General features: G+C 41.2%; 6 protein-coding genes across 16 annotated transcripts; 1 reads left to right on the top strand and 5 right to left on the bottom strand.

Moving 5' to 3' along the window:
- Positions 1-6,606: 6,606 nt before the first annotated feature.
- MTERF2 (mitochondrial transcription termination factor 2) lies at positions 6,607-8,676 on the top strand. Its single transcript, XM_082279589.1, has one exon. The coding sequence runs from the start codon at positions 6,902-6,904 to the stop codon at positions 8,096-8,098; it is 1,197 nt and encodes a 398-aa protein (XP_082135715.1). The 5' UTR covers positions 6,607-6,901; the 3' UTR covers positions 8,099-8,676.
- Positions 8,677-10,736: 2,060 nt separating this feature from the next.
- Positions 10,737-26,013, bottom strand: TMEM263 (transmembrane protein 263). 2 transcript variants are annotated; one of them, XM_082279590.1, is made up of 4 exons: positions 25,910-26,013; positions 22,402-22,463; positions 17,198-17,267; positions 10,737-13,370 (listed from the first exon to the last, which is right to left on the bottom strand). In XM_082279590.1, exons 3-4 carry the CDS (start codon positions 17,259-17,261, stop codon positions 13,084-13,086), a joined length of 351 nt encoding a protein of 116 aa, XP_082135716.1. In that variant the 5' UTR covers positions 17,262-17,267; positions 22,402-22,463; positions 25,910-26,013; the 3' UTR covers positions 10,737-13,083. The 2 variants fall into 2 exon arrangements, with proteins under 2 accessions (XP_082135716.1, XP_082135717.1); XM_082279591.1 differs by lacking the exon at positions 25,910-26,013 and adding an exon at positions 25,504-25,595.
- Positions 26,014-51,840: 25,827 nt separating this feature from the next.
- Positions 51,841-84,409, bottom strand: RIC8B (RIC8 guanine nucleotide exchange factor B). The gene is made up of 10 exons (XM_082279962.1): positions 84,281-84,409; positions 81,012-81,059; positions 72,612-73,220; positions 69,912-70,006; positions 65,269-65,422; positions 64,844-64,939; positions 62,296-62,440; positions 62,000-62,144; positions 60,113-60,232; positions 51,841-52,831 (listed from the first exon to the last, which is right to left on the bottom strand). The coding sequence occupies exons 1-10, from the start codon at positions 84,392-84,394 to the stop codon at positions 52,720-52,722; spliced, it is 1,638 nt and encodes a 545-aa protein (XP_082136088.1). The 5' UTR covers positions 84,395-84,409; the 3' UTR covers positions 51,841-52,719.
- Positions 84,410-89,023: 4,614 nt separating this feature from the next.
- On the bottom strand, positions 89,024-174,938 carry RFX4 (regulatory factor X4; the record flags this gene model as incomplete). Its single annotated transcript, XM_082280820.1, has 18 exons — positions 89,024-89,296; positions 98,037-98,175; positions 100,555-100,717; positions 106,928-107,089; positions 108,378-108,497; positions 113,119-113,232; positions 114,633-114,731; positions 118,017-118,161; positions 119,720-119,778; positions 121,576-121,676; positions 123,652-123,815; positions 125,627-125,704; positions 126,554-126,767; positions 131,487-131,548; positions 142,614-142,737; positions 148,848-148,908; positions 155,649-155,735; positions 174,896-174,938. 18 exons carry the CDS (start codon positions 174,936-174,938, stop codon positions 89,024-89,026), a joined length of 2,208 nt encoding a protein of 735 aa, XP_082136946.1.
- A 10,364-nt stretch (positions 174,939-185,302) lies between these two features.
- POLR3B (RNA polymerase III subunit B) lies at positions 185,303-258,069 on the bottom strand. Of its 2 annotated transcripts, XM_082279553.1 has the most exons (28): positions 257,900-258,069; positions 256,402-256,434; positions 255,808-255,864; positions 255,661-255,725; positions 255,218-255,293; positions 252,110-252,210; positions 249,407-249,498; positions 248,657-248,774; positions 247,516-247,624; positions 239,845-239,967; positions 238,250-238,366; positions 237,622-237,756; positions 232,437-232,598; positions 229,006-229,206; positions 227,813-227,975; positions 225,718-225,871; positions 224,337-224,411; positions 223,479-223,577; positions 219,803-219,930; positions 212,738-212,947; positions 210,731-210,889; positions 209,176-209,293; positions 208,566-208,708; positions 198,691-198,794; positions 197,645-197,811; positions 195,217-195,330; positions 189,944-190,117; positions 185,303-185,815 (listed from the first exon to the last, which is right to left on the bottom strand). In XM_082279553.1, exons 1-28 carry the CDS (start codon positions 257,963-257,965, stop codon positions 185,686-185,688), a joined length of 3,393 nt encoding a protein of 1,130 aa, XP_082135679.1. In that variant the 5' UTR covers positions 257,966-258,069; the 3' UTR covers positions 185,303-185,685. The 2 variants fall into 2 exon arrangements, with proteins under 2 accessions (XP_082135679.1, XP_082135680.1); XM_082279554.1 differs by lacking the exons at positions 185,303-185,815; positions 197,645-197,811 and having other exon boundaries at positions 189,981-190,117.
- Positions 258,070-259,403: 1,334 nt separating this feature from the next.
- TCP11L2 (t-complex 11 like 2) lies at positions 259,404-275,133 on the bottom strand. Of its 9 annotated transcripts, none has more exons than XM_082280586.1 (11): positions 274,860-275,132; positions 272,017-272,141; positions 269,880-270,053; positions 268,496-268,631; positions 268,138-268,258; positions 267,206-267,426; positions 266,178-266,314; positions 265,006-265,193; positions 263,478-263,659; positions 262,578-262,750; positions 259,404-262,012 (listed from the first exon to the last, which is right to left on the bottom strand). In XM_082280586.1, the coding sequence occupies exons 3-11, from the start codon at positions 270,013-270,015 to the stop codon at positions 261,768-261,770; spliced, it is 1,539 nt and encodes a 512-aa protein (XP_082136712.1). In that variant the 5' UTR covers positions 270,016-270,053; positions 272,017-272,141; positions 274,860-275,132; the 3' UTR covers positions 259,404-261,767. The 9 variants fall into 9 exon arrangements, with proteins under 9 accessions (XP_082136712.1, XP_082136710.1, XP_082136713.1 ...); XM_082280584.1 differs by having other exon boundaries at positions 272,017-272,138; XM_082280587.1 differs by having other exon boundaries at positions 272,017-272,135.
- Positions 275,134-279,449: the final 4,316 nt, after the last annotated feature.

The following is a 279,449-nucleotide window of genomic DNA, read 5'->3' as shown; positions in this document are numbered from 1 at the left end:
GGCAGCAGAACGAGTTAAAATGGTCCCTCTTGCACCGTTAGTAAAGTCATTACTAAATGGTGAATTTCTCACGCCTGTTAATTACAGAGCTCAAACCACCGTCTGTGTGCTGCCAACACAGCGGGTTTCCCTGGACTTGCTCCGTGGTTACACTGGGAACGGCCAACAACCGACCGAGGCATCGCAGTGACACGACTCGGTAGAACCCTTCTGTGTCTTCACAGGGCAGCTGTAGATGCAGATCTGAAAATAAGTGGGTAGCATTAGCAAAAGTGGTCTCAATGTCTCAAGTAAAAGGCAGAGGACCCAAATCAGCAGTACTGACCTTTCTTAACTTCGAGAATTTTAGACAGTACTTTAAGAACTGTCATTTTTTTTTCTCCTAAAATATTTTTTCTGCTAAGACACACGGAAAGTAAACATCAAGTCAACAAGAAGACACACGCATCTTATGTTTCCCTTCATGCTTTTCTTTCCTCATATTGAATGATGTAATAAATAGAATAACAGAATTACAGAATCATTTAGGTTGGAAAAGACCTCTGAGTCCAGCCTTTGATCACCACCATGTCAGCTAGACCATGGCACTGACTGTCACATCCAGTATCTTCTTGAACACCTCCAGGGATGGGGACTCCATCACCTCCATGGGCAGCTCGTTCCAATGTTTAACAACCCTTTCTGTGAAAAAATTCCTCCTGATGTCCAACCTGAACCTCCCCTTGTGCAGCTTGAGGCTCTGTCCTCTTGTTCTGTCACAGCTTGCCTGGGAGAAGATGTCCCACCTGACATCGACGACCAAGGTATGCTAGTGGCAAATGACCCAGCCATGATTAGAATCCCTTTCTGTTTGGTCTTAGAAAGAAAGTTTGTATAAAAGGTATAGAGTGTGGAGACTGAACAGTCCTTGAACACTGACTTTAACAGCAGCATAAATTGATGATGATGAGTTTTTCAATTACTACTTTGTTGTATGTAGAACAACATAGTCCACAGCTCATCATTCTGATCCAAGAACATATGGGATCCTGTCATATACCCTTGCTGCAACTCAAAGCTGGGGCAGTGGGCTTATTGTAAAGTTCAGCATTGCTTTCTCAATTAATACAAAATACATTCTTATTTGCCTGGTTGGTTATTATTATTATTATATGCCAAATATTTGGTAAATAATTTTCAAATAAATAAAAAAGAAAAAGAAAATTCAGTAGTTAATGACCACTGTCCATCAAACTCATTTGAATTCTATAATTTTTGAACACATTGAACAAGTAGATTCCTTATTTTCAAGGAAAGTCACTTCACAACACAGTTTTTATTTCAAACTTTTTAATTGCTTTTTCACACTCGTTAGTTGTCCTGCTAGCTCCCCACAAGGCTGCCACACTGAAGGTAGCCCTGAATAAAGTCCAGCATCAACTAATCTGCCTTCTTGGGAGTACTGAGGTGGAAGCAGCCCTTCCTCACTAGACCTTATGGCTTCATAAGCAAATGGCAGCCATGAAAACCATCAGTCTGTAGGCTGTTTGTTGCTACAGGCTAAATAACAATCGCAGTATATCATTAGCATATCATTATGTCAAAACACTACTTGGCTCTAGCCATGCCTTCTATGCGAGACAGTTTGTTCTTGACTCAAGAAGTGTGAGAAAGAACATAATATATAAATATTGTAATAGGATATATTAATATATAATAGATGCAGACTATTTTAATTAAAATGTCAGATCTCAAGGGAAGAGTCACTCCAAATTAGTTGAAATAGAAAATAGAATGATGGTTAATCAAGGAACTCATACAAGTAAACCTCACTGCAGTGTTCTCTTGTGAATAACTTTTTTTAACAATATTGCTTATTTAGACCAGACTGTGATTGTAAAAATGAAGAGAATGCGGAGGAGATAGAAGGGAAAAAATAACATGAAGGCAGAAGTGACAAAAACATAAAGAAGCAAGTATACAATACATTTTGTGTTACAAATTAGAAGCTATTTTTTTGGATGCATGTTTTTAACATCATTGTATGCATTATATTCACAGATTTTCTTAACTGTTCTTGGAACAGCTTTTATTTAGGAGACCAATCCCGAACTAGGTTCCTTGAGCAGGGTTTCTTTCTGTAGCATTGCTCTTCTCCATTAGATCTTTTGCACAGATCCAGTGCAGACTATTGAGCATGGAGCTGACAAAAGAAGGGTTCACAGAGACAACAGCAGTGATTTTCAGTCTCTGAAAGATGTGATTGTGCAAACTTGGAGTTAGTTAAGAAATCCAAACAGCCCTGGTAAAATACTTCTAGTCTAGAAATCATTTATGTGACTGCTGATTCGTTACTCTAGAAGAGAAATAGAAGTAGATATAGCTGAAAAAATAAGATAGAGGAAGATGGTTCTCACTGAACTTCTGAAAAGCCACCAGCAAAACACTATAAGCCCAATGGCTATATGTGAAATTAATTATGTAATAAGGCAGTGATCATATGAAGAAAATATACTGGTGTAAGACAAGCCTCCCATCATCATGTCGGTGTTACCGAATCAAAAGAACTATCTGCTTCCCGTCAGAGCACACGTTCATTCTTTGCTATTATATTACTTCGAAATTATTTCTTTTCCAAGTTTTTTTTTTTTTTTTTCTATTTACCCCACTACTTCTCTCTGCAAGCTGTTTTAACGCAACGGCCTTTGCTTTTCCTAGTGCCGGTGGAGCCTGCTTTGGCAGGTGGCGGAGGCTCGGGCGCTTTCGCACGGGACGAGCCCGTGCCGGCCCACGCTGCGGGACAGCCACGTCCCCCTGCCCGCCGGCTCAGCGCCCGCCCCGCCCCTCCCCGCCACATGGTACGTGCCCGGCGCCCCCCGCGCGGCGGCGGCGGTGGTGCGGTCCGGCGGCGGCGAGGCCGGTGAGCGCGGGCGGGGGCAGCGGCGGGCCCGGCCGCGGGAGCTCGGCCGCTCTGGCGCCGGGGCACTGGGGGCCGAGGGGCCGGCTGGCGTTCCGCCTGGCCTGCTCCGAGCGCCGGCGCGGCGCTGAGGATGGGGCGGGCGGCGGGCAGGGGGAGAAGCGGCTGGGGAGGGACCCCCGGGCGCGGGGCCCCGCGTCGGCCGCGGGTGACTCCGGCAGGAGCGGCACGAAGCGGCTGCGGGAACGGCTCTCGGGGCGGGATGGGCCTGCAGCCTCTGCTCCCGTGCTGGCTGCAGGAAAACATCGGCCCCCAGCCTCTCCGCCCCCAAGCGGAGTCCAAAGGGTGAGAAGGGACGGTCCGGATGGCCGGGCTGTGGGAGCAGGCTGTGATGGAGACCCTTGTTTTCTCTGCGCTGAAAGCACCACCACTTGATGACCAGTGGTTTAAATAGTGCGGTGCGTCCTTAAGCACTGTTCAAATGTCTTTCCTTTCCTGGATGTAAGGAAAAGCTTTTTCCCCGTAAGGACAGTTGAGCAGTAGAACAGAGAGGCCGGGTGGCTTCCATCCATGGAGGCTTTAAAGACTTGATTGGACAAAGCAGCCTGGATCCTGCAGACTCTGCTTCGAGCTCTTGAGATCCCTTCAAACCTGGGTTATCCTAGGATCCTCTATGGTTTTTTCTAGAAAGATTTATGTTGGTCTAGCTTATCTTTTATAATCCTTTACCTCATTTCCACCATTAATGCAAAGCAGGGATTCATTTTTTTTGTAAGTGCAGAAGTGTGAATATTTACTGTGCATTAATGTACAAAACTGCTACCTGTCGCTACCCAGTTTCCTTCACAAACTATTCAAACTTTGTCTACACTGCTCTCTTCTAGGTAGATACTTACTCTTCCTGGTTAAAGTTCAATCTAGGCATTCAGTAGTTTCATTTAATTCTTTACAGCCTACTAAGTTTCCTGTAATGAGAATGGTAGTGGTCAGGCAGTCATACTGTTGCCCTCTTTAGTAAGAGTTTGTGAAAAATCCAACATGAGTAAAAGTTTGGGTTTACTAATTTTCAAAAAGTGAGATGTTAAGTCTCAAAGCACACATTCAGAAATTTAAATGAGGGATAAATCAACCAGTTGATCATTGTATCCATTTGCTATAGAAGATCTACGTAGAAGGCTCCTTAAATAATGAACCTTATAGCACCCCTTTGCTCTGTATATACAAGTCTCTGCAAGTGTGCTAGCAAGCAGGATCACAAGTAACTTCGACATTAGCTCACTTCCTTATTGCTGTTCTTACACTTGGTGGTGAGAGGGTGCTACTGGCAGTGAGAGCAAATATCTTATCTGAGCTGGCTGGGTTTTTTTTCTAAATCTCTCAATTGGTTTACAGCCTCAACAGCAATCTAAGTATGTAAAAAGTTACAGTGGGGTCCTGCACATTAGAACATGCATTAGATCCAACAAGAGCTTTAAGAGAACTCTGAATTCATGAAAGCAGTTACATACCCTGGAAATGTGATACTGTTATCTGTGGACTTGGAAATACATCGAGTAACTCCGATATTCTTGGTTTCTATAGAACATGGCATTCCAATTCATTAATGTTATTTTATGTGTTGTATTTTGCATAGGGCTTTTTTACAAGCGCTCCTGAGTACCCCAGTCAAATGAGTTCTGGCAAATAAAGTTTTCCTGTCTTTTACAGTATTCTGTGTTTCTGAAGATCCTTACTAACAACAGGGAAAAATCGACTATGATGCCAGACATTTTTAGGAAATGTAAAGCCCCTTTTAAGTGAATATAACAACCATTCCCATGTCAGATTTTAGAAGAGCACAATTTACTATATCAGAATTTTTTAAAAGCTCTGTAATAGCAAATTACAGTATTTTAAAGGACTGCATTACTCACAAGGCAATTTTGTTTAACAGCAGGATTACACGTTGAAGTAAAAGTAAGTAATGGTTATTTTTCCAGATTGTACTTTGGAAGTATTATTTGACATCCCAAACAATTTTACAACACCTCAGTTTGCTGGCAGCTTCTAGCTGAGCTGAAGCATTAACGAAGAAAGCCCTGATTCTTCAGAGATTTGCTTATTCTGACTGGACCCACTAAACTCAGTAGGACTGCTCAGAGTGCTCAGACACAGGCAGTTGTGTCACTCCTGTAGAGGAGAGGTTTAGTTTGCAGTCACTTTTTCAGGACATGGAAAAAGTCAGCACACAAAATATCTGTGACTTACCTACACTTCCAGTGCTTTCAGGGTTACTGGAAAAAAATCACTTGTTCTGTGCTGGGGCTTGGGACAGCACTTCTGAAGTCACAAGCTGTATGAAGACAAAACCATCAGCCTTGAGGTTCTGACACAAGCAGCTCATTAGGAAATTGGTTTTGCCTTAGAGGTGTGAAATAATACTAAAGAACAAGTTATCAATAAACAGCTTCTGTTAATAACATAATTGTGCATATAGGAAATTGTCTTACTCTGTTAGTTTATGATGTAGTAACATAACAATAGTCCAGCTTAGAAGCAGAAAAAAAGCAACCTAAAAGCAAAGGTACACTTTCTTGAGATAAAGGATTTACCTCTAGAAAATATTTAACCTTACCTGGCAACTAGAAAGAGGATCTATCACTAAAGTTCTTTAAACAAACTATGTACTTTCTTAGAAGATGGGCTATAAGGAAAATTCTAGGGCTCTTGTACAGCTGGGCAATAGGTATGTTGGTCTGTTATGTAGGAGATTAGACTGCATGATGATAACAGTATTTTCTCTCCTAAAAAAACAACAAAAAAGAACAACAACAAAAAACCCAACAAAAGTAATTTAACAGTGCTCATGCAGGTACCTTTTGAAGCATGCTATACTTAGGGAGAGGTGAAAGCAACTGTCCAAATGTTCTCACTTTCAGTTTGAGCAGTTTTAAGCATGTTACCAGCAGTAGCCATTTGCAGGAGTACTGCAGAGATCAGCAGTTCTCCCTTTCACACTCAGTACTTCCCAAGGGTTGTTACGAAAACACCCCCGGGAAGTTAAAGATAAACAAAAGATATCATCAAGTGTGACTGCTGCGGCTCCTTTGCCCCTGCAGAGCAGGTGACAGCACATGTGCTATTGGTGATAACTGGGCAGCCAGTTTGAGCAAAGGTGAGGTGTGGGGTTGGCCCTGTGGACTCCAGCACAGCCACACACCTATTCCACAAGGACTCTGCCTACAGAAGAGACCTGGAGGCAGAAAAAAGGCATTGGTGCAAGGGGCAGCTGTAGCAAAATAGGTGCTAGAAGAGGCAGGCGAAGGCATGGAAATGCTACTGTGTACTTGCTTCCTCCCCCAAAATACCAGGGTGCTTATTCAACATCAATTAACACACTCAGCTGGTGAAAAACGCTTACATAAGGGTTCATGTGAGTTTTTTTCTCCCTTAATTATATAAAGAATTATTTTAAAATAAAGTTATGCTACAAACTGCTGCTGAAGCAGCACTGCATGATGGGTCTCTGACACATGAAAGAACAATTCACACTCCAAATAATGCTTGAGAAGTGAAAGCAAATACATTCATAAGAACTAAGAAAGAGATTTAAGCTGCCATTTTTGTTAATTTAGTGGGATTGCTGTCAAATGAAATCACATGAATCATTTTTCTCATGCAGCATGAGTGATCTGTAATGCAATAACAATGTTAGCTGCAAGAAATGGCTGACAGTTTGGAGCTTGTATGACTGCAGGCATTTATATGAACAGAGCACTGCCCCACGTCAGGTCTGTTGCATCCATGTTACTGTCCCAGTGACATATCCATCAGAACATTAACCTTTCAAAAATAGTCTTTTCCCCCTGCTTTCATGTGAAACCTGGATTTTGCACCAGTAACAAAAACCACTCTTGAGAGTAATTTCTTATGCCAGCTCTGTCTAAACATCAATGATTCGGACCATTAACTCATTCCTTAAATGTGTTTTCTTACAGTTGTTGTGTCTCCATAGGACTGACTTCCATGATGTTGAGAGGAGTCGCTCACTGTGCAAAAGACACATTCACTCTTCTGTTGACAAGATCTCAGAGCTGTAACCCGGGACTGAAGTTTTCCTCAGTATGGCCTGACGTAGCAAACAGAAGCTTCCTAATACATTCCAGTTACACAACTGATACCAAGTCAAGAGAGGAAAATAAAAAAACCCTTGAGAGTCTCTACACTTTGTCAGTTGACGTCACGAAGATACGCAGACTGAAGGAATGGATCCTTCTCCAGGATGTAGCCTATGTTAAAGAAATTGCTGGTATATTACAGGAAATGGGAGCAGATGAGACCACTGTAGCCAACATTATAGAACGCTGCCCCGAGGCAATTCTCCACACCCCAGCAGAGATAAACTCTCAAAGAGCTTTATGGCAATTAGTATGCCAGAATGAAAAACAGCTGATTAAATTAATAGAGCAATTTCCAGAGTCTTTTTTTACTACTGACTGTCAGCAGAACCAGAAGGCAAACATACTGTTTTTTCAAGAGCTGGGACTTAAGAATAATATAATCACCAGGTTCTTGACAAGTGCACCCAATATTTTCTATAATCCTGTTGAGAAAAACAAAAACGTGATAGAGACATTACAAAGAAATTATTTAAATTTAGGGGGGTCTGAAGCAAATATGAAGATCTGGATACTGAAGCTATTGAGCCAAAATCCATTTATTTTATTAAATACCTCCACTGCAATCCAGGAGAACTTGGAATTTCTCCAGAAGAATGATTTCACTGACCAGGAAGTTCTACAGCTGCTCTCTAAACTTAAAGGCTTCATGTTTCAACTTAATTCTACCACTATGCAGAAGAGTATGCTTTTCTCCAAAAACGTCTTTAAGTGCAGTGATCAAGAACTAAAACAACTAGTGCTGAAATGCCCAGCCCTTCTCTACTATTCTGTTCCAGTTTTGGAAGAAAGACTTGAAGGACTACTGAAGGAAGGAATTTCTATAGCACAGATTAGAGAGACACCAATGGTGCTGGAGTTGACAACACAAATAGTTCAGTACCGAATTAAAAAGCTCTCTGCATTAGGATATGATATAAAGAGTGGAAATCTAGAAAGCTTGAATGGTACTAAAAAAGATTTTGAAGTCACTTATGGTAAGATACAATCAAAGAAGGAGAGACCTATTTTTAATCCTGTTGCTCCTCTACACATTGAAGATTAATTTGAATGCTGTACTTCAAGTTATGCAAAAACAAATTAAAAGGGAAGTTGGTTCTTTGAGATGGAACAAAAGCAATCTTAACCAGACTGTTGTTTTATACTGTACTTTGTACAGGAGGGGTCTTAGGCACAGCTTCATTATACAGTTGTAGTACTCTAATGCTTTCAAATAATATCATAGAAGTAATAATTATGATAAAGGTTGCTTTTTTCTAAGGGTACCTCAGATGCAACATTTTCTTACCTGATGGGGCATTAACTGCCTTAGGTTTTCAGCTCTGTCACTGCACAGTCCAGCCTGTGGTAGTGATTAGCACAATTTTTATCTGAGGAAGATAGGAGGAGGATTATTTTTCCAGCAGCGTTCATCAGTCTGCTGGTTCAGTATCTTCAGGAAACTCTCCTGGAGTTCTATTCCTTATTGCTGAAGTAGCTCTAGCTCCTGGATCCTGACCTGCAACTGACTTGATTTCTTGGATAGGAAAGCCCTGTCCTGAGAGGGGAGCGGGACATTTTTTTTTTAAATTCAGTGACTGCTATGCTGAGGCCCTAGTATGTTTGTGTACAAACCATAATGCAAAGAAACTACAAGATGACAACCTTCACTTTTCTGAGGCTTCAAAATTTTCAAAAGGTTTGGGACACGAGGAAATGCATTTATTGCTATTGTATAGCAATTCTTAATCTCTTCTAGCAAGGTTTGGGGATAAGAAAAATTAGGGAGAGACTCAAGTCTCAAGTGACGGTAGGAGAAAAGAGAAAGTCATGCTTTATATTAGGTGCAACAAAACTCTAGTCTGTAAACCACTGGTGATTAAAAATGACTACCAGATTTGCACACAGCTACAACAGTTTCTAAATATATGGGTGGCACTGCATCTCAGATAACACCATATGACAATTGGCGACAAGTGCTGGCTTTCAAAATAGTAACTATCAGCATTTAAGTTCTCAGGGGATTTGATTTCTTCTCATTTATGGGCTGTGAATGATAATATAAAATAGTAGTATCACTGACAATCATCTCAATAGAATTAGGATCATCAGTGATTTTATTTCTCACTTTCCTACCTAGCTATTCCACACACATTCCCTCTTGACAGCAGAATAAAAACCAGCTATACACCACCCTCACTCCAGGCATTATTCAAGGTCATTTTTAACACCCATTTTCGCAGCAAGTCCAGGCCTCCATTTCTTAAAATGCGGTTTTGAATTGCTGAAGAAAGCTGGTATTGAATTACTGGTACAGAGGGTGGGCTTCAAGATGATGATTTTATGTAATCTGCCACCTGCCCTTCCCCAGGCTGTGCACTGGGGAAGGGCAGCAAACACCTGGTAGGAGCAGTGCCAAGATCTCAACAGCTGAAGGCCTTACACTGAGCACTCTGCAGGCGACTGTGGACGTGACAGGAGCTCCTGGGGGTAAATGCCACTCCTGCAGGAGCGTGTGCGACGCTGGCAGGAATTCAAGAAGGGGACGTATCACCAGCATGAAGAAAATCAGGCTGTGGTACTAGGCCGTGTCTATGCTGACTCTTTCAAAACAGGTTACTGTGTTTTAAGAGGAAACTGGTAAGACAGCCGTATTAAAAATTCATAGGAACTTGCCTTTGTCACTTTCTGACTGTCCTTCCCTGCTCAGCTGTTAAACAGACCACAATATTGTCTGAATTCAAAAGCCTCCTTCCCCTCAGACACAAGGGGGCATTTCAGCTCTCCAAAGCTCTTCATAACACAATGTGTAATTGAGCCAGAGACCTGATTGGTGGCTTAGGAGGAAAAGGAAACCAAGACATAGAACAGTGCTTTCCCTGAATATTTAGTTCTAGCATTTCTACAGTTACCTGTTTTACAAAGTTCTTGGAACAGCTTATTCCCATCACATTATCTCCAGTGGCAATAGAACAGGACAAGGATGTACTTCCTTAACTGAGTCACAACCTGAATTATCACAAACTCATTTTGCATTCTGAATGTTTCAATTTCTCTTCCCCTTTCAAAATAAAAGCTTAAGCAGAAATGCTTTTTCTCTACTACCAGATAAAAATTCAGTCAATCCTTCATTCATAACTCTATGCCTGGGACCTGTTTCTGTCTTCTTCACAGGATTCATTTACAATAAAACCTCAGGAAAGCTCCCAGTCACCAAAACACTGTATTGCTGAAATCCTCATCTCTTGTTACAGTGACTGTGGACCAGCCTGTGAGTAAGCCTTTCATTACATAGCAAGCAGTCAGGCATACAAGTTGCCTTCATAAACATTTCCCCTTTTGAAACAGGGACTGGGAAAAGAAAAGTGACATAAAGCTACCACAAAAACAATCCCAAGACATAAGAACAACCTCACTACTCCCCCTGAAAATTTCAGTTCCATATTCCATTCAGCTCACTATGATCTTAAAAGTGGGTATTCCCAAGCATCATTGATCAGGGGAAAAGAAGATTAGTGCAAAGGATTTTGTGCTGTGTCTGTGCACAGCTTACACACTGAAGTTACACCTTTTGTTAAGAGCTGGTTGGTGCTAAGTAGATACAAATAAAAGACACTCTGGAGCATGGTACTGTGGGAAGATGTGTAACTAAGTATGCCTTTTTCCACAAAGCTAAGGAAGCTTTCAAATGTCTGAAACAGCAACAATTTAATGTTTCACAGGTGCCAGGACAGAAATGGAACAAGTTTTTAAGATGAAGCAAGTTTTATAAGTGAATGGAAAACACACAGGATATAGGACAAAGCTCTTTGAAAACTAAAACCATATGCCATGTAAAAGTTTCAGTTACAAGACTCAAAATAATATCTACAGGATATGTTAAGAACAAAACAAAATGAAGTGTTGGCAACTCTTTACATACCTAACATTGCTTATCTCAGACCACGCTTGTTTTGCTGCAAGTTTCATAGTTTAAAAATTAAAAAATATAATAAAAAATGGGTTTTCAGAAAAACTATTAGGAAGGGTTTGGTTGAGCGTCACAAATTATCACTGTGCTCTAAACAGGTGACTCTTAAAGAGTTCAGTGGCAGCACTTGGGGGACATGGCTACATTGGAAATTGCAGTGGAGCAGACCATACTAAATTATATGCTGCAACTAGATTGCCTCTGATACCCACGCTAGCTCATTTCTAGAGCTAACTGGTACCTCTAAACCATACTATATTCTATGCAATTTGCTTTTGACTATAAAAAAAGTTAAAGGCTTCCATTTGTTGCATAAACTTACCTCATCACACCCTTGCAGCAGATCAGAACCAAGCAGCTGGTGCATCTAATAGAAGGAGCAGACACCATTTCTTGGGTTTTTTCTCTCCCCACCACCCCAAGTTCCATGCTTACAAGTATCATGCTTCCAACATATACAATCACTGATATAAAATAAAGTTGTTACAGAGTGCAGTTGAAGTACCAATGGCTCAGACAGACTGGGTGACTACAGTACCATAATTCAGACATGGTGTACTTTCAACACCCATGAACAGAGGACTAGGTTTGACAAGTGCTATGTTTCGATTTTTTTGCCTTTTTAAGAAGTCCCCCCATATATTCTTCTAGTACAACCACAGCCACTGAAAAAGTAAGCGTACAAGTTCTCCACAGAAACACAAGATTTTAGAAAATACTGCATATACAACATGAACAGATGCCTTCCATGGGCTTCCAAAGAGGTTACTTATTTTCAAAGTCAGTACACAAATAAAAGATCACAAATCATTTCTATTTTAAGGCAATCTCACGCTGTGCCATTTCAAGTGCATTTTGCCTCACACACTGCAGAGGATGTACACGTGCTCCCATTTGAGGTGTCAACATTTGGAATCTGTCAGTATACAAATTACTTGAATTTTTTTTTTTTTTTTAAGGCCTCATCTACCATTTTTGGTTTGCTTTAAATAAAAGTATTGCATTTTACTCAAAAATCAAAATGAAAAGTATAAGAGATGTAGTGAAAAATTCCTTGCATTTGCTTAAAAGAGCAAAAAGCTAACCTGGTGCATCATGGAGTTGAGAGAACAGCTTTGCTAGTTCTTCAGTGGTTTCCAGCTACACAAAGGAATTTCTAGCAAGTTAGAGAGTTGTGCTAGACGACCACAAACATCAGCCCAGTTTCCACAGGCTGTCATTTTTTCTAGTGTCTATAAGAAGTTTATTAGAAGCAAGTTCTCACTTGCAGGAGATAGACGCATATTATTAAATACACCTGAGATGGAGCGATCATGTTTTCAGTAAAAATTGACAAAGTTTCAGATAGCAGGATTTATAAAGAGCCTAAAGCTCATTTTGTAAACTGCACTGAAACAACAGGAAGTTCTTGACACAGCTTCACCTGGTAAAAGAAGATTTTTTTTCTAATAAGGCATTAAGTTAGTTTACTCTTTATGATCCTTTCTACCATGTTGTTAAACGTTTTCACTTCTATCTCCCATTCTCATTTCCAATTTCTGCACACCTCCAGGCTCTTTGCTCCAGTCTTCACTGGCAGAATGCAGTCAGGGATAGTTTACAGGCTGCCTGCAAATACAGGTTCATAACCAAGACTGGGTACATCCAACAATGCTTTTACACAGCTGAAGGATCCTTAAAAAGAGGATGTGGAAACCACTGAGAACAGTAACTAGCATCTCGTTGTATCGATGGCATCGCAGAGACTACTGAGCCTCTACATTCACATTTTAGTCCAAAACTGCAGAAGACTTACAGTAAATGAATATTCAAATATGTATTACTCCTTCAGATACACTCACTTCTATAGTTATCAAATGTAACATTTCACCAGATACAAAGCTTCAATCTAGGCTCTAATAAATCCTCATACGCTGTGCTAGCCAAGCTTCTTCTGTCCTTTTCAGATGACATCAAGTTACTTGCACAACTTGTTAGAAGATAGTGTCTAAGACACATGGCTTCTCATGGTCCCAATCCTAGCAGATTTTAATGCCACTGACGCAACATTCTGGAGAATCAAGTATGTCTCAGTTTTGGTTTTAGTCAGACTTGTCCTTTTTCTTTCCTGTTAAAGGCACTTTACTTGCAACAGCAGATCCTACAGCCGTAACGCCTCCAGCTACAGCAGAAACACTTCCTTTGACTAGACCCACTCCCACAGAAGGCACAGATGTGACCGCTGTTTTGGTAATTTCCAAGCTCTTCCCTCCAATCCAAGCAACACCCCCAATTGTGGCACCAACAGCTCCCTTTGTGACACTGAAGAGGCCACCAGTCACACGAGAAAGCATGCCAGCCTGCTGCTGCGGGTGGTCTTTGAGTGACCCTAAGGGAACAAACAACAAGCAAATCAATTTCAGCACTAGGATTTAAGCATTTTCAAAAAAAGTGTTACTCATAAGTATTTCCTTTTCTAGCCCAACAGCTATTGCACAGCCTATACTTACCTTGCAGGCTGCTTTTCTTGGATGCTCATACACCACCTAGTCCCAAATAACAAACAACAAGGAAACCAAGAAAAGAGCAAGTAGAACCATAGTGGGCAGAGCTAGGGAAGAAACAAACATGAAATAAAGAGGTGAGGGAGTCAGGAGCAGAAGTAACATGCTTGGAGGAGGACAATGAGTCAAGGAGGCAGTAGGAAAGAAAAATCAGTTCTAGATATACCAGAGACCTCTGTCCAGCCCTGCCAACACATTGACTTTCCACTGCAACACGCCTTAGGAGAAGCAGCAGAACAGGTCTGTCCCCAGCACTCTCACTGCTGACAACTTGCATCCAGGGCACAGATTCCAAGAGTCACATCCCAGTACTCGTCTGCTACTGGATGAAAACCAGGGTGACCAACTTCCCATGCACTGCCAATGTGTTTGTGATAATGCCAGGACTGACCCAGGACTCAGAATTCATTAAAAAACTCTAAAGGTCAGAGTTCCTATGGGCATGCCTGGAATAATTCGAAAACAAAAGGTGCCACCTAGATGAGAGAATTTCCTACAAAGTTGACAAAAAGGAAAACAAGGATACAGAATAGTGAAGCCCAAAGGAGCAGAAAATACCGAAAGTCCTTCCAGCTTACACTAGTCTCCTATTTAAGAAATTGATATAGATAATAGAAAGGGTAATGGAAACTGAAAACATAAATGACAGCCTTGTACTTTAAGCCACGTAATACCCTTCCTGGTTCATTCTAGGCCAGCAGCTTTCAACATGGAAATCTCCAGCAAACATGCATTGCCAACACAAGCACACAGAGAGCAGAATTTCTATTTACATACAGAAGGTCTTTAAAGCATCACACTCGGAAGGAAGTGTGCAGAGTCTGCTATAAAATCCAATGTCTACGGATTATTCACTAGAGGATTCTTGTGACCAGACTAATAGAACTTGTAACAAATTTGGTCAGAAACTGTTTCACTTCCACTTAACTGGTTCACTACAATCAGGGTGAAATAGGCATAAAGTTTCACACCACAGAATTTTAAGAGCTGATTTCAATGAATCAGAACTGATGTAAGGAAGAAATGATCCATCATAACTAACTTTAAAAACAGCAAGAGATACAAACAAAAGTAATCTTTATGTGTTTTTCTTTACATTAGTTCAGGTAGCCAGTCCTTTGACATCATCTACTCTATTTCACAAGTGTAAATACAGAATGTGACAGCGTGTAACTAACTTCTGGTAGTGGCTGACACATTCCATTTCTGTCCTGTTTGCATTGTCCATGAGGTCTAGCAAATGCCCAGAGCTGCAAAGTTTTATTGCCAGTTGATTTCTGTTCTAGGATACACATCCCTGGTCTCCTTTTTTCTAAAGAGTATGTTTCCAGAGAGTACCAGACCATGCCTAAATCTGTGGAGATTGTCTCAGTCATTTAGACATGGTGCTGATAACACCAACATTGTGGGCTGATCCCCACATGGGCCCTCCACTAAAGAGTTGGGCTCAATGATCCTTGTGGGTGCTTTGAAACTCAGAATATTTACTCTGAGAATACTCTGTGATTTATGGAGCACTGAGAAAATGACACAAGTTCCCTATCCAGGAGTTGGCTCTACCAGGCTATCTTGCAGCCAGCTTCCCGCTGAAAGGAATCCAAGAACGAACAAGAATTTGAATGAAATTAGGTTGCAAAGGTTGGTGCCACTTGCAAGGCAGAAAATACAGCATTAGAATAGCACTACTCATAAAAAGCAGGAGCACAAAAGCTTCTTCCACACATTCTTTAAAGCCTTTGGGCGCCAAGCTTGTTGAGTGTGATTTGAACAAACTACAACTGTTTCTATCTTTAGGAAAAACTGCAAATTGGTTTTGGAATTGAGCCTTTCCTCTAAGGAGTATTTTGGCAGCCTACTCTGAGAGATGATCTTGCCAGCATTGAACTGGTATCCTTCCATCCACATTTTGGCCATCTTTCTATGATGGTGTAAGTGTATCACATATAAGGCTTTGCCCAACATTCAAAAGGGGGTTGTTTTTCAATGGTATTCCAATATTTTAACTAAACTCATAAGGCTTGAGGAGTACATGTGAACCAGAACCAAAAGGAAAAAGCCTCTTCAAGGATGGAGTTTACATTAAGATGAGCTGTGCTTCATTCTACTCCCTCTAACTACACCAATTTTCTCCATCTATTTAGACTTCATATTCAAACTGGTTATTGTCATACTGAAAGAAAACTGTGCAGAAGAAAATATGTCTTAGCTGCTCACAAATTTGAAATAAAACTTTGGAATAACCAGTGATGATCAAATTCTGCTGTAATGCTCTGAATCTGGAAAACCTAGTGAATATTCTAGGAAGATAAAAAATACTCACTTGTTTCATTGCCTTAATAAAAAAATTGTTCTAGTTTTCAGACCACTGGTGACTTTCTACACATGATGTTTACCATGTATAGAACACAATTAAATCTTTAAGGCAAAAAAACCCCTAAGAACTAAGCAAACAAAACACAGCCTTAAAAATTAGACTTGAAGGTAACACATTAAGGTATAGTTTCCAGTCTGGCATTTGCTAGCAGAATCTAGCTAGAATCTGGGATCTTAACACCAAAAGAGCAAGAGTTTCTGTCCTCACACCATGCTACTATAACAAGTTCAAGTATAACAGAGCTGAAGAAGCACTGTGCCATGAAAATCTACTTCTCCCTTTCCTCTCATCTTCTTCTGCTAGTGTTTCCTGCCTAATAGTTGTCAAGAATAGAGTGAGTTATTCCACTTCAACCCTTTCTGCTACAGTTAATGGATAATTCTGTCGTTCAAATGAAGTCAATTGTTTGGTTATACAACATATAAAAGATAAGGTGAAAAAAAGGCAGACCAACAAACAGAACTTTAAAGGGCCATTATAAACTGAAGAGCAATGAACCAAGAGGAATCATGACTCACCGACCTCTACATCCAACACATTTGGTTTTAAAGCAAGAGCAGACAGAACACAGACAACCTATGTGCCAAGAACGGTTTTTGATCTAGTATGCTTCCAGTCACATTATGCAAACAGGACTCTGCTCAATCCTGCCAGTCCACAGCTTGGAAGAAACTCTGCTCATTTGCAACTGCATTTCCTCTGCAGATCTAATAACCAGCTTAATATTCAGTCGGTTCAGGGGACCATGACGTCACTTCGTTAATGAAGTCAAGTGCGTGCTTGTTTTTATGAAACTGTGAGATTGTGAACAGTTAGAACCACGGTTAATTGTATGATGGAAATCAGTCTCCAGAAGCAGTAATGAAGTTCTACATATTTTTAAACACATCTTGTATAAAAGTCACATGCATTATGAACACAGCAACGTGTCCAAAAATGAAGCTGGGCTCTTTCCATCTCACATAATGAATAGAATAAATAAATACCCATTAGACCAATTCATATCTCTGGAAACTAATCTGCAAATTAGGTCCTTCAGTAACTGCCCATCTTCTCTATAATTTATAGGTACAGTTGTTTACTCAGTTATATTCAGTGGCCTTTTTGTAATCAGGATAATGCAGAAGTGAACAATAATCCAGGCCTATCTCATCCCAGGGATGGTTTGTTTACTGTTACATAAAAGAAAGTTAAAGTGTTCAGCTTGCAGATCCATTTCTTTAAGAGAGAACTGAACTTCTGAATAATTTACTTCATATCATGAAAACTAATACATACCTTCTGGTGGTTCATCATGAAGGTATGATGGGACTTCCTGTTGACTTTTGTCCATTTGATTCATTATTGCCTAAAAAAAGAAATTCACATGTGCTATACGTATTTTCCGGCAAAGCATAAATGTAATCCATTAATCCAAAATTCAAGTAGCTTAAGTTCCACAAAGAGAACTTCTTTTTCATTATTAGATAAGCTAGCAGGTCCTGTCAAACTGCTCCTATTTTTATTATCAGACTGTGCTTTTGCATTCTTAAACCAGACTCAGTACTTGAAAAAGGTGCTCTCCACCACATCAGCAGTCTTGGTGAGAGCTGCCACACCACCAAGTGCATCTCAAAAAAAAAAAAAACCAATCAGGAAGACAACAATCAGGAAAACAAAACAGCAACTGCTATACAACAGCTTATGTTTAAGTCCTGAAAAAGTAAAGCCTAGTGATCCTAGAGGTGGTGGCCACTAGAGAAACAACAGCAGCATGCTTGTGAGATCTGGTGATACCTGGAAAGCTGTTTAAAAGTCCTTGTAGCGTAATTTGAACAAATGCCATGAAAACAAGATGGAAGAACAGCAACAGAAACACACACTTTATCTTGTCACAGAACTGCATAAATGGTGCAGTGACAGCAGCAGAACTAGGCTGTTTTAACTCTACGCAAACTTTCCAATGAAAAGGTTTCAGAAAAGATTTTTTTTACACCAGAAGCAGTTTACTAGAGCAGCAATGCCTGACAGGGGAAGCATAGGAGAAAGCTCAAATCAGCAGCTCTGCTTACAGAATTTTTCCTCTGGAGGGGAAGAAAGTAATAACCAGTCCAGGTTTCCTTCCTGCTTTCCTCCCCCACCAAAGCATGCTTTGATATTAAGTCCTGCCTCCTCCCCTGAATCTTCCTGCTAATCTTGCTTTCCCTCCTAAGCAGGAACCAAGGTCAGAAAAAGGAAAAACAAGTCACATTACACCAATCAGCATCCTTCTCTCTTTCTGCCATTGACCTCTTAGTTCTCTTCCCTCTGCACAAGTCTTTAAATAATTTAATTTCTTCCAGGAGTCAACAAGCACCACAAAAATAATTCCTACTTCTCTTGCTGTGCTCAGATCTCTCTGTACCTCCTCTGGGTGAGAAAGCAGTGGTTGGGATCTGAAGAAGGAATGCGGAGGCAGAAGCAGGTGGGAAGACTCATCTGGAAAACAAGAGCTAAAACCCTCACAGTATTATTATGAAGTTAAAACATCACAGTAAAAACTGGCACCCACATGCTAAATCATTGATCTTTGGATGAGAAGCAAGCCTAAACTGAACATTAAAGAGTCCTCCCAATCAGCACTAAGGGTATCAGTTTAAGGCTCAGAAAACACAGTACCTTTACACAAGAAGCTGAACAGGAAAGCAAGCAAAAATACCTACTACCAGGATGGCCAATTTGATGGAAATGCTGAACAAGTACCACTCAAAAGCCAGACATGTGAACATGATAGCTAAGAAACAGGAAAGTATCATATATCCCAGCTTGAGAGGAAACCACAAGGATCATTGAAGTCCAACTCCTGGCCCTGCACAGGACAGCCCCAAGAATTACACCATGCACCTGTGAGTGTTGTCCAAATACTTTTTGAGGTCTGTCAGGCTGGTGCTGTGACCACTTCCCTGGGGAGCCTCTTCCAGTGCCCAACCACCCTGTGGGGCTGCCTTTTCCTAATATCCACCCTAAACTTCCCCTGATACAGCTTTATGCCATTCCCTGTCACTGGTCACCAGAGAGATCAGTGTCCGCCCCCCTGCTTCCACTTGTGAGCAAATTGTAGAGTAGCAACACAGCAAACTGGGAGACTAAAACACATGAGGGCTAAAAGGCAATTTTTAAAAGTATCAATTATAGAACTCCTTGTTATTTTATTTAATCACAAATAAGGGGGAAAAAAATTTAAAAAAAGAACCTGACCAATCACAGGAAGCAACTGAAGGCAATCAGGTTCTGGAAAAGGACCTGATTCAGATACTACGTGACTTCTTTGCATTCATCTAATGCAAGCTGGAAGAAATACAAGGTTATCATCCTCACTGCGTGAAGTCCCATGTAGGTTTGTTGCTTTTTTCCAACTTGAAATAATATAAAGCACTGTAAGAGAGTAGACAGAAGAAACTGACAGGCCTGACATTATTCAATCAAAACATCTGTATCAAGATGAAGCAACTATGTTCCTAATTAACATGTGGCCATTTCAGTCATGAAGATGATTACTAGGAATGTGGAAGGAGTTCAACCACTTCCTTAGGGAAAGTCCTAAAGAGAGTAAAATAAAAGTCAGAGCCTAGCAAGTCTTAATTCAAACAAAGGAATAAAAAAGTGATCAAAACAGTTCTAAAGCAGACTCAATGGAGACAAATGAGTAAAGACAGAGGTAAATTATTTTTTTATAAAGAACTACCTCCACCAATTTATTTGTATCTAGACAGCATGTAACTCCTAAAAGAACACCAGATAAAATTGCTTGTTTGAGCTTCCAAAATGTTTCTGTCAACAATTCCATATAAGAGATTCAGAGAAGTTATCTAATCTTAAGAGGACAGAGAAAACACTGTCAGGGATTACCAACAAGTTTAGAGGGGAGTTGGAATAAGTTACCAGTTTTGGACATAGGCAGAACACTAGAAAGTGTCACAAGACTTCACACAAGGTTTAGTATTTTCTGCTGTTAAGAAGGTACCGGATACAGCAACCCTAACAGCAGATACAGCCCAGATGAAGCCCCTAGAATCTGTTGTACATGACATAATATCAGTAGTTAATTAAGATAAGACTTGTCCAATAGAAAGAGTTAGAGTAAGACTGGCAGACAAGACAGGTAAGGGAAGCTTTCATAAGTCTCCACAGTCTAGCTTAGACTGTCAGATTTGGTTTCAGTTCCTGCAAAGCTAAATGAGCAAAGCAATGTATTGGCAGGGGAATTTCACAGCAGAGTTTCTAGTCTAGTTAAAAAGTATATTAGCATAAAAATAGCAGCACATGTCAAATCACAGCACTATATACAAAGAGTAGTTCAGATTAGGCATTCTTTCCCATTACCTTCCGTAGAACTTCACAGTTACAAAATTCTTGACCCCAAGCTTCTCCTTAAAAGTCAGATGGGAATACTACACAATACATATAACTCACATGCAATGGTTTAACACAATTGCAACAGAAATATTTCACTCACTCACAACTACAAAGACCCAGTGGTCTATCTTATCTTGTGCAGCCCAGGCACTGGCAACCAGCTGCTACCAGACCGGCAAGTAAGTCACTGTTGGTAGGACTGAATTTGTTCTACACAGAAGGGAGCCTTCAGGGGTTTGCAGACCAGAAAGTTGAAAACTACTGTATGATGGGTGGTTCTACAGATCCTAGAAGCACTCCAGGGATGCTAGGTGGGTGGCTGGACTGGATGATCTTGAAAATCTCTTCCAACCTCGATGATTCTATGATGCTGCAAGAGATGTGCCCAACCAGCCTGTGCTAGGTTTTACTCACTGTTCTATGTTATCAGTGCAAGTGAAAACCGAATCACATCACTGTCAGAAAAGGCTCACAGCCTGACCCAAAACACAGCTTGGCACATAAGACCTCACAAAGCACAATTCAGGTCCTTTTGTTTTTCTGTAGAAGCTCTCCAGGGAATCACAGAATCAAGACCAAGATACAACAAAGGACTTCTACAGAAAATTTTCAAATATCTACGTTCCAGTCTGCATTAAGCATACTTGTATCCAATTTAACACATCAGGAGACTTGAAAGACTCTGAAAAGTGATCCAAAAATTCTGTGTGCTAAACAAGGTGCAGCATATCTGGTGAACAGGATATGCACAGGAGCATGTTTTAAAGCTGGCTCCCCTCCAGAGATTTAAGATGAGTATTTCTATTGACTGGAGGTCAAAGGCCTGGAATAATTGCTTGGTGGCAGATTACTTCATCCAGTCTTCAGAGCAAGAGGGCAGGAATATAACTTTTATCTTCAAAAACTGGAGACAGAAAAACAGAAGCCACTCACTACATTTTACATAATACCATGAAGGTGAAAGCACTCAATGCCTCCTTTGACTATTAAGATCAAGGCCTGTATGCCCTGCTTTGGATCAGAATCCTCTGGTCATGAGACTGCAGTGTATCCTAAGGGATGATCCTGTTCAAGATTTCTCCTGAAGATGCATCCCCACAAAGAAGAAGAAAGCAAAATTCATGAGACCCAACAGAGATTACAACTCAGCTAAAATCGAAGGCAGTGACATGGAGATGCAAGTGTAAGACTTTTGCACAGAGTTAAGTCATTCAGACATGATATAGGTTAAGGAACTCTGGAAGCTTGGAAGTTGCAGATTCAAAGTCCCCACTGTGCACTGAATCATTAGTCACAATGATTACCAGTACTGCAGGTGTATGCAACAAGGCAAAGATTTATCAGAAACCTGAACTTTGGAACTCTTCTGACATGTTTTTCAGAATCTTCTTCAAAGTACAGTCAGACTGGCCAAAGAAAAAGGGAAGAATAAAGCAAGCAAAGAGATCTTTCTTCGGCATTTTCATCCTGTGATGCCAAATTCACTGACACTGGTGTCACTGCAGAAAAGCCTCCAGCTTCATTTAACATCTTCATTAAATGATGACATGGAATGAGGCAGGATCTCCATGAGGCCCAGCAAAACTCATAGGGACATTCATGAAGCAGAAACCTATCATATCACTGGCACACTCCAGTTTCCTTCATCTGTGTTTTCTCATGTCAAGAAGTGGAAGCAAACCCAGCTCTTAAAAGAGATTTCAAACAGGGATAAACTCTTGGAGTTTTTTCCCCTGTATGCTCATGAAGATGCTATTCATTCAAGAGATAAGGGATAACTTCTCATCTTTCTTAACAACACACTAAAATAAATTATAGCCTTCACATGAAAAAGATTTAAAAAATAAAAATGGAAGTCACTCAACTGATTTGAAAGAAAACACACTTCCATATTGACAGAATACAAAAGACATAGAAAGCTGAAATGTTTTACCCTGTTGTAAAAAAATAAAAAAGAAATTGTTTAGAAGAGGGTTTTAAATGCAAGAGCTATTTGTAACATTAACAGTGTTATAAGACCCTGAATGAAAGCACCAAGAAGCTCTAGAAGTAATGGCAGAGCTATACATACATTCACATCAAAGCTGATTAAAATAAAACTTACTCACCAAATATATTCCTTTGTGAAGATTTCTAGTTAGTTGTTTCCACAAAAGTATTCTGCATACACCTATGAGAAAGGCAGAAGGTTAATGACATTTTATGGAACAGCAACTGTCACACACCTGCCACGGGTGTACAGTGGGAATCAGGAATACAAATCCCCACAGTATGGAGGAAGCACACTTGGTATGGCCTTAAGATACCACATTTTTAGAGATTTATGTCACCAAAGCACCAATTCCTTCTTGGCAACAGAGATAATTTTACTTGCTCTGTGTGCTGCCATGAGGATTGCTATGAAGCACAATAATCCATGTTAAGACACAAATGCTTCTTAATGAGCCTGCAGTTCTTGGACAGTAATTTGTGTAAAGTTTTAGCCTTCCATTGAGAAGCGGGTTCTAACCATTGCAGACGTGTAACTTCCCGAGTTTTAGCGGATGTTCTCAGTGTCTTTCTGACTTGACAGACAAAGAGCCCTTCTGTCTCAGCACAGTAAACCTGGCCCAAGCAGCAGCCAGTGAAAACTGGCTTGTTTCAATGCCACTACTCAGATATTTGTGGGTAGCAATGAAATGACCCAAGGATGGGGCCAATTTCAGCCGGCAGCTTAATGCTGCTCCAGACAGCAGCTGCCAGTGCTGGAACTACTCACCTGATAGAGCTGCAAACAAACCCATCTCCCTGCCTTGTTCCACCACAAAAGAATTTATCTTCCTTCTGGCTACCAGCTATGCAGTTAGAAAGCCTGGCTACAGAGCTGATGGAAAACAAACAACCCTTGCCACATGCATTCCCCTCTTTCAGCAGCTACAGCAGATTTCTGAATGAACCTGATGTATTTCACATACACGGAAAAAAAATATTTGTAGGTATGATAGTTAAAGAAATAATTTTTGGAAGAGCAACAGTGCTCTGCTCTCCAAATTAAACAAGGAAATACACATGAAGCCAAAAAAGGTAATCCCATCCATGGCTGCTCTTCAGGGTACTGCTTCAGCTGTACAAGCGACCCCTCACTATCAGCTTCACTGCCTTACTCCTTGGATTAGGGCTTGTAACATGTCACAGGTAAGCATGCTCAGTGCTCTTAGTTCTCTCAGACACAACCCTCAGAGTGCAGCCAACATGGAAATGTGTGCTTCAGTTTGTTACTGCAGGGAAGAGAGTTGACTGAGCTTCTGCAAGAAGAGTCAGTGCTAACAGCACTAAAGTAAAAAAACAAATCCAGGCATGTAGAAAGCATGTAGCTAAAAACCAAGAGCAGAGCGAGTATTTCAATAAGCCTTCTGTTTAAAACCCAAGTTTCAAAATTCTGATTTATATACAAAGCAAGAGTGGATTGGAAGCAAGTATGCCCACTTCAAATGAAAAAAAGACTGCATTCAAGTAAAGACCCCAAGAAGCTGATCAGAAGCTTCCAGGTGTGAACCATGACTTACTTCCAAGCCTACAGCAGGCAGACAACTTCCTCCAAAAGAAGTTGCCATAAGTAATGTACATAACAAGCTCACAGCATGCAGGATACTGAACACAGCTGGGAAGGTAATGCAACATATCAGTATTAAAAACCAAACACACACACCATGATTAAAAGCAAAAGAGAGGTATAATATCTCCTGCAAAAAAAGCCCTTAACTCTGCCCAGGACATTACTATATCATATCTACCATGGATGGAGAATCCACTATTTTTCCATCACTGTCAACTAAAACATAGATAGGGTTCAGAAGAGGCTCTAGGGAACACCTGATGTTGGCAATCAAGTTTTCTTTGATGCAATGATTTACAAGATACAAAATCAAAGGTGGCATGAAACAGAATTCCGCTTTTCTAGTTCTCCAAAACTGGTTCCTAAGAAGCACATGGTAAATTCCAGTACAGCTTCAGAAAGCACAGCTTCAGAAAGACCATGAAAACTCCATTTTACCAGTTCTGTCATCCTCCGCTTCATGCTGGCTCAGTTTTCAGAAGAGCCTTCCCCATTTCTTCTTACACTTTCCTAATGCCTGAGCTCCAGATCAGTCTCAGACCTCCTTTTCCAGAAGGCCCTCAAAGACAAAACCTGACTGTGCCTAACAGCCAGCGATAAAGCAGCTTCTGAACTTCCCTGACACCTCTGCTAACGAAATAAAGAATCTTTTTCCTAGCATCCACCACCTGTTTGTTGGCTCCTACCTGACATTTAGACCTGGTCACTTGCTGGACAAGGACCACTTTTCAGTTTGTGCTTTTGCAGTGCTGTCCATTTCTACGCAGAGGAGGCAACACTAACTTTTCTGCATATTTAGCCATAGTTTAACAGTTTAAGAGAGCTTTACATGATATGCTGGATAACATTTACTATGCAGTCTTAAAACTGATGTGCATACAAACCAGTATTTACATGCTATATTAAGCAACCTTGTACGTATCCTTCCAGTTATACAGGGGCATGCTGCCTGAAGCAACACAGTGGACACACTGAAACAAGCTACATGTGCTTGGTATTTATCTTCCTTATGGAGTGACATCCTGATTCGGAGCTCTCATTTTCAGCCCAATTATGAGCAGAAGAAAGCATTTAATTGCATCCACAGAGGCTGTCTCTGCGGTTCACACAATGACCAGAACCAGCCATACGGCTAAAATAATTTGCCTCTGTTTCCAGGCCACACCACATAAACGCCTGGGCTAGGTGAATGTAGAAAGCGAAGCTGGTCCCAAACAGTTCACAAAAAAACCCTCTTCGTATGCTACTCCGTCAAGCTGGACTCGAAAGACATGGATGAAACAAAGAGCATGTTACTACAGCAAACATCCGAACACTTCAAAGTTTAAAAAGAAGAAAACCCGAAACAAAGCTTCTCCTAGGTCAGAGAAATTCACGAGGCAGAACAAGACCATCCAGGAGCCAGGCCGAGGCGACCACGGCTCCCTCCGCTGCCCTCCCTCCCTCCCAGGTGGGCGGGGTCCGCTCCTCCATGGGCGCCCGGCCCAGGGAGGGTGGTAGCGGCAGGGCAGAGCAGCCCACCCCGCCCGCGGCCCCGCACCCGAGGAGCCGCTCCACACCGCCCTAGGGCGGCCCAAGCCCCGCAGTCCCCTCCCCGTCCTCCCGTCGCAACTACCTGCGTGCCCGGCGGAGCTGCGGAGGCGGCCCGGCAGCGACCCCCGCTCGTGTGCCCCGCCGGGCCGGCGCGGGCACCGCCGGCATCTCTGCGCAGGGCGGCGGCACTGACGTGGCAGCCAAGGCCGCGGCGGAGCCGCTACACCCGGCCCGGCCCTCCCTCCCCGCGGAGCCGCGGCAGGAAGCACAAAGGCGGCCGGGCTGTGCCCGCGCCGGGGGCAGGTGGCGGCGGCTCCGCAGGCTCCACCGGGGCGCGCCGGGCGCTCTCCCGCCTCCTCCCCTCGAAGTTCCCCTTTCTCCGCGGGGAGGCAGGGAGGGGAGGCGGGGAGGACGCTCGGGGGGCTGCCCGGCTGGCAGCGGGGCCGGGGAGCAGCGGCCGCTCATCCCTCCCTCGCTCCCTCACTCACCGCACGGCGCTCGCAGCTCACTCGGCCCGCCCGGGCTCCGCTCAGACTTTACTCCTCCGCCCGTCCCCGCTGCCGACGTGGCGCCCGCCGCTGCCCGCCCTGCCGGCGCCCGCAGACCCCGCCCCAGCGCCCGGCGCGGCCCCTCGGCGGCCGGGGGGCGCCGCCGCTCCCGCCCCCTCCCCGCCCCGGGGGTGCCGGGACCCGCCGGCCCCCGCCTCCTGCGCCGCCGCCGCCCGTGCCCGCTCCCTGCCAGCGGCCGCGCCCCCGGGGGCTTGCGCAGGCCCGGCCCGACTCCCGTGGACCCTGCGGGCCCGGGGCCACCTTCGTCTCCCAGGCACGACGCGGGTCCTGCGGGGCCGGGCACCGAGGTGGAGGAAGATGCCGGGTAGTGGCAGGGTTGAGGAGAGGAGGGAAGGGGTGCCGGCGTTGCCGTAGCTGACCGGGATGCTTCGGGGTGCAGGAGAGGGGCTTGTGGCGCTCGGTTGGGCTGGGGAGCATCTCGGCCGAGAGGTCCTGGAGAAGACATGGTTCCTTGGGGGCACCCTGCCCGTGCTGTTGGCACAACGGGGAGGCTGCAGATACTCCCTGCAGCACACTCCGACAAGGAGCTGCACCCAGTCCAGTGCCAGCGGCGTCTTGTGGAGCCACGACGCTAATCCCAAGGATCTGCGTTTATGTTAAGCAATATTTACATTGCGTCCTTTATCCCAGCTATTTGAGTGAGCTGAGCTTCTCACATGGCACCTGTAGAGAATAAATTCGTGGTAGTCATGGTTTAAGGGCATGGCTTGATAGGTAACTGCACCAATGAGGATAGCTGGGGAAAGACAGGTTTTATGATGCTCACCCCCTTCTTTGGGACTTCTCCATGTACATCCCTAGGGATCCCTGGGGATGAACAGTGACTTTCAAGTTTGTTAGATAAGGAAATGCTGGACGGCCGGGGGTAGAGAGGAAAGGCACAGGTACTTTGAGTTTAGAAACAGAACTGCTCTCAGAAGCACAGGAATACTAAATACTTTATTGAATGCTTCACAAGTTTAGAAAAGTTATGTAGACAGAATACCACCTCTGCTTCCTCCTTTATTTGTGTGTCAATGTAATCTATCAGAGCAATGCTGCATGGGCTCAGAGGAGCTTGCTGATAACAGGGACTTGGCGTTCCTGACCTGCTGAACGAATAACATCCATATTCTCTTGTTTGGATCTGAATGAGTGAAAGCATCAATGTGTGAGAATCCAAGTGAAACACTGAGGGTGGTGTCTGGTAGGGAGCACGCCATGGATTCTGTCAGGATATGGGAGACATATAGAGTGCATGAATTAGTCATGTTCTTTGGAAGTAATACTGCACAGACACACGGGAGTTCTACTCTGGGATCTTGATTTCCATCTGGAAGGCTGCAACTCTGCAGACACTCAGTGTTTGCAGAATGTGTTTACTATTTAGTGTTTACCTGCCTGGTTCTAATAGACGACACCTGCGACTGTTGACATCTTTTTGGTCTTTGAGATAAGGATATTTTCTTACTGCTGCTATTCATCCCTTGTTCTAAGGCCCAGCTGTACACAGTGCTTTCTATACATGCTTTCTATATATGCTTCAAATGCAAGGCCTGAAGCTTCTCATGGCAGCAGAAAGAGTTGCTGCTGGAGTATTTTTGCTGTAATAGAGGTAATCACTCATAAACTTTACAGCACAAGGCATTGAAGAATGTTTTGCCTCCTAGTCACTGAAAATGAAAGGCCTCACAGAGATTAACATCTTTTCAAACACTGAAAGACTTAGGATAGCACAGGACCTCGGTCGGTTAAGTGTTTTGCTGAGCCAACAGAAAGAGCCAACTTCCTTGTAAAGCCACAGCTTTACTCAGGAGAAGAGTCTCACTGACAGGTGTAATGACTGAAATAACTTCAGGCTGACATCTCTGCAGACAACAGAAAAATGAGCAGTGTCCCTGTTACTTTGCTAAACTAACGCTGAAGCTGAGGGAGAGGTTTTGGTTGCAGAGGTGTTGTCATCATGACTATTTTTAGTCTCATTTAATTTTTCATTCATTGAACGTTTCCTTTATAAATAGGCTCAAAGATGGTCTGCTGTTGATATATTCAGAAAAGACTTCTTAAGTATTACTGAATCTTTCTGAGAGATAAATAACATGCTTTCACTGGAAATAACATGTAATTACCTTCTTAACAATTTTAAAATGGAAAAAAGACAACATTCTCTCTTTCCCTGTGGAGGAGTGGTTCCTTCATTTAGATTATAGGCTTTTACATTTCATCTGTGAATGCACTATGATTATAGATGCAGAAAATAATTGAAGTAAGGTCAAAATATATACATTTTGTATTCTATTGTGAGGATTGTGGTTGCTTCTGCTGCAGTAGCTGTGGGGAACTACAGCCAGAGTTGGAGTTTTACTGTGTTGGGTTCAATGTAGACCGAGGAAAGAGCCCTAAAAGAAGTCCTTCTCTCTCAGTGCAGAACTTAATTTAAAATGTGACTACTGTCTCCTGAATTCCTAGGCCTTGCAGTTCCATTTTCCTGTTGTAGGTAGCTGTTGTGAAAAGTCAGAGCTGTGGGGTTTGTGTCTGGTAGGTGTCTGGTGAAGTCTACAGGCATATGACTGACAACAAACTCCAGCTGAACTGGGTGCTCAACAGCAGACCTGAACAGGGAAGGCAACAGGAAAGCTTGTTGAGATGTGCTGTTACATTTGATCCATTTCTAAAGATTCTGAAGTGGAGCAGCCAAGGCCAGAGATGGACTTTAGAGGATGCCATCTCCTGACTTGTAATGCCATGAATACCTCCCCATCACAGATCCATGCCTGTGGTGTAATGGAGAGGGATTAGGCAAGGACTGTACTTTTGCAAATTCCAAATATAAATCTACCTTGGGGCTTAAAATGTGTTCCCTGCGTAGATAACCTAGATTAATAGTGTGCTGGAAGGAAGGAGGGAGGGAGGCAGGGAGGTTAATATCCAACATTTGTTGGTAGTGAGGCTGCTGGCTGATTTACTACTGACAAAACCAGGCAGGGATGAAAGAACAGCATACCCCACTCAAACATATATAATGTCTGCATTGCATATGAAGGGACATGCTTGGTTAAGCGTGATGCCTCACCTGCACATGCATCTCGTCTCATAGAAAAGGAAACTGACTGTCTGCTAGTCCTGGGTGCCTGTAGCATGCAAGGGAAGAAACTTGGAGAAGTGACTTGCTTGCACAATATTTTTGGCTGAGGGGCCAGGCAGTAACAGATCAAATGTTCTACTGAAGTACCACAGCAGTGCCAACAAAAAAGCCAGAGTATCCTTCTTCCTTTTTGTTACAGAGTTGTACAAATCATGAATAAAAAATAACAGATTTTTTAGATCTTGGGCTGTTAAGTGTTTGGAGGTATCTTTTTTGTTACCTGTGCACACAAGTTCAAGACATTATCACAATATAATTACATGCTTAAAAAAAAATATCAAGAAACATGGTTTTGCAGATTATAGTCAGCTCATTACTGAGCCATTAAGAAACTGGTTCCAGCAGCAGAGCTATTAATGAGCTGGTTTCAAGTAGTGTGTGCTTTGTGATTACTTGGCGCTCTGCCTCAGTTTAATTAAGATTTTAAATTTACATAGTGCTATTCAACCATGGGTTGCACTAGTGTTTACAAAAGTGAATAGATTTAATTGTCCTCATGTTATAGGTCAGGCCACGGTGTCATTTTGGGGTCAAGGGACAAGACTGAAGCCACCCATCCCCTGAAGCAGGCTGGATCTGTTGCTCAACCTGCAGGGTGGCATTTCTTCCATACGACTGAGAAAATGATTGGGTGGACATTGGCAAACCCAGAACAAAACAATTACAATAATATTATTTAGTAGAACTATCATATCTGATTTAATGTATTCACTGAGATTTGCAAAGATCACAGCAAAGCTTCCTATCTGTAGAAACACAGTGGCCAATTAAAAAATTTACCTTTGACAGGAAAATGATCAAAATAATTGAAGTGGTTTCTCAGAGCCTTAAAACAAAAAGAAAGATAATCACATAATAAGAAACACTATTGTTCCTTCTATCACACTGTCTTCATATTATCAGCAATTATTTGATGTTCTAATCTTGCAAGCCTTATGAATATGAGCAGCCATGAGTAGCATGAGCAAAGTTTGCTGAAACAAATGAGCCTGGAAAGGTCAGATCCCTGCCTTGAATAAATAGGTACAAATGACAATACTGCTGTTTAATCTCCTAGGTGTGGTGTGCTGCATAGAAGTGCAGCAACTCTTGTGACATTTTGGTTTTTTACTCAATTTTAAGTAAAATATCCTTCTTGCTGTTTCCCAGCTGTGTGCTCTACTTGCTGGTGTGATTTCATAAGCTTTTTGCTCTGTTTTACGCAGGTGGAAGGTTGAGTGAGTTATGAGTTGGGTGTGTGTTCACCCACTTTCACAGCATAACCTCCAAAGAAAATTGTTGGCATGGGAACCTTCCCCAAGAGGTTGACATTTAAAATAACACGCTGTGCTTAGCATGAAGTCACTCCTAAGGTTTATCTCTACCATGCCTCCATTTTTGTTATGAAATAAAACATTAACATGATTGGATTTACAGATCTACGCAGCAAGAAGTCCTTCCATGTTTTTGAGGTTACAAACAAAGCAAAGATAAAACCCAGGCATGTAAAGGCACCGAGCACCTCTTCCCTTGCTTTTCTCTCCCAAGAGGTCTCTGCAGAGCTGAGTGGATGCTTTCCACCAGTTTAATTAGACATTCAGCTCCCTGCTCTGCTTCCTTGTTCTTCCCAGTGGACTGATGAAACACACAAGCATTTGGAAATTCAGGAGGGACCTCCAGACTTTGTTACAGCTATTTAATTATTGGGTTATAGATGAGCAAAAGCTTTCAGGTCCTCTTGGTACCTTTCAGAGGTGGCAGCATAACAGTAAACCATTCCCCGATGTCTTAAGGTCCAGTAATTGGTCTGAGCACTGCCAGCTCCTAATCAGGAGAGCCAACAGCTTGCCACTGGCTCTCAAGTTGTGCATATTGCCATAGTGACGTACCAGAGACTCTTTTTGCTGTTGCTGTGTTTATTCCTACAAATGAAAAGACAAATACGAAACAGAGAATTGTAAAATAGTTATAGGAACACTCACAAGAAGTACCTTCATGGTTATTTTGAACTACAAGTCACCTACGTCAAATAAAAAGTAAGATCCTATTGACACTGCTAAGGAGTGAATACTTGATGACAGAGCTTTCTAATGCTGTGCCTGATCTCTGCCTGACCACTCCATACTGACAGTTGGCATATTGAGAGGATGAAAGGAACATTGAAAAGTAAAGGAAAAAAAGGATTTCATAGACCCCGGACTCAAGCCTCTGAACTTTGTCAAATACAACCCCATATACAACTAGATCTAAATTCTGCACAGTGGTTTAAAACCCTTCTTCTCTATGTGGAGAACAGTTTTCTTCCTTCTCCCAAGTTTTCAAATCAAACCCTATAAAATTCCTTTAATTCTCTTCTCTCTTCAAGAAAAGGATAAAAATAATAACAGTGATGATGATGGCGGCATAATTACTTACTTACATTTTAAAGCACTGACTCACTCCTGTAATGCAGTTAACAGTCTGTAGAGGACACAGAACACCTTTTTTGGGGGGAAAGAATTGATGGGATTGACGTCCTTGCTTAGGGGACTTCCCAGTACAGCTCTCTGTAGAGCTCCCTGTGGAGCAGGGAGAGGCTAGGTGGCAGAGGTGGTGTGTGGTCAGCCTGATCTCCAGCAGTGGGAGCTGCAGCTTTGCCAGGTCCTGACATGGGTGAATTGGAAATTCTTGCCGTGCTACAAGGACGAGGAGTAGGAGGGACAAAACATGGCTGTGGGTTTGGGGTTATACGGACTTACAGAGTTTTTATCTGCCATGCAGTGCACTCAGTGACTTTGCAGTTCTGCAATCCTTTTCCCTTCGTTAGTCATATCCCTTCGTTGATCCCTCATTAACCTCTTCCCATCATTAGCTACGCTGTTGGCTCTGACCCTGTTTTAGAGTTCAGGCACTAAATAATGACAGGCTTCTCAGCTTGCTTGACTCTGGGTCATTTCTAACAACATGAAGTGCCTAGAGTAAAAAAGAAAAAGAGAAAACATCTTTCTAAGAAGAACTGTGAAATGGGGAAAGCCTCACAAGAATGGATCATCCTTGGAAAAAATATAGTGTATCATATCCACTGTGCATAATGGGGAGTATGATGGAGGTGGTGCCCTTTCTTCGTGCATAGTCCCAAGACAATTATCAAACGTGGAAAGGAATATTCTGACTACTTTTTGATTATGAAATGACAATATGATAATTCTGATTATAAACTACAACCACACTCTCTAAATTCACCCTAGCATTTCTAGGCAAAACCACCCAAATCAGTCTCATTTCTATACAGATTAAATTACACACCCTGCTCACACACCTTCCTCTTTGGGAAGGTTCCCGTGCCAACTGTTCCATCCACGCTGACATCTTACAGTGTCTGGAGTAATGCTGTGGAGAGAGAGAATGAGTTGCCTGTAAATCTTAACAGCTCAGGAGCCAGAGGGCATGCAAGGGCCAGCTAAACCCATTTGATGTTTGGTATTTTTCAGGTCTTGTGAGTTTGGAGGTCTGTGTTAAATTTGGAAAGGTTGTGCCTTGCACTGCTGCAATAAAGGGCACAAACCCAGAGCAATGAAATCCCTTGGGCTAAACCTGGCTTTCCTGGCAGAACCCTTTCCATGCAGCATTGCATGTAAGACAGTGGTCTAATGGATATAAACTTATGTGAGGATTAGTACATGTAAACATGATATTCAGCAAAACTGCAAGCAGAGATACCTTTTATTTCTCAGTAACTAAGCCCTGATGACATGAAACATTAAACAAACCTAATGCTGAAGCACAGAGATACCCATTAAAGGAGGGCTTGTATAATCTCAATTTAATTCTTCTTCTAATGACGCGAGTTGAGACATGGAATAACGTGAGTGGCTCATGCCAATGTGAAAAATGAGATCTGACCCTCCACATCCATCTTCGAGGTGGATAGAGGGTCATATTCTTTAGTGCCAGCAGATGGCATCCATACACTTCGGGATCCCTGCTCCACACTTCCCATTGCAGCAACGCAGCATTTTCCTTTCATTGGAGGAGTCCGAGTCCCTCACATGAGAATATCTCCCAAACTGGTAAAGAACTTTGTTTTTATAAGGGTCGGAGTATTTCCTGTACATTGCCCAACCTGATAAGTTACTGGACTGTGAAGATTAGATCTATTATCTTGGAGATTAAAACTGAAGTTAGATCTCACAGAAATTAACTACTACATACAATCTGTCATTTGCAAGACACTTTGATGGAAGTTGGGAAGTTTTCATGCAGCTGCTCTTTCTTATGAACTTTTCGAAGCTATTTCATTATTCTGAGTTCTTTGGATTAAGCAGAGTATAGAGATCATCTAGAAATGCAGAGATTTTACAAGCTAAATAATTGCATCATTTATCAAGCATTGCCATGGACATTGTTCTTGGGATGAAAACAGCACAAAGGTGCTTTAGAAGTAGTTCTTCAAGAGTGAATGTGAGACCAGAAAAGATACTATTGTGTTCCTAGTTTTTCAGGATTCACAGAAAACAGTAGGAAATAGCTGAGGTTTGACTGGCCAGCTCATTTCCACTTGCATAGCAATGAATCTCAACAAGAGGAATTAAATATTAAAACAGTTTTGACATGACAAGGACTGCTGCTAACGTACTAGAAAGCAAAATGATTGATGGGTCTCACAGAAACCAACCAAACAGATTCCAAAGGACAAACCGAGTATTTGAAACACTCGCAAATGTAATATGAGTATATGTTATTTCTGCCCTCTGTGTATCTTCAAAATAACACAGTAATGAGGGAGACCTAAATTATTCCTAATCTTTTTGGGAGTGAAAATTTCATTAACTTTAACGAGTTCTAGATTAGACTGAGCACAACTCACAAAGTCAAATGCCAGACTGGAAGAAGAGAAAAGCTGAAGAACTTGCTGAAGATGTGTCTTTGTAAACCCGACGTTACAGTGAAAGCTCTGAGTGGAAAACCTGGGATGGAAAGTGAACAGTGCAATACTTGTGTCCAGAGCTAGATGGCTGCAATGGCACACTAAGAATGTCCAGATTTGCTAACTGATTGTGGATGTACTTTTGTTTTGTATTTTGCTTCATGTAAAACAATCTTCTCTGTCTTCGTTTTCTTGACATTTTTATTATGTACAAACTCCATCTACTTTTGTCATCTGTTCCATCTATATAAAGTTAATCAGCTTTAAGATTTGCATCAAGTGGCTTTGAGTAATGACAACTTTAAGTAGAAACTATTTAATTTTTAAGTAAAATGTTCAGCCTATATTTTTTCTACATAGCTACTTCTTTGACTACAAAGAACAGAGAGAGGTTGAAAAAAACCTAAGGTAACTACACATATTTAGAGAAATATCTTTTTTAGAAGAAATTTTCTGGAGGGCAACTCGTTTTTACCATCATTTTATAACCTTGCAGAATATTACCTCTCAGGAACTCTCTTACTACCTTAGGCAGTAAATTGGCACAAAGGAAACTTAACAAAAAGATGAGCAAGTGTTGGCGGGTGTGGGAGGGGGAATATATCTTTGTAGCTTACACAGGCATTTCAGAAATTTTTTGGGGGGAAGGGGGGTGTTCTGTCTTAGTTTAAAAGATTAAAGTTTGCAATCTGCACTAGAGGAGAGTTCTTGCTAAAGTCTGTATACCAAAGCTGGCTGTGAATTGAAGAACTGTTGTAATTAGATTACTGTAAATACAATAAGAAACTCACTCCTGGTGGTCTGGGGAGGAGTGTCATAGGGCACTGGAGAATTGTGTTGGCAGGATTTGGGACAGTTTGACTGAAAGCAGAGAATACAATCTCAAAATCCTTTTAATCTTCCCCCCACCTCCCCAGTTCTTTGGGGATTTGTTTGTCATTAAGTAACAGTCAAAAGATTAAGGAAGTATAAAATGACATTAAAGCTCACAAGTACTTCTATAAAATTATCAGTGCTAGTGTAGTCTTCAGCAGGGTTTGCTCCTGCCAAGAGTGTCTAGAGCCAGGCAAAATGGAAAGAAAAGAGGCAGGCAGGCACAAAAGCAAACGCCACGGACGTGGGCTGCAGTGCCCGTTGTGTGCCTGTGCCGCGAGCGCGGGGCCTTGCGGAGCTGTTGCTATGTGTCTGGGCTCAACAAGCTTAAACTTTGCATGGCCCATGCTAAACTAATTTGAGTCAATTTGTCTACATCATTTCAACAATCGTCCTGTGCGTTTTGAATCGTACATACAACACTGCATGATAAAGGCCCACCGAGCAGATGCCGACTGCTCATTCTGCCGTGGTCTGGCTGTTGCTAGTTCTTCACCATGGTTTCTCCATATCCTAGTGACAATGTTAGTTTTTCCATGTTGAGGTTAAGTCTGTGCCTGGCTAGTTAAGACTTTTCTTTACAGAGGACAGCTCCTATAACAACTGGCAGCTCTAAGCATGACCTTTAAAAATGAAATGAGGGAGTGGTAACTGGGGTTTTTTTTTCTTTAATCTCCCAGGGGAGTTCAAAGGAATACAAGGAGATTTTGCAAGCAAAGTTATAAGCCTGAACAAGAAAGAGTCACCAATATCAGAAGATGTTATCATAGGAAAGCTGATCTAACCTGCTTACAATTAAATAGTTTCCATGTAATGGGTTTTGACTCACTTGTAAACGTGTACTTTGCAAGACAGTTTTATTTTTGAAATTGAAATCAAGCAAGAATAAAGAATTAAAGCAGCTCCAGTCTGTGCCTAGGTAATGTAACAGGACTGATCTGCAGCCAGTGCAAATCAGGATAGCTGCAGAGGGAATTAGCTGCATGATCCCATTTTCTACCAGCTAAGGATTTAGTCTTTGAGAGCATCATGTTTGGAAAACTCCAGAATTTCATGAGTAAAAGAGCAAGAAGGAGTAGTAAAAAATACACCACATTCTCACGTGTCATAAATCCCTACAAGAGGCATTAAAGTCCATGTGTTCTGCAGGGAGACAAAGCCTATAATTAATGTTTTTATTATTCTTGGATTGGCTTGATAGTTTCTCTGCAAACCTCTGCTGAAAAAAGATTACCTGCTGAGTCTTGCCAATTTGAGCCCTGGATAACTCCAGGGACAGGGTGGTTATTTTTCTCTCTCTCTTATAAACTATTGAGGGCTTTTTGCTGCACCCACTAAATGTGACGGCCATTTTCCTGTAGCAAACTTTGAGATAATTTTCAGTTTTGACTGTGTTTCCAAAAAAACATAGCTCTGCCCAAATTGTCAAAATCTTAGTTGGGATTAAACTTTACTGGTTTAAGGGTTTTTTTCCCTTTTTTTGTTTTTCTTTTTTTTCCTTAAGATATGTAGGGTAGCCTCTCTGAGTTAGCCAAAATTTTATTCTGATGAAAAAGAAACAAAGATATATTATCTAAGGGGTCACTTTTTCCCTGTCATGGAAAAATGACAGCAAAAAACCTTTCAGTGAGGTCTGTGTTTTGGGAAATGTTTTAATGCAGAGGCTTTTCCTTTTTTTTTAGTGTTTGCTCTCCAGATGATAAAACCAGAGAGATGGGAAACATGGACAGCTCTAAAAAAGACCTCAGCAGCTCTTTTTAAAATGCACATCCTCCAGGCGTGCACTCATTGCATTCTGATTTGAATTTTAGGGCTCAAAATAAAGTTCAGTACTTTATTCAAATTCAAATGAACTGTGCTATGCTCTGGCAGCCTCTAAGGATGTGGCAGGCCTGTAACACCTCAGAAAGTGGAGGGGGCAGCAGGAGCTTGCAGACTAAATCCTGGCTGTCCCAGGACAAAGATTTCTAAAATCTCTTTTCAGGTGAGCTGAGCAGAAAAAAGGTGCACATGAAGATCTGAGATGTTCCCTCCTGCAGTGCTACAGCTAATAAAGATGCAGCAGAGAGCTGCATGTTAGGAAAGCAGGGTCTGAGTTTGAGCTTCCTGCTGATGGTGGTGCTGCAGGAGTGTTACAGTGTTATGGTAGTTCCTGAATTTTGGGAGGGGGATGGACACACTGGATATAGATGCTGAGCTCCCCTACAAGATCCAAGGGAACAAAGCGTCTGCCACTGTCGATAGAGTCAGTCACTCAAATAAAAGCGAGCTGGGAGCAGAAAGGTTTGCCAACAGACTTTGAAAGACAATATCAGGAATAAATCTGAATCTAAACAACATGGGTTTGTAAGATAAATGTGGGAGATGATGAGTGCCTGAATTTAAAAAAGGAGATGGGTACTGCAATAACTGTTGTACACCTCAGCCCTAAGGGCCACCTCTGGCCTGAGCCTTGGCTCCAGTTGTAAATCAGAAATCTGCTTCTGTTTTTTCAGAGGGATTACTGAAGTGAGCAGTGTTAAACCCTGCCCTCTCCTGGGCATAGGTGCCATGACTAGGTACATGACTAGGTACAACTGTTCCCACGGTAGAGCAGTATCTCCCATCCTCATAAGGCCACTTTTGTTCCCACGTGTACAATGCAGTTCAGCACAGGAAGCCTTCACCCAGACCAGTGTTCTTCTAAAACAGATCCTTTTCTTTCAAAGTATTAATAAACAATATGCTTCTCAGTAAGCACTCCCTTTCAGACTACTGATATTCCTGGGGTCAGTAAAACGTTCACGTCAGTATATAGAAAAATCATCTGGACATCCATTTCCTCCAAGAACTACCTGGGCACAATTTTTACCCTCTTTAAAATGCTGTTTCACCCATCTTGGTTTCCCAGACAGTCTACAACAGAGAGGAAAGCAAAAGCAGATTCCCATAGGTGGAGTTAGCTATTAATTATCAACCTACAAATTATGCAACATCCATAAAGCTTGTCAAGGGAAAGGTGTCTGGTCTTAGCACTGTGCTGGGAGCTGCAGGAGCCGACTTGTTCTGTCCCTGACTTACCCCTCCTGACGTGGGAACAGTCACAAATGTCAGGATAGAAAAGACAAAAATTTGCCAGATACTTCTCTGCAATGGAAGAGATCCCCATAGGGAGCCATGGGCTGCCCAAGCTGGTCTCAAACAGTGCTTTGTTCCAGGGGGAGCAGCCCTGTGAGAGTGCCAGGGCAGCACTGGCCTTGCTCTCTGCTCTGGGCATCAGCCGCTTCAGCAGACTGGGAATACAAAATATGACAGGGAACATCCATCCCACGAGCACAGATCTCAGCAGAGAGCCCTCTCTGTTGCCCAGCAAGGCTAACCTTTGTGCTGCTAGTGACTTCAAAGTGCTTCTTTGCCAATGTCACAGCCAGCTTGCTGCAGGCCAGGCTGCCACTCAGAGGTCACAGGGAGACGGGGATATGGGGACAGCCCTAAGCCTCCAAACCACAGCCGACCTTACCCCAGGGCTGATGTTGAAGTCTACAGTGGGGAAGCACTCCTGGCTGAGAGAAGGTATCCATCCTTCTGGCATCTCAGCTGCCCACTGTGTGAAGCAGGGGCAGGAGCCTCCTAGGAGCTCCTGGTGCAGGTCCTCATGGGAGAGGCGGTCCAGTGCCAAAAGAAAATGGACATCAGCCCTTGGACCACAGTGCTTATAGGTATTATAATACCTCCTATTATGATAGGAGGCATTACAGTCACAGGAGCAAGTGGAACTGGTTCTGCCAAAAAATGAAAATGTGATGAGCACCTATGAAAAGGGAATTTGTTTACACAGGATATTGCTCTTCTAAATGGTAATGACTGCTCTGAAACTCTCACAGAATATTGTTTTTGTCATCAGATATGTCCTTACCCTACCTCATACCTTCAGTATGACTCCCCACAATGAGAAGCACTTGTTACATAAGCAGTACCCCTGTCTCCACAGGCACAACCTTGAGGAACAGATGCTGCTCTTTGGGGTAAACTGAGTTACCAGAACCTGGTTTTATAGACCAACAATTTAACCTGTTGGTGCCATTCCCTTTTTGTCATACAATGAGCATAAAGCCATGCAGTTTTGCACAATAAGGCTAGAGTGCTAAGATTTTTAGTGCTTCCTAAGGTGCCTGGGCCTGGGCTAAATGTTATACTGCCTTTTATCTGGGGAGAAAAGCACTCCTAACTTTTCCCAGGACTTGCAGAAGAACCTTCTTGCATTGAAAATCCCCAAAGAATCACTTTTGCAGTTACTGGCAGCCAAAGCTGAGAAACAAAACAAGATGGGAGACTCCAGCAAAAGCTCTGTGTTTACTGCTGAGGGTGTGACGCAAGATGGGGGAAGGGTGACGGTGATTTGAGGATGCTGAAAGGGAAAGGAACAGTATTTTGTCCCCAAAAGGCCATACCCAGAGGTTTCTATTGGCCACTGCCTTGTCCTGTCCCACAGTTAAAGTCAGTTTATAGTGAAAATGCATTTGTGAAATTTGAAATTCCCCTTGGCTCTCTATCTCTTGCTCTCCATGCTAAGTTTTGGCAGGGTGTGATGCTATTCCCAAGTGCTGGCCAGAGCATGCTCAGCGCACTGCAGCAAAAGTGTTCTCTGTGCTGCATGCTGAGCACCAACACTGGTCTTATTTAGACACACAACCCCTCATATCTGAGCTGTGTAAACTGCTTCTAACAGTTCCTTTCCTTTCTTTGTTTAAGCAAACAATGGTCTTTGGAAATGTATTTTAATGCCGCTGAGACAAAATTGTTATTTAATTTACAAATTAATATTTCTCCCTTCCAAATCCCCTTTAGCTCTGCATGTATATTACTTAATAGCTTATCTATATGCCTATCAAATTCTTGCTCCGCTGAAAGAATACAAGAACTGACCCTTTTCTTGTACAGCAGATCAGGAGAGGGAAAGGTAGATATGGCTCCTCTCTTCATTCCCATCTTGCAGAGAAAGGACAGACTTTGGTTTTCTACTGACCTGTTTGCCAGCTTTTTAGGCCACGAGACAGCAAATTAGGAGCTGCTTCTGGGAAGACCTCTGTGATAAAGAATGCAACACATGAAAACCCTGCTAATGGAATCAATTATAAAGATACAACCTAAAGCATCGTTTACCTTAAAAGTTACTCCATTCTGTTTTCTGCTTGGACCTCTCCATGCCATCTTTTGTGGCAGCACCAGCACTGGGGAACTTTGCTTTCCAAAGGGTCAACCCTCCACCCCCACAGCCGAGGTGGGAGCCCAGCCTGCAGTGAGGTGAGCCTGCTCTCACCTGGCTTCCATGGCTTTTGAGTTGGCTCCTGAGGATGAGGGCAGGCAGGAGGGGATGGCTGTGCTGGGCCAGCTGAATAAGCTCTCTGCCTGTCTGGAGGTTATTAGGGAATTAATAGGCTGAATAGAAAGCATGGGCAGCCCAGCTCAGCTGGGTGAGACCTTGTTGCCTTGGGTATGGAGACTGCATGGCTGTGGGAGCTTCTTAGTGATAGGTCAGGACACCTTGCATCTTCCCTGTTTTTACAAGAATTACCTGTGGGGCTGAGGGCAGTGGAAAGCAGCAGCTGAGCTGCCCTGCAGGAATTTCAGGCCTTGACAGGGTGAAAAGGTGTCTAGGGGGAACCAACGAGCAGCACTGGAGGAGCTGTGGGTACAGACAGCACTTCAACCACTGAACTGCAGAGTTTTCCTTATCCTTTCTCTTTCACCTCTCCAGCTTCTCTTCAGTCTCAGGCTAACTCCTAGATTCATTCAGCCCCATTCCTCAGATCTACAGAAAGCATTTTCCAAGGCTTTTGCCATTTTACTTTGCAATTTTAAAAACGGCCTTCTGGATAAATGAAACAATGAAATAATACTAGAGGCCATACAGTAGGACTTACCATGTGAAATTATAAATAAATTGAAAACATTTAACTCTGAGAACAAACACCCCCATCACACACACACCCCCTTCACCCTGCAAAAGGCAGCATTAGAAACATTCTTGTATTTAGGTAAAAATGTGAGGCCTAAGCAGTTAAAAGGCAATGTGCTCTAAAGCTTCCCTAATCTATTTTCCTCCAATTCTTTCCACCTCTAAGAAGCTTGTGGAGTTAGTTGTCGATTAACATTCAGGAAGATTGTACTCTGTCTCCAGTTCATTGCTCTCTTGTTGGCTTATTGTTATTCAGAGCCCATTTATTGTAGATGAGCCATTCATTTTCCCCTAATTGGATGGGATTGGATTTCACTTTCATTGTTGGATGCATTGAAAACCCTGGAGGGGCTACAGGGATCAGACCAGGGCTGGGGAGATTTAACTTAGCGCAAAGTTTAGGTTGCAGCTGAAAGAAGTTACAATTTTTTTAAAAAAATGTTGTTATTTTTTGCATGCAAATGCCTCATGGCTAGATTTGCAAGGTCTCCCCTGTGACCCCAAACATCTTATTGCATAACATACTTTTGGTATTTTTATATGGTTCTTCACCAAAGCATTCATGACACGGATTGTTAGGAAGATTTCTGGGCGTCAGAGACCCAGCAAGGGCTTTGCACCAATGTCCCTCCTGTCAGGATCCAACTGGCTGACTCCTTCAAATGTTTGGATTAAATCCTTTCACAGTTCTGGGATCCTGCACTGTAACATCCTCCCTTGACAATCTGCTCAGACTCCTTTGGGGCAGTACAAGAGTCTGCAAGCAGAAGGTATTTCAGAGCTGCATGCTGCAGTTACTCACACCACAAATTGCTCCTGCAGCTGCTTTGTCCCCATCTAAGGGCAAGCTGAGGATGGAAAAGCCTGCCTGATGCTGGTCCACAGCCTGGCTTGGTGGCAGAGACACAAATCTGGACCAAATCCCTCTCAGCCATCTCATAACTCACTCTGAAGGGTTGGCAGGAAAGCTAAAAATACACCCGGGCACCCACATGTGTGTGTGTGTTTCTCAGGTTGCCATGTGTGGGAGCTCCTTTCCCAGCTGGAAACATGGGGTGGCCATGGTCACAGTGTGGGCAAGGGTGGCACAGTCACTCTGGGCTCCTTGGCTGCAGCATCTCACACCTCACCAGGCAGCTCAGGGGTTGCAGCGGGGCAGAGCAGCCCCTCCTCGTTCACCTGGGAAACATCTGCTGGGAGCAGGTCTCGGGATCTAACTACCAGAGTTAGAGGCAGTATTAAAATTAAACTCTAGGATTTGATTGAAAAACAGGTTTGTGATCTGCTGCAGGTTGTTCTGGAGTCAGTGTAGAGATGGGAAGCCCTGGAGGATGAGTGATGCCTCCCAGGACAGGTCTCCCAGGTGGGCTGACCTGCTTTCTAGAGCAAAAAAGCCAGGAGATGCCTGCCTTAGGTGCAGCCCTGAGCTCTAGCACATCCCCCAGATGTCCTCTGAGCATCCCTAAACTCACCTCTAAGCATCATCTGGCAAGGTAAAGCCAGAGGCTGTCTCTGTGGGAGAGAAGGGAGAGGGAGAAGAGAAGGAGCAGGGAGGAAGTAGAGAAAAACTGCTGTGGTGTGTTGGAAGGGTTAACATCTGGCCTCCTGCAGATGTTTGTCTGATGGGGACCCAGGGACTGGCTGAGCTGGGGTATTTGCATGGGAAATTCTGCAGCAAACTGCAAGCATGCACTGGAGCCCTTCCCTTGGAGGGGGCCTATTTTACACCTCTCTTTTCTTCTAGGGCACAGACTTCCATTAAACGTGGCATTGATGTATCTCTGACACCCTCACTGTGCTGACAGATGCATTTCAAGCGGGCCAGCAGGTTTAAAACCACCAGAAGGCACACAGGGAAAGCATGGAAGCACACAAGTGCCTCCACACAGTGCTGGTGTTGTTAGAAGGATGAAACAATTACTGAAGAAACTGTTGAAAAAGACCCTCTGTTCCTGCACACAAGACCCAGCAAAACCCATTTCCTACAAATCCGTGCCCAGGTCCTGATATAAGAAGGTACCAGCTTGACCCCAAACACTTTTTCCCATTTTATAAAGGCAAAGGGCATATTTGAACCCTTTCCTCCCCTGTCCCTGCCTCCTCTATTTAAATTTTAGGTGACTTGACTCCTCTGAGAAACCCAAGTGCAGTGGAAGGAGACCAGCAGAGAGCAGCAGAGCCTGGAGGGAAGCAGAGGCACCCACACACCACGTGGGTTGGAAATAAGAGAGCACCAGCCCCAAAGGTCAGGCCCTGGCTGAGACACAATGTATTGACAACCTTCACCCCTAAAACTGACAGACCCAGAAATGAGGACAACATCCAAAGGTGCCTGAATTTATAAATATATATTAAAAGCAAAAGGTAAAGTTTCACCTACTGCTGGCTGAGATTTTTTTGTTTAGAAAGACTATGGGAGACACCATACCTGAAAGCTTTTAACATGAAAATCTGCATTAGAAGTAACTGCTCCAAAACACAGACATTTTGAGGGTCTCCAGACCCCTCACAGCACATGGAACACCCATGGCACCAGCAGGCAGGGCTGCACAGGTTGACCAACCAAAGCAAGTTGACCAACCAAAGAGCTTCAGATGACAGCAAAGCTCACCAGAGCTCAGAGTCTGTCACTTCAATGCCCAATTATGCAATGAAATACTATTTCGAGTATTTTTCAGCTCCATTAGATAAATGAAAGTTTTACATACCTTGTTCCTACAGAGATATTTGGTGATTGTCAGCCTCTGGCTCTTGGTGGCTCTTGGGGTCTCCAGGCCCCTATCAAACAGTCTGAAATTGATAATTAAACAAAGCAACTCTGTGAGCTCAACAGCCACTATCCCGGGCTTGTATCTCCCCTGGAAAATCGTGCTGGTCTGCAAAGGAAAAGTTGCCAAAACCATCTGCTCCCACACAGCCTCCTCTCAGCCTTCCCCTGGGCGTGCTGAGCAGCACCATCGTAAATCATCGCCCTGGGTTTTCCAGGCCTCTGCAGGTCCATGGGTTGTGAGCAGGGAGCTGGCCACAGCCATGGCCTCTGCAGCACTGTACACAGGGATCAGCTCCCTGTGGCCAGTGGCACTTTCACACACTCCCTGTGCAGGGACTATGCAGCCTCTGTGTAACTCGTTGGCTTTGACCAGCACACACCAGCTCTGGGATATCTCCAGCCCCTTCAGGCTGTTTCCCAATCATGGCTATGTGGGACAGCGAGTCCCCCAGGGCCACGGGTCTTCCAGAAACCTGTTGGAAGTTTTCCTTTGGAGAATGTTCTTCAACAGCAGCTCCAGGTCAGGTACTGCTGAGTTACTTTACAGCCATGCTACATGTGCTACACCAACTTTAGCATTACTTCTTCTCATAACATGACCTCTTTGTCCAGCAGGGCTCATGTGTTCCCACCTTCAGCCCAGCTGCAGGGGAACCTTTGCCTGTGGAACCACCCCAAACCACACCAGTGGACACATCAGTTGTATCACACACTCAGAGTTCAGGTATTTTTCTTCTCTTTTTCTCAGTTTTTTCCCAGCTGTCAACTGCAAAGCAGCAGTGGGACTCACAGAGTGAGTCACTGTCACAGGCAAGGAGGTTTGCTTCCCTAAGTCCCAGTTGTGGGTAGGGGAATCTCTTAACTCTTCTGTCCTTGGGCACAGCTACCTTCCAGTTTTTCCTCTTGCACATCAGCCATACCAAATTCCACTCCTCTCTGGAGAAAAGCAAAGCCAAACTGTTCATCTCACAAACACAAAATCACTGGGAGGTATTGACCTCTAATGGTGCAAGAGCTTTACCAAGTGAAATCTAGCAAGGATAGTAAAAATTAGGCCTTTTAAAACTCTTTCAAACAATTACAGAAGGAAATGAGAACTCACTATGCCATTTTAATGTCCTGCTGCTTTAGTAAAAATTTGACACCACTGTTTCATTTCATTTCAGGATTTTTTTCAATTTCTTGATTTTACCTTGTCTTCAGTTACTTATTATTTCCTTCCTCCCATTTTTACAGAATTTGCAGAGGTTAAAGGGAATACATACACACACACAAAAACTGAGAAACTGAAAAAACAGATAACTCTTTTTTCCATTTGACTACCTTTTCCAGATGTTCTTGAATGGCAACAACATACCAGGAAAAAAAGGCTTTGAATGAAAAATAAATAAAAAAGTTGTGGGAGTAAAGAATGACAGAAGTGGGAAAGTAAAAGAGAAGAGCAGACAGCTCCTCAGAGCAGGACATCCCACCCCAGACCGCATCCCCTCCCACTGCAGAGGCAGAGGCTATTTGCAAGCTCACCAGCTCTCCTGGCCCTGCCTGCTGCCAAGGGTTTATTTTCCAGGAAGCCTCTTTCCAGGCCCAGAACAGGCAGTGGGAGTGCCTGGACCCTGGTTCTCAGCAGGTGGATACAGCAGCTCTGGTGGCACTGGTGCAGCCAGCTCATACTCTCAGGATACCTCTGGGAAACACAAGCCACACTTACAGAGGCATTTTGCCTTAGGCTGGGAAAATCTGCCCTCATCTTCCATAATTGTCCAAGAAATGACAATGAACAAATGGCTCCCTGCCACTTGTTATTTTGTTAGGAGCTTGCCTCCATGCAAACCAGCTGCCTTATGACCTGGGGAATGAATACTGCCTGATTCTTGCAGGTTTGCACCCAATATTGCCATTTCCTCACTGCATTAATTCCAGCTGCCCATCCCTGCACCCCTCCCAGCCCTGCTGTTGCTCTCTCCGTGCCTCGGGAGCAGCCCCAAGCCGTCAGTCTCAGTGGCAGGGCAGGAGCCATGGGGACAGCCCAGCCCGGCTCCCCAGGGAAGGACAGCCACCATCACCCCACTGCCCTTGTGTCCCACTCTTACTGCTTTGATATGAATAATTCCAGCTGCCCTGTTCCCTCCCTGGGCACAAAGCTGCCCGCTCCCCAAAGGCGGCGGCGAGTAAAAGCTGCTGCATCTCCATTAAACTGTACGCGCTCCGCCCGCCGGCCGCAGTGCACTTCAGATAATTCCTTGATGCAATATATTTTCCAGGATAGGCTTTTGTTTTCTTTCTTGGCCGCTCACCCTCTTTCTGTGGTCAGTTTTGCTCATTTCTCTTGTAAGCTGTCTAGAGGCAGAGAAAAGGCTTTCAGTTTTAAGCAGTTTCCTTTTCAGTTCCCCTTTATTGAATTCCAACCTCCATTTTTTTTTTTTTTAAGCATAGGGACATCATTTATCTTGGACTTTAAGTTGCAGGGGCCTTCAAGGGGCTTCTTTTTTTCTTTCCCAGCTGCATTTGTTGACACACAGTCAATCTGTTTTTTGCCTTCGTTCCCCCTCTTTCCCCCAGCAGGCCATAAAGTATCGACAGCTGTGCCCTTTATTAGCATAGCCATTTTAAGCACAACAAGGGGGAAGAGACTAAATATATTACAGCCATTACCTCTGTCAAAAAGTGGCAATTTTAAAACATTTTAGCTTTTCACTGGGAAAGCCGGCAGCACAAAAGAAAGTGCTATAATTTTATTGTAAATGCTTTTTAAATATGGGTCACTTGGCCATAATCAATAGAAAGGATGAAAAAGTTCAAAGCTTGAGAACAGTTCAGGCAGATAGCAGAATTTTTTTTAAAAAAGGCTTGTCTTTAAAATATGCTAATTGGGGCAAAAATACAACAGTGAGAAGCATGCAAAATAAGATCTTGTTCCTGGTGGTTTTGTTTTCTTTACAGCTCTGTTCATGCTTTTCCCATCTACTTATAAGTGTGTGTTACAACTTGGATGGGAATTATTCCTCCCCAACAGGGTGTTATGAACATTTGGGGACTGAGAAAACAGGAGGGAATCCAGACAGTCACTAGTGTCTTCTCAAAAAGGGAAAAACCACTAATAAACTACTGGTTTTTTCGAATGCTTTTGGAAGTGTGATGTGCCACAGCGCTGTGATTTACCAGGCAAGATCACTTCTTGAGCATAAAATAATCCTGAAGCCTGAGAATCCTGGTAGCTTAGCTTCAGGTTTGAATTCTTACACTTGTTGGCTTTTATACAGCAGAAACTTGTATTTTAAGCTTCTAGAATAAGAACTGGGCTTTTTGATTAGACAAGGGACTAAAGCCCACAGTCTGCATCTGTTACAAGCTCTAAAATGTAAAAGAGGGCTAATGGATATCCTGAAGCCTGATGATCTTGGCTGCTTTTCTTTTAATTTTTAATGGGTTTATCAGGCAAAGAGGAAGGGGCAATCTCAGCAGGGTTTATTTTGAATGGCCTTACCTTCCTCTCCATTTGTAACATTCAGAGCGAACTTAAAAGTCTCTTTCTCTCTTATCTGTCCCTCTCTAGTTACAATTTTTGCTGGAGATTTCACTTTGCTTTTCAAATTTCAGAACATATGTAAAACTTGGCTTATACCAAGGCAAGATGTTAAACAGGCTCCCATAAGCAAAGCTGCTTTAAAGAACCTGTTTAAGGAGGAAGTCCACGAAATCCTGCACACAGCATTATACAGTACCTGCCAAGGGGTGTGATGCAGCTTTTGTCTTGGGGTGGCTCCTGGGGGCCTGTATCCCAGTGCACTGAGCCGTCTCCAAATCTGCAGGAGAGAGCAAGTGAGCATCCTGCTGTGGGAAGAGTGTGGTCCACAGCAAAGGGGAAAACTGCAAGGAATTCTCACCACCCATCTTTTGGCAACCAATTTAGCAGTTAAATGTAACCAGCTGGCCTCCCCAGGTTCCCTGTGTAGTCGAGGGAGGGAAAGCAAAGCTCCTGCAGAGGGTCATTCAGTGCACCCAAATTAGCCTTACTCTGAATTGTCCTCTCTTTCATCCGTGACTGGAAAAGGAGTTAGAAGAGACTACCAGGGTAATTTAGCCAGCTAAGATGGGTGGTCTGAATAATTCCCTCCCCACCAGCCTCTGAAAGCATGCCTAGGTACCCCACCGAGATTGGCATGCTGTCGGAGGGATCGATTCCCAGGCACGCCAGCAGCTCAGTGATCTGTGCTCCCGCCTGCTCTGGAGAAAGAAAGCTCGAGGAACTTACCTGGTCCTGGTGGACCCTGTAGCTCCCAGCCAGGACAGAGAACTGAGCTGACCCACATGCTGTGAGATGATGCTGTAGGATGGCTTGTGGCAATGAGCAGATTTGGGGTTTGGGGTTTTTCCCTGCCTCACAGACCGCATCTGCTGTCCTTGAGCCTGGCTAGAGACCGCTGAAGTGGGAGTAGCTGCAGGTCAGCCTGGCCCTCGGAGCTGTCTCATGGTGGAATTGAAAGTGACTCCAGTGCTGCATAGAGAGGAGACAGGGGTGCTCCTACCTCCTTCCCAAGAAATTAGTTTGGTCTCTTCTTGTGGGACTCCCTTCTCCTCCTCACTCATCCAGAGCAAGGAAGAGGGGCTCGCTCTCAAGGAGGACAGCAGGGCACAGCAGGACAGTGCAGCTCCCACGTGAGGGACTGACCTGCAGCAGCCACAGCGTGACCGACCCTCCGAGCCGAGGGCAATAACCTGAGGCTGGCACAGCCTTCCACGGGGCCGAGCCGCAGGGAAAAGCAGAGGATTAACAGGACTCACCTGCCTTGCTGTGGTGAGAGGAGGAGACCTGAAAAACACTCAGCTTTGCTGCAAGTAGTCAACCACCACCTTTTTCCACACCTCATATCCACCTGGGCCCCCTGCAGCCTCGTGCCTGCCCTGCTTCCCTCAGGCAGCAGGGGAAGGCGGATGGGCTCCCAGGCCAGCTCTGCTCCCTGGCCCAGCTCACCCAGGCTGGCACCGCAGCTCAGGAAGGAGTTCCAGCACACCCTCTCAGGCTCCTCTGCCTGTTCTTCCTGCAGTGCTGAGGGAGCTCCTTCCCAGGCACTGCTAGAGGATACATGGAAAAGCCAAAAGTACATCAATTTCCCCCAAAATTCCTGGTCTATAAATATTGCATGACCAGAGTATTTTGGAGAGAACCAGCTTCAGGATGAGCAAAAGCTTTTGCATGGAGGACAAGAAATGTTCCCTGACACTTTCCAGAAGGGCCAGAGTTACTTAGTTACTCATGCAAGTAACTAAGATGTTAATGCAAGAAGGATTTTAATTTGTAGGATTAAATTGCTTTTTTTTTGTCTAAAAGTGAGCCACATCTTTGCACTCCTACTAAATCACTGCTTTTCCATGCTTGACCAGAAAAGAATCTGACCTGGGCAGCTGTTTAACTTGCTGTTCAAAGACCAGCAAAGTCTGGCTCTCTACTGTTTGAACAGTGGAAGAGCCTTTTTACAGCCAGCCTTATTAAAGCACAGGATTTTATTAGCTGTTTTGTGGTAATAAGGTGAAGTACAATGTTGTGGAATGCTCCTTCAGGAGATTTGGGATCTTGTGTGCTTTGGGGTTTACTTTCCTCTTTCAGACTAGGGTGCTTGGCAACCCACTAATGCTACAGCTTTATTGTAATGTTCTCTTCCTTAAAGCCACCTTTGACAACTGATTTTTCACCCAGGTACAGGAAAGTTACAGTTTGAAGAACTGTAAGAGAAATGTGCTCTTGCCTGGTTGTTCTTTTTTTTTTTTTTTTTTTTTTTAAGCCTTTGCCTATCTTCAGGTACTTTGAAAAACTCAAGATATAGGGTAAAAATTCTACTTTGGCCACACAAACATACAGCAATGTTGTACATTCAAAACATCAAAGCTAATGTGGTTTTCCCCTTTGGCAACCTTCTTTAAAGTTCTGGTAATTTTCTCACAACATTTTTAACAGATTGTAAACGACCCTTTTTCCTAAAAACCACTTTTGGGGCACATGAAGTTTCAATTAGCATTTGGGAATACCTGCCAGGAAGTTTTCATGAACATTTAAACAAATATGTCTGTATTATTTTGCAAAAGAACAAAGTATTCTGACAAATTTCAGCAATTTCCCATCATCTTTTGTTTCATAACTCTAATGGGAAACAAAGAGAAGCAAAGTTTCCAAATCATTGATGAGCTTTAATGAGAACTGTGCTGCTTTGGACTGTTGATGACAAAGTAAAGACCGAAACACAAGATTTGGATTTGGGACTGACTGTGGAAGACTTTATGGGAATGAAAGGTATGTGTCCCCAAAACCCACAGGATAACACCTTTACAGTCACCACTAGAAAATCTACTGACATTTTACTCAGAAGGGTTCTTTCTCCTGATTACAGTATTTTCTTACTCAAGTGTTTTGGAGGAAAAAGTATGCATTTATATAACTAAATATTGATATTTCATATAATACAGAATAGCTCATACCCTGTGGGATGAAATCCTGGTAGCAGAGGCAGCAGACCTTTCATTGTTGTCCAGGCTTGGGACTCCCAGGTATTGCAACATTGCAGGTTGGAGCAGATTCCCATGGCCAGTTAGCCAGCCAGGAATGTCCCACACTCACTCAGAGCCAGAGGCAGCCCCTCTCTGCTCTGCTGGGGAACAAAGAGACCCTTTCCCACACTGCCCAGTTTGCCGTTTAAGCAAGACTCAGCTGCCCGAGCCTCCAGTTTTGGAGGTTCAACTTTGAAAATAAATTCAGGAGCAAATCCTAATTTCACACAAAAAATTCCAGGGAGCTCCTTTTTTTAACCACCAAAACCTCCCTTTTCTCCAGACTCCCATCCAAGAGAAATCCTACCCTGTGCACGGTTACTCTGAAAACACCAGCCAGCACAAAAGGAAGCAGAGGCACTGCTGATTTGAGGGACCTTTGTCCCAAGATATTCCCAGATCTCCAGTCAGTGCAGCTAAGGTTGGACCTACGTTACATTGCAAAGCCAAAAAGCCTGCAGCAGCCTTGGAGCAAGAGATGCTCTGGGGCACTGCACTAGTGCAAGTTATTAATTCATCTACATTCACCTGCACTACAGGCAATCCAGTTGTGACAGCCACTCTTGAGCTGAAGGATTCAAGCAGAACCTCCTATGCTCCATCTTCCCTTTTTTCTTCTTAATTGAAGCAGCATCTCATGTCTGTAGAACCTTCTACAAGCATCTGTTTTCCAAGATAAACTAAACAGAACTATTGATTGCAAATGTTGCTGCCCTGTGGCAAATGACAAGAGGCAGACCACAAGAGCCTTGTGCTCTACTGCTTGTAACGAGGTCCCTGGAGCCATTATTGTTTTATTAATCTCTTTAGCCAGCTAATTGTAGGAGATATTCTACAGCTTGTAAAACAACAATTGAGATTTTGCTCTTTTTCAGGCTCTGGACATAGTGCTCTACAGCAAGAAGCCCCTACAGAAGCTCATGACTGAAACAACTCCTTCTCCAGCCCCACAAAACAGTCCCAGCTGACACCAAGACAGGTCCTCACTAACAGAGCTGGGGAAGTTTTGCTCCTCGGGAAGGGATCACAGATTCTTTGCACCTGTAGAGCACACAATACTTGCCTGTGCTGGGCTCAGAGTAGTCAGTGGATGATGTTAAACCCAGAATTACATTTTTGAGACCCAGCTTAGATGCAGCCAAGCACATTTCTTCTCTTGGACAACTGCTCCTTTCCTCTTCTGGAGTCATACAGAATAGCTATGACATATTACATATGTATCAGGAGGGACATCGCTGTGGCTGAGCAGTGTCCTTTGGAAACACTAACTGAACTTCTGAGAGGACAGCAGTGCATTATTTTTTTTCTTTTCAGTTCTTTGGAAGACTAATATAATCTGTAGAAGGTCCTCACATGACCAACCACAGCACAATTTCATACCAAATCCTCCCTTTACAGGGTCTTTGAACAACTTCCTTAGTTCAGAGAACCAGTGTCAAGTCATAAGAAACAAACTGGAGAACCATCACCAACCTCTGAAACGTTCCCAATGACTGGCATGTGTAAGCTTCTGCACAAAATAAGAATTAGAAACGAGGGCATGGATTATTGTGCATGTAATTCATGCTGGGAGAAACACACAGAAAGAAACCAAGCAGGCAAAGAGGAAACAACAGCAGTGCAGCACGCCTAAAACTTTAATCTTTGTTTTTAAAGAGTACAGAATTGAAAGGGACACTTTCTTCTCCTTTTCACCTTCTCATTCTCTATCCCATTGCTTTCTAAGTTCTCTCTGACAGGAAATATTTCTTTGTTGATTAGTTTGACTTCCCTTGAAGTGAGGCATAGCAGTTAATCTCCAAAAGTAGGCCCCAATTCAGTGAAACACTAGCACATGCACTCCAGTCCTCTCCCATTCACAGCAACATTTAAGTGCAATACTTGAACACCATTTTCAATAAGGATGTTTTTACTTAACCAAAGAGGGGAGGAGGGGGTAGATTCGTGTGGTCTTAACCAGGGAGGGAGGGAGGGAAGACATACAACATACATCATCTTGTTCCCAATTTAAAGGCAGTTTTAGAAGCAGTCTGTCACTGACACATTGTTAAAATCTTAAGCAGCAGTTTAACTGGAGAAGTTTGAAGCAGAGTAAGAAACCCCAGGGCACTTTAAAAAGGGGAGTTTTGGAATCACTGCTCAATGCCAGCTACAGCAGCCTCACAAGGTCAATCAGCCTTCTAAGTCTAAACACCTTCTGCTCCTAATGCCATTAAGTAAACACGCTTCATTAATACAATTATATAAAGAGGAAGACTGGCAAGGCAATACAAAAGATTATCAAGAATGGGAAAACCTACAGAGTTCAGAAAACAGGATTCTGGAAAATGAAAGTGGACTTTATTTTACACTGTAGGCTTTCACTTTTTATCCATTTGAAATACGTTTAACTTTAAATTAATAAAGATCATGAACTAATAAATTGATATGTTCTCTAAAGAGACATAATAAAAATTCAGACATTACAGCACAGGACCCATCATTTAAATATGCCAATAATAGAACAGTTAAAGTGATGCTGGCTAATGTGAGGATAAAAGATGTGGCTCTAAGGAGAAGTGTGGATTAGAGGAGAATTGAGAGTGAAGCAGGTGATGCCTTAGTCTGAATCTGAGCTCTCTTGCTTGCTGGTATGGTACTGGCTGACTGCTTCCTCCAAAGGAGCCATTGTCCCATCCGGCCGCACTCCCATTGGCTTTATGAGCTCATCTCTGTGAGAGATTTAAAAAGAGAATCCATATTAGCATGTGCACACATATCAATTCACATGTCTATAATACAGTCACATACAGTATATGCCTCAGTACATAATGAGGCTCTAAAAGGAAGTTATTTCTGCTAAAGCCCTCTGTTTTGAAGAAAAAGGCACAAAAAACCATCCCAAATAGGTGGGAGGGGAAGAGCAGGACAGATAAAGACTTCATTCATGTAGGCCAAACCTACTTAGCCAATTAAAGACACCATGAAAAGTCAGTGCTTAATAGGCTCAAAACAAGGAGCAGGTTCACTGTTTTGGACACACAAACTAGCTTTTCTTCTAAGAGTTCTCTGACAGTCAGTTCTTCCTAAAATTTCACCTGCCATTTTGGCTAATATATGCCCAAGCAACTAAAACAATGATTTGATACATATTCATCTTGTTGAAGGAAATAAATCAGTTAAGAGAACAGACCCTGCCTACACCACTACTAGGGGTGTGTTAAGGACTTGCTGATTCATTTTAAAAAAGCTGACTGATTCTAATACTATTGCTTTTGTTTGTGGCAGTTTAATTACAGGATTTACAGCCATTTTAATCTCTTCAAAGCTCCAAAGGCTGCTCAGCAGTTAATCCAATTATATCTACTCCACAAGCTACAGCCTCATCTAAGAGATGATTAATTATTGATTAAGCCAATCAAAAAGTATTAGCAAAGATTTATTTAATCCTTACTTTTTATCACCTAATTTATATGTGGATTATGGCAAAAGCTGTAAGGGCAAAGATAACATTTTGATTTTATGCTGAAAAAAAAAAAAAGAGAAAATACCTCTAAATATTCAGGAGTCACCTTAAATAAAGGAGCAGAGGTTGGATGTTAATTTACCCCTTGGTTGAAAGGCAGCCCAGTAAAACTGTCAATTTAACATACATCTACCACCTTCCCAAGCCATGGACAATAAAACTGCATCGCTCAGTGGGGAAGCAAAGGCGCCTCCCAGCTCTCTGCCTGGTCTGCACTACTACCTTGGCTGAAAAAAGGGACAACAATTCCTTGTACACAGCTGGCAATCAATCCAACCTTGAAGCACCCACAGGAACAGCAAGAAAGGCAATATCTGAGTCACAAGGCATGCATATGCCAGACACTGTACAGTCCAGATGCAGTTAAATCAATTCTCCAAGAGAGACCAGGAGGATAAATGCAGCTGTTTGTGCTGATGTGACAATCAGATACTGCGGTGATAAACTCACAAATGCCACACTAGAAACAACTGCTGTGGTTTGGCTGAGCAGGTCTGGTGGGAAGCTGCAGGCCAGGGGACAAGGTTTGCAAGACCAGATCAAAGAGCACAGGCCAGGCTCTCCCTCAGTGTGTGAGGAAGAGCAGGATCTATGTTTAAACAGCCTGGAGAGAGCTTCCCATTACTTAAGGACTGCCAGGGAGTCCTCTCCCTTCTGGCAATGCAACCTATAGTGTGCAGATTCTGTCCAAGTGACAGCACTCGTAGAGAATCTGCTGAAGATGGGTGGAAAAGAGATCAAAAGAATACCTGAAATCAGAATTGAAAGGGCTCAGGACACGAAGACTGCAAATCTGGTGTCCAAAGAGGACCAGAACCCTGCCTGCTGTAGGGGTCCCCCAAAGGCAAACCTGGAGTGCTTTGGAGTTGTGTCTGATAGCAAAGACTTTTCTTTCCACAGAGAAAACACCCTATACATCTACGGTCTTTTTGGCTTTCAAACTTTAAACATCATACAAAACAAGTGTCCTCTAAAATGCAAAAGTATAGCCACGAAGAACAAAATCACCATTGCTTGCCCTTTAAGCTGAAAGCACCCTAGATTTTTGCTTTAAAAATCCCAAAGCATACTCTTAAATTGCAATATTAAACATTGCAGCAAGAAGTCAGGGACTCACATAGTTTTCTAGCCATTTACCATTTATAATTGGTAATAAATGAATTATAATGGTTAATAAAGGAGAAAGAATTCGTTCATGAAAAAGGAAAGAGAAACACAGGAAAACAAGGTCCCAAGGTTCCTTTATGTGGGGACCTCCCTCTCCTCACAACAATTCTCATGTCTTTAAATATTGTCAAGATGTCCTATCTCATCATTTCCCAATTATAAAGGCAAAGCTCTTTCTCTGAGGCTTCCCTTTTCCAGCCTCACTTTCACATCCCGCTTTAGCTTTAGGCTTTAACGATGGGAGCCAGGCTGAGCTCACGTTGCATGGAATAACAAGGATGTTTATCAAGTGCCTTTCTGCTCCTGCCTGAGCTTCCTGCTTTGCAAGTCCCTGAGCAGGATGGAAGAGGGCTGGTAGGGGTTTGCTGCTCTCTGCATTAGGAGGCTGAATTCCTCACATCCCTTCTCAGGCAAGTGCTACCCAGTAAAACTGAACTGTGCAAAGACAGAAACATGCTAAGCCACCAAAGGAAGAAGGAGGAGAAGCAGGGAAGTTTTGTTTCTAACCATAATCTAGTCCTAATATAGTGTTGAGCACGGCATCCTTTTGTCAGTGATGACTTGGCTGCAAGCTCTGAACACCACACAAGCTCACTCCTAGTTTTCAGAGAGGGAAAAGACAGAGGGAGGGAGACAGATGAAAAGGTCTGGGCTGCCCACAAAGCCAGCTTCCTAAGATCAGAACAACTTTCTGCTAAAAACAGCATTTTGGGTAGGATTGCCAGAGGCACCACTCAGCTAAACTTCAGCACCACCAAGAGCCCCCCAGAGCTGCTCCTTACCTGGCAGGAAGGGTCTCAGCCCTGCCAGCCTCAGCAATTTGCCCATTTAGCTCTGGCTGCTTAGAGACCTTAGCTGTGCTTTGACACCCTGGGCGACCAGAGGCCACTGTCCATGGGGAGAGACAAGGTGGGAAGGGAAGTGGCAGGAACTGACAGGCAGAGCCTCAGAGAACAGTTCACTGTCCAGAAACTGGATGTTTATAGCACATCCACAGCACAGAACATCACTGGCCTCAGCCCAGTAGATGGCAGTGGGAATTCTGTATCCATGAAGATCTATATGAGCATACAGTGTGTGCGTATACATGCTTGAATGTCCTTATGTGGCCTTCCACATACTCAGATGCACCTCGCAACAACTCATTTTTCTAATGCAAACAAAGCATTCTATTCAAGTGTACTTAGAAATACACCATAATTAAACAGTTGGTAAAATGCATTCTCTTCTTCCACTTCCAGATCTCCCAAGAGTCCCTTCAAATACATCCATACAAGTTCTGCCTTCCTGCTTGCCATTTAGCTTGATAACGACTCAAAAAGCATTGCCTTGTTTGGAAGGGTGACTCTCTCCTGCCCGCTGTCTGTGCTGCAGGGCAGCACTGCCACACAGAATTAATGATGGTGTCTGTAATCAAACAGCCATCATGTAAACACCAGCCTGCCCCTTTGATAAAACAGCTTCTTGGGGACCTATTCACCTCCTTATAATTGAGTGCCACATAATAGTTCCGATCCTTTCAGGGAACATTATTTTGTTCTATGATTAGAAAGGGGAAGAAAAAAAACAAACTCGATGTAGCACTGCCTTCTTCATTGATCCGATGATTAATTTTGTGGTTTTAATGAGTAGGGTACCTTATTTAGACAGGTTCTCTTACTCGTTTTGTTGACTTCTGTTCAATGTACAACAAAACCCGAGCTGTGATAATTGGAGACCATTTTATCAGCAAAAGGATTCTTGCTATTAATACAAGGTTGGCTTGGAAAAAGCATCCTGACATTTTAAATTAGTCAATTAATATACAATTCTACCTACCATTTATAATAGAAAAAATGTTAGCATTTTTTCCAGAGATTTTAATTAACACAGAGTATCTCCAATAATCTATTATATAGACAGAATATCACACAACACTGACTTAAGGTGGCTAACTGGATGTTTTGCACAAAAAAATGGAAGGCTGATCCTTGCAGATGTGGGGAGTTTTTCAAAGCTCAGAGATGTGCATCATGTGCAGAGGACGCTGATTTACAGTCACCAAACAACTCTCAAAGAACCAGTAAGACACTTACTGAAGACAAAACCAACAGAGTTACATCAGGGCCAAGTTCAGGCATCCCAGATCAGCCTAAGTAACCTGTACATCTCCCAAGAAATGCAGTAATCAAGATTTTTCATGCTCATTTATACTTATCATTTATATATATTTAATTATTTTAAAAAGTAATCTCACCCAGCCAAATTTGAGCAAAATACTAATTTCTACAAAAGTTTTTGTGGAATCCAAGTCTATGTTAAAATACTGGAGCAGGGGAAATAGGTTCACAATAAAATATTCAGCTTTCCTACAGGACTTTGAGTCAAAACTGGGTAATAAATTTTAATTTAGCCATGTTGATGGTTAACTACCCCATGAACAAATCCAAACACCAACAATCTAAAGTAGTAGAAAAGCTTTAGAAATATGACCTGAAATGACCAAAAACATCAATCAGTTTCACATGACCTCAAGAAGTTTCAATTTTTCAGTGCCAATGCTGAAAATAAAAAGAAACCTGAAAAGCAAAAATCCACTGGCATATTATGGAACTAGGGAAAGGATGTCCCTTTGTACTTAGAGCTTCAATAAACCTTTACAAAGGGTACAGTGTAAACATTCAGCAGCCATTAATGAAAGCTGTAATTTTCCAATCAAGTAGTACTGCTTTGCAGACTTGTTTTCTGAGTTCTGATACTCAGCCAGTCAAAGCCAAATCGGGAGTACCCCAGTGACAGACTGGCCTGATTATCCTCATCAGTCAGGGAGGGAAGCAAGTTTGTCAGTCCTTCAACATTTCTTTTCATACTTTTCTCCAGTAAAAGTGTGGCAACTCTTTAAAGCTTATCTTTCACTACTGGGACAATACCAGTGAACTAAACAAACCTGTTTTGCTGTACATCACACAAGTTTACTCTAAGCTCCTGTTCAGGTTACACAAAGTTAAATAAACTCGTTCAAGATGAGAAGAAGTTGTCTGTTCCTGTTCAACTTCCTCCCCTTTATAAGCAAAGCACTGCACCAAACTGAACCTGTTCATGGCACATTTCCCACCCTATGACGACAACAGAGAGCAGCAGAAGCAGGAAACCCGCCACAAGCACTCTGCCTCAAAGCAAGATTCAAACTCCAGAAACAACCGAAGACTCCAACCAAGCAACCTCTGCTTTGCATCTGTAGGGGGCAAACCAAGGGTAAGAAGTGCATTCCATGTAGATTTAAGTCTGCAAACTCACAGCACTGAAGGGCTGAAGCTGGAGGCAGCACAAGTGTCCTATTCCAAAACCATGGAGGGACTCCCATTACTATCAGCATGTTACTAACTCCTTCTTGTATACAAGACTGGCAATTTCCCACATTGTTTAACATCTGCAAGGCCCACAGTTGCACTCAATTACATTCATGAAAAACATCCCACAGCCTCCCTAATCCAAGTCTTACTTTCTTTTTCCTTCCTGCCAGCATTTCCCTCCTCCCCAAATTTTAGTAAAACAAGAAGTGTGGGAAGAACAGTGATATGACTTTATTCATGTGTAATAACATGTGTAACAGCACCTAAAGGGGTCACATCAACAACACTGTCCCACAAGAACCACAATATTAAACAAAAACCCTACCGCAAAGAGTGCCAGCCCTGAAGCAGTGTAAGTGCTATAGAAGAAACTGCAGGTGGATGTAAGGGGCACAGAAAGCCCAAGGTGACAGCAGAGCTGCTGGCCAAGAGGATAAGTGGTGACACAGGGCAGCAGCTGCTCAGTTATTGTCAGCCCATGGCAGGCACTGCAGCAGGTGCCTCCGACCCTCCAAACTGAAAGGGCTCTTGTGCCACAGTAACCATTGGGAGTTTTTGTGTAACTGCTGCAGTGACAGCAACTGACTTGTCCTCAGTCTCAGCTTATCCAGTCTCAATCTTTCTTTCAAAATACATTTTAGACCATTTAGTCATTTTATTGTGGTGTCCTTGATGCTGCTCAGCATCTTAATTCTCTAGTTTAACATAGCAATGATTCCATTTTACAGAGCAGTTCAATTAGGATTACATGTGCGTTGCATTTTCTTCTCTTTCCTAAGAAGACTATGACATACTACACTTGCTTTCCATGCAAATAATGTGAAAAAATATCCAATTACTTCATCAACAGTCTCAGATCAGTTGCTCTAAGTTCCTTCCCTGCTTTTGATCCTGCTTGTAATTCAGTTTTTGACAGCTAATGTAAAATCCAGATTCTCCTGTATCTTTTGCTATATTCCCAATCTTTAACAGAGATGTAAAAAATACTGGTTTTGCTGAATTTCTCTCAATAGATCTTGTTGATTGACTATCTATAGACTCTCCCAAAACAAGCACATTTCTAGCTGCTGAGTTTTGCCATGTTTGAAGAATGGATACAGTTACATATTTACCTCTTACAGCTCAGTTCAATAGCAAAGTAGTATTATATAAGTGTTTCTCAAGAATGTAACTTTCTTTGCTTATGAATTAAAAAAACCTACAAGCAATCACTCCAGTATGGATAGAAGTATGAGGAAAGAAAAAACAGCAAATTCTAGGCATACTGAGCCAAAGAGAAAAAAAAAAAGCTAGCGATAACAGCATAGGTCTATGTTCTTTTGTACATAGAAAGTTATAAACTGAAGATCAATTCTCTGTATCAATACTGTAATACTATGCAATGTATGTAACAGATGTATGACACAATGTATGTGTCAGACTAAGTACCCATTTCTTTCATGGCATTATCTTCATCACATAACACAAATTACAAAGGCTGATTTATAATCCAGTTCACACTTAGCCTAATAAATCCACAGTAAGTCTTAACAGTAAATTCCCTTTTAATTGCTCCATTATACAATTTATTGTTTCTGAAAACAACTATTTTCACACTATATTTGTTCTTCGTATAAGCAGCAGACGTAAGTAGTTACAATGAGATGCTGCTCATTAACCTGGGGAAAATAAGCCCGCTTGCCTTGGGCCTGGATTGTGTCCCATACTTTAAAAGAAGAAATTCTCTTCATTACCATCAGCCTATCTAGTCAGAAGGCAAGTCCCTCACCACCAGATCTTCCCAGTTCTGTCCAATCCTCTCCAAAAGAGGTTTCCTCTGAAGTCCTGCAACATACCACTCTTTTCTTTGAAGTGCTAAACATTTTCCTCTGTAATTAAAGTGGTCCTAATTCTGCAGAGAAGTTGATTCTAGCACTATTTTGAAGCACTACACCTTAGTAAAGAGCCAGGACACAAGCTGCCTCTCAAAAGCAACTATAACATAATACCTGGAAAGTTTATCAAACATGTTGACAAGCTTCATAGCTTCATATTCTTTTTGTTCTTCTGTCATTTCATCCATAGGATTGGGCATTGGTTCTTCTAAGTGACCAGTGATAAGGTTAATGCTGCAGGTGAAAAACCAACAGTTTACTGCAGGAATAGGTACATTTTCTGTCTTCTTAATAGCAGGAAAGAGGAAGAACTCACAGAAACCATCAGGACTAAAACTGTCTGAACTGCACATGAAAGGTTCTGTTATAAATAGCCAAGGTTATATTTATACTGTATTTTCTCATGAATCGTGACTGTATCTTCTTGTTGATTCACTGCATTAATGTCTTGTCAGTACTCAGAAATGCACAGCCTGGTAGTTCTTGTTGTTGGATCCATAGAGGAGCAGTTTGAAACCAGGGGAATAATGATGGTAACAATGACAATGTCATTAGTACTAATGACATAAATAAGGAACTGAAGGACAGATACATGTCTGAAACTAATTCTGTACAGGCACAATTTTAAAGATATAGACAGATTCCAGTTAATTTTCCATTAAATTAGTTAACTGTAGGCCTTCCACAATGATAATTTTTTGCTCAGACCAGATTAAGTTACTTTGAGAATTTACAAAGCCAGCTTTATTTTCACTGTTAATATAAGTGAACAGTGATACAGAAAAGGTAACAAAAGCAAAGAAGTAGTTTTAAAGAAAACTGTCAGGGCACATTATCCTTTCAAATATTTTAATCACAAACATTTAACAGCAATACAGAAAATCAACTGGCAGTTGTCTTGAATCTTTCATTTAAGTGTTAGCTTTTAGCTAAATAGATGTTATAGTTTTACTTGTATGCATATTAACTGAATGTCAGGCTTTTGAAAGAAGAGCAGAGAGAAAACAGCAAGAAAAAAATCCTGAAGTGCAGAAATAAAAAGAAATCTCCTGGCTTAGAGTAAATTTCTTAGCATAAAAGCATGTAATTCCTCTAACTCTCATCCATTTAATCCTGTCCTTCATTCATGTACCTTAATAAGAATTCTTCAATAAACCACAAGCCCCCCTTATACACCTAACCACATCTGTGTAATTCAAGGCAAACAGAGTAAAACAGAAAAATAATGTTAACACTTCAGATCTCCACTATCAACAATTTCAGAACATCCTTAAAACGGCACAAAATCTTAGATGTAACATGACAAACTAAAACCTCTAACACCCAATCAATAACAATTAATAAAGATCAACAGAGCTTCTATGTGGTCACTGAATCCTTCTAACAAGTATATTGGATTCCTTATGCATGACTTCTATAGATGTTATTTTGCTCCTTCCATATTACACATGCAACCTACTTGATTCTTTAGAAAAATTTTAGTACCAGGCAATCTGAAACTCGATCAAAACTGAAACTAGACCTACTGGCTCATTCCTTTTTAACAAAGTTCTGGTGAAAACCCTTAGCCACATCTGACACCATTACTTTCTCCATTACAGAGATATACCCCAAAAACAACAGTTAGCAGCTTGGCAACTTCATGTGAGTTCCTCAAAAATCTGGGACAAAACCCATCCTTGCTAAGTTTGTTACTATATTTTTTTTTCTATCGTATTCTTAAAAATCTCTTTCCACTCTTGAATTTTAAGTAGTTATTCAGACTGATGTTAAATCATTCTCACAGCAATTTTTTTCCCCGCTGCGACCATATATGACTACGTGATGGCCACCATTAGAGGCTGGTTTCTCAATAATTAGACCATGAAATCAGCAGAAGAGTTAATAAAAGCATGTATCATTCTGAAACTGGCCTCTCTGAAAAAGGTAAAAAACCAAAACAATTATGTCAAAAGAATCCAAAACACAACAGCATATGTGGAATTGAAAACAATACTATACTTTGGCTTTGCAGATTTGTATTCTTCTGTGTCTGTATCTTCATCATCTGAGTACCAATGATCTCCTCTTCCTCCTGCTAGCAGGCCCCTGGCTGCCAGCAATCCTGCTGCGTTACCATAGCCTGTGTATTTCAACAAGCTATCAACTGCAAAGAGGATAAAGAAAATTATTCAGCTGTAATCACCTACAAAACAAACCCACCAGAGTGCTACAAGAATTGAGAGTTATAGCAAGAGGCAAATATACCAATAACAGCAAGACCTTATACAAAAGGGAGAAGAAAAAGTCATTTTTACCTCTCTCTTTACAAAGAACAAAAAGAAACTCTGCTGCAATTTGCTTTACTCCAAGGTCAACGTGTGTCATAAGGCGCACGAGTTTGTTCCTCACTGTTGTGCCAACTTCAGGACGGTTTGAGACATCTCTTAATGGAGGCAGTACCTGGCAGCACAAAAGAGAGGGAAGAATAGCATAAAATGCATGGAAATATCTACCCAATACTTGCAAAAACAAATGTAGTCAACAGAATTAAAAAACACTCTGTCTTTCAAAAAAAAAGGCAATAATTAGACAATTATGCCTACATCCATTAGTAGTGTCTCTTGCTTCTTAATATATTTTAAGTTTTCTGGTCTGTCATTTTGGGCACAAAAGTACTCAGTCTCAAATGCAGACTTTAAAAATCCAATTATTAGGAGTTTATGAGCACAAATGGGTGTCCCAAAAGTGTTGGTCAACAGGCAGCCATAACTTCATATTCTCTGTTTCTTCTGTTGTACTCATGTATCTGGTAAAAGTATTAGAAATACCAGCTTAACAAAACTTACACTCTTAAAATGCTGTGTAGTTTATATAGAACAATGATATGCTCATAATGGAAAAGCAGGAAAATACATTGCAAGTTCTACTACAAGTTTCTACTACTCTATTTCAAAAATGGGCTCTACATATAGAGGAAATGCATACTTCAACCAGAAAACACAAAAGCTCAAGCTAAATTTCAGAAATATTTTTGAGAAATCACTATTTAACATTTTCTCAAACACACTATTTTTCATGAGAGGTCATTAATATTGTTAACTTCAACCTTCAAGAAAGGCAGGAGATGCATGAATGATGGCTTTTTTGGCAAACTAACTTCTGCCTCCTTGTGTGGATGCCTTCAGACTCAAAATCTATGTAAATTTTTTCGCATTCACAGGATATATGGTATGATCTGCAAAGAAATATGAGCCATAATATGAAATACCTAATGATCTGAAGACTCTAATAAGAATTATGGATCTTCAGTATTTTACTAGGGAATAAAACAAAGCATGTCACTAATTGTCATAAGAAATTGCAGGTCCTTTGTCTTTCTTCTAGGTGTCTAACATGAAGTGCCATGTCCTGTGTAAAATTACAGCACAATTACTACTGAAATTGGACTCACTGGGAACTGATCCTTATATAATGCTACAGTATTGACTACTTTGGATAAAACAGACCCTGTCTTTTTCAAGCTAAATATTCAAACAATTAGCAAACACATTTTACTTTGTCCCTGCTTACTCCCCCCAATGGGGATAGTACCATGACTGCCATTTCCCAGTGTGTTGTAAGAATGAATTAATGTTTTTAGAGTACTCTATTACTAATACAGTGATGAGTGCCATAGGACAGTCCATGAGGAAATCAATCATCCTGTCTTCAGATCACAATTTGAATAGCACACAATAAATAAAGCCCAAGGCCAGCACTTAACAATGAGGGTAATTCAAAATATCAAATATCCAGTCATGCAGTTAGCAACATCCATCCATTCTCTGCACTATATGAGGCAGTGGTCCTGTGGCAGGAGTCAGCATGCAATTGTATCCTGACATCGAGATGCCGAGATGTCGTAAAAACATGCAGACAACTTCATTTTCTAGCTTCTGAACACTTGGCTCTGCAACTTTTTTTTTTTTTTAAGTTAACAGATCAGCAAAGTATCCTAAAAATGAACTGCTGTGAATGAAGACAAAACCAACAAGAATGACTTCCCTAAATTCCTCAAAACCACTTTTCTGATATAGATGAAAGAAGCAGAAAATACATGCTCTTTTTCATTTTAAACTCCATTTATGAATTCAAGCACAGCTTTGATCTGGGAGCAGCATCTAGGATGCAACTCAAAAGTCACTGCAGCTTAGGAGAAAGACAGCAGAAACTAGAGGAGCAATTTCTTTCTCTTGCTCATCTTTTAACTTCTCTCCACTTGACCTCGAAACAGAAAAGCCCACACTCAACCACCAAGCTACACAGATCCTTTGGGTCTTTAACCATGGCACAAAAATCTTTTTCCCTGTAAAAAGCCATACTATCAATACTGTAATAAAGAGCTCTTTTAAGAGACAACATGATGAAGTGTGCCTCTGTCCAGGGACAGTTTTACTCTGACAGGATAGCTGATCCACACTGGTACACAAGTTTTAATCCCAACAAGTCCTTCCTGCTGAGGTAAAACTAAACCTCAAGCAGAACCCGTAAAAACACCTGCATTCTCACCGGCCACCACACAGCTCTGCAGAGTTTAATTAACTGCACTGAAATGTTTTTTACATGCTGGGTGTCAGGGAACAGACCTTACTGAGTTTTTTACCTGTCTCATACGATTATGGTGACTCACATAAACACAGCTTTACAATATCCCTGATGTTATCATTTAACAGCTCTACACAGTATATCATGGAACTCAGGCCATACTATCTACTGATTTACATGACTGAAAAATTATTTCTATAGCACTGTCCTGCACTGATGTACAAACCTCAAAGTTCATCATTAGCTTCATATTCAAATTTTGATGAATATTTTACTTACCTGAGCTTTGATAAACTTCCTGATATTCCTGTGAGTTCGGCAGCATTCAGTTAATAAACTGAGAACTGGAGTCAGGCCTTCTCTATAGCTGCTTCCCTAAAATAAAACCAAATACAAATAAAACATTTTAAGACTAAACCTTTCCTTTACAAATTCTATGAACACTTCAATGAAGTTCTATATGACAGCCACAATATGGACTTTACATAAGTAAAGAGCCAATGTTCACCCTCAGACACACATAAGCAAATAGCTTCAGATATTCACAGGAGTTTTTTTATTTTGAGGTGCTTCACAATCTAGAAGGAAGGACATCCATATTCGTGCTAAGTACTGGCTGAAAGGTTTATACAAAGCTTGATATATGTGAACTTTTTGCTTTAGTGAAAGAGGCCCCTTTTGTGAAAAATCCCTGCAGTCCATACCTTGTCTATTCTCTTCTCCATGAAATCCAGTAAAATCTGAATAGCTCCCATATTCATACCATTGTATTTTATATCTGTTTCCTCTTGGGACGACGGATTAATAAGAACATCCAAGCAAGAAACAGGCACATTGCTTAAGAGGTTGATTGCATTGCTGAAACAGATTTTAAAAATTCATTATTCATTTGGAAGAAAGAATTAAAACCAGAGTACAGCTCACCATAAACTGCTTGTACAACTGCAATCAAAGAGAGACCCTACAACTCAAACAATGCTTTATTTTTTCCTCTCTGGGTTTTAAAGAAGGTGGCCTGCATTATCGCCTGAGTGCTGGCTCTTGGAACAAACAAGGAAAAAGAAAGACAAAAAGCTCCAAAAGCAGGAGTGCAGTATTACTTCCAGCCCCCACAGTGTCCCATCCCACGGATAAGGCACAGCTTCCAGCAGCAAGCTACGGCAGCTGGTCCTGCAGGACAGCAGGGGGAACTCTCACATTGATTTGCAGCGGTCAGAGTTTTTTCCTCCTTGAAACTCAAAACATTTTACCACTCATCCACATTACCAACATTAATGTGACAAAATACAATATAGACAACATTTCCTCCTGCTGTAACAGGGGGGCATGGTAGCCTTTTTTTAGGTGCCCTGAAATATCTTCACTTTTATTTAGCTTGCAGCATACATGAAATACAGGAGGCTTTTGACACATTAAAAAAAGACTCAGGTTTATTTACCAAGCACCACCCTTCAGTAACTGGCAGTGTTCTCATTCTACAACACACAAAGAGGAGCATTTCCAAAGAGCTATTAAGTGATTTCAATTAGACCACAGGGTCCCTCCCTCCTCTTTAATGGAGTAAGGTGGGACTTACTTTGCAAGGGTGTCTCTTGTGGGGTACACATCCCTTGAGTTTGCTATCTACCCTGTTCTCACTGTACAGACTTGGGCTTGTACTGTTCCTGAGTACTGGGACAAATTAGGCAGATGCTGCAAAAATTAGAATGCTGTCATTATTTACTTGCTGATGTCCAACTAAACTTATAAATGGATGTATTTAGAAACAGTACAAAACTATTCAGGTTTACCCATGCAGACCTCAAAGCTATCAATGAACCAATGAACACTGATGTTTCAAGGACTAGTGAAGTGTTCCAAGAATGGAGAAAACTTTTCAAACAACTTCATTTACGACTTTTAATAATATCTACTTAGAAGCTGCCCTCTGTTTCTAAGTTAGTAATACAATTCTAACAAAGAATTAGCAAAAGAGAAAGCAAATCATGGCCATCAGACCATAACAGGATTTCTAACAAATGTGCTGGTTCTGGTTTGATCAGACTGGGTGGCTGTTCCACACTGTGCCATCTCCCTTTTGGTCTTTCAGTAATTGAAATTCAGACAACTATTACTTTTGGGAACGCTTGTTCTCTTTGTTTTGTTTCTAATTCCTGTTCAAGATATGTCTTTTATATCACGGAAGTTATTCCTCTCCAATAATTCAGGAATAGTCAGAAACAAAACAGACTGAAATTCAACAAATATTTGGTGGCTTCGGGCCTTTCATCAAAAGTTCTCTTTTTACCAGTTTCTTATTAAACAACCAAGTTCCCAAACACCTACAAAATTAATTTTCTGGATCACTGTGTCTGAGCTATTCTTTTCAATAAATTAAGGCCGGCTTTCTGATCTTTGTCACTCCACTGACAGTTTTATTTGTGGCAGAGGAGTGTATGAAATTCTCCAGCTACCAGGAAGTCAGTGACTATGCACAGATATGCACAATAGTGTTTGCATTCCTACTCCAGGGGGTAGAAATACTGCGTATATTACTCTCCTCTTTTCGGCTTCCTAGAGATCATTAATCACTGGGACATGACATCCACCCACTCATGCTCCCAGCCCCCTCCTGATATGCAAATTCAGAAGCAAAGGCCTATTTAGAGCCAGTGAATGCCTTGATTAAAACCTTGTTAGTGGGCAAAAATGGCACTCACTCTAATACGTGGTACTTTAAGCTGTTCATATTCAAACATTAAGTAATGACGCAACAGAATCACAATGACATTACAGGGTACTAAAGTAGTTAAGATATTTTTATGGCTAACTTCTGCTTTTTTATTAGAAATAGTCACACTGACAATCAGCACATCACGGCTCAGGGCATGTATCCAACATTCAGTGTTCCCTTAAAATAAATCCTCAACTTACAGATTCAAGCACAGGCATACGAACGATGTGCTTTAACGGGCTGCCCAAACCTCTCACTGAAGCATCTTAGGTTCCACAGATTTACAGACTTAGGGAAGTGCAAGTGATCAGCAATCCTAAGAAATATAAATATATCTCCCTGATGCTTCTTAAAGTTTATTCTGCATTCACCACTGTTGGTATTTTATTTTATTTTTAACACAGTTTTCATAATTGCCTTGCTGATAGGCTCCAGGTGGAAAGCAGAGCTGGAAGTTGTGCTCTGCTCTCTGACTCACACCTCATCTCTGGCAATAAAGATTGCGTGGTCAGAGTCCAGCATAGCCCAAATGATGACACAGCCTCTCTTTCTTAGCTACACACTGCTAACAACAGTTCACTCATCTGTTAGTGAAGCTCCTATCAGGAATTAAATTCTGCTTGTCCAAATACATCAGCAGACTGGAGTGGGGTCCTCTGATGCAGCCCCAGATCCTTTGAGGATTTGCAGGGCATTACTTCCAAGTATAGCTTCTCTATTCCAGAGTTGTCTTATGATGAACAATCTTGGTGGAAAAGCCTATTCAATTATTCAGCTTCTATTGCATCCTTGTAGCATTCAGAAACAAAACTCAGGTTCAGCAAAAAGGCTGAAATATTTGAATTGCAGCAGTCAAATCCTGCACGGTGCTCTTGTAGCACGTAAATCAAGATCAAATACCACATGCAATGATGCATTCTTTACTCTTCAGCTAACTTAACCAGCTACAGTTTGCTGAGGGACAAAGTTGTTTTCTCAGCATAGCAGAAAGACTGATGCAGTGCTACACTGAGTGTGCTGGAGAAGGGGGAACAATGGAAGTGACTCAAGGCAGTGATGTGTGTCCTCATTTCTTTCCTACTTCCCCCTCTCAGAATTATGGAGAGCCTTTGCTTTGACTTGGTGTCTCCATAAGGCCCACATGGGCAGCACTGCTACAAAAAATCTCCCTTGTGACTGAAAAAGCAAGGACAGAAATCACACCAACACTACATCTTCACAGCTGCCTACTTCTTTATGTAAAGCCCTTTCTGGATCTCATCTGCAAGTGTTTGCAAAAGCTAAAACCAAAAGGACCTGCATAATTTCCATCCCTTTGCAATCGCACAAGATAATTAAATTTTACAGGGCAGTGTACTTAACAGAGTGATCAGACTAGTCAGATTTCTGGACAAGGAAACAGATCTTGGGAAGAGCATCAGCTGTATAATAATTCTTGTAACTCTCTCTTGTAATTGTTGATTGTATCCAAAACTGTTAAATTCTCCCAGCAGTAGGGATTTTATTCCTGCCAGTCCCTCCCTTAAAGGAAGCTGAGAGCACAAAGCACCCACAACAAGCAGCAGCAAAGAGAAAACACTAACTGCCCTTTACGACTCAGCACTAACTTCAGTCATGGCAACTACTGCAGCAGTATCCTAAATTATTCCAAACTAGTCTGCACCAGCTGAGAAGGGCTCTGATGTAGGATTTTAGTGTTCACCTTCTAAGACTATTGATCTCTAAGAGCTTTCCAAGATTTTAGTCAAGGTCATTTAACACTTTCAAGATTGCTGGGTGGGAAAAGATGTATCTTTCTTCCTAGAGACTGGTTCCTTTTGAAGACCTTCAAAAGACCCTACAGTTAGATATACAGATACTTCTGAAGAAGAAAATGGCAACATTTCATTGCTGACAGAAGCTACTGTACTGCCAGGCCCAGTGAACAGCTGACCTACTTGGTAAAAGAAGGGTGTCATGGAGAAAGAACAATAACACTAAACAAAGAACCACCACCTCACCACAAATAATTTGAATTTTGACTGAATTACTGGCTGCCAATACTAACAGTTGGGTGCAGGACTGAGGAAAACAAACCAACCACACACCTAAAACTGTGTGATTCACTCATCTTTGAAAAAAATACTATTACCAAGGAAAAAGTATTTGTACTTCCAATAAAGCAGCCTAGAACTACTGGGATAAAATATCAACTTGTTACTTCCACCCCAATCCATCAGAATTGCAAAACTTACATATAGAAATCTCAAAATGCAGTGTTCCCATCAGCTTCTGTGCAATACAACAGAAGTTGTATTCCACTTCAATTTGAACTACACTTAGCATTTCCATATGTATTTTCATCCTCAGATACACACGCATGAACATAAAAAGAAAATTTTAAAAAGGTGAGCTTCATTATCAGTGATAGAAAATAACAATCCTGCCAGCCACCTTCTCTCTGGAAAACTGGACATGTTTAAACAATATTTGAGGAAAACAGCTTTCATCAAAAAAAGATTACCAATGTTAACTCCAAGTTAGTAGTTTTCATTGTTTCTCATATTTCCACTTTAGACTTTAGGCAAAGTAATTTCAGGAAAACCAACCAAACAAAAACCTTTTAACATAGATTGGTTCTGCAGTTCTACCAACCTGTGCAACTCTTCAGTTTTTTCTTCAGTAGGGCCCGTGGTTAATAAGCAGTGTCGAAGGATGGCAGCCATGTAACGAAATTGATGAGATTCATTCTATATAAATATAAATTATGAAGATATTTTTTCATTTTGAAGATTGCAAGTGAGGGTTTCAGGTCACTAGAATAATAAAAATTAAAGATGGAAAATACCTATTAGATCATAACATCCATCCCTATCAATAAAAGGACTGTACCTTAGTGTTCACTGAATGCTTAATGCTACATAACTCTCATAAGCTGACTTTGAACTAGGCCTTGTAAAACTCACTGAGGAGGTTTTTCCAGTTAAATCAGCCTTCATTACTAGAAAACCCAGTTACAAGTGTTCGCTCAATTCCATACCACTGTTCCTAACATACTGCTCTCTTCCTTCTTATATTCACACCAGGTGACCTCTTCATCCATTTAAATTATGTATGTTCTTCATTTAATTTGTCTTCTCCTCATTTAGGCCTTTTCCTGCCAAGTTTCATTCCCTCCACCCAGTCTGTCTCTTTTTCTAACTCCCTTGCTTCTGTTCCCTTGAGACCTTTCCTGCATTCCCAGTAACTTCTCAGCAACCTTATCTGTCCTGCTTTGTCCTCTCTCCAAGCAATGCCAGTCTCCCCCCAGACAGCAGCTACACAAAACTACAGCAGTAACTGCAACCATTTAACTGTGTACCATTGTCCTCACCCTTTTTCAACAGCTCCTCTTGGCATCCATCTATATGTTCTGGAGTGCTTGACCTGGCACAAAGCACCCAATGCATCTTTTGTAGCATCAGCATCCAAATCTGCCAGCTGAACCACCTGCAGCTCTTGTCTGGCTTTGCTACCTTGAAACCATCTCCAGGCATTAAATATTGGTGTTTCAAATGGTTCTCTCCACATTAGGGTGGGTCTTGTTTAGCTTTCTACCCACATTCCCAACTTCTGTGCTCTCCTTTTATTTTCCATGTGTTCTGTTTGGAATCTCTTCAAATTCTGCATGTTCAGCCCACTTCATTAACACGCCTTTCACTCTTCTTCCAGACCATTAAAATTGCCACTGAAATATTCACTAAATAGAATGTCACCTAACATATCTGGCTAACAGCCACTGAAAAGTTCTTTAACTTAAAGGTTTTCTGCTTTTAGGAATTTCTAGCAAAGAATTACTATCTAAACTCTATCTCAAAACACAAAATAAGCTTCTCCTGCCCTGAGATGTCTTAAACTCTCATTAAAAAAAAAAACAAAAACAAAAGGCAAGCTGCAGGCACGCTTGGGATATTAAGGAGGAAAAGATTTCAAGGACAAAACCTCCCTCATTCCACAGACAGTAGCCACACAAAACCCCAGCAGATAAAGGCACAACCATGTGCCATCTCCTGCCTGCCTTCCTGCAGTGCGCTGGGCTTTACATCTCTCCAGTTTCAGTATTTTGTAAGAGCAAACCAACTTCCAGCCGTCAAGAGCTTACCTCTCGAGAGGTGAACATGTAATACAGTTTCTTTTTCCAACTTTCCATATAACTGTGTTACATGCTTTTTTACCTCCAAAACAATCACTTGTCTATACAAAGAACTTTGACAAAGTTAAAGATACTTTTAATAAGGGTCTAAGTTGGGACTACACACAGAAGAAAGAAAGCTCACTTTCTTTGTATTTCCTTAACTCAAATATTAGCTTCTCTGATCCCTCCGTCACTTAATCTTAAATTTCAGGATTTCTTATTCACCATATCCTTGAGACATTAAAGCAAAGAATAAACTTCAGACTTTTCTCAAGTTTTACATTCCTTAAAGTTATAATTAATGTCTTATTTGCTGTTTAGTCCAATGCACTAAAGAGAACAATTATTTGCGAGTTTTAACTACTGTAGAATTTTGATCAGCTTTATATGCCGCATATTTACAATGCCCAGTGACAAGTAAACAACATTGTTCTAGAGACTATGATGAGGACCAAAAAGAAAGGTTCCCTACGTAATTCTCCTGCTGTAGCAAAGACTCCGTTTATTCAGCAAAGTTATCCTGGTAATTTCTGTTTATAAATTAAAGGATGCAACACATAGGAAGCACAGTTATCTAAGGAAAAAAAAGATCTGATGTAATAATGAAAACAAACCAAGATAAACCTTATTCATAAGACATAACAATGAAACTGTATTTGGTTCTTGTACTTGATCTCATCTTAAAAGATAATGTTTAAGTCCAAAGCTGGTGTTGGGAGAATGGGCCAAAGATATTAAAAACAGTACCACTCTTTCATCAGTTATTCGTTAAAAATGAGAGTTGATGTACTTATCATGAAACAGACAAAACCTAGGGAGTCCTGTCAGCTCTATCTAATACTCTATTGCCATGGTCCACAACCTCCAGAGATGCAGCCCTCTGGTACACTTAGATTAAGAAGGTTTTCCTAGCTAGCTAATTATTAGTGAACAACATTTATTTTCTTTTGGAAATCTAAGACTTTTATGAAATAGTATTTTTTGCATTTTTGTATTCAAAAACATACAGTTTTAACTTGCATTAGGCAAGCCAAGCTATTCTCCCACTACACAGAAAATGCATGGATAAAATTTTTTGCCCAAGTAGTAACAGGAACAATAAGTGCCTCTTGTCTATCTACCTGCTGGTTCTTTCAGGCTAAACAAAATCAATTGAAAAAAGCACTTCAGCTAAGCCTTACCTTACTGTGGACATTCCAACTGTCAAGTGTTACATTAAATAGAGCCTTTAGTGCCTCAATGGCACAATCTGTCTCTTGCAAAGATAGAGGAGGCCTGTCACGATCTTCTGCTGCTTTATATTCTTCTGTCCATCTTACACTCAGGGAACTCTCCAAAGCCTGAGTCAAAACTTGCACCCCTTGTAGTTCCTGACGCAACTGTGCCCTAATATCTGTGTGCAGAAGTGACAAGAGGAAGAGCAGACGCAAATCAAAGCATTTAATGTCATCAACCAGCTGCTGGTCCTTACATTTCTGCAGAAGATTGCAGAGCATCGCTGCAAGATTCAGTTCCAAACTGAGCTTCTGTGCAACTGAACTATTAAAAATTATGTTACAGAGGCATTTTAAGGCTTCTACTATCACAGGAAATTCAGATACTCTCTCCAAAGGATCTTCCACAGTGTCCAGCTTTGCTAGCTTCATAAGGATCTGCATGTTCCTCTTTGTGGTTACAGGCACTAAAACTTTCTTGTCTCTGGAGAGAATCCGGAGGGCCTCCAGGCAGGCAACTTGACATGAAGTTTTTGTGTCTTTTTCAAGGATGTTCAGAATTCCCTCACACAGTTTCTAGGCAAACACAACAAAGAAAAAGGGAACAGTTTTAGTGTCAAAATATTGGTAGCAATAAGAAACTACTTCGCTAAACTTCCATATAACTTTTGAGGTTTTATCTGACTTGAGAAACTAGGTATTCCATATTAGCTCTTCAAAATATGAACTGTTACAAAAGGCCTCCAGAGAGCACCAAAAGCGGTTTTCCTCATGGATACAATCCAAATACATCAACATTTGCAAAAGCATTAAGCCAAAATGGCAGCTGTTACCCACCACTGCCAGTTACAGTATCAGGACTAAAAACTCCAGAAGAGTAACAGAGCTAGAGAGAAGTGAAAGGTTTTAAAAATACATAAAAGTACAACAGTCCCACCTACAACACCTGCAGAATTTTAAGTTCAGGTTGTTTCAGTCAGGAGGCTGGGGGAAAAAGAAACCAAAATAAGTGCTACTTAACATACAAGGATTAGTACTCCATGTTTGTGTGGCCACTTCAACCTAATTGACACACTTCTGCCATTTCAAGTAAGACTCTTAGAAATATCACCTCTGACAGATACATAATGCAGTTTTACTTGAAGACAGACTATAGCAGTTTTACCAAGCCAGCAAAACTGCTGCTTTATCAACACAGATTGCTCCTGATGTCAAAATAGTTCACGGATTCTTTATACCAACAGGACTGCAAGAGTAAACAATCATATAAATGCAGCATGAGAAAATACAACACTCCAGTAATCTGCAGATCAGAACTGTAACATCTGAATTATAGAAGTATTGCCTTTTATAAGACAGAAATGCACAATCAATCAAAAGGGGAAAAAGGCCAGAAGGGACTGCTTGATGTAAGAGGACTCCAATGGGTTTTTATGCCTTAAGCTCAAGACAACACTACTCCTCGTGGGTACTAGCATCAGAAGTATAGTCACAAAGAAGTTCCCAATACAACATAAACTGGACTGTACCTCCCAGGACAGTTCCTCCATGCTTCCACCTCCCCAGCTTGGTGTCTTGACCATCAACATTAATAAATTACCAAAGGAGCCAGAGCAGCAACTGGGTTGAATAGCACTAGTGCAGAAGTCTGCTTAGGACCCGAAATTCATATTGTGATCTCAGGCAGTCTGTGTCAAGAAAGTGATTACAAAAAGCATAGGAATACTAGTAAAGTATAAAGTAGTTCTTGAGGAATGGACTCTGGAATTCCACTTTTCACCATCACTACCACAATGAAAAGGTGGGGAGCATAGAAGCCCATGACCCTGGCACAAAGCTCAAAACAAAGGTTCCACTTGGGACATCTAAGCCAACATTATTACTGTGATGACTTAGAATTAAAGCCAAAATTTAAAAAAAACCCCAAAACCAACAACAAACATTAAGTCTAAAGCACATCTAGAACAGACACTCCAGAAGAATAAGGGAGAAAACACCACAAGATTTCAACTCGTTTTCTTTTAACTTCAACAATGTTAAAAGAAAATCTGTAAACAAAGTCAAACAGCAGGAACTCACAATATGATTTCTAGTATGCTTGTCCTGGGGTTAAGCCCACCCAAAAGCACCATCCAGACAACCAAGATCTTGGCTGCATCTCCACACCCCTGACTAGACTAATTCAGTAAGAGTTTGAAAACAAGGAATGAGCTCCTCCTCTTACAATCACACAGGCAACATAAGAAATTTTTATCAGAATATCAGAGACACCACAACACTACAGACCCCACATGTGACCACCTGTACAGGCATATAGGTCCTTACTGTGGCTGGAAAAACATACTCAAGTACAGAGTTCTCAGAGTTCCTCACCATTAACCTAATGCCGCTCACACAGATCTGCACAACTCCCTGACTTAAGCATGGTATGCTAGACCTGCACTAAATATTTCTGAAGGTGGCATCCTTGAAGTGTTCCTAAAAATGCCTAGGAAACAAAAAATGACCAGTTTAGATCCACAGTCAAATTACCAAGTCACAACTCGACTTCTTACAAGAGTTCACTTCCTATTGCTGAGAGCCTTCCATACAATTAACTCTGCTTTGCAAGCTGAAGTGTGGAGTCTGTTTGGTTTTGAGGAATAACACAGAAGTGAATGGACAGTTCACAGCACTTCAGAAAAATGCCAGTTTGTGTTTAAGCATTTCCAGCTAGAAGTTACTGTCTTCCTTGTTGGTATCAGCTGCTACAAGATGGCCTGTAACAATTAATCCAAATTCTGAACACCCGTTTGATTACAAATATACCAAGCCTCTCAAATTCCGAATGATTTTTTAATTCTTTTTTCTATAAGTTACCCACCTGCTGCTATGGAAGTGTCACTGCAAAATGTCAAAAGCACTGCAGGAGGGATCCCAAAGGGCACCAACCTCCTGCTGACTTGCTATGAGAGGTGGAAGTCTAACCTTCCCTCCATACAGTAAAAGACAAGTAATTTAATTAAAAAATACAAAATCATCTCTTGGCTTCAAATCTTAGTGAAACGCAGCACCCAGAGAGTTTTAACTCTGAACAGTTGTACTAGAGAGAGATATTAAATAGAACTTTTTTTTTTTTTTTTTGAGATTTAGCAACCTGCTTACAGCTTAACTTCTGACAAAGTTCTCTGGAGTTAGAGCCAGTGAGCCATTCAGAGTGATTTTAGAGGAATCGGCAATCAGTTAGGATATCTGCGACAGTGAACCACTGCTGGCTGATCCCAAGAGCCATCAGCAGCTCAGGAAAAGCTACAGTATCTGATTATACTTGCAGAGCTATCCATGGAAAATTTTGAAGATGCACCCTACTAGGAAATTGCCTTGGAGACAACTAAAACCAAATGCCATACAGCACATTTTCTGTTTTGGCCTTGATGGTACAAGGGAAACAATACACGGAGTGAAGAGAAACAGGAAGAGATGTGACCACAAAAGCATTATTATGCTTTTAATTTTCTTTAGGTGGTGCTCTTTCTACCACCCTGTAGGCCATTAGCATGGCATAAACTAAGGGGCACAGATTTCATTTATATGGTTGGAAATGAAAGGAAGTGAAAATTCAGACAGGAAGGTACCTCCCCCTTCCACAACATGGATGGTATTTGTTCTAGTTTCAGTTGCTTTGTTGCTACCCTTTAAGTTACTGCAAGATTTTCACATTTCTTTGTTTGGGGTTCTGTCCTTCTGACATCCAGATAACATTTTGACTTTCATCAACCATGCTACAGCAAGAATTGTTTTTTATATACTTGTTCACAGACAAGGCAGTTTCTAGTTTTAACTTTTTTTATTGTAAAATCCATTCATTTCTCTGAAATTCAAGATTTTTCAGCTTCTGTGCTAATAGTAAGATTAACACAGAACAATACACACCATTCCTTTTGTCTATGCCGTAGTGTTAAATCTTGTGTTAAAACAGGAATGCCACAAAAACCCATTTGTCATCCTGTTTTGACAAATAAGCTATTAACCTATTTTGGTTCTTTATCCTGACAGCATAAAGTCTTGATGCTAAGAAGCAACACAGCCCAGTAGAAAAAGACCTCTCCTGACATACAAGAGACCTGTGTTTTCTCCCTTGCTCATCCACAGACCTGCTGTGTGGCTTTGGGCCAATATAATTTCTTTACTTCCATTATCTTCCACCATCTTTGTTCACAGGCTGATTAGACTGGGGGGAGGGGAAAGGACAGGAAGGAAAGGAAAGGGGAGTACAACTCTTTAGTTTCTGTGCTTAAGTTTCTATTAGGTTTCAGAGCTAAGCATCCAAGACATTGAGGAAGGAAGCCCAAGGATATTCGAAACATTAGTTAAAGCTCTCCCTGGAAGCCAAGACAACATTTATAGAACATGTATCATCAAATGTGCTGAATAACAGACAATTAGATAATCTCCCCTGAGAAGGCCACGACAAATTTTTGCCTAGTCTTTGTGGACAGATGTGGGTGGGGAGGGAAGGTGGATACTTGTATTCCTTGAGGATCCAGCCCGCTTCACTCGAGCACTGATTTGTTGAGCCCACACTGACAGCAGGAGGTTGGCTGTTTGGCAGGAGCCTGCCAGCTCTGACATGGCACAGCTCCAAGTCAAAGGTTTGAACATGTGAGAGCACGACAGTTCTGCAGGTGAGGTGAGGAGCACACTGAGCAATCCCTGTTGTCAGAACTGGTGGATTAAACACCTGCTTCACAGTCACAGAAAGGTGAAGTCCTGGGCAGCTGCACTCACAGCAGCCCTCCTTGCTCACCTTACTGGACAGGGAGAGGGAGAACCCTTTTACCCTCTGTAATCCTGTGGTGAAAGAAGGGTGTTAAAAGGAGAGATTGGTTTCACTGGCTTGTCATGAACCTTAAGAGGTTTCAGTAAAAGCTGAAAAATGCTGGATGGGAATGGGCAGGACCAGAGGGAATTAGAACAAACGCTCAGTACTAATGAAGGATACTTAGCACTTTTTTCCTCTTACAGACTGGTACTCCCTTAAGGGGTTTTGGTGAAGTCAGAACAATAACAACAGCAACTAATACTAAGCTACCACACAGTGTGCCCACAGGAGAACCAGAGCCTATTATTTTTACAGGACACTCACTAACAGACTTTAAAAGCTTGCCACAAATTTACTGGGAGGAGAAAAACTGTGCCTTGGTGGCTGCAGGAACCTTCAGACCTCCCTGAAGCATCACAGCGTCAACAGCACTATCTAAGAATGAGGTTCTAAGATTTAGAGCATGACAGCATCTTGCTCCATCAACATACTTCATTCCTCCCATCCTTCCAGAGTTAAGGTATGGTACTGTCCACAGACTTAGAGAATCTCCCCACATCATGAATTTAATTTGTAGAGAAAGCCCCATGATACATTTGATATGATTTACCAGCAGCTATTTCAACACCTTGAAAACACTCTGCAATGCAAGGGGAAAAGACTGTTTTGGTGATTTTCTTCCCACTGAATTTTAGATCCATCATGTTCAAATTGAACCTGGACAATAACTCAAGGACACTGGTCTCAAATTCTGAAGATTTCTATCAGAGATCCAGCACAGTAAGCTGGACCTGATACAGGAGAAATCAGATGTTGCAAGTACTACAAATGGTGAAGCAGACAAAAAGGTATGGAGCTGAAGAGGAAACAGCTCAATCATTTCAGGTAAGAATATGGCTTGTAAGTCATATTCTTACATTTGGCTGCTGCTTCCCCTTTTTCCCCTTCCTCTCACAAACTCAGTGCCTCCATCCAATTTAAAAAGCCTTACTTGCCATCTTGGACAGATTTACTTTGTCTGTTATATCACAGCAAACAGCACTGTAGCAACTTCCAGCTGTGGAATGCTGTGGCCAAGCAGGCAGTCAGTGCTGACAGACATTTCCAGGGCACAGACAGTACTGTAATTTTCTTACCATTTGAAGTCTGTAAACAGCACAAATGTGTTGCTATTTCAGAAGCAGTATTTGGCCCTGACATAGTATAAATAATGGAGAGCAAAGCTATTAAATAAGGATCAAGTGGTCCAAAAAACCCTTTCCTTTTTGTATTAGGACATGTGAGCTTGAGCTGAAGCACCTGCTGTGCCACAGAGAGGGAGACACTATGCCTGACAACTCTCTCCAAGGTGACTGCCTGGTCAAGTTAACAGATACTAATTCTCTGGAGTGGATTCCAGAACAGACCTAAAGAACCAACTGTTTGTCTCAACCATGCCACGGCGCTGTGAAGTGTTGCAGTTCTGAAGACTCAACTTTTTCCAGCAAAACACCATCAACAACTTCTTGATTGCTTGAGACAAATATTTTAGATTTCTAAGAGATCATTATGCTCCTCAGACACAACCCCGCTGCCGCAATTTCAGCTGCTTTTTCAGAACACATTTACTTCTGGTTGGCAATTTCTATACTGTTTACACCCAGAAACTGAAAACAGGCTTCCAGAAATTCATATTTTTTATTGGTAAGAAGGTAACAAGTTAAGAAGGATTGGCACTGACTTGATGTGCCTGGTATCTGAAGGGATCTTACAGTACGACACAGATTTCCATCTGATTTATATCCATAACACTCATGACAGATAGGACAATGCAGACACATACATCATTAAACAAACAACCAGGACAAGTACAAGGACAGCTCACATTACAATCTTGTGTTTTTATCACCCTGTGATGTATTACAGTCCTGTGGCTATGTCCAGACAAACAAGCATTACCTCTCTTCCTGCCTTCTAGAGGACACAATCTACTTTCCTCCTGGAATTCAGTACCACAAACCCACTGCTGATTTAGTTAGGCCATAGCCTAAAGCATCATGCTTTGATAGCCATAGATCACTGCAGAACAATGTACTCTCTTCAGTTTACCCAGCTTCTAGTCAAGCCATAGTTTTGCCCTTTCTACCTTTTGTATTTTCAGCATGTCCCTGGTGTGTATGGGTTGTTAAAAAAAAAAAAAAAAAAACACCCTAAAAAACCAAACCCAACCATCCACAGGGAAAAAAAAAATCCTTATACTGCATACCTTACAAACACCCCTCCAAACTCATTGTCTTTATTTGGCTTTTGCCAGTCTGGCTTCTGCTCTCTTCTCCTTTCCTATGTTCTGTAGTCGGCAATCAATATCTCAGACTAGACATTTGCTCATTTGCAGTGTAAAAAGGGTAGGGACAGTGAGGGAACAGAGGCAAGAGCACCAAATTGGGATCCCAGCTGAGCTCTTCTGCAGATCAGAAGGGACACACACAGCCCATCACCACATCGCTGAGATCACTGAGTGCCAGTTTCGAGTAAAGCCACAGATAAAGCAAAGCTAAGAGGTCTCTGGGTCCTCTGTGTTATAAGGAATTGCAACTGAAGATTACAGTACAAACAACTGATGGGTTTGCAAATGCAAAAGACTGCCAGACTTATCATCCCACACATTTCTACCACAAAAAGCCCCTTAAAATATTTAGATTTTGCATAAAATCATGAAATGAAACGATGTGCACCCTATTTTAGACAAGCTATCCTTGGTAGGAACTTTGCAATTCTGATTTCAAGCTCTGAGTTTATTTCAGAAATAGCAGGAACATACAGCCTCATTCACTAATGAACATTTCCTGAATAAATATGCAAATCAGCCCCAAAGCTAATTACACAACGGAAAGGAAGGGGCTTGTTATTACATATTACACCCTAAAAATAATAGGAAAAAATAAAACCAATCCATGTCCTAGCTTTAAATGCAAGGCTGTGGATAGATCCCAAGGGATGTGTTAAGCCCTGACACACCTGTACAGCTCAATACACATTTCCCGTCTTTGACAGCTGACATACACGTACCACATCTCACTGATTACAGCCACCTTTGGAATAATAGGCTTCTGCAACCCTGTCTTCCTTACATCTTAATAGCTTTCTTCTGTACTTATCCCTTCATCTTAATCTCTAGTATTCTTTAAGCATCTCACATAGACGAGAAATACATCTGTCCTACTGCTACCTGCTGAGAAGAGAGAAAATTGAAAAATCTATTGCAAAATTTTATCTCCGTAGGTATTGAAGAGTATCTTTACCCTTATTCCTCCACCTCATCTCAAATCTGTACCCAGCAAAATAATTTATGGGCTTTTCTGTAACTACTTTCATTCAAGAGTGGGAGCTTTGCTAGGGGAATTTCTTTCAGAAAAAAAAGGGAATTTGTAGTTGTCGCATCTCTTGGACTGAAGAAGCAAAAATTAAAATATAACTTTATACTCATTGCTTGCACCATTTCACAATGGCAGCTAAGTTAAGAGACTGCCTTTACTCTTTTATACTTCTACATTGAGATATGCAGCTCAACAGCCTATTTTACTCACCTTTCTTTTGTCTTCATCTGCAGGATCGAACCTGAAAGTAGCCCGATTCTGTAAGTAAAAACAAGAGTTTGTGTTTGTTACATGCACAGCAGCTGATGAAGAGGCAATACCTGCAAAACTATTAAAAACTTCAGGAGCCTTGTTAAACCAAGCCTCAGATAATGAGGCTACAACCACATCACCCTTTTCCCATCCTCCCCAACAGCAAAAGCTTCAATAAGTGACTCCAATGAAGAGTTCCACATCTACTACTGGTGCAGAGCAAGCTTTTATCTGTGGGATGTGAGTCAACCACCTCACATATAGCACTTGACAGGGTGAAAAATGAGAGAGATTGCCTTGTGTTTTACACATATCTCATTGCTCAGGTTCTTCCCCGAGCAGATCTTGCTGATCAGCTTTTGACTGCTCTGACTGTCCCAAACCAGAACCACCACAGCATCACCTTGCCCAGAAAACAAGCAGTACAAATCAAATAAGCCTTGCTACAAGAACTACCAGTTTCTGTGATCTGGCAATTTCCAAAACACCTTACCAAGGTATTAGTTTCTCTGGTAGAAGATAGACATGGTCTAACAACAAGTCCTTATTTTTTATTAAACACTTCAAATAGCAGTTGGGTCTAGTTCTATGTTAGTATCCTGAAGAATGCTATTAGTGGAATATTACTTATATGGCAAAAGTTATTATGACAGTCAAAGAAAACAGCACTAATACCAGACAGTTCTCTTAACATTTTAATACTTCCAGTCTAAATAAATGATCAAGAATGACGAACAGCTTCCAAAAAAAAAAAAAAATTCTATTCTACTCAATTTCTACTCAATTCTCTCTCAATTTCTACTTCTAATATGCAACTTACTACATCATGGAAGCGACTGGAAAACGAAAGTGACTTTCCAGAGCACATTCATGGGCCTCTTACCTTTCATAACCCAAACTCACGATTACACAGAAAGGCCTTGGACATCTACCCAACCACCAAAGGTTACCAACATCAGTTAGAGCTTTTAGGATGGTAGGAAAGTCATTCCCTTCCTCTCTCAATGGTGGGCAAATAATTCCCATCCTCTGTCTTACAGGGTTCCCAACTGGACCACAGGAGATCAGCAACATGCCAATCAAGAGCAGGTGAGCATTAAATGATGAGCAATTAACCAAGAGAATGCAAGCTTTACGTTTGCACATGAACATTTTTGCAAATTTACAGAAGCGCTGTAGTGAGAGCAAGAAGCCTAAGCACTAGAGGAGATCTGGAATAATCACTGCAAATTGGACAGCACAGAGAAGCACCAACAGATCTATTCATTTCTCTCATTATAGTTATTCTACAGCCACCTGCACCTTGGAACTACACTTGATCCATCCTTTTTTTTTTTTTTTTTTTTTCAATTAAAGCATATTTAATTTGTTATTTGGAAAAAAGCTAAAGCCCTGGAACCTGGAGTACTCTGCTCAGTCTCTGCTGGCCCACAAAGCGTCAGTAACAAAGTGTACAGAAAAGAGATGCAGGAAATATGATTAAAAAGTTCTAGGAAGAAACACAGTAAAGCAATGGCATATTGAGACAGTACTGAGAGCTCCCCATCCCACTCCAAAAGAGGTATTTAGCTACACATTTAACTCTAATACGTCACTCAAATACTTGAAATGTCAGAATAGAAGCTGCACAAGCTCTCACTGTGTCCTTGAGAATTCAACTCAAGCCTAAATAATTCATCTGGGAAAGCTGCTGAGCAGGCATAAAATCCAGTACAGCAAAATTAAGAAATTATGCTTGTGCATGGCTTTTTGACAGAACACATTTAACACAGGGTCATTTTGAAGAGTAAGGACAGAGATAAAAGGTTCCTTCAATCAGAATCCTTCCTCTGTACCTCACAGGTCAGCAAGTTAAAACAGATGTGTCTCACGAACTCCTGATCTACCAATCCTTCAGAGAAAGTGCCCTGCAGCTCCATCAGTCTCTACCTTTGAATTCCACATGCACAAAGGCAGCCTATGTCAAGGCTGTTGCCCAAGCTTCTACAAGCTCCAGTTTGAGTGAAGAAATCAACTCCTGCCATTGTTAGATGTAAAACATAGTGCACTTAAGACAGCAGATTTCAGGACACCTCTTGGAGGCTGAAGAATACCCACATCACATCCACATTCATTTGGCTTCACCCCTAATAACAAAGCTATGAAACTTTGATTAAAAATCTGAATGCTCCTTCCCATAAGAGATTCCTAAATTTCAGTCAACAATTAGTTCAATATGACTGCACTTAAATACATGCAAAGCCAAACTCTGAGTCAGTACCAGCTTTACAGACCTGTGTATCAGTCACATAAGCATCTACACAAAGGGCAGACACCTGATGGGTTGAGACATAATCTTTGAAAATGGACTATACTGCTCTACTAAAATCTAGGAGGATAAAAAATACAAAAATCCACCCAATATCTATTCTCACTCTGATTTTCACTTTCCTGCATTAGCAGGAAACCCTCTCACTTCTTGACTGAGCATACACATATCAGGCTGCAGCAGCAGTAGACCCTTACTACTTTTTCATACCTGCCAGCATTAAAAGCTAAACCTGCTCTAAGCTATCTTCCCTTTTCGTTTTGCTTGGCCAGAAACACGGAAAAATGAAGTGAGGTTTGTCAGCCCATTTCACACACCCCCCCTGTCCCTGCACGCTGACACGGCCACACAGGCGATGGCAAGGCCTCTCTATTGCCGGTGACAAAGGGCTGCCCACAAAGGGCAGCACCTCGGGCAGGTGGGCAGGTACCCAAGAGACTTCAGTGTTATTCTGTCCAGCCCCTGCCCAGTGGTACATGTAGGTTAAAGGATTTATGAGGCAAATGAACGCTATCAAATAGCTCCTTTTACAGCCCGATCGCCGATAACCCACACTGCCCACTGGACGCGTAGAACGCAAGACCGAAGGTGCCGGGGGCCGAGCCTAGCAATGGGCTTTGTGCTCCCTTGGGAGCCTGCTTTCCTCTAGGCACTGCCCTGGCTCTCCGCCCCGGCAGTGCCGCGGTGCCCTGCACGGCCTGCGGGCGGGGAGTGCACGGGAAGGGCCGGGAGGCTGCGCCGGGCAGGGGCCGTGGCGGGCAGGGGCACAGCGGTGAAGCGGTGAGCGCGGGGGACCCGCCGCAGAGCCGAGCCCAGGGAGCAGCGGGACTCTGCCGGCGGCGCTGCCGATGTCGGGCGGGGCGGGGCGGCGACACCGCCGGGGGAGCGGCGCAGAGGGGAGGGGGATGGGACCCGTTACCTCCTCGTTGTACCGCGCCAGGACGCGCTCCACCGCCTCGGCGCCGCCGCCGCGCCCCTCCACAGCCTCCAGCACCGCGCCCAACTCGGGGCCCGGCTCCGCGCCCGGCTCCATGCCCGACCGCCCCGCTCCGCCCCGACCGCGCGCCCCGCGCCCCCTGACGCGCCCGACGCTCCCCGCGGAAGCCGCCCGAACTGGCAGGCACCCTCCGCGCGCCATTGGCTGGAGGGGCCGGCGGCGCCCACCCCCGAGCCCTCCTATTGGCTGCCGTCCCGCCGGCCGGCCGTTGCGGAGAGAGGACTACATCTCCCAGCATGCCGAACGGCGCGGCGCGCGGCGGGGCGAGCGGGGCTCTGTTGCCCTGGGGCACGATGGGTGCTGCAGTCCGCGCCCACAGCCCCCAGGGCTCCCGCCGAGAGGAGCGGCGGCAGCGCGTTCTCGGGACGCTCAGCGGCACAGGGCACTGCCCGGGGCATCCCTCCCGCCTCCTTGGGCTTGTCCGATCGTGTGCTCTCTGCGACCTGCCCTGTCCACCCCGTGTCTGTCGCTAGGCGAAAGGCTGCCAAAACCAGGGCTGGCCGCTTTTTCTGGAGCTTTTAGGTCATTAGGCTCCCGCGGCGGGCGAAGCCTGTGTGTGTTCCCTGAAGCGGGGCTTCGCTACAGCGTGTGGCGGCAAAACCGACCGCCTTTTTCCCAGGTATAACCCACCAAACAATGGTGGTACACGAAAAGTCTGTGTTTTGTTCAGGAAGTGGCAGGAGGGGAAGGTGGGCTGCATCGGCAGAGCCGGGCATAGGTGAACCATGTCTCTATAAAGGTTTTGCAAGACCGTGGGTTTAAACTACACAAGAGCAGATACACAGTTATTTTCATACTCAAGGCGCCCTATAATCGAAATTCATTGCCCAGATAGCAGAAAATGATATATTGAAGTTAATAAAAAAACCATGTTCATACGGAGCTGTGGCCGGTCTCTCCTTGGAATATTTATTCCTACAATTCAGGAGGTACTCCGCGAGAAAGAGGAACCTTTAATCTCACAAATGACCGGCTCCATAGCGGGCAACGCCAGGGAGGTTGCACCTGCAGAGGGACGGGGCGCTGAGGTGCTCAGATGTGACGGTGCCTGCCTGCAGTGTTTAATATGCAGACCCAAACAAGAACCTGAGTTTCCTCCCTAGGCGTTTCTTGCCACAAGAACTGAAATATAAAAGCAGAACAGTACAGTCACTGGACTGCAAGGAATAACAAAGTCCAGCCATCCAGTGTGCAGCCATTTCTTCTGAATCAGATCCATGTGTAAACTAATGCAGCTTTGGAGAAAAACCCAATGAAAAGAGTCTTTTGCTTGTTAGATTTACAACTCTATAATAACATATAAGCCTGCTTAGGTTTACTTCACAGCACAGCAAAACACTCATTTTACTTGCACATAGCCAATTAATTAATTTTTTTAAGTTACAAAACCTGAAAAATAAAGATTAGGAAACTGTTATTGCCCTTTAAAGGCACATTGTTATTCATCATCAGTGCATTTTAGTTTCCACTTTATGTAGCATATGAAGGATTAGGATTTCAGTGAAAGAGAGGGACAGAATAAATTGCATCCTCTACCAAAGAACTGCCAGACCTTTTCAGATGGGTGCATACCATGAGCCCTTCCCATGTTAGTCAGCTTTATCTAAACCTTCCAAAGCAATGTCTGCCCCCGAATTTCATGGGTTTCAGGGTCAGTCACAACAGAATTGTGGGGATGGGGAGGTCAGAGGCCATTTTTGTCAAAGGGTAGTGACCTTAGCAGCAAGAGGTAGCCTGACAAAAAGAGGATTCATGCTACTGAATGGAGTTCTCACTGCTCTTCCCCCGCTGAGCCTTTTTTCTACCTGGTAATGAAAAATCTTGAAGGATTGTAATGGATTTTTGTACGCATACATACAGATATATTTGTGTGTGTGTAGATCTATTTAAAAATATTAAATGTGTTATGTCAGTTATGCTGTAATATATAAAACTAGTTTCTATTCTACTCCATATATTATACATAATTTGTTATACATTTTAGCCTATGAAAAAGATGACATTTTTATAAAAATGTGTATTTGTTATTAGAAAAAAACAATGTAAACAGAAATTTTAAAAAAAGGAAAAGGAAAAGAGAAAAAAAAGAAAAAAGAGAGTAAAGAGAGGAAAGAGAAAGAAGAAAATAGGAAAATAGAAGAGAAACTGAAATTGAGATTGAATATTTCAGAATATGGTATAAAATCTTCTTCAGCAATGTTTGCATAGTCACATATTTACTTTATATGCACATAAATGCATGGCTAGACAAGAAACCCCAACTTTTAGTTTCCATGGTTAAGGGAAAGGATTAATTAACAGGATGCAGACTTCGACTCAGGAGGTTTGGCATTTTGTATTGGGATGATTTAAGACATTCTTGCCCCTCACCAGACATTCTGCCCAGAGGTTATGATGCTCTCCTGAGCTGCTGCACTCCCTGGCCTGGTGCACACCCTGTGACCTGAAAGCTCCCATGCTTTGTGCTGCTGTGGTGGGTTCTGAGCTGCAGTGGCCCAGGATGAGTCCTGCCTTCCCTCGCAGCACTTCTCATGCAGCTGGTGATGGTGGCCTATGTTTCACCAATCTATATACTGCTTCCCATGAACGTCTACTTTAAATTTCAAAGCCCTCGTCAGGAAGCAGTTCAAAAGTAGTTGGCAGTGCACATTCAGACTCCTGAGGCATCAACACAAGTTTCTAAATTAATTATAAAAAAAAAAGGAAAAGAGCAACTGTGGAAGGTTTTTTTTGAAAAAGACTTTCCAAGCCCTGTCTGACTGATGATGTTCCTGGCTCTTTTTTATGAGCAGCTTTGTGGTGCTGCTGTTGGTCAGACTTCTCTCTCCCAGGATGTTGCGGTTCTCCACCCAGAAAGGTTTTAATATTTCTGGGTCTCACACTGTGTCCAATATCCCTCCTCTTTTCCAAACAGTCTGCCTGAGCTCTTGAAATCAGGGTAACGGACTTGTCCCCAAAGGTGTTGAAGGATATGGAACACTTGTATGCAAAAATAGTCTCATTTTCTCCTCTCTTTCAGTCAATGGGGATTAGGCTTCTTTCAGTTTAACAATTTGCTAAAAAAAGCAGACAAAGTGCTGCTGGCTTCCCTTGAGTGGTGTTTGGATTCCCCTCCACCCTGATCCTTCCAAAGACCCAGCCTTGAGTTGCTGGTCAGTTCTACCCACAGACATGTCACCAATGCATCTGGTCCTAGGGGGGACCGTGGCAGGTCACGATCACCAGCCCATCAGCTAGGTGGAGGTGCATCACTCATTTGCCACGAATTGTACCTGTTCTCAAGTCCTTCCTTGGATAAAAACATACATGATGACATCTAAGATTTTTTTAAGGTCTGCAGCTTGTAGAAGTTCTTGTATTTAAGTAAATTTAAACAGCACCTATTTAATTTCAAGAACTTTATTTGGGTGTGAAAATCCCTCATATATCTTGCACAACTGTACAAATAACACTTATGTCCATTTTAGGCATAAACACGGTTATTGTCACACTGGGTGCTATCAAAGATTTTATTTACAAAACAATTACTAAAATGCCTGTTGTCATATTTCCATTTATTTATTTCTTACCCATAGGGTAATAGGTCCACCATAATTGTTTGGTGTGTTTTATAATACAGAAGGAAAAGCTATGTTAATAAAAACTAACAAAAACTCACAAATAGCTACAAATCTGACAGAAAATGTCTAAGAAAAATTCTCCCCAAAATACAATACATTTTTCCACACATACACAGTACAGAATAACTTCAAAGGCACAGCTTTGAATTTTGCTTTTGCAGACGTATGGAGAATTATCACCATGTGAAGGAATTGAGAGAACAGTTTCATACCTGTCAATAGATAATTAAGTGAATAATCATGTTTGCATTGTCATTTTCTTTATATAATTGCTTCATATCATCATCATATTTAACATATGTGGCTCTGAATCCAAAATCTTCCCAGTCCCCAAGTCCCTTCTTACCTTGTCATTACTGACCAGAGAAGTTAGATTTTTCCAGATTGTGCAAACTCAACACAAATACATATATAATAAGAACAATAGTCAACTTAAGGCAGTGTATAATTCAATGCTACATGTCTTTTCTTCTCTTTTGTAAAGATCAAACTTAGTGGATCGACAGAAAGGTGCATCAATATACAAAGTTAGATGTAAACTGAAACCTACAACACGTGTCTTTTTAAGGAACCAGATAGAGGAGTTGATATGAATAAGTGATGACTTGGCAGAATGGTTTCTAAGGAATGCATTAAGAGCTTAAAAGAACAGATGATGGGGTTTTGCTGAGGGTGAATTTCCTGTCTTTAAATCAAATTATAAATAGGTCCTGTTCCAGTACTTTTTTTTGTAAGACTCATTAACATTTGTCAATAAGAAAGGGGGCAAAAATGGCTCACTTAAATTGAGAGCACACAGGGTTAACCCAGAATTAAAAAAGGCACAGATAGGCCCAAAAGTGGTCTAGAACAGCACAAAAGTATTTTTCGGCTACAGGAACATTCAGTCATGCTGGTCTGCAATCTGCCCACGTTAGGAACTACATTACTGCCCAGGATCTCTTCCATTTTCACCTCCCTTGAAGAATGTTCATGAAAAGTCCCACACAGCATGAAGTTTTTCTAACTCTTGTACGTGTGTGGGCTTAGCTGATACCAGTCATCCTCATTTAGCCCAGCCTGTGGTGGCTTCCCCATTGATGTAGGCAAAGCCAGGAAAGTGTTGCATGTGCTCGTACTCAGAATTCCTGCGTGTTGTCAAGGGCGTGTACATGTCACTGGAATTCCCATATCTCGTGGAGTGCATGGATGAGCTCGTGTAGCAGGAGTTGGCAGCTGGGACCTCTGGCCAGCGTGGAGTCACTGGTGTGGGATGCAGCCTGGGAGTGCTGCTCATCAAACAGGGCTCCATTCTTGATGTTGGGCCATTGAAAGGGTACTAAAATTAAAAAAAAAAAAGAATCATTTGCCACATACTGCATTTTAAAATAAGGCTGGTGGTGTCACAATTCTGTGTTTAACAAAGCCAAAATCATGAGTGTTAGCAGCTATCCAACAACAAGGTATCACACTGAAGGTAGAATACCAGATAACCAGTGTCTGCTGTAAACCAAAGTTTCAGTGAGTCTCACAAAACAGTCACTGATTTTAAATACTGAATTAATTTATCAAGATGTACCTGGGAGCAGAAAAATAGATTGAATTAATTTAATTTTTTTTCTCCCACTTTCACTCAAAAACTTGCTATTTACTGAAAATCAGAATATAAAATGCCCCCCACTTGTCCTCACTCAAGGGAGTTTTGAGGGAGGAGAGCAAAAGAATCTTTATTTCTGGGATGGTGCCTTCCCTTTAAAGTGTTCACAAGACATCCTTACAGTTTCTGCAGGAAAACAGTATGGTCTGGCTCCAGAGCCAGCAGATAATTGGACGATTTATGGAAAGAGGCAGCAGGAGAAGAATCTCTGTATTCCCCAGCTGTTCACAGTGACACTTGGAAGCAGAAATAAAAAGTTTGACAAATGGCTTCCACTAAGGAAGGACAGGACAGGAAGGAAAACAGAACAGCTTTTGCCCTCTATAGCCACAGACTGCCCAGCAACAGAAAGAAAATTGTGCTTACAAGTGCTTGCTTAGCATGAATTTATTTATGTATTGCCTGTCCTGCAGGAGCAGATCATCTGTGTGCTGTGTCTGAGGAACGGCTCTCCCTGTGTTGTCCCCCTGTTATCTATCTGCATCACAAAGAGGGTTAGGATCCCTGTTCCCCTTGGCCAGCCTTGTATCTTCAGAGCTTCAACGTTTTACATCTTTATACCTTTTCTGCAAAAAGTGTCACATTTAAAATTTCGATATCTTAGGTTGACACTGTGGTATTTCTTTAACTAGAAAGCTGTCACCAAAGCAAGACTATCACCACTTCTGACACTTACAAACCTTGCAAGTTGCATGCCAAAGCTTTCTATGGCCGTAAAACCCCTTCCCTCTATTTTGGAGGGTTATGGAGAGAAAAGCTGGAGTAGGTGTTCCTAGGAGGGAGGGAGCAGAGACTCCCAAGGGGTCTCATTACATTACTCCACTGTGGATGGGCCCGGGGTTAATCAGTTGCATAAGCGACTCTTACATAAGCCCAAGGCAATTACAGCAGTGTCTCCATGAGGAGTCTGTGCTGTCTCTCTTCCTACCACAGCCAGGAAGGCAGCTCAGCCTTGGCAAATGTATTTGAACAATTCACAAGCCTCAGGCAGCTCAGGGCCACACACTGGCCACTCCCAATTAGAGAGGAGAAAAAGAAGACTCTTTTTGACCAACATACTGTAGTTAGTGATTTAGTGTATTCCTGCATGTCCTGGGGAGGCAGGCCAGTAGGTAGATGAAAGGGAAAACATCAAAGGTGTTACCTAGCCTGTATACTTCCCATCACCACAGAGGCTGGATCTACCTGGGCCATCGCAGCTGCTGATGTTTAACACCTGAAACAGGGTGTTAAACTGCAGCACCACCCTGGAACATCAACACTTCAACACTGGTACTGCTAATCCAGCTGCCAGAATAAGCTGTCCTGGCAACACTGACAGCAGGTCTATACAACACCATCTAAATTTCCATCTTCACCTCCGAGAAAGGTTTCTTAGTAGGAAAGTTCAGCAGAGCTTACCTAATGAGTGTAAAAAGCCCTATATTCCTTTGAAGGAGAAGCAAGTTTTCAGACTTGTTGGCTCTCCAAAAGCTTTCATTGAAGATGAGAACTTCCAGTGACCAGCAACAATAAAACTCAAGCTTTGAAACAGTGTGTGGCCCAAGCTAAGAAGTTTCTTCTTTGTCTTCAGCAGCATTTTACTTGATACAAATTACTGTAGTCTTTGCCTTTGTTACCCATTGGTCTATACTTGAAGTCACTGTAGATTTGTGTATTAAAGAGTGTACTTACAACAGGGTTAACCTAGATTTCTGCCATAATACACCAGTGATTCTCTCCTGTCTTCTTCCCAGTGAGAGAATTGATCTATTCTGTTGTTGACCATAACAGAAGCCTTTGCCATCCTGACTCAGTGCAATTTTCCTTTGAGGTTCTGAAGCAAAGGTTGTGACTTGCAACAGGAGAATTATTTGCTTTCCTATCCCTTACAAATGCCAAGAGAAATCCCTGTCTTCTGCCAGGATAATTTGCCATCTGAAAATCTGTAGACTGCAAAAAAGTTCACCTATGATCAAGAAGAAGAAAATGAACTCTGGGAATATTGTGGTGGGTCTCCTTGTTGTACACAGCATTATGTGGGAAAGCTACATTATGACTTTTGGTTGTTTGGAACCACAAACCCTGTGCCACTGAGCAAACAAAATCTTGGCTCCCAGATTGAACTTTGGGATGCACTGAAAAAGAAAGATACTCCTCCTCCAATGTGCAGCCCAGAGGCCATGCTTAGGCTTACTAAGAAGGCAGGGGAATGGCTGTGCATGAGGGGACAGGATACAGTGTGCTGCTTTTCCTTTTCATCAAGCACACCCAATGCAGCTGTGTTTTTGAATGTGTCATGAATGTAAAAAGAATAATTGCTTGAAAATAACATGGACTCTAAATATCCAGTATTTTACAATAAATTCTGTTATGACTGAATGCAAGATGGAAAGTTTTGTAATGGTAGGTCAGCTAATCGCAAATGACTCAGTGGCTTCTTTTTCCCTACAGTGAAGAGACTATTGAAAGACAATATTTTTAAAGTACTCATTGGCCCCTGCCTGACTATTAACTCACCCAATGAAGCATCTATTCAGCCTTGTTGGAGTGTCCAAAGCAGAGCCATCTGGGCGGATGCCTGCCCATGCTGCCTGAATCACCTTTCACACTCTACATCCGGTTTAATGAAGAGTGCTTAAGCTGAACTCAAAACACTGGGGCCTAGTGATCTTTGCCAGATATAAAAGCGACATTTGTTGGAGGACTCTTGACAGGAAATTACCATTTTCTGGGTTGACTCACACTTGTTACTACTGCTGCCATTAGACCTAAACAAGAAGCCCTTTAAGCCTGTGAGACTTTGAGCAGATTATTTTTAAGGCCTTGCCCAAAAAAGTAAAATCAATTCAATTTCTTTTAGTATTATTTTACAAAATACAACATTAAATATGTCTTCCCATGAAGCAAAGGCTGAGCTTCTGCAGTGCAAGGATGGAGAGTTATCTCTTTATCCTTATTCTCAACTCACCAACCAATTATACATGGAAGTGAAAGGTTTCAGTGTCCAAACAGCAAAATGTTTTCCTTATGAACGTGGCTCTGACTTTACATTGTATTAGCTCCCACTTTTGCTGAATGCTGTAAATTATTTTTGCATGTTAGCCACTACTTCAGGACTTGCAAATAACACATACCAGTAACTACTGAATTGTGGAGAGCTGGCTATAAACTAATTTCACAAAAATATGCTTAAATCTTATAAAATGACAGAATTGAAACTACTGATTAATTGCATCTGTATAACCCTTAATCTGACCCTTTTCTCCACAAATTGAACCTTATTGAATCTGTTAATTAGGCTGAGTGAAACTTTGAAGTCCATCTAAGCGATTTTGGTACTTTTGGGAGTGGCATTTGGAGCCTCTGGAAAATGCTATTTGTAATTATTTCAAAAGAAGTTAAGACATCTGTTTCCTGTTGCATTCAATACATAATTACTCCAATTACATGCTAACAGTCTCAAGGCCGTTGTGAAGCCATACAGTTGGGAACAATGACTCTTGCTGCATGGGTGGGATTTGGGCAGTATTTTTGTCTTTCTGTCATTACCAGCTGTTTGATGACAGAGTGGTTATTGGGGAGGGTGCATTACTCTTACTGCATTGGTACAGTCATGAGTTTATAATGTGTATGTGCTGGAAGACTAAGAACTTTTCCCCTTCTCTTTTTTTTCCAAAGTAGATGGGCCAGAATAACATGAATGGACACTAAAGCATGGGCTCTGTCTGAGAGAGGATTTCACAAAAACAGTTACTACTGTCTTCAGTAAATCCTGCTGCTGAGGCACATGAAGGGAAGACACAGTTTAGTAGAAGCATGGCATGCAATATTTTACAGAAAAACTGAGTAGTGCTGCGTGCTGCACCCCTGAGAAATTATGTGAGACCAGTGCAGTCCCCAGAGCAGTTTATGAAAGTCAGGGTACAAACATTGTTTGAAGTTCCTTTAACTATGGCCCAAATGCAGTGCTGTGGGCCTCTGAGAGGTGCAGACCTGATCTACTGCTTAACAGCAGACTGTACTACTGCAGCATTTTCCAGACTGATTTCTTCTGTCCAGGCCATGGAAGTAAACTACGATCTTCATAAATGCAGCTTAAAGGCAGCAAAAAATAAATAAATGGATAGGTTCATTCTTGTCTTTAAGGTAGGAGCTGCGTGGTACAAAAGGAGAAACATTGCTGTGCTGCTTCTATGGCTGTCACCTGAGATTGACTGTTTGGAGATGGTTGTTCCATTTTGGAAGTGGCAAAGGAGAAAAGGTAAAATGAGGCTGTGTTTAGTGTGGCATCTAGAAGTGATTCCCACATCAAGGTGACTGATCTGGCAGGTTCTTGACTGAGTCCCTCCTATCTGCTCTGAGATCAGGTTTGCACAGAAAGGCTGGAGGGGAGCTCCAGCTCCATCAGGTTCCCTGCTCAGGACAACTGAGAGAACAGGACATTCACAGCCTCCCCAGACTATGCCTGCCCTGCAGTCCTTGAATAACTCCTGTGCACAAAGCAGCTGTCACAACAGAAACTAAAGAGATGCTAACACTCAGCTCCAGAGGAGAGATGACAGGGAGGAGGTGAGGATGGAATGATGCAGATCTATGATGTCTTAAATGGTCAGAGTAGATAAATGGGAATTCATGAATATTCCCTATTCTCATCATTCAAAAAACCCTAGGGCACCCAGTGCAATTATGAGATAACAGACTTAAAATCAGCAAGAGAATGAGTGTTTCATGCAACCCCTGGCAAAGTCTGTATGTACAAAAAAGCTCAAAGACAGAGAGTGGTTTGCTACAAAAGACATCATTCCAGCTGCTGCTTCCTACTCAGGATATCTCTAGGTTAGCTCTTGCCAGAGGCATGATAGTTATGCTGGTGAAAGGACCACCTTCTACTTACCCTACTTCTAAGACTTTTCCTCCACACATCTGTTTCTGGTCACTGCTAGAGATAAGACCTGGATAACTGAACCTACAGTGTGACTCACTACAGCTACACATTAGGGTGCTTACCCTTAATGATGTGCATCTTCATATGTTACCAGATATGTTAAAATGTGTACTGCTGCGCATTTCTCTAATTATTCTTCCTACTAAAAGTGTCAGCCTTGAAATTTACAAAGAAAAATTACTGCAGCATGAATTAGTTTGTGTTTAAGGAAAAGGTAGAACTACATGAATTGAAATACTTTTGGATAGCCTGAAAGAGGATTAAGACCTGTCCAGCCAGGGTGAACGTTGCTGTAAGATAAGATCTGTTGCACAGATAAAAAGCTGTGCTCAGAAGCCAGTCAAGCCTCCCCTGTGGAGGTGAATTAGGTGTGACTTAGTGAAGGGGTTACCTTTGAAGGAGGTAACTCTCTGCTAAACTCAACACAGGATGATGAGACCTCTCAGAGGCTTTTAGACAGCGTTGTCTATTTCCTACCCTGGCATCTGGAACCTAAAACTGCAGAAGCAGAGAACTGATGAAATAAAGTGAAAGTACAGACGTGTTTATATACACACACACTAAACAGTCCTCTTCTATATGATGGTGGAGTAGCATCAGAGTATTGTGTGCACTCCTGCCCTATGGCTTAGAGGATTAGGTAGTAACAGATCAACCAGTAGATCATTTTTCATTTGTCTGCCAGGCTCCTGGCCAGTAAGCCAAGACAAGAAATGAGCAATCAGGCCTGGAATTACAAGTAAGGACCTGTTCTGAGGATTATTCACAGATGGTGAGGGAAGAAGGAAAAATTAGGGTTAAGATTAAGGTTTGAACAGACTGTTCCTGTCATCCAAAAGAGTTGTAGCCATCAGTGGGAATTAGCCTATACTGCCAAGACCCCCACCTGCACTTTTCGAGAGCTGTTACAAAATACTTAATAGTAAATAGTAAAATAGTAGATAGTATAACATCTATGTCTGTGTGACTTCTTCCTCAGCACAGTCTCACTCTAAAATTCCAATGACAAAATCAAAACTCTTAAACCTGGAGTGTGTCACTCTCTTCCACAGAAAGAGGTTGGACATGAAGTTCTTCAAGACCAAAATAGTTATTTATAGCTGCAGCTTAAACCTCACCTCAACTACATGTCACCTGTTTTGGCTCAGACCCTTGTCTAGGACAAGGGCTCTCCCTGAATCCATTTTTGTAGAGGAGAATTTACCACACACACAGAGCATTTTTTTCTTAGGAGTTAATCCCTAGACACTATCCTAAAGAGCATGGTGGAATAGTTGCTAAAGTTGAGCCAAAGTTCTATATTTGGCCAGAATGTAGATTATAACAAAGAGTTCTTTTGAACATTATGGTCAATGCCTCCTCTTCTCAGCTGATTATACTCCCACAGCTCTGCACATTGCAGCTCCTTTTGTTTCAGTATAGTGGCAGCTGTTGATATATTCATTGTAAACTTGGCTTCCTGTGTTTTGTTTTGCGACATCATGAGTCCTACTGCAATTCCTTCCAATGTGTTCCCTTCACAAAGACCACTAGAAAAAGATCAGTTCCTAACATCTCAGGGACATCTTATGAACTTTTTTTTTTTGTTAAAAGTAGCTAAGAAAGGACTTATTATCAGGGCAGGAATTTTACCGATGCTAACTTAGCTTTAAAAAGACTGTCAGCAAATTCTGTATCAAACTGTCAAAGGCTTTTAGATAATTCTTCAAAAGTAAGGTTCCAGTTTGTAGCTCCTCTCAGTACAGAACAAGCACATTGATAGGGTTTTGTTGGCTGTGTCCTGCTGTGCAGTTTCATCTCAGTTTATAAGCAGCATGAGAAAGAACATTCTACATAGAAATTGAAATAATTTTCCTTCAAAGTGTGATCATTAAAGCGTAGCTGTTCTTCATATGTGTTCAGGACAGTTCAAAGACTAGCAAGAGAGGAAAAAATGATCTGACATCTGCACCTGTAGAGACAGCCTACTACAGTATGAAAAATACTTGCCTGAGTTCGATGTTTGCTACTGTTTGTATATGACATGTTAATCAGGACATGAGTAAACTAAAAATGTGTTGATCTTGATTTGCTTTACTTGTTTCTTGAGATAACAGGGTAAGACCCATACTGAAAAATGGAGGAAAACAAACTTGTCCAAGGACACTGCACTTAAATGTTCACTCACTTTCCTACTGAAGATACAGCAGCTGCAAAAGCCCTCTGACAAACCTGGATACCTCATGTAGTCTGACAGACCAGGTGCTACACAAATGGGTGAGAAGTTGTAGCTTGTCCTTTCCATAAGATAGGGAGCCATTGTTGAGCTGCTCCAAATGAGCATATTGGGTTTGTACAGATCTCAAAAAGCTTCAAGGAGATCAATACCATTATTCTTATCTTACAGCTAGGGAAAATGAAGCATAAAAAGGAGAAATGACTCCTTTAAGATCATGTGTCAGACTGATGCCAAAGACCAGAATGAGAAGCAGCTTTTGTGTGCTCTGTTTCAAAGCACTACCAAATTCACATCTTTGCATCCAGTATGGAACTGTTGCAGTCCAGCGATGATAGTTAAGCATGGCAGTCCCTGATATACTTTTATAAATTGTATAAATATTTTAATAAATTTTATAAATTTATAAAATAAAAAAATTATAAATGTATTTATTAAAATAAATAATTTATATAAATTATTTGTTTTAATAAAGAAATAATTTATTTATTTTTATAAATAAAGTGTAAGTGGTGCCACATGGGTGGAATATCCCAATGCCATCACCTCCTCCCTGTATCTGCCCTTTGCTAATCTTCCAGGAGAGAGCCCAGAGAGCAGCTGCCTACACTGAGGAAGCACCAGCTGCATGAGGCACTAAAGCCCTCCGACAGTGGCACTGCTCTGGAACTCTTGCCAGATCTGATCTTCACATTCAATCTGGGCTGGCTCCTACTGGCTCAGTTTCGTGAGGTGGAAGAGTTACTGATATAATTTCACAGCACTGTAGTAGGAGAGTATAGGATACAGATTAAACAGCCTCTGCAATGTTGTCCTGAAATTATTCAAACTATATGCAGAACTGACTGTTTTGGCAATTTCCTAAACAGGGGTATCCTCAAAAGCAGAGACCCCAGAAGAATTCACTATGGCCTCTGCATATTCAGCTGTATGAAAACACTTTTGTTTCTTCTTGGGGATCTCTTCCTGCTCCCAACACCTAAGAATCATACAACTAGTTATATTCGTTTTTGCTTTAGCTACTCCTTAAAACAGAAACACTTTCCATGATCCAGACTGCTGGATTTTAGAGTTAATATTTTGTATTCACAATCTAAAGCTACATCTGATCTCCAGCAAAATGAAAAGATACCTAGGTAATATTAGAAGGTGAAAAAAATTAGGAGCCATCAATATCTAGACAGATTATTGATTCAGACAGCTAATATGCTGATAAATTTACAAAGTAAATTTATTTTAAATGTTATAACAACCATCATCAAGTAATAAAAGCAAATTACCTGTGAAGAGCTTCTGTGGTAAGCTGAGTAGTGAAGTGGTCCAGAAATAGCAGTATCATGTGGTAAGGATGGATACTGACTCTGCATTGGATGGGGATGCTGGTTGCTATAGCTACCATAGTTGTAACTTCCTGTGTATCTAAAATACATCAAAAACCACTTTTAGTATGAACAATGATTTATTCCCACTAATCATTCCGTGACTTCTATGAAACATACCATTGTTTTGGAGGGGTTTTTCTAATAGGAGGATGATACTTTAAATCTTTTTCAAAAAGGTATTTTTCAGCTCAGATGGGAAGCAGATGCCACTAGTGAAAGTGTGTGTCCAGCACAACAGCAAATAGAGAGACCCAGCCTGTTTCTGTGACTAATTTGAACTGCAGACTCAGCTCCACACTTTCTGAGGAGAAAGTGTCTTTCCCTTCTATTGTTATCTAATGCCATGTTCCCAGTAAACTGCTATCCAAGCTGAGGAAGTATAGTAAGCCCTGACTTGAAGAACTACGATGAGTTCAGCTATCTCCTTGTACTGCAGTCAGATGTTCCTTTTTTGGGAGGGAGAGAAGTGAATTAGTTTGAATCTGAAGCATACAATGTTCAGCTTTAGCACAGTCAACTCAGTAAGAGAGTGGGATGTGAGATTGGAGAACCTGTCCACTTTCTTTTTGATTCCCAGCCCCCTGTCTAGGGACATCCAGGGGCAAAGGAGGGAGCAGTTTCCTTAGCTATTGAGTCAGTGTTTGTTGGCCACCATTGTTTGGACCATTCGCTAGCAGAAGATGCATGGACACTTTCTGCAATCTCCCCATCTTTGTGAACATGTGAACATCTGATCTTTGTTGTCTTTCAGAAAAGTTGATTCACCTAGAATCAAATGTTTCCTCAAATCACCATAATCCATCTAACACCAGAGGCAAGGGATTTCTGCAGGAACAATAAATTCTCACATATATACACACACATATCTAACACAGACACTGACTTACTGTGGTCTGTTCCAAGTCTTGAATACTCTTAGCTCCCAAACCTCTGTGCTGCTCTATTTCTGCCTCCACCAAACAGTCATATTTCTGGATAAGAGAAATGTTCCCTTTCTCCTTATCCAGGTTTTCCCAGTAAGGGCTTAGCAGTGACATTCAAACAGGTATCTAAACCTAATCACATCCAAGATGGAAGAAGATGCAGGGTTCAAAATAATCTACTGATACCCTTCCAAACAGCTGAGAGTCTTTCACACTGGAAAAGCACTCCTGCAAAGTTAATGAGTTTGCAACAAGACTGAGGGACACAGTAAAACCTTTTGAAACTCTTGCATCATGGCAGCAAACGGGCATTTGCTAATCTTACTGTATTATCTGTTCGTTCTCCATTGATTAGTTTATGATTTTTTTTTTCATTATGGATATCTATGAGTTATGCACTGAATCAAATGAGGATGGCACAGAAGAAGTGCTGCTTAATGAAAACAGCACTGAGAGCTTCAGTGTCTGAAGATTTTCCAGATCAAATAATGTTACATAAATTTATACCTGTAATTATTTAAATTGAGAGCCTTGGGCAGATTTTGGTGATGGAAAATATTAGGATGTTATGGTGATAATGTGTCTGTATCTTCAAACTGTGGACATTTTTTAATCTGCAGGTTAACAGTAGTCATTGAATCACTGAGGCTGGAAGGGACCTGTGGAGTTTATCTAGTCTAACCCCCCTGTTCAAAGCAGGGTCTACTAGAGCAGCCTGCCCAGGATCGTGTCCAGATGGAGTCTGTACATTAGCAAGGATGGAGATTCCACAGCCTTTCTGGGCAACCTGCTCCAGTGTTTGATCACATTTACAATAAAACAAGTTTTGTGTTTATTTATGCTTAAGCAGAATTTCTTGTACTTCTATTTGTGCTTGTCCTGTCATTAAATACCACTGAAAAGAACCTGTCTCTGTCTTCTTATCACCCCTGAACCCTCTCTGCCCAATGCCCAATAACCTCAGCTCTCTCAGCCTCTCTTGGTATGACAGATAGTCCAGTCCCACAGTCATCATCAAAGTGGCCCTTTTCTGGTCTTACTCCAGTATCCCTGGGTCTGTCTGGTGCTGGGGAGCACAGGATTGGATCCAGATGTGGTCTCAGCAGTGCTGAGCAAAAGAGAAGGATCCCTTCTCCTGAGACATGGTATAGTAGGGTTGTTCTCTAGGCACATTTAGCTTTTTAAAACATGGCACAGGAAAACAGGAATCAGAGAAGAAATCTACTGAAGCCTTCTCTTTTAGAAAATATCCTCCAGGCCTACTGTGGTTTTGAATAGAATTAAATGAGATTATAAAACTAAGACTTAATATAATTATACAATAGCAACAACAGCCAAAGAATTATGATACCAGCATCTTTGCAATACAGACTTAACTGTATCAAGAAACAGCTTTTAATGTATTTCAAAAAACCATCTAAGCAGAAGTTCATCCAAAACCCACCAAAAATACATAACCCCCACTTCCCCCAAGCCACTGAGAAGCGCCTTACCCGTGTTCTTCTCTGTGGGGATAAACAGGTATGCGGTGTGTGACAGATGAGGAAGGCACGTGTGGACTCCTCATGCAGGGCAGCTGTTGGGAATTCTCTGCAGGCGACCCAGCAGCTGTTGTCACGGTGTAGGTGAGTGACCAGGTGTAGGATTGCATAGCCCCTGCAGGCAGAGAGGAGCCAAAGGAACACAATTAACACGGGCTGCCATCCACAGAGGTGCCATGCCTTGAGACAATTACAGGAAAACAACCAAACAGGCAATGGCCATGGAAAGTGCACTGACAAAAGTGAACAAACCGGTCATATCTGAGGCATAAATATAAACATACGTAGATCATTTGGAGCGCACGAGGATCCAGAAGAATGAAACATATCTGGAATGGCTCACACTGTGGACTTCCAGTGTGGTGTTGAAATAATTTTGCAGAATAAAACAAAACCCTGGAATAGGACTTAGAAATGGAAGAACACCAGTGCTAAGATTTCTCAGGCATGATGCACCAAACCCTGAGGACTCTCTCACATGGAGAGGGCTGCTGGTCTGCTCAGCTCTGAGGCCTGGACTGAGGCAGGAGGTAAGATCAGAACAATGAAGGATTAGAAAAAGATGGGTGTTATGCAAATAAATCTCTTGAATCCTTTTGCAGTTTGTACCTGTTCCACCCAACTAGGTACCAGCCCTTGTAGTGGCAGCACTACAAAGATCCCCAAATTATAACAAGTAGATAGATAGAAATAGCCAGGTCATTTCCTTCCTGCAAATAATGTTTCTTTCTGTTTTTTTTTTTAGTGGCAGCAGAGACTGGACTTAATTTATTTTTGTCATGTAGAGCGTTTGTGGGAACAGCAAAGCAAAGAAGTGGGTTTTCCATTTTGCTTAGAAGGTGCTGAGTTTTTTAATCATCCTGATCCCTTCCAGGCAGGAACTCCAGTTTCATGAGCCAGCTGCTGAGAAACCTTTGTCCTTTGCACACACCCCTTTCACTCAGGAGGCTGACAGATCCATTGTTCCAGTATAACATAGCTCTTGCTGGAGGTCATGACCATACTGGCTGAGATTACCCTGCAAATGAGGACCAGAACACTGAATTTAACCCAATGAGAACACTGGTTTGGGGGGCTCTGGGCACTCTTGACTCTTTTTCTTTAGCTAAAAGGAATTGCAGGAGGTGACTCAGTTTTTTTCAGTATGGATTCTAGGACTTCCTGTAGCATGAAAGGGCCTAATTCAGAGGGGAAACGATTGTACTCCCAGGTCTGTGTCCGCTCCATGGCTTTGGGAAATGAAAAGCCTATTTCAGATGTGCATAGTTTTCTTCAGGTGTGTGTGATTTTATCTGGCAAAATCAGGCTTTTTTTTTTTTTTAATGGGAAATTCTGGGACTGGATGAAGGTATTCTGAGCTTCACAAGGTAAGTGCAACTTGAAATACTTCAGCAGGGTGTGATTTGGTGCTCTTACAATAGAAATCCTTGGATGTGTTATGGCCAAGAGTATTTGTGATAGGTCTGTTTTCACATGCCTGCGTTTTCTGCCACTGACTCTTGAATTTTCTGTCTTCATCTCCTCCCAATGCAAAGGACCACTGAGGTTCTCAAGACCCCAAGAAGAAAAGCTACCCCATGTTGCCATGGACAAGTAAGCATTCATGGTTCCTTGAATTGAGGAAAATGTTTAAGGAAGCCTGCCTTTACTAAAAGATACAGTCTAGGTGGAAGGGACCAAAAGTACTTATGCAGTTACCAAATAGCTTCATTTGAAAACAAGAGAGTTTTGAAAATATCAACAACTTGTCTACAGAATATTTTAATGAAACATTTCAATTTCAAAAGGTCAACATATTTTCCCAGTGTTATCTTCCAAAAGAAAATTTGCAACTTTCTTTCAAAGCAGGCCCAAATGCAAAAGGCAAAAACAAAGAGAAAAGAAAGAAGAACAACAAAGAGGGTGAAAAACCCAAAATACTTATTTTTAGGTAATATTATTGTTTGGTGTTTTCTTCCCACTTTTTCTGTTCACCATAAAACAAAAGTTTTACTTTGATCTGATTTTTTTTTCCCCAACAAAATAATTGGCCCTTGAGCCAAAAAACTCATGACCTTCCCAGCTCCAAGGAGAAGCAGTAATAACAGAGCTAAAAGATCCTTTGCCTTTTAACAAAGATAGTGATTTGACTGGCCTCAGACATTGTGACAATCTCTTTTTCTGTTTTTGGAAAATAGTCGGGATCTTATCATAGTCTGAGGAAAATTAGTGAGTCCAGGAGAGCAAGTTGTTTCATGTGCTCCCTGTGGGAAGTCAAAGTTCTTGGATGAGAGATGCCAATCCTGGCATTCAAACCTAACTGGAAGCCACCTCAGTTCAACTTTAAAATAAATGGTTGGAGAGTAACAAACTTTGTGCTTGTGCAGATGTCACAGAAACAAATGTAGAAAGTAGATCTTGCACTCAAGAGCTGTGAGTATCTTTGTTTAATTCTCCTAACCAAGAAATGTCTGAGTACTACAGGATAGTACCTCACACAGCTGCTCAAGGGAACACCCCCCCTTCTTTTGCCAGTTATGGTTTAGAAACAAAAGTATGTTGGGCTTTACTCTGGATTTACAGAATGACAGAAAGCCATGCAAATGTTTTTTTTCAGAATGTTCTGGGGAACCTACAGTTGCCTCATCTCTTTTTACCTTTGTAGCAGGAATGCCATTATTTTCAGTGACCTAATTACAAAGACAGAGAGGAAGGGTGGGAGATGACAACAGATTTTCAGACTGTGTTTAAGTACATACCAGGTCAACCAGGATACTGTCAATATTGGGGTGGGTGGAAAAGGAGGAATGAGTTAAGTCTGAAAGGTTTTCATAGCCACCTCTTAATACCTGCCTAGGTCCCAGTCCTATATGATTAATTTCCTCAGCTGGTTGCAGAATTGAACTTCAAGAGATGAAGTCTCTTTTAGATATGACTGAACCCAACTGAACTGCTTTTTTTGAAATAAGCAAAAACAATAGTGATTGAGCAACAATTTGCTCTGCTTTGTGTTCTGAACATGCAGGGTTTGATTAAAATAGGGAAGTTCATTTATTATCACTTGTTTTTCTTTTCTCTTTAAAAAAAAAGTGATTTTGAGGATACTAACCAAGAGGCCATCTGACCTGTAGGGAAGCCAAATATAAATGGAACTGCTATTAGTCCAACAACAGCCCTGTTGTCATTGATGCCATCACGTACACCAGTGGAGAAAAACCCCAGAAGTTGCTTCAAGATGCTACATTTTATATCTGCTTTAGGCTGGAGCAAATGACCACCAAGACACAGTGGGACACTCCCAGCGCTGTGCATTATGTTTGACAGCGAGCAGTACTGTCACCCTCAAGCAGTCAGAAATCCAGAGTCAGACCTCCATTCTGTCCCCACAAAACAGACAGATCACTTCACCTATAAAGCTTTAGACAAACACAAGCCCTTCCATTTGAAGGCAAGGATTGCCTTTTAAAATTGAAACCTGTGAGTTTTGCACTCTGCAGCTATGAGAATTAAACTCTGGCTGTTGAACAAGAGCTGATGTTCTCAAATACTCGTATGGGTCCAGGAGCTGAAGCTTTAGGAAAAGAACCAAAATTTGTTCTATTTCTACACACAAATGTGGGAGGGCTAGATCTGTACCAGTACTCCCAGAACTTTAATACCAAGCCCAGACTTGGAAGAACAATGACTTTTAATGACCATGGCTGACCTGAAGACTTATTTCATGCATATATTTCTTAAAACTGAAGAGCAAACTCCACAGTTTACTAACATACTAGGAACTAGCAATTTAGAGTTCATTTTGTGTTGTCCAAAAACGATTGCATTGGCAACGAGTAATCAGAGCTTTAAGAGGGGCTTTAAGAGAGAACAGCATAGTCAGCCATATAGCTATCACTTTTATTACAATATTGTCGCAGCTTGAACAATCATTAATCTGGCCTTTGTGATTTAGAAAGGATGGAAACTAATTAGCCTTTTAACTGTCTAGTAACCTAACAAAAAGTTTTAAATAAAATGTTAGTGGTGCCATGACAGATGTTCTACTACAGAGTGTGATACATAGGATTTACCTTTCTTTTGCTCAGTATCATGTAATTGCAACAGTTTAATTTGCTGGTTTTGTACTGACTCCTGACTGAAGCTAAAAAGGTTAAAATGCAAGTTTAATAGTTAACTTTTATTGCTAATGTCACAAGCAAGAAAGAGTTAATGATGCCTTAAATTGGGGAACTGAGAGCTAACAGTGACCAATGGAACTAGTTCTCAAGATCTGCAAAGCATTTGTAGAATTTTACATTTACCTCATAAAAAGACACATAAGAAAATCAATGGTGTACTTCAAATACATCTTTCCAGAACAGAGGTTCCTGTTTCAAAATATTCTATGTAATGCCACAGATCTGTATGTAAACTAGTATGAGTATATGTAATACACCTTCAGCACTCCTATTTTAAAGTGTAGCAATTTCCTTTAGCTGAGACAGTTGTTATTTCATGTTGCTTTATGTGAATAAACACTGCATTCCATGGTGTAATGGTTCGCAAACTAAAAAAGCAAACTAAAACCAGTCCATCTACATGATGAACATGGGAAACAGAAGCATTTCTAATTGCTCAAATTAAGAAAAAAGAAATAGCCACATATTCATATTTAATTTTAACCAGAGCATTACTTGCATTGACAAATTTGGCTTGTGCAAGACAAAAATGGTTTTCACACTCTCAAAAGCGAGACTGCACCAAACCATAAGAGTAAAATCCAATTCAACCGAACAAAAGCTTTTAAAACAACTTAAAAATGAAAAGCTGAGAAGAAAGAACTAAAATAATCAGAAATAGCTTTCTTGCCGAAAAAGTTCTAGTATGGGAACAATTGTGGTCTTTCAGTACCTGAAGGGAAAGATGGAAAGGGACTTCTTACAAAGACATGCAGTGACAGGACAAGGGCGAATGGCTTTTGGTTAACTGTTTTATGACATTTAGAGTTACAGTATCTGCAGCCTAAACACAAGTCCCTCAAATCTCCATTCCTGTCAATGGTCCTGGAGAACACACAGTTCCCTTCTTTTCAGTCTTTTACTTCTGGGTACAGCCCTGCATCATACTTAGTTCTAGTTCTGGCATTACAACCATCCCACAATGCCTACAGGTCAAGTTCCAAGCAGCATCAATGTTTCAACAAGAGTCAAAGATCCTCACCACCTCCACTGTCACCTGAAATGAAGCTGCATGGTCACCTGCCCTGTCTAGGAATCATCTGTCTCTTGTCTACCTGTCCTGGTGGTAATAACTTCCTATTTCCCTCCTAAGTATTCTATTGCCTCCAACAGTGAAAAAGCTTAAGTTGTGATGTAGGGACAAATATTTTAAAATCTCTTTCCAACACAACATGCATTGTGCTTCCCTGTGGTGCCTTTGAAAACATGAAAAACATTTTTCAGAAAGATTTATTAGTTCTTTGGTCACTGCCAAATTCTCTAGTGTGGTAAATCACCACTTTATGGCATTCTTTCAAGAAGATTTTGTAACTTTTCTAGTACATCACAAAAGCGATAGTTTCCACATTCGGACTGTACATCCTATTCAGTGAGGAGCAGCAAAGCTGGAATTTCACTGCCTGAAATGCCTTCTGAAAGTCACTCACATTTCTGCCTTTCTTTCCATGAGCTAAGGGAACACTGTCTTTTGATCATACAGACAGACTGTCCTGCCCACATCCAAAAGGTAATGAGTTTTACTCTAGAGCACAGAAGATGTTGGCCATTTATGCAGCCCAAACGAGAAGCTGGTTTTATGCTTATTGTTTTCTATCAATCCTACACGCAAGTTTAAGCTGTCCCTGAAGTGCAGATTTTTTTTAATTTGTGGGCCCAGCAGAATACAACAGTATCAGTTGCCATAATAGAATATAATACTGAAAATAGGCTTCAAACATGTAATTCCTATCTCTAACATTGATAGATGAAAGTCATCAGCAATGTGTAAAACATTCCCAAGAGAAACTTGCACAGCTATTTAAACATATTTGGGTGTTAAATATGTCAAAAGATACCCATCTCCCACTTTACCAGCTAAGAATTCCTGAACCACCAGTGATTTGAGATTTTGCAAACCCCACTAAACCTAAAATACTTGGCACACTTCCTTCAGGGGTATAAAACATCCAAACATCAGATCTTTTTCCTGGTAGACTGCACATCACGTTTGGATACAGTGAGAACAGATTTTGGCTTGGGAAGACTTCTCATATCTTGCAAGCCAGCACATCGTGTTCTCAGGCTCAGTTTTAGGAGACCAAGTGCAAAAGCCACCTCCAAGCAGATTTATCTCTCAGAAGCCAACCTACCTGTAGTAGCTGTTATGCCACCATACTCTGGGGACTGGTTGCTGATGGGTGACGGGGCAGAGGGCACTTCCACGGAGGTGGCAGATTTAGCTGGGGAGAATGGCGCTGGGGAGGGAGTTGGAGCTGCTGGTTCACTCAGAATAATTTCTTCTCGTAATTCTGCTGCAGAATGAGAGAAAACCCATCAAACTTAGCTAAAGGTAGAGTCAAGGAACACCGAGAAACTAAAAAAAAAAAAAAAAAAAGAAATGCAAGCAGTTAAGCTCTGTAGAGTGTGTTTCGAGAAATACGTAGAAGGAACCACAAATCTTTGAAAGAAGTACTTCTGTAACATTCACCATTACAACCTTCAGCATACCTGCAGAAGACCTCTTAAAGGAAAGTGCTATTTTTCCTGTTGCATAGGCAGAAAACCGGTGCATGGACAGCTTAAGGGTTATACTCCTATAATGTAGTATTATATATCTAAAATTAGGAGTCCAGTCTGAGTTAGGCATTCCTACACCTTCTAGAGACATTGGAAAGAAACAGGAGTCTCCGGGACATTCCTGTGGCTTCTGGCCATGATCTTCTTTCTTTCTTTGTTGACTGAAAAAGGAGGATATTCTGGATAGTTTTAGCTGCCAAAGGTATGTGGAAAATATGCAAGAATAAGCAACTTATTTGTCAAAAACCCAAGAGGCTATGGCAGGGCAATGAATTAAATTCAAGTCTTTCACCACACAGAAGATAGTACCCTAATCACTGAATTGCTTTTCTTCCCATAAATCACAAATTTATGTGACAAATTAAGCCACAGCTAAAATGGAGAATGAAACTTTCCAAATGTGACGGAGATGTTTAATTTGCCAAAATTAGTGGGAGATGCAAGGAAGGAAGATCACTGAGGACCCCCTATTACAAGGCGTTGCCTGGAGTAGAAAAACTTAAGGCAATGCCCACTTGCTTCTGTTCTCCCAGGCAGCGTGGAGTGGAGCAGGACCAGAATCTTCTTCTGTACAGGCACTCAGGACATAAGTGTGCCAGAAAAAACAGCTTTGCCATTTGTCTTTTCTCCTGCTATCTCTTCCTCTTACTTAGACTGGTACAAATCTACTGATAGCAGTGAACTTATTAACACTGAGTCCACTGAAATTCAATGGTGGCTTAGAAAGATTAACTAAGTTAAAAGGTTCAGTACAAAAATTTCTCACTGAAACACCAAATGAGTGCTTAGGAATGGGGTTTCAGACATCCCGAATGACGTCGTGAAGCAGGCAGTTCTCTTTCAGAATGTATTAACCAGGCATGCCTCCCAAATGATTTATTTCACACCATGATAGAAGTGAAAACCACTTTGCTCCTGGATAAGCCTCAGCGGGTTAGATAAGGATAAAGATATGTCCTAACATAAAAAATAGAGAAGTCAATGGAATAAAACAACAAATAATGAATAAAAGAACAGACTCACCTGTGCTCCCTTCTCCCTTCATTGCCCTCATTAACTCATTAGCTTTCTCCTGACAATGGAGTGATTCTAGCAGGTACAATACGTAGTCATCGAACATCAAGTGAATAAGGTGAAAAGACCCTGGTAATAAAGTGAACAAACAAAAAAAGCCATTGACTGTCTCAATACACTCATTAAACCAATTATTACAGTACTCAACACAAACAGCACTAAGTAAGACTGCTGCCATGTGTATCTCTCTTACTCAAGGTAAGTGAGAAGAGAGGTCAAAGTAGAACCAGGGAGCAGCAAACTGTTCATTCCTGGATTTACACAGACTTCTATGACCAGTTGTGGTTTAGGGTGCAAGAAGACTACCTAGCTGAAAGCTGGAACTTGATGGATTCTTCTTCTCCTACATTAGCACTGAATGTCAGTTTTGACAATTGCACTACAGTAGAATTGTTTCCTATTGTCTAAAGGACGTATCATTTTCTGGAATCTCAAATTGGCTGCCTTAGTGACATCCTGGTATGAATTTTCTGAACTACCTCCACAGAAAGGAAGTGAGTTGCTTCCCATAATTTATATAATACATATCAGGGATGGTGAAGAAATGTTTGCCCTAGATCACAAAGCACAAGAAAAAAAGATATGTAAGAAGATACCACAGATGCATTTTGGGGGGCAAAGTAAGAGGAGCAAAGCATCAGAGCTGAAACATTGTACAATGCCCTCCTGAAAGGACTAACACCCATCTGCAGGGGAAGACTGACAAGTATCAAGGTGGAGTTTGTTCAATTTATGCAATAGGCTCCATGACACAAAGTACCTGTAATAGCTCCAGACAGGACTTTATCATACAATGGATTTGGTTTTTTAAAGCTCCTTTGTTCAATTAGACTTGCACAGAATATTTAACAAATGTTCATTTAAGTCACTAAGTAATTTTGACAAGGACAAGTACAGTGAGGTTAAAATAATAGCTCATCCAGCAGCTAGCTTAAATCAGTGAAAAGTCATCATCTGAGATAGAATCAACTACTGCCAGACAAAAAAACCCCAAAAATACCTCATGTGGAGGTATTCCTTTGGAAATTCCCTTACTGCATTTGAGGAAAAATACTTGAGGAGAAAAGATCAAAAAATACTTTCATGGGGAAAAGATCAAACAAGTTTCAAATTCAATTGAATTTCATAATGACTGGTTTCTTCACAGGAAAGTTAGGTTTATCTTGAGATACTGGCTTTTATCACAATGAAGAATAATTACCCCTACTCCAGCTCCTGTACTCGAACATGCTGCTGTAGGGCAGAAGTGGTTTGAAAGACCCAATATCCTTATTCAATCCTAGCTGGCAATTCAGCTTTCAGAGCGACTCTGAGCACATTCTTTTTCTTTGTGACTCCGATGGTCTCTGTGTTTCATTCTCTCACTCCACGCCTGCATGGTTTTGTCGTCACTGATATGAGCTGGGCACACACCCTGGGAGGTGAACATGTGCCCCTGTGCTCTTGGGCAAGGCAGCACAGAAACAGGATATACCTGACTGCAGCACCTTTGCTATGGGGAGGAAACTGGCTGGTGAACCTGAAGAATCCAGTTCTTCATTTGTTTCATGTGACCAAGCAGATCAAAATGGTAACAAGTTTCCCCAGCCTTTCAAGGATAAAAATTGGGGATCTTCACTTAATTACTGCAGAGAACTTTTTTTCAAAAACCTTTTGGGCTCAAAGTCTTGTTAAATAAAGTCCTATTTGGTTTAGAAGTGCAATAAAGACAGCAGATATGGCTGATCATCTTGTTACTGACATAGGATTTCCCCAATGGAAACCTAGATATTCAAGAATCTCCACAAAATGCTCACTCTTCTCCTGACTACAGTTTTTTCAGTGGGAAGTTTCTATTGTCTCTAGTGCAGTTACTACTGATAAGTATCTTCAAGGTAAGAAAAACAGGCTAAAATGCTGACAAACTTCATGTAGTGGTATAAAGCTCAGCATATTTACTATTTTCCATCAAACTCCTTACTCAGCCTTCATTAAAAAAAGGAAAGTTGCTTGTAGTTTCATAAAAATATTTGGAAGTGCAAACTCTAAACACTGTAATGCTTGCAAGCAAACAAGAACCCAAGATCTGCCATTTTAAAAAAGTCTTTGTTTTTGGGGGGGTCTAATGCCTAATTTTGAAGACTTGGGGTTGGCAATACTGAATGCAGCATTTAAAAACACTCCAGTGCCCTTGTCACTCTTTTGAATTTCTCTCTTCCTCTCCTATTATTTCTCCCACTGTGTATTTTTAAGCTCTGCACAGAGTTTTTGAGCCCAGAATTTGCGTGAAAGACACCAGACAAACAAGGCTTTGGTACTGAATGCAATGAATGCAATATTTTTATATTTTTAAATAAGTCAAATGAAATGTAAACTATAGAGTGAAACTGATATCAGGGCATGCATTTCAGCCTCACAGTGAATGGCTATTCAGCACAATGTACCATAATTTATTCTGTGTTTGCAAGCTACTGTTTCTCACATGAAACTGCTGGGCTCTTTCAAGCCTATCTTTAAGTACTGAAATGGATCCATTTGTAGCCCACAAATCATTCACTTCTTTAGGAAAAGGTAAGAAGACATTCAAGAGACTGTAGCTACAACGATAAATAGCATTTGGCTCTAATCTTCAGGGGTTAACAGAAATCATGGCAATGATTACCCAGCTGAGGCACAGCAAGTACCAGCATCTATTAGGAGATACAGCAATTACGTGTAAGTAGCAAAACAACAGTGAGATTTCCAGATCTGGAGAAAATCACGGAGTTTCTATTACTAATTAGTTACTTTATACACTGGGTGCATTACCCAAACATTGCCACCAACTGTGCCTTTGATATGCATAAGCAGGAAAGAGGGAGGCAGGGAGGGAGGCAGGCAGAGAGAAAAAGAGAGAGGGAGCAAGAGAGAGAGCAGCTTTTTTTTTTTTTCTGCCAGAGATTGTTTCAACCTGCCAATGTCGCCATGCTTAAAAGCTTTGTGGAATCAAATCTTTGTGCCAGTCACTCCAGTGCCAGGTATTACAACTTCCTGCAATCAGATTTTGGAATCATCTGTACATTTTTATTATGTTCTGTACATAATAAAAATCCTATCATCTAACACATTATGTCACTTTAAAAAAAAAAATTACACTGTGAGCATCTGAGTCTATATATTGTAGGAAGTGGAAAAAATAATTAAAAAATCAGTCCGCTGAAAAAGTTCCCAATGCAGTAAAAATGCAAAACTTTTATCTAAGTTGAGAACCAAAGTATATATGTGTAAATATTTAGAATAGTAAGTCAGTCTTTGTTTCTCTCCACAGAACTCAATACATACATAATTCTGAAAAGCTAGAAAGAACTGTGTAAATTAAGTGCAGAAGAGTTTCTGCAATCTAGCTCTGAGTTTTTTACATTCAGGGGTTATTTTTTTGGAACTTGCTCAACTCTAATTCACAAACAATATATCAAATGACCTTGCAGTGAAAGAGTAGCATCATTAATGTAGATTATGATGAATTTGTGTCCATGGCTAAATAACATTTGTGACACTTGGATAGGGATATCCCAGGCTTCTGCCTGATAGGATAAGGATATGGTTTTGATATTCAAAACTTCAGGGCTCCTCCTGCCTCCACTAGCATCGCACCTGAACAGGTTTGTGTTTTTTGCTGAAAACACAGATTGAAATTGTAATCACCTTGGGGATGGTCACTATCCTGATGTCTAATGATGACTCATTAATATCTGTTTGGAAAACTCTTTTACAATGGAAATGAAAGTAGCTTCAGATTAAAATATAAACATGTTATATAAATATATATTACATGAGATATAAATATATAAAACATATTATATAAATACCATATTGTATCTAACTGACAATTTATGCTATGAGGTGGTTCTAAAAGCATAAGGGACATCAAAGTTCAGCCAGCAGAAAACCTTGCAGTTGTTCAATGTAATACCCATATAAAACCACTCTTCACTGATCTTCTAGAAACATATTTGGAAAAATGTGCATTTATAAAAAGCATCTCTCATGCAAAGTCGGGTCCCAAGTGACTAAATGTTCACACTCACGACACACCAGTCTAGTCATTCTTGCTTTTAACTGATTTTAATCTGAACTGTTTGTATCCCAGGACAAAGCTCCATTTCAAACAGTGTAGAAAAGCAATGTGCTTTTTCATTTAAAATGTAAAAATCTATTTTTTCATCCTGTCTGACTTCTTAAGAAATGGAAGAGACTCTCTCCAGATTACAGAAGCACTCTCGCTTTGCAAAGACCAGTTTCAAATGCTATGTCCTTAAGAGGAGAGCTGGCAAAGTGTTTCACTGGAGAGCTTTTCATCCACTTCAGCACAAAGTCATCTCTCTTGGCTCAACACGTGGCCAGAGTGGTTTGGGTAAGCAGGCTCACTTTGCACTGAAGTGCATTAGGGAATGCTGCTGTAATGGACTCCCCCAGCTGCCCCATGACTGATCACTGCAGCTCCTAACAGCAAACAGAAGGAAGTAGCAACGTTTTCATCTCCCCTGGCTGCGCCTTGAAGACAGACATCTGTCTGAGCATTATTTCCAAATGTCAAGAGCCCCAGCCTATTTTTTAATAGAGCCCTGGACATGTGAAAACTGGTTATGTTTTCACTTAAAATGTACATTACAAGCTAGGACACAGCCTTCTTTGACTGTGACATGCAAATATTACAACAAAATCAAAGTACCAAAGCTGGGTGCACTGTGCAAAGTCATGTCCCGAATCACTCGAGTGCCAAAACAGGACCACATCAGGAGAAACTGCTGTGCTACTTTCTTCAAAGAGCCTTGTCTCTTGGCAGCTACCTGCAAGAAGACAGATGTGTCTGACATGGAGAAACTTTTATTTCTACCAGCAATACAGCTGAATGATGCATGTATCCAGCTTCTTTTTTTATACTGAAAAACTACTTACCACCATCTTCATATTAAAATATACACTACAAATTTAAAAACCCAAACTCAAAGTGGCCTTAGACAAAAACCACCTTATAACCATGGACAACCTTCAGAAAGAGGAAACAATGAAGTATTATTCAAGACTGGGTCTCCTTTACACATGATAAAAGGACTGCAAAAAATTGCTCTGATCTTCATCTTAACCTAATTACTAACATGTTCATTCTTGCTTCTATTCAAGGAAGCAATTTATAATCAATAATGTTTGATCTACACTGAAAATTTATATTACTATTTCAAATAAGGTTTAATATTGAATATAAAATTTTTTGTTCCTTCTCATTTTTACTTTTGTGAATTCACTTAGTCATTTTACCAGCAAAAATACTTTCCAGAAAGCACATTTTGGGCATCAACTCTTCAAAAATGTATTTATTATAGCCCTATATGTGTTAAAGAATTAGATTCACCCACTCTGCTATTAAAATTCATGTCAAGTTCTTCACTAAAATTAACAGCTCTGGCCAGAATTTCAAATTGCATTCCACTGACTAGAAGAGAAGTTCCCCAAAACAATCGAAGTATTTCAAGTAATCTGGGGGATTATCTGTTGTTTTCTATACGGCTATTTTGCAGCAGAGAGAGAGGCAGCATATTTTGGTTTGTTTTGGTTTTACTTCTGAGCTCTAACAACTGGAATGAAGGGTTGAAACTCTAAAAGAACATCCTAATACAAAGAGGCAAGAGAAGTTAAAATAATCAGTTACATATTTTCATACTCTATGTAAAATAATTGTGATGCCGGATTGCTTTTGAAAATACATTCTAAAGCTTTGTTAGTAGGTTTCTGCATGCACTTTAATTAAAATAAAACACAAGTCCTTGGTATTCCATATCAGCTCAAAAGGAACATAAATGTGTCCTTGATTGAATGGTAATCTAGACTTTCATCCTTACATTTGATTGTATATAAATTAATTAGCTAGCTTAAATATCCTTTTCATTAAAGCCTTAGAAGGCCAGACTATGTTTTTCTTTGCACTGTATCATTAGGATGACTCTGAATTTACCTCTCCATATCCCTGACAAATTGATTTGACTGGAATCTTCAACCCTGTTCATTCTTGAATACCATCTTTTGGAATAAAATAAACAAGGGCAGAATAAAGCAAAATCCTGAATGTGAGCTCATTACCAACTCCTTTTTTTTTTTTTTTTTTTTTTGTAATTATTTTTACTTTTTCTAAAAATGTATTACCTGAATTGAGCTCATAATGCACATCAGTGACTCACTCCTCCTTACCAACCTTTACAACACATCTGTCCACCATGGAATCCAGCCACTCAATGTACGACTCAATGGGGGATTGCTCCTCCAAAAGGTGATCAAACTCCTGATACACTGGCACACAAAACAAAAAAAACAGCGCACCTTAGTACTTAGATTCTGTTTCAAACAAGAGTCACAAAAGGCTACCAAAAGAATCACAAGTTTACTGTGCTTTTTTAAAATAGATTGCTTAACTGAAACAAATGCATCTTTCTTGGTGCTGACCCAAAAAGTTTGCTGGGTCTCTTACTTTGTTTCTACTGAAAGTGATGCAGTCATTGAAAGTGTTATTTTAATGTGAGCCAACCAGAACCTATTTTTTTAAATTTGTGTTTTTAATTTAAGTTGCCTGGTGTGCCCAGAAGTGAAACATTTATGGTGTTCTCTATGAAGAGTGAGAAACTAGGCCTTGACCCTGGTGATGAAAAAATGTCATGCATGAAATTGATTTAGAAATGCATAAAGATTCTTCTAGGCACCAAGTGAATGAGTATTGTTGATAGGGCGCTCATCTGTATAATGCTTTAGTTGCAAAAACATGATTTAACTGCTGCAAATCATCTCTTTGCAATGCCAGACACACACACACACACACACAAAGAATGTCCATAAACTTCTGCTTCTTCAAAACAAATTGTTATCAGTGCAGAAATATTCTACTTATGACTGAGAAGACTTGCAAAAAGCAATCTGTATACTTTTTAATCTTTTCCAAGTGCACATATTAATATTTTAGTACAAAAAGTTTTAAAAAGTCATTCAGCTGCAGTCCTTAAAACTTCAGGTCTCATTTACATATGAGAACCAATGGCTGGAAGACAAAGAATCGTGTGCTTTGACACCTCGACAAACTATTCTTTAACTCAGCTAAAATAAAAGGCCCAGTAGGTCAAGAAGAAAGATACTTTCTACCTGCTGTGTTACAGGATGATTTCAACGTGCTAAGCAATTCCATTTATGACTAATTATAAGTAACAGGAGGAAGGAATTTCCCTCCACGGGAAAGATAGTGAGGGGGGTGGAGGAGGCAAAGGTTAGAGATGATAGCCAGGGAAATGAGCCAGAGAGGCTATCCAACAATAATGCAAAGAACAACTTCCCTGATTCCGTAGGATCAGGAAGATGAGCAGGAGTGCATTTGCTAAACACCTGACTACAGCTTTGTTTAAATGAGACTTGCAAAGGCTGAGGTACCAGAAACATTAGTTGGGGAAGAAGGGAAATGATGTTTGGGCCACCCTTATTTTGTTTCATTCTTTTATTGAATGGGCAACCTCCCTTTATTCAGAACAGGATCACAGAGGAATCTAAATGTTGTCTCCTTACCTGAGTATTTGGCTGGACAAAAACTGCCTGATACAACAGATGAAGTAATTCATATGCTGTGCAAAGAGGGGAGCAAGAGTGGAAAAACAAATCAGTTGCCTGCTTTGCTGCTGGAGCAATGCAACTGTGTACAATGACCTATTTGAGAAAATTAAATGTTTAGCCTTTAGTTGCTACAGGGAGGAGACCCCAACATTTAGTGATTGTTAAAAATACCTCAACAGGATCTGAGAATGCGGGAATAAAGCAGAGATCATGTCAGAGGTGGGTACCCTAGAGGAACAGGAAAAAGGTGCTCTTACACCCATTGATTTTTCTCATTTTCTCTCTAAGTTTGTTTATAGGCATATAAACCTGTTTGCTTTTTGCTAGTTATAGTAGCTGAAATTATACTTTCTTGATTATTAGTACCGAGAGTATGAAAACAGGCCTTAAATCCATGCTATATAAGTGTGAAAAGATCTTTGGTCAAGTAGAATAAACATCAAAGATGGGGGGGGAAAAATTCTAAGTTCGAGAATAATCTCTATAGGTATCTGAACACCTCACTGGCATCCCATCTCATGAGCTATTAGCTTACCATTTCTGACTAACTGCTTTTTGGACTATATACACCTACAATATGGAGAAACTTGCACAAAGCCAACAGCATTCAGGAAAATTCCATTTGATTTTATTGTGCTAAGAGCACATACACAAGAAGCTTCCTTAAATATTAAGGATGTTCTGAATGGCAGCCAAAAATGTTGCTGCTACTAGAGCATAACTTTGAAAACTCTTTTTTGGCCAGTGGTAGGATGTTGGGTAGATATAGAAAACATAACAAATGACAGAAGGATTCACTCAGCTTCTGGACTCCAGTCTCACTGTATGCTACCTCCTTTGCTGCCATGTCAAGTTTCTGTCTTCTCAAAAGGGAAGAGGGCCATGAAATGAATCAAGGGTTAAGAAACAGAGGAAATACCAAGAACCTCTACCTGAAAAACAGAGCTAGCAGAGAATGCAAGGCCCATCCCTGAACTGAGGAGAAGAATTCAAGTGTTAGCACAGCAGGATGACTGCCAAAGTCAACGTTATAGAGTCCAGCATACCCGTGAAGGCGTCGCCCCTTGTCTTCCCAGCCACTCCCTGAAAGTGTTACCTCACTAGCAAACCTACCCTTGCTGGGCTCCCACAAGTGGCTGCCTGCTTGGTGCCCTGTAAAGGCAGATTCTGGGTAAAAGATGACTGGTCCTCCTCAGGAAGAGATGGCAATACAACAGGTGAGTTCACAGGAAACGAGGTTATGTGTAGGATGTTAAAGGTAAAGCTCTGTTGCCTCAGAGCAACAAAACTCAGTGTGCTTCGGGTTACACCTAAACTTATAACTATGAAACACTTGCTGGATGATGGAAGGAATATTTTATATTTGCAAAAGATCTTTAATTGTAAAACCAATTTGCCAATATCTCCAAAGTCACTTTCAAGTCCATGCCCTTCACTATACTAGACAGTAGCTAAATTAGCCAATGAGCTTGTTTGATATGGGATTTACACTTAGTCATAAAAGTTTAGGGTGAAAGCTTATCCCATCAAACGATCTTGGTTATGAAATCATTGTGTAAAAAGGAGCTTTTTAGAAACAAGTTTACAAGGGACCCAAATACACAGCCACTTAAGTGTCAAAACCATTCAAAAGACAATTCTGTAATACTAGAGCAGGAAAAATTGGACTTTCACGCATTCGATGGTCAACTCATAGATTTAGTTTGCCCAGGTTCATGGAAAAAATCCTCCTGAATTTGGGTGCAAGTTTTGTGCCATTGGCTGTTCTGGATACTAGAAAGGAATGCGTCAAGGAACAGTGCCCAGACCTTTGCCCGAAAACTTAAGACCTTGAAAAGGCTTTCCCTTACATTTTGGTAAATACCTCTGTATCTATCTTAAGCCTCCAAGCAAACCAATGGTTCAAAACCAGCACTACTTTCTCTGAGCTTTGTTTGCAGCAGGAAGCCAAGTTCACCTGGCTTTATTTGAAGATTCTGCTCTTACGTTGTATGATGAGCTTTCTGTGCTCCTCCCGTGAGTCCTCCATAGTATAGAGGGTTTGTTTGGTAATGCTATTCAGATCCACATTCCTCCAGTCCTCCAGCATTTGAAATGTGATGTCTGCACTGTGGATCACTGTTCTTGATGCCTGTAATCCAATCCAATCTATTCATTAGTTCATGCTTTATTAGGTTAAAAAATAGGCTTTATCCCCTTTTACGCTTCCTTAGCTGGGCTCACTAAGTTGATTCTCCTCATGGACCCCCACCCACCAGCTTGATGTCTTACGAATATTACAGGGCCCTCTAAAAAGAGAACTCTTGAGTCATTTTGCCTACTTTAATCAACTGCAAGTATTTTGGTTACATCCACCACAAACCCTAATGAACAACTCTAATCTGATGCTGCCATTGCTAGACTCCTCAAACTCTAAAAGCTCTGCTGGTTTTCATGACAAGCTTCAGGTCAGAACAAAAAAGCAACAAGAAAAATCAAGCCAATACCAAACAAGCCCCACTCAGGTTTGTACCCTCCCCTCTCCCAGTCTTTGAAGACTCTCATTCTTCCCTCAGCCACATGAAAAGGTTAAAGCTGCTGGTCTCCTCATCAGATCCATGTCTTGGCTGGTTGAGACAGGGATCTGCTGTTGGTAATGGGGAGGATGGACTGAGAGGAAAGGAAGTGACACAAGATCATGGCCATATACACATCTCTGTAAGTTAAGCACAGATGATAACACGCACTAAGGTTTATCAGCTTCCCCAAGGGAGTGATGCACTTGAAGAGTCCTTCACCTAAGAGATTTGATCCCAGGTTTGATGCAGATGGTTGTGGTTTCTTTATCTCGATTTCCTCTGAATCGCTATGGACCTCCAGAGCTCAGTGATGATCTACTGTTTTTGGGGAAAGGTAGCACAGGTATCTGTCTCCACCACTAAAATAATGGGGGAAGAAACCTACCAAAAAATCCTTGCAGGAGTGGTTTTTTCCCTCAGAACTTCTTCCTGTGAGCTTCACCCCTCACAGGGTTAATCTGGGGTTTTGGATACACCTTTCAAAAGTGGAGCTTTCAGGTGATAGGGAAGAAAAACCTATCTCCTCCCATACATGGATAAAATGTTAATGAATTCAATGCATTCTCTCCCTTTTTATACGACACAGAATTAGGCTTCATGACTTTTTGACAGGTAATTCTGATGTGAACTGGTGAAAACCAAACACTTTGGAGCAGTTTCTATATTCACTTGCTGTGGTTACAAGAACATGTCTATTTAAAACCTCAGTTCAGCTGTTTTCCCGTTTTACTAATTTGCATTTGATTTATAATATACAATTAGGCTTGGAATTTATTGTTGGGCATGTAGCAATTTTTCTTGCTTTGCAATTGGCCCAATACAAACTGCTCTGAAATCAATGGAATGCCTCTCATTTATTTCCTGGAAATGAACCAGCTCTTCAAATCAAATATTAATTTTGTTTCATGAAAGTACCCTGCTGAATTTAATGATCAGGGGTTCCCAGTTGTCTATAAAAGCATTTTTCAATGATTACTTTTTGATTGTGTAAAGGTGGCCACAACAAATGTTGGAGACAAACTGCTAATGTGATCTCCTCCTCTGAGTGAAATCCAACCTGTCAGTTCATAAAATTATTTGAAAAGTCAGTAAAAATGGCATTCATCAAACTTGGGTAACTGAAATATTTACTTGGCAGAGATGATTTAGGGATGTCTGTCGCCGTAGTATTTGTGAGAATCTTCTGGACACTGCAGGAAAGAAGAGATACATATTTACATACTGTGCTAAATAAAGATAATACTTCAGAAATTACTAAATTAAAACAAGAAAAACAACAAAATAGATCCAGTTTGCCATACAAAATTGTGGCTACATAAAATTCTCTCAAATACCCCAGTTTTAACCTAATTTAAACCTTGACCTAAACTCTTAAATCTAGATGCTCAATCAATTTTACAGAGACATATTGCAAGCAATTATTTATAGATGCTGTGAATAATGAGATGACAAGAGAAACAGAGGACAATGGAAAAGCTTTGCTTGTTCAGCATAGCAAATTTTCTCTTGCTACACAAAGGAACTGAAGAACAGAAAGAACAATTTAATAGAAAGAAAAATGTTGGTGCAAGAATAAGCACATATAAAATAACAATAGCTACATTACGTGTGGAAATGAGAAAAGGTTGCTAAATCTTCATGCAATCAAGTTTTGGAGGAGTCTTTTGACTGGACTAGTAGGGGCTAAACTCTGATCCAGTTTCAGGTAGAATTTGATCTAAGTTTCTGAAAGCAATTGCATGACATACCAATACTTTATGGGCTGAAATGGCCCAGGAGGTACTTGCCACTCCTCTGTTCCCAGTTTAGATCTTTGCAAGTGATATGGACCTTACATTAAGATATTTCCTATTCTTGGAAAAAGAGCTTTTAAAATGTTGAATTGTGTATTTTTTGGCTGAAATCAGTGACTTGGGAACTGCAAAAATGACCCACGCTTGCAGTTCCTCCTGTCAGTACCTCCACTGGCTGTGTACTCTCACAAATTCTGAGAGGAGGAAACAGCTGCAGAAGCAACAAAGGCTCATGTAAAAGGGAGGGTGCACGCAGTATTTTCCTCATATCAAAAGCACCAGATTTGGAGATTTTTCCAAAGAGATGTTAAATGTGGTCACAGAGTGAGTTTTCCCTCCACACTGTACATAAAGGCAGTTAAAAAATATAGATTGAGAATGCCTAGGGAGTGCACTGTCCATCTCTTTCTGTCTGCCTATAAGATTGAAAAAGATTTTGCTGTTCAAGATTTTCGATATTTTTGAACTGAAAAAGATGTGGTAAAGCATATTCTCACTTCTGACTTTGTTTAATTTTAAAAATAAATTAGTAAACAATTCAAATCACCCTGAAATTAGTTGTTCCAACTTCCATCCTGACTGTTCTCAGTAACATATACACCTAATTTTCCACGCTGATCAAAATAGTTAATCCTTCTCCTAAATTAGTTTTTTTTTTTTCCCCTTTAACTTTGTGGTGTGGAATTTAGTGCTCATGAAAGGCAAAGAATTGAGAGCTGTGAAATAAAGCAGGCTTTATCAATAGGTGATGTGCACTGCAGGCATCTACAAAGCACGTCTGAAAAGGACTAGTGCCCTTTCCTGTGGTGACAGGGTAATTTGATCTCCTTCATTTCTAACTCTGGCACTTTTCTGAGTAAGGGCCTCAAGCTGTATTCAAATTCTGCTAGCCTAAAGGTTTGTTTAATAATTTTCTTTGCCTAATATCATCCTTAATGTTTGCTTACTATCAACAAAATTAATTTCTTATCAGAATCCACAAGAAAGAAAAAGAAATTCTCATTTTGAGCAGTGCCTCATTTCACTAAATGAGATTGGTTCTCATTAACAAGTGGAGATTCCAAGTGAATGCAAGATTTATAATGATGAGAGGTTTTAATTCCTAGAAGAACACTAGTCTCACTTCCAATTAATTTGTAATCAATAAACATTGTCCATCCTATTTCAACAGAAGAGAGATTGGGCAATACATACACTCAAATTTGATATTTCGTAGGTTTTCTGGCAAATCATGGAGAGCCACTTTCAGCCACTCATCCAGTTGCTTTGCAAACTTTCGGATCACCTGCGTCAAACTGAAAAAAGGAATCCCAACATCACATCATGTTTACTCTGTGCATTGTGCCATTAAAGCTGTGAACGTGTGAAGACCATGAGTCATTTATTTACAACTCATTATCATGCAGAGTTGCTAACATATTTGGGTTAGTAGGCATGAAGAAAAACTTCTGAAGCTTCTGAAAACTTTTGCAAGAAAAGCAAAATTTATCACCGTGTTCAAAACCTCGTATCTCTGTACAGCATTGCTTTGATCCTTACAAACAGTACTTCTACTTCAAATGAAATCATTCCCACTCTCTACAAATATAAATTCACAACTGTTTAAAGACAATAAATCAAGCTTCAGGTTTCAGCTCAGTTGTGCCCACATTTATACAGATGTACAAAGGGATATTCAAGTGGAGCAATAACCAACTCCTGCTGCAGGCCAGAGCCAGTGAGTGGGTGATGATGGTGGTGGGGAGGAATTTTCAGGCCGAGCCCACACAGGTGGGGGAGGTGGAGGTGGAGCAGGACCTGCCTGCTTAGCCCTGCACAGGACTGGAACTTTCTCAGACAAGTGAGACTTTGCTCTTCTCTCTTGCTACTGTTTCCTGATGGTTCCATCATTTCCTGTTACACTAGGTAGGCAGATCCTTCTGCCTTTCTCCTTGGAATCCTCAGTATAAAATTACAGTTCCCAGGATTAGTTGCAGAGCGTTGTGCAGGGGATCCTAACAGCTGGCTCTGACAGACAAAGCTGCACTGCCTGTAGCAATATTAGAAATGCACAAATGACAGAGAAAAGATACAAGGAACTTTCTCCCTTTCAACCAAGAAGATTTTCTGTTTGTACTCCTAGCACATGCACTAAGAACAGAGGTGGTTAAAACAAACATGGCCATAGGCCTGCTCTGCTCCACAAAAGCACCTAAAGAGAGAACAGGGGATGGATGACAACCTCTGGGCTCACTAAAAAGTGCCTATTCTGGATAGCCAGAATTTGTTCCCAGGAAGTATCTCAGAGGATTCTGCCTGAGTCAGCAAGATTTCCTTCAGGAGCTTCCATTGCAATGAGACCCTTCTTCACCCCCTCCAGTGCAGGCTATGGCTTAATAGCCACAATCTGGCCCTTTATATGCATTACAAAAGTCTATATTCACACTCAAGTCTCTCCTTATTTGCTATGAAAGAACTAAGCAGCTTGAAAAAAGGACTGCTGTTCTGTTTAATCCTTCCAATGAAATAGATTTGGGGGGGTGAGGAGAAAAGCCTGTAAAAATATACATGTCTTATCAAGAAGAGCTCATGCTTATAGCAGATTTCTTGTGTAAAATACTTTCACTTTAGCAGTCATGAAATGTACATAAGAGAGCAGAACAACATCGTGAAAGCATTTTCCTTGATTAGAGACACTTTAAAATCTTAAAAGCTAAATGCACAGCACCATTAAAAAACTCCTAGAGAAATATTCTTAACAAATTACTCAATGTCAAGAACACATCAGTCAAATAATGCTAAAGGTGTACAAGACTATTTAGAAAAGGATTTTTTCCTGATGCTCATATAAGTAAAACCAGAGGGGAAAACATGTTGACTGCACTCAGTGATTACACTTTTTGCTGTGGATTGTTGATCTCTGTCCTGCTTTACCTCTATGAACAAGAATTCTTGGACTCACATGAATACCAGGTAGGAAGAGACCAGCTGAAATCTACCACATGGATTGGAAAAGTGAATTTAGTTTGAGTTTAGCTGAACATTAAGAAACCAAGAAGAAAGTGGTATCCTTCATCACACAAAAACCCCCAACTCCAAGTTTTTCTTAATACAAGTCTTGTGAAAATATGAACATCTTTTCAGGACCATGTAAGCTCTGCAACGCCTTTCAAGTGACATTTGGATTTAAAGTCAGAAAACAGGTGGAAGCAAGCAGCTCTCTGAGAACTGGTGTCATTCTTGAAGAAAAGAAGTATAGCAAAGACAGCTGAGCCTTAAGGGATCAGTTACCTGTCAGGTAAGGCTTGTAGTACCGTTGGCATCAAAACCCCAGAAATTGCCTTGTACAGAATTGAGTCACAAACTCCCACTATATTCACTACAGTTGAAGAACCCAGTACGGGCAGCATATGAGGAGGCATCCCTTGCCAAAAGTGCAGAAGAAAACTTTGAACCTGCGATCAAGAGAAGAAGCAGGGATGTTAAAATCATCAAAGGCCACAAATACCATTCTCTTTAAATGATCCTGCTTACACAGCATCATTTTTTTAGCCCCAGAGCTGAGTTAATGGAATGCAACACAGGCAAGGCATGTTCCTTAACTAGACAGGCTCATACTGTAACGTAGCACACAATGGGATAATCAGCCAAAGGGTGAGGAGACCCTCTGAGCTGGTGACAGGGAGTCTTTGTGCTACTGCAGTAGAGACACCCATGGGAATCACTGTATTTTTACCTTCTGTCAGTGGCTGGTGAGTGTAACTCTTTGGCTTCCACATGTCAAGCCTTTTTCTCTCTCTGTGCACTCTGTCGCTGTATACAAAGGAATGCAATCTAGGGCTTGGTGGAGGGAGGGAGGGAGGGAGAGGAGGATAGCACATGGCTTACAAGGGTCAATGTACCATTTTCTGTCTTTGCTTTGGAAAGAAACACCACACTTTTGGATTTTATCTTTCCTCCACCAGGAAGGAAAGTGGAGAAAAAGTGGAGAAAAGCAAAGAACCCAAAAATAGGGGAGAGGTTTCAGACACAGCAAAACGTACCTCTGAAAATTTTAGTTTAGGAAATAAAGGTGTTCTTCTGAGACTGATATGATCAGTTCCACAGGGGTCAGAACACCAGCATTCACAAATGATAACTTTCTGCACACAATCTGTAGTGAAGTAAGCAACCACACCACGTGTGGCAAAGAGTATTTGCCATTTCTATATCGTTACTGCTCAGCCCCTTCCCTACCAGAGATCCTGATAACCCTAATAAAATATAGCATCTTGCTCTTAAGAAACTATTCTGAGACTCACCGAGCTAAATTTCCTGAATGTATCACATAATGTTCTCACATGGAAACTTCTAGACTGTGTACAAGGGTGCAAAATGAGCTTTAACCAGAAGAGTGTGAGAATTAAACAGTAAGAAGAAAAACAGGGAATTTCTTCCCCTTGTTCAGAAGACAGAGTCAAAAGACCCATTTCCCTTGTTGTTTTTTTTTTTTCCAGGACCTGAATGAAATATTTGAATCAAGTCCTCAGTATCTCTATAGCCAGATATATTATCCTGGATAAGAAGCCATCCTCCCATGTTACATAAACCTGCTTGCATTCCAGTAACATTTTATTTTTCAGTTCTAATTATAGAGCTGTCTGCGTGCACTCCCAGAAACCCCTCAGATTCAGTCAGATATGAACAGGTACAAGCCTTATCCCTCTCTAAGAGATGGCATTAACTGCTGAGCAGTGTGTGTGTGTTCCCAGCTGCACTGCAGCACAACTGAGCAACTGAAGACTTCAGCTGTGGCTCTCTGGGATATCTGGGAGGCTGTAATCCCCCCACCACTCTGCATCATTGTTAACAGACCAGCAGAGCCCACTGTTGTGGCTGTGACACCTGCCCTGGCTCTGCTGAGCACTCAGAGGAATTCCTTCGGGCAGCTCAGTTCCAACAAAAAGTTGTGGTGGACACACTCCTTGAGTTGTAAGAACTGGATTGTCCAACATCTTGTAAGGGGATATTGCTACCTTAATCCTGCTAGAGAACAGAGGGCAAAAACATTCTCATTGCTTTTGTTCCTCCAACTCACACAGCATTGTAAGTGACATTTAGGGCTATCAGTCACATATTATACACTCAAGTACAGCTATTGTTCCTTGCTCCTGAAAAGCATCGAGCACCACAAGCTGTAAGTCTGTAATATAACATACAAAATAGGGTCTCAAACCCACTGGTACCTTCTGTATCATTAAACAGCAACTGCAGTTTCTAACCATACCTCATCAAAGTTTGCTCTTATTACAGTGTCTAGGATCCTCTGACAGTGAGTCCTATACATCATAATAAAGGTAGAAACCTGAAAAAAAATGAAGGAGAAACACAAAAGATCATTCTGCTTTAAGAAATCCACTTTTAAAATTATCAGAATACAGAGCACAGAAAAAGCAAGTTTTTTCTTACCTTATCTATGCACAACTGCAAAAATAATGAAATCAGTTAAAGTCTAGTTAGATAAGCTGTAAGATGAGTTTTCTTCTCAAAAGTAAATTCTCCCTTTGAATTCATGGATTTTTCTGTCAATGGGGATTCTTCAAATGTAAGAGGAGCAAAAAGCCTCAGTGAGATCAAAGACGAGAATGTGGCCTTAATTAGGACATAAAGAACTAAAAAAAACCCATTCTTTTGTCCATTTCACATTGATACTACACATGTGCATAGAACCAGAAACCCAGCAAGCTCAGCCAAGAGAAGCCAGAGCATTTTTGTCATATGTGCAGCTGGGATTCTCTGAATTTCTACTCTAGAAGGATAAGAAATGCACTAAGTCCCTCTCTGCTCAAGAAAGCATTAGAACTGTTTTTCAGTTTGCCTTCAAGTGTGTTCACAGATTAGAGGGCTGTAACATATTTTAGAAGTTGCACTCCAACATCACATAATTTTAAAAGTTGCCCTCCTATATGTAATGCAACTTTTAAAAAATGTTCATGAGCGTTAGAAATACTCTACAGCTGATAGTTTCAGCTGCCTATTTTAAGGGAAGATATTTCTTCCTATTAGATGAAGTAATTCAGTCCCCCATAAATCAAGTCAAAGCATAATTAAACTTACTCTAGGTTAAAGTCTTTATGTATTAGACAAAGCTTTCATCCAGAGCAGGGAAAAAAACAAACCAAGACAAGCTGAGAAAAGATTTCCAAAGTGTTACCTTCTCCTCTGGCAGACTGGCTGGCAGATTTAGATCTTTGACATTTGGAAACTCTGGCAGCAATGTTCCCAGTTTGGATCTTGGTGAATACGCCACTGTCTGTTTGGTTACTTCTTTTTTTCCTGTTTCGTTGACCCAGGCTGCTCCTTTTTTAGAATACATCACATCATAATACTGGGAGTTTTCTTTCACTGCAATTCCATAATAATGGTACCTGATACATAGAGATGTGTATTTTATAAAGCAGATTGTTTGAAAATTAAAGAAGAATATATGGAGGAAAATGGGCAACTGATAATGCAAGTGATTTCTACAGCAAAATAGACTGAGCAATAGTTTATATATTATTTACAAGCATTGATTCAGCAGCAGAATAAGTGGTAATATATTGAGCTTACAATTTTCATTCCTTGTGGTAGAAGAAAGGTGACTCTGATGTAGGGCAGGAAAATAATGTACTTCCCTTTTTTAACTTCTTAGTACAGAAATAAAAAGTGTCCTAAAGCTACTTGTTGGCAGAGCTCTGTAGTGCAGCTGCTCCTTTAGTTTAGCAATAAGCAGAGGTACAGACCCTCTGGACTGGCCCTTCTGTTGTTACTTCAGCTCCCTGATTCTCAGGCTGGTGAGGGCTGGTTTGGTCTCTGAAAAGCACGAGTCTTTATTGCAATTGAGCTGATCAGAACAGTTTCAAAAATTGAAAACACTTCAACCAAAAGAGGTGGGGAAAGGGCTTGTGCTGGAAAGCAATGAATGGCAGGAAATGTACAATTCCAATTATTTGCTTCATACCCTAGCATCAGCACTGGGCTTTGATCAGCGAGGGATACCACACAGCACTAACTCTGCTGGGAGGCCACACTGGGAATTACAGTGTGGCTGTGCTGCAGAAACAGATCGGTGGCCTCATGGCACAACTTTGTGCTACCACTCAGCTTTATTACAGGTGCCAATGGAAGCACTGACTATCAAGCAAAACTCTTGCATCAAAGGAGCAAAGGTTATCTTAGTCCTTCTGTAATTTCCCAACTTTTATTTTGGTTTCTCAGCTGTAGGCACCCAACCCATCAGCTAAATTTGTAATGATTACAAAAGGCATCACAAGATTGTATTGCTGGTATACTTCTGCTTCAGCCAAATCCTACACAGACTTTTCAATGATCCTCCACTTCTTTCCTTATAGCCTATCAAAAGCCTATCAGATCATCATGAGACTCTCTTCTGGATCCCACTACGGTGGCAGAAGAAATTCCGTCTCTGGAAGCTTCTTTCACTCTTCAGTCAGCTACTACTTCAGATCTGTTCACTCGAATAGACACAAATTTGCTTTCGGCTGTTCTACAAAGGTCATCAATGCAATTAGTTAAAGAGTAGCATCTAAGTGATGGTAGTTTAACTAACCAGTGACTTTTTCTTTTTCCATTCACAGTCATTCACCCACAGATCAGTGCATGTCATAATTCCCAGTAGAAAATGGTGGCAAAGAGCTGGAAGCCCAAACTTTTCTATCAGCAGAGATGGGCTGAGAGGAGGTCTGGGGTGTTGTAGCCAATTTCTAGTACATGGTTCCCTGGCCATACCCACTGAGGACATTCCCTGTTTTCATTAAAAATAAAAGCTGTCTTGAACTCAACATTGAATAATCCAAGTGAAACATCTTAAAACATTACACTGATGTGGTGTAATGTCAGTGATTAATGGAATTTCCTAACTTCAATACCTGAGAAAGCAACAGTATTGGTTCCAAATTTTCCCATCAGAGTTTAGGTCAAAACACGCATTCTATACAAGAAACCAGGCTTCAGACTAACCTGTTACAGGTAACTAATGGCAAGTTTGTGCTGGGGTTACAGCACCAGCTGTAGAACTTTGGCTTTTTAGCTTGAATGGCAACACTTCCAGCTCTCAGTTAAAGTGCCCAGTTTGGTCCCTCACAGCTGCCAGGCAAGCGCTGCACATAAGAGCCATAAAACTCACACGTGGCCTATGTGTTGCATCTGGGGCAGGGGAACCCAAAAGGAAATGCTGTGGGGAGCCAGCAACACAAATTGCTCAGGGAAGGACAGGAAGACAGAAAAAGTCAGAGCAAGCAGGACTGAAAGGCTTCTATAATATAAACAGGGGTCAGTCTCATATCAAATTTTGTCTTAAATCGGTGAAGGGAAAAAAACGCAAGCCTGGAAAATGTAGTGGAATTTCACTGTGCAATGTTTAATTCCTGGTATATTGCACTTGGTAGTAAACTGCATAAGAGTTTTCCATGTAGCTTCAAAAACATATAGGCAGCAGTAGCCAAATTAACTCCAAAGTTTTTCTAGATAGCTTCTTCTTTCAGTAGTTTTACCATCCCAAAGGGCAAAAACTCACTAGAGTAGTTTATACAGACTCTTTTCCAATTACTTTTTTGTATTTCTATCAGAAAAAAAAAAATCAACTTAATTCAATAAACAGGGTTTGAAATTTTGATATGTAGAAAAACAACATGCAGACAATAAAATCATTTTTGTGTTAAAGTGGAATACTTTTTACCCTCATGGATCTGTTATATACAGCACTCCTTGAAAGAAAGAAGCAAAATTCCCTTCACACCATGTAGCTTCCACTGGCTTAACTCACACTTTGTATACCAAATTGAAGAGTTTCAGACTACAGTACAGAAAGAAATTGCTTTTTATGTTCAGCTGCCTTCTCACGGCTCACCTGTGGTGGAACTGTTTTTAAGCTCAGTGCCATAGAGAACAGCTGCATGCTTACATCAATAAACCAGCTGCAAACCAGAAAGCTCACAACTGATGAGCAAGAGTATAGCACCATTGTAGCTCTGAACTTTGTAATGCTACAAGGCAGCCGTGCTATAAAAAGACTGAAGGCAGAACAGTGTGAAGTCAGATAATCTTAACCACTTCTGTGGCTGAATTTCCTTTGGCAGTAGCAGGGAAGTGGAACGAGAATAATACTGGCAGCAATCGGTCAGCACAGTTGGTGATAAAGGGACCAAAGTGTTAATGCCTAAAGTAATTTCTTTACGTAACACTTAACTGGAATGCAGTCAGATGTTTCTGAAAACAAAACCAGAGCTCAGTTACAGCTGTGCTGGGTCTGCCAAGGAGAGCATTTATCCTGAAGTACAGCATGCATGTAGCTTCTGTGTGCATGTGACAGAAGCCCCTTATTTGCTAGATGGGGAGCAGAACCATTGCACAAGCGGCATGAAAGGAGTATGTGACCTGAAAGCTGCTCTGACAGGCAGGCAAGTTAGGGAGAAATTGTGAAGAAATATTAAGCCTCACTGACTTGTAGCCTCAGTGAGAGTAAAGAGACAGCTTTTAGAGGTGCAAGACACCTCTAATCAGCAGATCAAGAGCGTCTTGCCCTCTGAGAGACTCCTGGTGCTGTGGGAGGAGCTCTGGTTTGGAAATAAAGCAGTGGTCACTGCTTTAATTAAATGGAAGGACAAGTAACAAAATTGTAGCTGATGTCAGGATGATTTGATGGCTGATAGGGGGTACTCATATGAATGTGTCCACAAAGCAACTTGTGCACACTTTCACTTTTTATGAGGAATCTTTATGAACCTCCACAAAACTTACATTCAGTACTAAATCCTGACACTCTGATTATAGACCTGTCATGCTTTCCTAGTATGCTGTTGGGCTAGCTCAGAATTTCCACCTGAGAGTTTGTCTGGTGGCTTGATGAGTGATGTTACGGCAACTCTGAATTTGCATTTGGGAATGGATTTCAAATCTTCAGTTAGCTGCTTAAATATGTCTGTTCTAGAAAAAGAAAGCTTAGTTACAAAAACTAAGAAAACATCAAGCTGGGGAAAGAACATGTTGTCCCATCAAAGAAATACTGCTTGGCATGGACCACTTATTAGAAGAGCACAGTAAATCTATCTTTAATTGCATTTCTTTTAGCGTCTTAGTTTCTTTTTTTCTTTAAAGAGCAGGTCGTTCTAGCTTTAGTATGTAAGCTCAATCCTAATAGCATATTTCATTCCTAGCATTTAGCAACATCGTGTTTTTCAGGCTTTACTTTGAAAGAGAAGCTTTACCAACAAAATTTTGCAAACACACCATCTCACTTTTTCATTTCCCCTTCCATAGTATTTTCACTTGTGAGCTATAGATACTACACTTTTGCTACTCTGTAGGATTCTGTGAAAGCTAAGCAAGAAAAGCAGATTTTATTATGCGAGGGGCCTAATGCTTGCCAGAAAAAGATTCAAAGCTACACTGGAAAAATTTCTTTGAGTCCACAAGCAGAAAAAAAGTATAATAACATCACTGTATCCTCTTCATAAATTGGTAAAATCACATCTTATCAACAATTGGAAAAAGTCAAATACCCCAGGAAGTGTATTCTTAATTCTGAATCAGTTTCTCATTCTGGAATTAGGATGAACTGTTCTCAGAAAATACCAACTTTGGGTAAGGCAATAGGCTAATATTTTAGTCCCTAAAGATACGCTGGATTTCATTACACAGGAAAAATGGTGGTTAAACACAGGTTTGTGGACAATTTCACTTTAGGCCAATGTATGTTCCTACCTAAATTCCAAAGAGCATTCTGACCCTTGTTCTCTAGCCTGAAACATGATGCTAACCAGTTGTTATTTCACAGCCTCCAACAGTAGTTCCATTACTCCTGAGTGCAAATGTCCTTTATGTTGTGTAAAGTGAGCTGAGATGAAAAACAATACAGAAAATATTGCTGATCAAATCAGTATGCTGTTGGCCTCCATTAGGCCCCCTTTGCAGGATCACTGCTGAATCTATAAGATAATGTAAAGACTACAATAGAACCTCCATCAAAGTTGGTTTTAAGGCCCCAACTGGACAAATTATTCCCTATTTTCATATGATTCCATTCAGTAAAGCCAGAGCCAGGTGGGGCCCTGTGAGAGATGATAATATTACCATACACTGCTTACTTTGATTGGCCTCTGGTTCCCAGTCTTCTTGTTGTTAGTTGTGGAAACTGTTGTCTTATTATCTGCAAATAAATAAAACTTTTATTAAGATAGATGGAAAAGCACATTTACTAATACTTAATTTAATATGGACTTTCAAGACAGAAAATCAGAAAAACTGCACTGTGAAGTCAATAAAATATGTGGTAGGAAAAATCAGAAATAAACTCTTGATTTTTTCCATTACTGAAAGAGGGGAAAGAGACTTTAAACTTCACTATAATTCCACTAACTACCATTAATTTAAATACTTGCATAAGTTACTGGAGTAGAATATATTTCCTTAAAAATCTAAGATCAGTTCTGCCTCTAAACTAAGGAGGACTGTAATTAGAATTGGCCTACTATTTATTTATGTCTCTTTGAAGGATCAACAAAGTTCTCTACAGACCTTCACAAACCTGCCACTAAACACTTCTTTTTCTGAAAGATGATTCTCTGAAAAGATTTTGGTATTTGACAGGGGCATCGTTTCTACCAAGGAAAACTCATCATGGCATCTGTAAAGATACCTCATAATCAATTTATCTTCTATAAATATATCCTCTATGGAAAACAAATGGATCTCAGAAACAGCAGGATATCATCAAGAATCCAAACTCTAGTGTGTCAGCAGACATTGAAAGAACATTGCTACTGTAACCCAAAACTTATTCAGTGACAGTTGCATTTAAGGAAATGGATCAGTGAATGTAGATTGTGCCTTCAGTAGTCAGAGCCTCTATCAACCAGGCTAATCCTGATGAAAAAGCTTTGCTGTTGTTGCTGGAAAGGAGATGTTCAGCACCTCACAGGATTAAACCAGATTCTCAGTGGGGTCTGAAGTAGGAGGAAAATTTTTCTGAGAGAACAGTCACGCAACAAAAACTGCAGTAAGCCTTGAAGATTTACTTGCGAAGGAGTTTCTTCCTTTTGAAATTTGTAATCCATTTTAATTGTGGTTTTGTTATATAAATTGCTAAATGCTTCCTCTTTTGGGGGGTAGTAGCAACTAATATTAAAGGAAAACAAGCCTTCAAGATGGAATAAAACTGTTCAACTAGGAAAAAAGTCAATTTAAATTGATTAAATAATATAGATTTTTTTTTTCCTCCATTAGCCATTTTGCCACCATGACAAATATTTAATCCTGATTGATGACTGAAAGCTTTGGAACATGTATTTAGATCAAAGGGTGCTATATAAATAAAGACATTACAATGTCACATATTTGACCATTTCTTCAGTACTTTTTGGGGGGAGTTTAGCGAAGGTACAACCTTCCCTTAGTATCATGTAAAAATTGACCTGTGTTAGTTTCCAAGAGCTTTGCACAAGGTGGCTGATGTCAAAAATGCAGCAAAGACTCAGAGTCGCTAGGTTGTTCAGCTTTAATTTCTGGAGCAAAACTTCAGCAAACAGTAAAACACTTTTGTGGAGCTGTGAAAGTTCAGCCTAGCTGTTTGATAAATGAGCAGACAGGCAAGAAGCCCTTCTTTCTTTTTTTGTATGGATTCAATGAAGCCTGCCTAAAGAACACCACATGCTGTTCCAGCTACTGATCTAACATTCCGCAACATCTCAGCCTTCCAAATTCCCTTTAATTACACATTAATCCCACCCCTCTCTCTTTCATTTTCTGCAGACAGGGTTGGGGGCTCCACAAGGCTGTGGGAAAAAAGGCAGTGTTGAAGAACTACTTTCTGAGGATGGTGGTTTTGGGCTAGGGGATTTTTTTAGGGTTGGCTGTGTTGGTTTTTTTGGTTGTTTTTTTTGGGGTTTTCTTGCATCAGTTTTCATTCAGAAAATATCATCCTTCTCCAAAAGCTGCTTTTACAGCAATTGACTTAATATTAGTGATAGTTTTACTCTATTTTTCCTTTTGGAACAGCATCAAACCATATTACTTTCAAGTCTTTCCAGTGGCAGTGAAGTGTTACAATGCACACTGTAAATGCTACTTTATGAACCATATGCTGTGGGAGTTCCTGGGATTTAAATAAATCAGCCAATTTCTACATACGAGGGCAGAGGTGATCAGAAAAAGAGAATAATAATGAAGCAGTTGATCAGATGATCCTTTTTTCTTTTCCTTGTTTCTTTTTCAAATCCAGCACATTTTAAACAAGATACACCTTTCAGAATGTATCTTAAAATTATGCATCACTTAAAACACTATTTCCCAGTAATTTACAAAACAAAAAAAAAAGAGAACAATCAAGAAAACCTTTGAAAAAGAAGTCAGGACATTTTTATCTAATGCTGTATATGTAAAATATAACATGGTATACTTACACCTAGGTGCTTGTACACATATGCGTGGTTATTAATGTCTGTGTTTGAAACAAAACAAATCGTGTACTGAAAGAACTCTCTGTTCATATAAATGTTTATATTCAGCTATGTTTATGCAAATCTCTGTGCAATGATACTGGTAAAGGCAGGAAGATTTCCCTGAAAGGGGAGAGGAAGTCAGATCAGGCAGGAAAAAGTGGAGTTCACTGTGTGCTGAAATCAGTGGAGAGAGAAAACGCAGAGATCCCAATATGTTTGTTTTTCTTTTAAATTTATATCATTGTCAGCCTGAAAAATTACTGCACAAATATGTCATTGTTGGTTTATTAACTTTTAAAGACCTATAGACAAAATGTGTTAATTTTACAGTTGTGTGGGGAAGGAAGTGGGTTCTAATTGTCAGACATGAAAATCCAGGTTTGGATCTGAAAACCAAGTTGGATCATTTTCCTCTGATCATTGCAGTGAAGTTGCACAAGCAGATGAATCAAGACCAGACCATGCACTCTGAGCTGCTTTCTGAATGGGGCCCAGGCCCTGTTCTCACAGGGTTCTGAGTTCTGGATTCTCAAAGAAACAGTGGCAAAAAGATCTCAAGGGTGGTATCCAAGGGAATTCTGGAGTGAATGGATCTTTACCACTGTCCTTCAGTGGAGCTAAAATTTCATCTCACACTCATCCAAAGTGACCATAATTCCAGCTGCTCTGGAAGATCTGCTGAGAAAAAGGTACAGGTTTTATGCATTCCAAGTAAAATTTCACCTAAGTTATATGGCAGTTTTGACTGTTAGGCATTATTTTAGGCTAGCTGGCTTTTTGGTTTTGAGACAGATGTAGACCAGGAATTTCACACAGAAATAGCTTCTGTCCCTATTATGTTAGCCTCAGAAAAAAAAATGTTTCTGCAATTTCTTTCTCAGTTACTGAACTTCAATCTGTTTTCCTTCTCTTTTCTCTGAACTGTTCTTAAGACATGATCTTGCCTTCCGCCTACAGAAGATCTTCTATGCCTTTCTTGATTAAAAACAGTATTATTAAGAACTGCTTTATCTTTTTGCTACTCCACAGTTCTCCTGGTGAGTGCCTAGTGCATACCTAAGATGAAGACAGAAGTCATTACATTATAAAACAACATATATTTAGTTTACATTTTTTTAGGGGACTAGTATATCCAGGTCAGCATTTGTATAACATTTCTGCAGATAGTCCTGACAAATGGTTTTCGGAATGTCTGTGCAGGTAGATCATATGGGGAGAATACAGGATTTTTATCCCACTTCAGCTTTTTAAACCTAGCAGAGGTGTCTGAATAAACTTGAATTAAATACCTAGTTACTTGTATGTTTGGTCATTCTTAAGGCAATAAAAATAAAATGGGTCACTTAAGCATCTGTGTAAAACATAGAAAGCTTTTGGATCAACAGCAAGAAAAATGCACTTCCTCTGTCAGGGTCTGTATTAGAGTCTGCACAATCTATTAACCTTAGGCACTGGTAACTGCAGGAGCTGCTCTGTTACCCACTAAAGGCTGCAAGGCTGCATTCCTTCAACCTGATTATTGCCAGCTGTCATTTCTGCCACTGCCTCTCTCCCCACAGCTCCGGTACTGCAACATTACAACACAAGCAGATCCAGGCTCAGCTTTAAAATGAAGAATTATAGAATCACAGAATGGCTTGAGTTGGCAGGGACCTTAAAGATCAGTTTATTCCAAACATTCTGCCATGGGCATGGACATTTGGCTTTCACCACTACCCTGTGACCCATCACTCCTCATTGCATTCACTATCCAACTCTGAACTCTGTGTTTCTCAATTTTTCCATCTAAAGTCATCTATGATATGTCAAAACAAAACAGGGAAAAGAAATCTTATAAAGCACCTTATGTGTCTGTCTTCATGCAAACAAGTAAGGATGAGAGAAGCCAGAGATGTCTGGAACTTTCAAAGTAATTTTTTTCTTCCCTCCTTTGTCCAAATATTAAATTTTACTATGGGCCAACAGGCAGAGGATGGTTTTTAGAAGTCTTTACACTTGAATAATTTAAATTTCTGCTTTTCACAAGGCATGAACATTTTGTCAGTGCTCCTGATCTAGAAGGGATGCTATTCTTCGTTAGTCTTGTTCCTTTCTATTTGACATGATTCTAGTCTTGTTTCTAGAATTTCACAGAGTAGTGAAATAAGATCAAATTAAGTTGCAACCCAGCAACTGCACACTGCCAGAATGAGAAATGGATTCCAGGTTCCGCGCTTGCTAGTTCTATGAGGTTCTAGAGAGATTCTGCATACCATGGAATACATTCTCTTTCCTCCCGTAACAATTCTTCATAACAGGGCCTGGTTCTGTTAATCTTAATTCAGGTTTCAGGTCCCATATCTAGACAGCATGCTTTTCTTTTATGAAGTCAGGTATAGAAGATGTGTGTTTATTTACTAACTTCTATTGTGGTGTTTCAGTCTTAATACTCTTTGCCATGGCAGCAGCAAAGAAATCAGTGATACCTAACATAGCTTTATTCTCACAGAGAGATGCTTTCCTTATTCTCATTGCTGTGAAACACAAGCAATACTGATGTCCTCGGTCTTGTAAGGATTTTTGGCTCATTCATCTTTGAGCCATTACTTTTCCAGCTGGATCATTTCAGGGTTTCCCCATCAGCTTCCGTGCTTTTCAAAATCCTGCTCTGAGGCAGCCTGTTATATTAACACCTGTGTTAAGAGGGTCCTTTTGGCTCAAAGATGGCTTGGGGCTGATTCAACAACCTATAGTCTTGAGGAAATGGTCAAGAAAACTTGCACCCACTGATTGGAAAGAGCATAATCAAAGTAGTCCAAAATACCATTTCTGTCTCTGAAATCCACCAAGCTGTGCAAACAAAAGCAGAAGAGGTGTGGCTGTGTCTATGCCTTCTCTACCCCTTGGTTGCTTACTTGCATGGCCAGGAGGGAAGATTGCAATGTGCAGGCTCAGTACTCTTGACCGCAGATCTGTTGCCTATTTAGATTCAATAACTTTCCCATTTCTCTCTACTTACTTTCCCAAGTTTTTGAATAGGGCATGGTCTAGCTGTAGGATAAAAACTTGTTTCTAGCACTGATACATCTCAACTGATATTGCAAAGCAAGGCAGAAAAACCTGTGCCCAACCCTGCCTGCTATGGAGATTAGATTCTGTGAGGAGCACCAACTGAACTGGACTCTTTAGTGAAGCTTGTGAGACCTCTCCTCAAATTCATCTATGTAAAACAATATCCTCCTTCAGCAGTTCCTCTGGCCAGATGGAATTCAGCCTAAGGCACGATCAAACAGATTACTGCGTCCCAACAAAGCTGCAAACACTGAGTGTTCTGCCTCAGATCCTTAGCTGAGCTGTGGCCACTTTTGGTGCTGACTTGCTGAAGCCAAGCAGATCTAAAACCCTGCACAACTCCCCCTGCTCTGTACTGGTGCCAGCACACTGCCTGCCATCACCCAACCTATCTGTGGGAAAAGGCTGAGCGCCAGGATCCCCGCACTCTGGCAGACCCTGAGCACAGCCTCTGGGACGTGTTGACAAGGCGTGAGGTAAAGCAGCCCAGGGGCCACTCCATGCTTAAGGCCTAACTGGAAGCCAGATGCTTGAAGTGGCAAAGCCATTAAAAATCCCATTGCTGTAGGGGATTGAGAAAGGAAAAGTCACTCTAGAGAAACTGAGCTGTCCTCCCTGGTTTTCTTACTCCCCAGGCTCAAGGAGAAACAGGCAGTAGTCAGCAACCTGCAATAATACAAGGGATGAGTGAAGTAGAGCCAAGGGAGCAATGACCTTTCTGACTACACTGTAGGATCACCATTCCCCACACCAGCATGACTGCTTCTGCAGTACTTGTGTTATTATGGGCTCATCAGAGGAGCTTGGCCTAGAAGGTTCTGAATTGGGAAGAAAACTCATACTGGTGTTAAGTGTCCTTCAGTCAGGAACCCTAGCTGTTAAAAAGGGATGAAGAAAAAGCGAGGACTGCTCAGATAGCACTGACAACTGATTTGATGCAATAAGGGAAACCACATCCTCGGATTTACATTGATTTTTTCCCCAGTTCTATTTTTGTATTCAGTGTTGTAGAAATTGCTCATAATAAAGCAAATGCTGTTTTAACTTATCAGAAGAGAGCACTAAGAGTAAATATGGCTTTGCTATACCACTTACTATTGAGGCTACTTAAGAGCAAATTGAGAGTAAAGAAATAAAAAACCACGTCTTCAGGAGAAGTATCTCCTTATGAACAACAGCAGGCAATTTCCTGATAGGTGCATTTCAATACAAAGACAAACCAGAATGCAATCACATCACAATGTCATTATCAATGAGGTTTTAATAAAGGTCTTGTCTGTCCTTTTCAAACATTAAAATCATACAGTATGACAGCAAGAAACTGTAAATCCTATTTATCCTAGTCATGCTTGGAGGGGCAGTCCTGCCAGCAAAACTTCTGGGCATAGAGACAGTACATTGTGATGAAAAAGGAATCTGGCTGGTACAGCTTGTACCTCCCTGGAGCAAAGTAAACTATTGGGGGAAAAGGGTTCTCTCCTAAGCAATATTACAAGTCTATTGTGGACTTTGCCTTTTATCTAATGAAATGCATTACTTGGAATGTGATTTTCGCTTACAGCAAAGCCAGTCACAAAGCAACAAAATTTGTGTGAGCGTGCATCCATGTTAAGCCTCTTTAAGATGCCAAAATGATGTAAAAGGACCTCAGATTGGGGAAAAACCACCCTGAGAAGCGCCAGCAACCTCCGTTTTCCTTTTCAAACATTAATTTATTATTGCTTCTCAAAAGACATGGCAGGAAAGCCCCAAAGGTTAAAAAAAAAAAGCCAACCCAACACCGAACCAGACGAGGAAAGTATTTATCCTCCAGGGGGCACATGGGAGTTGGGAAGAGCTCAGCTTCAGGAGGATGCAAAGTGGTTTCACCACGAGTCAGTCCTTCTGTTCTGGGGGAGGGATATGGCAGGGCCCGGCAGGGGAATTAGCACTGCACAGTAAATTTAAAGCAGTGAACTGAGGACACGGAGGATGGGAGAGATCGGTGCAGTTGAGGAAGATTACATCTTCGAGGGTCTTGACTAAGAAAGCAGTGTACATACAGGGTCACAAAAGAAACTAGAACAAAAATCACTGTTGGAAATAAAAGTGAAAGAGAAGCTCAAAGACCTGCCAACCCAGCTAACAGCTGGGCAGAATGGTAGAGCCAGGACAGCCTTATGGCACCCTCCCACCCCCCACAATAGCTACTGAGGGCTTTGGAAATGCTCAAAACACTCCTGCTTTTTACTTGATTCGGTGAAGGCCCTTATCCAGAATGATTTCGTTTTTGCAATGAAACCCCATAAGAATGAGAAGTGAGAGTCATCATCCACCATAATTCTTTGCTCAGTGTGTTAATTATCACCAGCGTTTTATGTCAACATGTTGCTCAGGTAAAACCCAAAACAAAGATACATCTGCACAACCTTCCCTGCAGCAGGCAGTGGCAGAACTTGCAGCTGGAAACACCTTAAACTGCTCTCCAAATCCCCAAGGTCCCAGAGCAGAGCCCAAGGCATTTGCAGCACAGGGCTGAGGGGCACAAGGCTGCCGTCCTTTTTAAGTGACCTCAGCAACAGGGCTTTCACTCCTTCTGCCTGAAGGCTAATTCACAGTCTAAACACGTCCACTGTGAGAGAGCTTGTTCTCATATGCAACATTTGATTGTTAATAACTCTGTGACACACCTGCCCTGCCCCACTGTACCTCCCTGTCTTCTCACTGCTTCCATGGAATATTTTCACTTATTCTGCCTCACTTTTGCATGAAATCAAAATATAAAATGCTTGGCTGTCTACAGTAAGAGGAGGAGTTTAACACTGAACTCTCCACTTAATGCTGAGCTGTAACCAGCAAATTCACAGGGCCCTCCCTAATTACTATTTAGTTAAGGTATATAAAAGAATGCTGGGTCCTGTCTTTTGCAGACAATAAAAAGTACTGTAATGACAGGCTAGGTAGCACAGCACATTGGCAAATGCTGGTATAGATAAAACTGGCATTTCTGCATGCTAAATGAGTGAGTGAAACACAAAAATCTTGACTAACAAAGTTACAGCTCCCTTTGTTATATGAGAATATATCAATTAATAGCCATGCCAGAGTATTCCTAATTTTATGTATACTTTATGTGGCTTAGGAGTACAGGCTGCTTTTTAAGAGCTGTTTATTTATACAGTATTTCTCTTCTTTGCTCTTCTTGTTCCTTTAATTGCTATTAGCTTGGCTTCCTATGAAAACAGTCTGTATTACTGTCTCTCTGTTAATCTCTCTACTCCCCAGACCAATTTTGGTTTCATTAATGCAATATTACCAACTGTCTGATGTTCAGTCCTTGTCCTAGAAATTTAATAGGAAACGCTGTTACTTCTTACAGTTTGTTTTAATGTGCTGAACTCTACATCTCTCTAAAAACTACCAGTCTGTTAAAGAAAAAGCCTGAATATTTAACATTGCCCACAGAGCTAAAGTTCAGAAATGAATTATAAATTCAGTGTGGTCTACTGAAAGGTGAACTGTCTACTATTTCACAGAACAACTACCTCCTTTCTCTGGAGGAGACGACAGCTGCAGGGCTCCTGATGTTTCCCAATGAAGACAAACATGTCCAGGGTTTCTGTTTCAGAAGCTAAGTTCAGAATTCCTTAAATAGCACCTATTTCACTGCACTGCTTCAACTGCCTCCAAGACATTTATGCAGCTCACCTTGCCAATATGGTATGTAAGTCACATAATAACAAATGTTGGCTAAAACTACACCCATGTACCTGCTCCAAAGGAGAAGCTGGCTGCAAGCTGTTGAGAGAATGGAGATGTGCCTTGCAGATCTTCATGCCTGTGCAGTACATTTTGTTAGCAGTAACAGGCTGGGAAGGGTCAGTGGGGTCTGCTCAGGTTCTGCAGATGGAGAAGCTGATTTCATGTCAATATTTGCCCCACTGTTGTCAGAAGTTCCTGGACATACCAGTGCAGAAGTGCCAGTTCCCAGAGGCAAAAGTAATGGCCACCCAAGGTACTAGTGTGAAACAGTACCGTGATGTAGGGCTTCCTTCCTCTCCACAAAAAGGTAAAAATTTCATGCCTCACTGCTTCAGAACTCTATTGCAACCAAGAGGAAAACACTTGGATCACAGCACATGAAAAACATATTGGAATGCCACGATTTTTGGGTGGAAGTCATAGTACCTGTCCTGCTAGGTCAAGAGATTCCTACCAATGAACAGGTCTATGTATGAGAGGCAGGAGAGAAGGGGGATGAAGTATTAAACAGTGTAACAAAACTGCCACATACTGATAAATGGTAGAATCCCTGGTAAATTTATGTTCTGATGGAATAATTCTGGAATATTTACTCTCTACAATATACAGAAGTTTTTAGCAGCAGCAGAAGTAGCATTGTGTAAGTTTGAGCCATGTTCCAAATATGTGAGCCTGCATGAAATCTGTTTCTTATTTTCACTGTTCCTAAATTACATGTTGCCACTATACTTACCACTTGGTAGCAATAATATGTACAATGAACAACTTCACTCACACTTTTGCAGTGTATTTAAACAGAAACCTGACACAGAATCTACTGAGCCATGCAGGTCTTCAAGACACAACAAACATAACAATGTTACAACATGGTACGCTTTACTTTCCTTGCCAAACTGCCTGCCTAAAGATGCACTATAGAAAATGTCACCTCATTAAATATATTCTTCACCTACTCTTTACACAGGCACTTACCCTAGAAGCATTTTTCCTTCTTTGAATACCCAGCACTTCTATAGAACAAATGTTGCAAACACTAAAAGAGAACAGCTTGCGGGACAATTGGCTTCAGATTCATGCTTGCAAGCATTTCAAAAGCAGTGACAAACCGTACACTTTGGGGTTTTTTTCCACAACTGACAAGTTTTAAAGGCTTGTGACACAGTTTACAGTAGAATTTCAGTTTTAAATATCATCCTGTTTTTCACTGAGAAGAAAATATCACCTGACCAGTAAATCCAAAATACAAACTTTATGTAACCTTCTAGCCAGCTATTAACATCTGCTGTTGGTGTGGAGCATAAGAGCTTTACTGCTCACACCAGATGATGCACAGCTGTGTCTGTGCTAAGAGTGCATCTCCACTGTGAAGCTGGAGTTAACCTCAGTGGCTCCTACTACAGCAGGATTAGAAAGGGAAGCACAAGGAATCAGTGAAAAGATAACTTGGATAACTGGGCACCCTGTACCTGCAGTGCTCACAAAAGCAGCTAGATGCTTTCTAGACTTTCATATCTGGAGGCATTGTACTGCACCATGTGAATTTGCCACATCATTTGATATCATTAACACGGAGATCTCCATATCATGCTTGCAAGAATGGCACAGACTAGCTCTAGAATTCAATTTTACCCTTCTGTTTTTAAAAATTACACATTTGTTTAAGCAGTGCAGGTCATAATGCAGATGTGTTTACACTGGCTTGTATTCCACTTCCAATCCAGCTTTAACTGCCAATACTGTGTACCATGTCACTGTCAGCTTGGCTGGAAACTGACATTCTCTGGAGCCTATCCATGGTTAGAAATTATTCCAACCATCAAAATACTTAAAATCTTAGCCTTTGTCCAATAACTTGAATACACAAGAGATTTCATTCACATACCTTTGTCTCTAACAGTATAAGATGATTTAATTCTTTTCAATAATACAAATTCACCTGAACCAGGTGAGATTTTAAGGTGTCATACTGCAGTTTAGACTTACCTTCCCAAAGCTGGCAGCATTAACAGGTTGTGTGTCATTTTTCTCACAGAAGTCCAAGTAATGCATGTAGAGAGCACTTCGAGGAATGCAAACACCTTCTGCAATCTCATAGTTCTCCTCCAGCCTTAAAAAGCAAATATCAAACAGAGAGAACTGCAAGTATGTTGGATGTCCTGTATGGTAAACAGTATACAAAGCTTCACCTTTTAAGGCCAAACATGCTGGCTTCCACTTGCCTACTAAATTTTCTCTGCTCTGTTCCTAAGTGCTCCTTCCAATTCACTCCCATAATACTTGCTTGCTTCACTTGGTTCATACTTGCTATCAAAAACCATAGGCTCTGAGTTCTCAGCAATCTGTTATACCCTGAAAGCATCCTGCAGTAAACAAATATATGTCCAACTATGAAACAGTAAATATTCACTAAGGGGAAGCATGCTCTCCTTCTTTACAGAACACATCACCTTTGGTTCATCACACTCTTTTCACTCCTGTCCTGCTGCAAAATTGCTTACCTTGAGGAAGCAGGTGTGGCTAAAGCAAGTAATTTGCAAATACACAGGAGTGTCCACAAAATCTTATTGTGTAATACTTTCTTGCTATTGTTCATGGGCAAAGTGAAAAAACAAAAAGAAACCACAATCTGAATACAATGCTGAAAAAACCCCAGTGAAATAACATCCTCTTCTACCTTTTAGAAAAAAATCATCATTGCATACATGCAAATATACAACTATAAAATTTTAAATTATATGTCAAATGTATGAGTAGGCATATGCTTTATCTTTAAAGCTTTAAGCTGGTCTAATGATAAATCTAAAGATTAGAAGAAACGTTCCTTTGAAATGCCATTTTTATGATTGCTGACCCAAAAATGTTCAGGAGATATTTACATACACACTTAACATTAAACCATAATTAATCTTGTCGTTGATGGTGTCAGTCATAGTCAACTACAGTTACATGTGTGCTTGTCTGCCTTGCTGGGTAAGGGAAGAAGTTAGGTGCAACTTCCTCTTAATTGTATTAAAAAATGAATACTTGCAGTTTTACAGCAAATAATAATAACTAAAATAATTGTTATCAAAATAATAATCAAAAAGCTTGCAGTTTTACAGCAAATAATCCCCTGCCATTTGATGACTGTAGAACACCTTCCAAATATCTAGTTTCTCTCCCTCATTGCGTTTTTCAGGCCCTACCTACCTTCCATTTCAGTTATCGTGATCATTTGTGACTGCAAACTATTTTAATAAGATATCCGGCTAGATGAATGGAATCAGTTTGTATGGGCAACATCTATTCTTCCCTGGTTTCTACAGAAATATCATCATGGCATCTTTCCTCAATTTCATAGTGCTCTAACAAAACCTCCTTTCAAAACCTGGAGAGTTCGTTTGTATACTATAGCTGCTAATTGGAATGTCAGCTTCCGTGACCAAGACAGGACAGAAAGAAAAGCAGTTAATTATTTCTCTTCATATCTGATGAATTTTTCTCTTTTTCTCCTCTCTTTCACAGAGAGTCATTAGTCTGACACTGAACAATGCCCCATTATACCTGAACTTTTTTTTTAATGATCAAAATCCCATCTTGCTCCACTTCTTTTATTTTCCTGTCTTTTATTTAACAACTTTATCATATTTTGAATCCAGCTGCATTCTAGAGTACTGTAGAAAAATAATGAATGCAATATTCAACCTAACAATTCATTACCAGTTACAAAATATAAGTATATATAAATATATATATAAACATTTTAAATGTTGTAATAAAGCCCTGTGAAATCCAGTAGTTCACAATGAGACCTTTTGTACCACTACAGTATAGGAATAAAGTCCCTAATCCTTCCACAGGAATGAGAGTTTACCTGTCCCTGTTACTGCTTCCCTCCATATACACTTACATAGCTCTAGATTAAATGAGATTATTCTATATCAGAGTCATGTCTGTAGTGTTGTTAAAGATTTATTTTTATATCAACACTACAGAACAACCGTGACGTTAACCACTGTTAATCACACAGAAGATTCTGGAACACGTTAATTTTGATTGAACATTGTATAAGAAAGTACGAATCTGGGGAGAATCCATTCCCTAGCTATGCTTTACCTTCCTCTTTTTAAATTCTTTTTATAAATGTTGCAGAAAATAGAATAGTTTTGTTGACTTTAGCTTCACAGTACTGTTATTATTCAGAGAACCTACACTGGAAGCCACCAAACTGCATGGGATTAGGTTATCTGTACTTTGAATAATTCTGTGTTTGGGGAAGTAAACACACACACCAAAATGAAGTAAAATAAAGTTTCACACTTACACCTTGGTCAACCAGTTCACCCCTGAAATAAACATGTGCATTTCAGAGCCAAGCTATAGCTTTACAGATGATAACGAGCACAGGCTCATGGGATAAGCACAGAATACTAGGTATTGCTATATTCATGCCTTAACAGTTAAATTCAAGCTCATGTAGCTTCCCAAATTATGATGTATTTGGCAGTTTCCTCAATTATGATGTATTTGGCAGTAATGCTACATTTACCAGGCCTTTCACTTCATTTTGTGTCATCAATGAAACAAAACAAAAGCATCATTCCTGTTTCCAGGAAAAGGCTATTTAGCCAGGCTGACAGTCATCCAGACACAATTCTTGGCTTCTTCAGCTGTTCTTCATCTTCCACATTTAAAATGTTCAACATATTTCACCTTTGAAGAGGCACAAACATTAAGGATAGCTCCCCATGGGATTGATATATTTGCCCTTTTCAGCAAGATGCCAGAAAAGGAATAACTAATAAAGTTGATGGCAATATGAACCATGCAAAAAAAAAGTACATATTTCCCTTATGTCTTTGCTATGCTTTCTTCCTCTCCTTTTTCATTGCAACTGACATTTCCTCTGTTTCTGTTTTCCAACACTCCACTGCCTTCACTAGCTCTAAATGGTAGTAGCATCTACCAGTAAAAACATGACCAGTTTTAATTTGGCAAACACCAGATCCTGCAGACAATTGTGAGGTGTCCATTTGCCAGAACAAGGGCAGTTTGGTACTGTATCCTGAAAACTGCTCAATAATTTACCCCATCACTTCCACCTCTAGAATCCAGCCCAGAGATTGTTGTTAGAAGACAGGACACATGCTTGCCCAAGGAATATTCAGATACATTTTTTAGTCTTCCCTGTGTGTGCAAATACTTGTTGTGATGCCTGATGTTCTGCTTTTGGCTGAGAAAGGTTATTTTTTTTCCTATTGGCTGGCACTGCACTGTGTTTTGGGTTTAGTATGAGAGTAATGTTGATAACACACTGATGTTTTAGGTGTTGCTAAGTTGTGCTTACCCCAAGTCAAGGACTCTCCAGTCTCCCACGCTGTGCCAGAGAGGAGCACAAGAAGCTGGGGGTGCCCACAACCAGGACAGCTGCCCTGAACTGGCCAAAGGAATACTCCATACCATGGAACATCATACTCAGCACATAATCTGAGGGGAGTTGGCTGTGAGGTGCTGATCACTGCTCAGGGATGGGCTGGGCCTTGGTCAGCAGGTGGTGTGCAACTGCACTGTGCATCACTTGTTTTTTCTTGGGGTTTATTACTCTTTTTCCTTTTAATTAACACTATTATTATTATTATTATTATCATCATCTTATTTTACTTTAATTATTCATCTGTCCTTACCTCAGCCCATGGGTTTTACCTTTTTCCAATTCTCCTCCCCATCCCACTGGGAGCAGGGGAGAAGTGAGTGAGCAGCTGGTGTGGTATTTACTTGTTGGCTGAGGTTTGACCACCACACCTGAGCAGGCAAAACAGTCCAACATGGAAAGCTAACCCTTCAGGAAGTACTCTGTGCAGCACTTCTGCAGTGCTGATCACAGCAGTTTACCATCCCACGGGTTGCTGGGTGCTACTGCAGTACAAATAACCTGATGCTAATGTGTCCAACTTCCCAAACAGTGGAAACTGCTCATCTTCACACAAAATGAGCTTGCTACTTTAGCAGTTTGACCATAACTTTTGAGCTTCTCATTTTACTTAGTATATCAATTTCTCCAGGAAATACCAATTCAAAGCTGCAGTACATATGTTGAAAAGCATATGGAAACTACCAGAAAACTGTTCTGTGGGTATGGTTAGTAAGCTGGGAAACTTTTTACCTACATGCCTGTTAATAAATCAGCCAATTGTATAATTCAGTCTGGCAGCAGCTAAAGATTTTAAACATGGAAATTTACTTGCTTTCTGTCACCTCATGGAATTTTGGGTGGAAAACGAACGGAGGAAATTGCAGATGCTCCAGAAGACTCAAAGGGAGAGAATATTTGACCTACCTCAACATGTAAGAAACATAATACCACAGACAGGTAGTAAAGCCAGTACACTACCAAGACAGAAAGGAAGAAGCTGTAAGCAGCCTTTTCAGAACCAAAATTCTATGATTCTACTGCAAACACTGCTGAATAAGCATTAGTGTGCACAGTACATTCCAGCAGGGCTCAATATCCCAGGAGTTTAAGGATTTACTAACCTTTTTGACTGACGAAGCTTGAAAGTATTTGGCAAAAGACTGTTGACAGTATTTGCCTGTTTTCTGTTGGGAACAGTATCACTGGATGTTCTAGTTAATGCTGGCTTCTTGGCTACCACATTATTTGCTCCTGTGGAAAAGACTCTTAACTGACTTCACTGCAAAATAAACACTGCTCTGAATCTGAGACTGGTAAGACCTGCTTGCTGCTTTATTTTAGCTAGATAGTTCTTTAGTATCCTTTTTGAACTGTGTTGAAGTTGTGGGAGTGAATAAGGAAAAATAATAAAATACCAGTATGACATTTCATTATTATAAATTTTCTGTCTGTAGCCACTTCCTTTCCCGAGAGTCTGTTAAAGAAAAGTCATTCACTTTTCTTGAACTTCTGAAAAACAGGACTTCTGTGATACAAATAGGTACAAAGAAACAATAGCTCCAAACTACATGGCTTTATTTATATTTGTCCATCTCGTTGTTTACATGGAAAGTGTCTGTAAGTTTCTGAATACTGGCAGCAACCTATTCAAAATTAACCCACAGGTCTTGAGGTTTTTTGGTCCAAAAACCTCACCAATCAACTTTAAAATGCAAATATAGAAGAAATAATCCAAATCATCTTTATGCATTCATAATCATTACGTGATTCACAGAATCACGTAATTTAACAGGAAGGAAAACAGAGTAAAATACACTGAATGAATTATTCTTTGCTGGCTTTTTCAGTGAAATCTCCCAAGAGATTGACAGAAGCAGAGAAAGAACTTTGCTAACATTTTGCTTTAAAAAACCCACATTTTTTACCAATAATCTTATATTTTCATCCAGAAAACTACGAGAAGTACTTCAGGTACTTTTAGGTAAAGGCCTTTCTTTAAAAAGGCTTAAAACAAGCTGAGGGCTGTGGGATTTCAGATAAGCATGCTCAGAGGCTGCTCTGTAACAGAGCTCTGTTCTCCAGATACATGGAACCTCCCAAAAGATACTTGATCACTTACAACATTAAGAAACTTAAACAAGAGTTGAAAACCTAAATTAAGGCAAAAGTCAAAAAAGGTCTAAGAGATGACCTCTAGCAAGGGATGTCAGAATTACAGGTACACATTACAGAACATGCAGACTAAAATACATCTGCAAATCACTGGGAACAGCACTTGTTTATTTTTTGTAGCACTGTAGACTAACTCACAAATTATCCTCTCTCTTCCCAATTACCCTTCCTTTTTTTCTCCTCACTGACTTTGCAAGGGGATTTTGACAAATTAATCAGACCTCAAACTCTTTCATTTTGTTGTCTTCTACATTAAATTACAGAGATCTCATGTCAGTAAAACAGTCAGTAAGGGTGGGCTTCATCAGACACTGAAACAAATGTGAGTCTCGAAAAAGATTCTCAGTACTAGTTTTCTTTTTGTAATAAATGTAACAATGATGACAAACCACAAATAATCAGCTGGCAAGGTGGCAAATATCTATGCCAAGTAGATAATCTAAACTTTATCAGAGGTTTCCTCTGTTCAAAGAAATCCCGTAAGACATTTGTTGAGAAATGCTGTACAGGTTACTAACAGGCACATTAAACACTTACAGTGAAAGTATCTTTAGAACTGTCTAAGATGGCCAAGAGCTCTATTCTCTTCATCTGGAAAATGCATCACTAAAAACACTAATAGATTTTCTTAATTTTTTTAAAAGGCATCTTACCATTGCAGTGTAGCTGGAGTTGAATGCGGTTTTGATGCTCTATTATTTTCTTTTTCCTCATCTGTTAAGAAACAAACAAAAAAATGCTATGTAATTTCATCAGGAATTTCTCAGGAATTCATGAACCATTTTTTAAAAAAGAAATTTTGAATGGTAAGAATTTTTTTTAAAAAATAATTCAAATAATTTTTAAAAATCTAAAATGTTCTCAAGTGCCAAAACTTTCTCAAGATATTGGCTGAATTTTGGAAATGTAAATAATGATGTTTCCTAAACTACCATCTGTAGATACTGCTTAAGGCAATAAACCATGCAAGTATCACTCATAGCAGGAGCAGAGTGATGCCTAGTAATAGTGACATTGAAAAAGATAAAATTTATATGAAAAAAAAGTAACTCTTAGATCTCTAGCAGCATGTCAGAACATGCAAACAGTTTCACTCATTCCAAGGGAACTGTTGCATTACCCAAGTTTTATATTAGATAAGGCATTTAAAATAATGGGGTACACCCATTGTTTGATCCTAACATAATGTATATACTAGAAGTTTATAAATTTACAGAGATTAATTCTGAATGAGAAGTGTATATTCTGTAATACACTTCATTTCTTTCTGTGTGATTTCTCTGATAATATTCCCCATTAACTGCTTCCGAGGCAACTCTGATTTGCTGACTTTCCAAAAACTTGGATAAAAGATGAATAAAGAAAAAGATAATTAAAATTAAACTTCAGATATTGGATTCTTCCTACTTTGCATTTGTTCTTTTGAAACAATTTAGGAATATGCATAGAATAATTCCGATTAAATTGTGTTTTGTTAAACATATGAAACATTCCTTGGTGAAAGCTGAGTGGAGTACAATCAGCAGCTCCAAAAGGGTATTCTTTGGCAAACACTGCTGTATCAAACACATTTTGAGATTTTGACAACTTTTTCCTCGATGAAGCCATTCGGCATAGATGGCTTTGATACCTAAACAGTGAGGTAAACCTGTACACCACGCTGCAAGTTTTCATGTAATTAACTTTTAGGAGTTATTTAAGCGAGGCTTTAGGATGCTGGATCTTACAGGAGCCGGGCTATCTCCTCTGAACATCAGACCCTCTTGGGAGGCCTTTTCGTGCTGTCCCGGGAACCCACGCACATGAACAACACCCCACCTAGCAAGGCTCAGTCTGCAGCCCTCGTCGCCCAGGATCTCCTGCATCCCTCACGGGAAGCTGTGCTAACCGAGCATCCTCCATCCTGCGGCCGCTGCCCTGGGCGTCGGCAAATCCATTCCGCAGCTCCCCGGACCCCCAGCGCAGCCCCCCTTCTGCATCTGCATGACAATGGGCCCCTAATTATTGGGCCGCACACTCCCTCCCTGCCTTTCAGGGCCCGCCTTTATTCAGCGCACAGGACCAACATACACATCTCAAATCACTTTTAAATTGTGGGTTTCATTTGTTTTTTCCTAAACAGGCGGTCGGCGTGCAGCAAACCCGGGCACACGGGGCCTGAATGCCGAGCGGCCCTGGCTGCCGCCCCGCACGAGCAAAGACGTGGCATGGGATGGCTTCCACCTGTGCTAACGTGACTCAATTTCCCTCTGGATACGTGGCGGACACCAGACATCAAGTCAATATCCAAGTTACACAATATTAGAGTCTCTGCACCCCGTCCATTCCTCCTCCAGCTGTTTTTCACTTGCACTAAGAAGGAGCACCTGCTTTACCTAACCTTCCCTCAGACACACTTCACACCAGCTGTACTCAGCTCCTCCCACGTAAGGATTTGTTTTAACAACACAAACTAACAGTTAGGTCATAAACTGCAATTTATGTCTCCCTCCTCAGGTATGTTTGCTTCCTGTGGATCCTTCTTCAAGACTCTTCAGGATCCTCCACTAACTGCCCCTTCTCCAAGAAGGAGAAGGATGGACTTCAACCATAACTCCAAAAATTTCTTTAAGCATTATTTCCCAGAGAATATTACCCATTGAACAACTGGATTTTCAACAAAGCTAAATTTTTCACAGTTACTGCTTGTCTCCCCAAAATCTCTGTACAAGAAAACAGTGCAACTTTGTTTTCTGCCAGTGGACCAGCTGTCAGCCAAACTTTCACTTTTCTATTAAAAAGATGGAAAGAACTGCACATAGTACAGGAATCGATGGGACCTAGAAATACAAGCTTTCAGTATTACATATACAAGCACTTAATTCTACGTTGTATAGTTTAACAATACAATCTCATCAGATAACTGACTAGCAGAATATAATAAATATCCCTAGTCTTTATATTTTAGCTGGCAGCAGGGCACCTAATGGCATCCATATCGAGCAGAGAATATTTAACTCTTGACTCAGGTCTGATCCTAGATCGCTTCATCTAGCATGAAAGAGGCAAGAGAAAACTGCATTTCTTACTTTTTGGCCTGTCATTTTATCAATTCACATTAAAACAACACTGTAGATTAAAATGAACTCATATCTTTAAAAATTCAGTACTTTTTAAATCAAATCTATTTCGTAGGAAAAGGAAATAAAGTCACTGAAAAGAAGTCTTGCTTTGAGGCACTGTCAAAGAAGAGACATGACAATTCTTCTCTGACAAATCCAAAAGGGCTTGAAGTCACAAGGAAAAATCTTGTTCCTAATTCACAGATGCAGGTGTTCACACACAGCACCTCAGGGAGAAACCCATCTAGTGTGCTCTGCCAGTAGGAGGACTACCAGCATCCCAAGGAAAGGTGTCTTCAAGGTACCTGATTAAGTGGAAAACCTGGTACTCATCCCAAACTGAATGCAGGTAATAGCTTAGACAATTGCAAGTAAAACTCTCAGCATAGAAGGGACCTTCAAACATAATAAAACCAGGGAACATTGATGTTCTAGAAAAACAGTATTTGTTGGTTCCCAGATATATCAGAGAATCTTCCTCTTCCCAAACTCCATGGAAGTTTCTCTGCTAACATCTCCATCTTACTTTCAAAATTCTGTTTCAAAGCCGCTCAGGTAAAGCCCTGTTTGTATCTTGTGCATGTTTGTATCCTTGTGGCTTTCCCACAGCTCTCAATGGTATCCTCTAACTTTTGCTCTCTGATTCTAGGTACAGCTCAAGGGACTTCTTGCTTCTTGCTGCAAGACATGAAGACAGCAGGAGCTGTGCTCAGCAGCTTTGAGCCTGCTGCCTTAAACACAGTGAGTAGAGCAACCCAAAGCGAAGACACACCTTTTTCTAAAGTGTTGATGTTAGTCTGTTTGTCATAACTAAAATGGAGCTAAGTTCTTCTTTCCACTGTGGAGGTAATTGGAGAGCCCTGTACTTTCCTGTGCTGCCTGCATGTGTCTCAAAACCACTAAGGAGCTAACATGCTGTTAGTATCTTTATATGGATAAAATCCTTCCCTTAGTTCAGGTAGCTCCACATTTTTCCGAGGAATTGACTCTTCCTCTGTAGCCCCTGCAGGCCAGATTTTGGCTGTTCTCAAAAGTGATTTGGCCTTAGCTAAAATTAGATTATAACATGAAGCTACCTTGTCTCTTACATGTAGCCATAAATGAGATTCAGGCTCATTAGCATGTATTCCGTGCTTTTAGAACAGTGGGATCTTTTAAAACCCTCTGAGAACCATGGGAGCATAGTTCTCACTGAGTAGGTATGACTGAAAAAGAAAGAATTTTCTCCAAGGAAAATTTCAATGAAAACAAGTAGCTCTTTTAAAAACTTTTTTTAAATGGAAGAATTAGAGGTTTAGTTCAAACAAAAAAAGAAGCTGCTGGATAAGTCCATTACAGCCAGTATGAACATGGATTTTGAACACCACTTTTGAAGTACAAAAAGTAGTCTGAATATTTTCATTTATCTCGTAGAAGCTGTCTACACATTTACATTTCCAAATAAGCAAGAAAATTTGGACAAGCAACCCTTCCACTTCATCAAGGAACATCACAATTCCTTCCCCATGGAACTGAAGTTGAAACTTTCATAAGCCTTCATTTGTGTTCTTCCAGACCTCTATTTAAATTTAGATAACCTGGTTCAATGAACAGTACACAGAAAATGTTACAGGGTTGGGTTTTTTTAATTATTGCCTACAAGGTTGTACCATTCCCTTTTCCTGTGAATCTTTTGACGAACATGGAATGTGGAAGTGGCAGTAGGAAAAATGTTTTAAAAACTGGAAAGTGAAATAAAATTTAGTGATAATTTTTGTATTAGAATGTAAAAGTTGTGGTTTGGAAAAGGTCATAAAATGTTCCAAAAGAGTAAGGAGCACCCCAGGAAGTACAGAGATCATGTGAATCCATGGCTGTGAGTCATCACTTCCTTTCCCAGTGTAATGCAGGTTCAAGAGGCCTGGATGTCTCTGGGTAAGAATGGAAGATTGCAAAGGACCTCTGTGGCCTGAAGTGTGGTTCTGTAGCATACTTCAACTGTAGAAAAGGAGACCAGCAAAACTATTACTCCTGTCCTAAAACCCTGTGAACTCTAAAATCATCCAGGAAAAAGAGTCACAAGAGCAAACGTTATGCTCTGTAAGAACACTGCCAGTTCACAGCACAAGTTCTCATAATCTTCAGTGGAGCCAAGGCCAAAAAAAAAACCCCAACTGAAAACCAAACCCACATTTTCTCTGGTAGGCCAGCCAACAGCTACCTCATGCATAGAGACAAAAAACTGGTCAAGAGAAAGGCGGATGAGGCTTTCTTCTGTTGCAGATGAAAACTGGAGCTACGTTGACAACAGCAATTTGATCACCATTCTGAAGAATTCAAATAGGGTTACGTGGGTTTTCTCAAAACATTTTGCCTCCTGCTTTGTTTGTAAATGTATGACAAAGGCTGGACAAAGAGTTACACGATGGTTTGGAAATTTTTGGTTGGTGTGTGGGCAATGTTAGAAAAATCTTAGAAAGAGCTCGAGGGCTAGAAAGGAGCTCATAGGACAGTGATTTCTATGGTGAAACTTCTAGTTTGTTCTGGATTTCACAGATTATTGGTCTTGCTGCTGTGGCTTATTTTGCTTTCCTACTCCTTCCTCTTCACCTTCTCCCCTCCCTCACCTCCCCCTCAAAACAAGGATGACTTTTCAGGTGGATTAATTCTCTTATCTGCACTGCAGAAATGCTGGTAATCAGTGCAAAGGAAGCATCTGGAAGAACTGGCTATTAAGAAGGAAGCTAGATAAAATCAACTCTGCCTCTCATTTGGGTTTCCATTATATGCTGTGACAATGTCTTCTGCACACAAATAGTGGAACAAATTCATTTATGTATTTGTTTTATCAGTTCTAAATTCACTGCCTTTCATTATTGTTGCTTGCCCCTTAATTCCAGAACCAGAAAACAGAATGAGCCACCATCCCATCTTCTCAATGCCACTGTCTGAAACACCTGCTCTTGTTAACCACACAGGTCCTCTTTTTACTGGCCCCAGCTATGTGGAAGTTTCTCATGCTCACATTTAAAGCACATATACCTATCTTGAATTCTGGCCCTATTAAGAGTCTGAACACACATCTCATTCATTACAGATTTCTTCCATCACTTTCTCAGTAGCATCAGAGTGAAATGAACTTTGTATATCCCACAGGTTCTCGTAAAATTCAAAATAAACTGATGTTTGTATTTTCACTACAATCCACTCTAATATTTTTAAGATAAATTAATTTCTATTCCTTAATTTTTAAAAACAAAAACCCCCAAGCATCTCCCAGTTTCACTGTCTATCTTTAAAGATTCTTGTCCACTGTTCTTAGCTTGGGAGTAATTAATAAATACCATATTTCTACTAACATCTTCCTTCTCCTTCAGAAATACTGCCTCAAAACATATCCTTAGACAAATAAGAGTAAGGACCCAAAACAGCAAATTTCATGATCCATTACAACACTGTGCTACAGGGCATGCCATTTTACCATGATGTCAAAATAAATAATTATCTTAAAATGCAAAAAAATTAAAAGGGAATTTCAGCAATTAAGTTAGCTAAAATATTTCTAAACTCATATTTATGAAATGTAAATTACCAGTTACTGAATTAAAGAATTCAATCTGCATTAATATCTTGTAACGTGAATATATGAAGTCCTGAGAGGAAAACTAGCATGAAGAGTATTTTGCTCTAGGCAAATTAAGCAGAATAGAAATTGTATGAACAGGGAAAACTAAATGGTAAGCTAGAAATTGTCTTGCAATTTTAAAAATAAACAATTTGGTTATTTTAAATTACTTTGGAGCTGTTTTGATTACCTGCTATTGCTAAAAATCAAGATCTAATATTACTATCACTACAAAAGAAAAAAATAGTTATTTTAAAATCAGCTAGATTCATCATTGTTTCCTCTCTCTGACTGAAAAGAAAGCAATATCATGTTTTAGTATATGATTTTTTAATCTCATGATTGTTTAATTCCTAAAGGAAAGATTTTTTTGTTTATGTTTTGATATAGTAGTATTGGAAAATGGGACATTTTTTCCCTGTATTTTGACCGCATGGTGTTCACAAGTGAAAAGCCAAACAGGTGGTTTTGCTCCTAAGCTGATACTGACAGCACATTTTAGAGGTCATCCAACCTTCATTCAGTGACAAATTCTTCTGGTTGTTTTATCCAATAGATAGTATTATTTCCTATTAAAAAAGGCAAATATTACAGAAAAAAATTTAATAAAACTGTTGAATATGTCAAATGAGTTGACTCCTTAAATGACAAAGTATTAAAAATATCATTGAGATGTAGCAACTTATGTAACAGGAAATGAGCACTTGGACATGTTCACACTGACTTTAAATGAATGCCAAGTTACTTACTTTCATCGTTAGAAACATTCCCCAGAGAGGTGTGACTGGAATAACGTTTGTTTTCACTTTCATTGAGACATCGTTCAATCCAACTCTCTGCAAAAAAAACCAAAGATGCTCTTTTGTGTGTTTGTCTGCATAAAATATAAACCTGCAACAGATAAATCTCAATAAAGTGCCAGTGTTCAACAGGTGGTGATCTTTAACATTTCTGTTAAAACATGCTCAGTCTGAGGTTATTTAGCAAGAAAATCCTTTCTTGCTTTCAAACTTAGCTGTTGCTTTCTAGTTTCAATTTTGGGGGCTTTTTTGTTGCTTTTAAACTACAGAGGCTGAAACACTTCTGTGTACAAAACAAAGGTCCTCAGGATATTCTCTCCCCCATCACATGATACATTAAAAAATAAAAATCAACTGATACACAGAAATGCATTAGTTTCCAAGTCTTAGTCTGGCAAAAGATTATATCCTCGAGTATTCCCACTGGCTTTGGAAGAAAATGGGTATAAAATCAATCATTCACGTGAATTTTGGTTAAATCAAGGATCAAGTGGTGCTTTCTGAAGCCCAGTCCTACAACCTCATTCACACTGGTGGAATCCCAGGCACTACTGAGATCTTTTCCTCCCTGGTACAAGTCCAACGTAGCAAGTCAGCAGCCACTGAGCTGCTCAAACCTTTGTCACCCCACAGTGCAAATGCAACCACTCCTGTTCCTCCCTGTTTTTCAATTAATTCCCACCAGTCAGACGAGTTACCTACAGCATTACATTGATTTGAATCCACTGTTCTTCCTGGAAGCTATAACTGACATCCCCTGATGACTTTAGAGGATGCACCAGGCTCAGCAGAATATACTGTTACAGGTCTTCAGGGCAAAAGTTACACCTTCTTATGTGTTTCCTTGGACAAGGTATGAAATATGAGTTTTGAGTTTGCCTAAATCCCTGGGTATTGCTACAATAAACTGACCTTCCTCATAGGATTATTTTTCAAGGCCGTGAACGTGGGCAGAAAAGGGTTTATGCTCAGAGAGCTCTGTGTGGTGAAGGCAAGAAAAAGAAGGGGTAGGTGGGAAGGCTGCAAGGCAAGCCTGCAAGTTATGACAGGAAACAACCCCACTGAGTGAAGAGATGCACAAGAAATAAAGGGAAACAGGCCTCTCTGTCAGCAAACTGCCAGAGCCAGAAACACCTTCAAAGACATGGAAATGGCTCCAGATTCCTTTCCATAAGCCCCCCCACCAGACACCAGGCTACCTGCACAGCACAGACCGTAGCCTGCCAGCCAGCAAAAGCCCATCACAGCGGCAGGCTTGAAGGGAAAACAGGAACTCAGCGTCTTGGGAAAGCTGCTCATCTGGTTTATAGAAGATAAAAGTTGGTATGACTTCATTTCAGCACTAGATTCCAATAAACAAATAAATGAATAGTCATGACCAAATACATCCTGCAGAAAAAAAATACTTTTTAAACCCAGGCAGTTGCATGAACTCGTGCATATTCCTCTATGCACACCCCCTGCACTGCCATGTAAACAAAAGGGCAATGGCACCTGTGAAGAGCCTCAGAAAGGGTCTGCTGAGAACCCTGCAGAGCTGATTTCCAGGCCCTGCCACAAGACTCCAGGTACTGTTGCTTTGCATCCTTGTGGTTTCCAGGCAGTGTTGTGGCAGCTCCAGGCTATTCCCCTCCCTCTGCCTCTTTGCCCGTGTATTCACAGTAGGAATATGCTGCAGTGCTGCCTTCATCAGTACAAGCACGTCCCTGTGAGCATCTTTCTCATTCACCATCACACTTGTGCCTAAGAAGCCTCACAGCCACGCAGCCTGCTCCTTTGAGGTACTTCTCTGAAAACCATCCGAAAACCCACTTGATGTCAATAGATTTTTTAAAGGATATTTCTTCTCCCATCAGATTCAACACAGCCTTGTATAAAAATCACTGTAAGGCTGCCGACACCACTACATAAAACCTGCCAGCAGGGCCTGTGCTGTGTAACCAGCCCCTGCTCAGTTACAAACCCACAAGCCGGCAGTGACTCCAACTCAGAGGCTTTCCCTGCTTGTGCTGCTCAGCTGCATGGGGTGGGGATGTATCACCTCCTTGTCTAAGGGCCAACACAACGATATGGCTGCTTTCTGCCAGATTTCTTTCGCTGCCCTAAAACTGAGCTCACAGCATCTCTCCAGTCTCCTTTTAAGTACTGTGAGCTGTCTTACAGGTGAAGAGAAACTTGCTGCCGAGGGCAACATCAGAGAGAGGTGCAAGAAGCCTTGGGAAAGATCACCCTACCTCCTCCTCCTCCTTTCAGCACACAGCCATGGCTGTATATAATTCCCTTGGCTCTGAGCCCAGCTGCAGGGAGTAAAAGCAAAGGCGGCTGCCATTAGCGCCAAGGGGAGACCGATGCCCAGCTCTGCCCTTTCTTTTCCTGCCGGCACCGAGAGCTGGGAAGCTGGGATGCATCCTCTTCCCTCGGCAGCAGGGAACTGGCAGCAGCCATCTTTAGTCAAATTCCCTGCCTAAGTAGAAGGAAAAAAAAAAACTTTTTAAGTGTCACTCGATAACCATTTCCATCATCCTTGTTCACGCAGTGTCTCTGATAACTGCGCGCATTCCCCTTTTTGATGGGAAAAGCAGCCAGTTTACATGGCCACATAGAAAGTCTGGAGCAGGGTGCAGTTACTGTTTAATTATGTGCTGCAGCTCCTTTGGTCCTGAATCACCCCGGTTCAGCCTGCTGCAGCCTGAGTCTGGCTTTCTCTTTGTGGCCTTGCATTTAAATAGCTGATGGAAATTCTTCAGGCCTGAAAAGATACATGACCTGTCTGGCAGCAAAGAATGAAGAAAACTAACTCTTTTGAGCAAAAATGTCAGGGAGTTTATGGCAAATTTGCCAAATTATTTGGCTAATGACAAAATGTGACAAACCAACTAACTATTTAAAGGTTGTATTATCTCATAAACCAAATTATGCAAGTATAAATAAATATATATTCTAACATATAACTTCATTTAATAAGTAGCTATTTTGTACTGTTTGCATAAAGAAAAACATTTTTATAAGGCTTTAAACTCTCAATATTAATAACAGTGTCTTCAGATATTTAAAGAAAATACAACTACAGTTTTGCTAAAATTTTGAATATTCCCATCAGGAGCCCACAGATCCCAGACACAAGAACACCTGCCCAAAACAAAACAAAAGAAGAAAGAGGCAGAGCGAACAAAATTGAAAGTTGAAATTAGGTTTGACTTTTGGAAGCTCTTTCAGAGTTAATAACATTAGATCTTGTTCCAGCTTAAGGAACCCACTGGGTAGAGCCCTCCATATGTGGAATGCTCTTGTCCTCGTGACACGTGGATGCGCCTGTCCCAGGCAGTCCGGCTGCAGAGCTGCAGGAGAAGGCCCATGGGGAACCCCTGGTGTCTCCAGGCTGAGGTTCCATCCCAAGGCTGGCACCACATTACACCACTGTTCTAAACATGCATTGAGTCATGTGGGATGGAAGTCATGTGGGAAGGCTTTTTGTGATTAAAGCTTAATTGTTGCACTTAGACCTCACCAAGCTCTCACAGGCAGGATTTCACAGCAGGAAAACTCACAGAATGATGGAGAGTTCAGGCAGCGACTAAGCAGAAGTGCACATCAGACCTGATAACAATGATGAATCATTAATACAACATGAGAAACCCCAAATTTCTAATGGGAAGTGCTTGTGAGCACAAAAGAAAATACACTGTGTGTAATACATCGCTGTGTTTTTAGTGTATCAAGCCTTGAGGCATTTCCTCTCCCCCTCTAGGAGTCCTTCCCACAAGGAGTTCCAGCATACCATACCCTCAGCTGTACTGGGGCAGTGGTTTGAATAAGGAGCAGCACTAGTGAAAAAGCAAAAAAATAAATTAGGAATATCTAGTAGTAAAATTATACTCATACTCATAACTGTGACACAGTATGGAAAGTATCATACGTCTTACTAGCAAAGAAAGCAAAGAGTGTTTTTAATGGCATTTTGAAGATCCATCTTTAAATATCATAGCAACTATTTAATTTTGCACGGGTCAAGAGTGAGCTGTAGTGAAAAACACAACTGTGCTCCTCAACCTTAAAATTTTTGTTATATAATTTTGCATACCACTAAACACAAATACCTTGTATCTGCTGTGGGATTCCTACATGAGGGAAATGAGATCATTATTCAAATTACAATAATTTTCCCAGTGTAAATTTTCTGACAGAAAAACTATTACACAAACAAACAAACAAACAAACAAAAATAGAAATTTTTCCAAATTAAATGCTGAAAGATGAATTTAAAATAACTATGGAACTATTTCTGGCCCTAATTTTGCCTCTTCTCTTCTTGATCCCAATCTTTCTAAGATTGACACATCCACTGAGACTCAAGAACCAGAGTGTTTCACCTCCATTCCATGTGCCCACCAGACTTTTAACAACAGAAGTTTAAACTGCACTTGTTTTCAAAAGTGGGCAGAGCAGAAGCCTGTGCAGCTTCACCCCATCCCCAAGGCACTTCTTTTCAACAAACAGCTATTTTTATTTGTATGGTGTTTCAAAGATTGAGCTGGGGAGGCAGGCCTCAGACTCCCCAGACAGAAACAGATGAGAAGCTGCTCAGGAGCAGGAACTTTCATGAACTATCAGAAATGAGAAGCAGAAATGTTCTTTAAATATATCTTTGACAAATTATTTTGACATGTTAGGTCCTTCAGAAGGAAAGGCTTGCTTCTGGAAGTCACCTTTGAAAGGCTTCTCCCTGCAGAGGCTGAGTTGAGGCGATACAGCAGAGGTGCCTGTGTGTACTGCCAGTACATTTAACGAGATAATTACTCCCTCTTGTTTGTGTAATGGTTATTAGCTTAGTATATTTGCAGCCCAGAGCACTCATTGCTCCCACATGGGCACGCCATAGCCAGAACAAGGCAAGAGCCACTTGGGCTCCTCTCTGCAGAGAAGAGGAGGTGGGTCTGATCACATCCCCAGTGGCTTCTGCTCCTGCTGTCCTGCCAGGAGGGTCAAGAGTTGCTGCAGGAGCAGCATCACCTGGAATCACAGACTCTTCTGGCCTTTGTGAGCCACTGTGGCCACAGGCACTGGGGGGGCTGTGCCACACGGCTTGGAACTGACTGTACCCAGAGCCACTGGCAACAGCCCTGTGGCCATGTGTGCATGTCCTGAAGGGAGACTAAGAGGCTTTATGGACAGAGTAAAGCTCTGTGGTCACTTAATCTGAGCTGCATTTTGCTCACCTCATTCCCTACAGCGGTACAAACAGTACTGGTTTTCCACAGTTATGCCATATCCTCTGATACATCTGACTTGGATGTGGTGATATCACTGCCATAACTGGGAATCGCTGTATTTTTTAAGTGTATGAGATGAGAATCCCCATGTCCTAGAGAGATAGCCAAGGCTTTAGTAATAACAAAATTTTCACAATTATTTATTTCACCAAAGCCATTGCAATTGCATGAAAAACCCTCTCACGTGCCTTCAGCTCTAGATTGTCTCTCATACTCCAAATTTTAAACTCACCAACAAGCATGACAATTTACTTAGGGAGCTACACACAGCCTGACACTTCTTCCACATAAGTTTGCTTGTCACTGAAATAGCGCTATCACTGGAGTAAGAGTATAAGGTTTGCTAGGAACTAAACTGCTGTCTGAGCTACATACTAACTTGGATGGCACAGCTGCCAACAGTCTAGCTCCTTATCTTTATTCATGATTGCTCTTGTAATTTTTTGCCCCAGTTTCTCAAGGCAAATTTTAAAAAAAGTTGTGAGTAACTGTGAGCAAAGGTATCTAAAGGCAGGTAATGCAAATATGAAGGGACTACCAAATTGTAGTGGATTCGTAAGAGGACCTGCGGGAAAAATGAATATTTAACAGTGATGACAGACTTCATTTTACAGTTCCAGTGACAGAAGAGGAACTCCTCTCATGCATATGGAGTCTTAGCACCCCTCTGAGTTATTTGTTCATTGTTCTCAGAGGGAAGAGTTCCTCATCTCTTCCTGCAGCATGTCTTTGCCAAGTGTCTCAGTACCAAGCTGGCCAGCAACACTGTCTAGCTGCTCATGTGATCTTTTAGGCCAAGAGAAAGTGGTCGCAAACAGCAGATTTAGCAGGTAAAAGCAGTAACTCAAAAGCTCAAGAGTCTGACTGAAGGTCATAGAACTTCCCATTTCCATTTTGATAGCCCATGGTACCAACTGGAGAGTTCATGGGATGATATTCTATATCTTTTCTTATTAAGGAAACCACCACTGTCCTGACAGCTTCTTCTGTTGTCTGTCTCAGAGTAAGTGCTGAGGTTTGCAAGATCCATTGAGCTTTTCTCTGCAGAGATGATCTTGCTGAACGTGGTTTGAGACATGCCAGCACCCCAAAAACTCTGTTCATGCTCTCCATGTTGCACCACTGTTGTGGACAGAGAACTTCTAACCTCTACAGCTGTTAAATTCATAATGTCTGAGCAGCCTGCCTGCTTTGGCCATCCCTTAGAGTGCTGCAAATCTAATTTCTAAACGCTGTATGAATGAAAGTAAGGAAAAATGAGCCAGTACATCTCATATTTTGACGAATGCAAGTGAAGACTACATCTTGTAACATTTCAATATCTTGGAGCAATTGGTCATACCAGCTTATAAGACAAATCACGAGTTTAAAACAGTCCCTTAAAGGCAAAAGAGATGATTCCTTTCTCTCAGGAGTAATGATTAGGAGATAAATCTGAAGTCTGACCCTCAAACAACTAAACACCTATTCTAGTACCTTCTGTAAACAACATCTGGTCTGAGTAGAAGCAGATTCACATTCTGTGTCTCTCTCACACCTTGTGGCACAGCACTGCTGGTTACAGGCACATCTGCCACCTGAGAAGTGTAACACTGCTGGAGTGCTGTGCAGGTTGGTTACAGCAGCACATTTAAAGCGTTTAAAGAACCGTGCTGCTTGAAAGAAAGCAAACAAAAATAATTTATCTACAAAGCCTCAGTCGATGGCAAAAGCAAGACCTAAACAAGATCTTGCTTAGCCTGCACATGTGTCTGTGACATGATGGCTTGGTAGCCACTGGCTCCCATTGAGGGCATTAAACTTACCAAAATCAACTAAAATCAAGCAGAACAAGCTGCTTGGGACAGCCAATCACACAGTAATTTTCAAAACTTTAGGTTTTCATAGGTGATGTAATCAAAATGTTCCTCCTCTCCACTGTCAAATGAAAGGTTTGTGAGACCATACAAGGGTCACTGTCCAGCTGCTGTTCCCTGTGACAGCTTCAGCACATAGACACTCCTAGTCACAAAACAGCTCCTCTCTAACCATCGAGGAGCACCTGCCATACAGAGCCTGGTTTTGCTCCTTGCTGCCTCATTCAGTGCCATCGTCTGGCGAGGCACACAGCCTTCAGTCAGTGCGTGCGAGCTGTCAGGAACATCTTCAAGCTCCGCAGGAAATCATGCCAGTGTCCTCCTTGGTCCTGCATAGCCATCTTCTGTTCTTCCAAGAGACCTGCTCCTCAGGGATGACAGTGACACATGGCCTTGGTGCAGATGGCAGAGCTGCTACCCTGGCAAGCTGCCAGATACCTCGGTGTTTTGTTTGCTAATCTAACTTTTTATTTCATTTCCAACAGGGGAAAATGTCGGGCAGTCTTGTTACAGTCCTTTCTTTTGTTCTCATTTCTTGGCATACAATTCTATTGGAACTATTTCAGGGTTAATGGACATTGGTCCAGGGCACTTCGTAGATGTTGGCAGGAATGTTTTTGTTCTTTTTCTTTGACTCATGATTCTGGTAAAGCACTGTGAAGATTCACCATGATATCATAAGAATGCAAAGAATAACTCTCTTGGGTGTGAGAGAGCTCTTTCATTTTGTTTAGCCAGGTCTTCACTTCCAGTATTGATTTTCTACTGAACTATTTGATAAAGTATATTAAATATTGATAAGCCATGTTTAAACTGATAACAAAAAGTACGACAGTTAATAATTTTTTAACTCCTCCAGAATACTTGGGTAGGAAAGCTGGAATTCATGAGATGCTCTATTCTTCTTATGCTGTGCACTGTGCAGAAGTTCATCTGAATATGATGCTTTCATTTAAGTATTCTGTCAACAATATTCCTTGTTAAGAAGGTGCATACCAAATGTAGATAAAGCACCCTCAGAAGCCCTATAATACAAGATGCCTCTGCATACTGATTCTGGTGTTTAGGGCAGCCTCTACTCTGGATCAAACAAGGTTTGTGAACTCCTATCTGTCCCCCCCTCTGGAATCACATAACATGTTGCTTTTGCATTTCCAACTCAATATGCATGTTAATTAGGAGTAGCCCTTTCCCTCTCCCAGTCACACACAGATGTTATCTATTCTTTCATTTTGAAAAGTAAGTTTCACCAGACCAGTAAACAGCTGCTTGGTTTTTGCTTCATCAAGGCCATTCCTCATTTAGCAGCAAAGCAAACCTCACTTGGTCCGATTTCAGTGCAGTGACATTTCCTCACATTCCCTTAGTGACACCAGTATCTGACCAATTCACCTCCCCCAGGGCTGAACTTTAACTTAGATGGCTGTGCAACATGCAGCCGATCTTTTCATCGGTAAGATCATCACACACATCATGTGGCTTCCAAGCACCAGCCCTGCACACAGCAAAGTGTGCCCTCATGCTTCCACAGCAGGATGTTATGGCTCCTCAGTCCTTCTGCATGAATCAGTGCAAAGGCTATCATTGTCTCCAGATAAGCTGCAATATTTCCTTCCAAGGAAATGCAAACATGCCTCTTGATTGCTAGACCTGTTGTTACCCAGATTAAAGCTCAGAGTCTATTGATGCCCTTTTTGCCCCAAACTCCATTAACTTCTTATGCTACAGAATTAACATAAGACACATAAGTGTGCTTATGGGGCCTTAAATTAGGGGTACCTCTCCCATTTCTTACAGCCCGCAGCAGTCTCTGCTCACTAGCTTCTGAGTTGAACATTCCCTGCTGCCATGGTCCTTCAGTTCATCAGTGTGCATGAGAAAACATGGAGTCCTCAAATCCGTACTTCAGCTCTGCTTCACCATTGCACAGGGATGGAATCATTTGGCTGAGCAGGAGAGCTGTGGCTCAAGAAACAGAATTTGCATCAAGTACCCATTAAATGCTTCCCTCTGCCTCAGGAGCTGATGAATCCAGCAGACAGGCCAATTTGGCACAGAGATGGTAGTGCATCAGTAAGACAGGCCCACAAAGATGACAAAATGAAAAAATGTGAGATATGGGTGGGGGATACACAAAACACTGGTTGTGGGGCTCAGGGGGGAGAGAGAGGAGGGACAAGGCTGGATTTTGGAAAGGAGGTGAGAAAGAAAAGGAAAGAAAACAAAAGAATGAATGAGAAAGAAAAGGACATGGTCAGAAAGAAAAGATAGGAGAAAAGAAAGTAACTACAGAGGTTTTTTGGTTTTTTTTTTAATCAGGAGAAAAGAGGTCAGCTCCTAAAGGAATGAGGCTATAGTAAATATTTCTCATTAGAAACAGCATCTAGTTGAGCAGACTGAAAGAACATGAGAAGACAGACACATATGTGCACAGAATACATGACTCGGTGTTAGGACATAAACATAGCAGCAGGAAAGAGACAATCACTTGACTGAAAAAGAGTGTGAACCAAGAGATAGAGATACTGCATTTACTCAAATGGTGGCCCCTTTTCCTCCCTTTATGGATATCTACTCCAAACCTATCCATTGCTCACTACTGTGAGAGGATGCAGCCATCACATCACTCACAACCATTTTGTGCGTAAATATGGCACGCCAGACAGAAACAAATGAATGCTGTTTCTCTCAGAATGAACACAAAGAATACCTGCCTACCAAAACCAGCAGAGAGGACATTAATAAATCATCATAACATCTCCCCCCCAAAGACTGGTACGACTCTAAACTAATCTGTGTATACAGAACTAGCATTTCATGCTATTAGCTTTATAGTCTAAATACGGTTGACTAAAAGTCTTTGCTAAGTCCCGATGTGCCTAGACTTAGAGATTTGTAAACCTTGTATGAATTTAGCCCCTTCCAAACTGTGTCTTCCCTTCCTTTAGAACATATTATGAAAGTAGACCAATGCTTTTAAAACTAGGAGCCTGGCTCTTCTGAGAAGACTCCAGTCTCCTCTGAACAATATGCAAAGCAAACTCAGGGAGGGAACATGAGAAAAAAGAGAAGTCTTCTTTCCTCCTTCTCTTTTTGCCCAAGACTCACCAAAACAAGAGTCTAGTATTGAATATTCAGCACTGAATACTAACTGCTCAATAGACGGTCTGTTTGCAGAGCTCAAAGTGGAAATGACCCAGCAAGGAGGAGAGGTGAACACGCTGCTCCATCCATGTGATTAAACTGCTCTGTAAATGCAGTCCTCCCCACTTCTTCCCACCTTGTTACAATGGAGGCCATTTGCTGCCCCTACCACAACTCACTTTAAAAAAATCTTTGCATTAGAGGGCCCCCTGCACCAGTATTGTCCCTGTGACTGTACATTTAGGATAGGAATGTGAGTTCCAGCTCTGGAAAACCTGTGATAGCCAGGCAGTCCAGCCAGCAGGACGTGTTACTGCCACTGCTTGGGAAAAAAGAAGCACAGGCACAGCTTACAGAGGAGCAGAGCACCCTGCTGGGAACAGTCCCTGCTTTCAGCCTGCACAAGGCGCGGAGTAAATCTCACCTGGCAGCTGTCTTGTTCTGCCATGGACTTAGAGGAGGAGTGCTGAAGACACCTCCAGAGTTAAGACATTTTGGTGTCACACAGTGAGCACCCAGGAGGCCAAGCTGGGACAGTGGCTGGTGTGCAAACACAACACACCACTTAGCAAATGTGTCATCTGTACTCTGCCTCTCATAAGGCCAAATGTCCCTTGATAACTAAAACATAGTTCGTTCTACCCTTAATCCCAAGAGCCCCAAAAGAAGCAGCCTTTTACTTACACAAGGCACACGTTTCAGACCTGTCATACTGAGAATTCCTGGTCTGGCCCTTGCACCATGTCTGTCCCCAGTGAGACCTCTGTCTCACACAGCACTGGGCACAGCTCCTTTCCTGCTGTCCCTGGGGTGCCAAGCTTGTTAGCCAGCAAATCTCTGTCCTGCTGCTTAGCCTGGTCTGACAGACAGAGACCTGGAGTTGAAGGGCTGTGCTGAGGGGTGGGTGAGTCCCTCCACCACCACACAAGCCCGTGCACCCAGGAGCACCCACTGCAGGAGCAGGCATCTCTCATCACAGAGCTGCTGTGCCTTGATACACAGCACTCAGGGACCAGGTGTTGCTTAAGTTTTTTTAAGGAGTAAAGGAGCAGGAAGGATTTTACTTTCCTCTTAATATCAGAGACGGCAACACCCAGGAGTAGGATACCTAGAAGCTAATGGCATTAAGTACTCATTTGCTTAATTAGGACATCCTGCCACATGCTCATGGTTAAACTGAATGTCAGATGAGGGTGGGAACCACACAAGTCAGGTTGTTGAGGACTTTTTTCCCCCTTGAAGGATAGTGTTTTGTCTATTTTGTACAACCATCAATGCATTTTAACCAACAGATGGTCTGTTTCGGCAAGATCCTAGAATATTAGGAAAACATGCAGCCTTTCCTAGTTGTCCTCTGACACAACTTTTGGTATTTTGCAGCAGATTTCACATTTGTCATAGGGTGCTGAAAAGTGTCCTTAGGTGTAAAGAGGATGTTCTGTGGGGTCTTTTGAATCAGGTGTGCATTGCTGTCACCATGGGGGAGTCGGCTCTGAAACACCCACCACTGGATGACCATTCATGAGACCCTACTAATGAATTGGGCTCTCCCTCTGTATTTCCCTTCCTCAGCTGTAGCTAAGGTAGTTTAAACACTTCTGAAATAGTTTAGCAATTAAAAGGGTTCTAGAAGGGAGGGGGGAAAAGTATGTTAATCCTTCTAACATTGCATTTAGTGGTACCTCTCCTTTTCGCTTTTTTTACTACTTTTAAATTTCCCTTGTCACTGCATTTCTGGTATTTTATTGCTTTACAAGTATAGCACAAGTTAGATCTGAACATACAGATCTATACAAGAACAGAAAGCTCATGTCTTTTTTTTTGTTGACCTGTAGATCTCATTTGCAAACTTATATTTGTGTATAAGACCAGTTTCATATAATGAATTTTACCTGACTTAACATGAGCATCTGTAAGTCTTGCCCCAAGTAGCCAAAACAGTTGAAGTAAACAGGAGAGTCTGATAGTATAATTCTAAGGAGTGGAAATTTAAAAAGAGAGGAACGAGAAGGTGAATGACAGCAAGTATTTCTACTTCTCGCAACAGTATTCTTTAAAAAAAAAAAGGCAGTGATTTCTAGCACTTGAAACTTGTAGTCCTTTCTTCCAGGCAAATGCCATTTTTTTACTTGATATTATCTCAGCAAGGAAATCAAAGCTCCTAGAGAAGAGAATTTTGTTTTTTTAAGTGTTTGAGTCCCTGCCATGGGGTTCATGAGCGCCCAAAGCTCCAGCATGAAGTCTGTCAGAGTGATGATCACGGCATCAGACTGTGACTACTGTGATTACAGCCAGCCTGGAAAACAGATGAAATCCCAGTATATGTCCCCAGCCTACTACTCTGAAATGAATGCCTCTAATTCCCAGAGCTGTAAGTTTCAGGGAACCACTCATTCAGAGAATGTTCCAGCTATCTGAAATATATTTTTTGCTATTATGTTAATATTTGGTATCCTGCAAAAAAATGCTCAGCATAAGCTGCTAATTAATTGTGAACACATCATTCATAGCTGTGAATCAACTCCTTGGTTGCAGTAACTTCCATCTCAGAGAAACTAAGTTCAATTACCAATAAAAGAAAACACAGTGCTTAACTGTAGCTAAAGTGAAGGAAACAAGACAGCACTGAGCCACCCATTTCACATTTCTGTCTTGAGGCAAATTAAGCTGCAAATGAGCTTTCCCTTACTGGGTGCCGTGAGACCCAAGGCTCTATTTAACCCTCTCCACTTTTTCCTTATTTCAGATTTATCAGAAAGGGAAGAATGGTCGAAAGCATTTAATCCAACATGTGTTTATATGCAGAGAATGAAACCACAGCTCTTGCAGCAAGCAAGAAAGACTCTGACGCTGACTTTACACACCGTTTCTCACACTGGCTAGTATTTTATAGCTAATAAACTACTCTTGCTGCAAATCTCCTGAGAGAAAATAAATATACATGAAGACAGGCCAGTACTGCTAGTTATGCATGTAAAATAGCTATAATTAAGTTATTACACGTTCCCACTCTGGGGAGGGATCATTACATGTTAACCTTGGGCATCTGCCCTCTCTCAGGAACACACATGGCCTTCAACAGGTGTTTCCCTCATGGAGCCACTGCAGGATCAGTACCAGTCTCTAACAGCAAATTGTGTTAGTTCTCAAAGTTGACAGAAACTCCCTAGTACATCTATACAATCCTACCGGATCTAAAAGACGTGTGTAAACATGCCAGTGGTACAGACAGCTTAAAAACCCATGCAGGCCTCCACTGGCTTAATCATCACCATGTACTCTTCCTTCCTACACTTGTTATCTATAGGATCACTCAGCCATCAAATACCCTTTATGATATCCATCTTCCTGACCAGTATGTCAGTAATCAAATCCCCTCGGCTGCTGAGACACTGGGCTCCAGTGGGGTCGGATCGTACCGGGTATTCATTTTCACACACAATGAAACAAATAGAAAACCCAGCACAGATGCTCAGGAAATTCACAAACCTCAGCGCTCACAGAATCGTGAGCTAATTACTTGGACTCCAATGTCACATCAAGTATCCACCAAAGGACTGACCTTATATTCGTATTCGTTACATGACAGCCCACCACTGCTCTCAAGGCATTGTTATGAACCATCAAGCCCCAGCTGTATTTAAGGCCACCTCTTCAAAAGTCTTGATCTGAAAAGGTACTAACATTTCATCACCATGCAGATTTCAGTGATCCCAAAGTTTGATCTTTAGTTTGCTATACTGAAATCCTGTGTATGGAAATAGTATTCCAGAGGATGCACTTCTTTATGACTGTCCTAACTTGCAAACCAGCTGCAAATTAAGCTAGCGAAATGCAAAGGTGTTTACATTCAGAGACACTGCCGATTTTACAGCTACACTAGCCTTCTTCCTTGCCAGCACTCTCACTGAAAACCAGCTGAAAACCAGCCTGATTTTCTAAAGGCAAGCAAGCTGACAACCCCGATGAAAGCGGGATACTCTTCCGATGACTTTCTGTGGGACAGCTGTAGCAGCATCACAAGTATCGTAGCACAAAATGGTCCCTTCTAATTTTGAGAAGATCTTTTGCTCAATATATGTTTACTATGATAAAGGTGTACCTAAACCAGACCAGTTGTGGCTACAGGTTTCTTTGCAGTCCACACCCAAAAGTTTTATCTGTGAGAATCCAGAGTCCCTTTCGTAATGAGGGTTACACTCAAAATCTTGAGGACTGTAAACCGTAAACTGCAACTTAAATAAATGAAATACTTTCCCATAGTTCTATGGCTATTATTATGCAAAACCTTGTTTTAGTTCTTTTTTCTGTCATTCTTTTAAAGATCTTTACTGCAGGTAAATATTGCAGAGCAGTGAAAAATATCCTAATTTCCCCTCCCTAAGAATTTTAGAATTAATTCATTAGCAGACAAATCATAAAATCATTCTTTTTTCTGAATCAGACTCAGAAGATGAACTTAGGTCAAGGCAATTTTGACCACATTTCAAACCTCTTAAAAATCCCTACAGATTTTACAAAGTTATTACAACACCCTCAGGAATGAAGACCTGATCCAGTGATGGGACTTGGGTTTAGATACCTGTTCTGCTGCTGCTGAAGACAGAAGGAGCTGCCAGGGATCAGGCCCTGCCTTGCAAACATTGCCCAAACAAATTCTGCAGCTCGCAGGAAAAGAAACATTTTTTATTGTTTTTTAGGGGGGGGAGGTGTTCCTGCTCCATTTCTTTGATTTGTGAAATTTTATAAGATACAAAATGACATAGGACAAATACTCAGGTCCAGCTATATAAGGGACCAGTGGTATTTCTTCTGCATCTCCATATCGTATCAAATTTAGGATTCAAAAGAATCATTGGATCATCCTAACTGCTCAGCAGGTTAGAGCCTTTATAAACACAAATTCTAAAGCAATAAAGAACTTTTTTTTCCTAATTGGAATAAAACAGTATGAAAAGTACTCCAGGAAAGTAAGGGAAAAAAGCCAACACCAAGTTTCCTCTTTACTGTGTTGCAATAAAGAAAGCAAACAGTTTTCAGAAGCAAAATCAACTGTTCATTTGGATTAAACAAATCAGGACCTAAGATCACACACTTCAGCATCATACATATGTTCTGAAAAGTCACAGATCCATTCCCAACTAGCATTCAAGTATTTACTATCAATACTGGTAGTTTCATTAATTGAACCAGGATATGAAAGCCATTAATTCTCTTCAATCAATGCTTAATATGCTAGATCCTTTTAAAATGGCAAGCTCATAGCAAAGGTCACCCACCACTGCCACATCACCTGTCTATGTCGATAAGAAGACAGACTGAAATCTGGCCATTTCTACAAAGTTTTTAACACAGCCGGTGGAAGCAGCTTTTCGTGGTTCAAATAAACTGCTTTAAGGGCCTAATCCCAACGTCCTTGACAGCACTGAAAGGCCTTCTGCTCATTTTAATGGGCTTTGGATCAGCTCCTAAATCTCAGCTTCAAGTCCCAAGGATCTCATCCATCTAGCGCCTGAAAACCAGTGGAGGTTTTGGCTGACTCCAACACTGAAATAACAAGGGATATTTACTGAGCTGTGCAGGAAAGTTGCCCTCCAAGAACGCACCTATGTTTCCTTGGGCTCCTGCTCCCTGAGCGGCGCGGCGGGCGCTTCCCCCGGGAGTACCGCGGAGCAGGAGGGTTGGCAGCCCCCCGGGAAATCCGCGCAGCCCCGCGTTCCCGGCCGGGCGGCATCCTCCTGCGTGGGACAGCTCCTGCGGGGCTGCGCGGGGGCAAGGCAGCGGGGCGAGGGCTGTGTCCCGCGGCAGCGCCCCGCACTCACCGTGCCGATGTCACTAGGGGGGGCTGCGGCTGAGGAAAGCCGCTATGAGCGCTCGGGGTCGCCCGCAAAGCTTCCCCCGCCCGCCCCAGCCGCCCCTCGGGGCGCCCCGGGCGCTGGCCCCGAGCACCCAGCCCGCCACCGCCCTCCTGCCAGCCCCGACTCCTCCGGGCTGAGACGGGGTGGCGGTGCCGCTGTCCCCGGTCCCCCGGCAGCTTGCGGGCATGGAGCTGGCGGGTGCTGGCGGGGCTGCAGGGTGAGGACAGGGCCGAGCGCAGGGCAGGCGGCGGCGGCCGCGCTCCCGCAAGCCCCAAAAGCCAGATACAGCCCCCGGGATGACCCCTTAGTGCCCCACGGCGAAGGAGCGGGTGAGTCCGGAGGAGACTGCGTACTTCCCGCGGCGGCTCGACGGCTCTCGGCCCGGCTCGGGGGAATTACGAGCTTGTGAAACTACCCCCGGGGGCGAGCGGGCGGGCGGCTGACGGGGTTAAAGGCGGCGGCAAAACGATGCGATGGAAGATACCGCAAACCCAGCGAGAAGGGCGTGTGGCCCTCCCGTGGGGGTGTCCCACTCCGCGGCCGCGGGAGAGGCTCGAGGGCAGCGGGAGAGCCCGGAGGGCAGGTCCTCGCCAAGCGCCGCCGCGCCGTGCCCAGCCCGGGCCGTCGGGGCCGAGCGCTGCTGTCCCGCCGGCCACCTGGGGTTGGGGGCTCTCCTGGAGCCCAGGCGGCCAGAAAGCCCTTTGGCCTTGGTGACAGCCCCCACGGGTCACTCTACAGGTTAGAGGAACGGGGGCTAAACTCGATGGAAGCACACGGCGCTGTTGGGGGAAGGTGAAGGATCCAAACCGTTCCCCCACCTTAAAATTAGAATCGCGGGTATTATTATTATTTTTTTTTTTAATCCCTCTGGTTTAGGGAAAATCTGTTGAAGATAAATTAAAACATGACTGATTTTTTTCAATGAAGCCATATTTCTCCACAATGCAAAAGGATCTTTACATAACAACTGAAACTCAGGAGAAAAGCTAATTGGATTAAGTCCTGTGAAAGGGAGGTTAAGGTGTCTGAATGAGACAACTGCAAAGCTCCACTTTTCTTGCCATCTGCTTAGCAAGACTAAAGTGTTTTCTGATTAATATTATCTTAATCAATCATGCTGCCACTTATTACAGCCTTACTGAAATTAAGAAACGAATACTGCGGAGGCTCAGCCCGAGAACGGACAATTCTCAAAGGAGGGACTGAAAACGCGGGGCTTTTTTTTGTTAGGTTTGATTTTTTTCCCTTCCGTAAAGACCCATTCCTCTCGACAACGAGATGTTGCCGGCAGTCCCCTTAATCCCGCCTCAGCTGTGCCGCCGGACAGGAAGACAACTTTCTCTAACACCCTCCTTAGCTCCTGCACACGCTCTGACCCGAACTCAACGATTCTTTCCCCGGCGAACACTTTCTCCCCGGAACAGCCCGCCTGGGTTTTGTCCCGGGGACACGGCAGTAAATGTGGCCCAAACCTGGCTGGTGTTGCCGGTGGCCGGCGAGGGGCCGAGCTTACCCGGTGCATCGAGCGCCCCGCGCCGGGACCGCTGCAGGAGCAGCCGAGCCGGGTCGGGCAACACCCCTCCCCGTCTCTATTGTTTCTCTTGTTTTTAATCAATATTTAAATTTTACAAAACGCCCATCGGCCACCTTTGGAACGAGGGATGGGAAAGCCCTTCGCGGGTTTGTGGCGGCACGGAGCGAAGCGGTTCCGAGGCGGCACTGCATTTCCCTATCGCCCCTTGCCCCTTCTCCACCTGCACCAGTTACAGCGGCACAGCGCCGGCAGCCCCGGAGGAGCCGGGACGGAGCTGCGGGGCCCCGAGGGAGCGGCGGAACGCGGCCGCCGAGGCCGTCGGGGAGGCGCGGAGGGGACCCGATCCCGCTGCGGGGCTGGGGCAGCTCAGCTCCGCGGCCGCCTCGCCGCCGGGCACGGCGCTCACAGCAGGCGCAGCGGCTGCCGGAGGGGACGGGGCAGATCAGGAGCGGGCGGCGGGAGCCCCCTCCCCGGGCTGAGCCCTACCTAACCTGCGAGCTGTCCGCCTGGGGAACGCCTGGGCGGGCAGGCAGGGAGGGAGGGGAGAGGGAGGGGGTGTTCTCCTGTGCTAATAAGATAAATGAAATTTTCAGGGGTAACTGTGTCGGGCGCCTGCCCTCCTCTGCACGCAGAAGCTCCGGGGCTGCGCTCCGCTCAGAGCGCAGGGGCTGCGGCGGGTGGAAACCCCGGGAGCGCGGGCAGGGCGGCGGGAGGGAGCGGGAGAGCAGGGGCCGCCGTTTCGGGAGGCTGCCGGCTGACAGCGGGAACACCTAGGCCTGGGCCCTGCCCCACATCCCCCGCCGCCGCCCCCGGGCCGGGCCGGGCGGCAGAGGCCGCCTTCGGGTGGCGGGGCGCGGGCTGCGGCCCTCGGGGCTGGCGGCCTCACCCTGCGGCTGTCCCTGTCCCCTCCCGCCGGGGCTTCTCCCCGCTGGCGGCGCCCGCTGGTGGGACTTCGGCCGCCGTTCTCCCTCCCGGTTACAGGACCGGCCAGGGCATCTTTTGGAGGTGCGGGGAAAGAGAATCAACCCTGCCCTTCCCCGAACTTCCTTCCGAATCGGCCCAGCCCCGACTTTGCCCGCGGGACAGGGTGACCTCGGTGCTGGGTTTGCTCTAAGCCACCAACCATCTTCCCTAGTAAACGTCGTTTTCTCGCCCAAAGAGTTTTCTCGCCTCGTTTCTGCTCTAACCTAAGTGAGCGCCTAAAACTAGAAGCGGAGAGGCAATTAGTTTGCTGGCCGGCAGCCTATGAAGAAAGGGGGGAAAAAAAAAAAAAAAAGAATAAAAGAAAAAACACTCTCTGCTCCATCGTATCTGCAAGTGGAACCGTAGGGCTCCTCCAGCCCGGGAGCGAGAGCTCCCCCTCCGCGGCCCCGCACCCCGCTCCCCCGCACACGCCCGGGCTCATTTGCCTGCGAGGCCGGTGCGGCGGGCGGCTCCCCCCGCTGCCGCCCGCGCTGCCCCCGCCGCCACGGTCAAGTTGAGAAGTCCTCCCTGACGGGCGAAAGGAGCCCGCTGCCTGCGGGGGGGGACTTACCTGTGGAGTCCATATCGGGTTCCTCCAGCAACCCGCAATGCATGCTCTTCCCATGGACGGGACGGGAGCCCCAAGGTCCCGGGGTGTGCAGAGCCCCTATCTCAGAGATGCGCGGGGAGATGGAGCAGGGTGGCGGCGAGGGGGTGGGGAGAGAGGGCAGAGGCAGATAGTTGGGGAGGGGGGGGTGTAGAGCGGGAGAGAGGGACACTCCGTAATCCAGCAGGGCAAAGCCAGACCCGTCAAAATGTTTGCGGATGTTTCATGGGAAAAAGCATCATTTTATAGAAGCCCTGATGGGAGAAATGTCATTGATAGGCCAGCCAGCCTGATGAATGGCTGCTACTCAGATGGGGATGTGGCAAGGCTCAATGTGAAGCCCATTGTGATGCTGTTTTGAATAAGAAAAGCTTTCCTCCAAAAAGGGGGGCCTTAGATCTACGCAATCCCAACACTTCGACTTCCCTCTTCTATTAGAGCATTAGAAACGTTTTTCTTATTTAAAGTTCCAGCGGTCTTTCCACTCCTCCTTTCCCTCCCCCAGCCCCCACCCAAGGTCCTTGGCTCATTACAGACCGAGATCAAAATTGGCTTAGATCTTCAAACGGGCAGTAGGTTTGGGGTTGTGCTCTTTGGGGCTGCCGGGTGTGCGTGCAGCGCGGCCGAGCTCCCCTCCTCCTCCTCTTTCTCCTCCTCCCGGTGGGCTCTGGGTTGGGATCCTTCCCGGGCACATGGCACTGGAAGCTGCACAGCTTCCCAAGTATCTTGTAAGCTTAGTTTATTGGAGAAAAAAAAAAAAAGGGGCGATGTGTGTGGGTAGGAAAGGGGGGTGTGAGGGGAGACAGAAGTTACCAGTATCTCGGAAAGCGATGCTGGCACTGCAGACCTGCGGCAGGGACTCCCGTGCATCTCCCCGGGCCTCAGGGAGAGAGGGCAAGGCGGGGTGGGGGCCGCTCGCCACCGGCTTGTCTGGCAGCGGAGAGTGGCTGACCCGGAGAGCTTTCCGTGGGACCGGGAGGAAAGCAGGGGGGTGGGAGATCCCGATTGCCAAGAGAAATGAAGAACCAAACCGGGTGCGTTTTCAAACTGGTGTTCTCCCAGCTTCAGTCCGAGGATGCGAGGATCCCTTTTCGGGTTAGAGGATTGCGGGGGGAGAGTGGGGCAGGACAGAGGCTGGAAAAAGTTGCTTATTCTGCATGCGGTTGTATGTGCTGGAAGTGGAAGTAAAAGTGCAAAGCTAGGGCTCTGATAAAAGTGGCTGGTTTAGGGAAGGAAAAGCTGTGATTAGAATATGAATAGAGCTCCAGGAGAGGAAGAGAAAGGGGGATTATAGCTGAATTACTTTGACCATGGACAGAGCCAACGTTTTCCACTCTTCTCCCCCTCTCCCCTCCCTACACCCAGACTACCCCCCTTCCCTCTCCCCTTCGGGAAAAAAAAACCCAACAAAACCACCAACCCCACACAGCAAAACAAGCGGCGAGGTTGCTAAAGAGGAAGCCCGGCACTCCGCGGTGCCTTCGCATCCCCAGGCGGGCCGGCGGCGGGGGAGCCGGCGGGGCACCTCGGCCCTTGCGGACCGGGCCGGGCGGGCACCGGGGCGACCGCTGCGCAGCCCTACAGGCCGAGTTTCGGCGTGGGGAGCCCAATGTGCACGAAGAGAAGGCCCGTAAAAATAATACCGGAGAGAGACAGTGCAAAAACCGAGTCTGCAGCCGGCAGAGAAGCCCTCGCGGTGGCGGCAGGGACGCCGGCCGGCTCTGCCCGCCGCAGGGACGTGTCCGGCGAGGCGGCAGCAAGGCCTGGGGAGGCTGATGCTCCTCCTCCCTCTACCCCACCAAAAAACAACTCCAACCCAACGCAAGGGCTCTGCTCTTTCCTGGCGGCCATGGCAATCCCTACGGGGAACTTCCATCTCTCCGTTCCCTGCACCACCCGCTTGCCGCCGGGCTGGCTCTGCTCCAGGCGGCACCGCACCGGGGCCCCGACGGGGGGGGCACGGCCGGCTCTGCGCCGCCGCCTCCCTCGACGGCGCGGCCTGGCGGCTCCTGCTGCCGCCCCAGCCTTGTCCGGCAGGACCCACCGCCCCCGCCCCGGCCTCCTCGGGGCTGCCGGGCTACCGGCTGCCGCCCCCGCGGGGCTCTGACCCGGCCGCCTCCCCCACACCGCCCGTATCGGGGAGCGTCCCCTTCCCACAGCAAGGGGACACGCTCAGCCCCGCCGCTAAACGCCCCTGTGGGCCGTGCGGGTGGGTTTTAATTGTCACCGCCAAAACGGTGACATTTCCCCACCTCTTAATGTTTTTTTTTCCCCCACTTTGTTTTCCCCCAAGGCTTTACCGTGGATGGTGCGAGCCTTGAGAGGAGCCCGAGGGAAGGCCGTGGGCCCCTCGGAGCCAGCCCTCCCTTTCCGGGAGAGCCCCGGGCCCTGTGCGGGAGCAGAAGCCCCACAGAAACCTCAGGGGTATTTTTGTCTGTGAGCGAGGCTCGTCTTTAAGGGGTTTTGAAACCCGCATCAGCTTTAAAACCCAGGAGATGCCGCCGGCGCCGCCTGTACGCGGGGAGTTACCTGGTGCCCGCATGGCTTCCCCCGGGGGGCCACAGCCCTCGGCAGCTCCGGGGGCTGAGGCGCCCAGCCCTGGGCCGGCACAAGCCCGCGGGCACTCGCCATCCATCGCTCTCTGACGCGGGGAGGTGCCCGCAGGCAGGGGCCTGGCTTCTGCAAGTGGGGAACACCTGCCGTGGCAGCCGCACGGGCTCCATCACGGGCACCCTGCGCTTGCGGGAATTCCACCTTCACCGGTGTAATTTCGGAGATGCTCTCGTGTTGTTGACGTTCCAGAGATGAGCAAAATGAAAATACAGATTTGTGAACACAGGGATATGTTCTTTCCAGGGGTGATGGGGACGGGATTTAGCACAGCCTGGATGTCTACAGGCTTGGGCTGTTCTTTGACAGGATGCAAAGGTGTACATTCTCTGTGAAGGACAATGTGTGGGCAGGATCAGCAGCAGCACTTTTGTTAGACCAGAGGTACTTGTTGCAATGTGTTTACTCCCTGCATCTCCGGGTTAGTTCCTATCCCCACATTCTTGTGGAATATATCAATGCTGTTGCCTTCCTGCTTACCTAATCCCCCCTCAAATGTTTCAAATCGCCCCTGTGTACTTCATAGCTCCATTATGGTTTCTTGTTTGGGTTTTGCTTACCTGTTTAAAAAGAATCACATGCTTCTGGATATCCCATGTGACACTCATTAAAGTACTTTACTCTTCTGAAAGCACAGAGTATCTTCTGTGCTGCAGGCTGGCAGTTTTCAGACGGCAGCACTACAAGCCACTAGCTGCAGTTTTTGATTTGATACAATGGGCAAATCTCAGCAAGGATGCAGAAAGTGTACAACTGGGAATTTTCACTCCAAGTTCGTGCCTGTGCAGATCATCTACAAGCCATAAAATATACGGAGATTAACCCTACACTGCATCAGATGATGCATTTTTAGTGGAGAGGGATTCTGCTGCTATTTTGAAAATACTACTACTTCTATACAAGAAAGAATACAAACTTGTGTTGGTGCAGGAGGGAAGAGCATGATCATTAAGAGAACAGAAGACACATTCCAGGGTGCTGAACAACTGGATGCAAAGCTCACATACCATTTTAGGTGGCCGACAGAAAATGAGTTTCTTTTGATGGTTTAGCAAAGCAGAGTGGAAGCATGATAGTTTGTATCAACTTACCATCCACATATTTTGAGATTTTTCAGAAAAACACATTTCTAGGACTGTCTTCCATTCTGCAGCTGTCTGTGCCAGTAGGGTGTGACCACACCTTTTTTGCTGTAAAAAGCTCCTTATGCTGGTATTAGACTCAGAGAATCTCTACTGAACTCTAACAAAAACTTTGTGGGAAAACACTAAGAACAGCATTTTCAACAAAACTACTGGCACAGGAACAAAAAAAATACAAACTGTTATCGATTAATTTAGGTAATTCTACTTAAAGGCAACTTTAGGCTGAAGTTCTACAGAAGTTTTCCCATGGACTATCAGAGACACCAGCCCGCATTAGTTTTAGGAATGGATGGGAATTGCTTGTGAAAGGAGTTACATAAGATGGTTCTTTGCCATACCAGGGATCTGAGTTCAGTGACTCAGGGGATCCTTCTGGATCCAATGTATCTCTGTGCAGGCTGTAAGACTGCTGGCAACAGCCAAACACACAGTGACACTTCATTATTTTAGCAGTGGCTGCAGTCTGTGAGTGGTTCCATATTTTCCTGCCTGAGCCAGCAGCCTCCTCCTCTCAGTATGAACCCATGCTTCTGTCAACCCTCCTTCCCAGCTTTATTCCTGTTTCTGCTGTCTTCATCTATTGGGCAAATCCCATGGAAGAAGCAGAGAAGGATCTTGTTTCTGTACTGGCTTCTATTTCCCACTTACTCATCTTTATTACCAGAACAGGAAATGTTAACTTTATTTTACATATATTAACACCCTGAGGAAGCTATACGTATAGGTGAAGGACAGGATATGGAGTAAGCTGACAGATGACTTCTGGAATCAACTCTGTGTCTGTGCTTGGGGAACATGATGCTGACAGATGCAGGAACTGGAAGAGGAACATCAAAAGGCTGCCTAGGTAAACACGTGCACCAATGCCTTCAAAAGCTTTTAACTGACACAAGCACCAGGAGAAAGTGGCCAGGGCAGACGCATATGCAGGTATCTGGGAGAAAATGAGCAGAAGAGCAGAGGCATGCAAATGATGGATTGCACATGCACAGGGCAGGGGGCACCTTCCTTGTAGCTGGGAAGAAAAGTAACATGAATTACAGCTGGCATGCTGTTAACTGTAGACATTTCTGAAGCCAAGTTTTGTTGATGATGAACACAGTCAGCTTTCAATGATCTTCTCTTACTAATGTCTGTGAAAGGAATTTTGCTCAGCCTGAGCTCTCTTCTGTTTATAAAGTAGTGCAGTGACAGTGTTGCCAGAAGTGATCAGTGGAAATAGCTGGTTCATGCTGGTCACTGGTCAGTCTGGATGGAGCAAGGGAATTCACTCTCCTGGGTAGTATCAGCATCCATAGGAGTTGAGAACTGCTGCCCCAAGGGGTGCTGCCCAGAATGCTCGGCCTGGGAGACACTTGCTGACTTGAGTTTGAGAAAAGGGCAAGCAGTCATCGATTTCCGAGCTTACACCAGATTTAGCTGGCTTTTGTTGTGTGTGGCTGGTACTAGTTACCAGAGGATTTGTACTGTGTGTTGGAAGAAGAGCCAGCCCTAGAAGCTATTATAGACAACAGACACAGAAAAGATCCATTCCAGACTGCATCTCAGCTGCCGAACAACTGGATGTGAAGCTGTCATATCCTTTTAGATGATCGACTGATAATGAGCTTCTTTTGATCTGCCTGAAGCACAGAGATTACCTTCAGTGCCTGCCTCTGACTGGCAGGGGGAGGCCTGAATGCAGAGTTTAAGTTTCCAATTCACCAGGAATTCAAGGGAAAACTGTTTCCATTATTAGAACATAATTTTAGCAAGAAATTAGAGCTTCACTATTTAGCACACCAATTTCTTTCTTAGTTCTTCAGCTATTTCTCTGTTTATAATGTTTTATTGTCAAGCAGACAATAACTACCATGCACTGTCTGGAATGGTAAAGCATATGCATAGGTCAAGGAGCTCCCCAAAACTCGGGCTAGTGAAAGACAAAGGCTCTGCTGCAGTGAGCAGCAGGGAATTGCTTTTGATTTGGATCTAACATGCTGTTTATATACTGACTGGGAGGAGGGGACAAGGACACTCACAACAAAGTTGCTGGAAAAAATACATGGTCACTGGAACCACCTCAGAGTTACCTGCCTCAGGAAACACACAAATAAATGGGTAACTGCAGTTAGGAGAAATATATAGTTGTTGTTTTTTCTCCCAGCAGTGAGATGCAAAGAGGAATGGGCAGCTCAGGAGCTTGGAAGGAGTTTTTGGAAGATGGAACAAAGACCCAAGTCCATTTGCTGGGTAGACAACAAAAATCTTTGCTGTTGATTTTGAGACAGAAAGAGAATAAAGCCATATAGACTGCTTCTTTGAAAAATTCAACTTCAAAAATTCTCTGTATTAGCTCTGACCTGGGTTTGTAGAGTTTAACTGAGAGTTCTGGTGTTTTGGGATGTATATTCCCATGTAAGGAAGGCAGAGGGAGTGTATTTGCCTCCCAGGTTCATATGGTGAGCTCGTAAACGATTGCAAAGAGGCAAAACTGATTCACACAGTCTTGGCTACCTGAAAGCAGAGAGTCTGACTGGGGCCACGTATTCAGGGCAGAGTAAGAATGACAAAAGTAGTTGTCCTTACTCCTGGCACCTTTCTACCCCTTCCCAGAGAAAGAACCCCCCACCGAAACTGGTGGGCCCATGCTGAGACGGAAATATTTCATGACAAGGATGGACTGAAGTCAGAACTTGTGCTCAAACATGTTCAAGTTTCTAGCAGCATTTAGGTCTAAAACATGGATCCATTTTCTGGCTTGTGAGCCTTAGACACAGAAACTGGAATCCGGATCCTCACCGTGCCTTGCACACGTTAAGCCTCCCAGCACTGGTCCAGATAATAGCAAAGAGTCACCATCTGGCTGGATTTTACGGTTTGATGAAGTGCTCAGTTTTAAGGCAAGCACGTGTCTGGCACCTGGGGACCATGGAGCCCTGATCCCAGTTCTGGCACAGTCCTTCTGTGGCCCTGGGCAAGTCACGTCCTCTTCAGAGGAGGGAATTCATCAAGTGCCCCATGGCCCTGCTGAAATGGCAGTGGGCTGTAAAACCATCCTCAGCTCCAGCGGGAGGAGAGGCTGGCTGGGGGGCGCGGGGTGCTCTCAGCAGCACTGAGCCAGCTCCCTGCCACACTCCAGAGGTGCTTGTGCTGAGACATGGCTGAGGAAGGCTCCTGTGGGTCACTGTGGGAGAGCTGCAAGCCCTTGTTTCGAGGCTTATGCTCCCTCTCACTAGAGCCATCCTCATTCTCAAGAGCCTTGGGGCAAAGTACAGACACATTTTCAGCCCCTCTCATTTTACAGCTGTGTGACACCAGTCACTGTCAGGCTTTACAGGTGTGGTCTGAGCAGGACTTGCAAATCCATTGTCAGGTGCACAGCATTAGTTTCCCATTTGTTACCACTAACCAATGAAATATTCTTCAGTCTTTATAGGTTTTTAATTATGACAGACTCCCATTTTGCTATAAATAAACCACAGATATTTTTCTATTCACCATTAGAAAACATGGGAAAAGACATAGAGTAAGTTTCATCATCATAAGTCTATGTTTTTCATTGGTTTTCCTCCCTGTTTAAGCAACAAGTAAGGAGTGGAACGAATTAAAAGCTCTCTTCGCAGCACATTGAAGCTTCTTTGTAAGGAAAACTCTTAGCAAGATATGGGCATTACAAACAAAACCAATTGTGCTTAGTGGGAGCCCTTTCCATTACTTTCATCTTAAAATTATTACATCTGAGTATGCCTTTACTTCATAATATATCCTCTTTGAATGCCAAAATTGGCCAGTCTGGTTTAATTTTTCTTTATAGTTTGTTTTTCTCTTTTTTTTTTTTTAAAGGTAAATGTATCCAAACATAGAAAAGTTAAATACCTGTAAGGGGTATGTAAATGATTTGAAGTGAAGCTGTTTTTCTGAACTCTAAACTAGTGACCTGTGTTGCTCACAGCTCCAGAACTGGCCAGAAGCCCTGTGCTTTGCTCTCTACCCCATAGCCTTCTGCAGCTCAGCCCTGGCTTCACTCTGTTTCTCACAACCAAACAGTTGGGCTGGACATGTACAGAACTCAATAGGGTACACAGCATTTAACCTTTTGTCTGCAAAGCAAGTGGCAACTTAAACATACTACATGGAGTTCAGTGTCGTTTCCAACAGCAGCACTCACCTCTAGCTCATATCAGAAAATGGATTGTATTTGGCATTTTAGCTGGGATTGATGCTCAAGACCTTCTGGCCAAACAGCATTTCTAGAAAGCTTCTCCTGGACACTATGTACAAGGAATAAAGAGGTTGCAATGGAATGAAAGCCTTATGGTAGTTTTCTAGCCACAGCTCCTTGTACTACAGCCTTCAGATTTTGTCAGGTGTTGCTCAGAAGATGGTATCTAATTCGGCAGTTAGACAGTGATGGCAGGGTTGATCTGGGCAAGGCCAGCTCCAGCAGTACAGCCATGAGCTGCCATAAGACCTCTTTGTGAAGGCATTCACAGTATAAAAAGGGGGGAGGGGACGTTGTCTGGGAAGATAATTCAAAGGGCTGCAAGGATGAGGCTCACCAGAGGAAAGCAGTGTGACAGCTCTGGGGTTCTGAGAATGTATTTTACCTCATCAGTCCATGCATTATAATTTTTTCCTGACTGCAGTAAGATTCCTTCCTTGAATTGCAACTTTAACCAACCATATTCCAGGAATCCACAGACATTTGTTCTGCTTCTGCTGCTGGTTTTGTAATGCTTATTCCATTGCCAAGAGATTACTTGCAGGTGTCAATTATGATGGAACATAGGCAGCCTCTTAGAGAGAGGTGAAAATTAAGTATCAGAGTTTCAACTCAAATCTGCACTCAAATAAGCCTCCAGTGTAGGCACAGGCTTAGATTAGGCAGCAGTGATGTGTAAATGCAACTGATGTAGGTATCACCAGAGTGGCTGATAGTGGGTGATGCTCACTTACTGCCAGACATGTCTAATTTCTATGCTCTACTGGATCCATCATTCTTAAGGCTGCCACTTTCTTCCTAAACCTCAGCTATTACAGAGGATATCCTTCACCCTCACAAAACGACGCTTTCATCAGCTTGAGGTGAACGAGCTGCAAGGTTCCTCCTCAGGGCTGCACACAGACTTGTTCTCTCAACAGGGTTACTCATGAGCTCATTCCTTTGTTCCTCCTCCATCTCTGCTGTAACTGCTTCAATTTCCACAGGTGTAATTGCATACATTGCTTAGTCTTTCATGCCCTGCAGCTCCAACCACCCAACCTAGGAGACCACTTAGGAGAGGACTAGGGAGCAAGGACCCTTATCCTCAGTGGGTTTGCATGGTGCCCCCCAGCAGCCGCAGCCTTAGAGGCTCACTCCCTCTGCTGGTGCTCCCGAGGCGCAGCTGGGCCATCTCAGGCACCAAAGCAGAGGTGGTTCATTTGGTTGGGGCTTTTGTTAACCTCTTCCTCCAGTATGAAGCAGCACATCACTCTCCTAAAACTCTTTTGTAAATAACCCTGAGCTGTTTGGATCCTGGAAGAGGTACTTCAAGACGTTTTCCAATCCAGTTGTGCTGTGATGATATCTGTGTTGTCATCAGTCCAATTGCAAGAAAAAGGGGGAAAAAAAAAGAGAAGAAAAGTAGAATCTATTTCTTCACGCTTGGTTTTTAAGCCCAAACACAAAAGTACTAGTTTAAGCATTTGGTGGAAGGCTAAAAAGAAACCTACTCAGGCTGATACTCATCTGTGTTCCTTAAGAGCTAAGAAAACAGCAGCAACATGACCGCATGAGCAGTGTCAGGACCAGCACAATCGTTAGGATCAGCACACAAAGTTCAGCCATATGAGGAGCCAAAGAGCACCTCAGGACTTCTAGATCATAGGCAGTGCTCTGTATCCCCACTGACCCAGAGTGCTGCTTTTCACTGAAGGACAGGTGAAGTCTGCGCATGTTGATGTCCTTTGCTTAAAAAGTTAACTGCATGCTTTAGTTTAGGTTACTAAATGACTCTTAGTTCATCCACTGCTTTAGTTCTAGGCCTTAGACCTCATGAAAAAATCCAGCTGTTCCCTTTCTAAATCCTTTCATGTCATTCAAACCTGCTTCACTGTCAGTGAAGGATTGTTGTTCTTCATAGGTCTGGTTTTGTTTTGTTCTTAAAATGTTTTGGCTACGTCCGTATTTTAAAGAAGTTCTAGAGTCCTCTGACAGCACACATCATTACCCAGTGTCTGCAGCCTGTCTTTTCAGGGCTTTGAGCCAGTGTATTATCAGATCTACTACCCTCAGAAGGAATGGAATGGATATCTGTGTGCTGTATCATGCACTTGCTACATATGCAGTCACCTCCTCCCCTGACCTTCATGGAAACTGCGTACATTTAGTTGAGAGCAGATCACCTGTACAAGCACACCACTGCTTGCACACAAATGCACCCACATGTCTAAATCTCACTCAAAATGTCTCATCTCAAGCTCTCGAAAAAGTAGTTTCATTTCTCTAACATTGACACTACTTTAGAAAATTTTAACGCTTTAACAAACTGCTTTGGGAACAGAAAATGGTTTAGACATTATAAGGCCTTACCATCCTTACACAACTATCAACATATTCAGCCAGTATTATTTAAAACTTTTATTACGTTGGTTTGGAAAACATTTTTAACCTCTGTGAATAAGATGTGTATTTAGCTCTGCTTAAGCCCTAGTCCAGCAAAGACCTTTTCAAACGCAAGCATCGGATTGTTTGAAGTGATCCAAGTGCTTTGCTGGACCACGGCCTTATTCCACAATTCCCAGACGTCCTGTTCATGACTAATCAAGGCTTCAGAATTGCTCCTAGTATATTTTACTGACAGACTTTTCCATGTCAGCTTAAAAACAAGGAGGATATGTAAGAAAAATTTCCTACTGTCTTGCACCTCCCTTCACTCAGGTTTTAGTTTATTTCTGTCCACCAAAAAAACCTCCCAGTTAGATATGCTGGATTTCAATTTCTAAAGGTACTTTTTTGGGTCTTTTTCATCTTGTTCATTCATTGTACTTAGCTAGTTTTAGCCTAGGTATGATGTTCATGGACTGCAGTTCTTGGAATAAGAGTTTACAGGCATAAGGTATGCGCAGAGAAGACACGTGACAAGATGATTTGCAGTAGTGGCACCTAGGGAAATAAACAAAAACAAAGTTAAAGTTGGTCCATAATTTCTCCTGAAAAAAAATCAATTACCACTAGCTACTGATGTTTTGTTCATCTGCATTTAAACACTGGCCACAGTTCTAGAAGCACCAAATGCCTGAGACACATTTTAGTGCTTAAGTCATAGCTTTAAGTCCTTAAATAATTTGACTGAAGTCAATAGGAGCCTAATGTTAAACCTGCACTTTTCTTGGAGAGCAATCACAATGCTCAGGAGCTAACAGGACTGACTTCTGCTTCTTCAGCACTCACATAAATGTCAACACAAATTCAGCACTGCATAGTGACAGAAAGGAGGTGAACATAGCCAAGTGTTTCTGAAAAAAATGGTTAATGGTCCAATTTTGGTGTTATATGTATGTCACAAAAAGCGTAGTCAGGAAGAAAGAAGGTTTTTAATATGCAATTTCACCCTATAATGTCTCAAATTATTTCACTTTCCAGAATAGAGGCACTTCTCATCTTACATCTTTAAACTTTAGTCAGGATAGAAAGCCAGTAAAACTGCTTTAACACATATTCTTTGTGCTCTTTGCTCTAATGATCTTAAAATTCAGGGGGAAAAGGATTTTTTGTCATCTAGATATAACCTTGACTATATAAAGAATAAATAGGCTAGTCAGCCATCTTTACAGTATTGGGACTCAAATTCAGTGGTGGTAGAAAATGTTTCTTATAAAAATCAGTTTCCAACCTCCCTATTTCTTCATTCTCCTGTCTATCCCATCTTCTGGTTTTGGAGAGTTGAGAAAGACACTCCTCTGGGAACACAAAACCACAGCACTTCCTAATGGTCTAACAAAGCTCTTTTTTTGTTCCTGTGCTTCAAATTTGTATTTCTGGCATAAAGTCTTAACAGTCTGAAGATCCAATTAAGGAAGAATTAGCAAAACTCCTGCAGGCTTCTGTGGTACAGAATGAGGCTGACAGTCAATGCAGGTTTATAACTACTCCCCTAGTCTGTATTTATAAGGATAGGTACATTTTATGGTGGGAGAAGTGACCTAAATGGGAGCCGTTCTCCAGTGATGGGGAGGAAGCAGCTGCTCTCAATGGGAGCAGCCTTGCAGGCCCTGGAAGTCTGATGAGACACAACCTTTCTGCTATGGGCACATGTCTGGCATCTGATTACAGCTCCTAGGGACTGAGGAGGAGAGACTACTCACTGCACCCAGGCTCAAAGCTACATGCATCATTCTGGGCCTGCTTTGTACTAGATGGGGACCACCCAGAAAGGTGCACAAAACTCCAACAAACAGAGATCACAGAAACAAGTACTTGAAAGATCATGGGGTATTAGAATTGACACTAAACTGGTCAGGAAAAGGCAACTGTGCCATTCAAGGCTGAATCTGGACTAGTAACAAAATTTTTTCTTCATGTATATTTTAAAATGCACATACTGGAGAGATCAGAATAACTCCTCAACTTATCATCAAAGAAGGACCAAATTCTGCTCATTGCATTCAGTGGAGTTCTGCTCCTGAGCATGTGTACAACAGCAAAGTTGGAAAATTTGCATAAACCCAGTAAATCATAGTAAGTTTCAACTGCATTTTTTACAGGGATAAATTCTGTCACTGCCACAACAGCCCCCTTCCCTGTGAAAATACCAGTTCAGGCCCCAACACTGATCTGCTGTTACTATCTTGCAGAAAAACGTACCCAGGGGCTCTCCTTGTCTGAGAGGAAGGGCTCATCCTCCACAAGACAAGTGCCCTTAATGCTAGCCACAAACAATGTTTCTAAAAGGTTTCTTGCAGCAATGTCTTAATGCCTGAGTCACTGAAAAGGCCCATTTGGAAGTTTCTCTTAATGACTTGGTCTCTACTGTGATGCTCATTACAGGGCCACTTGCTTCAGCTACTGGTAGACACAGTATAAAATTTAGCAGAAACTCTCTTATTGATTACTCTCACACATCAGACAGCTTTTCACAGAATCAGATTGCAAGAATGTCTGACTCTGTCTGAAACAGTAGTTTCTTTCATGATAATTTAAGGAGTTACTAAACTTTGCTATGAACTTCAAAAAAAGAAATATATTAGCAAGACTTTAAAAATAAAATGCAGTATTACTTCTAAAGTTCAAATTGCTAATTTTTTTCAAGGTATTTTTACATCCTGTGGACTCTGAAAATCTTAAAGGACTGCTCTGAAAGTCAAGGTCTTATTGAAAAAATAATTGAGCCACATCTGCATGTGAGAATTTTTAAACGCAATGCTTTACACAGCTACAAGTGGCTGGTTCCTTGACTTATGGCATGTCCTTCCTTTCACACTACTTCCTACAATTGTTATTTGCACTGCAGTAGTTTTAAGAGACCTGGGTCAGAAAAAAGCCTCACTTCTTACATACACTGAACACACACTCAAGAAAAACAGGACTCTCAAAAAGAGTTACGGCACAAGAGCCAGCAGGACCATGCCCAGCTGAAAATCACCAATCACAACAGGATGCCCAGAGCAAACCTCATCTCTGCTCTGGATTACACACGTCTACCCACCTCTGTCTGAACCTTTGCTCCACCAGGAGCAGAACTGCTGCTGCTGTGAGCAGACAAAGGTGGTGCTTGGTTTCTGGCCAGAAGCCACATGCTTCAGAAGAAAGGTCTGACCAAGAGCAGAAACAGTAGCTGTCACTTTTACACATCTACGAACTGAGAATACACCTTACTTTCCTACTTCATTGTATCATGGAAAAATCACTCTTGAGGCACTGAAGTGAATAAAGTCCAATTTCCTGCCTCTCCCAATAGATTGATACTGATATCCAAGATGCGGCATGTTTCCAACTGTGCCCTTTTGAGATTTAGAAATTAATCTTTCTCCTCTCCTTCCAACTCTCCATCTTTCCCCAACATAAATATTAGAGTAACTTGTAACTTGAACTTGAACCATTTAGTTTTTCTTCCCTTAATGATGGGATGTCAGGTCACCTGTTTTTGCAAAGCTTGTGAGAACATTGTATCTCAAATTCCTATTGGTCTCACGTGTCTGTTTTCTGCTTGGTTAGAACAAAACCAGGTTAAAGCAGAACACTTCCCTTACCTCCAAGACTATAAAAAGAAGCTTGTCTATCTTCTAATAATAGTGGTGTATTTTCAGCATGCTACAGGGCAACTTTAAATCTAACATCTCAAAATTGCTGAAGAGAAAAGATGGTTAAAGCAAAACCCAGTGTTCTACCTGTGGTGAGCTCCACACAGCTTTGACATCCAGTTTTACGCTTCCCCTACATGAAAAACCAGTTTGTTTGCAGGAGACCAACTCAGTACTGGGTTAGGTGTCAGAGTAAGACAGCAAGACCATTAGCCAGCCTAGAGAGAGGTTTCCTAGGGACAAGGCATTTAGGCAGAAGCCAGCTGAATTTCCAAACAGACAGCTGCTTCTCTCTCAGGCTCCAACATGGGATCAGTGCATTTGTCTGATGCTTTGAGGAGGAACTCCTTGTTTCACAAGACAACAAAGCAAAAGGCATTTGGGAGGGGCACAGCTAAAGAAAGCCAAATGCATGGGATTATGAGCTCCATAGCTAGAGAACAGGAAAGCAGGGAATGTTGCTTTCTTCTCCTATTCTTCTGTGCCCACTCTCACTCTTCAGCCCTGGGAGGTTCAACATGGGATTGTACCATAAGATGTGTGACTAGCCCAGCCAGTAACCTCATTTCTGATGGCAGAAGCATCAGGTACGTTGCCACCGCTGTTTTCCCCTTTTCAAAAAATAGATGATATATGGGATTGGGTGTTTGATAATCCTTTGCACGGGTGGGATGGAAAGTCAGCAGTGGGATGGAAGGACAGCAGACAGACTGAAGGGAACAGCCTGGCTGTGGAAGAGAATACCTGTGCCCCCACAACAGGAGATATCCCTGGCCCATTGACTACACACTCAATTCAGTCCTAACTTCAACCAGACCACAATAAAGAATCATTCCCTGTCACCTATTTTCCAAATACCCATTTTGAACATTGACACTGCTTTTAAATGAAATGCATGGGACTGTTAATTGGTGCCTGTGAGCACTTGAAAACTGAGAAGTACTGCATCCAAGGGCAAGGTTCCATTACACAGAGGGGCTTGAAAACTTACCAGCCAGAGTACCCCAGCAAGCCACACTGTCCACAAACATCCACTTCGAAGGCATCACTTGAAATCATCAGTCTCTCCAATAAAAGCATGCTGGCTCCATAACCTATCAAACAATCCCGTTCCATCTCTCCAAGACGTAAACCACCATCGCGGGATCGACCTTCAGTGGGTTGCCTTTGAAATAAGTATTTGAGAAAATGCAGTAAGTATTCAAAAACATACATTCTGTGACTCTAGCCTGCCTTCAAACTGCAGGAACAGCACAGCATCAATGGACTTTACCAACCAGAACTGCTGATCTCACAAACGTGTTGCTCCTGTACCTGCAATATGATGCGGTTCTGTAAGTGGCAACCGCAGCATCAGGCCACAGATCTTTACCTCACAAAATGTAGCTGAATAAGTGAAAACAAAAAGATTTCTAAGAGTATCCAAGACAATCTGGACACAGATTTGGCACTCTTTCTTGATGAGACATTATCATTTGTAGCTAACAAAATGAAACATTTTTCAGCAGCTAATGAATCAATCATCAACCTAATGTTTCAGCTGAACTACAGCTAAGACTAATTTCTAAAATAAAGATGGTGTTGATATGTGAGAGAATATCAAAATAAATCAGCAAACAAATAGTACACATATTGCTAACTCGTGACTGAAACACTATTTTTTTTTTTAAAGTGACATTTATCTAGTTTATTTTTTTCACGTATGATGGTTAATAGACTAATTTTTGTGTTCTGTAGGTTCCTCTACACAAGTCAAACTCTTATTTACTATCCGAGGGGACTCACTATCCTTATGGTGCTAGAGGAAAATTTTAATAAAGCAATCAAGTATACACTAAAGATTTTGAGGTAAAAAGATAAAGTACCATGTATCATCTAACATTAAAACTGCTTAAGTCAATTTTTTTGTTGGACACAGTCAAAATTTCTATCCTCTTGTTTGTCATACTGCAAGTTCATAGTATCAGTTCTACTCTCGTGTACCAGCACAGTGATGTAGTACTCAGGTTGCAAATATTAGAGCAAACTATGAGGCAAAGCCAGTCCTGAACTCCTGCAGCACAAATATACTGAATGCATTTTAATAAATATTTCCGTCTCAGTATATTCCCTGAAACATGACAGCAAAGAGAAGGCATTTAAAAGATGTTACTGAGCTTCACTGCTCCCTGAAACCTCATGTTTATGTGCTGTTTCTGACACCTGTAGCAGTGTAATACACCTAAAATATTCAATGACAGATCTGGCCCAATAGTTTTGGAGCATATTTTGTTTCTATTATTTCAAACAACAGAATTTGTTAAGCTTACTAAAGATATTAATAATAAGGTTTTGCCAACTTACTGAAACTCAGAGAAAAGAATTTATAAAAGCCTTCAACATCTAATAATCTTTTGTAACATGTAAAAAGTAAGCCTAATTACCAGACCAAAATATCTTCTAAAGATGCAAGTTGTATTTGTTTTTAGGGGGAAGTAGTTTCTCTTACTCTGACCACACTGGAACCTTAAAACTAATCTGCTTCTAATTCAAATTGTCCTTTTCATTCATATAACCCTCTGTTTTTCCCACTGTGGGGAGAATGGATAGAAGTTGTTTACATCCTGATTAAACTCCTCAGGGCCCCCTCCCCAGATGATGGCACCAACACTGTTCAGATGCTTCTTTAAAGGACTAACCCTGGGGTGAATGCAGTTTCTCTTCTGAAGTGCCAAGAGGCAGATTTTCAAAGAAGTTTGGACCTCTAATGAATCAGGCATTTGTTACAGTGCTAGAAGTGCCCAAGTTATTTTTATGAACTGACTTTTATAATACTATTTAATGCACAAGTCTGCTTTCAGAAGTTTCACCAGGTGCTGTTCTACAGGACAAAATGACAAAATAGCTTTATAAATGTGAGCCCAAATAAAGTCTCAACTCAACTATGGGAGGATAAAATCCCTGGAAAAGTTATGGCGTCTCAACTCCATGGGTAGATATGCCACGGGTCTTCCAACAGATACAGGGTGAAGATTTTTAAGGAAGATGAAATTCCATTTAAAAAAAATACAAAAAGCTCCCCAAACAACAACAACAAAAACCCACAACCAAAACAAAACCAAATTTAACCTTTAGCTGTTAAGTTTCACTCCCACTGTCAGCATGATCTCATTGAAAGAAAACAAAACAAAATCCTGCCTACCTAAAAAGTAGTTTTCTAAAGTACCAAAAATTTCAATATTGAGATTGAGCCTTTGAAATGAGTCTATCTTCTGCTTCCTAAGATTATCAGATTCTTCTTCCAGCTCACATGAGTTTTAAAATTCCTCATACAAAAAGTTGTTTAAAATGTTAAAACAGTACTTATAAAGCATTTGTCCTTCCCCTTTCCCTCTATACACATGTACACTGCAGCTGTTGCCCTGGGCAACTAACTTCTTTCTTTACTCTAAATACAACATCAGAAAACAAAGCAGACTCCTGAAAATAAAGATTGGGAGTATCATTAAAAAGAGATATTTTTAATGTTAAGGAAAAACGTAAATTCTTAAAATGCTAAATAAAATGCAGTGACTCTTTAAATAAAAAAATTAAGTGATCATTCTATTTAACTGTTGCCTTTAGAAAAAAAATCATAAACAATTAACTTCAGTGTTTTTAAGCACATTAAGAATTTATTTGCACTAATTCTGCATTTTCTGCAAGAACAGTGGGTTCAGCTGAATGGTCTTATTCCTTGTTTCACTGGCCAGTGGGGGAAATAAGACCCCCATGGTCTCGGCAGATCTCCCTTGTGCCTGCCAGGGACAACTAGTGGCTAGCTTGAAATGGAGTTGTTTGCTGAAACACTGATCTCCAAGAAGTGGAACATTACCTAAAAAACACCACCTGAAGGAGGAGGGCATCCTGTGCTTGCAGAGCCCCAGAGCACAGAGAGGAGCCCTGACCGGTGCTTGTCCCATTGCTCCCCTGCAGCACAACAGGACCTGGCACATCTGACATGTCCAAAAGACACACAGGTGGCAGCTCTGACAGTGTCCATCAAAACAGCTACACACACAGAAAGCTGATACTGCTCTCTTGTAAGAAGCATTAACAGCAGCTTATCTATTAAAAAGATTTAGCAGGACTGTCTATCTGGGCAACACCACCACTGTTGTACATTAATTGTCAACTATCCACAGCATTGAAATTGAGGATTGCATTTCAAGTACCAGTCCAGAGGGCAACATCCTGGTGCGTTTTGACCGTGTTAACAAAGAGTTCTGCTTTGCAATTCTGCAAAGTCTTGTTTTAATCAGAACAATAGTTAGAATCAGTGATGATCAAGAAGCTCCAGTATTCTGCCTTACTCCAGATGAAAAATACAGCTTTGCTCTGTCACTTAAGGTACATTTGATATATAATAAAATGCATTTCGAGGCAATGACAGCCAAATTCCACATTGGAAGCTGTTACATGATTATTTGTAAAATCAAAAAAGAATGTTAGATGGAATCTACTCTCCAGGAAGTGCAAAGGACGATACAACAATAGCGAATATGAAAGCTGGCAATGCAGACTCTCGCAGCAGAGGCAATGGCAATAACAAATGTTTAATTATTTGAGGAGAAAAAAGAAAATTCCTGAAAGACTAGTCAAGAGGCAGCATAAATTGAACATCCACTAGCTTTCCTGAAAGTCAAATAAGGAGGCCTAGTTACATAGTGTGATGCCAGTGACTGAACAAAGAGTTTGCAGAAAGTAAGGGGTGGGGGAAATCACACAACCTTCATCTTTACATATAAACATTACATTGACTTGGTATTTAAGTTTCATTTAAATTCAGTATCTCTAAACAGCTGAGAAGTTGGGGAGGCAATACAAAGGCAGATCAAGGGATTTGGGTAAGCCAGGAGTTCCAGTAAATCCTGTGTACTGTAAGCTAAGACAGGGAGTTTTCATTTTCATGCGAAGGACCAATATAATACTTAACACACTGAAGAACAGAAAATGGGGCAGACAGCCTCTTATTTGGGAATATAATTTATGTTCATCTAAGCAAGCAGCTGTGGTTGTGCTACACCTGCTTTTCTCAATGTGGTTGATGAAAAAGTTCAGACAAGAATTACACAACCTTTTCATGATTTCTTTCCCAGTTCAACCACTGGTATTTACTTCCATGGAAAGCATGAGTTTGTCCTATAGACAGTGTGAGGTTGGAAAGCAAAGGCATGGGAAATATGCAATGAAAAGCCAAAGAGGAAGATACCTCTGTATCAGGTACAGCAGAGACCTGCCCCTCCATTCTCTTATAGCACATCAACAGATAGAAGCTGCATTTATTAAGAGCTGTTGTGCAGCCAGGCAAAGAAGTGGATCCTCACATGGCAAGAGGCATAAAAATAAACTGAGAATTAAAGAATATGAATCAGATTTGTTATAGGGAAGAGTAAGGGTGGAATAGACATGACTGTGCTTGCATCTTAAAAACAGTACAAAGATTTCTATGGTCAGAATCAGTAGAAATTTTGACTGGTCACAAAGAAGAGTACCACCATGCAGGAGGTGAGGTATAAGGGTGTACATAATAGCCCAGAAAGACTGACAAAGGACATTTGGAATAATCTTTGCTAGAATATTCAAGATTAGCTGGAATTTAATTTTCTGTCATGTTTTAGTAAATAATCCAATTGTGACAGAGAGAGGTGAACTAAATGACCACTTAGAAGCATCCCCAAAGCAAAGCCTGTGGCACTAAATTCTTTCTTGTGAGCAAGGAATATCAGAAACTTAGAACATAAGTGCAAGCAGACATAGACCTTGGCTTTAAGGAGAAAAAGTAAGTAGCACCAGTAAAAACAGGAGGCTTCAATTTCCCCAAAGGGTTTATCAAAAGTATGTTGAAATAGTAGACCATACTTAAAAATTTCTCCTTCTACTCATAAGTGATTTTGTAAAAGCACAAATGTTAAAATACTGCCTAAAATATCTACGATATGAGCAATTTGACAGGAAGGGCCCACAGTGTGTACCGTGAACCAGCAGATGGTGTTTTTACCAGCTGCTAGCAGAAGCTTGAGAAGCAAATTCAAGTTTTGGATCACATAGAGCACACCTGGGCCTTTAGAACAACCTCCTGCCACAGTCAACTGGGAGAATTTTTTGTCTGCAACAGTGTAATAACAGTTCTTAGCATTTTGTGCCAAGTATCACAAGGTAAACAAACTTTGTTCTACAGCCATCAGTCAGCTGGGAGTACTTCTGGATGTATACAAGAATTTTGTGCTTAGCCTATAACAATACCTGGTGAGCACTGCTCTGGGTCCTCGAGCTCTTGCATGCATTTTATCCAACACCATGTGCTTCAGTTTCTGGTAATACACAGGACCAAAATAAATATATGCTTCCAAAGGTTCTCTGAAAGAATAAAAACCAAACAAAACCAATATCCACAGTTAGCACACATTTACCTGAAGAGAGGCAAGAGTGTCATGTACAGGAGAAATGTGAAACAATTTGGAAATCATGAGTCCTAGAAAAATGTGTTTGGACCTTCTGGGCAATCATTCTGAAACCCCTTCTAGGGAAATCTTCTGAACACAGGGGCAGTACAGTGCCAGCACCACATGCTACTGTCTCCACTGCAGCAAGGAACACGCTCCTGAATTCTGGTCTTACGTTGTGCAGACATGCTGCTACAGCTGCAGGTACCTGTTTCAGCTGTCCCATGGTCCCTCCTCTGTCTGTAGCCATACAGGAGTGTTTCAACAGTGTCATCAGTAGCCAGGAAGGACTGTAAATGTGTCAGACCCTGAAGAGTGACTTAGGCTATTTCTGTTTACATTCCTTCACAAAGGGAAGCATATATGTAAACAAATACATCCAGCATAAATGCTCAAACCATTCTTTTTGTAGGAGCACTTTAAGAAATTTGCATTTGCAGGAATCACTTAGCACTGGCACTCTATGAGCCTGACAGTGTTCTCATCCACTAATTCTCCCTGCACAGCACTCTGAGGTACAGCCCAAAACCCAGACGGGTGAAAGCCCTCCTTGAGTGGCTGTGCATCAGCACAGCTGCCCCGGCAGCACTGCTCAGCAGCTGCATCCAGGGGACAAAGATCGCTGCCCTGGCTGGCACTGGGGGCTCAGATGAGCTGGGTTAAGGGCTCTTGAGAACTGTATTTAGGCACTTTCATCAGCTTGAGAACATCTGTAAGCAATACAGAGGGTGTTACTCCATTCTGTGAGCTGGAGTAATGGCTAAAGATTTCTGTGTTTAAAACACCCCCAACTGTAAGAAGAGTGTAAGTGCCTAAAGATCAGAAAGCAACAGTGAAAAGCACTCAGTCATTTCCCAGCTACCACCTTCACCCAGCTACCACCTTCAGCACTAAGAATGTCCAAATTTAACACAGGCAGGCAGGCAGACAGACTCAGCATGGCCACTGATTTGTTAGAGAAAAAAAAAAAAAAAGGTATGCGCAATGTAAAAACAAGCAGGAGACAACAGTATTGCACTTCCCTTTCAGAGTCATTACTGACATTATGCAGTGTTATTCCAAAAGTTGACTATTGAAGAAAATAATAAAACTTCATTAAACATTTGAAATCTGCAAACTTTCACATTGTTATGAAATCTGCCTTCAAATTTCATAACAAACAGATTAAGCCTGTGTAATTTGCTTGGAAAAAAGTATCAATGTCCTTAAGCAAAGTCTCTAAATAGGGCACTACAAAGTTGAAGTTTGGGGATGGGGGATTTTTAGAGCTAGATGATTTTCTTCTCCCTAGGGATCACGATTAGTCAGATTTTTTAAAAGCTATCATGATATACCAACAGGAAGTGTTTCGAGCACCAGGATATATATGTTGACATACAATTTATGGAATATGGAGTGAATAAGGAAAATAAAATCATATCTCCGAAACAAAAAGAGAAGCAACATATGGAATAAATTGGTAGGAAGGGCAATTAAAATAAAAAGTATATAAAAAAAACTTGCAAAAGAGATCTAAACTTGCTCCTTGAGAAGAAGGGGACTGGACGGATAATAAAAATAGCAGGAAGGTAGGATTAAGATACATTTTGGAAGGGCAGGCATGTGAAGCCATATGGCCTTTTCCTGTTCCTAAACTATCTTAAGTTCTTTGAACTCTGTGTCTCAGAAGCCAGTCTGATAAACACAGCAGGAAGTTTGCAGATTAGAGTATTATGCCAGACTGAAACATTGTGTAATCGAAAGAAAAAAAAAAGAAAAAAGGAAAAAAAGAGCACACAAAGAATATTGCCAAGGAACAGACGCTTGCCTCCAAATCCATATTTACAGTACTATTAAAGTCAACATGAACATGCTTATCTGATTCCAAGCATATGTAAGACTTTCTGCCGACAGAAACCTGAAATTTCTTACTATCTCTCAGAAAGAAAGCCTTGATTTTAGCTTTTTTGCCAGGCAGTAAAACTCGGGAAATTTTCATATGTACCACAAGAGCCATTCCCATTACAGCCACACGTACGCTAGCAATTTTTAAAATGTGGAACCACAAAATGCTTCTAAGAAAGAGAAAAATGCACAGTACTCTTCAGCCCCTTTTCTCAGTCTCACAGAGCAGTTTGCAAACAAGAGGAAGTTCCTGAGCTCTGAGACATGAGAAGATTCTTCAGATGTGTCTCAACAGGATTTCCCCACTCTCCTGAAACACCTTAATCTAAACAGCAGATTCTTACCCAGTGATCCCAGATGTTACATAGTCCTTCCCTAGGTAGTTATAACCATGGCGAATAAGATCTTCACACACATCCTTAACTTTACTGCCACCAAAAGCTGTTCCATAGTGAAATCTACCATCAAGCACCCCAGCCTTTCCAGCTAGGAGTTCAATCAACTTTCCTACCTGTGAAAGAAAAGCAGAGTTAACAGCCTGGTCATTAGGACAGGCACATTGCTGGATTGGGCAAAGCACAAGTTAGTCAGGCAAAGTGACCCAGATGGCAGCCTGGGCTATTGCATGCAACAGGAGGAGTGGAAGAAGCCCAAGAACCAGGAGTGTAAAGGGGGAAAACTGGACTCATCACACAGTCTGGGAACATCTTTAAGGTCCCAAGTCAGGCAGTTCCACTTCTTCCAGTTATCTGAAAAATGGGCAGGATCCAGAGTGGCCATCTGCTGTAGGAAACAGCCTTGGAGAGTGACTTGCTGCAGTGCAGCAGGGGGAACAGAAGGGAAGATGCTAACAAAGGAAGAAAGGTCAGAGGCTGTATAAAGGAAGCACTGAGGTCCCACACAAAGGCCAGGTATTCAGTGCAACCCTGAAGCACAGGTGCAAAACTTGCCTCAGTTTCAGGGAGGCATGTATAATTTAAGAAGTTTTATAGGTCTGGACCTATAACTGAAGCTCCTCTACAACCTTCACCTCACAGTCTGCCCCAGCCAAACTAGTGGGCACAGGCAATAGGGAAGGAAGAGGAAGAGCAAGAAATTTACAAACAGAAGGGGTGTAAGCGAAGTATTCAGTTGCATTCCTTTTAGCTTGACACAGAACAAAACGAGAATGATGCACAAAGAGCCTGCAACCCTACTCCTTTTACAGCAGGATGTTTCAAAACAGTGAAACAGAGGGCTGACTCCTCATAGCAGAACAAGTGTCATGGCATGATGACTGGAGAATATTCTCAGTGAAATCATGCTTCAAGCTTTTTTGTCTCTAGTGGCTGATCCCCTTCTCTTTCCCTCTTGGGGGACGGTGTCTCTTGAATCGAGCAGCACCACTCACCGTCATACGCGATGGGAAGCCATGAGGGTTCATTATGATATCTGGGCAGATCCCTGTATCACAGAATGGCATGTCCTCCTGAGGAACAATCAGTCCACACACCCCTGCAGAAGAGAAAACATTTCAATTCACAAAACAGCAAACCACCAGCAGGGCTGACGCTCATCACCAGATTTTCTTCAGTGTTTTCCTCCTCCTCTCTTTCTCATGGATCACTTTTTACCCGGATTCATTATCATGACCAGTACTTCCAAACTGCAGAGTAGAAGAGAGCCCTTGTGACAGGACTGACAAAATTAGCATACCCTTACATAATGCTCCCAGTGATTTGTGAGTGAGCAAATTAGGGAAGAAAGCTTTGGATCCTATTTTCAGAAGCAACTAGAAACTTCTATCCAGTCAAACTGGAATATCTCAAGGGGGACCTAGTTTTTAAAGCTGATGCTATAATTTCCTGAAAGAAAAAAATTAAGGAATTTGGCCTCTTAGGTTACGTCTTTGGACATACAAAATTATTATTGATTTGAAATTTATTTATCATATGTATCCCTGCTAAATACTGTCAATAAAAACATATCAAATGGGACGTTGACAGGGACTGAGAAGAGGTAAGTAGTGGAAAACGAGTAAAAAAACAACAAAGATTTTTTTCTGGTAACATCTGTTTGCTGAGCAAAGACTGTTATCGATGAATTACCAAGAACAATCCACTCCACAGACTGATTTTACTTTGTCAGTCCATGAACACAAACTGTCCCTTTAAAAGTTTTGGAGGCTTTTTTCAGTCTCTATCAGTATTGGATATAAAACAAAGAAAACCCTCCAAACTCTAAAACTATTGCAGAAAGAATAAACAGGAACACGAAAACTCATTTAAAATGGTCTATCATGCATCTCAAAACTTTCCTTCCAACCCTTACAACTTTCTACAGTGGATTCTGCAGATCAACATACTGCAGCCATAAATGATCAAGAGATCTAACATTCAAATTCAGGTGCTAAAATGCAGCTGCTTAAGCCCATACTCCTTTGAACCAAAGCTACTGTTTCAGCTGGACAATTTCTTCCAGAAGCCCTTAGAGCTGAAAAAGTCTGCAAGCTATTTGAGATCAGCCTGCTGCAACTGTGCCAGAGCACGCTTTGGGAACAGTCTTGGAGTGGAGGGGGCTCCTGGAAGACTGAGGGTACTGGTTACATCCCTAAAAAGGCATCCCCTGACCAGCCAGTTCACAGGGGGATATTGGCGTCTGCTCAGGAGGGAGCTCCTCTTCCACTGTCCAAGCAAGACAGGGATAGGTGTATGGGACAGTAGTTAATAGAATGAGAATGGTAAGTATGGGGGAAGGGAGCAGAAAAAAAAAAACGTCTGGGGCAAGGGTGTGTGTGCTGTTGTATTTAGTTTTTAAACCTATTGAAACTAATTTTCATTGTTCTACTGTGATAAATCAATAACATCCTTCCAGCCCTCCCTGCCAAGCAGCAATCATTTGCTGAAAATAAAAAAAAACCAACTCAAACCAACCCACTATCTCTTCCTTGCACAGCTTTTTTTGTGCTAAAATTTTATACATAAATACTCTCTTATATGTGTATTATTGTGCATGCATTCTGCCTTATTTGCATTTACTTCTAAGAAAGCATTATGTTGCATCTGGACTTCACGGCACCTGTAAGCCAAAAATTAAATCTTAGCTAACTTAAAATTACTTTAGGCTCTGAAAACCTTTTATATGCCAAGCTGGTTCCCATAGCAGACAGCCACTGTGTTGTTTGTTTTGTGTGAAAGTGAATGATAAAAGATCCATGAAATCGACACAGAAAGGCAGAACACCAGAAAGAACTGAGGGCTCTCCATCATAGCGGCTTCTACCCTCCGCTGACTTGTGTAACAATAGGACCTACACACCCAACTGCAGATCTAACACAGCTGTGCATTTCATTAGATGAAGAGCACTAGTGACACAAGTAAATAATTAACTTATTCTGGTCCGCTGACTGTGGTTATGAGACCAGTCATAGCTGACAGATTTTAATACAAGTTAACACAAAGACAGCATAATGAGCTTAGAAGTTAAAAACAAAATATTTAGACAGAATCCAGCAATGTGAAGCTCACTAGGCCATTTATAAAGTTTCTATTTTACAGAGAGGGGAAAAAAAAAGGGAAAAAAGAAAAAAAGGGAAAGCTATAAAGCCTCAGTTCTAAGCTTCTGCATTTTACAAAGTTGCTGAGCCTGTAGCAGATCTATAGCATGTCTCTGTGTATTTAGAGGACAGAGAGAAACTTCTTCGTAGCCTATGTTTTAAGAAAGTTCATTCAACTGTTAAAAAAGCTGAAAGACACCTTTCCTATATACAGTGCTACTTCTAAAAGCAAGTAACTGCAGTTTATTTCAAAATGTTATTTTGCAATCGCTTACTTTCAGAAGCTCTTTAGGAGATCAATGCTTGCAGGTCTACACTTTAAGCTCCTGAATTTGCTACTCTTTTTTATGCAGTAGAGCAGTACCAGGCAAGCAAACAACTGCAAAAATGCGATCAAGTGAATTAATCCATGTAAGTGGAATTATCACTTGCAACTGGCTAATAAAACAGTAAAGGAGTGGAGGCTGGATTTAAAACAGCCTCAAGTTCCAAGCCCTGCTCAAGTACGAACTGCATTTCACAACTGAGCTGCTCAACTACTCCCCATACAATATTCATAAATAAGGTACACTCGAACTAGGAGGCTGTTTTGCTCTGTGGCTCTTACTAGAGGTTAGTATTTCTTAATTGTTACTGATTTAGACATCACATGAAAATTGATCCCCAGCATTCATAAGAGGACATACAAAATAATTTGGTTTCATTCATTTCCCTCCCTCTCACAATTTTTATATGCTGCATCTGAAATGAAGCAATACAACTTGAGACTAAATTCTATACTGCAGTGGGCCTGAACGGCTCTCACCTATACGTTCTGATGTCTCATCTGGGACCAGAATCAGGTGTTAACAACCAGAAAAGGCTGCAGCCAAAACAAAAAACAAAATGTGGTTTTTAATGTGGATTAACAAGAGGGTTATGTGCTTGAGCAAGAAAGCATCTAGCAACTTGCTACATCTCATTTCGTTTCAACTGAACAACAAATTAAATTTAAGAAAAAAACCTTTTGTGTATAAATTTTGTAATGTCACCTTAGAGGGAAAATCAGTGAAAATGCTAAGAAATTCTTTTATGATATCAAAAAGAAGAAAAAAAAGTGGATTAATAAGCATGGCAGCTTAATGCAAGGGTAACAGTTTAAATTAGAATAACCTTAAATCAGACATCCACAGTGGTTTAACATGCAAGTATAAAACAGCCATAGGCAGTGTTTTTCAATGCTATTGTATGGCAGCCAATAAATGACAGCACCCTGACTACGCTTGATGGCCCCCAGCCCCACACACGCTATCAGCATCAATGCTGACAGCATCTCAAACCCATGTACCTCCACAAGGCACTGACAGCATAAAGAGCCCCTCGCCCCTGTACTTTTGTCTGAGTTTCTTTCCCTAATCAGGAGAAACTCAGGTTTCCAGAGCTGGTACCTTTCGTGTGGCTGCTTTTACAGTTTGCTGACAAACACGAGCGCAGCCAGACTTGTAAAACCTCGGTTCGGCGCAGAGGGGGAAGGGGGGCGGCCGGGAGGGGGCAGGGACAGAACACAACAGTATGGGAAAGTTTTTCACCAGGCCACGATAAGGTGCCTTCTATACACACACACGCCAAATGAAAAAAAAAAAAAAAATCATCAAATAAGTCAAAACAACCTAATATAGAAAACTAATTACTACCAGCAGGAGGGACATTAGAAGCAAAGGAGACGACGTGAATAGAAGCAGCAGCAATACCAGTTTCTATCAGCAAGATAAAAAGAAGCGCATTACTAAACGTGCTTGTTTACTTACTCTAATGATACGGTGGTAAAAGAGCTAAAACTGACTTGAAAGGCATCTATTTTAGCTTTGCCAGTTTGCCAGAATTTGGAAACACTCTTGAGAAATAAGACTACGTCACATAATTAAGCAAAGTTGTAGCTGTAACACAGCGCTGTATGTTACGGACAAGTGACAGATTTGCAAAAATTAGCAAGGCTGAACAAAAAATGTACAGCTGCTTCAAAACTCTCTAATTACATACTGTGTTGGCTAACTAAGCATAAAAGAAGTCTTGAAGAAAAAAAAGTGCTGCATCACATAAGCTTTGTTCAGTATTGAATCATTCACTGATCTATCATATCCCTTGCTACATCCCGTTTGACATAAGAGGTAAAGAACAGAATTAAAATTAACAGATAAATAATGCATAAGTAAACTTGATTAGTTTTCTTATTAAAAACATCACTCTAAATGAGAGGAGGTGCTAGAAGACAATACAGTTTGTACACTGCTTTCCCATGAGCTGCTGAATGGTCTGATGTGATAAATTTGCATAGTCTGAAGCACACAAAGAGCTGATTAATTGAAACCCTTACAATGCTTCTGGAAGCAGCTATTGTAAAACAATAACCATAGGAACTTTACAAAATACACATGGCTGAATGAGTCAAGAGCTTAATAAAATGTGTTTTCAGGATACACTATTTGGAAACAGATTTAGAGATTTTTATTTTGTGCCATAAAATGCTAAATCACCCTAATTTCAGAGGTTCAGTTGAGGATTTACTGAAAAGGTCAGAAGGTTACCTGTTTGCTGCTTGAGATAAAAAAATGCAGTTATTTTCTTCTTAAGACAGCAAGCTAAGCAGCAGTTTTGTTAAAAATAAATAGAAAAAACAGTATGGGAAGTTTTAATGGCATTCTGACATTTTCTCAAATTCAACTTCTGAAGATAAAAATATGGCAAGAAATCCCTACCTTCAGTGATGCCTAATAACTACTAATCATCCCGCATTCCTGCAGTCGATTAAGAGCAAATTCCTTTTAATGCCACTTCAACCATTTAATTGCTATAAAACCACTGATGCTCTATTAGAGATAAAGTACTAAGTCTGACTTATAACATGGGGGGAAATGACACAAGTAGCCATTTAAAACTAACATTTCATTTTAAATGTTCTGCTTATCCGTACTGTACAAGTGCCCATTAAAAGGAAAAAGATAAATTCATCTCCGCTATGAAATTAGGCAAGCAGATGGCAGATGATCAAGCTAGTAAAAATTTCAGAAAGTAAGCAAGGTCAGACTTGCTTTGGTAGACAAGTGGTATTGTCATGAAGTTTATGTAGTTGATAATACTGTGAATGGATTTTGTTTTGACACTAAAGAACACGGTTCATTTAGGAAAACAAAGACCATCTTTCATGAATTTAAACTTGCTTCCTTGTCTTTAGAGTTGTTTAAGTGCAGATACTTCAGAAAGGTTTAATCCTTTATCTTAGATCTTCAGCTATTAAAAAGCTTCTGTTTGCCAGTTCAAACAATCTCTTGCTTAAATACAGTTTTTCCACTCCTCAGGAATACTGTTCAGTATTGCTGCTTAGTTCTGTGATCTACAGGACCTTTGTTGGAGGTGTTAATCCTTTTTCACATGAGAGACTGAGAAATGTTCTTTCAGAGAAGTGTTATATTGCTTTTTTTCACATCAAAGGAGCCCAACTTTTTCCTCATTGTGACTTGTAGCAAAGCAAGAGGAAATCTGGAAATATAATAATTTACTTTGTATGGAACTCAGATGAAGCTTCTTTAGCTTAACAATCCTTTTGCCTTCTGTGCTTTGAAAAGTGACTTTGCTTGAGGAATACAAGATTAAAACAACAAAATAATTAACCAAAAAAGTTTCTTTATCCTTCTGGAAAATATATGATGCAACACAGTGAAAACAAAGTCCTGCAGTTCAGGACAACCACCAGAGAGGATTTATCTGTGAGACACTAGAAGCTTACTGACTTTACAGGCTATAGAGACAGTCCCAGACTCAAAGATCTTACTGCAACATCCAGTTTGAAGATTAATATTAAAATAAAGCAAAATATTTGCATTTCAGAAGACAACATGGTGGCCTCATTTGCTTGGGTTTTTTTCCTTCTCCCCATATACTTCTTTCTTGAGAGGCACTGAAGGACAGGCAACCTTTTCCAGGCATCTTGGAAGGAGTGTACTTAAACAACGGACGCACGTGAAAAGAGGGTGTGGTGGACAGGCCAGAAGTGGTGACCCTTGCCAATACCATGTTGACATGTGAGAGGACACAAGGAAGGCAGCAAATACAGAGGCAGTGACATAGATCTGTATTATTACAGAGGCCTACAAAATCTACCTACATATTTAATGAAAGGCTTTTCTGTAACAAAAGGCTAAAGCTGGTTTGTGAGATTTAATCTGTTGTATCCCAGACGCTTTCTAATTCCCTTACTCTGCTTCCTTCTGCTCCAGTGACAAAGCACAGCTTTGAAATACATATCAATTTGGAATACAGCAAAAAGCCCATCAAAAAGTTTGAGATGTGGTTTGTGCAATCTCTTATTTTGCACATATTTCATTATTTAGAACCCACTACTACTACGATTCCCTGAAATCAAATTTCATCTTCATGCATTCCTTCTAGAAAATAAAAATATTTCATGAAAAAGACTGTAAAGCAGATAGACATATGCTTTTCCTCCTTCTCAGTGAACCAAGGTACTTGCTAGTTTAAGCTCATTACATGTTTAAGTGGCCCTATGACAGGCTTAAAGATAAGTCACAAATTAAACTTGAAGTGGTAATCACCTGCATTCAGACCAAGACGAGAGAATAAATTCAGAGCTAATTAAAAATTCTCTCAATAGAAAAAGTTAAACTGTTAGTATTATAATTTCTGTTTCATGATTGTCTATATTCTTCTGATATGACTGATCCTTCCCCAGTTTGATGTCAGAGGATGGTACTAGATGCAATGTTAAAAAGCTCTCAAAGGAGATTCTGCCTCTCCTTTTCATGCCTTTTCTCCAGTCCTGCTATTGTCAGTATTGGCTTCCTCATTGTACAGTTAAGCTGCAAAACAGTGAACTCCACTGTTCTTGTCAGTATTTTTTTCTTAGTATCTACCAAAAGTTATCTTCTCCTTTCTCCTGTTTAGTGTTACATCTTTTTCTATAATGCACTACAAGCCAGTGAACTGAGAGGTTTATTGCCAGGAAGGCTAGTAAATGAGTCCTAGCAAAATGTAATAATTTGGAATATGATCACTCCTCTGATCACAAGGGATTACTATAGATTGATGTACAGGACAGCTACAGGCACATGCCTGCAAACTCTGTAACAATGTAACTCCATTGCAATGTTCCTGCTCCTATCTCCAAAACCAAGCTGAAAGTGACATTCTAAATAATTGATGGGTTTGGCTTATTATTACTATAGGTCCCAAGCACAGACACTGGGTGATCAGCCACTGTTAACCTGATGAAATGCCAGGCATAATTATAGGTGCCCTTAAAGTTTCCTACAGCATTTAGGATATTGCTTTTCATCACCCTGGGATTTCCACAGGTAGTTGCTTGCTCTAGGCTGTTAGATGTCTTATGTTCCTTTTGTCATATGGAAGGCCCTTAGCACCCTAAAGCCATACTGCAGCCTACCTGACACAATTCTGCTTCCTTCTGTCATTCTTCTCACTCGTGGGTTCTACATTTGTGGAGCACTCTTTTTATTAATTTTTGGAGGGATATGAAAATCAGTTCTATTTACATTCTGTTCAACTATTTCAACAGGTGCATTTTAATAGCTTAAACTAGGAGAAAAACCTAACCTGCTTAAATTTTTCATGCAAATCCCTGCAAATATTTATCATGATTAACCAAGAGGCTTCTTTAATATAATTCACAGGATTTTTAAAAATATTCTAATAAGAAAATTTGTCCTGCACAGTACTGATTGTACTGTTATATAATAACTTGCTGCTAAAATGCTAAAATGCATACCACTTATAAGGAGAAGGGTCCAATTAGACAAAGCTACATCAAGAAATAGGTGCTGCCCTAACAGTGCTCACAGGCTTTTAAGCACTGCACAACTTCACCGTGTACGAGACTAAATAAGTATTTGAAAGAGAATCTATACAAAATTTTGCTGGAGGAGGATCTTCCTTAAGAAAAGGAAAGAATGGGGCAGTTGAACCATTCCAATTGCTCAACTCTTTCTGTTTGCCTCTAAAGCTAATGATCTTCCTCCCCTCACTTACCAAAACTATCCTGTAAGGCTGTAGGGTAAGAACTTGACTCAATTTTATAAGGAAAGTCAAGTATGCACTGCTGCATCTTTACTTTTTTAAAACCTTCAACAGTACTGGTTTCCAAATCACTTGGGGACTCTGTGGGAATAGCTTTGTATTTTTAGATCAAAAGCCATATAAAATCAAGAAAAATATTTCAGTGCTTATCAGAAGAGTTTCTCTTCCTTAGTAACAACAGAAACAAAGGAAGTATTCCCTGAGAACACAGAGCTTCAAAAACCAGTTTTGTGGGTCTGTGGAAAGACACTGTGGAATTACAAGTGACCTGGGAGAGAGATGGAAGTACTGAGAAAGTATTAGCAAGTATTAGGTACTCTTAACAGATAACACACAAACTTGAAGCAACATCTAGTAACAGCTGTCATTGTGATCAACTACTGCCTTTTGCACCCATTTTATCTCTTCTGATTGACAGGTTTGCTGTAGGTAGATGTCCTGACCACCTAACCTGGACGCTACAGAAATGTGGATTACTGTGGTTAGCTCTGTATCTCATGACAAGGATGCAGCCTTTCACTTCAGTTACACCTGGCCAGTAGTTATTAAGACAGGATCACAAGGGGTGTACAGGCTGCAGTAGAAAGGATTTGGTAATATCAACCTCTTTGCCTCTCCATCACATCTGACAAGAGACCAAGGAATGTTCTAAAGCCAAAATAAGACCTAAAAATTTAACAATGCTCAGGTAATAGCACGGCACATACACTAAGGCAGAAGGTCATGCTGTGAATACTACAAATCTCGATTTTCCAAGACTACAGAATGATAAGAATGTGTCAAAACCTGTCCCACACTGACACCAATAGGAACAAAACATGCTTTTAAGTTGGTTACAGTCAGACTGTTTTCAGTCACTTCTTTCTTAACACTCTTCCAACTCTTTTGAGATTCAGAGGATGATCTGAGACTCATATTTTTTTACATTCAGGTCAAAGGGAGTTCACTGCTTTTTTTCAGCAGATATGGAAGAAGGTTCCTGATTTTCATTTTCCTAGTAACATTAGAACTTGAGAACTGCATGCCACCAACAGCTTCCTAGTAGGTACTCATTTTCAGGTTTTGGTTTGAAGATCCAGAGGTGCTCCAGATCACATCCCAGGTGTATTTTTAAAAAACATTCTCCCTTTCTTTCTGCTCTCTGCTGGTGCACTCCTAGTTGTGTTCCTGATTTGCTTCCCTTTTACACCATGGTCCTGAGCTATCTACCTGCAGTCTTGCCTTTAGAGCAGAATGTCTGTACCGACCTGCAAACATCTCAGTTTCATCTCTCATCTTTTCTGTCCATTCAGAATCTCTCCAGTCTCTCCCTTGATAACCCACAGACAAATCTATCACCTAAACCCAAATTCTCACTTAGGAAAAAAGCCCAACCAAACCTCAAAACCTGTTCTTGTTTAAAATGGGCAACTACTGTATTTTCCAGATTCATAGATCAACCGAGAGTTGTTTTTGCCAATACTTCTCTGTTTCAGTAACATCATTGCTGAATTAGGTGAACTTAATCAAAAAAAGGGATACGGGCTTCTATCACTGTATTCATAAAAGATCTGAACCAATCAATGGAAACATACATGATGATATTATGTATGTATAGTAGGCATATACAACATGAATTTATTTTTATTAAATGTGTCCTTTACCTTTCTGCCCATGACGACTGCTAAATTTATCTCCAATTTCTGGACGTCTGGTTTGCCTCAGCAACATTTTGATCAAGAAAGCATCTTCGGCATTTGATGAAATCATTACTTTTTCAATGTAAGAATCAGTGGCGCCTTTGTAGCTAGCAAAAGAAGCCAGAACATTAATTTTATTTCTATGAACCAAACACAAGTTACAGACAACTATCTGTATTATACTATCTTGGTAGGCTCCCGACCAAACTGTAATCTTTATGGAACTTATATATGGGGAGAAAAGATTATATATATATATATATATGTTTATGTATATATGCTTACATAGAAGTTCCAGAGTATAGCCTATTTCTGGAAAAAAAAGTTTTAAGAGCTACAATAGGAACTAAGGGAGAATTAAGCTGAACTTGTAAAGAACAAGGTATATTTTTTTTCTCATGGGCTCTTCTTGACAGCAAAAACTTTCTCATATATTGCAAATTTCTTGATCTTCCATTAAACAAACAAAAGCCAAATATAGTTGAAGAAGGGAGTTTTCTAGAATTGAGTATTTTCTCAAACACCTCTCTCCTTCATGTAATTTGCCCAGCTCTAAAGTTATATTGTAACATACGTTACTGGCACATCTTTGTACTGCGGCTGCTGAGGCACACTGCTTCCTTCCAGAGGTGTCTGCGTCACAGTTGGCATAGATTTGTTCACAAGGACTTGCTTATTTTCTACTTTTTCACCTACAGAGAACAAGAAGAAAAAGCACCATGAAAATGTGTCTGTGTTAGAAATATATTTCAAGCTTTTAAAAAAGAAAGTAAGATGGAAGACAAACTGGGAGGAATACGCCCAAGAAGTATGCTCTGTTATTTTATTAAATATTGAATGGTAAGAGAATCACTAAACCAGCTTTCTTTGGTAAACCAAATCCGAACAGCTAGCATGCTGGGTGCACTATGAGAACAGCTATTCACCATACCCTGGGTCAAAAGACTGCACAAAACCATCTGAAGTCATCTGCTCTAAGTATGGAGAAAATTAACAGGGAACACTTTAAATGACAAATTTTAGAAATTCACACCTAAATTTGGGACAGCCCACCATTCCACAGTGAGCTGTGCAAGACTACTCTCAATCTCTCCTTGCATTTACATATTTCTGTTGATACTGGTGTCATACACAGCTTTTCCCTGCTCCATTCCCCTATCCTGCCCTTTACATTGAAAACCAGATCACTAAGATGCCCAGTGATACAACTGCACACCAAGTACCTACCTCCCACCTCCTCCACTAAATTACACTGAACTTCAGCCTGTTTCTCTTCTGTCCACATGAACTATCTCAAATAGGTTTTTACCTACATGCTGAGAACAGTCTCAGTCTGGAGTCCAGCCCAGTCCTATCTATCCAATACTTCAGAAGATTCTTGCCTTTTTTTCTTAATTAACTTTGAAAGCTCCATTGTGATGTGTTGAAGAGCAAAATTGACCCAATTGTGCTACTATAATGGAATTAAGTTTAGTGCCCTTTAAGACACATTTCTTACTAGATCTTAGCAGATCTATTAAGCCATTTTCTAACTAAAGGATGACAGTATGGGAGGATTCTTTCTCAAATCTATTACCGCTGGAAAGTCATACACCTATCTTTGTATTTCTATTTATTTATTTTCTTATCTCTCTCAAAACATCTTTCTAAAGTGTTAAAACCACAAGGTTTTACTTCCTCAAACAACTGCATTCACTGATATCTTGCTAGGAGATTTTGATACATGAAATCAAAATAATAAGAAATCTATCTCTATCCTTATGAAAACAACAGTACATGACAGACAAACAGGATAGAGCTACGGTACTAAAAACTTGCCAGTTTGGGAATACAACAATACAAATTCTAACGCTTCAGTAGATTCACATTATTGAAGACTCACTCTTCCACTTAAGTATAAAGCTACCTTTTTTCATGCATAAACCACTCCCACCCCCCACCAATGACTGGTAACATGCTGCTTTCAGGAACCAACTTTTTAAAATTTTCCATTACAATGGTGTCATCTTCAAGACAAAAAACCTCCCCAAACGCTAAGTATAAAACAAGGTGCACAGGAAATACTGACAGAACATTAATTTCCACTTAGACAATGACCATGCCATGAGTGAACATGCAGTCTGACCTACCTGGAGAGCAGATACCATCAGCATCTAAAATCTCGTGGCGCCAGATTGGTTTACGGGTAGCTGCATCCAGCATCGGCCCCATCACTTTATCAAATGTCTGGTTTGTGTAACGCTTCAGCGTACACTTGGCATTCTTGTACACAAGACACCTCCCGAAACCTAAAATGGAACACAAACTCATCTGCCTAGGAGTTCAAAGATCCTTTAGAACACATGATCAGAATGAACCAAGAAGTCTGATCCACCTGCTGAGCTACAGAATCTGAAATATTTTTCATTAGTTAGATTATTCATTAGCTTGAATATGCATAACGTTGTACATGGGTACCTAGTGGTGCACAATTTAAACATCAGACTGTGTATGCTGCTTTTTTTTAGATACTGCACTACAGTCTAATCCTGAACTGTGCTAATCTGCCTCTGTATCTCTGCACATACATGCACACATCATTTCTCTTGAATCGTTTTTGTGGTCTCCAGGAAGATGTAACATGGGAGAGGAGACTGTAACAGGGGGAGAGCAGCACCTCTTCCTTTCATGAGGTCTAAGAAACCTGAACTTTTACTCGTGTTTGTGGCTGGCATAAGATAGCCTACCAGGAAAGTACTGACCAAGTGTTTAGTATAATCAACCCATTACTCTTTCTTCCCTCAGCTGAAAGAATTCTGAATTACCTGTTATTATAAAATAACAGGTTTTGGGCTTTAGATGAGAAAAGCAGAATCTCTGGAATTTCTCTACAAGTACAGCAACTAACCACGATACTAAAGACTTTAATCACATTTAGAATTGCAGAGAGCCAAGAGCAAGGCTTGCTAATAATCCTGCCTTATTTTAGTTCATTTGAAAGATGGTTGTGGCCACATACAGTACATCTATATCTTTAGATTATGTCAAGTAATTCCTGACAAGCACCACAGTCCCTGTTAAATGTTACCAGTCTACCAGAAAAGAAAACATTCAGTTTTAAATCATGCCTGTTGTTGTTTTAGAAAAGGAGGCATAAATTAAATGCAGCAGACATTAATGCCAAAGATACATGTCTAGGAATACTATTATTGCTGCCTAGCAACTAGGAGGAAGGGAGCTGGGGAGGGGGGGAATAAAGTGATGGAAGAATCTGATTTTGGCCACCCGAAACTAAAACCAATTTGATCACTGCACTACGCCTGCTTTCATAGGAATTTATTTAGAAAAGGGAGAGAAGAGAGACTAAGTTTTCAGGCAACTCTCCTCGAGCCCTCAGCAGCATTAACACGAAGTGCTGAAGAAGTGTAGAGAGTGCGAGACAGGCTAGACCTATACAGACATGGGCCCCTGTTAGTTAACCTTCCCTTTGGTACTTATGTACTTTTAGTACATACACTGCACCACAGATTTGGTATTTTAAGAAAGCAGGTTAATTAATTTGGCTCTGCATAAACACTAGATTATTTTGCTTTAGACAATACTATTATTTTCTCTCAGAAAGTAGGCAATACTGCTATTGCACCCTCAGAACACCAAGTTCCCAAAGATACAAACTGCCTCGGGTTGTATTCCTTTCCTAAATACATTCACAAGTCTAATTTCATCTACTGCTTTTGTTACTGGTGGAAATAATGAGACCTCTCTGTTAGTAATGAACAAAGGTTCAGGCAACCATCTAAAAAGCAAGCCCAACAGAACAGATTAACTCATGCCTTATGTTTCTGGTAAACTAAGTACTTACACTTTTTTATTTGAGGTCAGAAGTTAGCCTTTTTGTCTTACAATATCCTGACTCAGAAGTTTATATGCATGTTGGCAACTTCACCACACTATTGTATGCATGGAGTTACAATCACTAATACAGAAAACAAACAAAAGCATTCAAAGCAGTTCGGGAATTCAATTTCTTAACTGGAGATCTAATGCTCGTAACTGCAATAAAAGTTACTAAAAGATAACACAAGGAGAAAACAAGTTTATAAGAATATATATTGGAACACACACTGGAGAAGTGAGAAAGAGTTGATGGATCTTACCTCTGTCCAAAGAGGCCTTATTTAAGACAAGAGCATCTTCAATATCATAGCCACTGTAGCTCATCACAGCGACTGTGGCATTCTGTCCAGCAGGGAGTTTCTCAAAATCTATCAGTTCTATTGTTTTTGTTTTTACCATTGGCTTCTGTGGATAGGCTAGCAGATACATCAGAGTATCTATCCTGTTTCTTTGGTTGTATCCAATAGTACCTGCATGTAAAAGAAAAACAAAAGCAGTGAACATTAGTGACTATTCTAGAAATGTTTTGGGTAAAAAATCACCAAAAAGCAAATTAATTAAAATCACACAGAAATTCTTCAAGAAAAGAAGGGGAAAAAATAATAAAAGAATCCAAACCAAAACAACTTTACATTATTATATTTAAATAAATATGTAAATAGTTTCTTAATTTAAGCTTCCAGAAGAATTATTCATTTTCTCTTAAAGAGGAAAAAACTAAACATCAATATAAAAAGAACAATAACAAAAGAAATAAAAGCTGTTTGACTAAATGCAAATAAGATTTTTTTTTTTTAATCACAACACTGAATCCTGCAAGTATGAAGTTTCCTTTTATTGTTCTCATAGCCACCAGGTTTGGGTTTTTTTGTGGAGTTCAACTTGTCTTTCAGAGACCTGATCCAAAATTTCATGAGAATCAACAGAAAGACTATTGCTGAGTTCAAGAGAAACTGTGGATCAAGCTCTTCATCCTCAACATCACATTTCCTTCCTTTTTTGGGCAATAATTAGTTCAACAGCAGCCTGTGTTAGAATGTGACAAAGTATTAACAAAGCACACCACTAGCAGCAGCCAAGTCTGATTTATTTTCTGAAATTAGAAGCATCATTGATAGAAAGACTACAGTAGAAGTCTACTCGTAATATATTTGTCTTTTTACATGAAATTAATTTTAAATTTACAGTTCAGAATTCAACCTTTTGTATAGACCTCCCAGCTTGAGACTGAAATTTTTGGCCCTGTCCCATCAGAATGCCAAAGTGTCTCCTGAAATCTGAGGAAAAAATAATTAACACCCAGCAGGGAAACATAAACCGTTGTGTAGCAGAACAAAAGTTAAGGCAATCATATGTTATTGGAGTTTGCTGTACCAAGACTATGCTATGTCTCTAAGCAATTCAGAAATTACAGTCTGAAAAGTTAACATTTTAAAGTTTTAAGTGCTAAATATTCTGCAGTACTTGTGCTTAGGATGTAAGTCTTTCAAAACCCTTCCATTTTCTCCTGCAATTTCAGAGTCTGGCTGCTTTCTTGGAAAGGTCAAGGCAGTCAGTGTATAAGGAAGACTTCACATAGCCAGGAAGCACATCTGAACACAAATCTGCTCACTAGGGAGGTCAGCTTCACATTTTCCATGCACCTACTTGCAATTCCCATTTACATAAAATGTCTAGAAAATCAAACTATAAAACCATTTCCAAAGACCTATCCTGTCCTTGGCACTAAGCTCTCTCTCCTAAACCACAACAGGTCTACCCTTCCCAAGGACAAGAATGGAGAGAGAGCTCAACAGCTACCATCTGAAAATGAACTGTTACAGCTGGCCTGGACTTTCCCTGGTTCTAGAAAGTAGATTCAATGACGTGGGCACAGCATTTTCAAATGACAAAAAAAATCTGGCAGAGTTGACAGGCTTTACTTGTCTCTTGCTTTTTAGTAGTTGCTTTTCTGTCTTTTTCTTGGATAATCATCCATGAAAAGTATTTTTTTGTCTCCAGTAAGACACAAGCTGGTAGGGCCTGGATTCCTCAACACTGAAGACCTTTGCAGTCTCACCCTGCAAGGCCCACCACCTGAAGGCCCCACTATCTCTGATACTATCTTAGAATTCAATTAGACATTGTTCCCAATCTACTTTTGACTCAAAACCTCTGGTTTTCCTAGTATACAGATAAGAAAATATGCTTACAAATCAAAAACTTAAGAGGTTTAGACCATTTTCCCCCTCTGTATCTAGAATGAATAATTTGTGTCCTTTCAGGATAGGTTGCAGTGAAGCTCAGCTTAAATGTTTCACAGATAGGTACATTTTTCTGGTGTTGAGAGAACTCTTTCCAAGAGAAAGTCACGACAAACTTCACTTTCAAAACGCTTGCAATTTTTTTCTCCTCTGAGATGCTGTACCTGCTATGGTTCACTGGTTAGGGATGCTAAGACAGGATGAGGTCTGAAGCACCAGTTTTACCCATCTTTTACACTTTAAGGGTGTCCTTTACACCCCAGTAACAATCTGTGGAAGTCCCCTATACATCAAGGATTTCAGACGACACTTTTACATATTTCAGGTAACACAAATGATTTCTTTACAAATGTTTCATGTATTTCAAAACTGGCATTTTTCTCAGCAGTTCAGATAAGCCTAACAGAACTGCTACTGTCTGGGAGCCAGAAGCAACTGACATTACTGAGATTGTGAGCCTCAATAATGAACTGTATTCAGGCTATTCTTCAGGAGGTGAATGCTGTATCAAATGGAAAACATATACATATATATCAATGACAGATATCCTAGCAGGAAAAACACTGGTTAGAGAGTGATTCTAGAGCACAAATTAAATAAATTAGCCAAAAAGCATGCCATATATCAGCAGTATTATTCCTAATTGCTAGGATTTAAGGGTTATACAAATAATGCTTTCTCTAAACTGGGCTAACAAACCACAGCCTCAAACCACAATCTGCTTATTTCAAATAAAGCAGCAGCTCTCTTCAGAGGACTGGTGCGTTAGGACGAGCCCTCTGTGTGGGCGCTGAAATGAAGGAAGTCACTAGCTTTATTTCTGTTTTCTCTCTGAAAGAACAGAGCCCTTGTTTGCTCCAGCCAAACAACCAAGCAAAAGTAAAGTATAATTAAAGTTCACCATAACAAACCCTGCTCACAATGACTCGCATTTATAATTAGCCCAACAGCAAGAACCAATTTTTTTCATTGGTAATTAGCCCTGGTTAAAGCAAAACACACAAGGTTGACCTGGATACAACAAAGATCATTTTCTTGCTTTTCTCAGTACTTGATACATTGTGAATGCACGTGTGCATTCTTTCCTTTTTTTCCGTTTCCTGACAGGTTTTTTTTTTCTTTTTAAGAATCATTTGAGTATCCTTTAGTGTGAAATAATCACTATAAAAACACTACCTACTGATATTTAGCATAAACAAGGCATTGTTATTCCGATGCTGAAAGTTTTGAGAACTCACCAGAACAAACAGCCAGCTAAAATAAGCATTAATCCAATTCTCTGGTGTATTACTTACAACACTAAACTGTACAATCAAAATTAACAAGGACACAAAAATCAATCTACTTGAGCCAAAAGGGCTATTACTGCACAAGCCAAGAAAAGAATTGCTCTAATTCTGTATTTCCTCTGTTTTCACCATGGATTTTCTATGATTCTGTCCTTTTATATGAGCACAAAGCAAGAGAGGAAGAAGTACAGTTTCTAAATGCTGCGATAAACCTTGTGGAGGGGACTCCAACTCAGGTCAGACAGATTGTTACAGTACATGCATTAAGTGATCTGGACATTAAGTATTGGAAATACTCCTTTCAAAGTAGAAAGATTAAGGGGTGGGTTAAAAAGATTATGGGTAAATTAGAGGGGTTGGGGGGGGAGTAGTTCGGCTCATTTCTGCCTCAGTACCTCTGTGCCTACTACCGAGGAGAGGAGAGGTGTCAAAACGAGATCGTGTCCCAGAGCACAAACACTCCTCAAAGAGCAGTGGCAGAACAGAGCTGTGGCCACAGCACACCCAGATCCAGCTGTGATGACCAGCAACAGCTGGTTTTGCTTTAAGGTTTGTTTAGATTGTCTGCCTCTAGGCTAGCTGTACAAAATTTGGGAGGACTCTGACTCTCAGTCCACCAAAGAGCTTTCGCAACTGTCCAAAACCCCCAGCACTCAGTTCCTTGAAGTATATTTATCTTCTCAACTCAATTTTAATGCATTCAGCTGGCTACAGTGTGAGGCAGAGCAGCATATAAAGGACTTTCCTACTTCACAGAAGCAAAGCAGAATGTATATGATACAGCAAGAGGCTTTTTCATTGTAATATCAAAGTTTTTGCTTCACAATAAGCTTCTAGAACAAAGTTCTCACCCACTTACGTTGGTCCCCTCAAATACTTCCTTTTCTTTCAGAGGCTAAAGTAACAATCAACACCCAAACCTTCCTTTCCTTAGTCAAGACTTGTGTTATGCCATTTGGGTTGAAGCTGCAGTGCACAGTAGGGCTCTGAGTGTACAGCTTGCTTTGTGTACCCACACCAGCACTTTCACAGCAGCACATGTGCATGTGCAATATGGGGGATTACTGGCAGGAAAACTGTATGTTTTCATTCCTCATATTAGGCTTTTACACAGTCACAGATGTACAATGTGTAAAACTGTTTTTTTATGTCTTAATGGAATTAAAAAGCTCAATTTAGAACTATTTCTCTAACTGTAGAAGCCTTTGATCCTCTTAAGCGTTATTTCACCAACACATTAAATGCAAACAATACAAACTCTTGTATTTTCATCTTAAATATTGCTGAGATTTTAAGGTACAACTGTTAACCTTGCACTGAAATGTGAACGTTCAACTGAGGTCCTTGCAGCTGCTGTTATATTTACTAGCTAACTTCCTCTCAGTCTTACAATTCAACCTGCAACATATGGTAAATTATCTATGCCAAAAGTGAGAGATTTAATTTCAATTTAATTTTACTGAAATTCAGTCTGGTCACTCAGCACAGCCCTACTCCTACAACGAGATGACTCATGTACCCATGAAAGGGAGGTATTTTTCAGGCTATGTAATACTATCCTGAGGAAACATTAATATTTTAGGACCTAACACTTGTCAGGGACATTTGATTACAGGCCTCACTGGAATCTCTGCTGTCCACTCTCCATTTACTTGTGCTTTCACAGACTGTCCAAAGCAGCTGGCAGAGCCCTGTGATGCGGCCAGAGGGGGTGGGGGTCAGTGTTGACAAGCACAAGGCTCTCCTTTCCCAGCCTGAACCCCGGGGCTCCCTGCACTGCCCCAGGTTTTGACACTCAAGGGAGTGACACAGAGGACTTGGACATGAGACTTTCCACATGGCAGTGTTGGACGAGGAGCTGCTCTGCAATTTCAGTACAAGGAAAGAAAGCACAAAAAGTGGATGGTTAATTAAAGGTTGGAGTCTGAAGCACTACATCACATCTCTTCACCAAAATAAACAGAAAAAAGTATGTGCAATGTTTCAGGAATACCGTCTAGGTCTCACCTGATCGGTAAGTGTACAAAAAAATCTTCTCTGCCCCTACATATTGCCACTCATTGTGGCTTTTTTTTAAAGCAGTTATTACAAAAAGCTTCAGGTGTTTGCAGACACTTCAGATAGAGCAAAATATAGCTCAAGTCATGTGCCAACTTTTAAAAATTACTTTTATCTAGCTGCTTATTCTTTGAGTCAGGTGTTTTGTCATAACAAACTGAAACAAAGGCTTTTTTTATTGCTCAAGATATTCAATGGCTTTTGTGTTCCTAGCGTCAGCAGGAACGTCAGAGGATTGTATCCAAGGAGCTAAATGTGCAAGACCTAGGGTCAAAGCAGCTGAATACACCAACCTCAGAAAACACAGACAATGAATTGCAAATGACACTCAAAACAAAACGGGAAAAAAACCTTCACACAGAAAACTACAAAAGAACTCCACAGATACTGAATTGGCTTTCTGTACACACTGATCCTGCTTAACTGTGTGTGGTAACTAACCAAACCTTCTGAGACTAATAGTCATAAAATAGAGACTCAGGGGTGGGGGAAAGATAATGGGATGGGGGAGAACTGTAAGGAAAAAGATTGCATTGCTCCTCTTTCCACCCACCCACCCTTAAAAAAAAAAAATTAAATAGAGGACATGCATCTTGCTACTTTCTGCCATTTTCATGTGCTCAACATGACAGTTCAGCATAAGGCAGTTACTTTGCTATTAATTCTGCTGGAGAAGTCTCACAAAAGGTGCAGTGTTTCAGCTTTGAGCACACAGCACAAAATAAATGCTTTAGTAAACCTAACTGAAGTGGCAGTTTCTTCATGACACAGAGTTGTGCTACTGTAGCTCCCAACTTGCAAGGAAGCCATCAATTCAAGGCATGAAACTGGCATGTAGAGCACCAGTCTGAATGCAGCTGTCTGAATTGATGTACGACTGCTCAGGCTCTCCTTGGGACTCACTCTGCCTTGATCACAGGCCATAGGCTTGGACACTTTAATACTGGTTTAGCTGAGTATTAAAGAAAGGATTAGAACTTAACTGCCGTCAATTACCCCCAACAGCAAATTTACAAAACAGTTGGGTTTTAATGACCAGATATGACACTGTCAAATGAAATAATAAGTGATCAGAAAATTAGTTTTGTTTCAGTCACTTTGCTAAGCCATTACTCAGCCTCTTCATGCAAAACAGCAAAAGCCCAAAATCTAAACTATGGCTGCAGAAAGTGTTCAAATAACTAACCACTCTCTTTCACACTTGATTCTTCTCGTTCTCTGATATCAATGCTAACTACTGATACATTTATTTTTAGGACACTTACTCAACCAGTCAAAGAAATGCTCCTCAATCTATGCTCTGTCTCTCTCTGTGAGAACACTTTTTAACTCTTTTTTGTCTGGAAACACACAGCACATTGCAGCATAAAGAGAAAAAAATCCCCACTCTGCCAATACTGCAGATATGCTGAAAACTTGAAAGTCAGGATGATTTCCAACAAAACCCAACAGAAAAAGCAAAAGTGTCCCAGTTTATTAAAATTTTCTTTTAAGTGTTAAGATCTGCAGATACGGTCTTCATGAAGTAAACCTCACAGGTACTTTTTTCACATTAAGTTTTTCAACTTTCAGAGGTAAATTCTTTTTGTCTCAAAGCCAGGGAAGTAGTCTTTCACTTTTCCTAGCAAAGTTTTTCCTGTGAACCAGGAAAGAAAGATTTTCTGTTTGTCACTTTTGCTACATAGCTTCAAAAACTACATAACGTTTCAAAGAAGAATAAAAAATGAAGTCTTACCCATGGCTTGTTTCCCCATGGCACACTGGTAAGTGTTTCTTGGGGACTGGTTGTGGTGAGGATACGGAATCAGCCCAGCACAGACACCCAGAAGTGTGAAGGGCTCAATCTCCAAATGGGTTGTATCTCTTAAAAGAAAGAGTACCAATTATGGCAGGCTTGTGAACAAACAAGTTCTGTAGAATATATTTAAGTCAGCAATATCTCATAACACTTCAAATTCAATTCTGTTCAGGAGAATGTAAGTCAGTAGGACCTCAAAACATGGATTCACTACAGGATTTTTATTTTTATTACAAAAACCCAACAACTTTCTTTTGGCTTTAAGTGTTTCCACATGAAAAGAAATGAAGGAGAAATAAATCAGGATTTATGAAATTCCACAATGGAGGAAAAGCCTCCAGATAACAACAACCTGAGGGAGCTGAGTAAGACAATAAAACATCAGTTTATACAGTAAGACCCAAAATGCCTTAAGGAATGTCTTCTCATGTAATGAGAGCCCTCTGCATCAAATTACTAATCTCAGAGATCCAGAAATCCACTGGGGAGATGGAAGAAGGAAGAGCACAACAGATTCAGGTATTAAAAAAACTGTTTTAGTTTTCCAAGGTCAGCTATATCAGTTAAAGAGAAAACATCTGTCTCCAAACCAGATCCAGTGCCATGGCTACATGACATAATATAACACTACTTGAAAAGCTCTGCAAATATTTTGGAAGTGATTATGTTATTAAAAGACAGTATTGATGAGAAGTAAAAAGACAGGGAAAATGAGTAAGACAGAGAGACAATTTGTTCTACCTGGCATGAGCTTCAGAAGAGAAAGTCCTGCTCAATAAAGACAAACCATAGCATGCATTGGGATGCAAGTGGAGAGATTAATAACTAACGATGAAGTGTACAATAATGCTTGGTCAGAGCAGATACGAATTTAAATCAAGATAAGTAATTAGGAAGTGGGGAATTATGAAATACAGATGATTATAACTAAACCTATTCAAAGCCTGTCTTTTATGTCCTGGATTTATTACAGAGAGCTTGGGTTTATGCATACATTGCTTCTCCCAGACATCTAAACCCAATGCATTCTGAAAATCCCATCTTTAATGTTTGACTTCTCTTGGAAGTCTTTTGGAAGACTTTCTTTTAATTATTTAAATAAATTACTTTGATTGCTAAACTTTAGGACCTTGCCAAAGAAGTGACTCAAAAGTCTTTATTATGGCAACAGTCAAAAGACAGCCAAGCATGGTAAGCTCACAAAGGCTAAGGAATTACCCACAAGCACATACAGACTGAAGACAAGTGCCAGCAGGAACTTGGATAAACAACATATGTACTACTGGAAGAATAATGAAATCTGAAAGCTGAAAAAAAATAGATATGGAAATCCTAAGGAGTATGCCAACAAAGCTATCTATCAGTCCTAGAAATCTTTATAAATCACAAGTACACCTGAGCAACCTAAAAATCACCTGCTGGCCAGAGGACAGCCACTATTTTTCTCCACTTGACAAAAAGCTGCGATGTTAACTAAAGCCTGTCTTAAGAAAATATTTGTGGGAGAACCCAAATTGCAGTCAAGTAATTGCAGATGGTCTCAAGAACAAGTAGCAAACTTGAAGCAGAGACTGCTCCCCCATTTTGCAGAACTTAACAGAACTGCTGACACTTTTCAGACAGTAAAACCAGAGGCTCGAGACTTACTGATAGTGAAGTTTGCAAATTTCTTCAGTGGGTACAAGTGCATGGAACCAGATATACATTTGCATACAGGGTACTCAACACAAGTCTTCTTCCAGTGAGGTCAATCCTATTTCAACCAAAGATGATGCAACCTACACAGATCCTACTACCACATGAAGTATTCCACAGTGCTAGTGGGAGACCTTCAAACTTTACAGGGCAGTTCAATTTCTGCAGGTCAAAAATGCCACTGCTGAAACAAGGCCCAAGAAAGAAAAGCAGTTTGAAAAGTTTGAAAAGCAGAGTTACGAATGTGTAAAGAAGAAACTGAATGCATCAAGAGTCAAATACTTCCAAGAAAACCCCTCTAATTGGATTGGAAAAATAAAGAGAGGATACTGCAGCTAAAAGAAGCCTATACTACAAAAGCAGGAATGTTAGTGGGATATTTACAATAGTGGGTTGTATCAGTTGCACTACCAGAACAAGTTGTACCAACATGGTCACACCATTTAAAACACAAGATGATCATCCAGGGAAAGGGGGTACACAACTCAACTGTTAAGGATGTAGGGAATATCATTACCAAACATAAGGAGCAATGTGCTCATACAATGCAACCTCAGATACTTAGGGCACTGTTAGCACTGAAGTCAAACTCAAAACAATTGATGGACAATACAAGAATCTTCTGAGCTTCCTGGCAGTTGTTGTGGAGCCATTTCCTCACACTGGTCTACTGGAACTTCACTTTCTCCTCCTCTTTTGGACTAAACAGTGATTTCATATGATGCACTCCCATTAACCTTCCTAGCTGAGTCAGTTGTCCTGTAACTTAAACTTTCAGCTCTGGTGCTTTGTGGAAGTTATTTATTTTGGCACAAATGACAGCAATTGTGTGCACTCTCCTTTGCTCATGTATACAGAACTCAGTCAAGAGCATGCAAGAGTAATTTCTTAAAGTGATGAAGTCTTCAAAAGCCTGGGTAGGAGCAATGCAATTTAATTAGCAGAGTTAATGCATTACATTTAGCAAAGGTTAAAGATAATTGAAGGTCTCATCTAGCTCCACTGAAATCAATGATGTATTTCTATTAGCTTCCAGGTGTACTTGACCAGGACAGATTATTTAGAAAAAGAATTTTCTGCATAAATCTACTGATCAAACATTTCATGGAGATAATTTCTAGCATTTCATATGCAGGCTGCAGTTTACAGGATATCATCAGAGAAACATTAAAAACCATTAAAAAGATAGGAGGAACTAAAATTTTAAAAGAATCCTTCCTTTAATGTGGGCTCTTTAACCACAGTCAGAAAACAGGAGTGAAAAAAAAAAAGAAGCAGGTCCTTCAGATATGTGGAAAACTTAACTTAACATATCTGGAAACCTTTCTGAATTAAAATCACATACCAAAAATGATCTTAAGACATGTGGTAAAGAATACACAGAATGATGCAGATATTTTTATCAGGGCCTATTTTACATCCAAAAGTCAAAGGCAAGGTCTCATTCCAGCACTTCACTTATTGTAAAGTGGGTGTCTAGGGTCCCTCTACAGCCAGAAGAGAAATTTCCAAACAACAACCTTGATACGCTAACATAATCAAAAAACATGTGGAACCATTTGCCTTCTGGATACCTATTGGATAAAATTACTTATGATGAGCAGTCCAATGAACAGAACAAAAAAAAAAGCGCCACATTCAGAGAAAGAAATAATATACCTTTAAGTATTTAATATTTTTGAGAGTAAGTAACAGGAATAGATCTCCCAAAACCTAAACCATTTTTTGTAACTTGCCATGGATAATTTAGGATGTGTGCAGACAGATTTCTTTCTTTAGCTTTCATCTGGAGTAGTTTCAACCACTAGCAAGGGAGCAGTGTGTACATGTGGAAACAGTAACATTATTTATATGTTTGCATTTCTGAGAGTTACCCTATGAAAGTTTTTCCAGTACCAGTTACTGAATGTGTACTTACTTATTGATTGTATTTTCATATAGTGCAATGTTACAGTCATTTTCTTCATTCACATCCAAATATTCGACGAGGCCCTCATGCAAGAAGTCTTCAAAATTCCTACAGATAAATTAAAAATTACACTAGAAGTACTGTCTCATACTTCTGCAAGCATAAAATACTTAGTACATATATTAAAGGAATGTAATATGTAAAGTTAAACCAAATAAATACTTCTACATGTATAGTTCTGTGCACATTACATATTGAAGAAAAATGTATTTTTTTAATTAATCCTGTTGCCTATCCACTACTTCACAGTCTGTCAGGTGAATGTTACTTACTTGAACAACTCAATAAAATCTTCCCATATGTACTCATCATCACTGTAAATGTAGGCAAATATAGGGATAATCATGATGAGAGATTTTTTTATGATGGTTTTTTGAAATTTAGTTAGGCCAAATTTAAATGCCTTTCTCTAAGTGTGGTTTTCTTAAAATACACAAACTAAGAATTTGCAAGGACTTCCAAAAAACTCGGAATGTGCCTAATTTAGGGCAATCAAGTTGATACTCCTGTGAGGTGTTTTTCAATCAGGAGAAGGATGATACTACCTCAAACCTTCCACCTGCAGAAAGATGAGGCTGTAAGATGTATTTATTTTGTGTACCTACCAAATCTCACAGCAGTAACAAAATAAGACCACTGGCCTTAATTTGACTTTAAACAGAAAATCTCCAGTACAGAGATGATGAATTTATATAGGAGAGCAGACTTCCCTAATTAGCTAACCCCAAGACTGTGAAATACTGACTGACATGTCTCCACACAGTATTTACTTGGTGAAGACAAATATGGTCTGCTGGAATTGTGTACCTGTATCCCTGAGCCAGTTCTTCCATATGCTTATTTGTAACTGCAGGTTTTTGCTTCTTGACAATTATGTAAGGCCTGAAATAAAAAAAAAATAAAAAAAGAAGAAAAAAAAAAGGATTACCATAGCAAATACTTAGGCAGGTAACTTAATTTATACTTACAGTAAGAACCCTGACTATGCACAACCTATTCTATAAACTATTTAAAAAATTTATCAACCTTTAACTGAAAGATCCACATAAATACAATCAGTAACTATTCAGACCTTAGTTTGATATAACTTTAAAAGTGTATCAGAAAATCAAGCCTTAAATTTTGACGTGAAAGCCATTTTTTTCCCCTTTAAATCTTAAAAATTTTCTAAGTTTCACATATAGATTTTGATGATGGCTTTAAAAGATGTGAGATTTCCCAACCTACGAAGCTACGAATAGCATTTAGTACCATGGTTATTGCAGGGATTTTATAGAACAGCAAGTGAATAGTTTGTGCTCAAGTGTCCACATGCAAGGTTGCATTCTGTCACTGCCTACATGATGTAAAGTACAGGCATTTACTATGGGTGATCTCTGATGAATCCATAAATTTCAACAGCACATGGATCTCTGAAGGCTTCCCTACCACACAAAAACACTGGCACAAAGGATGGCATGCAAGAAGGCAATGTCAAGGGCTGTTGCTATTTGGACAAGTTGCTTTTATAAAGAGCAGCAAATAGCTACAAGATACTTGTGGAGTCCCCTCTGAAGTCTAAATAACTGTTAGAAGACTAATAAGCACTTCTAAATGGTTGATAGGGATATCTGAACAATTGCAGGGTGAGGGGTGCCACAAAGCAAACTCGGTAAAGCCTTGCAAATCCACATGATTTCCCTTGCTTTTATTTTAAAAATTGGAAGCTTTACTGCCATCTCCCAAATGACATATATTAGCCCTGACTGGAAAAGTAATTTCTCTGCCACTGAATATGCCCCTACTCTGGATGTCTTGACCAGGTGTGACTAATTGATAGTTTGTACATTTACTATTTTGGAGCCTCTGACATGCCTCAAACTGCTTTCAACATGCTCTGAGATTCATTTAATTAATAAAGTGGAATGCCACCATTAGTGGTGACAGCTGCTTTGTTGAAGTACACACAGAATACGCACACAGCCAGGCAATGCTAAAATATGCATATATTCATTAACCTGAAGAAGCATTTCTGCTTCTTCCAGCCTCTGTTTTGAATCAGGGCAATTTAAGGAGCAAAGAGATGCTCAAGTCTTACTGAATTTGCTTCAGTCTGTTCTTGTGAAAGTCTTAGCCCCGTGTATTTACAGCGCATAGAGCAGTGTTTATAACCAGTTCAGTAGTGAGGTAATTCTGATGAGAAGTTTACCTGCACAATCTCCCTCCATCAGAGGAGATGTAGACACATCTGTCAGACAGATTTGTAGAGATGGAAACAAATTCGTTGATATAACCCGCTCGACGCATTATCCGAAAGGTGTTGACTAATTTCTGGTGATCACGTATGACACCAAGGATGTTACCTGTTCAGAGAGAGAAGAAACACCTGGTGCATCCTTTGCACATCCAAAACTCTGTTTACAAATTCTGGTCATGTGTAACATGCACAGAAGTACTTCCTGCTTCTTGCAAATAATGAGTTGTTGTAAAATTTCCCTTCTCTAACATGAGTAAGAATTGGCTCTTTTTTCCTCTCAATTCAGAATTGTCAGAATTTCACCAGTCATCAACCTGCATGCTTCCAAACAGCTTGAGAAACCAAATGATGTGCATCTTCAGCTTTCTTCAAGTATGCTTCTGCTCCAGTGCCCATTCATCAGTTGGTGCAAAGTTAACAACTCTGAAGTCTGCAATTTCACCTATACTGAAATGGATTCAAGGTTTGCAAGAACAGACCAAGGAACTGCTCTGCTGCCTTGTCAGAAATTTTAGAAAGTCCTGATATTTTGATATATGCAATCACTCACAACAGCACCGGAATTTCTCTTTCAGGTACTTAGCTCAACTCAGCTATCTTAGCAGGGCACTTCAGCTCAGACATAAGTATTCTGATGCACAATGAACAAACAAGAGAGTAAAAGTAATTTAAAGAGTCATCTGACTAAAGTAATCTTAATATATAAAATAAATAACTGTGATCACATTTTAAAAACTTTAAAGAAGACAAAGGGTGAGCTTGTAAGACAACAGAAACAATTTGTACTTAACCGATCATCTGCCTTCTTAGGTCGAAAGTTCAAATCAGGATCAAGTCAGCTATCCACAAGTTAGAATTTTTTATGGATTAAACCCACAAACCAGTGGATTGAACAGTAACTTGGCTTGCCTCACTTAGTACTAGTTCATCTACATTTGGGAACATACTATCTTGTTCTGTACTGCACTGAGCTTGTGAAGGAAGAGTCCAATATTTTGGCTCTGCACTCCCCTCTGGACCATAAAAAAAGGCATAGGAGAGTGCATGTGGTTTCACTGAACCTTATCTTTAACATACTGCTACAGAAAAGCAGAGCAAAGGAATGCAGCTTGGTCAAGTGTTGCTTTTATGTTACTGGGAAAAGGCAGGGTTGAAGAACAACTGAGGTTTAATTCAAGGGTAAACGGAGAACTTCTCCGTGGTGACAGACGTTACATACTAGTCCCTGGAAGTGGATGCTGCTGACAAAAGGCTATTTTGAAATCACAATTGTAGTTTTAAAAATGTCAGTATTTTGAAATCTGATACCATAGTACCTGTTGTTTTAGTAACACTGTAAGATCAGTTGTAAAACGAACATGAATGTGCAGATGCAAAGCACGTGTGCCAAATCATCCCTTTATAACAAAGAAGAAAGGCTTGTTTTCCCAGGTCTAATTGTTCTAATCATGCACAAAGCAAGATGCCCCTTCAAAGGTAATTTTAAAGAAACTAGCACTGCTAAACTTTGTAACCAATTGATGTTTTGATGTTTCCTTTCTGTTTTTAAGGCACTTTAAAGTGCACGAACACATACAAAAACATATAAAGATTACAAAAAACTAAGTACTTTCTGTAAATGAAGATCTGAATTTGTAAATTTTTTACAAATTTAACAGTTACTTTCTTTTAAAAGTACTTTATTAACGACACCTCCTTTGGCCAATATCTGAAAAACCAAAAAAAAAAACCCTGTAGTTCACTGTACATATTTTTGTGTCTATTTATGCAAGTGAGCTTAAAACCAGGGCTGAAATTTGAGAAAGCTTCAATTTCCCAGCTACACACATCTGCACTCAGAGTTCTGAAGACACAACTTCATGCAACTAAGTGTCATCATCTGGCCTGTCTACTTTGCCCAACCCTATCAAAATATTTACAGAGGAAATGATTTGCACGTGGAAAGCAGCATCTGCAGTTGACTGTGCTCCAAGAACTGATGGAGGGTTTCTGAAGCCTAACTCTCCATCAGCAACAAATCAGTCAGGACTGCTGAAAAGTAACATACCATTAAGGAAAACCAGGAACACATTTGGGTATGAAAGTTCTTCACCACAGAGCAAGTTGACATCTTCAACTCCAAGATTACTGGCTAATTTAATAATTGGGCCATCTTCCATATCCGTAGTAATATGAGTCATGAGGGCCAGGTTTTTAACCAAACCACAGGCCTAGGAAAAAAAAACAAATACAAACCCCACATATTTTATCCTTTCTCTTCCTATGTACTAATACCATACTTACATTTTCCTCCCCAAATTGTACTTATGACTGACAAAAACAAAAAGATGATGAAATTTAAAGTGAAAGAGATTAAACAAATTAATTACCCTAAAAATCTGGAGGGGACAAAAGTAGAATTTTCTATATCACACTAAAATGTAATGCTTTAGCACTTACAAACTAATAAAAAATACAGGCACTGAAGTAGATTTTAAGTTAACCAACCAGGTATAACCCTATATTTCTCTCTTCAACTACTCAGCAACGTAATGGAAATACAAGATCAGTCTATTTATCAATTTGCCAGGTATCCTGTATGTTCTAACACAAACATTAACATTTTTCAATGAAGAGCTATCTTATACAGTGCAATTTTATTTCAGCTGCTTAATGAGACTACCTCATATTGATTTATCCATAAAGTTCAGAGTTCCCCCCAAGTATCTTCAATTGAGAAAAAAAAGGAAAGCAAAGCAAACCAAAAAAAGGCTGTCAGAATAAATTCTTTGGTTGAAATACATACAAAGATGGTTTTCTTCCTCAAGATAATGGCTAAAGAAATACTAGTACATGTTTCCAGAAACATTGCAGGTTGATGCTGCAACTTCAAAACAGAATGTTTATTACAGAACGAAGGGAGAGGGGTTTAGGACTCCTCTCTTGCTGCTCTCATCAAAAGAGAGCAAGTAGTTCCACTGCAAAAATGGGGGCCCTCATGTCATTCTCATATAGCCAAATGACTTCAGAACTGTTTCCAGAGAGTCCATACGGGAGAAAAAAGGCAATATAGTAAAGAGGACCAGGATGTAAACAGGTAGGATGTCAGAAGACACACAAGTTGTATTATCAGGCTGAGGACAGCCTCTCCAGAAACCTCATCAGAATTATTCCTCTGATGGAGGACCACCTGCTTCAAATTAAACAGTGTCTCCATTCCTCAGGACAAGAAACACAGAAACCAAACCAGAAATTCCTCACCTCTCCCTCAGGAGTGTCAGAAGGGCAGAGCATCCCCCACTGAGATGGCTGCAGCGATCGAGGACCACTCACTTTCCTGGTCTTTTCGAACTGAGAAGAGATCCTGGTCATCATTCCCAGAGCAGATATGTAAGACAAGCGGGACAAGACTTGTGTCACGCCTTGGCGGTCCATCTTGAATCTCTTTAGAGACCAATTTCCCTGTAGAATAAAATTCATGTTTCAAAAGAATTTATGCAGTTTGTCCTTGTCTTGACTTTTTCCAGTATCTAGACAGAATGATATCTGAGGAGTTTTGTAAGACAAATGTTGTCCATTTATATAAACCATGTTTCTACTACCTATCTGCATATAAACTCCTAGTTTAGTACAGCATATCTGTACTAAGTATTAAAGAGAAGTTGAAACAAAAGGACTGCTCTTTCAGATGAGAGGATACTTTTGCTATTACATACTCAATCACACAAATATCCTTTTTCATCTGTCCCTCACAGAGAAATCAATACTCAAATTTAGCTACATTAAATGGTTTTCTGGTTTTGTTTTATAGATTTTGAGTATTTAAAAAAGAAAAAAGGTCTTTTGAGTGATGTAACACTTTTACAATAGATCCACGATCTTTGTCTTTTCCATGATTTGTTGCTTTTGTAGGAAACACAGACATTTATGCTGCAGAAGTCTGACATCAAAGCCCTCTGTTCTTTCTTGAAGCCTTTTGTTTTTAGAATCCAGAGGAAAAAGACTCACTGAAGTGTCTTCTCACAGAAGATTGTGTGTGTGGGAGGAGTAGGTCTACCCAACTTCTCTTTGGATAACACAAAGTATGAAATGCAAGATCCATGCACATCTCAGAGGTATTGTGTTCCAGGACTGTCACAGGCACTGTCACTTGGGGTTTTAATTAGGAGACCAGAGGAGCTCAGACCATGTTCTAGGACACAAATATGTTTCCATGCCAAGCAGATTTAATAATCTCTACAGAAATCTTGAAATTTGGTGCTGCAGTTTTTGCCTTCATGACATTTACTCCATATCCAGTTCTCAGCACCTGAGTCAGTGGATACAGTAAATTTCTGTCTGAAATACTATTTACCCCAGGCACCATGTTACTGGTCAGTACAAAGATAACATTTTCCCAAGGACTGCCTTCTGCTAATTCTTGCAGCCTTTTTGAGAAACTCAGCTCACCAATACTAACAAATAATTTGAAGCTCACTTGCTGTACTACTCCAAAATCCTTTTAAAGGGTGATTTCCTTGGCTTTTTTATTTACACTTTTAACAGCACAATCCCACTTAGTGATCAACAGGAAGAAAACACCACCCATACAAATGATTTTGTTATTTCCTTCCACTGGAGAGACTATCAAATAGTCTCAAATTTGTAATAGCAAGTGGGAAGACATAATGACCAATGGCAAGTCAGTCAAAAGAAAAAGTATCCTGTTCATTTGCTTAACATCCTTGGGAAGGGTTCACTCACTGACCATTTCATTCTTTAAAGACTAGAAGTTACGAGAATGTAAGTGGAAGAATACAATAAATCAGTAGTTTTTCTTCAAGCTAGCAAGTATTGCATCTGTAGGCTAAATTAGTATGTGGTTTCCTCTTTGCTGCCCAGGAGAGTCTGAAATCAAAAAGACTGGGGAAAAAAGGGAGGTAAAAATGCTGCCTGAAAAAGTAATACAAAATATTCTTTGTGTTTTGGAAGGGACAGACTGGATCCTTCAAAAGTTGTCCACAAAAAAGAAAACCAAAATGGGGCCAGGGCAGTTGTGAGCCCACCCCCAAACAAGACCATCCTATTAAGAACTCTTAAGAATGGGAAGTTGCCCCCCCAGTGGCAGCAGGTGATTCTTCAGATGCTGAAATGTCCATCAGGCCTGTGGCACTGCTGCCTGCCCTACCCTCTCTTCTGGTGTTTTCCAGGGTAAGAAGAGGACCTGTACCAAATATCACTGAGCACCATTGTACAGCTGATGCAGTAGGGCTATGAATTCTTTTGCATGCTACTGGTGTAATTATGAATCTGCTCAGTTATTTCATGCTCTTTGAGACTATCATTCTGGTGAGATTGGAGATTGTCATTTCCAAGAATGATTTTTATGGTATTTGCTTAATCTCTTGAATAGTATGCACTGGGCATTGTTCCTGAGAAATTATTTTTCAATGCTCAAGAGCAGATGGTGTTTAACTGCTTATGTGGCAGTAAAAAAAAGTCCAAAGACAGAGGAAGAACGAAGACTTTATTGAATATGGACTGAATATTTGCAGATTTATCTCTGTCAGTCCAAATGGAAAAACTGGCACAAGCTAGAAGAAAGCACTAGCATTTAGAGAAACAAATCTGTCAATTGTTTTGGTTACATGCACTGTAGAGATTTAACTACATTTGGGGCACTCATAAAATTAAACAGTGATAAGGCTTTAACACTGGGATTTGTAAGTTACAGACTATTGGTGGTTTTGGATACAATATGTGGAATTAATTTGTTTACAAGAACCAAAGAAAAACCTCAGTTTCATGCTAGGCAGAAAAGCCCTCTTAAGAGCACCAAAGATTAAAAATTAAGTTCCACAATTTTTACCAGCTGCTAAAATACTTAGGTCTAATCTAATTTCTTTTAAAAATCATGCATTTCAAAGTCTTTTACAAGCTACTAGCTGGATTTCAGGAGCAATCTCACAAATTGCTCTTGCAGATGCCTGAGGTGAAAGACAAACTTAGAAGCTATTATTGTTCTTGTCCACCAGCATGAATGAAAGTATCTGTTCCAGCAGAAGGCAGAAACAGGCTAAAATCCAACCAAGACAAATATTTAAAGGGTAATTATCAGGGTTTTTTTAATATTACAGCATGCAGCAGATTTCCCTGTTAAATAGATCAGTATCATTAACAGAGAAGTACTAACTTCTAACTAACTATGCTGAAAATTTGTTCATTCCACCAACTTCAGAATAAAAAGGCACTGCCCTCAAAGAGCTTAGAATTGAGGTTGAGGGGTTTTTTTTCCCTCCTGTTCATGATGTTTTCCTGCTGTTTTTCAAAAATCTTTTGTACAAATGATGTAACCTGACCCCAGCTAAATCCAGATAATAAAAAACCACATAGTCAAGCAGAACCTAGAAGACAGACAGTTGGATAAATACAACCATAACCACTATTCTAAATTTGCCTGTTTTTACCATTCCTTCTCAAAAACTAAAACATCAGTTTGAAATAAAAGATGCTTGATGATTATTGACTCTTCAGTGAATTCCAAACGCCCTGCCCACGACAAGAGTTTTGACGTTTTAATCGATAAAAAAACACAAAACAGATTTGCTTTTCAAACCAAACCCGGAAGATTCATCAAAAATACATGTTCCCATTTCCATCATTCACTATGGTGGAAAAGCTTTGCATACTAGAATGACAACACAAATACTTACTGTGGAGATGGCATTGACCATGCCGTTGGTGATCTGGTCCTGTCGCATGTGCTTCACAACATCAAACTGAGCCGCACGCTGCTTGGGGATGACCTGGTCAGCAATCTTTTTCAGCTCAGAGTTAAATTTTTTGAACAAATCTTCAAACAGAAGAGAAAGAAGCTGGAAATACAAAACAGTTAAGGGAAGAATTATACTTCTTCAAGTCTAGGAAATGGGGAAAGAGAGGGGAGATGTGTTTAATATTCCTACCTTTACATGCCTTGTCAGTTAAAATGTAACTTTTCTGTTTCACAAATGATTATTTTTTAGCACAAGTTTTTTGCCTTGTTAAAGTACAATATTAGAGAACTTGTAACAGAAATTAAGAAGATTGGTCTAAGTTTATGCACTTATCCCTTTTTGGTTTGCTTTAGTCCTTCCTTCACAATATTTTAGCACAGCCGTATGTCTCTACGCTATCCAACTATTTTCCCTGATCTGCTACATTACAACCCATCTGATTTACTTCTTCCTAAAAGAGTTACAAACTCTTTTAAAGATTTAATACCCTAAACGTACAACCCTGAATTACACACAAGATTTGGAGGCAAGAATGGTTTTTACTCTAATACATATCTCAGGTTTCACAGGGAGCTTCCTTACTCATACAGACTTTTATCCTGCTGCTTTCTGCCAATCTATGGAAAACCAATTGCACCCACAGAAAAGTTCAGCTGGTTCAACATCTGCCACTGTTTTCTAGAACTGCTACTGTCTAGAAAGTGCAATATTCTTCACATCTCTCCCTTAAAAAAACCAAACCAACAACCCAAAGTCTACAGTTCAAGCAACAAAGCTGCATAACTCAGCTGAATAGGGAAAGAAACCAACCAAACAACCCAAAATGAACCCAGCAACAGAACCATTCAAAAGTGCTGCATTTAAACAATATTATTTCCTGAATATGTATATTAATTACTTCTAGTTCTTGAAACAACCATAAAAAGAAAAGGCTACCAAAGTTTGTGATCTGACTTTTTTCACTCTCCAATCTGCTTTGCTTCTGCAGTTTGCTCAGCCTCTCCCTGAAACACTAATAGCTTTCCAAAACACTGAAATCTGTACCACATGATACATTTTAAGTGTTCACAATGATTAGCTTTGCAAGCAAGCACTGTGAACAGTAAAGCCTGGCAGTCCTGTCCTGGGACTTGAGTCTAAAACAGCTCCAAGTGTCAGAAGAACCAAAAATGCAGCTGCCAGCAGTGCCAGAAACGGTAGTTCCCAGCGCACAAAGCATTGTAGGGCTGAACAAGCCCTACATCCATCACAAGCTAAGACATTCTGGAGCCATTTGTACCATATAATTTTTGTATATGCAGAATTAATCTGAATTTTAACTGTCTTCATGAGACACAGTCCCCACCTTTCCTTATACCTTCTGGAAACTAGAAAGTAAACCACACTCATTCCTCTGTCCCTGGGATGGGCCACTAACTTTTATTTGCTTTATTTTACCTATGTTCTCCAGCTGGGCTGACCAAAGCATTTGGCAAATGATACTGTAAAGCTGGTGACAACACACACTGCATCCTAACCCTTGGCAAAAGTGGAATCCTATTTCATCACTCTGGACAGACAGGTTTTTAGACCCGACCTTGGCATGAAAGGAAGATGCTGTAGAGCTTCTCTCCCTTTCTGATGTTTGTAATACCATTAACAGTTACAAAATGATACTCTCTCACCACTGTCAAAAGAAATCCAATCACCTGCAAGTCACCTGCAATGTCACAGTTAATTTAAATTATATTTCCACCAGAAATAAAAGCAACTTTTATGAAGCATTGTATCAAGAAGGAGAACCCACTGGGGATGCCAAAAATAAGATTCTGGGGGAAGAATTTCAAAAGTAGGGAAAAAGTAAGAGGAAGAAATGTGTAGTTAGTTTTAAGATGGCTGATAGTCACATTAAATAAGAACTAACTCTTTTGAAATTAACTACAGTAAACATTTGATCTCAGCAGGTTTGAGCAGGATTGAAACATTTAACTAAACACTTTTAAAAAATCACCCAGAACACATTTTCATATTTGATTTCTTCATCAAAAACTGCAAGAATCTCATAAGTCCATATGCCATGGGGATTATAAAGGCACACCACCCTTCCTCTTCTCTAACTAATAAAGTCAGTTACATCCCAAGTACACCAACTTGTTACTATTTGCCAGCCTGGAAAGCCTCATACTTTGCTAATTTCACTCAGACTCTCTAAGAGCTCTGACTATTTGGCAAAGAAGAATCTCACAATAACCACATTATTTAGGTCAAGAGCAAGAGATTAAAGAGAAAGGATGGAATGCCACTGATAATATTCAATGGATTTCATAGTTAGTCCAGGGCCTTTCAGCCTGCTTCAGAGAGGAGCACTAAAGAGCAAATTATATTTAAGGGAAAAAAATACTGACAGCTCATCAATTGATTTTCATTGAAAATCCTAAGAAAAATTAATAAAGAAGTTAAGCTGCTGAAATACAGTTTCAGCAATTAGCTTAATGTCAGAGAATTCTAATTAGGCGCCTTGAGATTGCTATTTAGTGTCTAAGCCTTTAGAGTGCCAAATTCTCCCTTTCACACAAACTGGTTGCAAAATTAAAGACATTAGGCAGCCTTAATTATATTATCAGAACAGCTGGGATTAGGCAATCTCTGAAGTCAAGGCGGTATTCTTTTGTCACAGGGTAGAAATCCCTTGCTTTCCAGGGTGCCGGATTTTGGTGGTGTTCCATATCTCACCCATACAAAGCAAGCTGCATTAGAAACAAAAAAAAATGAGGACAAAGAACAGAGCAATGCTTAGCAAATAATGAACACATTAAGGGAAGAGAAAAGGTAGGTGAAAAGATTAAGCCTGAAATCGGTAGGTTTTGCTAACACCTCAGCTGGCACCTGGCCTACTGAGCCTCTAGTGGCAGACAGACTAAGAGAAAGCTCTGTAAACCAGCTTGGCTAGTGGATACAACTCTGTTATCTAAAGCTAAAGCACATTTCGTACTCTCTTGTCCCATGGGGTGTGAAATTAGCAGCTATTGTTTTCACACATTTTTATAAAGACAATGTCATTTATGTCTTTACACTGTTTAGACCGCTATGTTTTTCTCCTCACATGGGAATATTTTCTTTTTTTTTTTTTTTTTTTATTTATTCAAATTTTAAATCAACAGCATTTTTATTCCAGGAACATGCTGGCATTAAAAAAAACCAAACCAAAACCAAACCACCACCAACCATTTTATCCACACAAACTTTAGCTAAACACAAACATCTAGAAACTGGCAAAAAAAATCTCTACGCTGTTTAGTCTGCAATCCAACAAAATTACTATTTCACCAGTAAGCTGGCAGAGGAGAATTCAATCATTCAGATTGAAATGAACATTTAAAATACCACCAGAGAGAAAGAACTACTCTTAATCAATTGTTACAACCCCTGTGCATAGTTCTCCTTGATGTAGAAAAAATATGCATTGGCTTTGTTATGATGATCCTCTACACTTAAAACCTTTTCCCACATAATTCAAACCAACTTTGGTTGTTAACATCTGTGTGAGCAGAGGCCTTTTTCTTACAGCTTGTAGAAAACTCTTTACCTGTTCAACTTTCTGCCTCTGAAAGTATTATGAAAAAACAAACTACTCCTTCAATGCTGTTAAATAAGAACAATCTGATGACAAAGCAACAACTAATTTTGCTGATTACAAACATACAAACCTACAGCAACATTACTGCAGAAATCAAATAAACCCATTACAGCGTAAAATATTTATCCCATTAGAATGTTGCACTAATGCCCACTTACTGCTCCTTACACTTTAAGAGATATATTCTGCCTCAGCAAGAGTAAAAATTTGATGAACAGTAAACATATTAATTTGAAGAAAGAATTTTCTTATCCTAACAAATTAGGAGGTTTTATTCCCTTGTATTTGTGTTCTGAATGTGTTCGAGTGTCACCCTTATTTCTTCAGAAAACTAGGAAGCAAAGCATGTGGTTTTTACTCTAAAATGATTGCTGTCTGTGTGTGTGTGTTTGTGTGTGTGTGTGTTCACATGTGCATGGAGGGCAGGGCTGGGTGGAAAGGAGGAGTATGAGACAATATGGAAGCACACATCTTGAAAAGTACAATAAAATCCGAATTTCCACTGGACAGGAACAAAAAGGAGCAGATATTGTTATATGTGCTGCAACAGAAATCCCAATTTCTGTGGGCAGCAGAGATGCAGTTTCTGCAATCCAGTGCATTTTGTGTACTTGTCTGAATTTCTGATGCATGATCAATAACCAGAGGTGATACCAACTACTGAAACTCCAACTTAGGTTAGTACTGAGCACAGCAAAGTCCAAGCCTAATATAAACTGTTTAAGCAAATAAGCACATGTGGCAAGGAAAATCCATGCCATATTAGCTAAGCAGTTCCTTCACCTGGCAGGCAAATTCCCATTGCATTAGGAGAATGCAGTTTGGCCAACAGCTCTGAACTGCCACCCTGTCTGCAAAAGAACTGTGCCAGCCAGACACCTCAAACCGTTCCCTCCTTTACATCTTTTTGTTACTGCTGCTGCCTCCACAGTGCCAAAATTCTGCAAGCAGAGAAGTCCACAAAATCCACTTTCATTAGTTGCTCAAGTTAACTTTGAGCCACTCATTTTGTTAATTCATGCTACGCTAGAGGCCAGAGAGGCAGCTGACAACAAACAATCTTCTGGGCACCAAATTACAGGAGGCTTGAGTGGCTGTTCTGTGAGCTGCTACACAAGCTGGGTTCTCCACAATGGGACAGCCTGGACCTGACATGCAGGCACCTCCTTTGTCCCAGTTTATTCCCTTACCCAGTCGCTTAGAGGGGAACACTGGAGGATGGCTCTTACCACTGCCTTCCTGACAATAACAGTGTTGTATCACTGATGCTACATTTGTACTGCTCCGTCCTTTTACTGGTGTAAAGAGGCAATATAGAAGTGAGGATATAATGTATTAGTCTCAATCATGGAAGCAGATCTATGAGTCAACACAGAAAAGCCAACAAAAATAAAATGAGAGGGAAAACACTTCAACTGAAAAGACAGGGATACTCCTTATTCGGCATCTTTTAAAAGGAGACAGTAACAAAACCCCAAAACACTTCATTCTGAAGTAAAAACTCACCTGCCCTGCTAGCTCCAAACGTTTATTTCCGTAGTAGTCTCTGTCATCTACCTTATTTTCTCCTTGAGCCAAAATTACTCTGCGTACCATCACTGCTGTGTATATGCACTTGGCACGAAAATTGAATTCTTTCACCTGTAAACAAAAAATCCAGAAAAACCAAACAAAACCAAAACAAATGTTTCAGGATCATCTCCTTAGTTCTTATTCAGATGAACACATCCATTTAAATCACTGTTAATCTGGGCTGATGGAGGAGTTACAAAAGGGATTTGAGCGCTTTACTTTCTTTAAAAATGCAAAAAATACACATTAGTGACTTTGAAACAGATAGCAAATGGAAGTAAATCAGAATAAAGGTATAGGTCATGAGATGAAAGTCCTGAATTAATACCTGATACTGCCCGGCTATGCAGAAAAAAAATGCATAGTTTAATTAGTTCAATGATACAGCATCTCAAAAAGATTTCTTTTGACTCAATCCAAGTCTTCCCCTTTATTTTGAGGATGATTTACTTTATCTCAGCTACAAAGCCATCAAAGACATTTTTCCCTGCCAACAAAGCTCGCACCATAAATAACCCTACAAGCTTACTCCAGTTTATAAAACCCCCAGAACGTTACATACAAGAACATGGGTCAGAATGGTTGATGCCAGCAGCTCTCGGGCTTCTTCCATCTTTGTTTTCTTTGGGCCTCCCCACATCCTTTGCCTTCGTACTTTGTTTCCAATGTACTTTAATGCCTGCGAAGGGGGGAATTAACCTGAGTTAATATCAGAACTGTAACCTAGACAAATATACACACACATGGAGTTATGTGTGTACTCCTCATCCAGTGCCATTCACCAGCTATGGATGATACAAACTCCAAACAAACTGCAAAATAACAAAGGTGTAAGTGATACAAAGAAAAAAATTCTTGAAAATTGACACAATTGACTAAATATACAACATATTTATCACAGGTTGATAGCATTTGGAATGGAAAGGGGTGAAAATCCATTATTACTATAATATTAAAAGAAGGGATATGGCAGAGATATAGGAAAAAAGGATTCTATAAATTCCAAAGATACCTAGTTTATTTAATTAGACTTTTCACCTTCAGTTCTTTTGTGCACTTGGCTAAATTTCATTCAGATATTAAACCATGAGGTGGCACTCACTGTTTAATATCCCCCAAAACCTACTGTGTGGCATCCACGTCTGTCTCCAGGAGTGCCTTGCAATGGATTCTTCCTCTCCTACCAGTTGTCAATCAATCTGCAGAATTCCTAGTCAGATGAGTCAAGAAACTATCCAAGTCCACACAGGATAAGCCATGAAGCTACGTGAAAGAATCACTCTCTCCAGTAAATGACAGATTATCCTTTCCATCTATTACCTTCTTCCACAAAGAACTCTCTCTCCATTCATTTGACATTTCTTGCACAGTAACTTCTGTATTTCTGTTTTTCTACCTTCCTGAATGCTTCGCATTCCTCTGTGTTGCTCCAGCTCACCATTTTTCTCACCTGCCTCTAAATTAGGAGCTCTTCAAGCTAATTGGAACCCTCAAAAGCCCCCAAAGATGAAAACCAGGAAGATGTTCACTTTAAAACACTAAACATGACACATGGAATGATTTGACAAAGTTTACAATGAAATAGCAGAAATAAGATTAACCTCCAAAAGCTGCTTCTAGCAGATTAATATATTGCCATTTGCTCCCAGCAAAATGGCTTATGTTCTGGATAACTAAAAAGAGTACATGAGCTAAGAGAATTCTGCTGAGTCTTTAGCAGGACAGAGGGTGGCTACTGTTGTAGGCTTCATACAAGTGACTAGAATAGAACATCTACTCATGATGAAATGGTCATAGCCACACCAACGGGCTTCTGCCAAATGGTGCATGCAATTCCTTTTTTAAAAATGTCTTCAACAAACCCCCCTAATTTTGTGGACATTGCTACTTGTTATATAGAGGGTTATGCCATAAAAACATAACCCTGGGCTTCTGAAAACAAAGCATTTCTTGACTCTGATTTTTTCCTTCTCCAGTTTGGTAATGAGAGAGAAGTCTCACGTTTGACAAGTCCAGACCCTTTAAAAAGCCTCAGCTTAAAATAACCCCCCAAAACAAATCTTAAAACACAAAGTGTATGTCCATTGCTGACACAGCAAAGTGGTCAATACCCACTGTCTAGATTGTTATGGCCTCTGGCCATGTGAAAAGACACACCTGCATCTGTGTAAAAATCTGAGCTTTTTGGCATTCTTCCAGGCTAGGAGCAAATGCAGCCATCACATGTTCCTCTGTGCCAATCATCTGTACAATCTCCTGGTCACTCTCAACACCCATGGCCTAGGAAAAGAAGAAAAGACAGAAATAACACAGGCTTTATGTTAACTCACTGACATTTGCTTATGCTAATTTGGTATTGTTTGTCTGCATTACTACTAAGCAAGAGCTAGTTCTTCTCTAAGAAACTGTGCCATCTGGCACTGGCAGCACATATTCCAGCTATGGAAGAACGTTAAATGGAAATCTTGATAAGCAGCAGGAACACACACACACTTTTTGGAGAGCTCTTTTTTTGTTGGTGGTATTTTGTTTTGTTTTTTTTTTTTATTCACTGACAGGAGTTAAATTCTGTGGTTTTTGTCTTAAGAAAAAAAATAAATACTAGGTATAAACAAGCCAAAGTGTGTAACAATGAGAACCAGGTCAGAATCTACAATAAAGAAACGAAGGCAAAATTTCTTAAAGGAGTACTCAGTCTCTTACCACAAGCAATTTTGCAAACTCAGTTGACTGTGATGTAGCTCATGATATTTGAGAAATGTTTACAATTTACCCCCTTTGCAGCTCTCTGCATTTAGAAGATGACTTCACTACACAATTCCACTTGAAAGACATTCTACTATTTCACTGATCCTTGGACACCTTGTTAGACTTTATACCGCGGAAAAAGCTTAATAAACTAAGAAAGCGCTTAACAGGTTTAGTAAAATCTCTCTATCAGTAAGTGTTTCAAGGTGGCAGCCAGCAGTGAAGGCTTTTGTGGATTCCAGATGGTGCTAAAGCTTCCCCCCCTTCACACATTTGCCTGGAGCTCTGCCATATCAAGAAATGGAATAATCTCACTAAACCTCTTCTGGCTGAGTTATAATATGTTTCTCAGAACTTTGTGAGGAAGTTACGTTTGCATTCACATTATTCTCCAAAGTGCCTGCCACAAAGACCATTGTAAATAATGGCCTATGCAGAGTCTAGTATTCTGGTTCTCATTAAAAACTGGCAGTACCCCAAAAAGTCACATTTTCCTCAAAAATGCAGAAATGCCTTCTCTTCTTACTGCCTTAGTGGAGTGTCACTTTGCTTAACACCTAGCTAACGCCATTCACTTGCAAAACTGTTGCTCTAATTGTGAAGTATTCAGCTTTTTTTCTTTATTTCTTTTTGAACAAAGAAGTAGTTGAAGCCCCTTTAAATTCAAACTCTGTCTTTTCACCTTGTGGTTTATTAGAAATTAACAGCACTGCAGAAGTATAACACATCCAGAACAGTGTGAGGACTCTCCTCATTTAATGCAAAGCCCAGATGACAATTCCACCATCTCAGACAGACTTGAATGCCAAATCAAGATGCAGGTACTTCACCAGGTAAAGAGTGCTTCATCACAGTTTGTTCCCATTAAGTAGTCACCCCTCTGATCTCAAGGCTCTTTTCAGAACCAGAAGTTGGCCTTGTGATGTTATTGTGGTTGAGATCTCTGTTTTTCAAATATTATTACACTTCCTCACCCTTTTAAATAAGGTCACACAGTAGTTAAAAAACCTCTGCAGAGAAGTTAACAAAATCCCTCATGACCTGAGAGACAGACTCACAAGGTAAGTCTACAAAAGCATGAAAGCTTCACAACAGTAAGTTTCCATGTGTCTAGGATTTAATAGCTGACCAGTAAACTAGTTTAGGAATGACAACTAGATTAATACAGTTATTGCACTTAGTCCAGAAATTTCTAGAACAGAATTTTTGTGCCATTCTAGGCACATATACCACAAATACATTTATCTCAACTGCAACCTGGTATCACCCTATTTCTGTCCGTCAGGTTAATTCTACAATGGCAACCAAATCTTAGGTGTCATATGAAAAGTGGGAGGAAAAAAAAAAATCAGTCTGCATTTTTACTATGTTTTGTCATCCATTAAAAACTGGAAAGCCACCATGAATTAAAGAGGGTTGAGGATTTCTTCTAATTTAATGAATTCTCTGATCAAGAGTCTTACAGCAGAAGGATGAGTACAAGATAGATCTTTAAGCCCATGCAGATTTTCTAGCTGGAGTTTGTAGCAGCAAAATCACCTGAGAATTCTAAATTTCTGAGTGGGAAAGGCCAGGATCTGTCACCAAACCACATACACTGTGCTGTTAAATATGTGAAAATTGAAGGAAATGAATTTATGAGTAATGACTAAAACTCAGGCAAATGACTGTAAAAGATGTGCTAACACAACAGCCTAAAAGTGAACCTATTTATTCTCCTCTATACTCTCAACAATCCTGAGCAGAGTTGCATACACAAATCCACCTACACGCAACACCAAAAGGACAAGCAGCAGGCCCATGCTGCTATCAGAGAGATTTGTAATCTTAACACTTGGGTTTTCAGTAAATTTGGCCCTGATGTTACCCTTCCAAAAACAACTAACCAAAAAACCAAACCAATAGAAAAGAAGTACTCCAGAATTAGCCTGTAACATCATTAGAACAGTAACAAAATATTCCTTGGCTGTTGCTTATGTTACAGAAACACGGAGGACACGCGATATAGGAATGGGCCCTATGGTTAAAACACTCATGGTCCTAGGACAAAGCTGAGGGAAAGGAAATTAACGTAAAAGCAAAGCAGTAGACAAGATGTCTTTTCTTTTTGATTGGAAGGCAATGTTACAAAGGGATAATTTTATGGGGGAGGGGGGAAGGAGACATTGTAAAAGCATAATTTAACAGTGGCAGTGAAAGGATGAGGAAGGAGACAGTAGCTGAAGATTACGGTTGAAGGCTAGCAGTCGATGGACATAAAACAGAGAAGGCAAAGCAAGCATTCAGAATACTCAGATCATCCTGAGTTCAAGTGGGAGAAAGCAGTCCCAGTGGGGCCAACCCCTTCCTGGGACTGGGGAGCTTCCCACTGCCTAAATGCATGTGTGTGTCCATCTTTGTGTGCGCACACACACGTACAGATGAGAGTGTGAGCCCAGCTCTTCCTCCCCCAGCTCACGTCTTAATGATGATGTCTAGGCGTTTCCATGGCACTTCCCTAGAATGCAGTTCTGCAGTCCATCAGGCTAAATTACAGCACAGAGACAGGCAGATGACTGGATTAAAAAGATGTCAGGGAAGTTCAAGGTTGACATCACAGACAGAATTGGTCTGGAGCTTTCATAATTCAAAAGATACGAGCTATGAAACAACAGCCATGGGAACCCATAATCCTGCAGATCCAGTCAGACCACCATCCAGCTGTTCCTCTAGAGCTGCACCTAACAGCTCCAAGGCTAGCACAGGTTTGTAAAAATGGAACTTGACTTGCTGTTCAAATCTTCTGCCGCAGGTCCTAGAGCAGTTTCTCACAGCTCCCACACACACTAAAGATACTTCATCCAGTGATTCATGTCATAAAATTCAACTTTTAAGTCCCTGTAGGGTTACTTACAATCTTCTTCCTTCCCTAACCAGTTTCAATGCAGCATGCAACCTTCACTTACTTCAGCTCCCACAACCAAATCTCCCAAAGTCTACCAAATCACAAACTCACAAGAAAAATCACAAACTCAAAAGAAAAATAGCCCTTACCTTTGAGCAGCTCTAACTCCCTGCAATTTAGGGAGCTTTCTGCAAAAGCAGCTGCACCTTCTTACCTCTAACCCAGATGATTTTCAGAACAGAAACACCCTTATATAGAGCACAAATATTCCACACCTCCTCTAGTGCCCACTGCTACCTAGAACTGTCCGAGCCCCCCAAGGTAAAGCCTGTGTACCTCCCAGCCTGACATACTCAGAAGAGCCACTGTGCACAGCTCACACAGTCCCATGAGCTGTGCACAACTGACACAGCTAAAGAAAGGTCTCCCAGAGTTGCAAGACAGCTCAAGATACCATTAATACCCCTGTGGTCGCACATGTATCTTAACTAATGAAGAAGTGTTACAAAGTAAGCAGGAAGCAAATAGCTGTGTTTGTTTTCCCATTAGAAGGCAGTTAACAGCCCTTTAAAAACTGACACGAACCCATACTTTAGGGGCAAAATTGTCTGATTTCTGCCACTACTTCAAAAGTAAAGTTGCATTTCCATATATAGTGACTGCACAAATGCTTCTGTAACTTATAAGAAGATGGGTTAGGGAAAACTGTTTAAGCTAGCACAGCTACAAAGCTCTAAGTCCCCTACATCTAAAGAGCAGATACCCCAAGTCTGCCCTAGAATAGTGCCAGGCACATGCCTTTTGTAGCCTATCAAATTTCAGTTAGTTGTGGTCAATGTGCTAAATTCCAGGAAACCACAACTTAGATGTGTTTGGCACAACTGACTGTAAAACATCTGAGCATGCCCATCCTGAAGATCCCTACAGGTCTGGAAGGCAGATAAAACAAAGCAGCAAGACAAGGTCATTCTGGCTTGCAGTTACGAATAAGGATGAACTGAAAGGCACATGCCTCCTTTAGGGTGACCCCACACAATCCAGTCCCTATCTATCCAGATCAAGGGACCTTAAGATCCACTCTATTTCCACTGCTCCCCACAGCTCATGTGCCTGGGCTTCATTCCTCACCTAAAGCAAAAATGGAGAACACTGTGTTCAGGTCTCGCCCTAGCATGCAGCTCAGTCCATGACTTTACAGCTGAAATAGAAGGGTGACCTTAGATTCTAGTCTAGGGAGCACTAGGAATTTTAGGCCTCAGCTCTATCAGTTGGTGGTGTTTCTAATGTTCTGTATTTCACAGCTTTTGACAAAGATGTCTAGAGGATATATTAGTACACCTCAACCTTACAGTTGCAGTAGCTTTAAATCCACATTAGATTATAGATCTGCAATACTTGCTTTCTATTCTATAATGCTACAATGATTTTCTGCACCCGACCTATTTCTTACATCACATAAGAACACCAGGTCAGTTAAAGCTATTGGGACTAGAAAGACAATCCAAAATTGCTCACTGTCTCTCAGATAACCCCTGAATCTCAGACTACCCCCTCTAGCTGGCCCATGCACTGAATGGCAACGCTCTACCAATTAATACTTGTTTTCTTAGTCAAAACACAGAGGTCTGTGGAACTTGGTAGTAGCCTGGATGCTGGTCTGGGAGGAAACGCAGAGCGACAGATTTTTGCCATTGCTTTATCATTTTAGTTTTTAATTAGAAATTACACATGTAGCTGTTTCAGGACAAGTTAAGGATTCAAAGGCAGCCAAAACCTGAGACCTCAGATTGTGTATACAGCTTAATTTTGTCCCTTGCAGATATGGATCTCTATATCACAAGAAGCAGAACACCTACCCGTAATAAGGAAGTCACATGCTTCATGCCCAAGGCTTCGGTGTTGGCAGAAAGGAATTATTCTCCTTGTTTTTCCAACAAATCTCCTGTGTACAATACTGCCATGTGAGAGAGCTGAAGTTAGACAGGCATCCCTAAGTTTGGGATTCTCCAGGTTGAGGGCTATTGCATTTCCAATCTTGCTTCTAGTAGTTAAATAGAACAAAGCAATACCACACTACAGCAATGCCCAAGAAAGGAGAATCAGAGACTGGTGACTGCTTCCATTTCCAGCTGGAGACTCATCAGAAGTAGAGAGAAGATCCCTGAATTTCATGTCATTAAAGGAAAGGTGAAAAAAATGACCACTCATGAGAACAGCTGGGATGGAACATTCAGAACAGTTGAAGTGGGTGTAGCTGATTTGCTACTGTACTAAATCAATATAAATCATTGAAAAACACTACAGCCAAGAGCTTCCAACAGCTGGAACCCCTTATTCAATTAATAAATGAAAAATTAGGAAACATTATCTAAAATATAAAAGATACATATGAAGAGGGTGATAATTATAGCAAGCGTTGTCAGATGGTAATAGTTAGTACAATTTTGCTTAGAAAAACAAGCCAACAACCATCTCCTCAGACAACAACCCAGAGCAGTTACTCTGCGTGAGCAGGTATTTATCTGTACCAGCACAGGCTGACAAAATGTAATAAAAGTCTGAAGTGAAGGTGGAATCCAGCAATTTGGTACTGGAGCAAGTGGATTAAGAGCCACATTAACACTTTTCTGCAACACAAGAGTTGTGAACTTAATCCTGGCACTTTTATGTGCATTTCTGTCCATAAATAACTTCTCAAACTCCTTGAACACTGGTCCCTAAAAACAGACGATCTCCTCCCTTATTTGAAGAGATTTGCTTAATCAGATGTAACAGCCATTTATTTCTCAAGTCTAAACCCAATTATTAAACCATTTTCTAGTACCAAGGCACACCAAGCACTGGGGTAATAGGGACAAAACCCATAAACAACATCGGTGCTGCGGGTACGACCAGCTCAGATGCTGCGAGCACATGCTGCCCTCTCCTGGCACATCATTTCCTCTCCCAACCTTCTGTGCCGTAACCCACTACAGAGAACACAAAAACAGGGTTTTGCCCAGATCTATCCAGTCAGAGGCTTTTTCATGCCTCCAAGAATGCAGCCCAATTTCCTCTTGCACACACAATGTACCAGACTGTAAACCCAAAGGCAACATCAAAGCATTACAGGACAGGAAGGAGCTCCCAGCTGCTGGCAGGAGAGGTCCCAGCCTAAGGCCTGGCCATGCCCTACTGTTCTTCTCCAGCAGCTGGACAGAGCATGTCCACCCACCACCTTTCCTGGCTGTAGTCCATGCATTTGATTCCAGACAGATGAGCTAGCAGCCTGCTTCTGGTCCAGCTGGGCAGCTGGGGAGCTGTCATCGTTATGTCACACTGATCACACACTCAAGTGTGTGCACCCTTGAGTGAATTAAAATGAAAGGGAGAAGCAGAGAGTGAAAGAAAGCACTTTGGCAGTTTCACAGGAGATGAGGGTCAAGGCATGACATTGTCACCAGCTCAACTGGAAGGGCAAATACTCCCCAGTTCTCACCCATACGCAGGAGTGGATGCCTCTCCGAGCCCTCTGTCAGGAATCGCCTCAAAGCTATGACGCCTGTCCAAGCCTTCACTGCCCTCAGGATACCAGTGAGTGTTCCTGAACCAGGCAGGGCTTCTGAACTATTTGGACCAAGACACAGCTCATTCACAGGGGAAGCAAACTGCTAAGAAATGCAGGCCACTCTAGTAACTTTACAGGATTTAGGAGTAGGTCTAAGAAATGCCAAGACTTCCCCAGAGGCTCTCAGTTTTGTTTACAGTTATGACTGGAAGTCATGCATAAATGAACTCATGGCTATGTCCCTGAACCTGAAAAAGGACATCGAGCTACTCAGCACTGCACAAGTAAGAGCTGGGGACAGGCTGGAACCAAAACCAGAAACAAAGACCCTTTACACAACTTACAGCATAGCTCCTAACAAAACAAAACCCTTTTGACCTATAGCAGCAGAGGCACCTCACAAGGCAGAGCAAGCGGATGGCAGGCATTTCTCTTGGCACAGCAACGCTCTCCTTGCAGAAAAATACAGCATTATTCTCCTTTTTGCTGTACAATAAAGATGACTTCCCAAGGGAAAAAAGCTTGCAATATCTAAGCCCTGCCAAGTCCTTCTGTACATATTAACTTGAGAGCTGCTGTTGACCTTCATTCTTGCGCTACAGCACAGCATTTTTCCCCTTTTTTTCCCCCAAACAAACAGCTGTGTTACCTTAAATATGATAGCAATGGGAATATCTTCTGACAGAGTGTTGTGCCTCAGGTAAAATCTTCCTTGTTTCACAACCATATTTGTTCTGCTCTTCTTCTCATGAGTGGAACTGAAGTTAAAATAAAAATAATACTATGTCCAACAGAGTGTTTGCACTGACTCCTAGAATCTTTTGTATAGAACTTAGCAAGCTTGAACAATCTTTCAGCTGAATGAATCTCACTTTCTCCTCTTTTAAAGATTACATTAAACCAGCCAGAGATCAGCCTGTAACTCCAAGATAATAGGGTGTTATCACCTGTGCTGGGGACTATTTGGCGTATTTGACTTGAGCAAGTAGAAGTCTGTACTTTTTGAAATCATCTTTGCATGCTTTTACAATCAATTTTGATGTAACCAGCAAGGTCTAAGTGTGAACAAGTACTGCAGCAACAGTGGTAATGACATAACAGTACTTGGTGGTACTGCTGGTAACCTCATCCAGGCTTACTGGGAGACAGTAGTTAGAAGAGACATGAGAGGCCTCTGGAGAAGAAAAAACAGCCCTCATACTGAACAGTGAAAAGCACCATTATTATACCAGAATGCAGCTTAAAAAATAAGAAGCAACCAACCAAAGGCTGAACAAAATAGAAACAAAACTTGATCAAGGAGGAAAGGCCAAATTTAGACTACCTTGCCATTTTCAGTAATTTGTGTAGTACAAAAATATTTGCTTCCTCCTCAGCTGCCTTTGCCTTTAAAAGTTTTTATGCCAATTTTATGTAGAGAGGCAAACAAAAGGTTACATCCAATTTCCACTGCAGTAGCTTCATGTTACTTGCAGCAAACTGAGACCAAACACCATCACTTAGGAAGTGCACTTTGCTATATTAAAAATTAGAACTTGCTTTTCCTAATCTGGGATGAATCCTGGAACACATGAGCAACTCTCACTGATTTCTGTGGGAATACTATACTATTTAGGGATTGAAGTTTTAGCATACAAAATGACAGTAGCTAGACAGGAGCACTGAATGTCTACAGCTTTTTCTAGTTAAACTACACTAGGAAAAAAACTCCACAGCTATTTAAACTACAACAATGAAGTTCTAAAGCTTTGGGTTTATCTCCTTTATGTAATGGTTGGAATTTATCATACCTGGTAACAGAAGCACCAACTGTGCCTTTTCTATCAGCTTCCACAATGATTCTGTTTTTGGATAACTGCTCTTGAATAAGAATGACTTTCTCTACACCTTTGACAATGAAATAGCCACCTAGTTAATAGAAAAGAAATATTTTGCATGTCAGTACCCTTGCACCTTACTTGTCTCCTCCAATACGCCTTTGAATATAAATTATTAGAAAGTAAACCATAAGTACACAATGGGAGAGTAAATTCTCCCTTAAAAAAGTAATGGACAAACTTGACAGATAAAACCCAAAGAAGTCGCTTGTTATAAATCTTCATCTCCTCTCTACATATCAAATATTACCATGTAACATGTAACACTTTATTCTTGCTTTACAGAAGGCAATAACAAATGAGAGTTCCCACTCTGGAGGACATCATACTCCACTCTTCCCTGATCTGTTTAATTTTCAATGAATGAACTCCATCTTTTTTCTCATATAACACATCACTGTACAACACTACATACAAATTTCAAAATAAAATACTCAAAATGTTGGTGCATTGTTTTTTGCGGTTGAAAATTGTCTGCAAATACCAACTATTCATGTACTCAACCAAAAGCCTAACAATTTCTTTCAGTTGCAAGCACACACTTGAGACTTCCACAAAGACTTCATGACGGCAAGAAACGTACCAAAGGGGTATTTCTTTGCTGTAAAAGATTTAAAACTCAAAGTACAGATGGAAAAAAAAAGAACATGAGTGAAAATGTACCTGGATCTAACGGGCACTCATTTAGTTTGGCAAATTCTGCTGGAGTTTTCCCAGTAAGTACACAATTGGAGCTACGCAGCATTATAGGCATTCTGCAAGAAAACCAGTTACAATTTTACTTCAGACTCAAGACAGAAAAATATGAATAGTCAAATTCAGAACAAAAATGATGCTGAACAGACTGAAAAAAACACATTTAAGGTCATCAGAACTCATGCATGCTGTGATTTGTGAGCAGGTTTTCATTTAAGCCCACCTTATTTCATAGAACATGGAACAGAAGAGAGACCCAAAACTGGACACCTACAAGCAGAAACCACAGACTTCCTATTTAATTGTATGCAGCTACTCAGGCATCCTGACAAGCAGGGCCACCAAGGCCAATGATAACTGGTGCAAAGATTCCTGGTCCCCAAAATGGTCTGCAGTGAAGAACATGCCACTGCAGATGAACTGTTACCAATTTTTATTAGATAAAGTTAGTTCATAACTCATTTCCCACACAGGAATGACACCTTCTGGCTGCAGAGAGATAGTGCCTCTAATTCATAACCTAAGCATGAAGGCTCCCCAGTGTTAGCTCTGATTTCTCTGGTGACCTAGCAGAGAAGCCTGCAAGCAAGCATTTCGTGAAGCAACGTGTGGTGGAAAGATATTCCAAGAAATTAAAAACAAATTCAATGCTTAGGGAAGCAAAAAAAAAAGAGAAACTAAAGATGCCCAGGCTGAATGTGAGGCAAAACTTCTTTACCACGAGAACAGTCAAAGAGAGGAAAAGCTGCACAGGGAAGCTGGGCAGTCTCCATTCATGGATGTCTTCAGGACCTGACAGGATGAAGCACTGAGCAACCTGGTTTGATCACAGAGCTGACCCATTTCGAGAAGGAAGCTATACTAGAGGCTGAGCAGGAGACTGTACTCTTTCAACCCAAATTATTCTATCACCCAGTGATAAATCAGGAAATGTTCACTTTCAATTTGGCTTATTCAACAACTAACCAGCAATGATTTTGCAGTTATTATTGAAAAGTGTACTTTTATAGTCAGCTTCATAATGCACCTTTTCACAGATTTTTGAGAGAGAAAAACTGTGCTCTCTTTCAAAAGCTATTTCCAAAGAGAAAGCTGTATTTTGCATAAGATAAAGAGTTTACCACTACATCTACCAAAAAACCTCCATGCCCCTTAGCCTCTTCTACAAAAAAGCTGGCTTTTGATCCAGTTTACAGAATTTCCCTCCTTGGTGGACAGCCTTTGTAAGACCTGTGTTCCAAATCTTTTCTAAGACAGATGTTGACAAAAATTATTCATGAGTTCTACTATACAACTATTTTCAACCTTTGAGATTTTTCATTCAAATTTACTTCAACAAAAAACACAATTAGGCTATATTTCTTCTATTTAAATCTTATAAATCATTTTAATTTCTTTGCTGTTTTCATATTCTTATATCTTAAAAGAAAACTGATGAACTCAAATTCCGTATTTCTGCAGAGTAAAAAAAACTATCTTGTCACCATATTTCACTGAGAAAGTGGGGAGACAAAAATGCTGCTAGCAAGAATTTTTCTTGCTACTCTCTAAGTCCATGGGATACTTTTCTCTCTCACAGAAGATATTTGCAGAGTTTATAAACCATGAACACCTGCGACCTTGCTGAGCTTTGTTTATAGTACAGTAGGAAAACATTTTGACAATGGATGTTTTAGGATTTTAGCCAATCACCCCAAGGGGGGTGGCTGATCCTTTGTCCCATTAGACTATGAAGAAAAAAGTCTATAAAAGAGTTTGTAAAATAATTAAATAAATCAGTCTTGCTGCACAATTCCTGCCTGTTGGATTCTCTCCTCCTCCCTACAGCTGCGGGATATGGTAATATTTACTGCGCTAATAAGAAAGTACTTCCTAGAGATAAGAAGCTTCATATGACAAGCAAAATCTTCTATCACATGCAATAAGAGCTTAATGCATTGGCTGTTTATATCAGAAACAGGAAGCAGTTGGCATAAGGTAACTCAAAATGGAATACTCAAATGCCATTTCTGAAAACTCCAATGAAACATCCGTCCCAATCTGAACTGCATGTCCAACAAGAGCACTGGCCAAAGGAACAAGTATAATACTAGGGATAGATGAGGAAAATTATTTCCCATGGAAATAATAATTGGGTATCAACAGTTTTTAACAGCAAAAAACTTTTTGCATGTATGCCCTTAAAGCCAGTCTTAATAATGTAACTTTAATTTTTAACCAAACCAATTTTAAATGAAAGTTTAACTTGTGCAGCAGAACTAATGCTTGCTTTACTGGTTTTACCATCCACCTTCTACAGATGCTACTCTACATATTATGTATGAAAGACTGAGTAATTCGGCTACAAAGCAAATATGCCTGACTTCATTTTACAATAATGTGACTTCCAGCTCCAGGCATGCATTTTCCTCTGGTTTTCTATCAGTAGAATCACAGACAACATTCATCCTTATACCCATCCTTCTTTGGAGGGAGACATTATCAGAAGCTTTTGCAAAACAAAATCTTAGAAGCTAAAAATCCTGTACAGCTGTTTATGAAGATTTGCCCACTCATGGCTTCTTTTAACAAGGAAGCAAGGTTGGCCTGCATCTGTTCTGCAGTAAGAACTCTTCCCAGCATGGCAGCAAATGAAAACTGACAGCAGAAGCTGAGCACGTGGTGTCTCACCTGCCAATGGGTAACGCATTGCGGATGATCCTCTGGCTGCCTCGGGTGTATTCAATATCCACGGTAATCGGCGCAGAATAGGTCATGTCCCGCAGGCGGCACTGAAAGGACAACAGGCACACGGTCAGGTGGTGACTTCAAGCTGAAGAATCTCTCTTAAAATATCCTGTGTTTGCCCTGTATCCTGTAAATCATCACAAAGAAATGCAGCAAAGCAAAGCTTCAGCAAGATCTTCATGGTACCTGAAGAACGTGTGACACTCTCCTGTCTAAAAATCCAGATACAATTACTATGATTTTCAAAAGCAGCCAGCAGATCTGTGCCTTGAGAAGACAGCACTGCAGAGCATAACTTCTAAACTCTCTAATTAAACAAACAGGTCTAATTAAACAAACAGGTCTAATCAGCAGAGCTGACACAAACACCACAGTGTGTCTGAGCAGTGCTCAGCTCGAGGACATTTCTATATGCATTCTCAATAGCTGAAGAGTTGTGCTGCCATATGAATTCTGACAGGATGGAAAAGCACAAGATTGAGAGAGACACCGTGCTACCTTATTAGAAGAATGAGCAAACCTCACTGTATGGTACTGTTTCTAAAGATGACTTACTGAAGGCTCACTACAGAATCACTTCCTGTGAAGACTCCCAGAATTTGTCTGCAAATTCCTTGGAGCCCAAGGGAAGCAGAATAAACACATCTAGGCCATTAGATATCTCAAGGCTCAATCATTTCTAATCCAACCTTTCCGATCTGCTCTCCCCAGCCTCACTGTAAGAGGTTGCCAGCCCTTAAGGTGTTGTGTATCTTCATGCAAGACAGGCCTTACTGCATTTGCTGAACACAACAGAGCAACTCACAGCAGGTCATTCGTGACCTCACTGAGCATGCCTTACCTTTCAGCTCCAGGATTACAGGTTTAACAGTATTCAGACTTGCATATTTATGGTTCTGCAGTCTTTCAGTGTACTGATTATGTACTAATAAAAGGCAATTAAGATTGTGCTGTGCATTGAAGATGCAACTGTATAGAAAAATACAGCTCAAGAATCATCACAAACTGGACGCTCCTCCTCTCCACATTACAAAGTAAAGCACTTCTCTAGCAATAAAATATTGATGTGCACCAGCAGCTTTCAAGCTGTGCCATGCAGAAAACTAGGTGCCATTCTGCTCCCAGCAACTATATCCAATTTAAAAGTAACTGAGAATATTTCCATATTCTAATTACTTTAAATTCATCTGTATGAACAGTTCAGGAAACTCCTGTAAGGACTGGAGGAGAAAGAGTTAGACAGCCTCTTTAGTACTACCCGGGAAAAAAAGGCCTTGGGATTCTCTGTGTGTGCTTTTTTAACACAAGACACAGATATAAAATACAAATTACAATGTAATATTCCAGCATGTGTATTTTTGCATCACCTTCCTTGAGGTAACTTCTAACTATAGACACTTGAAGGTAAAAGACAGGCATGACTTGATACATACTCAGACCTTTATAAAAATCTGATCATTTTAGGTGGTTTTGGGAAGGAATTTTAAAGCCTTCAACAGAGAAATATAACGGCAGACTCCTAACTATCCAACCCTTTTCTTTTTTCCAACTGCGCCCTGGCTTGACCTGAGCAGCATCCTATTTAAGAAAATAACTGTGGCCTCCATGTGTGTACAGCACACTGAAAATAAAGAGAAGCATTTATTTTGCCTTCCTCTGCATATACAGTCACTTCAGCTATAAAGTAAGGAGGCATTTTAATACCTGAATTCCGGAATATGAGTTGTTGGCCACTAACAACTTTTTGCATGCAGTTTCATTCATATGAAAGAAATCTTTCCTGTTGCATTTTGTGCACATTCACATCTACTGATTTAACGTTAGCTACACATTTGTGAGATGCAGCAACTATCACATATGACATCTGGCTGAATTAATGGCTTTATTTCAAAGCTTTCCATCAAACCAAGTGAGATTTGAGTCAGGTCACTGGAAACAGAAAGTGGCTATGCCCAAGTGGCAGCCACTGGACAGCCGGTTCTTACAGAATTCCTCCAAAGCACACAATGTATCTCATGATGAGATGACAAAAAAGACATTTCAACTTCAAGTATTAAGTGGATATAGCAAGGAAAAAAGCATCTGATACGTGAACTGTTATGACGTTGACAACAGGCTGTATGCAGGTAAATGAGTGCAAGTTCCAAGCACAGTTCCCCCTTCAGAGGCCAAAAAGAGGTGGTCACTACCTCTGTTGCAGTGGTATAAATCTCAAAGCACAGTAGCAGGAGAGAAATACTGTGTTCCTGAGCACTCTGAAGAGAACTGGATGGCTATAGGTACATGAAAGCATCCTAAAAAGTTCAAAGGTTATGTTAGTTTATGGCTTTCTCATACATACAGAAGCTACCTGATATCCCATTGGTCAAAACCAATGAGCCGTTCTGATTTCAATCACAGCAGCATCGGGCCTCCAACATACATCTTTATTCCAGAAGTACACAGTCCATTTGTTAACCTACATGCCTACAGCACTGCAATGAAATTAAATATACTCCCCATAAGGCTAATGTTCCTCTGCAGCTTCTTGTAATTTTAACAATTTCCATCCGTTTCTGCTTAAAGTTTCCATGTCTGCTTTCTGAACCAGACTTAAAAAGTACAAGCAAAAAATCAGATATACATTCCCAAAGAAGACTGGAAGGGAAACAGAGACTGAAGTGACCTATGGTGCAGACAGCAGCAAAGCTAATATTAAAAAGAAGTTAATAAAAATATTGAAGCACCCTACATTATGGCATGAAGACTTCAGCTCTGTCATAAGGAGAGCCACAAGATTAAGCAAGAGAAGTACTTTTCACTCCTTTCATGCAAACCCACTCAAATTCAGCTAACACGAAGCACTGAATACTGCAAAAAAACCCCAATTTAAAATAAAATTTAAATGCTTTATTCCATGATGTTTCAATCTCTGAGGCTTCTTTTTACAGTGATGGTGGAATGCACTGCACTACCTAATGTAACATGCATGTACTCAAAATTACATGCAGCTATTATCCAAGACATTCCCAAGATAAAAAAACCAAACAGGACAGATGCAAACATCAATACCTCATGAGGTGATACAGGTCGTGTCACATTGAAGCTTTCTTCCACATCTGGAGTACCCACATAGATATTGAGGTACCTGTAATACAGTTTCAAAATAAGCAATGAGGCAGATATTTTTTAGGCAACCTGAAGGAAGCAAAATTTTACATACACTAAAAAATGAAGTTACTTTGATGAACACAAGCTGATTAATAACAAGCAATGATTCTTCCCAAAGTAACTCATTGTAGTTGAGTTGTGGTCTAATTAGTTAAAATTTAGCCTGCATGTGGAATAAACCTTTAAATCTTCCCATCTTTCCTTACATAAAGTAAGAGAAAAGTAATAGAAAATATCCTCCTGATTTACACCTACGCAAGTGCCTATAAACAATTTATAGCTGATAACAAACCCATGAGATAGTACTCATGCAGCTACTGATGTGGAAATCATCTCATGCTTACTTCAGGTACCACATTGGGTCGGCATCACTTGTAACTTTTTCATTGGCCTTCATGATTTTCTTTATCTGGAGGAGAAAAATAACAAAATGGAACCACGTGTCTTTTCTGAGTGCTAAGAGCCACCCTCCTTCCCCCAACAGAGCCTACCTCAACATTGATGAAATAGTTGAATGAGTCTATGTGCTGCTTCACCAGCCCTTTCACCTGAAAAACACACACATGCAGCAAATAAAATCAGCTTCAATAACATTAATCACACAAGGCAGAAATTAGGATGTAAGCATTTATAATGACTTTTGGATAACTGTGTTAATTCTTTCAGTTGACAAACTTCTGGGAAGTGGCTGGACAATCATTCTGGCTCTACACTACATTTCCAAGTTCACACCAGAGCTGTCATATAAAGAGCATGGATAGGGTCTCTGAGTGCCAGTAAAACAGGAAAATAATCTGGAAACATTACATATATACAGCATGGATTGAGAACAACCATACAAAAATGCAAACCTCTAGGAGGATGTCTCCACAAAATAATCTGTAAGTTAATCAAGAAAACAATCTATGGAATTAGTCTATTGATAACTGCAGAGAACTAAAAGAAAGGCAAACTCCACAGAAAAGTGAGGACAGATATTCTGGGAAACAGTATCAGTACAGATATCAGTAAAAGCTAGAAGAGAGGAATGTAAAGTTAGAAAGGAATTAAGTATTCACACCATGAAATGAGTGTGTAGCACTAACCTTCAGAAATGCTGGAAGAAGCCTCCATTTTTCCTGAAAACAAAAAACAGTCTGAAATATCTTTCCAAGGATAAACAAACATCTAAGATGTTTGAGCTTTTTTGTCTGCATCTTTTATTATTGCTGTTTTTTAAACAGTAACATAGTTTAAAATCAGATCCATTTAGAAAAAAAAATTAAGATTGTCTAAAGCCAACAGAGATGGATAAAAATTACCTGGATCACCTTAGTAAACCCTATGTGCAGTATTTATTCAGGATGCAATGGCACACTGCCTTTCCTAAGACCAACTTACATGAAAATATATTTTCTTAGAAAGTTCCTTAACACCATGTCCTCATTTAAGATCAACTTTTTTGGTTTTGTTAACACAGTAAATTATATTCCTAGAAAGGGAAGATTTCCTACAACTTGCACTTTACAAAACACATGAAAGAAGCTCAGTCTTGGAAGCAACACTTGTAGATACAAGTCTCTGTAACACTTAGTAGGACCCTAAATCCTACAAAGATTTAGCAAAAGTACTGACAAGTGCTAAGTATATCAAGGTTCCTGCAATTTCTCCCCTATTTCTAATCGTCAGTGATCACAGGGAACACCTCCTTACATCAGCCCCACTTTCTTCTACCACGGCAGTGCAAAAGCTTGCATGTATCTCTGGCTAGAGACAAAATCCTCTTACTTAGGATGAGTGTCCCCAGTTCTCATACGCTTCTCCATCTACTGCCACTTAAAAATACTACAAAATGAATAACCAAAAAACCCTGTAAAAAGTTGTTAGTTTTCTTATATCCACAGAAATGTTGATAGTCCTCTTGGTTTTCAACCTTCACTGCTGTTGTTAATCTACTAATCTTGCCTGTGATCCCAATTTAACATCTAATAATGACAAAGCCAATGCAGTAAGAAGACACACATGCAGTACGGTGTAGCTTTTACTACTGGTTCCCCGTGGTTTATATGCAGTCGTGTTTACAGTCTGGGAAGCTGAAGAGCACTTGATTTCAGGTTTTTATGATTTAAATGTTATGTCTAAAAAAGGGCGTTTAATCTGTTAAACAGCAATGCAATTAAACTGATGACCTAGGGATGAGACTAATGATTTTAATCTTAAGTAAATATTTCAAGGCCAGGCTGGATGGGGCATTGGGCAACTTGGTGTAGCGGGAGGTGTCCCTGCCACGGCAGAGGGGATGGAAAGACATAAGCTGGTCCACCCCAGACCATTCTGACTCTGTGCGCCGGACACAGGCCTTCACATCCCGGGAACGGGACGGCACCTCAGGAGGCCGAGCCCGGGTTCATCACGGGCTGCTCAGGGGCAGCTCGGACCAGACAAACCCCCGCCCCCACAAACACACACCCCCCGAGAGGCGCACCACGGGCAGGGGGGAACTCCACGTGTGCGCGGGCAGGAGACTCCTTCCACCCCAGCCCAGCCCACCCCAGCCGCGCTCCGGGAGAGCCCGAGGCGCGCCCGGCCGCTGGCCCCGCTGACCTCCACCGTGTTGACCGGGGCTGCCGCCTGCTCCGGGGTCAGCGCGCCGAGACCCAGCGCCTCCATCGCCGCCCGGCCCCCGCGCACCGCGGCGCTGCAGCCCAGCGCGTCCCCCCGCGCACCGGCGCGGCGCACGAAGGTTCCGGCCCCGCGCAGCCCGAGAGAGCCGAGCGCTGAGGACGGCCAGGCCCTGCAGCCCGCCCCTCCCGATGCCCTGCAGCCCGCCCCTCCCGATGCCCGGCCCCTCCCGATGCCCTGCAGCCCGCCCCTCCCGATGCCCTGCAGCCCGCCCCTCCCGATGCCCGGCCCCTCCCGATGCCCTGCAGCCCGCCCCTCCCGGTGCCCGGCCCCTCCCGGTGCCCTGCAGCCCGCCCCTCCCGATGCCCTGCAGCCCGCCCCTCCCGGTGCCCTGCAGCCCGCCCTCCCGATGCCCTGCAGCCCGCCCCTCCCGGTGCCCGGCCCCTCCCGATGCCCTGCAGCCCGCCCCTCCCGGTGCCCGGCCCCTCCCGATGCCCTGCAGCCCGCCCCTCCCGGTGCCCGGCCCCTGCCGGGGCACTGCGGACCTGACAGCGCCCGGGTGTCCCCCTAAATCCCCGAGCCGGTCACCGCCCCCCTCGCCGGGGCAGCCGGGGGGCCAGGAGGCGGCAGAGACACGGAGCAGTTGGGCTTTAAAAGGCTTCCCTGCAGTTTCAGCGTGTAAAGCAACTTGGGGCATAAGCTTTTAGCATGTTTATTATTAATGCCGCCTTCTGATCTTGGATGCTGTAGCTGAATCACCTACAAATTTATTTGTTTTCCTTTACAAGGGTCGGTGCTATAGAGACACCAAAATCCCAGTCAAATAGGGAGCTACTCATCTGTCCCAGTTCAAAATGAAACAATAAGCACTTGTAATCTTTGCAGATTCCTGTAGCAGTAAGTTTTTGGAGATATAGATGTAGATACATATGTGTATATAGTAATAATTGATAAGTTTTAAAAACAGAGTGTGAAAACAGACCCACACACGTCTGCTGCGGCTGTTTCCATATGAGTAACATTCACGGGGCTGGGGCTGGGCTCCACCCACCCCGGCCACTAAGGCCCCTACCCTAAAGAGGAGTAACATTTTCAGACTACTTCCATTTGGTTTCCTTCCTGAAGGGCAGAGTCAGTGTAGATTTTTTTCAATACATGGCAATCCATGTTTAACCCAAACAAGTCCTCTGTCGGACACGGGGGAAAGCTTGGAGCAGCTGCTCACAGAAGCCACTGCTGTAGCCTGTTCCCTCCCAACTCTGCCATGCAAACCCAATACATCCTTCTTCCAAGTAGTCAGATTTGAGCAAGCAAATGTTTTTAATATTATTTGTACAGCTGGGTTAAAATCACGACAGTGGAGCTGCTGATGAGAAGTAACAGAAAAACAGTCACAATAGAGTATTAGTGGAGTCATTTATCTTTGGCATTTAACAGTCCATTCCATTTAATAAAGTTTGTATAGATGACTTTTCACCACTGAGGGTATCAGAAACAAGATTTAATGTATACAAACCCTCAAATATTTGTTTTTTAACAAAGCTGCTACAGAATGGCATCTTGTTTCACAAGGACAACTTCAGAGTAGAGGCAAGTGCATTTCAGCCACAGCAGCATGAACAGCATGCAACACATGACATTAAACAGATGCAATGTCCATGTTTGAAACATTAAATTAAAACACATTAAACAATCACTTGAAACACAGGCCATGCTATAAAATGCCCTTTGCAAGTCACCTTAATCACCAATGCCCCCCAATAAATGCTATCTTCTGAGTATTTACTGGTAAAAACTAGTATGACAGTTTCCCCAGTTAATTAAAAAGCTGTAGTTTGATATTTATTTGTACAATAGAATGTATATAAAATATTACAATAAAAAGTTCATAATCATGTTAGCAATCACCTTCAAAAGTTCATAAAATCCTCTTTTGCCTGAAGCTCAAAATCATGTAGGTATTTCTAATGATAATCACTAAGATTCATTCCCCCTACCTGCTTTTGAAATGCATTCTCTTAATGATTTAGGACTGCCTACCAAAATTCCATATTCATCGGAGCAAGCCTGGCTTAGCTAGTGGCACAGTTATTATAGTCTAAGAGTTCCTTTCTTTCAGGTTTTCCAGGAAACAGTTCCCTTTATAGTATGTGTTCACCTTGATTTTGTGCAATGTTTTTACAAGGGATAGAACAGAAGTGCACTAGAGAAATTTCTCTAAAAAGGCATTTTGAAGAGAGTTTTCCTTAACATGTACATGTGACCAAAGTCCTTGGACACTGAAGAACAACTGAATAGAAGTAATTTCCCTTGCTATAAACGGTACAGAATCCTGTAGAAATGGACTACAAAACCACAGTGCTAATAATGCCCAGGTTTTTTTAGACCTTTATGATAGACACAGTAATGTACATAAAGAATTTGTATGACACATTAAGCTTTTACAGGTTATTTTTGTCTCTTCATAAAAAATAGATTGTAATATAAAATATTAAAAACAAGCTCTAACTTGTACCACACTGAGATTTTCTATATATGACACCTTAAAAGGAGTATTATATGGTAATATATTAAAATATCACTTTCAAGTAAATTATTCAATTTCATAGACAAGAACATGTCTATAATATGTATTCCAGCACTATGTAATCCCAGTAATCTGAAATATGCAAAATAAAGCCTGTGTAAACTTAAAGAAGTTCACTTCCACATTTCTCAATTTCAATCCTATTCATTTTCTGTATGCAGGATTCCCAATGCCTTAAATTGGGACTAAGTATTAGGGCCCAGTCCAAAGGAATTTGAGGAAAACAGGAGCATTTCTCACAGACTCCATGAAAAAGTGAAATCTAATCACATTTTCAAAACCAACTAATTGCTTGGGTTCTTGCTTTCAGGCCTAAGAATATCTTGTGAAAACCTTACATTCTGTTGGATGAGGGCATGAAAGGGGTACTTGTTCTGTGGTACACTGTAAGGTGAGTCTTAAGTGCTTTTGGGAATAAAGGTTAGAAAGACCTAACTTAAAAATACTTAACACCCACCCATTAAGATCAAAGATCAGTACATATACGTATTAAAGATCTGTATGACCTCCACTGAATAAACAAAATGCTTATAAACATTATATACAGAAATTTACTCCACCACCCCCCCCCCAAACATCATGTTTCTTAGGTGTTTATTGTTAATCTCAATTACAGTTGAGAAGTTCTGAATGATTCCTACTTGAAGTGGTGAATGCTGCTTCTGTAACTGCTATCCTGCAAACAGCTTATAACACTGGCATTCCTTAATGTAACAGAGGCAAAGTTCTGGCTCCAGTAATTGCAGGAGTACCCGAATTTGGCCTAATATGAACCTGGGTTTGGTTACTAAAGCAGTTATGCTATACTTTTTTCTTCAAAGTATTTTCAGAAACGTAATTGTTGTCTGGGATGTTACTCTACAAAAATACAATGTTAAGCATAGTGCATTTTATCTACAGTTGCTTTGTCATTTTATAATATGCATTGCTATATGTAAATATATTTGAGTTGAAAAATAACATTGTTTTGATGGTGCCAAAACAGTAAGTACATTGCCAGCTCTTTGCCACTGTAAGTCATAATAAATGTTTGCTATTGAAATTAATAATTTGCTGGCTATTACATGTAACAATCCATTAGACAAATATTTTTCAATTAAAATACATATAGATGACCTTCACATTAATTTCTTTACAGTGAATTTCAGAAACAATCTGTATAGATTTTACAAGACCTTTTTCCATCAACAGTCACTGGAGTAGGCTGCTCTTAGTGACGTGACTTCCTCACTGTCTTGGAAGATTAAAAAAAGGGTACATTTTTTAATTGCTAGATGTTTCTGCTTCTGTTTTCTCCACTGCTGCCTCAGGAAAAAGCAGTTTTCTAAGTATGTTTGCATAGAATGGCCCATACACTTTTTTATTGAAGTTTACAATGCTTGCATACTGAGATCCAAGCAACTCCATCTCTGTCTGAATCACAGAAAGGCCTCCTGGCATAGTAGGCATACACTTCTGAGAACTGGGAACAGCAAGCAAGCTTCTCATGAAGAGCTGGATTCGTTTGTCTGAAATGGAATATAAAGTATGCTCAGAACAAATGTAAACCCAAGATGAAGCCATAGTCACTTTGTAAGCACCCTGCACATCAGCACAGCAAAAAATCCAAAAATGTAAGCAGTAGCTCATTCCCAAGATTGTGTTGGGATGGCAAACAATACTATAAGCTTCTTAAATTTGGCTACTGCAAGGTGGACACAGCATAAACCCACTGCAACAAGTTACATTAACTTATACGAAGTAGACTCAAAGTAAAAAAAAAAAAGACAAAACCAAACAAACCCCACTAGGTTTAAACCCAGAACAGACACAAAGGAGACTGAATAGCACTCATTTTTCTGAATTCTTCTCTAAAATACTACGCTGCCTAGGCTTGTCTCTACAGGCACTTTTAGAATTATTTCTAGCTGTGACTAACCATGCTCTAAACATTTCCTTACGTTTAGTTGAGCCAGTATTTTACTGCAGTTAGAGCATGCTTTTAGAAAATAATTAGACAGCCTATTAAGCTTGCTAGAAGTAAATTTATAAATAGACACATACAATATGACAATTATGTAGTATCTTACTAACCAATCAAAGAACAGACAGGATTATTCTTCTCAACAACATGAGCGATTTGACCCATTAAATTACTCTGCATTTCTTCACTAAGAGTGGGAAGACCTCTTTCACTTAGAGACTTGTTCACTGTGCTGCAAATCTGGATACCAATAGCATTCAGAGCCTCCTTCAAATCAAAACTTCTGGAAGAAACAAAAAAGCATTAAATTCTGCAGTTTCTGTAGCATAGGTTGTAAAGTCTCTCACTTGTCTCCTTTCCCTTTTATTTTCAACCTGGTCTCTGCAATGAGAGAATTTTGAAGTTTTTATCTTTTGCTGCAGATTTATGTAAATCTACAGATACAAGAAAATCTCTATGTGGAAGATAAAAGAAGGACCTAATTGTGATTCAAATGGGAAAAGTAATTTCAAGTGTGCAGCAGTGACACCAGTTCACTTTATCCTTGTGCCTAGGTGTTTTCCTGGGCCATGTGCATAGCATTTCACAAGAAAAAGCAGAGCGGAAAACTCTTTTTAAAGAGAGTCACATACATCAGACTTGCTTGTAGTATAAGCAGCCAAAGAAATAGGCAGCCAAGTAACTTGGAACTACCTACAACAAGTTTGAAGCAACTGGCAAGATAATTTAGTGAATGTATTGTCACAGTCTCTCCAGCACTGGAGTGTATGAATGAAGTTTACTGGTAGGCTCCAAAATCTGCACACTGATATTGAGATGAGATTTTATTAAAATCTAACTTTGAAAACATGTCTAACATATAGTGGCCTTGTATTATAAAGGGAATATATAGATTAAAATTTGGTATCTTCCTATTAGTAACAAGCACTGGCTATGACACTAGAATTGCTTCCAACTGTTTCCTCTCAAGAAAAATAAGGGTAAAAAAAAAGTAAAAAAAAAGGCCTTACTTCTTGTTCATGCCTTCAAGAAGAGGAAGGGAGATCCTTTTCAGATGGTCAGCAAAATCAGGCAAATCTACAATTGCTGCACCCACCATGTTGTTTGTTATGAGAGAAACACAAGCTATGATTTTTAATTGATTGAGCTTTTCTCTCAACTCCTGAAGACGAACTTCATCTGTTATTAGAGTCTAGAATTGAAACAATAATACTACTTTAGGAATAAGGAAGGAGAGATACAGGAAAAGGACAGGTCTAGGATATAGTTATGAAGCATTACTATTTGTAATCACAAATACACAAAGCCAGAACAGACAGCAACTGAAATACCCTAAATATGTATAGCATGAAGTGGCATTACGGTACAAGTTACAGAAGTAAGCCTGTGGTGGGAAGGAAAGCAATGAGGAAACTGAGGACATTGCATCTTACTCCTCATCACTGCTGACAAATCTGCAACCAACAATTCAGCCCATGACACGGAATGCTCAGAGGACCCAGAGAACATTGTAATGACCAGATTACAGACAGAATAGTCTTCTGGATTTGGCTGTCTTTTGAAAAAATTCCAAGATTTGTAACTGATGGATAATGATGAACAATTGTGTTTGACAACCACCAGTTCAACCAACAGAGCAGGTTCTGCAAGTGATACATAACCCGCTCCAGGCAAAAAGCCAGCTGATCATACCAAGAACATAAGTAACTCCCACAGCAAAATGTAGCTGGAGTTAATTTTAGGTTAGAAAGAGTTCACCCTGAGCAGCACAGCAGCATTAACATCCAACAATTTCATAGTACTAGATCCACCAGAGGATACCTGTGTGTGGTTCTTATTCAAAACTGTTCGCAGAAAGGTAAGAAAGTGGTTTCCCTTCTGTCCACTGACTGAGAATACCAAGAGTCATCCCCACGTATTTAGCAAATTTTCTGCCAGGCCACCCTATGTGTAGCTAAGGCCCTCCCTGGAAATGCAAATTTTAGCCCTGACCGATGGCAAATTTCACAGTGGCTTTATGGAAAGTTGCAGAGGTCGGTAATCAGGAGGTGGAGGGAAAAACTGAACGCTGATTCTTGAAGGAATAGTTTACATGCACTGAGAAAGGCTAAATACCTACTTTAGAGGCCTTCAAGCTTTTACTGATTCTGTTCTAAAGAGTGATCCCACCAATTCCTGCTGCTGTTAGGGAAACAGGATGCTACAATCAGTTCTTTTAAAGATATAGAAAGTCAAGTACTGTCAGTACAAGGCCCAGCCTTTGACCACAGCCAAGGCTGCTCTTAGGGTGGAGCTGGTGAGCTATGATTGGAAAGAGGGAAAACGACCTTTACCTTGTTCTTTTCTGGTTGTTGACTTGCCCATCTCGAATTTCAGAAGCTGGACTAGAATATAATCTCCAAATTTCAAATTTACTCTGCAGTAATTTATGGAGTGCAAGAGAATATTCACTTACTGTCATCAATAGCAGGATTAGTATATCACACCAATGATTTCACATAGCTGGTAATCTGAAGACACCAAAATGTAACTTCTTACCTCTGGAATTGTTTTGCAATAATCCCATTGTAACAGTTTCAAGTAGCCATTGTTTAGCACCAGTGTAGGACTAATAATTGGTTTTGAACTACTATCAGCACCAGGGGATGATGAAGACTCATCAGAAACAGATGACAATTCATCTTCTATCGATTCCTTTATCCATTCTGTTGTGAGATTCAGGGCACCTAAGCATTGCAAATAGCACAGATTTACTGCATGCCTTCATCAAAATAAGCACTACCTTGAGAAAAAGGTTGTATACCTAAGAGAATTCAACCTCTGAAGACTTAAACATAATGGACAGCTGAGTCTGACACTTTAATTCCCTCACTTTCTTCCACTGATCAACTTGAAATTCTACCTAGTTTGTACAAACCCAGCCACAAATTGTTAGACTTCAGACAAGATTTTTAGGTAATAAAAGCCTCAAAGTTTGAGTTCCCAATGAATTGTTTTCCCTTTTTCAGAGAGGCCACTCATCAGCTGGGGCATAAGACTGAAAAGTAGAGGTGAGGGAAGATTAAAACATTTGATTTGTTGTAGTAGAGGTTTTCTCAGGCTCCATATATGAACACTGCAGGCCCCATCAGTGGTTCAGGGCTCCCATTTTAGAAGCCCCTGCTCTAGATGTTAGCAAGCTTACTTATTCTTTTTGGAGGATGTATTTCTGAAGACTGTTTAACCACATTAAACAAAAATCTGTAATAGTGCATCAAGTTGACCTTGCGCCATCTAAGAAATTTTTTTCAGAGCCTGCCTTTTGTTTATTAAAACATTGATCTTACCACTTCTACCTTTCAGGCACACTGACTGTTTTTACATGTTTACTTCACACTAACAACAGAACTGTTGCACACACAAGAGAGAAAAGGCTCATCTTATGTAGGGCTTCTGCATCCAGACAGCACGAGTCACCACTTGTTTGTCTTTCAGACACCAACCAATTTGGTAAATGTGTCTGAAAATGCCCCAGACAGACAAACTAGATAGCAAGTTAAGCAATCACCCAGAGATAGCTTGCTTGTCAAAAAACTTTTCCATTATTTAGATACAGATAAGAAACTGAAGTTTTCTTCTAAGTTAACTGCAACTTACAGATTTTTCAAAGCACACATTTAAATAGCCTTTTTTAAAAGAGAAGTTTAAATTAAAAATAGCATGGTACATACCTGGTGTTTCTTCAAGAATTTCCTGGAATTTCGTTCTTTCATAGTCCACCAAGTTATGCCAGAGGTATGGTCTAAGGCTTTTAATTGTGTAATTTGCCATATCCACTTTCATCAGGTCCAAAACATGGAATATTTGTCTGAAAATACAAATTTAAAATTTTCCAGTTTAATTTATTCTATTGATTTTCACCAGCACATGTGAAGTACATGTACATTATCACTTTAATTTCAATTCTGGGAGAAGTGAACTCCTTCACTGGTATCTCAGAGTAACAGATATGTTACCTATCATCTGGAATTTTTGAAGGTGTTTATAAGGCTTGGTCTAAGTTAGGAAGAACAGGACTAAGGTAGCATCACTAAATGCTACAGCCCTGTAACAGTAAATTTTTCAAGAACTACATGAATTGGTACATTTCAGCCTAAATGAACAGATTTTAACTTTTTGGTCAGATTGCATTAAAAGAAACAATCCTTCTGACCTAGTTGCTTTGATCCCTGCATATGAACGAACAGTAGAACAACTACCATTTACTATTAATACTTCAGTGTACCTAAGGAGCACTGTCTTCTGCCCTGTTGTGCAGATGTTTTGCTCAAGTTCAAGTAATAATATCTTAACTAAAGTGCTTTTAAATCCAAAGTTCGGCCTTCCAGAAGAAGCATGCAATTAACTATTCAAGAGGGAACAGTACAAGTCTGCTGCTTACACTTTGTAAGAATGAACAAGACAGAAAAAAGTTTCTGAAACAGATTATTGCAAGAGTTGTTGTCTTAGATATTCAGAGCTGCCTGGTTCCATCTAGGTATCCTACCCATTTCATTACAAAGTAAGATACACAATCTGGCCAGTGTGTCAGAGCCCTTTCCCTTTAATGCTTCAGTAAGGTTTCCTATAGTTTGAGAACAGGTGTTATGCAAACTGACACAATTTTAGACTTCCTTTCCTTTACCACTCCCCCTCTTCTACTGCTCAATACACTTTCAGAGGAGAGTTTTTTTTCTCTAAAAACCACACAAATACCAACCTCAGTAACTCTACAATATTGTCAGTTGCTTTTAACTGTTTTATATCATTGTCTCTTATTGGAGCACATAACTTTCCCATAGTGTTGATGATATAGTTAGCTAGCCCAGGAATATCAACAGCATTGTGTTCTGCCTGCTGCCTTATAAGATCCGTATCTAGAACTTCACAGATTTGATTGTGAATCCTGTTTGCTCCAGGAGTCAGGAAGGAAAGAAGAATCTAAATTAGAGAGGGGGAAAAAAAGGAAAAGCTTATCAATAAAAACCAAACCACTTAGTAAACACACTTGAGTGAATTGTCATGTATATAGCTGACAGATTATAACCAGACATTTTAAGACTGAACATTATCAAAGGTAATGGGAAAAAAAGGACTGTTTGAAAAAAACCCAAACCAGTACAGTTCTGCAAAAATGCTCAAAGCCATTTGTAAAACAAAAAGCAAGTCAACAACTAGACTCCTTCAAAAGGGAGGCTACCCTGTAAAACAAACATTTACTAACTTAAAATTCTGAAAGACTTACTATTGTGCCAGGATTGAAGGTTTGTATGCTCACCTGTGCGATAATCAAACAATGAAGTCTAAGTAGGCAGGTGCAGTCATGTTTATACTCCTGTTCATGCCCTAAGCTCACACTGTGGTTCTGTAAACAGGCTAGTAGAGATGTGAAGCGTTGGGAAAAGAGATTACTTTCAACTCATCACTATGCAGCTGAGTGAACATGCCACTGTGTGTTTGTGGCCATATTACTGGTTAATACAAATATACTACAAACAGACATCTATTTTCAGTTCTGAATAATCGTGGCTTCATATTATAAAAGGAAGAACTAGAAGGTGTTGGCTCAACTAAGTTAAGCAGACCCTTCAGTGAACTAAGGGACTCTCAGAGCTAAGCTGACAAAACAATACAGAGAAGGAAGAACATTACCTCTCTAATTTCCTCAAAGAGCTTGATAGCATGTTCATATTCTGGAGGATCTTCATTCAGTTCAGATTCCAAATGATCCCAAAATGCCTTGTGTACAATTTGTTTCACTGTGCCTGCAAAGCTGTGGGGTAAGTCAATTAGATGCAAAAAAGACTCCCAACTGGCTTTCATCCTTGTAACCACTTTAGATGAGACTGATCACTTGTTGGGAAACACACCTCCCCATATATTATGCCCTGCAACCACATCTTTCTTTGGTGCTGGATCATCAGCTCCCAAAACACGGTCTAGACTGCTCCATTCATTTCTCCTCTCTTTCCAACACCAGTGCTGTTTTTTGCAAAATTCAGGCTCTTACCTGTTTTGTGGGTAGTCTTCATGTTTTATGCAAAAATTTGCATTTACAGCAATTTCATGAGCTAGAGTCCAGTTTGACAGATTTCTTGTAGCTGCCATCAGTTCATCAAATGTGATAGCCTTGGGAGGGCTTGCTGCTGGAACAAACAAGATCAATTAAAGCCAAATATCTATAGCTGATAAGTGCAATTGAAAATACTAGCCTAGAAAATTTACTGCTTGCTAATTGGACTCTAGTACTCTGAAAGAAACAACCCAAGATTACCAAGTCTTTATATCTTCTTAAAACACTAACTCAGGAAACTCCCAGCTTATCAGGGGTGTGTGTGTTTGTGGGGAAATACCACACAAGCCTCAAAACAGTTTGAGGAGCATTTTCGTATTTCTGCATCTGAACGAAGATATCTTTTTTCCTTTCAAACAGGATCTTGCATTCCACAGATTTCCTACTAAATGTTCTGTCAAAGCCATCCAACCAGAAGCATGAGCAGTAAGAGATACCAGATGTCCATTATAATTCCGAGCACATGATGGCTATATTGCCTGTTGAGAAGGTTCTGAAGCTACTGACTTGGAAACCCCCCCACTCATGATCAGCAGATCTTTCATCTGCTGTGGAATGTAAGTTATACTCATTTTTCTATGAGTTAGTAGTAACAATAAAACAAACTCTACATTGGAAAACAAAAGCAAATTCCCAAAGTTTCTAAATCCTCAAATTCTATCATTTAATTTAGTATTTGGAAGACTGGTAACAAAGAAAGACAAAGAGCCAGCTGCCAACTGCAGCTCCACTAACAAGCTTATTTTAATGTAAGACTTCATTTGCATAGATGTAAGAAGTATGCACGGTCTGCAAATGCTTACAGACACACACGAACCACATCTTAACCAAGGTTTTATTTATCATTGCTCAAATTATCTTCCTTGTGCAAATGTGTGTTTTCTGTTTGATTCTAATATTTATGAAAGAAAAATGTGAATTCAAGATTAATTACATGTAACTTGATATAGTATTACAAATCTGTAAGTTACAGAATTAATTATTTTTAAGTGCAGGGATCAAACAGAAGAAATCCACCCTTTGCACAAAAGCTTATCTGGTTGAGTGGGAAGCTGCTACCAATGTCAAGGTTAGGAAGACCATAGTGACACACTTTTCTTACGCTTTCTGAAGGGAAGGAGTGCACAGGGAGACCCCCATGGATACAGCTGCTGCTGGTGTTCCACACACAGGAGATGCACTGCTTCACAGCAGAGTGATCTCTCTTAATACTCTTAAACAGATTCAGAATCCCAGGTTCTACCCATGACAGCAAAGAGAAACAAGGTAAGTTAGCCTTATTGGGCCATGCACAATGCAGGTAAGGCTGAAATAGGCTTACAGGCTGGGGAGCTGGGTTTGCTTGAAGAATCACTGTTAAAGCTCTGCCTGGAATATTCCAAGTCGCTGGAAGAAGCTGTGCTTTCCGAGAGGCGTGAAGAATCTGAGTCACTGTTCTGGTCATCATTGAGAGGCATTCTGATTCCCTTTACCTTGTTTATACAGTAAACAAGACCTGGAAAGGCAAACACAATTCCCATAAAACCAGCACTAACGTCTTTTGTTTGTTTCTCCAAAGTCAGCTACTGATCATCATGTTGTGAATGAAGACCAAGTAGTTGCCTTTCCTAAAGGGAAAAGCAAAGGAAAGGATCTGGCTTGACATGCAGAATCATACCATTATCAACAAACTATACCTTTTCTGTAAGAAAGCTTTGTACCTTCAGCTGTTTCATACCTTAATGATTATGTTGGAAACAGTCACTAAATTGGTTATATTTTAAAAAATGAAAGACTACCCACATGAACCCCTGAAGCTACTTGTTGCAAGAATTTTGGTCGTTTTCAACGTCCACAAAGGCATCTCATGATGTTACCATCCCCCACCCAACTTCACCAAGCAGCAGTGTTTAGCAATGAGTTTCCTTCCACAAACAGGCTGCACCAAGTGTAATGACTGTGAAGCAAACACAGAAGTTGCAGGGGCAGAACAGGCAAGTAATTCAGAATATTACATTTCCGACAAGGTGTAGCTGACAGTCTGGCCTGCTGCTTCTGCTGGGTCTGTGCTCAGAATCAGATCAACAATGATACAGACCCAAAAACTACTCCTCCTAGGGGTGAAGGTGGATAGGTTTTCTGGTTTGAGTCGAAGGGCAACTCTGAGCCTCCACTATTCTATTTAGTACAGACAACAACCTCCACTGAGAAGTGCTGTGCTTCATAGTGTTTCTATGTAAAGAAACTGCCTCCCAGGCAGATAATCTGCAATGGCAGAAAACGTGGACAACTGCACAGTGTGATACAGATGATTAACAACTGCATGACAGGAAGTGAAAAATATGTGCATAATAGTATTAAAATGAGAAGCTGGAAGTCAGATACAATTACTACCAAAGGAATTTGGCCCAGATACCAAAAGTAGCTGTCTATCTCTGATTATGGCCATGAAGAGACATAGCCAGCAATGGTTTCCATCAGCAAATTTAACTAATACAACTTCATTTACGTTAAGCCACACCAACCTCAGTAGGCAGGGAATACCACACTTTGCAACTGCTGAACTTGGAAAAAAGCCACTTTTGGCAATAAAAGGATGATCTTTGTCTGTACGTATGTAAATCAACATATTGTGGGGTCCTGGGCTAGACTAAAGGTAGTAAAAACGAAGATTTCTTTATGCTGGCACCTAGTTACAGCTTAAAGCATTTGATTTTTGGGTACCAACTCATCCTGAATAGGCCTTTATAACTTGATGAGCCACTACACCGATGAGCACTCCCCTGTTAATTGAGATGATTAACATTTCTTAAGTGTATGTTTACTCTTCCTCCTCTCCTAAGAGGAAAGAGGATGCACTTGAGCACCTTATTATTTATGTCATACTTTATGCTGGGGTTTTTTTTGTGAAAAGAATTGGTCATATTAGCAAGAACACAGCTAACAGTTTATCACTTTACTGGAGAAGCCAGTAACAGACACCTGACTAGACCATAGAAGTCATGCATTCAAGACTTGCAGCATTACCTGTGATCCTGAGCATCGTAACTCTATTTGAACAGCAATTTTATAACTTCTAACAAGCAAATATTTAAAACAGTATTGACTAAGCAAGACAGAGTTGCAGAGAACCTAAAAAACCCAAAATGCAGAGATATTTTGGCTTGGAAATTGTATTTAAGTTACAATTAGAAATGAGTCACTAGTTAATGCTAGCGAAGAGACAAACTATTTCTTCAATTAAAATCTGTGTTACAGATCTCAAAGTTAATGCTGCTAGAAACTAATTGTGACCAACAAGTTGTAGAACATACTCAAGGCTCTTCATATTGAACTGCTCACTTAAATGCAATAACACTGTACAGAGCCTGCGAAGTTTTTATTACCCTCCAACTAATTTTTTTGATCAGTATCAGAACACTGTATTTCCAGGCTTTAATCTTGTGTAACCCCTCTTTATTTACATACAAATAACTAACCTCCAAAAGATTAATGTTGCAGCATGTGGTCCATCGAAGGATTTGATTAACGTCGTTAGCAGTGTAGTGGCCCAGAGCCTTGCAAATTGCTTGCCGAGTAAGAGCACTTCAAGGTGTGTCTACTACTTCAGTTCAGGTGTTAAGAACATGGAAGAAGGTAAATGACCATTAAAAACCCCAATATTCTCACACAATTTACACATCATTTTATGAACTTCCTCTTACCTCAAGGTATGATAATGTTAATAAATATTCAGGTTTGCAAGGTGCTCCTGAGAGAAGCACTAAACCAGCCATGAAGGCAAGCCAGCACCGCCATTTTCCACCCCGATCTTGACTTTCAAGAAGATCAAGGGGTTAAGGTAGAACTAAAAGTCTATATACATCAAGTCCTTAAGTGCTAGTCCCAGCAAAGGATCTTTTGGCAACAAATACTTGCATTTCAAAGACGCCCATGACATTTTGATGTATCAAGACCACACCTGCTCCTACAATACAGGCACACATACAGACAGCAGAGCTGTCAGTAGAGTGCTTCAGAAGGCTTCATTTAGGCAAGAAGTTTCAACATTGCAACAGGAGATGACACACAAAAAACCACTGCAATCTTTTGCCACACTAAATACATTTCCTAGTAGAATGCTTCAAACACAGTGGGAAGCAAGAATGGGTGTACTCTGCGGATTCAGAACATTATTGCTAAATTCTAAGTTTAAAAGATAAACACATCAAACTAAACAAACATGAATATACAAGCAGAACCTGCAGGTGCCATCTAAAACACTTAGGCAAAAGCACAGTCATTGAGCATATGAAAGGTAAGAACAAACCAAAATTGGCATTTCTAATTAGTTACAATAGACAACCGAGTCACTTAGTCCTTGCTTTATGGCATACACTGGAAGAGCTGATTTTCCTTACACTTGTGTAGACAGCACAGAAGTTCTCATTAATAACTAATGGCCAAGTTCATGTAGAACTTTAAATTAGTATAACGGCCACATAAAAATATTTCAAAAAGCCCTTTAGCCTTGCAAGAACTCTTTGTAACTCACCATCTTGGATAAACAATACCATCTTGTTATTTTTTTATTTGCTCATTACTTATAACATATTAGTCTTTTCTTTTAATACACAGATTAATATCCAAACTGTTCTATTAAAGGGTCAGCCTGGGGTTACAACCGGCTTTACTCTGCTTCAAAAAAGACTACCCACGTTTACATTTATATTAGGTTGGAGACCATCACAGAGGGCTTCATCCCACCATTTACCTTTTTTCAATCAGTACTATTTGTAGGGTTTTTTAAGGATAAACTCTATGGGAGACCAAGCTAAAAGTATCTTCTAAATGTACCATCCCCAAGATTCTAGCTAATTTAACAATGAGGAAATAAATTCTCATGTTTCTGCTATTTAGACAGTTGGGGGTTATTCTTCTTCGTAAAAAGAAAATAGATACAAAACTGTAGATGCTTAGAGGCATCTTGCTCTTAATTGATTACCACAACACCCAACTCAGTTCTTCATTTAGAACTTCTCAAGATTGCAAGATCAGGTTAGTTTTAGAAGACACAAACACACTTTCCATTTCTGAAGATTTGCTTTAGAAGTTATTTTACGAAGCACCTGAGGGGGAGGAGAGAGTAAGACAGTTTCAGTTTGTTGGTTTTTTTTCTTTAGATACCATCTTCAAGGAAAGGTTTTCCACAGCCCTGGAAGTGTGCATGGACACAGAGACTTATAAGTGCTCTGTCCAGTTTTACCACTATGAAGGTCTTAACTTTGTTTATTCTGCTGGGCTTACATTCTTACTATCTTCAAGCTGGCACCGACTGAATCTCATTTGGTCTCGAGTTTCGCTTTCACTGACTCCACCTCTGCCAGCACTCACAACACGAGAACAGAAAAGAGCCTTTGTTAAAGAGTTACTTGCATTTCCTCCCGCCTCATTTTTCACAGCTTACAGTCGACATTTCTCCCCTTTAGCTTGCTAGTTCCACGGCTGTTCCCTTCGAACAGACATTTCTCTCCGTGAGGGCTGAAACAGTGTATCGGCCAGAGTGAGATGCGGCCGAGTGTCCGCAGCGCTGCCGCGGCAGTGACCCCCGCCCGGACAGGTCGGTGATGGGACGAGGGGCCGCGGCCCCCGAAGCGAGCCCAGGGCCGCCCTGCCCGCTCCCCTCCCCCGCGGGGGGAGCGACACCGAGGGGAGCCGGCGGCTCCTCCTCTTCCTCCATCTGTTTCGCTGCCTGTCTCCTCCTCCGGCCCCATGTTTTGAACAGTTAGCAAAGGCAGGAGTTTGGCACTCGCCGACCAAAACAAACACCGTTTCCAAGGACGGGCCCGGGGGGAGGGAGGCCGGGGGAGAAGCAAGAAGGGAACGTTCCCTGTCAGCCCCAGAGAAGGCGAGCCCGGGCACCCGCCCCTCAGCGCCCCGGCCCCCATTCGCCGGGGAGGTGTTGGGGTGCCCCTACCCTGCTGACCGGGGCTGCAGCGGGGGGACCCTGAGGCTGCGCCCGTCGAGGCGGATCGTCCCGGCGGACACTAAGGGATGGCAAAAGCCCAGGAGAAACAGGGCAAGGGGAGCACTACGGACCCACCGCAGGAACTGCGAAACCCACCCGCTGCAGTAGGTGCCCCACCGGGGCAGCAGATTGACGGGCCAGTCCGCCACCTCCCTGTCACCCGCACCACACAGGACGGTGGCAGCCTCCGAGACAGCGCTGACCCGGACTCACCCCGCGGCTCATCGCCCGTGCGTGCCCGGACACCCCGCCGCGTGTCACCACCGCGGGCCGGTCGGCGCAGCCCTGCCCTGCTGTCCCCAGCCGGTCACTCACCGCTGCCCCTCGCCGTCCTGCACACCGCTCACCAGGGCCGCACACAGATTTCCCCCCCCAGGCTTTAAAGACCCAGCCCGGACTATTAGTGTCTTCCTCGGGCACGTCCATCTCTGACGGTGGAGGGGGGGAGGGCCATCATCTTCTCCTGCCTGCCAGCAGCGAGTTATCCGAGGCGCTTGGGCCAGCCTCCGCTTATCGCCGTAGAAGCTGCACACTTCTCATTCTGCCTGCGACCGAGCACTAAGAGTTGAGAAATATGTGGCGACACGGGGAGACGCTCCGGCGGACTCCCCCGCGCTGGCAATGGGCCGTGCCGGCGTGCGGGGGGTAGGCCGGGGGACGGGCTGGGTGGTGTTTACGGAAGGGCCCCGTCCGTCCGGGCTGGCACCGCCCCCGCCCCGCCCCCGGGCCGCCTCAGGGGCGGGAACACCGGCCCCGCAGAGCCGGGGAGTGGGTGGCAGATGCTTGTGCACCGCAGGGCACGGGGTAGCGCCTCAGGTCATGTGTGCCCGCCTTTGTGCACTGCGCTGCAAAGGGAGCTTTAAATATGTTCCTGCCTTGGTTCCCTTACTCTCTCGATGGGGGTAGTGAGGCGCCCTTCCACGCATCATCTTGGCCTCCCACTGCCACCCCTGCCACCTCAGCTTCAGGGAAGCCACGGGATCGTGCCGAGTTTAGTCACCCGTCTCGCTCATGGCTGTGGTGTCCGGAGGCCGGCTGAGCGCCCACTGAGGAACGCAGCACAGGGCAGTGCAGCACTATCATTATAAATGTTTTGCTTATTGCTGTATTGAGCTCATGCACTGGGCAGCTTCACGCACCCACTGGGCCAGCAGTACGTGTCAGGGCCATCACCTCTTCCTGTCACAGGAGCTACGTGCCATCACTGCCTCAGCCACCAGGAAGCACGGAGGGCAAAACACCGGCAGTCATCTCTGAGACAAGAGCTCACTAACGCCAGCTTTGCCGGTCGTGCAGACACAGCTCCCCTTCCTGCAGATAACCTTTAGCACACGTGGTGAACTACCCAGAAGAGGTGTTGTATTCGGGTAGACCAAAGCCCACTGTAGGTCCCGTTAACCTCTGCTACAAAGTCAAGGGCTCGAAGCAGGGAACGGAGTTTGGCTAGGCAAGTGCCAAGTGCCCGGCTGGAGAGCAAGTGCTTGCTTGCAGGGATACAGAGCACCTGTCAGCCCTGCCGCTCTGAGCCCGGCCTTCAGAGATGTTAAATGGGATTAAGTCCAACAGCCTAATCCAATAGCTTCTATAAAGAAGACAATGTTTTAAATAACTCTATTTGTACCTCTTTGTCCCACTTTGTGCATGTCACATGGCAATCACAGTCTGAATGAGGCTCAAAAGTGCTTTGGAGAAGACTGTGATGATATGCAGATGGGCTGCTTTATACAGAACTATTATCACTTCCAAGGACATTATTTATTATTATTTTTACATCCATTTTTGCTTAGATGACATCTGAAGTATGGGGAAAACATAAATTCTTGCTGTAATGGCTGCTGGTGCTTTTTATTATTAACCAGCTAAAACTGCACAAAGAGTACTTGCAGAAACACCAAGGCTAGTGACTCAGGGTCCATTTTGTGTCTGTGTGGACTGGCAATTGTGGAAACCTGTGCTGCTCAGTGGCCTGGCTTTCACAGGGAGGGAAAGGGGTGCCTCAGCCTCACCAAGTAAAGTCGCTTCTAAATACTGATATGAAAGATAACTTCAGGGGGAAAGTATCTCAGGGATATCACCTAAATCATGGAGTAAGAGATGGGATTCCAGAAAGGGATGACTTTAAAACAATTTTTTTTTCAGCTATAGCAGTGTCCTTCTCTCACAAGCACACCAGCTGTTTCGGAGTCCATTCTTAAGTGCATGGCTTGCTCTATCTATCTACCTTATCAGAGATGTACATCTGTATGTATAGCTGAAGCACCAAGGACATGCTTTGAGATTCTGGTCCAAAAGCCAAGAATAAGTTAGACTGAGTACTGCAGTACTCAGCACTTAACCTCCTTTTTGGTTTCAGTTCTTTCCTGATCCAGAGGCACTGAAGCTATAGGCCACTATATGGATCTTGAAGTAGATTACCTACTGGAGAGATTTTCTCCACTGAGAAATGCCACTCATTTCTCACTTCCTGGATGTCCCCAATGTCAGCCAGAAAAATAGTTGTACAGCCTTTAAATTTGTTCTGCTCAATTAAGAAGATCAATGTCCTTGTGTCTTTTATAACACGTGCATGTATGTCCTGGATATGGCTGGGATAGAGTTAATTTTTTTCCTAGTAGCCGGTGGATGTCAAAAGCTGGTGGATTTGGGCTGAAAACTGTTGATAACACAGGGATGCTTTAGTTACTGGTGAGTGGTGCTTACGCTGAGTCAAGGCCTTTTCTGCCTCTCACCCCACCTCAGCAGACAGGAGGAAGGTGCGCAAGAAGTTGGGAGAGGACACAGCCAGGAGAGCTGACCCCACTGACCTGAGGAATATTCCATACCATATGGTGTCATGGTCAGCAAAAAAACTGCTGGAAGGTTGGTGTTGGGGCACAGCTTGGGGACTGGCTGGCCATCAGTCAGTTGCTGGTGAGCAATTGTTTTCATTTCCATCACTTGTCTTTCTTGGGTTTTATTTACCTCTCTTTGTTATTTTCATTTTTATTACAATTTAATAGTATTTTAATTTGTTTCAATTATTAAACTGCTTTTATCTCAAAACCACAAGTTTCAATTATTAAACTGCTTTTATCTCAAGCCCACAAGTTTTCTCACTTTTACCCTTCTGATTCTCTCCCTTATCCCACTGGGGACATGGCGGGTGAGAGAGAGCAGCTGTGTGGTGCTTAGTTCCCGGATGGAGTTCAACCACAACAAAGGTACACATTTGGAATTTTGACTAGTGTCTCAAGTCAACTTTAACTCTTGGCCTTTCACTACAGAAGCACTGTTAACTGAAATGAAGGACTAGTTCATGCTCAGTCTTTGCAGCAAGTTGGTTCATAACCTTCCTTACTGTTACCAAGAACACTGGGAAAGACAGTAAAGCCTACAACTGATGCTCTGCTTTATCCAGCAAGGCAGCTACTGAGTGGATGTGTAGCTGCATTTGACCCTGCTGGTCAGAAATGTCCCAGTACATGGCTAACTCATGGTTAGTGTGGGAGGAGAGGGAAAGGGCAAGGCATGCTATAGTTTATGCCAGGCCCCAAGACAACTAAGTTGAGAACATAACTTGGAGTCACAAGACATTTTTCCCTAATCCTAATAACTGAGCCAGGCAGACTGGCTTTAGCTAACAGATGGATGTTAAGACTCTGGGTTGACTGAGATCATCAGGCCCAGATTTGATAATAGGCTCAAGGGCAAGACAAAAAGACTACAAGGCAGGTGTAAGGACGCTTTCTCAGCTTGTTCTTCTGTGGAGTTTCCTGTATTCCAAGGAAAAAAAAGTCTTGTGAGAGGCAAACAGGGTTGCTACTTCTCCCCACTGAAGTATTTGTCTTCAAATTCACACAAAGGCAAAGCAGAATATTGACACTTCTCAGAGAAAATGGTACATCAGTAGCTTCCCCAACCACACCAGTCTGCAATGTCTAGTGATTTTACCACCTCAGCAAATTCCTAATGCACGCTCCCTCAGCACTAGTAATTGGTCTTTCTGTACAAAGGAAATAAAGAGTTTGACCCACTGTGTCAAATACAAAAAAAACCCTATTTGTAGAATGGTACTCTTGGTCAGAAATAGCTTGAATTGCTTCCATGGTGAGAAAAAGCTTTAGGTAGTACATTGCTAACATTTTCCTTGTCACTACCAAGCGAAAGAAGGAGAAATAGTATGACAGTTACCTACGCTGCCTTACTCCCTGAAACAGATTTACATCCCTTGATACTTAACATTGATGATCCTCTTGACTGTTCTCTCTGGTGGAGTCCATATGGCTCAGCTCTTACAGTAAACTCTGAAATAAACAGCTTCAGAGCTAAAAGCCTGGGTCTTAGGGTACTGCTACAAATCCTAGCCTTTCTAGGCCCTTTCTCAATAGAAATCTGATACCTCCTTCTCATAAAGTGTGAGAAAACTAGGGCTGTGGCTAGATCTTCACTGTGGAAACTGCTATTTTAGCTTTCCCAGGGTGTTTTGTTTGCTGCTGAAGATTTTTACTCTCATGGTATTGAGGAACACAGATGATTCTGAGGGTTCCTCACCTGTTTTAGTGCAAGTCCCCTCACACCAGCTTCAGCCACTTCTGGGATATATTTAAGACAACCTCCTGACCCCGTGCAAGCTCTCTGTTACTAGTTAGGGTCAGGGCAGTAAGTTCTGTTGTGGTGCCCATAACCTGCAGTCACTTCAACATCTCAAATCTGTGCATTTGACAGAATTGTGCTGACAAAATGCCTGGGACAATTCACTATAAATTCTCCTCTTATCACCTATTCTAGTAGTCACTCACTAGAACACCATGTATAGACCAAACAGTTCAGTTCATCCTAAGCCTTGGCAGAGGTGGAACTGTATTTGCCAGGCTGACATCAGGGCCTGTGATCTTGATAACTTTAAGATTCACTGTTTCTACATAA

The sequence above is a fragment of the Coloeus monedula genome (genome assembly GCF_965178545.1).
Source record: "Coloeus monedula genome assembly, chromosome: 4".
Taxonomy (NCBI): domain Eukaryota; kingdom Metazoa; phylum Chordata; class Aves; order Passeriformes; family Corvidae; genus Coloeus; species Coloeus monedula.
This window is presented reverse-complemented; position numbering and strand designations above follow the sequence as displayed.

Bases quoted from the DNA above. Each gene is read 5' to 3' on its own strand.
- TCP11L2 (XM_082280588.1), bottom strand. From the start codon at position 270,015: ATGCCTCTCAATGATGACCAGAACAGTGACTCAGATTCTTCACGCCTC. The intron at 267,427-268,137 runs GTAATGTTCTTC...TCTCTAATTTAG, and splicing joins TCTTTGAGGAAATTAGAGAG to ATTCTTCTTTCCTTCCTGAC. The intron at 262,013-262,577 runs GTTAGTAAGATA...ATTCCATTTCAG, and splicing joins TCCTGTCTGTTCTTTGATTG to ACAAACGAATCCAGCTCTTC.
- POLR3B (XM_082279553.1), bottom strand. From the start codon at position 257,965: ATGGAGGCGCTGGGTCTCGGCGCGCTGACCCCGGAGCAGGCGGCAGCC. The intron at 255,726-255,807 runs GTAGGCTCTGTT...TTTCTCCTCCAG, and splicing joins ACTATTTCATCAATGTTGAG to ATAAAGAAAATCATGAAGGC. The intron at 208,709-209,175 runs GTATGTTACAAT...TTCTTTTGCTAG, and splicing joins TACAAAGATGTGCCAGTAAC to CTACAAAGGCGCCACTGATT.
- MTERF2 (XM_082279589.1), top strand. From the start codon at position 6,902: ATGATGTTGAGAGGAGTCGCTCACTGTGCAAAAGACACATTCACTCTT.
- RIC8B (XM_082279962.1), bottom strand. From the start codon at position 84,394: ATGGAGCCGGGCGCGGAGCCGGGCCCCGAGTTGGGCGCGGTGCTGGAG. The intron at 62,145-62,295 runs GTAAAAATGACT...TCCTCTTTGCAG, and splicing joins TGTTCTTTGTAAAGAGAGAG to TTGATAGCTTGTTGAAATAC. The intron at 60,233-61,999 runs GTATAGTATTGT...TTTCACCTGCAG, and splicing joins TACAAATCTGCAAAGCCAAA to CATTAACCTTATCACTGGTC.
- TMEM263 (XM_082279590.1), bottom strand. From the start codon at position 17,261: ATGAATCAAATGGACAAAAGTCAACAGGAAGTCCCATCATACCTTCAT. The intron at 13,371-17,197 runs GTATGTATTAGT...TTGTTCCCTTAG, and splicing joins TCATGATGAACCACCAGAAG to GGTCACTCAAAGACCACCCG.